This window comes from Cynocephalus volans, chromosome 12 (assembly GCF_027409185.1).
Source record: "Cynocephalus volans isolate mCynVol1 chromosome 12, mCynVol1.pri, whole genome shotgun sequence".
NCBI lineage: Eukaryota > Metazoa > Chordata > Mammalia > Dermoptera > Cynocephalidae > Cynocephalus > Cynocephalus volans.
This window is the reverse complement of record NC_084471.1, coordinates 71,631,825-71,918,809: the sequence shown is the minus strand read 5'-3', so window position 1 is coordinate 71,918,809 and position 286,985 is coordinate 71,631,825. Positions and strand designations below refer to the sequence as shown.

Genomic DNA, 286,985 nt, shown 5'->3' with positions numbered 1-286,985 from the left:
TTTAGCATTTTACATTTAACTGTGGGGAGTCTAGGGCAGCAGCATCAGTTAGGAGATTACAGTAATCTGGTATGTGTAGGCAAGACATGATGGTGACTTGGACCAGAATGAGAATAGTGGATGTGGCGAGATGTGGTCAGATTCCGGAGAGAGATATATATAATTTAAAAACAAATGTACCAATATACAGTGTAGTTGATTTTCATGTCCCTTTTTCAATTCTTCCTAAACCCCTCTCCCCTCTCCCCCATCAACATCATATCTGTTCACTTATCGTAACACATTCAAGGAATTATTGTTTTTGTTGTCTTTTTTCTTTTTCAAAATATGGATATATTTTTTATAGTACAACCAATTAGGTTTGCTGATAAAAGAAGAGCCAAGCATGACCCCAGATATTTCAGCCTGAGCAACCGAAAGGATGGAGGTGCCCTTGACTGATAGGGAGGACTAAGGGAAGAGAGGCTGGGAGTTGGGTAAGATCAGAAGTCTGGTTCCAGACATATTAAGTTTGTGATGCCTACTGGACATAAAGTGGAGATATCAGGCGGGCAGGTGATACATAACTCTGGAATTCAGGAGAGAAGTCCAGGCTGGAGATATGTATTTAGAAGTGTCAGCATTTAGATGAGGTAAAGCCACAAGACCGATGAGCTCACTAGTCAGTGCAGATGGAAGGAGAAAGCAGTCCAAAGCTGAGCCCCATGGCATCCCAGCACTTCAGGCCACAGAACCAAAGAGGAGCCAGCAAAGGAGACTGAAGTGAGGTGACAACAAAGTCAGGAGAGGTGGTGCCCAGAATCCAAGCCAGAAAGTGGACGCAAGCTGTGTCAGAGACAGGCGAGGACTTCTCTGTGGCTATCGCATTTGGCAATGCAGAGACCACGGTGCTCTTGGCAAGAGCAATTTCAGTGAAACAGGAGGAGCAAAAGCCTGATCAGAGCAAGCTTGGGAGAGACATGGTAGAGAAGAATCGGATACCGCGCGGAGAGAGAACACCCTTGCAGGGTTTTGCCACAAAGAGAGAAGAAAGCAGGGAGGAAGCGGGGTGCGGAGGCAGGGTGCTATTAGTTCGGTTGGGTTGGTTTTGTTTTTTAAGATGGGAGAAACAACAACCTGTTTATATGAGGACTCACGCCATACTAATGAATACCAGTGACTCAACACCTGCCACATGCCAGGCCCTGTGTTGGGCACTCTGCAAACATTTCTAATTCTCATACAGAACAACCCATAAAATATACCACGTTCGTCACTCCTACCTGCATACAGAACACCTCAAACCCTTCATCCTCTTCTACAACCTTAACTGACTGCCTTATTTTGGGCCACACCATCTCTCAACTATTGCAGCAGCCAATTCATCAGTCATCTTGCCTCTGCTTGTCCTCCTGCACAACTACCTTTCTATAATCCAATCTGATGTTATTTCCTGCTTACTACTCTGTCATGATGCCTTTGCCATACAGGATAAAGCATCATCCTGAGCAACATTTTCTCTGAGAAGCCTTCTCTGACCTCCTGCCACTGGCAGAACATCACTTCCTCCTTGGGACCAATCCCACACCACAGACATTCAGCTGTCAGAGGATCTGTCACCTGTGTCACGATTATTGACCAAACATCAGTATCTCTACTCTGCTGTGAGCACCTAGTGGGCAGAAGCCATGTGTGCTAGGCTGTTGAAACCTCAGATCTAATGCAGTACCTGGCAGAGAGTAAGCACTCGATAAGCTGCTGTTGAATCATGAATGACCTAAAAAATATGTAGAATTCTTTAAAGCTTATTAATTTCAGACACTAAGTTTCTTTACTCTCATATTTAAAAAAAAAGAAACATGGAAGAAGTAGCAGCAGAGTTTTCCAGTGGTACAGTTCCTGATGACTGACTTTGACCTTCTCTCGCTCCAAGCTTCTAATAACCAGTTCTGCCTGACTTCTATAGAATAATGATTATTCATATTGTTAATAATGAGACTGCAGCTCTGCAAAATTCTGAATCACTGTCACTACAGGAACACGAATTCTATTCAGTGAATCATGCCTGGCGTAGATTGGTACTGACTTCAATGCCCTGCTGGAGATATCAGACTGAAGACTAAATGACCATCAGAGATTGGTAGAGGGGACTCCTACAACTGCAAGGGGAGCAAGGGGAAGACTGGATGTTGCTGTGACTTATAATAGTCCATGGTCATGATTTATAATTTTTAAACATGGGCAATACAATAAAGCAAGTTTTCTATCAGTAGAAATCTGGTTAAACATATTCTAGTCTACCTACCGAAGTCCTGCACAAGGAAGAAGGTAGGGCCATATATACAGTAGTCCCCCCTTATCCACAGGAGATATGTTCCAAGACCCACAGTGGATGCCTGAAACTGCAGATAGTACTGAACCCTATATATATTATGTTTATCTATGCATACACACCTGTGATAAAGTTTAATTTATAAATTAGGCACAGTAAGAGATTAACTACTATAGGGCTGGCCAGTTAATTCAGTTGGTTAGAGCACAGCCTTGTGACATGAAGGTCAAGGGTTCAGATCTTTGTATGGGCCGATCACAATAAATAAATAAATAAATAAAAGACAGAGATTAACAACTATAACTGATAATGAAATAATAAAATAGAACAATTGTAACAATATACTATAATAAAAACTTAGGTGAATGTGGTCTCTCTCTTTCACAGTACCTTATGGGACCATAGTCACCTATTTTTGAACTGTGGTTGACCGTGGGTAAGTGAAACCGTGGAAAAAAAAGTCACAGATAAGGGGGGACTACTGTATTGACAAGGAAAGAAGCCCATGACCTATTTTTTACAGCAAAAGAAAATTACAGAAGTCTATGTATACTATAAACAATTTAATTCTAATTTCAAAAAGTAAATTTTGTATTTGAAGGAAAAGAAAAGAGTTTTAAGTGTGCATAGAAACATCCAGAAGGCTACATACCAGGCTACTGATGGTGGTGAGCTCCAGGGAGTGGGACTGGAGGAGGCCAGGAAATGGCCAGCTTTCATTTTTATACACTTTTATATACATCCATGTTGTTTAAATTTTTTACAAGTACATAGCATTATAAAAATATATTTTAAAAGTATTGTGTGATATTTTGATACATGTATACAATAAAGGTTCATTCTGATTTATTTAAAATACATACATACACATATATAATCAGTCACCCATGTGTGGGTCATAGAGTAGATCTCCATTAACCAACATATGAATAGCTTGTTTCCTACACATAAGAGTTGCATTTGGAGCAGCAACAATAGCCCAGAGAGTCAAGAGACCACGTGTATTCCCACCCTGGCCCAACCAACTGCATGCCCATAGGCAAGTCACTTCACCTTGTGGTCACTTTGTGGACCTCTATCAAAAGGATGGAACCAAATTTTCTACAAAGTTCTTCCTAAGATCAAAATTTCTATTTAAAGAAGAATAAACTTTATGTAAGTGCCCACTGAAAACTTGATTCAGTTGCAGCTACCTAAATATAACACAGTTCAAAATTTAAGGAAAAAGAATTCAGTGGGAATTTTTTTAAAAAATTCTACTGGACTTTTAAGCCCAGTGCTAATTTTCCAATAAACATCCATACTCGTGTGCTCACAAGACTGAACTTTTCTCAGTTCTCTGATGCTGCCTGTGGTTTGCCCAAAGTTACCAAGAGCTGCAAATTGCTCTTTCCCACAGCCTTCCACCCTGTGCATGTTTATGACTTCCTGTCCTCTCTGAGAAAACATGTGGAGTTACAAAAAGGTTTGCCATGGGGGATATTTAACCAGCCATTAAGCCAAACTTTATGACAAAATAAATGTTAGGAAGCAGGACTACATGATTTATTTTGAGCCTAACTAAACAGTTAAATATTAGACTAGATAATATATCAACACCATGGGATTTCATGTAAAACCAAGAAATCTGGAAATTGGCTATATTTTAGTAATATTTAATAATAAGTTTTAGTTCAAACAAGTCTAACAGATTGGGTCATAGCGAACATAACTAATAAATAAGCCTGCTTAAATGCCCTTTTATAAATGATTTGACTACTTTGTACAGAAATATGGCCCAGAGCATAGATACATTAAATAGTCAACAGTAACATTGACATTGAATTTCCATGAATCTGCATAAAGACAGGCATGTATAGTTCATCAGAGAAGGTTTGTGGATATTGGGACAATCAGGCTGGGCTTGCACTGCCACGCCCAGCCAAGACCATCTTTGTTTGAGGGAAGCCCTGTTTTGATGCCACCACCAAAAAAGTCTAGCTGGGTGCTGTGTTCCGTGATCCTTGGCAGTTCTGGGCTTGGGAGTGAGAGAAGACAAAGCTTAAATCCATCTCTTCCTCTTACTAGGGCAAGCCACATAACTTTTCTGAACCTCAATTATCTCATCTGTAAAATGGAGATAATTCATAACACCAAAGGAACACGGTCAAACACAGTGAAAAAATCCAGGTAATAATATACTCTTGGTGCCTTGGATGGAGAAAGCACTCAATAAGTATTAGCTTCTTTTCATACAAGCAAAGTCTCTGGATACCAGGGTGAATTAGGAACCATCTGATAATTCTGGTTTGATGATTTTGTTGAGGCAAAATTGACTATTATGTGTTCCTAAGTAAGTTGCTTAAGCTCCCTAAATCTATTTTCTTATTTGTAAAATTAGAATAATATCTCCTACTGCACAGGATGTCATGAAGACTGAGATTTTCTATTTTCTATTTTCTATTTCTATAAGCGATGAAGTATTTATACAAGTCTAAGCGGTAACATCATTATTACTATGCTCTTCAGATGAAATGGCAGGTATTGCTTACAACTGTAAGATAAGAACCTTGTAGAATGTATAACTACCTCCTGGATTTTGCCATTGGAAAATTGGGTGCAGAGAGGTGAGGCAACCTGTTCGGGATCACACCGCTTGTGAGGCGCTGGGCCAATAGTAGAACTTAGCCTCCTGAATCTCAGAACAGTGCAGGCACCAATGGACTCAGCCGGGATGAGGAGTCAGTCCCTAATATTACACCACTGGTTGAGAAAAGGTGTTTGTTTGCTTGCTTATTTGTTTTTGCCAAAGCAGAGAGCACTTAGGAGAGAAGTCTGGGGTCTGCTGGGAATTTTAATTCCCTGGTACGGAAGGGAGATGAAAGACCTTGTACTTTTCAATGCATTTGACATTTCAGGAAATTTTACAATAAAAGAGGAAGCAATTAATCCATAAAATGTATTTCATAAGAAGAAAAGTAATTATTTATTTATTAGAATAAAAAACACTTGTCAGACTCAACATGAAATCCACTTGAGCAGGGAGGGAAGAGAAAGGAGGAGAACTGAGAGCAGCTGTCAAAGGACAGCTCTAAGGCCACAAGGGCCCTGGCACCTCAGGACAGAACTTGAGGGAGCATAGCTGCCTGCAGTCCCCACATGTTTTCTCCAAGGAAGGGAACCACATCAGTGGAACAGAACACTTCCTGTGTGACATTTCAGCAGTGGCCTTGTGGAGATCATGATAATGATGGAGTTTAGGCCAGTGAGCAAATAAGATACTCAGGGACACGAGAGTCTCCTGGTACTCCTCGCCTCTTTGATAGGTGTCTTTGGCACACATCCTGTATTCAAATGAGCACCAGGAGGAGAAACTAATGTAGATAGAATTCAAATTGAGAAATTGGCCAACTGGCTTTTAGATACAGCAGGCCCTTTGAGAAACTTCCAGAAAAGAAGTGAGGATCCACTCTTCCCAGAGCCACAGCGGCCAGGAAGCTCACGCTCTGAAACCTCAGAGTCAAAACTAAATCCTACTGCTGACATTCCGTTTCTATTTGACTGTTCTATTTCATGCCCAACCCAATACCAACAACGTGACACACTTTTATTTTTCTTCCAGAAAGCAAACAAACATAAGCCTTTGCACAAGGGGGAAAAGCCAAGTGTGGCTATTATTCCTCATTAAAACTTGAAATGTCAAGCTCTAAAGCCCCAGGAAGACTCTGAGAGGCAATAGTTGAGACATTTATTGCCTAGAGAAAGGAAGTGATAGATAGAAAGGGAAGGGTGATACAGCAGTGCTCATCCCTCCTAGCTCTGCTGTGTTCGGGATCTTGCTATGGGGAGCCTAGGCTATGGAGCGAGTTTCTATCACACGTCTCTACCCACATTTGTCATCCTCTAGCTTCAGCTACTGCCTTTGAGAAATATCTCAGCCTTACTCCAGGAGAGATGAGATGGGGCGTCCTCTCAGCACAGCGAGGGCTGCCACTCTGGCAGCTGTGCCTCGGATCTCCTGCAACATTCCAGACTCATCATCACCAGGAAAAACCAAGATGCATTCATTCATTTAATCCTCACTACAAAGGTGTTATTTTAATTCTCATTTTACACATGAGGAAATTAAAGTGTAAAAAGATCGGGTAATTTGATAGCGATTAAAACTATTAAATAAGGACCCTGGATGCAATCAGGATGCCTCCTATTTTTGTTTTGTTTTGGTTTGGCTTTGGAGAGGGGTGATGGATGGCAAAAATGCCCCCTTTCTAAAAACAGCTTATGTCCCATTTTTAAAAAATAAAAACTTGTCTCACACATGTTCTATTTGGTCAGGAATAACACGGAGAGGGTAGATATGTTGAGAAGAACACATGAGATGATAGATGTAAGGAAGCAGGTAGCAACAGCAAGCACTAGGTCAGTGGTAGGTATCGCTATTAATTCACACAGCACCCCCGTGAGAAATTGCTATCTTCCGACATTCACCCATGAGGAAACTGAGGCTTCACCAAGTCAAGATGGGCCCTTGGCCATCAAGCCAGGAAGTGGAGTTGCTGGAAGGAAACCCCTTTCCCACCCAGTCTAGACCACCTCGGCGCCTTCCAAATGCTTCCTGCATCCTGCAGTGTGCCTCAAATTGCTCTGTGTGCTTATTATTTTATTTAATGCACACGACAGCTTGGTGAAGATAGTATTGTATTATTGTGCGTTAAAAATACCTGGTGTTAGAGCTTTGAGACTTCCAAATAAAGTACATATGGCTGTACTTTTCAATTCCTGTATTGCCTCCAAGATTCAGGCATTCTGATAACAGGGAACACATCATCCATTTTTACAACATTTCAGTTCTGGGTCTGGGAAGACCTAAGTTAAAAGAGAGGGAGTGAAAATCATATAAAAATGGGGAGAAGATTAAAGTTCTCTGAATGTCAAAAAAATAACAAAAAGAAAAGGGGAGAAAAGCTTGTTTCTTATTTGATTCAATCAGTCCAGATAACAAGCAGTGCCTCAGGTCACTACTACAGCATAATGAAGACGATGCAGACGGGCGCTCCAGATGTGAACTTTACTCATTTGAAGCCGGCACTGAAGTTATTTAAAATAATGTCTTAATTTCTTTATTCCACCATGATAGAATTATGCGTCTGAGGGCTTTTTATGACATTATGTTCTCAGAATCAGTTGTGAATCAGGAATGAGACTGCTCTGGAGCTTCTCCATCTACTTGATATTACAAAGTGAAAATCACATGTCTAATAATGCATTCTGAGTTGTACTCAGTTCAGTAAAACTTTGAGGCTAAAACCCTTTTGGATCAAATAAAAAAATGTAAAATCTCACTTTGTTAGGGTAGAATGGATAGAATTTTAAGGGCAGCATTCTGAACGGTGTGTTTTATCCTTACAATAGCATTCTACACAGGTCCTCTTGGAGTTGGTTGGGGGCTGGGGACATGGAAAGCTCCTGGCAGAGTTCTAGATCTTGTTGAGGGGGAGGTTACAGGGAGGAGGTTACTTTCTAGCAATTCATTAAGCTATCCATTTGTTTTATACAGTTTTCTGTGTTTGTGTTATTTTTAACAACTTTTTTTTAAAGGTGTTTTTGTTTTTAGAAAGAGGCCCACTATGGGCAAACTCCATGGGTTTAAAGGTCCTTTGTGACTGTTTCGTTCACTGCAGAGTCTTCAGCACCTAGAAAAGCACTTGGCACACAGTAGGCACCTAATGAATACTTGTTGAACATTGCTGAAGTTTACACAGATGAAAAAGACATTCATTGTTATACATTTGTCAAAACTACACAGGTGACAAATGGTGTTTTGTTTTATTTTGTTCTCTAGCTTTCTCTTTTCTGAGTATTATTTTATAAGACACAGATTTTTATGTATTCAGTGTGTTTCATTCTATCGCAGTCATCATTTTGAAGCTCAATAGTCCCATCTTTAGCCAATAAAAGCACCTTTCAATGGACAGAGGTGGGGGAGAAGATACTCATATATGTATGCATTTTTAAATCATATATTCATACTCAAATTTCCAGTTCAAATTTAACAATACAGGGGTTTTAATTTAACTTTTTAAGTTTTTATGGTTACATTGCTTTTCTCTTATACTAAAAACTTACTTGCTAACAATGTTAACATATTACTTATTTGTTTTATCTTGCAATATACAGCAAATAGTTTCAAAATAAAAATGCTTGTATTATAACTTGTTTTAAACTTCTGAATTAAATTTAAGACCTTTTTTCCATAATGGCCATACTAACTTACAGTCCCCCTAAAGGTGGGACCCATTCTGTAGGTTGTCTTTTCACTCTGTCAATTGTTTCCTTTGCTGTGCAGAAGCTATTTAGTTTGATATAATCCCATTTGTTTATTTTTTCTCCTGTTGTCTGTGATTTTGGAGTCTTATTCATAAAGTCTTTGCCTATCCCTACATCCTTCAGTGTTTCCCATGTTTTCTTCCTGGAGTTTTAAAGTTTCAGGTCTTAAATTTAAGTCTTTATCCATTTTGAATGGATTGTAGTGTGTGACGACAAGTAAGGGTCTAGTTTCATTCTTCTATACATGCATATCCAGTTCTACCTGCACCATTTACTGAAGAGGCTGTCCTTTCTCCATTGTATGTTCTTGGTGCCCTTGTCAAAGATCAGCTGGCTGTAAATACATGGGTTTATTTCTGGGTTCTCTATTCTGTTCCATTAGTCTATGTGACTGTCTTTATGCAATTACCATGCTGTTTTGGTTATTCTCTGGCTTTATTTCTTTGGCTTTGGATTGCTTTGGCTATTCAGGGTCTTTTATTGTTCCATATGGATGTTAGGATTTTTTTTTTATTTTTGCGAAGAATATCATTGGTATTTTGATGAGGATTGCATTGAATCTATAGATGGCTTTGGGTAGTATGGACATTATCCCTACATTGATTCTGCTAATCCATGAACAAGGAATGTCTTTCCATCTTTTGGTCTCCCCTTTATTTTATTTTATTTCATCTTATCATTATACAATGTAAACATTTTTTGTGGCCCTTTACCAATTTCTCCCTAACCCTCCCTCCCCCTCCACCTTTCCCACCTCTGACGTCCTTAGTTTCATCCTCTCCTTTTAAGAGTTCAAGGAATTATTATGATTGCTGTACGTTTCTTTCTTTCTTTCTCTCTTTTTTTCCCAAAGCTCCCACTTATGAGTGAGGACATATGGTATTTCTCTTTCTGTACCTGGCTTATTTCACTTAAAATAATTTTCTCTAAGTTCATACATGTTGCTGCAAATGGCAGAATTTCATTCCTTTTTATGGCAGAGTAGTATTCCACTGTGTATATATACCACATTTTCTTTATCCAGTTGTCCATTGATGGACATTTAGGTTGCTTCCAACTCTTAGCTGTTGTAAATAGCACTGCAATAAACATGGGAGTGCACATATCCCTCCAAAATGATGATTTCCATTCTTCTGGGTAAATACCCAGCAGTGGGATTGCTGGATTGTATGGAAGTTCTATCTGCAGTTGTTTGAGAAAACTCCATTTGTTTTCCATAGTGGCTGTACTAATTTACAGTGCCACCAGCAGTGCAGGAGTGTTCCCCTTTCTCTGCATCCTCTCCAGCATTTGTTATTCTCTTTTTGATAATAGCCAGTCTAACTGGGATGAGGTGATATCTCAGAGTGGTATTGATTTGCATTTCCCCAATGCTTAATGACGCTGAGCATTGGCCATTTATATGTCCTCTTTGAGAGATGTCTATTTAACTCCTTTGCCCCATTTTTTAATCAGATTATTTGGGTTTTTACTGTTAAGATGTTTATTGAGTTCCTTGTATATTCTGGATTTTAATCCCTTGTCAGATGTATAGTTTGCAAATATTTTCTCCCATTCTGTAGGTTGTCTTTTTGCTCTGTTAACTGTTTGTTTTGCTGTGCTTTTTAGTTTGATATAATCCCATTTGTTTACTTTTTCTTTTGTTTCCTGTGCTTTTGGAGTCTTGTTCATAAAGTCTTTGTCCAGTCCTATGTCCTGAAGTGTTTACACTATATTTTCTTTTAGTAGTTTTATAGTTTTGGGTCTTAGATATAAGTCTTTAATCCATTTTGAGTTGATTTTGGTATATGGTGAGAAGTACAGGTGCAGTTTCATTCTTCTATATATGGATGTCCAGTTTCCCCAGCACCACTGATTGAATAGGCTGTCATTTCCCCAATGTATGCTCCTGTTGCCCTTGTCAAATATTAGTCGTCTGTAAGTATATGGGTTGATTTTGGGGTTCTCTATTCTGCTCTACTGCTCTGAGGGTTTGTTTTTATGCCAGTACCGTGCTGTTTTGGTCACTATACCTTTGTAGTATAATTTGAAGTCAGGTAGTATAATGCCTCCAGCTTTACTTTTTTTTTTTGCTCAGGATCACTTTGGCTATTCATGGTCTTTTGCTGTTCCATATGAGTGATGGGTTGTCTTTTTCTATTTCTGTGAAGAAATGTCATTGGTATTTTAATGGTGATTGCATTGAATCTACAGATTGCTTTGGGTAGTATGGACATGTTCACAATGTTAAGTCTTCCAATCCAAGAGCATGGAATGTCTTTCTACCTTTTTGTGCCCTCTCTAGTTTCTTTTAGCAGTGATTTGTTGTTCTCATTGTAGAGATTTTACCTCCTTGGTTAGATTGATTCCTAGGTATGTTTGTTTGTTTGTGATTTGGAAATAAGCTGTTTTCTTGATTTCTTTTTGTTGTTGTTGTTTCGTTTCTATTTTTTATTTTTTTATTGGATGAGTTCATCTGAAAACTTTCTCTTTTTTAAAATTTTTTAATTTATCAATATATAATGCAGTTGATTTTTGTGTCCCTTTACCAATTCCTCCTTTACCTCCCTCCATCTCCTCCCCTCCTCACACTCAACATCATATCTGCTCACCTAAGAAGTTCAAGGAATTATTGTGATTTTTGTGTCTTAAGTTTTCCCCCCATTTATTTGTTTGTATATTTATTTATTTTTATTAGCTCCCACATATAAGTGAGAACATGTGTTATTTCTCTTTCTGTGCCTGGCTTATTCCACTTAATATAATTTTCTCTAAGTCCATCCATGTTGCTGTAAATGGTAGTATTTCATTCTCCTTTACACAGAGTAGTATTCCATTGTGTAGATATACCACATTTTCCCTATCCAGTCATCCAATGATGGGTATTTAGGCTGGTTCCAACTCTTGGCTACTGTAAATAGAACTTCAATAGACATGGGAGTACAGGTGTCCCTTTGACATGATGATTTCCATTCATTTGGGTATATACCCATCAGTGGAATAGCTGGGTCATATGGCAGATCTATCTTTTAGATTTCTTTTTCTGCTAGTTCATTACTGGAGTATAAAAATGCTACTGATTTTTGCTTGTTGAATTTGTATCCTGCAACTTTACTGAAATCATTTATCAGTTCTAAGAGGTTTTTTGGCTGTAGTCTTTAGATTTTTCTATATATAGGATCATATCATCTGCAAACTGAGACAGTTTGACTTCATCTTTTCCAATCTGGATGCCCTTTATTTCTTTCTCTTGCCTGATTGTTCTGGCTAGTACTTCCAATACTATGTTAAACAGGAGTGGTGACAGTGGGCATCCTTGTCTTGTTCCTGTTCTTAAGGAACAAGATGATCTTCAGGATGATATTGGTGGTGGATTTGTCATATATGGCTTTTATTGTGTTGAGATACCTTCCTTCTATACTAATTTGTTGAGAGTCTTTATCATGAAGGGACGTTAAATTTTGTCAAGTGCTTTTTCTGCCTATCGAGATGATCATATGGCTTTTGTTCTCCATTTTGTTGATGTGATGTATCACATTTATTGGTTTTCATATGTTGAACCATCCTTACATCCCTGGAATGAATCCCACTTGTTCATGATGTATAGTCTTTTTGATGTACTGCTGTATTCTGTTTGCTAATATTTTATTGAAGATTTTTACATCTATGTTCATTGAGGATATTGGCCTGTAGTTTTCTTTTTTTGTTGTATCTTTGTCTGATTTTGATGTCAGGGTGGTGCTGGCCTCATGGAATGCATTTGGGAAAATGGCCTCTGTTTCAATATTTTGGAATAGTGTGAAAAGAACTGGTATTAATTCCTCTTTAAACTTTTGGTAGAATTCAGCAGTGAACCATTCAGTCCTGGGCTTTTCTTTGTTGGAAGACTTCTGATTACTGCTTCAGTCTTATTGATCATTGTTGGTTTGTTCTCCTATTTCTTCTTGGTTCAGTCTTGGTAGTTTGTAAGTGTCCAGAAATTTATCTATTTCCTCCAGGTTTTCAAATTTGTTGGCATATAGTACTCTCTAATGATTCTTTTTATTTCTTTTTTTGTTTGTTTGATTCTTTTTATTTCTGTGGTATCAGTTGTAATGTCTCCTTTTTCATTTCTGATTTTTGTTATTTGGGTCCTCTCCTTTTAGTTAGTCTAGCTAATGGTTTCTCTATTTTGTTTATATTCTCAAAAAACAAACTTTTTGTTTTGTTGATTTTGTACCTTATTTTTGGTCTCTATTTCATTTAGTTCTGTTCTGATTTTAATTATTTCTTTCCATTTACTAATTTGGGGATTAGATTGTTCTTGTTTTTCTAGTTCTTTGAAGTGTAATGTTAGGTTGTTTATTGTATTCCTTTGATGTAAGCATTTATTGCAATAAACTTTCCTGTGAGTACTGTTTTGGAAGTATGTCATTGGTTTTGGTATGATGTGTCTTTATTATCATTAATTTCAAGAAATTTTTTGATTTCCTGTTTAATTTCCTCTTTGTCCCTTAGGTCATTCATGAGCATGTTTTTTAATTTCCATGTATTTGTGTGGTTTCCAAAGTTTCACCTGTTGTTGATTTCTAATTTTAATCCATTATGGTCTGAGAAGATACTTGAAATGATTTCAATTTTTTAAAAATTTGTTGAGGCTTTCAACCACACACACCCCCTCCTTCCTCCTTCTCACACCCTATTTTCTTTCTCCTCTCCCTCCTCCTCCCCACCAACTGTACCGCAACAGCATCTTAGAATGTAAAAAAAACAATAAATAAATAAACTCAAAAATAAATAAATAAAATAAATTTGTTGAGGCTTGATTTGTGGCCAATATGTGGTCTGCCTTGGAGAATGTTCCAATGTGCTGATGAGAAGAATTTTAGGTTAAAGATTCTGTTTATGTCCACCACATCAATTAGTCTAAAGTGTAGTTGAATCCTGTGTTTCTCTTTTGATTTGTTACCTAGGTGACCCTTCCAGTGCTGAGAGAGTGGTGTTCAGATCCCCAACTATTACTGTATTAGGGTCTATCTCTCTCTTTAAGTGCAATAGTGTTCGCTTTATATATCTTGTTGCACCAATGTTTGATGCATATATATTTATGATTGTTATGTCTTCTTGGTGGATAGATCCCTTTATTATTATATAAAGTCTTTCTTTGTCTCTTTTTATACTTTTTGGATTAAAGTCTATTTTATTCAAAAAAAGAATAACTACTCCTGCTCATTTTGGGTTTCCATCTGTGTGGTATATCTTTTTCCAACCTTTCACTATTACTGTATGTAAGCCTTTACAGGTGAGGTGGGTTTCCTGTAGGCAGCATATAGTTGGGTCTAGTTTCCTAATCCAGCCAGCCACTCTATGTCTTCTGAGTGGGAAGTTCAATCCATTTGCATTTAAGGTTGTTAATGAAACATATTGTCTAACTTCTGTCATTTAATTGCTTTTGCATGGCTGTTTTAAATATTTTTTGCTGTTTTTTCCTTGTTGTTGTTTGTCTTTGGTGTTCTTTGGTTTTTTGAGATAGTATGATATAGTTTTTTTCTTTTTCTCATTTGCCCATGTGCTCTACCAGTGGGATTTGTTCTTTCTCATGTATTCATGGTGGTGATTATTGTTTTTTGGATTCAAGATCCAGGACTCCCTTGAGGATTTCATGTAGGGCTGGTCATGTGGTGCTGAATTCCCACATTTTTTTTTTTTTTTTTGGTCTGGGAAATAAACTATTTCTCCTTCATATCTGAAGGAAATCCTTCTTGGGTATAGTATTCTTGGCTGGCAGGGTTTTTTGTTGTTGTTTTGTCTTCCTTTCTCTCTCTCTCTCTTAGTATTTTAAATATTTTATCCCATTCTCTTTTGCCCTATAGGGTTTCTGCTGAGAAGTCTGCTGTTAGTCTGGTGGGGACTCCCTTTTAGGTCACTTGATACTTTTCTCTTGCTGTTTTTAAGATTCTTTCTTTGTCTTTGAGTTTTGCCAGTTTAACTACAATGTGTCATGGAGAGGACATATTTGGACTGAATCTTTTGGGGGATCTTTGAGACTCTTGGATCTGGAAGTCCATGTCTCTTCCAATATCTTGGAAGTTTTCTCCTACTCTTTCATGATTAGGTTTTCAATGCCTTTCCCTTTTTCCTCCCCTTCCAGAACACCCATGATTCAGATGTTTATACACTTGAGGTTGTCTGATAGTTCTTGAAGATTTTCTTCATTTTTTTAATCTTTTTTTTTTTTTTTTTTTGTCTGTTTGGGCTGTTTTGAAAACACTGTCTTCTAGAAATTTTTCTGCTTGCTCTAGCCTGCTACATAAGCTCTCAAATGTAGTTTTTATTTCATTGAATGAAATCTTCATTTCCAGAGTTCTGCTACATCCTTTTTTACAATATTTATCTCTTGCCAAATTTCCTCCTTTATGTCTTGGATTTTTTTTTCTCATTTTATTGTGTCATCTATCTGAGTCTTCTTGTATCTCACTGAGTTTCCTTAAGATTGTTTCTTGGAATTCTTTTTCAGACATTTCAAGGGTTTCTTGTCGTTTGGATTTGAGAGTTATTGTATTCTTTTAGGATGTCATATTTTCTTAGTTTTTTTTTTTTAATTTCTGGACATCCCTACATTGATGCAACTGCCTAGTCCTATACATTATCCCTCCTCCATAGCTCTCATTTCCACCCGCTCCTCACCAAGACCTCATCATTTCATACCTAAATTATTCTGATGGCCTTCTAATTGGACTTCCTGCAGTCACTCCTGAAGTCTCTCAGCAGTCAAAAGCCAGTGACCTTTCTATAATTCAAATCTAAGCCTATATCCTCTTCTTGATGTCATTTAATGCATAAAAGGCTGTTTCCTGGTTGGACTTTTCTGCCATCTCCAGTCTCATCATTTCTCACTTCCTATACCCCCATCTCCAGCATGCACCCTTTGCCCTAAGCCTACTTAAAGACATGCAGTTCCCCACACATAACATGCTATTTAATATCTTAAGTTGTGCATTTATTTGCTGGTTCCTTATGGTCTGTCTCTCCTAACTATAATATAGGGTAATGGGAGTGGGAAACTTGTCTGTCTTACATATAGCAGTATTGCCAACATTTGGAATGATTCCTGACACTTGAAAGGCACTTCTATAAAGATATGTTGAATGGATAAATGAATTAATAAATTCCCCAGTGTCTTTGCACATGCTGTTTCTTCAATTTAAAATTTCCTTTCCCACTTCCCTTCATGAGTTAAATCCTATTTCTCCTCTAAAACTTGGTTTAAATATCAATACTGTGGAAAGCTTTTGCTATAATTTTTCTTCCCCCCCCCACACACACACAACTGGGTTTGTCTCTCTTCTGAACTCCCATTTCATCCCTCCTGCATAAGTCTCAGAGACAGGTGACTTCTCACCAAAAACTAATGCTCCCATTCTATACTGTAGAATTATTGCCAGAAAGTGGCTGCCTCGCCATGGCATTACATGGGACCAGTATGACTAAGCTCTAATGAATGGCTTGGGGACACCACTTCCAAACCTGGCCCAAAAAATTCTTCCTGTGCAACACTCCAGTTTCCTTTCTTTCATCTGCTGACTGGTTGCAGAGGATTTAGAAGAGAGCTCTGAGGCCATAGGGATTGTTAGAACCATGTGAAGACTGTCTGCCAAGCACCCACACTACTCTGTAATACAGGAGGGAAACAAATGTCTATTATGCCAAGCAATGGGGTTTTAAGAGCTGTTTGTCACAGCAATTAGCCTGCCCTAACTTATACAGCATAACTTTACCACAGAGCAGAGTACTGTTGTTATTCATGTGTCTGTCTCCTTCCCTGTACTCTGTGCTCCTTGAGGCAGGAACTGTGAGTGACTTCTCTGTATTACTAGGCCTAGTGCAGGGTCTGGCACATAACTGTGTGCAGTTAATAAGTCTGCCAACAGGTGCATGACTCCAGAAAAAAACAGACAAGGCCAACCCTTGGTTTTCTCTCTAACAAACTTTCTCTCATAAGTTTCTCTGCCCTTTTTATTATAGAGAACTTCTCACATATGATGTCTTACCCTGAGCACCATGGGACCCCTTCTTCTCTGCTAAGAGACACCCATCCTCCTGAGTACCTGTGCCCTGTGGATTTTATTCCAAGACTGTTTAGCTCTTAACCTCTACCCAAAGAGCTCATTGATGAGAATTACTTTTGAAAGAACAATCTATGCCTGTGATTAATTCTATCCTTCCCTAGAATATTTTATTTGCTTTGGTTTTGTTTTAAACAGCATTTTTCTCTGTTAAAAATGAAATAAATTTTACCTAATTTGTCTTCTCCTTCTTAACCAAAAGTAATCATTACTGATTCTGACTTAAGTGAATTTATCCTCATGAAACCTACATTTAATTGAGATCCTAAAAAGACAAGGTGAGAGTTACTTATGTGTCTGAAACAAAGAATAAAACCTAAATGGATTCTAAAATGTGAAATGGAATGGACTTTTCAGTTCAAAGCTAATGTCCAGATTCACAAGGATTGTCTTAGTCTGTTTTGTGCTGCTGTAACAGAATACCTGAGACTGGGTAATTTATAAAGAACAGAAATGTATTTCTCAGAGTTCTGGAGGCCGGGAAGTTCAATATCAAGGTGCTAGAAGGTTAGGGCCTGGTCTCTCTGCTTCCAAGACAGCACCTTGAATGCTGCACCTTTTGGAGGGGAAGAACACTGTGTCCTCACATGGCAGAAAAGCAGAAGAAAGAACCCACTCCCACAAGCCCTTTTGATAGCGTCTCTGCCCTCATGAGCTAAACACCTCCCATTAGGCCATATCTCCCAACACTGTTGCATTGGAGATTAAATTTTCAACACATAAATTTGAGGGGACACATTCAGACCAGAGCAGACCCTGGCCCCCTAAATGCACATCCTTCTTATATAAAAAAATACATCCATTCCATCCCAGTAGCCCCAAAAGTCTTACTTCATTCCAATTTCAACTCAAAAGGGTAAGTCCAAAGCCTAAACTAAATCAGATATAAGTGAGACTCAAGGCACAATTCATCCTGAGGCAATTTCCCCTCCAGCTGTGAGCCTGTGAAATCAAACACATTATGTGCTTCCAAAATATAATGATAAGACAGACATTTCTATCCCAAAAGAAACAGGAAGAGGAAAGTGGTAACAGGTCCCAAGTAAGTCCAAAACCCAGCAGGGCAAACATTAAATCTTAAGGCTTGAGAGTAATCTTCTTTGACTCTGTGTCCCTTGTTCCAGACACACTGCAGTGGATGTTGGGCCCCCAAGGCCCTGGGCAGCCCTGCCCCACATGGCTCTGCTAGGCAGAACCTATGCTTCAACTTTCATTCACTGAAGTCACATGCCTGCAGCTTTCCCAGGATGGCACTGGATGCTGTTGGCTCTACAGTTCTGGCATCTCAGGGGCAGCCCTGCTGTCATGGTTCCACTAAGCATTGCCCTAGTGGGGACTCTCTGCAGTGTCTGTACCCTTGCTACAGGTCTCTGTCTGAAATATCCTTTGAAATCTAGGCAGAGGAAGCTATGCCTTCACAGCTTTTGCAATCTGTGCACCTGCAGAATTAGTACCACATGGACACCACCAAGGTTTACTTCTTGCACCCTTAAGAGTGGTAGCCTGAGCCACACTTGTGCCCACCTGAGTCACAGCTAGGGTGGCTGAGGAGTGCTATGCTGAAATGCAGGGAGCAGAGACCTGAGGTGGGCCTGAGCAGTGAGTGAGCCCCAAGATCCCACAGGCACCCTGGGAATTCCCCCCAAACTTTTTTCCCCCAACGCTCTGGCACTCTGAGCATATGATTGGAAGGACAGCCTCAAAGATCTCCAAAATGCCTTTAGGGTCATTCTCCTATGGTTTTCATGAATAGCATCTGGCTTCCTTCTATCCATACTAATCTCACTATCAAATATCGCTTAGCCACACCTTTGGTTTTCTCTCCTAAGCACACCTTTGTATTCTTTACACCGCCTGGCTGAGAATTTTCCAAATCTTTACATTGTGCTTTCCTTTTAATAATAAATTCCATCTTTAAATTATTTCTCTCTTCTTGCGTTTTACCATTAGCAGTTAAAGAGAAGCCATGCAGCACCCTGAATGCTTTGCTGCTTAGAGATATTTTTGGCCAAATGTCCTAGTTCATTGCTCATAAGTTCTCCCTTCCATAATGTCCTAGGACATGGATATGATTCAGCCAAGTTATTTATAACAACGATAGCTTTTCCTCCAGTTTCCAACAAGATATTTCTCATTTCTGCCTAAGACCTCATCAGAACGGCCTTTACTGTCCATATTTGTACCAACGTTCTGCTCATAGCAATACAGGCTTTTTCCAGCATTCACTTCAAAACTATTTTAGCCTTTACCCATTACCCAGTTCTAAAGCCACTTACACATTTTTATGTATTTATTATAACAACACCCCACTTCTCTGGTGCCAATTTCTGTCTTGATCTGTTTTGTGCTACTATAACAGAACACTTGAGACTAAATAACTTTTATAAATCACCAAAAGAGAAATTTATTCTCTCATAGTTCTGGAGGCTGGAAAGTCCAAGACCAAGGTGCTGACCTCTGGTGTGGGCCTTCTTACCGCACTGTCATATGGCAGAAGAGCAGAAGAGAAAGAACCACACCTGCAAACCCTTTTTATAGCAGCTTACATCCATTCATGAGGGTGGAGCCCTCATGACCTTAAGACCTCTCAAAAGGCCACATCTTCCAATATTGTTGCATTGGGGACTAAGTTTCCAACACATGAACTTTGAGGGCCATATTCAGACCTTAAAATGTTCCTTATTTCCATCTTAGATCTCAACAGAAAGGCCATTACCATTCATATTTTTACCAACATTCTATTCCTATTTATGTTTTCTCTAAGAAGATGAAAGCTTTCTCTCCAGCTCTCCTCTTCTCTTTCTGAGCTCTCACCAGAATCACCTTTAAAAATCCTTTCATGGCAATACTGGCATTTTCTAGCATGCCCCTCAAAACCCTTCCATCGTCTACTCATTAGTCAGTTCCACAGATGCTGTATACTTTTAGGTATTTGTTACAGCAGCACTCCAATCCCAGTACCAATGTCTGTCTTAGTCAGGTAGGGCTGCTATAACAAATTATCATAGACCGGGTGGCTTAAACAACAGAAATTTGTTTCTCACAGTTCTGGAAGCTAGAAGTTCAAGATTAAAGCACAGGAAGACACGGTATCTGGTGAGGGTACTCTTCCTGGTCTGCAGACAGCCATCTTCTTGTTATGTCCTTGCCTGGTGAAGAGCAGAGACAGAAAGCAAGCACTTACATCTTTTTCTATAAGCGCACTAATCCCATTCATAAGGGCACCACTTTCATGACTTAGTAACCTCCCAAAGGCCCACTTTCTAATACCATTATATTGGGGGTTAGGATTTCAATATGAATTTTGAGAGGATATAAACATTCAATTTATAACACCATTACACATGCAGAAGGATTTACATAATAAGCCTTCTACATTAACAAGCATTTATCATAGGTTAGTAAAATATATCTGGTTTCTGTGGACTATATTGTTTCAAAGCAACTGCTTTTTAAAGAAATGTTTGACCTGTACATTTTTAATTCACTGACATGCCTTGACTACATCTGAAGAAATATGAAAAGGAAAGAAATGACAAGTACTTCAGCTGAAGAAAAAAAAAAGGCGAAAAACAGTCACTCCCAAGGGCTATCTTCCATGTCAGTTCAAACTATGCAGCTTGATTGATGTAAATCTGTTTATCACCCTTCAAGTGCTATACGCAGATATTCACTTCTCCACTCCACGCCATACTCTAGCATATCAGTTCAGAGAAAGGCATAATTATTTCAGCAATTAACCTACCAAATATTGAAAGTGACTTACAAGGCAGCAACATGGAAATTGGATTTTGAGAGCTTTAGGATAGAAAAACTTGGTTTAAAAAAAAAGAAGAAAAGAACAAAACAAAAGAACAATAAAGAGAAAGATTGAAGGACAGAAAAGAAAAGAGAGAGCACAGCATAAAGAAATCTGTGACCCAAGTCAGGGTGGATTCCGGGTGGCAGGCTGGGCTTTGTGCTTATCTGATGGCTGGAGGGTCTCATAGCTTACTCACTCGCTTATCTGTTCACTTTTCCATTAAGTATCTGAGGTCCCTGAAAAGTCAGCACTGATAGTACATGAGATGCAGTTAAGCAAATATTCATATTTTTTAAACAAACTCAAGAATTGTTTAAAACTGCTGCTAGTGCCACTGATATCTAGCTTCTATTTCTACCTCTCTGGTTACAACCGAATGTTTTCCTATTTTAAACGGTATCAGAGCCTCCTCTGAAACTCCCCTGCCAGGCTCTGCTTGATTAATTCTTTTTTTCTCCCTCTGTGCTCAAAGATCTAGAGAAATCTGGCAAGGCCAGCTCATCATTTGCTAATGCTGTGACCTAGATTGGGTATGTTTCATTTAATAAACAGGAAGAGTTTTAGCTTCGGGCTATCAATACATCTAAGGCTGCAGTGACCCACAGTTTGTTTATGAGGGATGTTTTTGCCTGGGGTAAAATGTAGGCATCAGCTGTTGATTTCTTCTGAGTTGGTAGAATGAGCTGAGTTTCAGGCAATTTTTTTAGACTCTTTTCCAAAATGCTCATGAAAGTGTTCTCTCTGCCTCTGAACATACTCAGGAAAATTTGTAAATTTCTTCTCCAGATAAACTTGGCAATTTCTATCCCCTTCTGATAACAAACTGGAAAGAAAAGATATTGCCCCTCAGCACTTAGCACAGAGATCACGCTCAATAAAATCATTCTTGGTTCAATGATGTATTTCCAAGTCTCCTTGATTCATTTTAATAATATATCATATTTGCACAACTGTAGTAATAACTTTTATTTATTGAGCATTTATAATGCACCACAATCAAGGTATACACTTAGTATACCTTTATTATCCCATTTTCTGGATACCCAAAAACACACATCTATTAAGTGGAAAATTAAAACCTGACTTTGTCTTACTCCACACATACTTAACCATTATAACATTATTTTAGGAGTGCACAGGACTACAGATTCTAAGTCATTTTGACCATTATGACATTATTTGATCCTGAGCACAGCACTTTAATGTAGATATTGTTCTGTTTATCCTTTAGATGAAGAACTAGCTCCAGGAGTTTGAATGACTTGCCCAAAGTAGGGTTGCCAGATTTAGGGGGAAAAACACAGGGCATCCAGTTAAATTTGAATTTCAGTTAATAAATAATATTTGGGACATACTTATACTATTAAATTATTTGGTACATATGAATTTCAGATTACTTATTCAATTTCAGGTAAGTACCAAATAAATTTTAGTATAAGTATGTCCCAAATATTATTCATTATCTGAAATTCAAATTTAACTGGGTTTTCTGTATTTATATGACAACATTAGCCTAAAGTCACATTACTCATGTGAGACAATGTTGGGATTACAAGATACATCTTCTCCTCTAAGACCAGGGCTCTTTCCACCACACCAGAGTGAGGGGTCTAAACTCCCCACCCCAATTTGCAAATGGACTATTATAGAAAACTGTCTTTAATCAGATACTTATACAGTCACACAAAATAATATTTTTCACTACAGCTAAACTAACCTTGTAACAAGTATGAATCTCTGTCCATACACGCTGGTGTTAAAAATTATAACTTTATTTTCTATAACTCAACTTAGTTTCTGTTTTAAATCCTCCCCCTGGGATTGTTGAAGTACTACTTTCAGGCCATCTCACTGGGATGGGCCATGATTCTGGAATCTTACACCGTACCAGGTGCTGTGGGGGCAGGGTCCCCTCTAGTCACTGTGTGGCCAGCCAGTCTCCTGGCTTGGGAAGCAGGGTACAGGTTCTCTCTGTTCTTGTCACAATATACCCTCTCCCCAACCTGGGAACAAGCTGGAGATTTTCTATTTTGCCAGGTCTTTGAAAAATCATACTTCTCTTCAGTTTCTGGGAAACGAACTTTTATCTATTCCTCAGAATCTTTTCCCTATTCTTTGGGTTTAGACTTTTTAAGGCAAAAGCCAGGAAGATTCCCATATTTATACATCTCTATCATATTCCCTTCCCTGGGGTAAGGAATACAGAACCAACTAATTGCTTGAATGAAGGAAAAACAGGAAATTTGGGGAGAGAAAAAAATTCATTAGTATCTTAAAATACTGCTAAAACATAGTATAAGAGTTATGCTTTTGTAAATAAAATATGTATATGTTATTAAATGGTTTCTCCATTTAATACCCTGCTCTCTACAACTTTGCAATTAAAATTAATATAATAATGCTCCACACTGTGGCCAGACCAATTTCTTAAAGGCAGGCTCATCAAATTACTTCTTAGTTCAAATCCCTCTAAAGGTTCCCTTTTGTCTCCAGAGTAAAGTTTAGTCTCCTGGGCTTGGTGCTTGAGGAGGTCCACAATCTGCCCATTCTGTTTTTAACTGCATCTTCAATGACTCCTCTATAAGAGCAATCACAATCCCTTCCAAACTTGCCAAACCGTTGCCGTAACTGTTGAGCTTATGTCCCACTGTCCCTCAGTATGTCCCTCAGCCTGTACCAGCCCATTTCAGCTCACATCAACCAACTCCTCCAACCACCTCACTTGGTGTCCCCTCAGATCTCTAAGAAGGACACATAGCTATCTTAAACATGGAAGAAAAAAAAAATCACATGCATAGGTTAACTAATACATCCAAGTTTCTTTGCTTTGCACTGGAATTGTACCACTTCAATGTAGTAACAGCGGCTATTCATACTGATGAATGGCTGACCGGGTCCTAGATCAAGGACAAAGAAGAAAGCAAATGCTTTATTAAATGCAGTTTGTCTGGTAGAAAAATGAGAGGCCCACTGAGATATAAAAGATAAAAGACATTGAGAGTGGAAAGGTAAAAACCATCCAGTTCAGTACACCTTTTCATCTTAGAGTTGAGGAAATACCTTCCACCCTCACCCCCACTCACCCCCACAAGTTTCCTCCTGTTACAATGAAAGATCATACTTTTCACACTCCTTTTCACACAAGGACTACTGCTTGTATAGACCACTGCTTTTCTGTGGAAAGACCACTGCTGTAGACTAAATATTTGCGTCCCCCCAAAATTCATATGTTAAATCCTCATCCCCAATGTGATGGTATTTGGAGAAGACTGGGTCATGGGGGTGGAACTATGCATGGGAATGAATGGGAACAGTGCCTTTATAATAAAGGCCCCAGTAAGCTCCTTCATCCCTGACCCCACGTGAGGACTCAGCTAGACGATGGCTGTCTGTGAACAGAGAGTGGGCCCTCACCTGACACTGAATCTGCTGGCAACTTGATCTTGGACTTTCACCTTCCAGAACTCTAAGAAATAAATTTCTGCTGTTTATAATCCACCCAGTTTATGGCATCTTGTTATAGTAGCCCAAATAGACTAAGACACCCACTTGCTGAGGAGCTTATAAAAGCTCACAAGCAGAATTGGTGACAATTGATAAATGCATTAAATGCATAAATGTGATGAATGACATCAGAAAACATTGAAGAAGAGGAAAGATTTCCAAACTGTGGCTTTCTAGGCCTTCACTTTTCAAATTTGCCCCATTGGAGCACCACCTATCAGTGAATTCCTCTGAAAAACTGTAACTGGATAGTTCTATGGGCGATTATATTTATGTTTCATCCTTGGACATGTTAAGAACAAAGCTGTTCTCTCTATGTAAAGAAAGGTTCTCACCTGAAATGCACCATCTTCTTAGGTGGCTGGAGAAAGACCCATCTTCAGACCAGAATCTAGAACTGAGTGGGAAGTCCCTAGGTGAGAGGTAGAATCAGCATTTTTCCTTGGCCTTGAACTTGAAGAACTGAAAGTGTCTTGGAAATCAGTGCTGGCATCTGGTAAACCAGATCCCGGTATCAGGGAAGAGAGAAAGAGGTCTCCGTGTGGAGGCAGTGCAGGAACGGAGTCTTGGGGACTCAGAAGGACACAGAAGAACAGCACAGGCTTGGGAATCCTGGGAGAGACCTGTCAAGGGTGGCATCGGAGACCTGGACTTTATAACCTGATTTTATTTTTTGCCTCCAATATCTTCTTCATTCATATTCTATGTTTGCTCTTAGAACTTGGTAAAGTCCTCTTAAAATGCCAGCTTCTCCAAGCTCTGCTGGGGGGAATCAAAGGAAGGGCTTTGAATCTACTCATGAGCCTGAGTTGTTTAAAGTTTAATCCCCACCGTAGAAGCCAGACTCAGTAGTGGCAGAATCATCCTAAGATGAGTGCTCCCCCTTGGGTTTCCCTTAAACCAAATCACAGCCCCTTGGTCCCACCACACTTCCCGCCTGCCGGGTCCTCTCAGCCCTGTAAGACAGATGTGCACACAGTTGGCTCACAGGAGCACCATCAATTCCCTGCCCCCACCCAGCTCTACCAACAAGAGAAAATAGATACAGCCGTCAAGACTGCTAACAGCTGGCCTTTCCAGCATCTCCGTCCAGTACCTAAACCTGAGCTTCCAGATCCTTCTCTACCCACTTGCAGCCCTCCAGCTGGCTGTTGCATGCCATTCTTCGTTGGAAGTCTATCTTCCCATCCAGAAAAGAGCCAGACAAGCAGGAAAGGCAGAAACTCAATGCTGCCTTTGGGTCTCTGACTTCAGAGCCTATGGGGGAGATACTGGCATTACTGATGAAGCTTGGCTTCAAGACACCCCTGGTGTCACTGGCTGAACCATTTCCCAGTAGCAGGAAAAAGAAGAAACAGTAACCAACCCTCAGAATCATGGAGGGCTGGCTGCGTGTGCAGAGCATGCAGAGCCTGGTGGAGCCCAGACCGCAGCAGGAGCCCAGGGGCCTGCTTTTCTGGAGATCCAAGTCTTGACTACTATTCCAAAAATAGAATGTAAAAGCCAGAGGGCTCCCAAGTGGAGTGAGATTTAATTTAGATAGAGTGTGCAGAAGGAAGCATGAAATTGGCACTGACAGCAGATAAAAGGCTAGGATGTTTCTTCTGATGTGTGACCTGGATTCTAAATGAGAAAAAATGATTCTCCACCACATCAGATTATCCACGTCACCTGTTGGCATCCTTAAACACAGGTACTCAATGTTCTAAGGCTGCTTCCTCCACTGTAACCAAAAGCCTGGTTCCCAGGCTGTAGATAAGTGGACAAAAGCTACCAGGGGAAAGGAAAACTTGGAATGATCCTTCTGGTACCATGATGCCAATGAGGGCCCTCATCACCAATGTCCTTCCTGCAAATTGGCTTGTCGATTTGGGTCATGAGCACAACTGGATGGATATGGGTCCTTAATGAAATGAGTCTGAAATAGGTCTCACCTTAGATGTCACTTCACTTGGGGGCAGCCGGCCCTCCACTTCCCCTCTCATCCCATTGATTACATCTTATTTCATTCTTTTATTGTATTCTCATTAGATTCACTCCCAGTAATAATAAAACACAACACATTGTCACTAACTGTGTTGCAAACCCAATGCCAATCACTTTAGATGAATTATCTCATTTTAATCTTCACATCAACCCTGTGAAGTAGGTGCTATAATCATCCCCTTTTAAACATGGAGAATCTGAAGTTCAGGGACTTTGTGTCATTAGACCCAGTGCTGGGATTCAAATCTCTGGCCATCTGACTCATGAGTCTAATGGAGAAGCAAGAACTGCAAATCGAAGGCCTTTCTGATTATGTTGCATGCCTACAATTCAAGGAGCAGGAGATGGGCATACTAGTGTGTGTGTGTGTGTGTGTGTGTGTGTGTGTGTGTGTGTGTGTGTGTGCGCGCGCGCGCGCGCGCGCGCGCGCAGTACCCCTACCCACAATCTGCACAACAGGCTCCTTGCTTGCCTGAGTGCATGATCCTCTTTAATCTCTGAAGGACAAAACATATTTTACACACTGAAGGAGGCCATATCCCTGTGGACAAAGTCCTCCTCATTTCTGCGTGACAGATTCTAAAGAGTCATGTTTTCTGCTTCCCAGGAACTCAGGCATGAACAGACAGGGAACCTGGCAAAGAATCACACCAGCAATCCCAATGACAAGTAATGATGGACTTAAGTCAGTCTACACCTAGCACAGTTTGCCTGACTCACGTTTTGCTCTCCCTCATACTACAATATGCCATCTGATGAAAACGGTTTTCTAATGATCCCCAAGCCACAGATCCACCATAGGAAACAAGCATGCAGGCCACATTAAATAGTTGCCTGGCACATTCTTATTCTGCCAGAAATTTTATCAGCCTATCTAGATAATGCTTCTACCCCTCCAGCTGCTATAGATAGATAGCACATAGACATGGTCAAAGAGACAACACCTGGACCAGAGAGGCAGTACTATTCTCAAGGTCAAAGTGTGACTGTGAACTGGGTGAACTTGAATCTCCATGCTCTACATCTTTTCCATTTTTTCTTACCATGCTCCCACTACCACCGCCTCCCTCAAGTGACCCCATGCTCCTGCAAGAGGCTATTACAAGAAGCAGACCTGGTTTTCAACTCATTTTACTGCTGTTAGCAATGTAACCTCCACTGAGCGACTCAACCTCTATGTGCCTCAGTGAGCCAATCTCTAAAATAGAGAGAATGGTGTTGAGAAGATGAACATGCGTAAGGCCCCAGGGCCCCCTCCATATCCAGCACTCATCTTTCTCCTTCCTGTCCTTCTCCCCACAACTGAAGGCCCCTTCCCTTGGCTCCTGAAGGACATTGGATAGCACAGAAGGAAGACACTCAGATTATTTCTCATGTAGATGTTAATATCCAATAACAACAATTTTATATGTTTCCCTTCCTAGTGATATTTGTGTTCCAACAAGCAAGGTTTGATCCACAGCAAAGAATTCCTAGTTCAGGGATTTCATGCCATGTGGTCGTATTGACAGAGAGGAAGAAAGTCCTTCCCAAATACTGCACAAGCAACCTGGAGCGATGTGTGAGCTTACCATGCCATTATCCCCACTTCTACATGGTCTTATTGTAGTTCATTCTAATAGAGAGGCTAATTGAGGAAAAACCACATTAAGATCGGGAAGTGCAAATCTTAGGCAAAGCAAACTTTTATTGACTCTTGGAGATAGATCAAAAAATCATTAACTCAGAAAAGGAAGTCTATTCAGACAGTTTTCAGCCAAATTCTCTTTCATGCTGACTTTAATAAGTGTTGTGAAAGTCCATCCTGTTCTCAAACAGCTAACTAGCCAGGAAGCGTGTTTTTTCAAGCCTCTCTGCTTTTACATTCCCGCTTCTCTTTGTCTGGAAAGCTCTTATCACCTCTTTTGCACCTGGAAAAATCCTATTCATCTCTGTAGGCCGAGCTCAAATGTCATCTTCTCTGTAAAGCTTTTCAAAATCTTCATCCAACCATTGAGCAAAATTAGTCACATAATTCCTTATCTCTTGGGGTTTTGTTTCTGCCTTTGAAATAAGGCTTGCCAGAGTTTATTCACACATCATATTGTAGTTTAGTTAGTGGTTTGCGCTCTGTCTCCCACACCAGACGGTGATCAAGAGCCCTGCTTGATTCATGCTTGTATGTCTGGCACCTGCACTGTGCCTGGAACATGTGTGCCCTCAGTAAATGTTGGCACAGTTGAATTTATTAACTTTGGAAAAAGTACTGAATCCCCCCATGTCTGTTTTCTCCTCTATAAAACGTGACAAAGATATCTACAACAAAAGGTCAGTCTCCAGATTCAATGATATGTCAAATGTGAAAGACTGTCTTGCACCCAACACAGACACTTGTAAATAATTAGCTCACTAGGAACCGATTAAATTAACCTATTCAGTAAAAATTATTTAGACTCTTTCCCCAGTGCATCCCAATGAACAACACAGGCAATGACCCTGATCTCATGGAGTTTGTATCTTAAAGGGAGAAAACAGCTAATGGCTAGTAAACAAATAAATATGCCAGAAAGTATTAAAGATAAAGACTTTGAAGAAAATTAAAAGAGTGCTGATAAAGAAAGTTACTTGGGTAAGGGAGGCGGTGGGGAAGGCTTCTCAGAGGAGGTGATGTTTAAGTAGGTATTTGTATGACCAGAAGTAACCTTGTGGAGATCTGAGAGAAGAGTATTTTGGATTCTGCCATAGCAAGCGCAAAGGCTCCGAGGCAGGTACATGCTTGAAGGCACACGATTCAAGAGAAAAATGAGGTAAGTGTGATGGGAGTGTTTTGACTAAGGGAAGAGTGAAAGAGATGCAACTGCAGAAGTAGACAGAGTATAGATCATGTGGGGACCTAATAAGCTAGGATAAGAAATTCATATTTTATTCAAAGTACAATGAAAAATTATTTAGAGGTTCTTAATCAGGTTAGCGGCATGAACCAATTTAGGTTTTTAAAAGTTTACTCTAACAATTGCGTACAGAATGGATTATGGGGACAAGAATGGAAGCAGGGAGACCAATTAGGAGGATCTTGGAGGAATATAGGAAGATGCTGACCTGATCTAGCCTGCTAGAAGAGCATTTAAATATGTTTCAGGATAGAACCAATTAGTGGTAGATGTACTTTTCCCTATTTCTCCCACTAAGAACAACTAAAAAACGACATTATATATAAATCAAATATTAAGAAGACTGAAAAGGAGAGAGAAGGCAGCAGACTGACTAGGGATGTTGGGACATGAAGAACAGTGTAAATGCCTTGAGGTTTCTTTTTGACTCGTACATCCCACACATACAGCTGAAGAGGCCAGCAACATGAAAGCAACAATAGCCATAAACCAAAAGAAGACAAAGGATCAGGAAAGGAGCAACCAAACAAGACAGAAATGTTTAGATAACAGCTGTTCTACTCCAGGCAAACGCCACAGAAAAATTGGTGGCCTTACGCTCATCTACACTAGCAAAAGTTGCGGAGGGAGCTAGGCTTTCACCCTCAAAAGGCTCTAGTTAAGAGCTCCAACACCCAAGGGGGACGGTGTAGAAGGCCAAGTAAGGAGCCAAGAATTTTATCCCCACTGGCCAGTAACAAGCACCTCATCGCTAATGGTACTGGCAGAGACCACATGGGGCACCCGGACTTCTACCCCCACTCAGCATACCTGAATTGTCATCATCACCACTACTGCACTTTGGGAACATTATTAAGTAAAGTAAGGTTTACTTGAACACAGGCACTGCAGCACCACGACAGTCAATCTGATAACCAAGTTGGCTTTCAAGTGACTAACGGGCAGACAGCAGACACAGCATGGATACACTGGACAAAGGAATGACTCACATCTTGGGTGAGACGAAGCTAATGGCGAGAGATGTCATCACACTCCTCAGAATGGTGTATAATTTCAAACTTCTGAATTTATTCTGTTTACTTCTGGAATTTTCCATTTAATATTTTCAGACCCACTGTTGACCGTGGGTAACTGAAACCACAGAAAGCAAAACTGAGGATAAGGAGGACTAGTGTAATATTTTTAAATTTTTAAACTCCCCCAAAATAAATATCTAGGCCCACATTGTTTCAGTGGATGATTTGACCTAATGTTTGAGTAAGAATTAGCATCAATTCTACACAATCTTTTCCAGAAAATAGAGGAAGGAATATTTCCCAATACATTTTTGAAGACTGTACTACTCTGATACCAAAACCAAACAAAGATAGTAAAAAACAAAAAGAATAAAAAAATACAGACCAATATCCTTCATAAACATAGATGCAAGAAATCCTTAACAAAATATTAGCACACAGAATGTAGCATTATATAAATGAAGTATACACAATGGGGTTTATTCTAGGGATGCAAAACTAGTTCAATATTTGAAAATCAATCAAGCCACCATATTAACAAACTAATGAAAAAGAAATCATACAATCATACCAATCAATGCAGAAAAAGCATTTGAAAAATTCAACACCATTCTTGATAAAAACTCTCAGAATAATAAAAAGAGAGGACTTTCTTCAACTTAATAAGGAATATTTACAAAAAAATCACAACTAGCCTTATACTTAACAATGAGAGAATGAATGCTTTTCTCCTAAGATCGGTACAAGGCAAGGAGGTTCACTCTCACCACTTTTATTCAGCATAATGCTGGAAGATCTAGCAAGTGCATCAGCCAGTGCAATTTTCACACAAATTAACTCAAAATAGATCGTAGACTTAAATGTAGAACACAAAACTTCTAAAACTGAAATGCAAAGAGAAAAAATATTGAAAGAGACAGAAAAGAATTTTCAAGAACTGTGAGGCAATTACAAAAGGTGTAACATACACATAATGGGAAAACCAGAAGAAGAAAAAGAGAAAGGAACAGAAGAAATATTTGAAGCAATAATGACTGAGGATTTCCCAAAATGAGTGATGAACATCTACCCTTTACCGTACCTGGTGTCCCCTAGTCCAGGGCCTCTCAAGGGTTCTGGAATGTAGAGTACCTTTGCTAGGGCTGCCATAACGAAGTATCACAGACTGGGTGGCTTAAACAACAGAAACTTATTTTCTCACAATTCTGGAAACTGGAAGTCTGCGATCAACATGTCAGCAAAGTTGGTTTCTTCTAAAGGCCTCTGTCCTTGGCTTGTACATGGCATGGCTGTCTTCTTCCTGTGTCTTCACGTAGTCTTCCCTCTGAGTCTCTGTCCTCTCCAACACATATTGGATTAGGACCCACCCTAATGACCGCATTCTAACTTAATTACCTCTTTAAAGACCCAGTCTCCAAAGACAGTCACATTCTGAGGTATTAGGGTTAGAACTCCAACATATGAATTTGGGTAGAACACACTTTAGCCCATAACACCTTCCTTATACTCTTTCGTGCAAATTCTTTCTATACTTTCTCCACCTCCATCTTTCCAAAACTTATTGATATCTCTTGTTTCCTAATGCCCTGTTCCCTTTGTTTCTGCTATTTGTGATTTATTCACTTGTAATCCTTTACTATTATTTTAGTAGGATCTGAGAGAGGGGGGCAAAAATTAATATGCTTAAGCCACTATCTTTATCCAGGAGCTCCTACCAATCCTTTTAAATACCACCCCCCACTGAGAAGTCCTCCTGCTGATGTCAGATCACAGTCATCTCTCCTTTCTCTTAACTGCTGACTCAATTAACACATATTTGTCTTCTGATTAATTTTTATTAGTCTTGAGTCCACATATAGGTTTTAAGCAATGATGGCTTTTTATATTTCTATTTTACCCCCTGAATATTCAGTACCCTATTAAGTGTTCAGTATTTGATTGATAAAATAAGTAGATTAACTTTATGAATTTATAATGACCCCATTCCTGTAATTTAGATTCAATTTTTATTAATGTCTCAATATAGTGGATTAATGAACACATTACATCACGAAATTCATATATATATATGAGAGTTTCTGGGAGTAAGTGATGTAAAATTTCACGTCCAAATACCAAAATGAAAAGCACAGTACCATCTCCAGGATCAAAGCTAATAATGCAGCCCTTTAAAAAAAAATGACTCGGATGCTGAGTGATGTTGAGCATTTTTTCATATGTCTGTTGGCCGTTTGTATATCTTCCTTAGAGAAATGCCTACTTAGCTCTTTTGCCCATTTTTTAATTGGGTTGCTTGTTTTCTTCTTGTAAAGTTGTTTGAGTTCCTTATATATTCTGGATATTAATCCTTTGTCAGATGTATATTTTGCAAATATTTTCTCCCACTCTGTTGGTTGTCTTTTTTAAGATACCATCTAACCCCAGTTAGGATGGCTAAAATCCAAAAGACCCTGAACGATAAATGCTGGCCAGGTTGCGGAGAAAAAGGAACTCTCATACATTGTTGGTGGGACTGCAAAATGGTGCTGCCTCTATGGAAAATGGTATGGAGGTTCCTCAAACAATTGCAGATAGATCTACCATACGACCCAGCTATCCCACTGTTGGGAATATACCCAGAGGAATGGAAATCATCAAGTCGAAGATATACCTGTTCCCCAATGTTCATCGCAGCACTCTTTACAATAGCCAAGAGTTGGAACCAGCCCAAATGTCCATCATCGGATGAGTGGATACGGAAAATGTGGTACATCTACACAACGGAATACTACTCAGCTATAAAAACGAATGAAATACTGCCATTTGCAACAACATGGATGGACCTTGAGAGAATTATATTAAGTGAAACAAGTCAGGCACAGAAAGAGAAATACCACATGTTCTCACTTATTGGTGGGAGCTAAAAATTAATATATAAATTCACACACACACACACACAAAAAAAAAAAAAAAACTGGGGGGGGGAGAAGATATAACAACCACAATTACTTGAAGTTGATATGACAAGCAAACAGAAAGGACATTGTTGGGGGGGAGGGGAGTAGGGAGGAGGGAGGGAGGTTTTGGTGATGGGGAGCAATAATCAGCCACAATGTATATCGACAAAAGAAAATTTTTAAAAATTTTAAAAAAATAAATAAAAAATAAATTAAAAAATTTTTTTAAATGACTCAATAATACAGCCCCAAACTAGGTAAAAAGTATTATCAAGTCTATGAAAAATAATTATCCATGAAAATGAGTCTCTTTGCTTTCCTTTTAACAAGTGTTAATGGTAATGTAATTAAAATCAATATTGATCACTATAGTGATGAAGAGAGTCCTGAATTCAGGTTATTTACAGCTAGTTAAGTTGACCCATTAACAGGATCTTCCAAGTTCTTCTAAGGAGCCTCATTTCCTTATATGATTTTCTATTTTTCGAATTTCCACCAGGCCTGGACTAAAAATTCTCTGGTGGTTGATGCTGTCATATGCTTGATTAGTGAAAACTTCTTTGTTCTGCATTGCTCTGTCAAATGTAAAGACAAGTGTGATGAAAAATGAGGTTGCAAACACGCAGCCTGACTTGGTAACATTTTGGACTAAAAGGGCTGAAATTTAATCAACAGACCACACACCCAGTTTGAACATGTTGACTGACTTTCTCCAATTATTCAAATCAGGCTTTCTTGGCTGGAAAAGAAGGTGATAAGGTGAGTAGAAAAGAGCAAAATCAAATACGCATTGTAAAAGACAAGAAACAAAACAAAAAATTAAAACCAACATTTGGGGAATCAGAAGCATTTTCTGCATTCTTATGTGTTTACTGGCTTTTCTTTTTCCTTTGGGAAGATTCTCCCATTGTTCTGGGATATACAACGTGTTTCGGTCAAGCAGATCTAAGGTAAATGCACACCCATTCTTTCAGAGAAGTCCTGAAAGCAGGGAGTAACCCAGTGCAGAGGCTTCAGATGTAAAGCTGTCCTCATGAGAAGCACAGTGATCTACTGCAGAGACTGATTGAGGATGGGGACTGCTTTTCGCTTCTTCTGGCTTAAGCCAGTTGATAGAGGAAAATTTTGGATTTGAGGAAGGGCACCTGTGCAAAGAAGCACAGCCAGTGGACTACAGGAGCAGTGGTGCCCGATTTTAAAGTTATTTTCTTTCCTGATGTCATCCTCTGGTATCCAGTAAAGTTTTCACTGTCTTCTAGAGTCAGCTGTGTTTGGGAGGCTAACAGAGGGCCCTGTGCCCTGCCTGGAGTTAAGCAGGCCTGGGGAGGAGCAGAAGCCTACAATAGAAGCTACAGAATGACCACAACAGGGACACCTGAGGAGCTGCCCAGAAGGGAGCTAACAAGGAACAGTCAGGATAGATCTGTGTGTGTGAAACACTCATTACCGAGACCCAACAAAAGACTGATGTCTTCCAGTGACACAAGGAGGCTCAGGTTATGTTGTGGAGAATCAATGGAACAGACGAGCCCCTAAAGCTGGAGCCCTTGAGGATATCCGCGTGACAGTTATAGAAGTTAATTTCAGTCTGGTTCTCTATCTGGATTTTGCTTCTATTTTTCAATGTATTGAGGGCTTCAGATGGCCTTACTATTTGGTTTGCAGTAGGGGCTGAAGGCAGATGGGGGCTGCCTCACAGCATCATAGAGAACGTCACCTTCCACTAAGCTCAATCTAGTTATTACTGAGGTAAACATAACCAGAGCTTTAAGTTATGAGTACCTAGCACTGAATCAACTCAGGAAAATCCCCACTCTGGAGATCCATGAATGATTATGTCAATACTTAGGTTGTGAGCCTGGGATCTCAGCCTCTCCAGTCCCAACTCTGGCAACGTTCTGAGCCTATGGGAGGTGGACAGTGTTAGGTTCAGCGAGGAGAAAAGGGAGAGAGAGACCAGAGACAGGCGCTATTTCAGCCAAAAAGCTTTATTTCACTAACATGGAGGGGAGACTGAGCCAGATCAGTTCCTCCAACAAAGGGGTTTATAAGCCTTTGAGGGTTCTGGCAGAGTAATGGGCCATTTCAAAATCAGTGGCATGCAAGGTGACACAGCCCCTGTAGCCTACTAACACCTGGTCAGTTAGGGCATAGGCTTCTAATTAGCACCACTGCTATATCAGTGCAAAGCGCTCCAGCCCAAAGCCAGCTACCACAGCCCACAAGACGTTCCTTTGATGATAATGGCCATGTTTACCCCTTCCCAGGAGAGGAATTTCGCTGCTCAGTTCCCAGAGCAGAAAAGGGAAAGGGGAGGGGGAGAAGGGGAAGACGTTGCTTAACCTGGCTGTGCTGATGTTAAGCTAGCCATGAGGCCTAACAGGTTATGACTACATTCTTCTTCTTCGTTTCCCCACTTAAATTACCCTTTTCACTTCTGGATTACCATTAACCCCACCTTGGCTTTGGCCTCCCAAGGCCTACCTTTATATTCCTTCAGAATCCCCCTCTCCAAAGCATGAGGGATAAGGGTTTTACCAGATAAAATCATTTCTGCCAATGGGCCAATTAGCTCATATGTTACCGCTTTCAAATTATAGTAATGCCTGGGCTGAGTTAAAAATGTGGCTCCAAGAAGTCTAGGATTTCCAGGTATTCCAGCAAGACAGTAGGGAAATGCATTTAGCAAGCGGCTGTCTGGCACTTGGAGATGGTTCTCTAACCCGGGCCAGAGCTGAGGACATACCAAAGCAGAGCTTCCGCCACTGCCAGATTCTAGGGATAACACTGCCCTGGGTCTTGAATTGTAGGCTATTAGGATTAAAATCAGGTCAGTAACAACTTTAGCTGGAGAAAGACTGGCACCTCAGTTGTCTCTGTTCACTGCTGGGCAGAATTGTGGATGAGTCCTTTCCTTTGGTCTTCTCACATCCTAACAAGCTAATGTGAGTATCTTCCCAGTGAGCAGTAACAAACCACAAAGAAGTCAAGGGCATTTAGCACTCACAAAAGGCTTGGTACAAAGAGTAAAAAAGAGAGGATGGAACATGGTGTAATCTTTGAGAAATCAAACCACTGACCACCAAACTATGACAATTTCCTGGTCTCAACTTGGCTTTTCTGCCATTATAAATGCACTAATTCACCATAATTCAGGAAATGCCCTGACTTGATAGTTAATTAGTTTTGCTCTGATGTTATTGAAATGCATATTCAGTTATCCCAATAAGAATAAATAGCAAAATCACCATATTTTATTACTTAAATGGACCCCATAAGGTAAATATCAAAACAATATGTTGGAAACTGAGAGGCAGAGGAAGTAGAGGAGAAACAGGTATCTCTGTATTCTGGTAGTTAAAACAGACCTGAGTACACACACACCCCTCCCCTACTCTGTGCCAAGAAAGAACAGCCCTTTCTGCACACTTTTTTTTTTTTTTTTTTTTTGTCATTTTTGTGACCAGCCGCACTGCGCTCAGCCAGTGAGCGCACCGGCCATCCCTATATAGGATCCGAACCCGCGGCGGGAGCGCTGCTGCGCTCCCAGCGCCGCACTCTCCTGAGTGCGCCACGGGGTCGGCCCTGCACACGCCTTCTTAAGTGCATTTTTGTGACATCTCTTAAAGTTCAGTCTGATATTTACTTTAAATCCATATCTCATACACTAAAGTACTGAGGGGAGGAAGGATGTTTCCCACACACTCTCCAAATCCCTACAAAGACTCCGTGACACTCCAGAAAAGGGGCTCTCCTTGGTATAGGAAGATGGGGCTTCTGTTGGGAAAAATAGGAAAATGTCAGGGCCCCTCAGATGTTCAGAATCTTGCCAAGCATTTACTGTGAATATCCTCAGGTGTTCCTTGTTAATACTTAATGTAAATTGTGCATGGGCATCCAGGTGTCCAGGGCTGTGCACTTAAGTATAAAAGACAAACAGCTGTGATCCACAGTGCTTCTCAGAACTCTGAGTTCTAGATCTGAATAAAACCCATTCATTTTTCTATACCAACAGCTCCCAGAACCTTTTTTTTTCTATTACCTAAGCTCACAGACCTGCGTGTGGAAGGTCTGTAACCCAATCTGTGCAACAGACTAGAGGGGTCTGTAAGCCCTAGGTTTACAGCTTCTGACTCAGTCATGGCTAAACACTAACTCTGAAGTATGCTCCCTGTCTGGACACTCCACTGTGATCCCACAGCTCCCTGATGTCAAGCTGTGATGACCAGGACAGAGCGAATCAACTGGCTCATACCAGGGCCCAAATAAACACTGACATCCCTTCGTGTGCTGAACACTCAAGGCAACCACCACAGTGACTAGCACAGAGGAGGCCTCCAGGGCATGTTGTTGAATGAATTTGCCATGAAAAATTTTCTGCCACACTCTCTTTTCACCATATCCTCCTCCCAGATTTCAATATTGGACAACACGATCAAAGATTAGACCTTCATTTTTGCTACATGTGCTGGAAGGAGACTTAATGATACTGAGCAGCCAACATCTTGCTAAGAAATTAAAATTCACTTTCATTTTTATTCCTATCAGAACAGAGTCTTTCCTGCCATGTACATGCTATTTTCTGAAGATCCAGTGGGTGGCAGTAATAAGAAATGCCAACTACCAGCCTGCCTTCTCCAGCTGCTGTGCTTTTGTATTATGAAGGTTATTCAGCGACCACTGCAACATAGAAAGAAAAGCTTGAGTGTCTGAGTCAGACTAACCTCCGCTTGACCTCCAGCTTCACAGGACAGCCTATCCCTCTGTGTGTTTCTAAGATTAAGTGAGATAATATATGCAAAGCCCCTGATACAGAGCCTAGCATATGTATAAGTGCAACCAATATTATCATTAAGCCTATTTGAACTGCTATGACCAATGAGAGTTCCACATGAGAAACAGGAAATTATAACCCTATTCCTTTTCACACTAATTTGGTATTCCAAAAAAACCCTTATGGGGAGGAGCACCCTGAACAAAATCCTGTAAAAGAGAATTAAAATAATCCCCACTGACAATGAAAAGGTTTTTAATGTTCAGGAAAGTGCTTTGAGCCAAATTTAAGGTGTTGCCAAGAGAAAAGGTGCTTGCTACACACCCACAGTGTCCAGCAGTGTGGACTAAGCCAAATTGACCCTGCAGTAAAGCTTAAGGCCCAGGAACTCTCACTTGTACGACTGCAATCAGTTTAGACTGCTGTCTCTTTCCACTTTGACTTCCCTGTGCCAGCTGTTCTGAGATCTAGACTATGGGGTAGCTGAGTGTTATGGGATATATTTACATGGTTTGTAGTCACTTTTGCAACAAGTTAAGTCACTGCGCACCATCTCAGTGTAGGAAGTTTCCAGATACACTCCTACTGTCCACCTGTCAGCTTGCCCAGTTTTAGACCAGAAGCTGAATCATGATATGAATACGTTAGTCACCAGCTCCAAAAGTACATGTGCAGCAATGAACAAGATTTGTAATGTATAGATCCAGAATCTAGCCAGTGGAAACACTTCCCAGTCATCAGACATGTAATTATAACTTGACTGCTTCATGGATGCCTGGTCAAAATGAGAGTTCTGCCTTACCAGGAATATATATTCAAATAATGCTCTGAGGTTTATATCTCAAATACAAAAGAAACGTGGTAGAGAGTTTCCCACACTTGACAACAATTCTAAAAATTTACATGACAGAAGCAATAATGTTATGCAGATGAAACTTCAAAAAACTTAATTCCACAGCATGCTTCTTACCAACATCTCCCTCTGTAGCCACCCTTCTCAGTCTGCTTTCTGTGCTCCTTTTCCAATCCCTCAAATGTGGATGTTACTCAGCCTTCTGTCCCAGTCACCCAGTCACCCTTCTCCTGATTCTACATTTCTCAAGTAATCTCATCCAATCCTGAGGCTTCACCTAAATGCTTTTTTCTCCCAAGCCCAAATCACCACCTGTAACCTATTTTGATGACCCAAATTGAAATTGAAAGGGGTCACAAATCCAACAGATCCCAAATTGAACCTTCCCCTTTCTCTCTCATCCCACCAAACATTCTACCTCCATTTATGGTGTCACCAACCGTGGTTTTTATTTCAGTGAATGCAACCACTGCCCTAGGAGAAAAAAATCTGTCCCTTAACACTTCCTTCTGCTTCTCACCTCCCACCCCCATGTCCAGTCCACACAGGATCACCAGGTTGTAGAAAGCAGGAAGCATTCACATTATGTTCCAGGGGTGCCATTCACAGACTACAATGTGAACGGATGCTTCCTGGAGTTATGCCCTGAATCTTGTGGCCCTGAATCCATTGCCAAATTTTGCCCATTCTAGTACTTCCTAAATATTTCTCCATTCTGATCACTTCTTTCCATCCTCATGGTTAGCCCTCTAGTTCAGGAAACCATAATCTCAGAATTACCCAAAAAGTCTTCTAACAAGTTTCCCTGCCTCCAGTGTCCCTACACAACTGTTCTTCCCATAGTAGCCAAAGTAAATTTTGTAAAATACAAATTTGAGGGTCACTCTCCTATATAAACCATCACTAGATCCCCAGTACCCTCAGGATAAAGTCCAAATGTCCTCTATGATCTCAGCTCTGCTTTCTTCCCCAGCCTCATTTCTTACCACTACCTAGCACCCCATTCTTTGCTCCAAATTAAACTTAAATTTTCCCAAACATGTACTTTGAATTGGCTATTGCTATTTCTTATGATCCCCTGGTATTACTTGTCATAGCATTTATTATACTACACAGCAAACCCTTGAACATGGGTTTAAACTGCATGGGTCCACTTATTCACAAATTTTTTTCAATAAATATACTGGAAAATTTTTGGTTAGCTATGTAATGAATCCATGACAAACTGTTAAGTAGCCTACTTAAGTACTGAACTACTACTTAAGTAACAACACAGTTCCCCACTCCACTGTCACAGCACTGTGGCAACAGTGGCAAGGCCGTGATCGGGGGGATGGGGGATGCACAAATGTACTTAAGTAGTAGTCAAGTAGTTAAGTTTTGGTGGAGTCGAAAGTTACACACGAATTTTTGACTGCGCAGAGGGTAGGCGCCCCTAACTCCCACATTATTCAAGAACCAACTATAGCTATTTGTTTGTATTCCTCCACGTCACTTTAAGCCTTGTGAGGAAAGAATCCATGTTGACTTTGCTCATTTTTGCATTTCCAGCGCCTAGCAGTGCCTGGCATTATTTGTGCACTCGACGAATATTTGTTAAGTTGATATATGAATTAACCAAACAGAATTTTCATTAACATTAAATTTTTTAATGTTACTTTAAACAAAACTCTAATAAAATCGAACATTAAGAAGGAATTGTAAAAAGGTAAAATAAGCCTTGATATTGTGTTTAGAAATGTTCTCTGTCAATCCAGATAATGGATTTGTAGGTTGGGAGTAATATCTTTCTCAAATGCATTAGCATGAATTGTTGAAATGGTGAGAACTTACTGAACTTAGTGCAAATAAAACAAAAGACTGAAAGCCAATAAATGATGGGCATGGTCTTCTGTCAACAATACAAAAATAACTAAGTCTTAAATGTTGCTATCAAGTTAAAAGATACAATTAATAGTGAATAACTGGATTTCTAGAAATAAATCACTTGGGACAGTACTGCTTTTGTTCCTTTATGACAATAAATAATATTACTATTATTAATAAAAATTACTGAGCACTAAGCACTGTATTAAACACTAGCAAGTATTAGCACATTTAATCTTTCTAAAAACCTTTAAGGTAGGCACTTATTAATAAATATTCTAATTTTATGTAAGAGAAAACTGAAGCTTAAAGAAGTTAAGCAATGTATCCAAATTCACAAGCTAGTCAAGTGCAACAGGTTGTATAATCAGGTCATTTGACCCCAAAACAACTCTATTAACCACTATAGTAAAGACTATACTTTATTCTACTCACTTCTAAGAAATGATAATTGAAATAATAACAACAACAATAACTTACTATACATCTGGCCCTGTTCCAAATGCAAAACCTGTAAATCTCTTTAACCCTCACAATCACCCAGTGAGGCAGAAAACTAGTAAACCCATTCTACAGATTAGGAAAGCAAAACATAGAAAAGTAACTGGTCTAATGCCCTAAAGCCAAGTGGATCCAGAATTCAAATGCAAGAAGTCTGACTCCAGAGTCTTTCATAACCACTATATGAAACTAGTAGTTAAGAAAAACCACTAGGAAAAACAGGCTAACATTAGAAATATTTTTTAAATGCATATTCTAAAGTAAATTTTGGGATCTGTACTTATTCAGATCACAGTCTCTACACAGGTAATATGACAAAAATATTGCAGCTTGGAATAGTTCAAATAGTTCTAGATTAAAAGTTAGAAGACTGCTTTGCCAGTTTTTAGTTCCATAATCATAGAATGAACATTTACTTTCTGAGCCTCCTTTTCTTATGTTAAAAATGACAATAGCACTACCTGCCCTGACTACCTTGTAAGTTTTTTCTAAGGATTATGTCTTCATCCATTTGGGCTGCTCTAACAAAATATCATAAATTAAGTACTTTATAAACAACAAAAACTTATTTATCACAGTTCTGGAGGCTAAGGAGTCCAAGATCAAGGCACTGGTAGATTAAGCTGGTGATGGCCCACTTTCTGGTTCACAGATGGCTCACTTCCTGATTCACAGATGGAAGGGGTAAATGAGCTCTCCAGGGCCTCTCATACAAGGGCATTAATCCTATTCATGAGGATTTCCCAAAGGCCCATATACCATCACCCTGGGGGTTAAGACTTCAACATATGAATTTTGAGGAGACATAAACATTATTCATTCACACCATAGAAAAAACTTTTTGGCCTTTGTAATGCTTTCCACATACTTTTGTGTCAACTTATTCATGACTTGAGAAAAACTCAATCATAAGTTATACATAAAAGGCTAAATTTCATTGCCTGTTTGTAGATCACAATACATTTAGCAAGGAATAAAGTTAATAAACTCTATCCTAAATGTATTGTAAAACATTCAGGCTATACAAATTATGATCATCTCAATAATTTTTCCCACAAACTGGGAATTATCTTTGTAAACAGATTCTGGTTATTTCCCAAGCAATTCATAAGCACAATAATACATATGATGGCAATAAAAATTACCAACAGAATAAAATAAAGTTTAAAATTTACTGTCTTACTGATGCTGATAACTATAGGATGGTGACCTAATACTGTTTAACAATTTGATAGTCTCTAAAATCAAGTTGGCTTTGCCAACATTTACAGTATGCTCAAAATTTGCTAGGCTGCTACACTGAACATTTACTCAACATGATTCCTGGGTAAAATTCAGTTAGACTTTACAAATATCAATTGAACACCTAACTACATGCAAAGGAACGTGCTAGATACTACGAACAGTACAGGGATGGGTAGAATACTAGCCCTACTTTCAAAAGCTTACAAACATCACAATCACATGTAACACATATACACAAGCTATATATGCTATTTATTACTTCAAACATTCCTAGATTAAACATTTTTAAATTCCTGTTTTAAGATTTTTTACACCTTGCTTTAGGTTAATCTTCCTTTAGTTGGCTTATAACACAGATATCATGACGGAAAAAACCTAACATTAAAACTTAAGGATACTGTGACTCTTCAATTAACCTATTTTAAAAAGTCTAGTTAAAAGTCTCCTTTCGACACAAATATTTAAAACACATATCTTGCAACTAAAAAATTTTATGCTAGTGAATTGGCACAATGATATTAAAAAGTTTTATAAGGAGACAATTTCATTATCTACTTAACTCCCTCTAGACAGATAAATTCATTCATATGCTAATGAAAGAGCATTGTTAGGCAATTACAAAAACTCACGAAAATAATGTTAAATTTACAGAGCACTGAAGGATGTATCTAAATTTAACATTGAAAATGACATAAAATAAAATATTGGTCCTTACGAATGTATCTCATTGTTTATATTTTTATTTTCAGAAAAGACTTATAGTCTACTTGAGTATATTTCTCACTAGTTAAATCATAATTCACTTTACAGTTAATTAACTTATATCCAAAGATAGTACTTTCCTGTATGATTTCATTTTAAAATGCAAAACAAAACACTTTATTTTCAGTAGGAAAAAAATTTACATATGAAAGTCAAAAACAATTATTTCAGTAAAAATGGAAATCAACCACCATATCTTTTCTTGAGTTCTTCAACAGAATTATTCTTCAATCCTGATTTGTCTATGTGATTGAATAACATATGCACAACTGAAAAAGAAAAAAAAAATTCTCCATTTTAATGTCATTTTTTAAAAAGTAAGAGAAATGTAAATTAAAGAGAGTTACTGATCTGTCAAATAAAAACTTTTTACTTTTTAAAGCAGAAATCAGGATTATTTATAAATTCTAATTCAGATATTTAAAAAGCCAAACTGAGAACAGAAAATTATACAGCAATCCAATGATGTTTCTTACCAGAATATTTTGCTTTAGCAGTACAAAATTTCCCCTACATCCTCAATGACATTAATCTTGCATATTAAACTTAACTCATTCTGTACCACCATAAAAATTTTTGCCCCATCTGTGTATCTACTTTTATTTACTTAATATTTTTATTTCAATTAACTGTTTTTCGAACTTATTTTATTTTAAAATAAAACTTTATATCACTACTATAAATTGAAAATTAACAAGATTAACATCTACAAAATCACAGCCAATAAACTAGTTATATGTTTTTATATTACATAAGAAAATAAAACAGATAACTACTAAAGATTAAAAAAAGATTTGCCCATGACTCATGCAAAATCATCTTTCTTACCACTGAGTGGTCCACCACACTCAATTCTTTGGAAAACATTGTTATAGTTCGTGCTTCTCAATATTAAAATTAGAGGACATTCTAACAGTTATCAACAATAATGGCAACAATAAAAGATTACAGCTAATATCTACCGAATGCTTAGTTACGTGCCAGAATCATTCTAAGTGCTTCCGTGTTTAACTCACAGTAGTGACCCAACCAAGACAGTACTGTTGGTAGGCAGTGTTAAAAGACAACTCATAATCTCTGAGTATACCTTGAACTTATCACATTAGACAAGAAATTCATTCATTCAAAACATTTATTCTGAGAGGTTATTATGTACTAGCACCGAGGCCTAGTGAACAAGGTGAGCAAAATTTGTGCTCTCATGGCACTTTCATTCTATTAGGGAGAAAGAAATGCATATAGGAAACATTGTCAGCTAGTACATCTTATGAAGAAAAATAAAGCAGGGTAAGAAGATAGAGTGTGATGGGGGTGGGTGGGAGGTGGGCAGTTCTTTTAACTAAGGCTGGTTAGTAGAGGTATCTCTGAGGTGACAGGAGGTGACAACTGAAGCAAGGTGAAGATATGTGGGAAGATGTTCCAGGCTGAGGGAGCAGCCAGATACAGTTTCCGAACTAAAACTAGTTTGGCAGTTATATTTAAAAAATACAAGTATAAAGCCAGTGTGGTGGGGCGGAATGATTGAAAAAAAGTGGTAGAATATGAGGTCAGAAGAGTAATAAGAAATAGTAGTACTTTTCAGAGATTTTAATAGATGTTTTTTGTTAAAGCAGAAACTTTTGGTTTAAACCCTCACCATTAAAAAAAAAAAATCTCAACTTGCATGTCCACTTCCCTAAGTACTATTTAAGACTATCTTTCTTAGTGATTCAGAATTACTCAGGGTCACTGCTAGAAACATTAAAAAAAGTAAGATCAGGGGCCCAAAGTATGTTTAGTATAGGAGATATGTGAAAATGGTACATGGAGTTTTTGCTAATTTTTAAAACTAAAAAACTGGCACTCTTGTATTTAAATGATTTTTCTCTTTTTCTTGAAATTGGAGTATAGCCCAAAACTCTGAGCAACTGAGATTTCTCCACAGTTTGATTTTACTTCAATTAGGGTTTCCCACTGACTCTTTATGACAAAGACTGAGATATGGGAATCAATACGGAATACAATTCTTCAGGCTCATCACCTGCCACTCTTTACCTCTTCACCCTACAATCCAGCCGCACCACAGTTTTCATTCTCGGAACTCAACTTGTTCTTTCCTGTTTCAGAACCTTTGCACACATCACTCCTTCAGTCTAAAACTCTCTTCCCCACCCATTCACCTAAGTGACTTCTTTGAGAATTCGGCTGAAAGCAAATAAACTCAAGGAAATTACCTCTCTCAGAACAGATTAGACTTCCCCTGTACACCGCGCCCAGTTACATGCTCCTGTGGCAGGGACTCTCTACATACTTTAGGACAGACAGTAAGAACTCATTGTGCCATTTACTGCATTTTCAAGCACAAGAGCTAAGACTATGGAACTGGACCCAGCTGGGTTCAAGTCTTGGGTCTGGCTTCCTAGCTACTTGACCTTGGTCAAGTTCCTTCACCTCTCTATGCCTTAGTTTCCTTCTTTGTAAAAGAAGAAACATAATAGTACTTACATCTCATAGTACTGTCAAAATTAACATGTATAATTTTAATTGCACTTTAATTGTAATTCAATTAATTGAATTATAATTAATTTATATTTAATTGTATATACCTTGTACACAGTAAACAGTCAATAAATGTTTGCTATCATTTGTTGAATGATTAAAGGAACATATAAGAATAAATAGACAGGGAAAAGCTCTCTTTCTTAGAACTTACTCTTTTTCTCAGATTCTGACATAAACATCACTGCCATATCAAACCTTTTTAGTTCAGAAAGTCTTTGTAAGATTTCAAACATGAGTGATGGCTTTTCTTTCCTGAAATAATCCAAATATAAAAACAAATGATTGGTTAAAAGTAGCTCATTTAATTCTGCTTACTAACACAATATTTCTAATCATACATACATAGGTCATTTTTCTTTTCTCTAGATAGTCTATATTTTAAGCGCCCAAATGAAGAGATTTATCAAGCCACCTGAAGAAATTATAATATTCTTAAATGAGAGCTCAGCACAGAAACTATTACTCTATTATAATACCCATCACTTCCACATCCTACTTTTCTCCACAAAAAAATTAAGTCCTTTTTCCTTCCATTTAAACTTTTCCCTCTTTTATTATTGTACTTTTCATCTCTTAACAGCTTCTATAACAGTAAAATTTACCAGAAAGCTAATTTTTCTATATACAAAGTATTAATATATCAAAGAGAATGAATTTCCCAAATCATTGAAAATAGCATAGCATTACAATATGAGAGTATAACTAAAAAAGTTTAACTTACTCAATGTAAAAGTCATGCAGAACTTTAATGATTTGGTTGAATACATCCGGATCTAGATTTTTCTGAAATAACTTCGGATACAAGGATGGTTCAATTTGCTTGGGAAAAATATAAATAGAAATTTAAATTATGGCAACATCCACATTTCACAAATTATTTACATAATAATTGCTTAGGCAAAAATAGTACAGAACTACTACTATGCATTAGTACTTAATAAATAATAATGGGGTCACATTCAAATGCAATTTTATAGAAGAATGAAAGTTAGAAGAACTGTGAGATAATCACTCTGTTCTAGTCAAAGAAAAAATCTCATGAACAGATGAAATATACCACCCCTAAGAAAGACAGGAAACTTGAGAGAGCTTTCAAAGAGCAATAAATATAACCAGAGATTTTAAAAAGCAGAATGACATGAGATAATATATTTAGAAGTTACTGCATACTGCATAATTATAGAGTGTTACTATCATTACACTGGAAAAAGATTAAGCTAATCAATTATTTCCTAAAATTTGATTCTTTTTCTTGGAGCAAACAAAAGCTCATTTTCAGGAGAATGCCTGCCTATACATTACAAGTATTGCTTGGCACATAGAAGGCACTCATATTGTAGCTTCCTTTCTCCATCTTGAAGGATGAAGGATTAATCTTAAGCTATGGTAAATGAAATTAGATTGTTATATTAGGCATCAGAATTTAACACAGATCCTATTTCCAAAGGAGAACATCAAAGTTCCCTGGTTGCATATATTTTTAAATGGTCTGGCTAGAGTGATGTACATATAAGGCAAGGGATAAAAGCATTTTCTACAATCATATTATACAAAAAGCAAATATAGCACTATTATTATGCAGTGACAAAAGAAGTTCTTTGACCTTTTAGTTACAACAGAAGCACTAGCTTCCTCTCCTTACCTTTAAATATTGATACATCATATCTGGAGAACTTTTCAGTTGTCTGAAATCAGATTCAAGCTGGAATGAGTTTGCAGGAACTGGAGGAAGAACAGTTGCGACAAACTGAGCAGATATTTGTTCCACCTCTGTAGCAATCTTCTCACTGAATGACTGACATACACCCTGCTTTAAATTGGCTTGAGGTCTGAAATATTTCAGAGGCATCAAACCAGTTAGAAAGAACTACAAATAGTCAAAGTTCAACAAAGAAAACATCAATAGAGATGTTTAAATTTCTCATTTTATTAATATTGCATTATTTGTATTCTACAAGTATTAAATTCTTTTGGCTAATAATATATGTACATTTTTGGAAAAATAAATTACGTCCTTTGAAATTTCCATGTGCTAGCTATGTAATGACTATTCTCATCTGTTGGGCAACTAGCTCAGCCACAATTTGAGTGCAACATTTCTATATATTCCATTACTGTGTCCCATACACTCACAACTCAGCCTTTCAAAAATCTGAATTATCACTTTCAAGATATTCCAAGAAAGAAGAAATGCCTGTTGTTTTTTTTTTAAAGAAAAAAGCTACCTATTAAAGAAAAAAGCTCCCACAATCCATGCTATTACTTTAAATAAAAGTACTACTAAAGTTCAACGTTTAAAAAAAAAAAATCTTTTAAAAGGTTTGTTAAGTGGCAATGTAAGAACATATAAAGTTTTGATAACCCAAAATAAACCTAATTAGTCTATATTTCCTATATTCATATCATTAAGAAAACACATGTGAACTGTTTTTTTAAATTCTAAACAAAATTTAATGAGCCCACAATAGTCTTAAATATTGAGTGGAATAATGGTAATGTCTAAATTCTACATTTTTATAAAGCTTCCTTTTAAAAATTAAAATTTTTGCTGAATTAAAAAGTGAAACATATACACTGAAGTTCTAGAAAAGAAAATGAGCAAAATCAATTTGTTCAAGACACTTTCTCATCATCACTAAACCATCTTAAATTCCCCACTATGGTAAAGGAATAGTGATCATTCCTTACGCAAAATATTTCTCACACTAAGTACAAATTTAAAAAAAACAAAAAAAACTAGAACCTGAAGTTACACAGTTCAAAAAATTAGGTTGATGAATAACAAATCAGAAGTCTTCTCAGTAACACCAGTTTTCTAGTAGAATTACCACCATTCTAAATGATTATTAAATAACAGTATTTCTACTCACTGCAGGGCTGAAGTATCACTTGTTTCTTCTATTTTCAATACTTTTGCTCTTGGAGTATCACTTGTGGGCAAAAGGTCACCTTGGCTTGAATTCTTCTTAGTTGTAGTGCCTGTGGCTCCTATCACATTTGCTAGATTAATAGAATTACTCTCTGGAGCAGCAGCAGTAGTGCTATGTGGAACATCCATAGTTTGTATCAAGTTACCAATTTCTTCAATAATAACCTTCTTGAGTGGTTTCTAAAACAGTTAAAATCAATTCTTTAAATAAACATATTAAAGGTTTCCTATTTTAGGGTTGCAAGTTAAAAGGCTGCAGTGTTCTTATAGCTAATATCCCAGTTAAAAGTAAATTCAATGTCTAGGCAGGAATCATATCCTGTCTGAGACTACAAAGTATAAAAGGCTGTGCATAGCACCTAGGTCTAAATGGGGGAGAGAGACACGTAAATATAAATAATTACAAGGCAATGGGTATGTATAAAAGGCAAAAGCACAAAATGCTAAGAGAACACAGAAAAGAAGATAAACATTGGCATGAGGGACACCTTCACAGGAAAAGGCACAAGAATGGCAAAGTGGACGGGTGCGGCACAGTCAGTGGAAGATGAGGAGCCCATTGGGGCTGGTGCAAGGGAAGGAGTGCTGGAGACAACGCCTGAAAGGCTGTTTGAAGACAGCCTAAAAAGAGACTGTGTGCCATGTCAAGGAGTTTGGACTTTATTTTAGAGGCAAAAAAGCAAAGAAAACATAAGACCAAACCAACAGCAGTACTATGGGCTCACTGAAGGCCAATAGAACAAGCAGACAATAACCAGCATTATATATGAAACAGACTAACAATAAAACCTAAGTACATCCTCTAAATATGTAGCAGTTGGATAAAACCAGCCTAGGATTAAATAATATTCACAAATTTGGTAAGAGTTAACCACAACGGTTTCTCAATTTAATAAAATAAATGGCATTCACTGCTTATTTCGATCATTACATGTGTCAAATATCTTCAATTTCTTCTTAAGTTTACATGCAGTATTATATTTAATAAAATATAACAATATTCTTCACTATATTGTCATACCAAACACACAGAAATACACTGAGGAGCCATTGTTCCACCAGGAATATTGAAAACGAAACAGGTAAGAAGAGCTCCTTTTTTAAAATTTGCACATACTGATAACAGTTGCAGCTATGTAACAGAAAATGGGAGTTCGCTTTCTCTGTTTTTACATATGTTTAAAATTTAATTTTAAAAGAAGAGAAAATACTTTCCTCAATGTACTCCAAGTGTGCATTCCAACTGTATAGTTGAATTATAAATCAAAAAGTTGTACATATAAAAACTTTTGACACACATGTTAAACTCAATGTTAAAACCTGGTATTCTATTAACACACCTAAGATAGGCCCAATGATAACAACTGGGTGTTACTGGATGAATGTATATAAATGAAAAGCTACAAGCAAACTTGTAACAGAATCCTGTCAGCAGTTCTATTTTAAAGAATAATCATGTTAAGACCTTTGCTTTTTGCTAAGAACTGTATCAGCAACAGTTTTCTATGAAGATATTGGCTAAGAATGAACAGGTAGTTAGTGTTAAGAAATAGTATTTGACAAGCAATAATATGAATTAAATCAGTATGGTCCCATTGAAAACCAAACACTTTCATTGACAACAGATGTGTAAAAATGATCTTAATTAATAAATTCCCTAACAGACGGTCTGTTAAGTGAAGACCAGTGGGTCCTGAGAGCTGCCGATGGCCACTGATGATAATCAGGAGGAACTGAGGGAGACAGGGGACTGCTGGTAACAGGAGTAACTACAAAGGATACCACTATAGAAAGGATTTAAGAAAATATGAAAAGTTCAATTCATTCCTTTTCTAAAATTAAGACTCAGAAGCATAACATTTTATTTAGCTCTATATTACGGGCATTTCAAGAAAAAGAAGAGAAAATAAGAACAAAGAGAAAGAAAGAAAGAGAAAGAGGGACCAAGGAGAAAGGTGAAGTTTTGACATGGGAAACAGAAAATGAAAAAAAGTAAATAAAATAAAATATTTTAGTAGAGACTAAAGGATCAGGAAAAACTATCTTTTACCACCACCCTATCAGGGAATGAACCCCAGGCCCCAGCTGACCTACATCTATCTCTGCTCTCCTATACTCTCTCTACAGAAGGTTTGCTAAAAGTACTCCCGGGCTGCAAGTCCTTGAAGCAGATTACCCTAGCCTACCCTCTCACTTTAACCATAGGACTCTCCCTCCACTTTCTGTGGCCTTCCTTTCTTTCCTGACCACTTTTTTTTTTTTTAATTTTATTTTGTCGATATACATTGTGGCTGATTACTTTCCTGACCACTTTTTCCAGTGACCAGTGGTCTCTCAAATGTGATTGAAAAGGAAATTTACATTTGCTTCACCTGAAATCACCTTAGCATTTACGCACAGTATTTTCTTTGATATAAACTAATCTGTGAGTTATTCTCAATTTAAGGAGAAAGGGTAAGGATAACACAGGGATTAGGTAACGTGCTGGAGACTGAAAAGGTTATAAAGTGGGGCTCAAATCAAGTCTTAAAAGCATTATACCAAACTGCTACCTTCTACTTTTTTTAAATGATGCCCACATTTTTATCATAGAGAACTATTACAAAAATAAAAAGCAATTTTTTTCCCTTCCCACTAGGATAGTAACTTTGTTTGTGTTGGAACATTTACAGAATGGTTTACCCCTGATCTCTCACTTTATAGAGGTGTTTTGTTTTGAGATACCGCCATAAAAGATCTAAATTTATGCTGCACTTTCACAATTATTAACATAAATTGATTTCTAAAGTGAAGGAGAAAAGAACCCAACAAATTTGTAAAAGCTGCTTAGGGTATATTGGTCACAGGACATTACATATACAAATATTTGACTTAGCACATGACAATGCCTTTATAATCATGAACAGCAACATTTAACAATGGCTTTTTTTAAACCTGTGAATTCATTTTTGTGTAGAAGTCTTATAAAGATGTAAAGTTTAAATCACACTTAAACATTTAATTACCTTTACTGCAAAAATATAGCAAATGAATACATGAAAATATAATGTATGAAAGCAACTAGATTTATGCCTGGCACACAAAATACATGAAAGCAGTATTATCCCAGAAAATCCAAGAATACAGTCTCAATAAGAACACTGGAAAATTATTAAACTAAGGAATCTTCTACCTGCTATTAACCTGAAATACAAACGTAGCAAAACAAACTTTCTTTGTCTTGCTTTGTTCCTTTATAAAAGGAGGATAAAATACCTGCTCCTACTGCCTTATAAAATTATTTATATTAAAGGACCATCCATGCATAACAGTTACTTCTAGGGGGCAGGAGGAAGATCTTGATCAGTAAGGAGCACATAGGGAAGTTTTTAAGGACTCATATCTTTCAATCTTCTGACCTGGTTGGTGTTTTCATGGGTGTTCACTTTATAATTATTCTTTAAATCTTAATTTGTTTTGTGTACTTTTCTGCATGTACTTTATATTTCATAACTTATATACATGTACACTAAAAGTACCATGTAAATGTCAGAAGTTACCATAGAGTCACATCATATATATACTTGCCTTTTGAATTCAACCTTAGAGGTTCAACACAGAACAAACTGCTAAAATTCACGCCAGCTACTCTTTGTTCCAATATTGCAGGAAAAAAACTGGCCTTGTTAGACTTAATGAGAAGCAGTACACTATAAACAAAATAATGTGCATGTATATTTTTAAGGATAATTTTGCCTATACTAGATTTCTGCTTTAAGTGCTCATTTTAGAGCTAATCCCTCACAAGATGCAAGGCTACTGTAATAAAAACTCAACCTCACAAAAAAATAGTAATTACAATTAAACAAAAACACTTAATTACTACAAAATGTAAAGTTGCTTCAAATTGTTTTAATATATGTAGAAATATCTAAACTTACAGTATTAAATTAAAAGTCACTTAAAAAGTTACCCCAGAACTCTAAACATCTGAATTTTGCCCAATTTTATTATGTCAATGATCCTAAGTATTTTGTAAAATTTTAAAAATGGCCCCAAGAAGAGCTTTCCACATTTCTCTTAACAGTTTATTAATTCAACAGTTTGTGTCCAATTCTATTTATATAAAACTGATATTTAAATGGTAAGGAAAAAATAAAAGTCCTTTACTTACAGTTGATCCAAGATGAGGTGGATTATCAATGGGTTTTATTACATTTTGTCTTTGTGTGGAATCGAGAAAGACATCATCCCAGTGTCCTTTCTCAATTAATTCCTTTAAAATAAATTAGTGATCATAACTATCAAAATAGTCTCAAGCTAATTCTGCAATATATAAATGTGTTTAAGTTTCAGAATATATGATCATAGTTTGGTGAAAAGAATACACTACCTTTTTAATTTTGGAAAGTTCAGTTACTGCTTGTTTATTTCCAGGTTCCAGAAGTAAAACAGTTTCAAAATCTAAAGAGAATTTTTAAAAAACATAAAAAAGGAGTCAAAATACTTTATGGAGTTCAAGGCATGATACATCTCATTTTTATCTCAGTTTTACATAGACTAGCAGAAAAGAGGTGAACAATAATAACAATGAGTTTTATTCCAGTTGTTTTATATGAATTTTCATGTAATCCTCACTACTATCCCACTTTACAGATGATACAACTAAGGCCTACAGGTCATCTCACACTGTTAACAAATGACAGAGTAACTCACCAAACGTGAGTTAGAAGAACTAAGAGCATCTAAGAGAATTCCATACAATGTAACATTATTCAGCCTTAAAAAGGAATGAAATTTTGATACATGCTACAACATGGATGCACCTTGAAGACATGCTAAGTTAAATAAGCCAGTCACAAAAGGACAAATAGTGTATGATTCCACTTACTGGTGGTATCTAGAATAGTCAAATTCATAGACAAAGTAGAATGGTCATTACAGGGACTTGGGAGAGGAGAATGAAGAGTTATTGTTTAACAGGTACATAGTTTTAGAACGGGAAGATGACAAACTTCTGGAGATGGACAGTGGGGATGGTTGCACAACTGTATAAATGCACTTAATGCCACTGAACTATATGCTATCAAATGGCTAGAATAGTAAATTTAATGTTATGTATATTTTACCATAGTGAAGAAAAACAGTCATGGGCTGCAGCTAAAGACAGGCTTAGGGAGAAAATGCCAGATTTAAATGCACATATCAGAAAAGAAGAAAGACTGAAAATCAATTATCTAAGTACTGATCTCAAAAAGTTAGAAAAATAGCAAATTAAACCCAAAGAAAGTTGAAGAAATAAAATAAAGAGCAGAAATAAGCAAAAGAGAAAACATGCAAGAGAACCAAGTTGCTTCTTTGAAAGACTAATAAAACAAATACTTAAAGGACAAGATCATAGAAAAATAAGGGGAAAAACAAGGAATAAAAAGGAGCATCACTACAGATCTCACATTATCCTCTATCCCCTACCTGATTCCCTTCCTTTTCTTCTCATTCTTGCCTTTTCCTTCCTTTTTTTAATTCTCATCTATAATTCAAATTTTTCATTAACTTTGATCAGCAATTAGCCAGAGTGCATTGTATGTTATTAAAGTAAAAGATATTCAGGTGCACTATGGAAACTGCATTCCTTCAAACCTATTCACAATCCAAGCTACAGAAAGAAAATGCACTTCTCTTAGTTCAGTGTCCTTGAACCACAGGAAAGCTACAAAAATCTCTGCTTCTATAACTTGGGAGTCTCATCAGACTGAGTGCCAGTTGTTATAAAGTCTTACCTTGTTTGGCCTCATTTAGCTTTCCCAAAAATGTTCTCGCAGTTCCTCTTCTGGCAAAAGCTTTAGAATATGAGCCATCTAATAAAATAGCTTGTGTACAGTCTTTTTCAGCTTCTTCATATCTATTAACATAATAAAATTACCTACTGAAAAAAGGCAGCTTACAGAAAAAGTCATATAAACTAAGTTTCTAATTTAAAAAATACGTACATAATTTCAATTATCAACTCCCAAATCTGTGTTTGAGGGTAAGGACTAATTTTTTAACTTTTCACTCTCACCAAACAAATCTTGGAATCACCTGGTAAGGAGGGAGAAGGTAACAGATTAAGGGAAAGTCAGGAAGGCGTCTGCTGGAAAGATGAAATTAATGATGGTAAAGTCTGAGTAGGGCAGACAAAACACCACCACTGCTGGCAGCCTACCTCCTCTCTAACCCTCAGTATGCAGAGGTACTACATTACAATTATAACTGGTATCAGTGTTCTAATAAAACTTCATTAACAATCGCCCACTGTATACATCACCCGAGGAAAAACAACCCATACAAAACTTAGGACTTGCTATGTATGTAACGGCATATCATCTGATACTGTGCATAAATTCTAGTCATCCATGCAACTGGCAATCAATTTAGACTTAACCAGGTTCTGCCCTACAATAACAAAGAGCAAAGAAGAGATAAAAGAAAATTTAAAAATAAAAAACACAACAAAACTTGAGACCTTCGTATATATCAAAATGACATTAATGAGTTATTATTAATTTATTAGGAGGAAGAATGGTATTGTGGTTATGTATGAAATACCCTTTTCTTCAGGGATGAAATATCCTATCTGAATTTTGCTTAATAATAATTCAGGGGGGAAAAGTGAAACAAATATGACCAAAAAAAGGTATAGCTTGTTAAAACTAGATGATGGGTACATGGGCTTATTATACTGCTTTCATGAAAATCTGAAGTTACATAAGAATATTTTTTTTAAAAAAATCTCCTGTGATTACGTTCTCCCACAGGTCTCAATGAATACCATCCTACCCTCAAAACAAGACCTCATATGAACGAAATCAGAATTTCTAATAAACACCCTTGATTTCTTTACTTCACTTTCCAGGAAGAGAAAAAGAATATGTTTGTGTGCCCATGCCCCTATCAATATATTTTCTATTTGCCTGATTATATCATTCAAGATACATGCGTGGCCCCCACACTTTTCAGGATAAAGTCAAACTCGTTTGCACAGCAGAAAGTCAGGAGCTTGCCTGACTCTCTGGTCTTCTCTCTGCCACTGTCCCCTGCATAACATCCAGAATATGGACCACTCACCTCCTCCAAGAGGTGCCATGAACTTTCCCACTCCCATGTCTCTGAACCTGTACTAGGACACTCAACCTGTTTTTTCACCTCACTAACTCATACTACTCCTTTATATCTCAGTTTGGTTTGAACTCCTTCAAGATGCTTTCCCTGAATTCTCCTACCTGGACTCAGTCTATGTCAGTGTTCTTCCCACCCCACACTCACATAGCATATGTCCCTCATAGCATTATCATGGTGTATTCTCATAATTATTGATTTCCTTTTCTGTCTCTCCTTCCAAACTTCAAGTTTCTTAAAAACAACTCTATATTTAATATCTGTACACTTAATACTTTCCACGGTACCTAACAACACCTGATACATTTCAGCTGAATAAATGTTTGCTAAGTAAATCAGAAAACTTCCAAACACCCTAATTCAAAGAAAATTTAGAAGATAAAAGTTTAGGAAGCCATGTTAATTGCATACGCAAAAATTCTATTGTGCAGGTAAAGAAAATCCAACAATTATTCTAAAAATCTGAAGTTTCCACACAGGTAAGAGGAGCATTATTCTTTGGCAATGGACGCATGTATGTCCTTTAAAATTGTTAGATGTCACTTGTGCACTCCATGTGTAAACTGAACTTAGAAAAATTCAATCTATAAACACCTTTTAGATGGTGGGAGAAAAAGACAAACTAATCAAAACTATAAATAATAAAGAGGATTAGTGCAGAAAACATAATAATCCCCATCTAGCTACTTAGCACCTGAATTTCTTCTGACGTTCAGTTAGGTCCACTTGCCCTAGCTCTACTCCAGCTCTAGTGTCAATCTAATCCCTAATCAGCATTAAGTGAACCCTCTGCTAAATCAAGTCTCAGTCTGGTTCCAAATCTAGCAACCAAGATTCTAGCCACCAAAAAAAAAAAAAAAAAAGATAAAGTGCATAAGCAGCAGTTACAGTGATAGCAGTTGCCTTTTGTTATACATGTATATGAAAACACTTCCAGATAAGACTATGCCCAAAGGGTTCTATGGTTAAAAATAATTTTTAAGCCAACGATCCAGAATAACACACATAAGCAACTAGAGAAGTGTTAAACTGTATAATGACCAACTATCAAAAGTAGGAAAATATTAACAAGAATATTTACTGAACATGTACTATGTGCCTGGTACTATGCCACACATACATGTACATACACACACTAACTTTTTTTCCCTCTCATTTAACTTTAATGCTCAAGAGTAAATAAACTAAATTTTAATTTACTGGTTAGCTAATATGCCAATTTATGGTAAATTTTCACCCTAAAAGCTTTCAAATGTAACCAGTACTTACTTCTGAATCTTCAGATAGGCCATTGCTCTGTTAGCTGGAAGAAGGGCATTAGCGCCATCTGCTGCTATTCCTCTAGTATAGCATTCAATTGCTCTTTCATACTTCCCCTCTTTGAAAAATCCATTCCCCTATTATTTTGGAGAGAATTATGGAGAAGAATCAAGAAATATGCAAAAAATTCAACTGAATTCAAATCTTAAGAAACACTACAAGCATATTCATCAGTATTATACCAGTAATTAAAGTATATTTTAATTGTTAAAAATCTAGTCCATGCTTTAAAATCTGTTTGGGTTGGTTTTTATAATGATTTTATTCCCTTTTCAAAACTATAAAGGAAAAATATGTATGATACTATATTATATTACTTTACAGCATTCACAATTATTCTACTAACTATTATACAAAGCTTAAATTTAAAAAAACATTTTAATAAAGGCCCAAATAATATACTAAGTCTTTAGTACATTAGAAGCTGTACAAAATAATTTGTAACTCGAATAATTTTTGTGAAAGAATACAGTGGCGAAACTGTATAACCTACTCTTCAGTAACATTAATATGCCTAAATATAGGATAAATTGAATTGCATTGAAATGTGTATGCCAGATTTCACTGTAACATTTATTTATAATCAGTCAGACATATCACAACCAGTAATCATTCCACACGTATTTAGGGGTTCATGAAAGGCTAAAAATATAAAAATTAAATCTCAACTCAGGATTTTAAAGGAATTTCAATCAGAAATGGTGCAGTGTGAATTAATTAAAAAAACATTATAAGAATGAAATGTAATTTCTATGTTAAATTTATAACCATCTGTATGTAAATATATGTTGAAACACTTGAAAGTAGTTTGTTCCCTAAACAAACATTTCTATAATTATGTTTTCTAAAAATTTATGTATCGTCATCAATTACTCAAATTTTGAATTAGTAGGCTCCAGAGGTTTTAATGTATTTAATTCCAGCGCCTACTAAAGAGAATCTTAATATTAGAGAAGACAGAAACCTAACTGACATACACAAAACTATAAGTAATACACTCAGCAAAACACTATACATTATATGTTGGAATCCCTTTGGATTACCAGATCTTTCTCTGAAATAGCCTGCTGCTTATTCTGTTGTTCTTCAATTTGTTTTTTCTCTCCTTCAGTTGGCTTAATCAATATGTCATCTTCCTTTGGGTATGAGTTTTCTTTGGATGTTAAAGCCTAGGAGACATAGCAGTCAACTAAAATAAAACAAGTAATGCAAATGCATACATATTTGCTTTTAAATGTAAATTACTCAAATATATGAGAACTTCTGCCACATTTCAAATTAATACTTGAAATAAACTTTTCTACTCTAAATTTTTCTATTAAAGTAGAAAGCAAAAAAGTATATAATAAATTTAATGTGCTTCTTATTCTAATTAAAAATAGTATCCACTATAGGTAGTTCTTCATCTATTTACTCAACAAATATTTACTAAGTTTGTACACAGGCTAAGCAGTATACTAGGAGCTATTTTCAAACATAAAACAGTTAATTAAGGCCGCATCATCAAATTTCTCAAATTTAATATTCATAGTCATTATCTGACCTAAGACAAAATACAAAAATATAAAATACAGTTCACAATTCTAATCAATTTGATCTTTACCAACAGATTTTATGTGCAATATGTAATGGTAATATTTAAAAGCACATTGTCCCCAATCATTGTCACTTTTTTCTCAATGTTTAAATGACTGCAAAACAATTATAACTATGATTCCAAGGCAAAGTGAAAGAAATACACAACTGCTCTGTATCATTAGACAAGTAATTTCATATTTAAGTAATAACTATTTTTTTTAATGTTAGTATTGTTTTCGCTAACATACAAACTAAAAATAAAGCAAGTTAAAAGTACAAAATCAAAGAAACATGCAAAACATTTTTTTAAAGTTAAGAAGTCTACAGTACGAATTCTATGCGAAAAGGTTTACTTCATCACATAAAGATCATGAGTAATGCACTTAATTTAAATAACCATAGTTTACCTGGTTAACTTTCCTGAGTTCATTCGATGCTTCAAAATTATTTGGTTCCAGTTCTAATACTTTTTCATAATCTAAGTAAAATAGAAGATCAAGCATTTTTGAAAGATAGATGATATCTAAAAGCCTATGAAAAACTATAATCATTTGCTGCATGTGACATATAGGCAACTATCCTGTAGCAAAATAAAGGAGGATCTAAGAAATACTAACATTAGGCTACTGGACTTTCTCCGTTCTCCCCCAGAGCAGACAAAATCCTGATAGAATCCTATGACGAATCATTTTTTTTCCCCAGCCACAAGAAGGATACTTGCTATCATAAGTTGTACATCATAAAACCAAGATGCAACAAAATCCAATCAGGTATCAGCTTTATTCAGATTAGTAATTTATACCACACAAACCTATTTTATGGAATAATTAAAGGCTTAGAACTTACAAATAAACGCAACAATTTTAAGAGCTTTACATACAATACCTCTTGCCTCACAAAGCTTCACAAAAGCCAACAAGATGTTTTAATCCCTATTTTACAGATGAAAAACTGAAAATCAGAGAAGATACTGGTCACACACAGCTAGTATACAGTGGAATGAGAATTTGAACCAAAGTCTGACTGGTAGCAAATAATGCATTCCTTCCCAAAAAATCAAGATAACTTTTAAATTGCTAAACTGAGCTCTGTTCAAATATAGAAAGCTTTCTGAAGGTAGTGACTATGATTACTTAGTATTCTTTGCATATTTTCTGTTAGAAAAAACTGTTAAAGAATTTTCAGATAATGACGACATGGAAAATAGTAATACCTTTTTTGGCATCTTCTAATTTCCTCAAAGCAAATCGAGCAGCACCTCGTCTGGCATAAGCCTTTGTATAATTTCTATTCAAGGCAATTGCTAAATTACAATCAGACTCAGCAACAGCAAATCTGCAATTTAAAAAAATTAAAATAAATATATAAAAATTATTTATTAAACCGAAACTTCAAAATTTGCTTCTGAAATCCCTGAAAAAAGATATTTACTTCTCACCATAAAGCATGTTATGCACCTTCTCTTATTTAATTAAACCTACTAAAAGCAATAATTCTTAATGCAACAACAAAAGACCCTGAATAGCCAAAGCAATCCTGAGCAAAAAAAACAAATAAATAAAGTCAGAGGCATAACACTACCTGGCTTCAATTATCTTACAAAGCTATTGTAACCAAAACAGCATGGTATTGGCATAAAAAAAGACACTCGAACCAATGGAACAGAACAGAAAACCTAGGAATTGACCCATATACTTACAGCCAACTGATTTCTGACAAAGACTACAAGAACATACATTGGGGAAAAGACTGCCCCTTGAATAAATGGTGCTAGGAAAATCCATATGCAGAAGAATGAAACTGGACCTGGACCTCTCACCATATTACAAAATTAAGTCAAAATGGATTAAAGAATTAAATATAAGACCTGAAACCATAAAATTACTAAAAGAAAACATAGGGGGAAGACTTCAGGAAGTATAACTGAGCAAAGGCTTAAGAATCCAAAAGCACAAGCAACAAAAGAAAACATAAACAAATGGGATCATATCAAACTAAAAAGCTTCTGCACAGCAAAGGAAACAATCAACAGAGCAGAAAGACAACCTATGGAATGGGAGAAAATATTTGCAAACTATACGTCCGACAAGGGATTAATATCCAGACTATGTAAGGAACATAAAAAACTACACAATAAAAAAACAAATAATTCAATTAAAAAATAGGCAAAGGACATGAACAGATATTTTTCAAAGGAAGATACACGAACAGCCAACAGATACATGAAAAAAATGCTCAACATCAGTAATCATCAGAGAAATGCAAATCAAAACCATACTGAGATATCATCTCACACAGTTAGATTGGCCACTATTAAAAAGACCGAGAACAGCAAATGCTGGCAAGGATGTGAGGAAAGGGAACTCTTCTACACTGTCGGTAGGACTGTTAAATTAGTACAGTCATTATGGAACACAGCATGAACATTTCTCAAACAACTACAGACAGAACTACCATATGATTCAGCAATCCCACTATTGGGTATATATCCAAAGGAATGGAAATCATCATGTCAAAGGGATACCTGCACTCCCATGTTCATCACAGCTCTATTTACAATAGCTAAACTATGGAACCAACCTAAATGTCCATCGACAGACAACTGCATAAGGAAAATGTGGTATACATATACACAATGGAATACTAGTCAGCCATAAAAAAGAGAAATTCTGCCATTCGCAGCAACATGGATGAGCTTGGAGAAAATTATGTTAAGTGAAATAAGCCAGACACAGAAAGAAAAACACCACATGTTCTCACTCATAACTGGGTGCCAAAAAAGAAAGGGAGAGGGAAAGAGGGAAAGGGAGGGAGGGAGGGAGGGAGGGAGGGAGGGAGGGAGGGGGGAGGGGGAGAGGGGGAGAGGAAGAGAGGAAGAGAGAGGAAGAGGGAGGGGGGAGAGGAGGAAAGGGGGAGAGGAAGAGAGAGGGAGGGAGAGAGAGGGAGAGAGAGAGAGGGAGGGAGAGGGAAAGAATGAACCACAATTATACACTGAACTTTTGTAATTATGAATATGCCAATTAAAAAATTAATTAAAAATTTTTAAAATTCTTAATGGTGAAACATTAGTAGCATTCCCTTTAGTACAAGGAACAAGAATGCCCAGTATCACTACTTTATTTTCCTCAGTATTATACTAGAGGTCCTTGCCGATGCAGTTCCACATGAAAGACAAGGTAAAAAGACTGTAAACAAAGAAACCAAACTGACATTATTCTCAGATGACATGAGGGTCTACAAAGAAAACTCAAAACAATCTAGAAACATTGCTAGAAATAAAAATTTAGCAAGGTGGCTGCTTTACTATAAACTGACAACAAAAAACACACACAAAAATCTAACAGACGTACAAGACAGATGCAGAAAGTTGTTAACAGTCTTCAAAGACATTGTGGGGAAAAGAGAATAATTTAGTCGAGCTTCCTCTACGGTTCTTGTAAACAAATTGTGTGTGGGTGGAGTTGGTGTGCATGTGCACCTACATATCTTTCTAGTTAACTGCTATTGTGTGTTCTGCAGTTTGAAGCAGGCTGGCCACAAGAGAGCTCGTCTAAAAATAGAGCATGTTTACTCTGCAGGCGTTGCTCAGTTTTCAGTTTTTCTTTGGACTTTGCCCATAGCAGTTGAGTTTCTGAGTTTCTCCTTTGTACTGCCTAGCTCCTAGATGTGTGTGTGCTGAATAAAAACTGTTCCTATTTCAACCAAGGCTCCAGGGAGCTTTCTGCCAGTTACCTAGCTCACAGACCTGCGTGTGAAGGGTTTGTGAATGGGCTGGAGGGGTCTGTGAGTACCAGACCCTAGCCCTAGAGCTCTATAGACATTAATGAAGACTTAAGTGGAGATATCTTACATTCATCTAATAAGGCACAAAAACATAACAATATACGTCTCTCCAAACTGATCTACAAATCCAATGCAATTCTAATTAAAATACCAACAGGATGTTTGAAGTAATTTGAGATGATTCTAAAATTCATAATGATGAACCAAAATCCAAGAATATCCAAGATATTCCTGAAGAATAATAAGGTAGGAGAATATGCTCTACACCAAATATCAAGACATTATAATCATAATGCCATAGTAATTACAGTGTGGAATGGACGCAGGGATAGGAGTAGACCAGTGTAACAAAGAGATGAGAAAACGATCCACGCAAACTTGACATACAACAATGATGGCACTGCAGATCCATGGGGAAAGCATGGCTACCCCATAAACATGGCTGGAACAATTGGGATGTTCACATGGAAATATATGAAACTGGAATCCTACCCTCAGTATACGTGAAAAGACCTAAATGTGAAAGTAAAACTTAAAACATTTTTAGAAGAAAATATAGGAGACTATTCCTAGCACCAAGAAGGAAACTATTTTTTTAACCAATCATTTTTTAAGTGCTAATCCTTTTTAAAAAATCAATAAATTGAAATATATTAAAATTAAGAATTACTGCTCATCAAGATTCCACAAAGAAGAAAAGAAGATAAGCTACAAATTGGGAGAAGATAGTAATTATGAATAAACGCAAAAGGATTACTATTTAGAATAAAGAACTCTTAAAAAATCAATAGAAAAACAGGAAAAAAAAGTGATAAACATAAAAAGATGCTCAACTTCATTATTAATTGGGAAATGCAAATTAAGACTATAAAATACCATTTCATATCAACTAGACTGAAAACAATTAAGAAGCCTAATTACATCAGTGTTGGTAGGGTATGGAACAGGCATTCTAATACACTGCTAATGGGAATGTAAACCTGCACAACTACCTTTGTAATAACTGGTCATTGCCATGTAAAGCTGAACATCTCCACACCTTATGACCCAACACCAAAAAACACATACAAAAATGTTCATAGCATCACTGTTTAATAAAAAAGGAAAGGACAGAGAGTGGAAGGTAGGGAGAAAGAAGGAAGGAAGAAAGGAGGGAGGAAAGAAAGGAACGAAGGGACCAACCAACAATGCAGCAACAGAAGAGTGGACAAATAGCAGCTTTCTCCTAAAAAGCAGTTGTATATAACAGTGAAAATGAGAGACCTACAGCTATATGCAAAACAAGAATGAATCACAGAAATATAATTATTTCTATTATTTAGAGAAATAGGCGAGGCACAGAAGACTACACAGAGTATGACATACTTTTAAAGTTCAAAAATAAGCAAAGTTATACAATACATTATTTAGAAATACATACATGATATATAATAAACTTTTTCTTTAATCAAAAGAATGATAAATATACAATTCAAGGTAGTGGTTAACTGGGAGGGGACAAGAGACAGGATATGAAAAGGAGCATTGAGGTAGCTTCAAAAATAATAGTAATGTTCTGGTTCTTAAGTTGGGGGGAAAATTTATTTTAAATTATTCCTCATAAATTACATATATATTATAGATATCAAATATTACAAAATGTGAATATTACCCTAATTTGTGAGGATATTAATATCATAAGTTTCAAAGACCTAAAAATATGCCATTTAAATAGTAAAAACTCAGGACACCAATATAATTTATATTTCCAAATAATTAAACGAACAAGAATGTTTTCCTTGATGGTATTTTTTTTTTAAAAAGTCTTACGATAGGTCAGTTACCTATGTATGATAAGACAATAACATGTTTATGTTCCTCAACATTAGTATGTATTTAAAGAGTCCATATACTTAAAGATAAACAAATATTGAAACATATTTCAAGTTTACCATAATGATAGTTCTCTAGATTAAACAGTAGATAAATGGTTTTTCAAAATAATAAAGGGAAATTAATTTCTAAAAATTTTTATCCAACTAATTTTTTTTCTTTTCTAAACTTGGTAAAGAACATCATTACTCGATTTTTAGAGAAGGAACACCTCAGTTAAATGAGCAATGGGAGCATGGTTTAAGTGCCTGAATGTTTATAATGGCTTAAATAACTCAACAAAAGGGAGTAAGCTATAAGAATTAATAGTTACAAAAGAAATGCAATACAATTTCAATCTGTCTCACACACTTTATTATAAAAGTTTTTTTTAAAAAAATCAGTCTTTATACACATAAGACATTCACACACATTATGGAAACTCCTTACTTTTTCAATCTAAAGTATGCTGATGCTCTGTTTGTTGGCAACATGGGATTATATGGATCAGCATCCATGCCTTTTGTGTAGCATTCAATTGCTTCATCATATTTTCCTTGTTTGAAGTATGTATTGCCCTAAAAAAAAAAGAGAATTAGGCAAAATGGTCTTTTTACAAGTGCTAAAATTCACTATAGTCATTTATGAGCACAACCCGAGAGCTATGGCAGAAAAATGAGTAAAATACTTAGCATTATACTTTTGCTGACAACACCAACCCACAGAAATGTAACAAAAGAAAAGCATCAAGATGAAGTTTAATCTGAAAAGAGTTCCAGATTTTTAAAAGCAATGTAGCTGATTTTTTAATAATGAGGCATCCGTCAGGGAGATGTTGAACATTCCAAAAAGTAACCAAAGATGGCCTATGCTTTGGAGGAGTGGAACATAATATTCACGCCAAGAATCACACATTGATTTCAAATTACTGCAGTCTGCTATTAAAAACACTGGAACAACTCCAGGTACGATCCAAATACTTTACATACAATAATTCATTTAAAATTCACAACAATCCATTTTAAGGTTTAGTAATACAGGTTGAGTGTCCCTTATCCAAAATGCTTGGGACCAGAAGTGTCTCAGGTTCAGATTTTTTCAGATTTGGAATATTGGCAGAATATATACCAACTCTAAGCATCCCTAATCTGAAAATCCAAAATTGAAAATGCTTCAAGAGCATTTCTTTTGAGCATCATGTTGGCACTCAAACAAGTTTCAGATTTTTTTTTTGGGTCTTTTTCGTGACCGGTACTCAATCAGTGAGCGCACCGGCCAGTCCTATATAGGATCCGAACCCACGGCGGGAGCGCCGCTGCGCTCCCAGCGCCGCACTCTCCCGAGTGCGCCACGGGTTCGGCCCAAGTTTCAGATTTTGAAACACTTCAGATTTCAGACTTTTGGATTAGGGATACTCAACCTATATCATTTATCGCATTTTATGGCTGAGAAAACTGAGGTACAGGCAGATTAAAGATTTTGTCACAGATCTGAATTCAGGTAATCTAGCTCCAGAGCATGTACTCCTAACCTCTATGCTATACTACCTCCCGACAGGGATATAGCCAGTAACAATTTAAAGTCTGAACACCCCCTAAACTATGTTGAAGAAATTTTAGGATCCACATGATTTTCTATATATCCTGCTTACCTGAAGGAACCTAAAGCTAACCTAGAGAGTACCTTTTCTTTCAGAGCAAGAGCCTTTTGTGAATCTACATGAATCCCATCTTCTTCTGACTCTGATTCTTGAGAGACAGAATCACGGGTACTGTCTTCTTTGTCAAGTTCATCAAGGATACTGTCCTGAAATCATAAGTAGGAGAACAGTGCTCATAATAACAATCATTGGAGGTGGGGAAGGGAAAACTAAAAAAATAATAATAATAAAAAAACAACTAAACAGATCTTAAATTGTTACAAAGGACCTAAAGGCCTTTAAAAGCAATTCAAATAACCTCTCATTGTTAAGATTATAACCAGAGAAAAAGGTGCCCTTGTTTAAAAAACCAAGATCCAAACCACTTAAAGAATCTGACTTTGAACTCATAAAGTAAGCTAAATCAATACAGTCTAAATCACCCCTAAATCACAAACTATTGGCAATGAGGTATTAGGCTTGACATGAGAAGTCTGTAAATAACCTTAAACCATAAGAGAAGTCTGTAAGTAGAACCCAACAGCAGAGACAGCATTTTTTTTTTTTACTTTTTTCTTCCTTATTTTAAAACAAAAACCACTTACAGAACACAATTAACTCCTGATCCTCACAACAGTTTTTGAGGTAGATACGATACATTTTCTACTTGAGAGAACTGAAACACCTAAGGTTAGTTAACTAACTCAAGGTTACTCAGCTAGTAAGTGGCCAAGTCAGTCTGCCTCGAACCTAGGCAGTCTGCCTCGTCCAGAGAGCTCTCGATTACTATGTTATATTGTCTCTCAGTGTATTCCAAAATATAGATGACTCTAACGAAAAAAATATAATATGCTAGTCCAGCAATTCCCAATCTCTTTTAATGTTCACGCTCCTTTCATGGTAATAAATAATTTCATAGACCCTATCAGGACTTTTTTAAATCATATTTTTATCATATATGATAACAGAATGATTTTTAGTACAATATTTTAAACCAGTATGCGTTAGAGTTCATTAAAGCCCATTTAAACACAAACTTTATTCATTATATAAACAAACACCTTTTTGCATTTAACATACTTTAAATTATTTATGTAAAAAAACCACAAATTATTGATAAATCAAAAAAAAAACCAAAATCTATGCTTAGTTTCATCAAGTGAACATTAAAACATGGACTGAAATTTAGCTATGTTTTAGCATGATGAGTCTAGAAACACCACCAGCCTACCAACATTGTAGCCGAGATTATCCAACCCTGCTACGTTGACGTGCGTAGAAAACAAATGGCAGTGGGATACTAAAGCAGCTTCTCAGATCTGAACTAGAATGGAATGCTAAGTAAACACCTATCTCTTGTATAGACAGACTAAAATGACAATTGCAAGCAATGCACTATAATTATGATGGCATTGTCCACACACAACAGGAGCTCAATCAATATCTGTTGAATGAGTACATGACTGTGTAGAAAGTATCTCTATGAGAAATATCTGAGATGATGCCTTTCAGGGAAGGGCATTATAAGAAGATACCAACTTATGAAAATGAATAGGCTATATAATAAAGAGTAAAGTCACAAAAAATAAAGGCAGACTATAAAATATTCAGTTGAGAATAAACTGTATGTTCAGAAAGTATCATTTCCAACAGCAATAAATTCACAATCCAAAATTATACTCATATATCTCTTATATTGGGACAATACTGAGGCAGATGGCAAACTATTTATTTTAATAACAGTTCCAGCTCTCTCTTGAGTCAATCAGCCTTGGTTTCATTATGAAAAATACACCACAACTAATTTGGAAAACTGTTTGACAGTATGTTCTAAAGCCAAATGCATGTATAAACTATGTTCCAGTAAATTCTCTCTTGGATGCTTATGTCCATCAAAAAACATGTACAAGAATGTTCACAGCAGGTTTATTCATAATAGTTCCAAACTGGAAACAACCCAAATGTATATCAATATGAGAACGAACACACAAATTGTGATGTATTCACACAAAGGAATTCTGGTCATTCATGAAAAAGAACAAATTACTGCTACTCATAATATAGATCAATCTCAGATAATGTTAGCAAAAAAAGCAAACACAAAAGACAGCATACTGTATAATACATTTATATGAAATTCCAAAACTGGCAAAACTGATCTCAGTATGAGAGGTCAGGATAATGGCTACTTTTGAGAGGTTATCAACTGAAAGGGAGAATTCTGGGATGCTAGAAATGTTCTACATCTTGATATGGATGGTGGTTACACAGGTGTATATATACAGGAGTACAAATTCAGGGAGCTGTACATTTCAGATTTTTGGAATTTATTGTGTTATACACCAGTAAAAATGTTAAACAGAATAATGCAAAGAAAATAATAAACAAAAATCAGAATAGTGGTTATCTCTGGGCATAGAGAGGGGAAAAGAAAATTAGATAGGGAAGGAACACACTCATAGTTTCAAAAGTATTACAAATATTCTTTCAGTTAGATGGTGGGCTCATGTATTCATTTTATTATCATCGTTTAGAACACAGGTCTCCACATATTCTTTTGCATGAACCAAATAGTATATAATAAAACACTTTCAAAAAGACTAAAAAGGCATGTAAATCCCAAATTTGGTAATCGCAACCCCCAATATGCACACCCCTAACCAAATCAACCCTTAAAGTGGGTCACAGTCCAGAATAAGGCTGGCCAACAGGTTCCCTTTCACAGGCTGACATGACAGTGGCTGCCTGGAGCACCAGACAGAGGATTCAGAGGCAATGCACTGGCAGTAATTCTCCAGTTACTCTGTGAGTCACATGTGGGAGACAGGAGGCACGCACCACACATTTGCTGTCCCAGTGTGAAGCCCACCTTTCTGGGATCAAGACAGGCCTACTTTTATTGTCACAGCCCCAGCCCTAAGTCTAGACACAAAGACATTCTCTTTTAGGAGTATTCTACAGGTCCTTCAGTCTATAATAAAAGCATTCATAGGGTCATTCTTTTTTGGCAGTATCACTATCTTGGAATTCTGGCTACTCAGGGGTTACAGAGGGTGGGGAAGATGGGGGCAGTATGACTATAAAGGGATAACACAAAGGAGATCTTTGTGGGATGCAATATTTCTGTATCTTAATTGCAGTGGTGGTTAACCAAATCTACACATGACAAAATGGCACAGAACTATACACACATTGTACCAATGCTGATTTCCTGGTTTTGACTGTATTATAGTTAAGTAAGATGTAACCACTGTGGGAAATTGGATGAAGAATACACTGAATATTAATAAATAAATAAACAGTAATTTGTGTAAGAAGAGAAAAAAGAAATCCTGGCTGTTTTAGCCATCATTCACTGAAAGAGTACTGCAGACAAAAAAATAATCTAGTTAACTAGAGAGCTATGTAATTAAATTTTTACTCCACATACAATACCTATAAGAGAAAGTCACAGGCCATAAGAACTCTACATTATTTTTCATTTAATCCATGACTATCAACTAACTGCAAGAAAATTTTATTCAATATTAAGAAGGAAATGACCAGATTAACTTACCACATCAAGTTTTGCCCATGCCTCATAATCATAAGATTTTATTCTATTTTTTGTATTTTCCTCTTTGGTTTTTTTGGAAGATTCTTTAGCTTTGCCTTTCTTCTTTTTTCTAAAATTCCCATTTCGAATAGGAGGTAAATTCTAGGGAGGAAAAAAGCACAAAGTTTTGAGCACTCTGCTCTATTGCTTTTTGTATACTAGCAATGTTTAAGATTCTCACTAAATTATATTTTCAAGAACTAATTTTTAAATTTAACTTTCAAGTGTTTAAAAATACCAATTACCATCTTCACTTAAGATGATAATTATGCTTGAAAAGTTTAATCATCCTTTAATGAATGCTGAACATTACCTGGAAATTCTAATTATACTTTCAATTTGCAATCCTAAATTCAAACTTTAAAAACTACCTGATCTTCAGCCTTAGTACAATGAATTAGCAGTAGTACAAAGGCAAACTGAACTACCTCCACATCATTATGTACAATGTGAAAAACCTGGCCATATTTAAATACACTGTCTTAAGAAAAACATTTGGTAGAACCTAAGTATATCCGCATTTTTATGCCAATATTGTATACTAACGTAACATTAAATATATAACTATATATATTTTTATACACACACAACCCTCTACATATTTTATGATGTTATTTATTTACTATTATGTATTATCACATACATAATATGGTCATCCATTCAGTATCTATTCACTAAGCCTTAAAATATCTTAATATAGTTAATACAATTATTACAAAAACTTTTTAAAAAGTAGAATCTCTAAAAACTTTGACAGTGAAGGAAATCACATTAATTTCAGTATTTTCAAAAAATATTTTAAAAGGTCATGCTCTACTTTAAAATAAATAATTTTGCTGGATGCTAAATTAGGAATTCTTAATTTACCTCTTCAGGAATACCATTCTGTCTTCTTAGTTCCATATCCTTTTGTTTAATGTCTTTTTCCCAGTTTTCTAAATCCCTCATAAAGTCTTGTAATTCTTCTGCATTTTGTTTCACTTGTAGTTGTAATTCGACTGCTTTATTTGTTGAAGTCATTACAGCCAGCAGAGTTTTGAACAACCAACCTCTGATAAGAATTAAATAGGATCATTTGGTTTATTTTTCTAAAACCTAACTAATCAATGATTTTTCACCACTTCATAAATAGCCAAAATACATGGACAGAAGAGAGCTTAACGTGATGCTGAAGAAAATATGGTATAATATTTTTTAAATGAGTCAGTCATTTGATGAATTAACAAAGGAAAAATAGACAAGTTTGGGCATCCTCCAAATACAACATGAATTTAAGGCAATGGGAAGGAAATCAATGAAACTAGCAAGTAGCCCATGGTAGCAGAATGGCTACTCATCTCTAGAGTTTATACATATATCCTAATTACCTCCTTTACTCCTTTTTCTTTCAACATTTATTGAACTTCTACTACATGATAGGCTCTGTATCAAGATTAAGGGATACAAAAACAAGTAAGACAAGATCCCTTATCTACTGGAGAAGAAAAAACAAAATAATCAAAGTACTGAGTAACAAAATATTATGTTAGGCAGGGTAACATTCTGGCTGGAAAATTCTTTGTTGCAAGGGTGCTGTTCTGTGCACTGCAGCATGGCTGGCAACATTCCTGTCTTCTACTTTCTAGGTGCCAGTATTAAACCCTTCCCTCTTGCACTGCACAACCAAAAATGTTTCCAGACATTGCCAAATGTCCCTGGGAGGCAAAATAACCCCTGGTTGAGAACCCTGGGCTAGAGGTATAGACAGATACTATAGAACTGACTACAAAGGATAACTTAAATCAGATAGTAGAGTGGTGGAGTCAAGATAAAGTCCCCAGAGGTGTTGAAACTTTAGCTGAGTTTCAAAAGAGCCCAGCCAAGTGACTAACAGGGAGGAGTGGGCAGGCAGAGTGATGGATTATGAGGGAAAATGAAAAAAAAAAAAAAAGGTTAAAAGAGATATGTATGGGACAGATCTTGAAATGGTAGGCCAAGAAGTCTGACCTGTATTCTAAAAGCTACATGAAGTTACTGAGGTGGTAAAATAAAAAGGACTTGATGACTGATTAGGCTGAAGAGTTGGGGAGCAAAGAAAGACTCCAACAGTGTCCTAGATTTTTGGCTTGGAAGCCTGGTAAGATTAGTGATGCCATTTTGAGTGGAGAAATACAATCTAAAATGGAAAAGACATTTCAGAGTTGGAGGGTAAATGGAAAGTAAGATTATTACAGTTAGGGATATATTGAATTTGTATGCTTATGGGACATCAGGAGGAGATATCCAGTAGGTATCACCAGCATAAACATGTGTTGTGGATTGAATGTGCCCCCAAAACTAAACTTAATCCCCACAGTAACAGTGTTAAGAGGGCAGGAAATCCTATTATGGTAATTGAAAGATTGGGCCTTTATGAAGTGATTAGAGTGTGAATGGATTTATCCATTCTGGAAGTAATGGGTGTGGTTCTGATGGCTTTAAAAGTAGAGCAAGTGAGAAGGTTAGCGCTCTCACTTGCCATTCTCATCATGTGACACCTTTCAAAGCTGTAGAAGGCCCTCACCAGATGTGCTCCCTGGGCTTTGGACTTCCCAGTCTGCAAAACTGTAAGGAATAAATTTCACTTCTTTATAAATTACCCAGTTTCCGGTATTTTGTTATAAGCAACAGAGACAAACTAATTAATACAAGGTGGAAGCTAGAATCAAGGATTTGGATACATTTAACCATTGTGATTATTGGGGAATAATCACACTAATTATTTAGGGAACACTAATATTTAGGTAACACTAACATTTAGGGAACAAACAGAAGAAGAGATGCCAACATAGGAAAAACTAGGCAGCAGAACATAGAAAGCTGGGAGGAAAACCTAGAGAGTACTCTCACAGAAAACCGGAGAAAATGAATTCAAGAAAGTGGGAAAGGTTAGCAACGCCAAATGCCACAGTGGTCACGGAGAGGGGAAGTTCATTATATTTAGTCATATAAAGATTATTGAGAGTTTTAATGGGACTTTTAAAGAAAGGGCAAAAAGAAATGAGCTAAGTAAGTGACATCATATAGGGTTACAGTAAATTTGTCTTTAATAATGTAAGACTTGATCTTGAGTATAGTCTGGGGGAGGGGGACCCAAGAAAAAGAAGATATAAGAAAAAGGGTGAGTGATGGGGCAAGGTCCCCAAAAAGTCGGGAGGAGATGCAAAGCATAAGGGGGAGGGCAGGGAAGTAAGGCGGGTGAGAGAAGGGAATAGAAAAGAGATTTATTTAGGACAGTCAGTATCTCACTGAAAGATAGTTCCAGATGCAGATACATCTGCTAACCCCCTACCCTCAACAACTAAACTAAATTTAAGCTTCTTTTGGACACTGTCCATGTTTGATCTATACGTACATCTCATTCAAAAACAAAACTACTACAGTGCTTTGCAGGGGATTCGAAAATATGAATAAAAGCACGGCAAGCCACCGAGATGCTATAAGGGGTCGAAAGCTTTCCCATTTCATCCATCACTTCTACTGCTATCGCAGGCCCAACTGCTCCCACGGAACCTGCGATGGTGCTGGGGTCTGGGCTGGTAACCACAAACTTCCAGCGCTTGGGGTATCATTTTCATACCCAACACCCAGGCGAACAGTGCACACCCACGCCGAAAGGGGGCGGGCCCCACCGCGGTCCTCTCGGGAGGGGAGCTCTGCAGTTCCCACCACCACAAACCGCCCAAAGCTCCGGGCAGCGGGGGCGGAGGGTCCCTCAGCGAAGCGGAACGACCAGGCCCGGGTCACGAAACCCCTCCTCGGAACGCGCGCCCCAGGACGCCGCTACCCTGGACACCGCTCCACCGCCCGCCCTCGCCTGCTCCGCCTCACTCAGTCCCGCGGCCGTGCCGCACCTCTCCTCCCGCTAGGCGACCCCAAAGCACTCCTCGACTACTCCCGCCGGCGATAAGAACAACGCTCGCTCACCTGACCAGGCCGTTACCGGCCGCAGGGCCGCCTACCCAGACCTGCAGCAACTCACACCCGGCCCCGCCTTCCTGGGCTTTCCCACAAGTCCCCGCGCGCCCTCGCCCCGCCCCCGAGGCCTGGGCTCGAGCGTGCGCAGAAGGTCAGGTTCACGAGCCTTGCTTCCCGGTTAGAACCCGGAACAATGTGCAAAAGCGAAGTCTGACCCTTGAGAGGGCTTCAGCATGACTAAACTTTGTTGTGGTTTTTTGTTTGTTTGTGTTTTAAGCACAACGCTTTATTAAAAAAAGACAGACTTATGCATAAGGGAGACAATAGAAAAGCTGTCTCTCCAAGAGAAGTTGGAGAAAGGTTTCTAAAGGCGAGCAGTCCCCCAATTGATGTCAGCATCTTGTGTTGATGATTTCTGATATCTAGCATGACTAAACTTTGCATCAGATATCCCAAGGCACTGCAGGGTCATCCTGACTTGTTCGGATCCCCATAACAAAAAAGCCTTGAATGTTTCTTTGGACTCTCCCCAAACAATTTCATCCCCAATATTTACCTTACTAGTGTCTAACGATATGTCATGACCTTTGTAAGTACGATAACCACGTGAGAAAGTTACTGTGTCTCTGCTATGAACAAACTAATGTAAACTGGTAAGCCCGGCAATTTTGCGGGATTTTGTTTTCCTTTAAGTACTTGTATTGGGCAAACCAGTCCTTCAGGCTGACTCCCTTGCATCTTCTGCAAGTAGACTCTGCTTTTTTAAGTGTGTCTTTCTGAGTCTTTCTTTGACATGTGTCAGTATTAAGGTCTGTCTTTAGATATGCTCTGGCTTACAGAGAAGGAAGAACATGAAGCTTTTAACACTTTTTGCCTCTGCATCCAGTGTGTGTGAACCTTCTTTCATTGCTGTTACAACTCTAAAATTGTAAAACAAAACAAAAATCATTTTAGAAGTCCACAGAAACAAACACAACTTTCTATTTGAAATAGCTCTATATAGCTGTTCTCAAGCTTGACTGAACTTTGGAATCACCTAGGGAGCATTAATGTATATAACTGATTTCTAAGTTATGTCCCAGAGATTCTGATTTAATTAGTCGGGAGTGCAGCATGAGCATCAGAATTTTTTAAAGCACAGGAAACAACTGTATAGTTGAGGCTGGGAACCAGAAACCCTGGCACTGATCAATGAAAAACCACTTCAGCCTCCTCCCTCTCAAGGTCATATCATTAGCATATCTTTCCCATTGTTTAATTGTTGGGTATCTTTGTATTTTAAAGTCATAGTAGTCAAATCATTATGTGCATCATCAAAATATTTACTAATGAAATGATTTTTGTTGTTGCATTATGAGATAGATAACTGACTTTTAAGATTTCTTTATTTTAAAATCAATAATCATTTTTAAACATATTGATTTATTGATGTTCTTAACAAAAGCAATCCCATTAGTTTTAATAATTCTGGTACAGTTGATCAAGATGAGAGATAAGGGGGGCCATTGGCTGCTCTAGTAAAACCTCACAGGCCCTTGGGTGAATCCTCTGTTTTCTATTTCCCTTCCTTCCTCCCTCTCTGTCAAACCATAAAATAATCAAAAGTTTGCTTATTGAGTGTAGAATCAAAGTGAGAAGAGTTAACTGAATGGTCTTGCTGGTCATCATCAGCTAATTCTGAAGCTCCAATTGTACCACAAAAAACTGTGCCTGTGATGGCAGCCTTCTCTCCCATGAGCTCAGACATGGGCCATCTTAAGTTCTTTATTTCTAGGTGTTGACAATCACCTTCAAATGGGATTCAACAAGATTGGTATATCATGCCTTTCTTTTATGTCTCTTTTATTCGTTATTTATTTTTACTGAGACTAAACCCCAGTCATCTCATTTGAACTTATCGCTAGTATTTGGATAGTCATTTTCAAAGAGACAACCTCTTTTATATGTGTTATGTGTTGAAATTCTAATGGTCAGTGGACATAAACATGAATGTTTATTATTACAACAGTAAAATGCTGAAATTAATGATTGTGAATGCTGTTGATTTTATATCCAAAACAATTATTGGGATCTTTCAAATAGTTAAGTTAGGGAACATTCTTACAGTTAAAATGAATCTTAAGAAAGGGTATTAGCTGGGCCGAGCCCGTGGCGCACTCGGGAGAGTGCGGCGCTGGGAGCGCAGCGACATGCTCCCGCTGCGGGTTCGGATCCTGTATAGGAATGGCCGGTGCACTCACTGGCTGAGTACCAGTCACGAAAAAGACAAAAAAAAAAAAAAAAGAAAGAAAAGAAAGGGTATTAGCTAAGTAACTTTAGGAAGAGAATTAATGAACCTTAGGGCTTACTGTTACAGAGATACCGTATTAGATTTGGTTACATGGGACAGAAAGCCCAAAATAAGAGTGGGTTAAAGATGAGAGATTATTTGTCTCTCACATAAGACTGAATATTAGCAATCCAGAACTGGTATGACAATCCCAGTGTCAGACCCAGGCTCCTTCTACCTCATTGTTCTACCATCTTCAGCACATGGCTTTCACTCATGGTTTAAGAGGGTTGCTCAAGCTCCAGATTCTCATCTGAAATCCAGGAAGGGGCAAGAGTGGTAATAATGGTATCCCTGCCCTTTAAGAATACTTTCTCTTACATGTCATTGGCCAGGTCCTAGACACATGGCCACTTCTGGTTATAAGGGAGGTTGAGAGTTTTCACCCTTGGCAGTCTCGTGTTCATTTAGAAACTGAGAGTTCAATAAATAAGCAAGAAAAGGAGGAGAGCAGATACTGAGAAGCAACCAGCAGCCTCTGTTATAGGCCTTAATAAGTATTCTTCAAATAAATAACAAATCAATAAATGAGTAGATACTGCTAGAAATCTGGACTCAGCACAGCATGAGGAAAAGGGTTGAATTTTACAATCATTATTCTGCCTATTACTAAGAATGTGGCTGAATCTGAGCCTCAATTGTCTATGTAAAATTTAAATGGTAAAGATAAAAATACCTACCTGAGTGAGAAAATGTGTATAAAAGGACTACTTAGCACAGCTTGGGTCATGGTAAGAGATTAACAAATGTTAGTTCCTACCTCTCCCTCCTGCAGAGCTAAGGTCCAGACCCTGGGATATGGTAACTCTCTCCTGCATCTCTGTCTCTCTGCCTCCTACTTGACCTGGAAGACCTCTGAAGAGGTCTTTAAGGAGAACACGTACTGGGCACCAGAAGGTGAAAGGTAAGGCTGATAACAGGGAAGATGAATTGCCTCTCCTAGTGCATAATGAAATCTGTATAATAAGTAAGACTAGAATTAGTGTGAGAATGGCTAGCATTCCTTATCTCACAACAATGGTAATATGAGGAAACTGATCTGAATAATTAAGAAATTTGTTCATATAGCCAGCAAGTGACAGAGCCTGGCTAGATAACTGGGTAACCTGACTTTAGAGCATATACCTGTGACCACTCTGCTCTGCTGACTCCCTGACTTACTCATTTGTGGGGAACGGCAGGACAAGGCCCTGTTCCCTGCATCTGCATTCTGTAACTTGCCTCAGGTATCTCTTCATACCGGACATTTTCCTAGCATTGTGGCTTAAATAATCTTTTTACAGGTGAGACGTCTCTTTGTGTAGCTCTTTAGCACCTCCTCTTCCCTCAGTTTGGTCAACCTCTGCAACCACAGAAGCTTCATCCAGAGGCATTCTTATGCTTATTGTGCATGATCAAGGGGACGGGTCATCATCAGGGCTGGGAGCCATAAGTTTCCGTTTATCCCTCATAATCTGTGTGCAATGCTCCTGCCATCCTTCACATTACAAGTGCATCAGGAAGAATTTTCTACCCCTCTTGGCCAGAGACATTTGGCGAGTCATCAGGGACTATACCCAGATACCACATTCTCTAAGCCATTTTGAAAAGACACTAAAGCAGGAGTATCACTCCCAACCCTGCTCCAGGGAAAAGGCAGGGAGATAGGCAATCCAGGGGGGCCATATGCAAAGAAGAAACACATTTCAAATTTTATTAAATGACTTTAATGGAAACTCAAACCATCTAAACCGCAGTTCAGGACTGACTCTGTGGAACAGCATCTGGTTCCCAATGGGGTCAGGGGAGAAACGCATAACTGATGTTGAGATAGAGAGCCCCAGTCTCCCTGGTGTCCCATTGTAGAGTTATTCAAATCATGAGTGCTGGATAAGCCTTAAAATAATTATGGTAATGAGACCAAGCTATAGGTTTCTTTCCTCTTCTGATGCTAAATCTTCCTCCTATGAGGGGAACTCTTTCAAAAAACTATTTGGGATCAAAATACAAGTCTGTAACTGCACTAAACGCCCACAAGTGGGAAGCTTCTTGGTGCAGATACTGAGCTGGCTGCAAAAGCACTCAGGCCTGGAGAAGGCCCCCCCACCCCCACCCACTCACTGCACCAATCCATTACCCTTCTCCATCCAGTGTTAGAGTTCTCCCAGACTGTTCTGAGAGGATCTAACTCTAGAAAAGATCAAAGGCCAGCTACTTGACTTCTGTGGCCTGACTTCTTCGAGGCCCCCAACACAGGACTGAACTGCAGATTGCAGAGCTGTGTACAATAACAGCTATTAGAGTAATCTTGAATTTCTAGCAGCCGTTCTTCTTAAGAACAATTGAAAACACCTTCACGGTAATAATATCATCAGGTTTGCTCTCTCACCAACCTCAAAAAAGAGGAAAGGGACAGACTCTTCCCTTTACATTAAAGGGGAGCATGAGGTCCAATGAGGTAAGAGGAATTGCTCATGGTTCCACAACACATCGGGGCAAAGAGCTACCGAGGGCTCCCACCTTCTCTGTCTGGACTCTGTTTCTTAGTCTACATTGCCAAAATACTGGAAGACAAAATTTGATCATTTCCCTGAATTTTTCTAATTCATATATTTTCTCTCTTTCCTATAAGGGCATTTCTAGATTTGGGAATGCCTCCCAGTATCCTCCCTCCCCTCTCCAATCCAGAGCAGAGACAGCACCTCAGGCTTGTGAGAGCCCTCACTGCCCTCATGTCCCTGTCTGGCCCGAATCTCTATTGGGTGGAAGATATCACGTAGGCTGTGGCGATGTACTTCTTGCCATTTCCGTACGTGGAATTGTCCCAAGGATAGGTCTGGATAGCCAAGGGATGTCCACCCAGGCTTAACTGGCACCTGTGGGGAAAGATCACAAAATCAGAGGGGCCTTCCACCCTGCCTCTGTCCCCAGGCTGCAAGGATCAAGCCCAACCCAAGAAGAAGGGCTCCATCCTGTTTTAAATGGCCTCTATGACAGAGCCGCCACAGCTCTCTTCAGCCACTGCCTCCAGCTCCCCATGTTCAGGGAGCCCTTTCAAAATCTATGCCTTAGTTTCTATCTCTTAAGGAACACTACTCTTCATCTTTCCCAGAACAATCATCTAAAATCTCTAAAATCCCAGGTACTACAGCTGAAATCCACAGAAATTAAACGTTTGCTTTGGGTTTCAGGAGTGGTAAGATCCAAAGTCTCCAAATGTTAGAAAACATGAGGCCCATCGGTTCCAAACTGTACTCTCCTGGATTCTAGGGTTCCCCTAAGCAGCCTCAGGAGCCAAATAGAGAGGCTTAGAGTCCAAGACAACTCCATTTCTGTTTTATATGTTAAGATTTCACCTGGAGTGGTGGAGGAGACAAAGGAGAGGTGTTTTTGCTGCTAAGATGAGGTTTGGCAGCCACCAATCTAATTTAACAACTCCATTGTCTAAACCAGAGACCGAGGCCCAGAACAGTGACTTATCCCAGCCCTCTCAGCCACTTGGTGGCAGAATGCAGGCCTCCTGACCCTATCGTGGCTGAGGCCAGCCTGTGCCCCAGCCTGTGCCCCAGGCCTGGCTGGCCCAGTGCTTACACTTTGCCAGGCCTGGCAATGAAGCACAGGGAGTAGAGAGCAAACTCAAACTCAGGGCTGCTGCCGATGAAAGCCGAGCCCACTTCCTTGTAGTAGCCGTCCCAGTTGAACTGCATCGCCAGCACGTCGGGGTAGGAGTCCCACTGCGGAGAGAAAGGGGGCAAAGGGGATCTGAATGCCAGGACGGGGTCTGACACATGACAAATGGCAACCAGCAGCCAGTAGTTGGTCTAGTGGGGGCCTATGTGAACCTTCCAGGGAGACTACATTCTTTAAATGGACAGAGGGAACAGTCTTCCCTGCTAAGGTGTCTGAGCCCCACTCGGACCCTCTGTCTGGAGCTGCCAGTGCACCTCCCCAGGGAGGCCAGAGTCAGCATCCCTACGACCAATCCCAGGCTAGTAGAGACAAAACTGTTCTCTGTGGCCCTCACATGTGGAAGAGAAGGACAGTTTATTGTCCTCAAATTATTTCCTGGCACAGGGCAGGAAAGGTTTCTTTCTGGTAAAATGTGTGGAGTTTAGCTCAGACTAGCCAGGCTGAATCTTCCATCCACTTTCTAAGGAAATTCAGGCAGTAGGTAGTTGCATGTCCTTGGATTCTCTGAGAATCCTCCCCTCCCCTGGCCCTGGCCTCCCACCCAGATATGGTACCCTCTGCTCCTGTCCCCTGTAGTCCCAGAGGCTTCACTGTTCAGAAGGGAATCCCAGTGTCCTGCCTGGCTAACGCTGCTCTCCCACAGATGAGGACACAATCCCCACGGGGATGTCGATGAGTGTCAGGATGACAGACAGTTCTGACTGTTTGGAATACAGAGTGAGGGCAGCAAGTCTGGGCATAACGAGGCTTTTCCAGCCCATCGGGTCAGTGTTCAGTACTCACAGGCCCATCGTAGATGTGACTGTAATAGTCCACCAGGCCCTCCTTCTCCTGCAGGTAGAAGCGGATCCAGTTGTGGAAGCCGGTGACCTTGCCTTTTTTTACTTCACCTGTAATAGAGAGTCCAAGGTGGGTGATCTGGGCTTTCTTCCCCATCCCTCTCCTCTAGTCCCCTTTCTCCACCCCAGACTAAGGCTGTTTCCCTTCTCCAGTCTCTAACTTCTAGAACGTCCGCCTGCTCAGCCCCTTGCCCAACTTCCCAGAGTCCCTCACACCCCTATCCTCCCCTTTCAGCTCAAGTCTTTGGGAGAATCCCTCCTCTGGCTGAGTCTGGTGACCACTCTCAGCCATTTCTCCAGGAGCAAGCCAGGCTTGGTGGGAGCTTTATGAGGTGGGGCAGTGGGGAAAAGACGATGGCCCTCTTGGGAAGCAACTGATCAAGCACTGGACACAGAGGACTGTCCAGAAGCAGCCAACCTTCCCAAACACATGTCCCATCTTAAATGTACCCCCTTGGGAGCCCCAGTACCTGGTCTTATTTCCCCCTTAAATACTCCAGAAGAGACTGTTTCTCAAAATGTCTCCTCGGGCCCCACCATCTTGGCCTGGGAGTGGATGTGTCCCACCCTGCTAGCTGGCTTGGCTGCTGGTGCATTCATGCCCAGAGCTGCCCTGCTCCTGGGCAAGGTCCTTCCTCTCCACCCCTCCAACCCTTTCTTTCCAAGCAGAGTGATCCCACCTGAGAAGACATGTTCGAATCCACTCGAGTCTCTCTCTTCACTGCTTCTTGAATAGAGCCCAAACCACACGTTCTTCAAGTCATCAACGAACTCTTGTTCTGAGCTGTAACGGTCTGGGGAGAGGAACACAGAAGGCTTTGGAGAGAGAAAATGTGGCCAGGTCCCGGGAGGCAAGGAAGGGCTACCTGCTCCAGCACATCAAGACACACGTGGGTTCAGTCAGCAAATGTGTTCAACTGTTCACTCAACAATTATCAGTGGACACCTATTTTGTGCCAGGCCCAGATCTAAAGGCTGAGGATTTAGCAGGAAATAACAAGCACCTGATCTCTATAATTTAGAGGAGACAAATAGTAAACAAGTAAACAATCAATAAATAACATGATTTCAGATAAGTGCCATGAAGACAGTAGAGCAGAGTAGCCCATAATGACTAGAGGTGGAGATGGAAGTTGGGAGGTCCTCTAGAAAGAAGACCAGAAAGGCCTCACTGGGGAGATAACACTAATCAGACACCTGGAGGATTGGGAATTGACCATGCAAAGATCTGGGGGCAAGATTCTTCTGTGTAGGGAACTGCAAGTGTAAAGACTCCAGACTTCAGTTTGATGTTCAAAGAACTGAAAGAAGGTCAATGTGGCTGGAGCACAGTGAGCAGGAGGGAAGAGGTCTGAGAGGCAGGCAGGGGCCAGATCCTGCAAGCCATGCAAGACGGTCAGATCTCAGTCAAATAGTAGTAATAACAAAAATGTTTTGGATTTACTGAGTGTTTTCTGTGTGCCCAGCATTGTTTTCATTGCTTTCAATATAACATTGAATCCTCACATTGAATCTTCACATATGGTTGGTACTAATTATACCCAATTTAGAGATGAGGAAACTGAGGCAGACAAAGGTTATAAAATTCATGCAAGATTACACAGTTAATAAGAGGTAGACAGCACTTGAGCCCACAGAGACCAATCTTTTAATAACTCTATAGCTTCTTGGTAATGGAAAGCTATCGAAGGGTTTTAAGCAGGGGAATTACGTGATAGGAATTTAAAGGATCACTCTGGTTGTGCACATAAAAAAAGTCAATGCGCTTGTCAGAGCAGAAGCAGAGAGACCAGTTCTGAGGCTAATGCTTTGTCCAGGTAAGAATTTGATGGTGGCTCAGACTGTGGTGTAGCCATGGAGGAGGGTTGAGAAGCAGGCAGATCTGGGATATATTTTGGTTTTGGGTTTTTTGATTTTTTGGTGGCTGGCCAGTACAAAGATCCATAGGAGATGAGATACCTTTTGAAAGTGGATGTGACTGATGGAGGAGATGGGGGATGGGGGAGCAGTGAGGTAAAGGGAAGAAAGAAATCTAACTCCTGGGCTTTTGGCCTGAGCAACCGGATGTTTGTAATTTATGAGATGGGGAAGACCCAGAGAGAAGCAAGTCTGGAGGTGTAGAGATCAGTCAGAGAGCCAAGTGGAGATGTTGAAAGAACTGTCGGGACCCATGGGAAAGGTCCGTGCTGAAGATTTAAATTAGGGAGCCATCGAATATTGACTGTTCGCTGCCCAAAATTATGTGTGGTAGACACAAAAGAGATACCAGACATAGTTCCTCCTTTCAAGGACTTAAAACACAATTGAGAAGCAAGACTAAATAAACATGAAATAACAGAATTGTTTCACCAATTGAATTGCTACTCTTACTCAGTGAGCCCTTACTGCATGCCAGGCTTACTACTGGGTGCTTCCCAAGCATCAGTCCTCAAAGACCCTATTTCGTAGACAAGAGTCAGAGAGGCAAAATAACTTGTCCAGGTCACACCATGAGCAAGCAGCAGAGCCGGGGAGCAGGTGCAGCCTTCATAAATGTGGTGGGATGTGAGCTAGCTCTTTAAGGATAAGCAGGACTTGGATATGGAGAGAAGGGAGGAGGGGGTGAGTAATGGAGCAGCCTGGCTGGGAGCCCTGGGTTCCAGCCCCAGCTCTGCTCCCAGCATCCTTGTGGCCTCCGACAAAAGTCCAGCCTGCCTGGGCCTCCAATTCTTTCATTGACAAGTGACATCGGGACCAAGATTCTCTTGTGTTTACTAAAAAGCGAACACCAGGGGGCAGCGCAGGATTGCGTCCTCTTCATAGGATTACTCGCGTGTCACTGGCTTTACCTAAAAACAGAGCGTTACCAACTCCTGACCAGAGGTGGATGGCGCGCAGCGGCTGAGCTGAGGCCATCCCACGGCCAGCCCAGCGAGGAAGGACCTGGACAGGGCCGCCCCTGAGACAAAGCCCAGCTGCCTGAGTTCGGGAAGGGAATGTGGAGGACACTAACAAACACAACCCCATGCCAAGAAGCCCTGCGGCTAAAACCTTTTTTGGTCCGATTTGAACCATATCTGTATCTGGAGACATTCCAGCCAGAACTCTTCCCGGTAGGACTTCCCTCTCTGAGTCTTTGTTGATTTTCTGTTGCTGTTTCCCCAGCCAAACCGTGGAGCCAGCCAACGCCCTTCCTGGACTCAGTGCAGGAGGAGGGAGTAGAGTCAGGGGCTCTACCTGTCTGAAATAAGGTGCCGACTCTGGGATCAGCTAAGGTGGCCAAGAAGTACCCTGGGGTGGGGTGGGGATGTGAGTGGGGAGGCTTACGGCCCTGCAGAGCCCCCTGACACTGAAGTGGAGGGTGGGGGTATGCAAGGCAGCCAGCATTAAAGTCAGAAGATGTGATTGCCAAGCCAGCCAGGCAGGGTTCTTCAGCTCCTGGTTGGGTCCATCACTGCTCTTTGGCTTTTCTCTGGCTTCATCCCTGATCCCTCCCAGATGTCCATTGGCCTCCAGGTGGTTCCCACCGCTTCCTCATCTGCTCTCTTAACCTCCCCACTGTGGAGGCCCCAGAGGCGCCTGGCTCTGCTGCAGACAGACTCACATCCTCAGTGCTGTCTTGTGGGGACCTGGGGGATGGCTCACTCACTCTGGTGATGGAGGAAGCTGTAGAGTTCCTTCATGACTGCCGTCCTCATGATCTCTCCGAGGAAGGTGTCCTGCTCGGCCAGCTGCTGGGCGCTGAAGTGCTCCCCGTGGCCTGTCGCCCGCTGATAATTGTTGAGGAGGTTGATGAAGGCTGCATAGGTGGGCTTGGAGAACAGCTTCTCATTGACATAGGTGAAGAGCCTGGAGCAGGTGGAGAGAGATCCACTGAGAGGCATGAACCCCTCCAGAAACTTCTAGACAGGTCAGGCAGGCATGTGAGGGTTGGGTTCAGGAATAGGGTGCTTCAGACACTCTTGAAGGCCACACGTGAGATCACTTTTCTTCCACCTCACCTCTTGGAAGACCAGTTCTATCTTCAGCCTGCCCAGTCACAGAAACCCACCCAGCTGGTACCCACAGTCCCTCAAGACAGCTTTATTTGTCTCTGGAGACCTATTTTTTCCTCTCCCTTTGATCCTGCCTGACTTGAGGAGAAAAGAGTGGAGACATCAAAAGCAGTGAGGATGGGGGACAGCCGCCGGGGGAGCAGGAAGAGGAAGGAGGGGAACTCACGGCTCTGGGCAGCGATCCACTTGGTCTCCGGTCTCTGAGGGGGAGATGCAGTTTTGGCTATTGAGAATGATGTCTTCCTTCTGGGCCTTGTTGATGTCTGCCCTGTAGATCTTCTCAGAGATGCTCTGAAGTTCCTCTTTGGTTATGGCATCACTGCTATAGGAGAAGCCCTCTAGGAGTAATTGGGGGAGGGGTGCTTTCAGAGCCAGGGGGAAGGCAGGGGGTGTGCATCCCCTGTTGGACATCTTTGAGAAGCCCACAGCAAGGTAGAGTGGCCACAGTCAGACACCCTAGTGTCTGGAGGACAAGGGACTAAAGCCTGAAGGACCCTTAAAATCAGCACATGGCATTGCCCACAGAATGTCTGCAAAATGTCCATACTGCCCCTTCCCTCTAGGGAGGTTCTCAAACTCTGGCACTCATCAGAACCTGCTTGTTAAAAGAGAGGGGTGAGCCCACCCCCAGAGTTTCTGATTCTGTAGGTCTAGGGTGAAGATCTTGCACTTCTACTGAATTCTCAGACGATGCTGACGCTTCTGGTCCCGGGGGCCACAGTTTGAGTCCCACTGCGCTAGAGTCCCTCTATGTCTGGAGCTATGCTAAGGGGGCAGGAGACTGACCGTGGTTGCTACACAGGCTCTCGAAATCCTTGCAGCAGTTCCCAAACTCTCGGCAGCGGTCATTGCAGTGGCATGGGTGGTGCCTGTCGAAGGCTTCATGGCAGCGGCCCTGGCAGGAGGTGGGGGCCGAGTACAAGTCTGGGAGGACAGAGGGGAGGTGTGTCCCTGGCCAACAGCTAGAGGTCACTCTGATCACCCTGCAGGCCAGTCCCTCCCTCAGCCTGTCTTTCCTGACTCTTCCCATGAAAGATCTCCAGGGAAGGAAAACAAACAAGCTTAATTTGTGCACACCCTTCACAGTCAGGAAGTCCTTTCTGCTGCCGAACTTTATTTTCTGGGCTGTTGTTTTTATAATCGTCCCACTCTAAAAATAAAATCTCTTCCACTTCCCTCTCCAGACCTCAGTCTCTTTCCGGGCTACCCCACCCCCAGGCTGGCTGAGCCCCTCACGCATCTTCCCTCGCAGGCCCCCAGTCAGAGCCCCTCCCATCTGGCTCAGGCCTGGGCCTGTTGCCACTGGTACGGCCACCCCCTCCATGTCGCCCCCTCGTGCCCTTCCTCCTTTATCCTGAAGACCCCCATTTGGGGATGCAGACTCACTGCTGGCTGGGGCCTCTTCCATCTCTTCCTCCAGCTCTGTCTCTTTGGGGTCCTCTTCAGCTGTAGGTAGAAAAATAAAGTCACCAACCATCCCCAAGGATTTCCCTCCCTCCTTTTTTCCTGGTTCTCAGCTCTCCCAGCCTCAGGGACAAGCACGTGCACTGGAAGCAGATGCTAAGCAGGGGTTGGGGGATGATGGACAAGCACCAGTTAAAGGAGGTCGAGACTGAAAATGGAAGACATTTCCAACAGAAGACAGATTATCAAAAACAGTTATAAACAATGAAAATAATTTCCCCAGGTGACAAATCTCCCACCACTTTACCATTCTGGTACCTGATGTGCTCATTTGTAAAAAGGGGGAGAGGGAGGCAGAAGGTGGTTCCTTCAGGACTGAAAACTCTGATTTTGGTTATGGCTTTTTAAAAAACTAAAGCAGACCGATGGATAGAGTCCTGACACCCTCCAAATGATAGGGCCCTCACTTAGGAACATCCCGGACCTATAGTAACTCCTAATCAGAGTCAAGGGTCAATTCTCGGGGCCTCAGGGAAAGAGAACTCTTTCCTGAGATACCAAGTTCCCTTCTCTCTTTGCCCCACTTGGAAACAGCCACAAAGACTGATTGCGGGGAAGGCGAGTTCAGAAAAGCACCTTCCTGTCACTGCCCCATTCCCTGAACCTGCAAGCTGTGGGACTGCCGCCTTGGCTACAGGCAGGGAACGGTGGAGTGCTATTAGTGAGTTTGCTGGAAAGTATTGTGTTATTACCATCAGAACCACCAGCCAGGTTATTCATCCAGTCAATAGACATCTTCCAATCACTTACTTTGTGCCAGGCCGTGTTCTAAGTGCTGGCAATCCATAGGATTCTTAATTCAGCCACATGTTATGCTAAATAGACTTTTATGAGCTGAGCTGGAATCCTAATCATCATTTATATTTTTTCTATGGCAAAGGAGTTCTGAGTGGCAAATCGAAACTTAGATATAAAATGGCTCCTAAGCTTAGTATTGCCTCTATCTTGAAATGCCAGCCTAACGGTCCAAGGTGAACTGGCCTTCCTGTGTCTGCTGAATGGTCAAAAAAAAAAGTGGGGCCACGAGGGCAGCTGAAAAATGGTAGGCTCTAAATCTGGCACTAAGCCTTGGGCCTGGACCTCCCTGCCTGGGCCTGATCATCAGGGCCTCTATTAGTACATAAGATCATTTTGTGCAAATTGAAAAAAGGTTCCATGTGAGTGGAAGCAGCTCTGTGGGCACACGGCTGTGTCAGCAGATACCCCTTTGGGCAAATTAGGAGAAGGCCCTCCTTTCTCTCAGCAGACACAGGTCTGCACCAGGGCACCTGGCTTGGCAAGTAGATTTTGGTGCAGCTTGCCTACTCAGCAAGGCACCCTTGTGCAGTGCACAACCTGCATGAGCACATGAGGTGGTCTTGCTGGCCATTACCTACCATGGCTTCCGTGACCATGTTTTCCAAACTGGGAGTCAGGGCACATGGTCTGACAGTGAACCCAGCAAGTCTTTGTGTCACAAAGCAGAAGCACGTCATTTATCTGGGAGTCTAAAACATTGGAAGCATCTAAACAAAAAGACTATTCAAAAATGATTTTTAAAAACTATTTATCTAAAAGTGTGCCATTGGAGGAACAATTGGCTTAGGAGGGTGGTGTATTTCCCATTTTAGGGGTGGGGTGCGAATGACAGCTCAGAGATGTTTCAGCCACTTAGTCCACTCACTATAGAAGGAGTGGTATGAATTGTAATAGTGACAGTGACGCCATGTGATCTTCCTGGTGACGTGCAAGTTGTGAGAGTTTGCTGCCATTTTTATATTTTTGTGATTTAAAGTGTTGAATAATAATTGTAATGTCATACTTGCTAAAATTTTTATCATTTTACTCTTTTTAGGAATTAAGTACTTAAGCTTTCCAGATATTGGTAGTCCTGATAGTTCAGATAACCCAGGTAAATGACATCTACTATATTTTAATTTTTGGTGAGTTTTTGTTTGGTTGTTTTTTTCTTTTTTCTTTTTTCTTTTTTTTTCTTTAATTTTTATTTTTGGTGACTGACTGGTTCGGGGATCCAAGCTCTTGACCTTGGATCTCCGAACCCTTGGCTTTGGTGTTATAACACCATGCTCTAACCAACTGAGCTAACTGACCAGCCCATCTCCTATATTTTAAGTTGAGAACATCCTAGAAAACCTGAGACAAGTGGTGGTCAAATCCCTACCCCCTACCTCTTTCCCTTGGTGCTTTTGTTCTAGGCCCTCAGAGCCCCTTTCACCAGTACCAAACCCTGCCCTGGACTGCTGGACACGCAAGCAGGCTGGCTGTTCCCATGGCCTGGCCTGCCATGCCTCCCAGACACTCTTCATCCCACAAGGAGCCTCACCAATACACAGATGTTCATAGTCTTCACAGCAGTCTCCATGCCGGGGACACCGGCGGTCACACTGGCAGGCAGCATCCCGGTTAAATTTCTCGTTACAGCGAGATGCACATGATTCCATTCTTCCTATGGAAGAATGCAAAGGTCACAAACTCAGCTTTTTGGGTATCCTGTTCTCTTCCTAAATGTGCTCCCTGCAGAAGGGTTCACAAAAGGGGAAGGGGCCCCATCTGGCGGGGAAGGTCATTGCTATCTACAAGGGAGAAGTGCATCCACAGTCTACTGTGACCACCAACCACATATTTCAGGGCTCATAATACAGACCAGGATCACAAACTTGAATGCCTATTTGGGATAGGCCCGTATTATAGATGAGTAAGAAGTAGGGTATGAGGCAATAGGAGGAGGTGGGCCAATTATTGCTGTGTTGGGATGTGGGCTCAGTGTTGACAGAGCCTCCAGCTTTTCAAAAGAAACCTTCATTCTTATGTGAAAATTTCCAAATTTTAAAAACTTCAGGAAGAGCTGGCTGGTTAGCTCAGTTGGTTAGAGCGCAGCTCTGTATAAGCACAGTTGTACACCAAGGTCACAGGTGTGGATCCCCATATCTGCCAGCCGCAAAAAAAAAAAAAAAAAAAAACCTTTGAGCAGGCCAAAGAAAGAGGTCCATGGACTGGATGTGGCCCATAGGCCACCATTCATTTGTCATGTAGATGAAGATAAGTCCCTGTGGCTCCAATGATGCCACCTGCCTGCTCCCTTCTGGTCTGTCCCCTTGTTCTCATTCTGTCCCTTTTATGTCCTGTGCTTCTTAGTTTTTCCTCCTCTTCATCAGGTCTTCTCTGCACCCTATTTCCCCTGAGGTGCATCGTTGTGTTTCTTCCAGTCTTTGGAATGCATTCAGATTAGTTTATACATGGGATGGCGAATGAGACATGTGTGGGTACAAAGTGGGCTTCAGAATAGGACTCTTATGTAACCACAGACCACATCCCTCACTCTAGCCAAATGGTTTGCAGAAGCAAGCTTTTGGTCACAAGAGCATGAGACAAGATATTTTTAAGGGAACAGTAAAAACCCGCTACCACTCTGAAAAAAAACAAGCCCCATCATGTCCACCACAGCAGACAGCAGAGGGTGCAAGCCAGGGGCCCATTTCCTTCCACCCTGGGATTTAAGGGTGATAACAGAATCTTTGTTTCCATTTGAGGTTCCTGAGGTTTGGATTCCATGAATGGTGGATTTAGGGGTAAGGCTGTGGGTTACGGAGAATGTCAAGATCAGAGTCACAGTTACAATTAGCATCAGAATTTGTTGAACAAGGAAACTGAAACCTAATTTAGACCAGGGTTGGGGTTAGTTAGGTTTAGATTAAGAGCCACAGTTGGGATTTGGATACTTTATCAAATTTATTGATAAATTAACCATTTTGTATTGGTATTTCGGTTAGGAATAGGGTTAGATTTAGGATGGCATTCAGGGTTGAGGAATGTGTCAGGATTAGGAGAGAAGAAATAATCCCAGTTTTGCATTAGATTAGGTTTGGAGCTTAGTTCTGGTTGTTATTCGATACAGGGCTAGTGTCTCAATTTAAGCCTGGATTGGAATATTATGGATATGGGTTTAGTTACAGGTTTGGATTGAGGGATGAGGGTTTGTACAGTGTCTAATGAGGGATAGCATAGCAGAGAGGTTATGAACCTGGACTCTGGCGCCAAACTGCTTGGAGTTGGAATTCTGGTTCTGCTGCTTTGTAGCTATATGATCTTCGGCAGGTTCTTAAACCTTCTATGCTCCTGTTTCCTAATCTGTAAAAGTGGGATAATAATGGAGCCTATCTCACAGAATATTTATAATTAATTGAGTTAATATTTGTAAAGTACTTAGTACAGTGTGTGACACATAGCGCCACATAAGTATTTTTTAGATAAATAAATGGTGGCAATATTCCCTGCCCATCCTGAAAATGGCAAGTGTTCATACTAGCTGGAGCAGTCTTCCCCATGCAGTGGCCCTGCTGACGTATCTAATCTAGCCAACTCCCTCCCTGGCACGAGCAGGGCCATCCCTTGGGGTGGGTTGTCAGCACATTGATGTTGCTGATAGCCTGGCTGACGTCATCACTATGGGTCTGCATTCTTCTCACCGTACAGGTGTCAGGTCAAGGTTAACCCAGGTCCTGAGGCAGCTTCACATTGCGTACAGGGCCTCCAAGGTGGCCAGGAGGACAGGCCTCTGCTCCAGTGGTTAGACCCCTAAAAGAGACAAGGCCAAAAGCCACTTGTCCCTTCCAGACTACAGGAACTCCTCTTGAATCTTAACTGATGCTTTCTTGGAACCTGAATGCAAAGATTCTGAAGGGAAATTTTCAGCCCATCAGCTGCCCGCTCCGTCAGCCTGGCAGTACACCCAGAATCCAGAGAGAGAATTCAGACAAATCAGGGCAATGTTTTTAATGGACCAAATCAGCAGAGTCCAAGGAAAGAATTCACTTCATTCCAGCAGCTGGCACCAGTTAAGAAGGCTGCAAATGAATAGTCAGCTGTATAGTTCAGGAGAACACCTCCCAATGGCCCTGGCTGCATGGACTTTTTCATCTCTGTTCAAGAACTTTGTCTCCTGTAAGAACCCTATGCCAGGGGGTCCTCACATTTCTCTGTGAACTTGGCCTGCTTCGAGGTGACCTTGGGATTTGAGCGTGGAGGGGTGGGAGGGGCTCTTTCTCATAGGCACCTGCTGTGCTGTTCTGGGGACACTCAGATGACTAGTTGCCCTGACTACTCATGCCAGCGCCCCTGCCCCACGCCTCTGTTGACACAAACGCTCTGTGTAAGCCACGCTCAACCAGCCAGGAGCCTGAATCACTGCTCCAGCAGCTTCTGCTCCTTGTCCCTCTGCCTCATCTCTCTGACTCTCTCTTCTGCCTTCCTTCACTTTGGCCATTCCTGTCTCAGTCTCAGATGCTCCTTTCATTCCCCCTGGAGAGCTTAGGTCCCCTCTACCCCCATGAAACACTAAATTTCTCTGCACCGTTGAAGACTTCAATATGCCAGAATTTCCACTTCCTATCCACCATCAACAGATGGGTGGTCTCAAGCCTGGGTGGATGTAGTATCCCTCTGTGCCAGCCCTCAGCCCCTCTGATGGTTGGGACATCCTGCATCTGTGGCTCTCAGGGAGGCCCCAGGTGAGTTTCCATGGAGACCTAGTCAACCAAGAAGCTTCATCTCCAGGACCAGTTTCCTGCCTCCATTCATTTGAAACAACCAAGGTCCTCAGCAGGCACCCAGCTCATAAATGGGGACCTGAGGCTGGCAATGATGCCTCCATATGACTCTTATTCTTGCATCTAAGTTCTGAGATGCTGGGAGAGTACAGACAGGAGCAGATCCTTTTCCCTCCCATCTTCAGAGGCCTCACCCACAAGAACCTCACTTCTCCATCAGTCCCACAGCCAGATCACATCCCTGCTGTCACCCCCAGCAGCAAGGGCTTGCCTGCACTTCTGAAACCACCATCGCCTATGCCCTCAGAGATGGCCCCCCAGGGCCCAGATGTCTCGAGTTACTCTCCCAAGCCCCCCAGCCACTCCTCCGCACTAGGCCTCACATGTTCCCCCTCCTCCACACTAACAGGTCTGAGGCCAGAGGCTCTCATGCCTCTATCCCTCTCTGCCACTGCCTCCCCACCAGCCAGGGCCCCTGCAGAGCTGCTTCCTGGGTAGAGGTACACAATCCCATCCAGTGTTGGGAGGCCTGGGAACAGACTTTTCCTCCAAGGGTTTTCCACTTAAGAATCCCATTGGGGTCTCCTTCTCAACAACCCAATTAAAAATGACCCCAAGAGTAAGTTTCTTCCAGGAATATTTATAAGTAGTCATAATTGCAGGTCCAATTCACTGGGATCTCACTCCACACCGGGTGCTTCTCATACATCGTCTTATTTAATCCTCACAACAGTCCTGTGCAGGAACAACCCGGGTGGGTGGGTGGGTGGGCATCAAGCTCTGATTCTTTCTTTTCTGAGCAGACGAGGGTTCTCCCTACACTCCTCAGCTCAGCCCCCTCCCTTGGCACTCCTTCCTACCCACCCGCTAACCACCAATGCATCTGCAGCCATATTTGCACAGTTACTGTTCCTCTCCCGTCCCATCCCCTGCACCGCTTGTGCCTGTGGACCAGGTGCCTTCTCTGTTCGTTAGCTCCCCTAACCCTAGAGCAAAGACCTATCCCTCTGATCACTTGTACAGCCCCAGATAGGACATGACCCACCTCCTGGTCAGGGGTCCTTCCATTTTCCTCCTGAGCCTGCCCATCTCCTAAGATTTTACCCAGAGAAAGATCACACCCCAGACACCCTGTCACCAGGCAGTGGAGAGAGAGATCAAGGGCAGCCAGGCCACTCAAACACGGTGGGCCACAGCCCCTGCTTTATACCATATGGTGGCCCCAGAGAACAAAACTTTGTGATATCAGAAGTAAGGTTGGAGTAAGGGGTGTCTGGGGCTGATCCTCCTAGGTGTCAAGAAGGGACTTCCTTGAAATTAATCCATCAGCCCTGAAACTCCCTCCACACCATCCAGTCCACTCCAGAGATAATTCCTGCAGCTCAGACAAAAGTTCTCCACAGCCTTAGGACGGAGCTCAGCCTCCCTTGTCCCATTGCCCTTAACTTCTACCGAGTCCCCAACCCTCTGCTTCTTTAGGCAAGACCCCTACCCACACCACTCTCATGCCCACCAGAAAGCAACTTACCAGCCCAGGCCAGGCCGCAGAGAAGAGCCACTATCAGGGGGACACAGGCTCTCATGGTGCCCAGTTGAAGGCCAAAAGGGGATTGGCTGTTGGACTTTCACTAGAGTCAAGGCGAATGTCACAGCTCTCAAATGAGACTTACTCCCCAGGCTGAGACTTTACTCCTTTTAAAGACATCAGGACTTGTGCATCTGGTGTCTCCAGATCCACCAGATCCTTCCGGGAAGCAAAAGGGGAGGGAGGGACCCCAGCTGGATAGGAGGAGGAGAGGAGGTGCGGCCCTACAGCTGTTTGAAGCCACAGGGAAGGTGATTAAGCAAGCAGGTAGTGCCAGATGTTTAGAACAGGTAATGCTAGTAGCTGTTTGTAGCCAGAAAATAGGTCATCTAAGCAGGCAAGTAAGATGGGTCTAGTTTGAGGGGTTCTTTGTCCAAATTAGGGACACCCATAGGGTTATCTTTGGGTGATCCCTTTCAAACACTCATCTACCTACAAGTCACAGACCTGACCTTCCAAGGGACTATAGATCAGCTTCATCTTTGAATTCCTGGTGCTTATCATGGTGCCAGTGCACAGTAAGGCGATCATCCTAAGTGTGACAAACAGTAAGTCCCCAAACAAAGGTTGGGTCATTGGACGGAGAGATGCAGGAGGATGGGTCAGAAACAAGGGCTTTTCTTATTACCATGAAGCCCCACACAGCTAAATCAGCCACACATAGCCACACATAGCTAAATCACCCCAGAAATATTATGCAAATAACTGTAAATGAGTCAGCATCTCAGGCTTTACATGTTTCAGGTTCTCACAGGTTCCAGGTTTATGAGGCAGGGGAAGGACAAGAGGCCTCTTCATGGCAGCCAGAGGACTGACCCTTCCTCTCCTGGGAGTTCAGGGTCCCACTCCTTTCCTCCCCTACAAGACTTTCTCCCCCCAGGACCCTCGCCCACCAGTGAGAGAGGAGGCTTCTCAGGGTTCCTTTATTCCAAGGCCAAGAGCAGAGGAGAAGCCACCTGTGGCTGTCACCTTTCCCCCTCCTAATAAAGGTAAATCTGCTAAGTAATATGTTCTTTCCAGAAAGAGTACTGTATGGGGATTCACAGCCCTCTCAAAAAGATAAAAAGGCAAAAACAATGAACAGTGGAAACCACTGTCTACGTGATTTTTTCTGGAGGTGGAGGGGTGGAGCACATCTCCCTCATCCAGTGTGTTTTAATAGCAGGGGATTCTTCCTCTCTCTGGTCTTCAGTCTTCTCAACTGTGAACTGATGCAGTTGGATCTGACGATCCCTTCCAAATTTTCAGACTTTAATTTTGAGGCTCCTTGCCCACATGCTAGGTTGAGCAGTTGCTGTTAGGGTAAGGAGAAGCCCCCAACTGCTTGCTGTGTGGAGATGAGACCAAACATGGGGGCTCAGGGGTGAAGAGAAAGACAAGCCACCCTTGCAAGGGACTCACACCAGAAGCTCAACCAAGAAGTGAGTCTGGCCCTTCTCTCCGGCAGGAAGCCCAGTTAGAGTCAGTAAGTGCAGGTGTGGCCACTTCATTTGCAAAAGCTCCATTTGCATAACGCAAAGCAGTCTGCCGAGCCACTGCCAGCAGGCATCCTCATCCTCCCTGGATTGGCACCACAGGAATATATCTCTGACTCAGGTTGTTTAGGGGACAAAGGAGTGCGTCACTGGTTGGGCCAGGAAGCAATGATGCCTCAGAATTTGGGATTGGGTGGTCTGTCCCTTCCAAGTGCCCAGCTGGATAAGCCTGGCCAGGGCGCCCCTGATGTCCAGCTGAATTGAATTCCCATCAGGGGAATTTTAGATCAGGAGCGAGCCTAGCTGGGGAAGACAGTTGAGACTGACTGCATAGAGCCAGATGGACCATCTGAGGACCCAAGTGTTTCAATCTTCATCTTTCGAAAACAGTAAGACTTTAACAACCACGAACAACACTGATTGAGCACTTACCACATGAAGTATGTGTTATCTCATTGTATGTGTCGTCTTGATTCTCACCACAACCTTAATAGGTACTATCGTTGTCTCATTTTACAGATGAGGAAACCAAGGCACAGAAAAGTTAGAAGACATGCCCAAAGCACCTAATTATCAAGTTCTGCAGCAGTGCTTCAAACCCAGGTCCATCTGACCAGAGGTCATTCTTGGAAGCGCTAATGCCCCATCGCCCCACAAATATCACTTTCAGCTACCACTTAATCATGTCTGGGTTACTATGCAAAGCTGTCTTGATTCAGATTCATTTGAATTAAAGGAACCTCAGTGGTCATCTAGTTCCACTTCTCATATGACGGTGACCCCCACCCCCCAAACAATCCTGTCATTGTCCTGCTTCCACTTAATGCCTTAATGTCTCTGGTGCTTGGGGGAGGGGGGATAAACAGGGCTCACACCCTCTCAGGGCTGCTCATCCCCCCTTTGCAGACCTGATTCCCAAACTTAGGACTTTACAACCTAAGACATGCTGGCATAGGCAAAAGTAGATAGGACAGTAGAAAAAAATCCATTAAGCCAACAAATGAACATACATCAATACATTCAAAAATACCTCACAGATAAACTTAGATGTGCATATATGTTTATATGTATATATGTAAAGACACATCAAAATGTATTTCAAACACTTTCTGCTGTTTATCCTTCTAAGTTCTCCTCCAGTTAGGTGCTCACATGGGCTTCCTGCACTTGCAAGCTCTTCCCAAGGAGCCACAGTGAGACCAGCCAGCAAGGTGGGAGTCCCAGTGGGCTGGGTCCTGGAGACCTGGGTTGGGTAGAGGGGAGAGGGAGGTGTATGGTAGATGGTATCCCAGTGATGAGAAAACCACTGGAGATGCTCCTCCACATCAGGAAGTGTGAGACGGTGCAGTTGTGGCCTCCGTGGAGGTTGGGCGGGTGAGGAAGAGGGTCAAGCTGCTTGGGCAAGGATCCAGGAGGCAGTCAGCTGCCAGAGATGTAGGGAATGGGAATTCCATGAGCAAATCTTTATTGAGCACTCACGATATGCCAGGTGCTAGCTGTTATTGTACTGGCAGGGTTCAGGCCAGGCTGGAAAACCCTTGGAACTGCTTGGTTTCTCGTAGGACAGAGGACAGATATGGCCAGCATTGGGCTGCTGTTTGAAATAGGCTCCACTCACCTCTGGGTTACCACAGGTGGTCAGCAGGCTGTCAGGATCAACAGGCTGTGGCAAAGACTGGCCCAGGGGACTAAAGAGGACATAAGCCCAGGCCAGCCTATTCCGACACTCTTGTCCCTCTGTGAAACCAAGGCCAAGTCATTTCAGCAACAGATCGGAGCCTGGAAGGATCCTGTAGCTGGCCCAGCACAGGTGAGGCCAGGATTCACCCCCCCAAGGGGACCCTGGCACCTGAAGATGCTGGATCTCCAGCCTCCATCCCACTGTGGCCTGGGAGTGCTGCCCGGGCCCCCAGGATAGAGTCCTGGGACAGCTGCTACCCACATCTGGTCTTACTGAATGTGTCTTAGAAATGGCTCCATGTGTGATTTCTTTCCCCACATCGGTTTGTATGCTGTATACCACATTTGTATACAAATGTGGAGTATTTCCAGGCTCTGGTTTTTTTTAAAGTTTGTGGGCAGCCCTGACATTCAGCATCACACTCGCTGCTTGGCCTGCCCAAGGCATATTAGTCAGACCTGCTGACTGGGCCCATCACCAAGAGTCCCAGGCTGTGATTCTGGTTCTGCTGGCCAAGCCCCATGCTGGTGCTCTGCCTGAAATGCCCTCTGCCCACCCTCGCTGCTCCCACTGTCCATCTCCTACTCATCCTCCAGCCCCAGAGCAAATCCACAAAGCCTGGCCTCATCCCTCCAGCCCCCAGGATTGCTTCTGTCTATGGAATCAGTTCTTGATATTTGTCCTGTGTGCCTTTGACACAGCACAGCCACTTCTGATAGGTCTGTGGCTGTCAATGTGGTGTCAGTTAAGCCCTGCACTGCCATTTAACTTTTCATCCATACGGGTTGTTTCTTCAGCCCAACTCTGAAACTCCTTGCGATGGGAACCCTACCTCATGGGCGCCATGCAGTGTGTGTTTGAGAACCGCCAACATGTGCTTGGGGCCAGCAATGAATCAATACATCAGTGAATGAGGGAGCTGGCTAGCCTTCTAGCTCCACTTGTTATTAAAGACTTGAGTGAAGATAATTAACAAAGCAGAGGAGAGCAGATGGACCCCCCATGAGCCGTGAAGTCTCCGGAGTTTGGACCTAGAGGTCTTACAGGCAATGAGCAAAAGAGGATCTAGGGATTCAACTTGAAGTTGCATTTTCATAGCAAACACACTCTTTTTACCTATTTTTTATGTATATTTGGGGTTATGGACATTTGGGGGGTGACCCCCAAGCCACTCCCCGGCACCACCACTGCGAGGGACAGCCACCACAAAAGCCACCACAAAAATCACACAGAACGTGGGATTCCAGCAGCTTCTGAATCCACAATTTATCAGATAACTCAACTTTATCCTGCTTTTTTAGGATCTCAAAGTAACCACCAGCCTATACTTTTGGCCAGCTGTGCTAATGTTTGTTTTACACTGCCCAATAGTGACTATAAAATAAAAGGACTATCGCATGTCCTCAACCTCCACTGGCTTTGGAGAGCGTCTAGAGGCACGACAGGAACAAAGAGAAGTGGATGAGACAAGGAGACAGTAATAAGGAGGCTGAGAGAGACAGTGAGGGTGAGAAAGTGCGAGATCAAGAGAGAAAGACATGCCCGAGGCCCACCAGGAGCCAGGCGCTGACATGAGGCTCCTTGCAGGCCTCTCGCCCCAGGTGTTGGCACAGCCAGGCTGTTCTTCCCTCAGAAAGTTGATGACAGGATGACAGAACTGGCAGGAGTGGTTCCTGATCCATGATCTGAAAATCTACAATCTTTCAAAATTACCATAATTATTGTGCTAAGGTAGTCAGGTTATGGGAAATCTCCCCCTTGCTCATTCATTCACCTGACAAATAGTAATTGACAATGCTGAGACCACTGGCTCTAAAGCCAGGCTGCCTGGGCTTGAATCCCAGCTCTGCAAGTTCCCTGAGTCCTCTGTGCCTCAGTTTCCCCTGTAGATATAAAACAGAGCAAGTAAGTGTACCTTACAGGGCTGTTCTGAGGACTGAATGAGTTAACACTTGCAAAGCTTTTAGAACAGTGCCTAGCACATAACAAGAGCAGATAAGTGTTTGTTAAAAAAGAAAAAAATTGGATAGGCTGGCTGGTTAGCTCTGTTGGTTAGAGAGTGGTGCTGATAACACCAAGGTCCAGGGTTTGTTCTCTGTACTGGCCAGCCACCAAAAAAAGAAAAAAAAATAGGGTCACAGGGCCTAATTTAGATAGGATGGTTAGGGAAGACTCCCTAATAAAATGACATTTAAAACAGTCATGAAGCATGAGAAGGTGGCAGCTTCTCTACTCCAAACTCTCCATAGTGTGATATTTCTTTTATAATTCAAAAAATAAATTTCAATTTAAAAAATGTGCACTCTCAGTATTTTCACATTCTGCGGATGGCCCTTCAGTGAGTCACACAGTGTAACTCACCCGGTTTGGTGCCAAAGGTAACCACCTGCTTTCTGGGGGTGTGGCCTGCAGCCTGAGGAGCTGTGCTTTGCTCTGGGGAAAGCGAAGAGCCTCAGTGGGGAACAAATCTGTGGTTCCAGCCTCCTAAGTCTTCTTCTCTATTTGATAAGATTACCACAGCTGCCTGGTACAAAGCCAAGAACCAAGAGAAGAACAGGAATGGGCATGGCTGACCTCATCTGTGGGCCACCGGGCCACTGGAGTGACCTGCCTCCTCTCCCTCCAGCACACTGGTTGCTCCTATGGGGCTCAGCCCCCGCAAAGCTGAGCAGATGAAACTGGCCACCTACCCCTCCTGCTGATTCCCTTCCTGGGGTGCCCTGTGCTCCCCAGGGCCTCTGGACCTTGTCACCTTAAATCTCCCCTAATGCCATTGCCTTAGGGCTCTTCTTTTCCTATTTTTCCCCTTAAAGTGACCATTGGAAGTTGTAAGAAAATAATCTAAGTGATTCATTTTCGGAAATGACTCATCTGAGGGTGTTTAAACTGATTCAGGCCCAGCCCAAAAGTTGTCTGATTGGTCCAGCCCATTCCCAGAGGGTCTCTGAACAGATAGAGCTCTCCTTGAGGCGGTAATTAGTTACTAGCCCCCATTGTTTTCTTCATTCCCTGGTGTTTCTCCTTTCACAGGGCTTAAGCAGGCCTTTTTCATGGGCTTGTCCTGAGCCCTCAGACAAAGAAATTCCTTGCAAGGGGATAATAGATTTTAGGCATCTATCAGGAAGATTGTGCATCCCGCAGTACTCAGCCAATGAGGAAGTGGGGGGAGGGACTTGCACACTAGGGAATAAATTGCTTGCTACAGCCCTTTTCTTTGTGCCTGTCCCATTCACAGACACGTGGATTTGCAAGGCCATTATTAAAGCCTCGCTTCACTGTACCTTGTGTCTCCATGTCCATCCTTTGGCATTGGACAGGTGAGGGCATTTCTCACAGAAGTATGAATCAGAATCTACCATTGGGCCATCAGAATCTTCCCAAATTATGTATCTATATAACAGGGGCCTTCTCCAGACAACTGGAACTCCAGGAGTAGAAGGCAAGCAGTCACGCACTCAGGCAAGCGGTGGAGAGCAATACCCAGGGGTAATAAAAGTGCATGTAGCTGACTGTCCCTCCTGTGAGGGGTCCCAGCAGGGAAGATGCTGATCCCCTCCCCTCTTCTGACACCCAGAGCTGCCTAAGTCATAGACACCAACAGCAAGAAAACATCCCAAAACACTTCTAGTCCAAATCCCTGTTTATAAATGAGGAAACTCAGGCCCAGGAAGTGGAAGGGACTTGCCCAAGGCCACTGGGGCTCCTCCTGCCCCAGTACACTGCCTGCCTCTGGGACCCACATATGCTGCCTCAATCTCTGGTTGACAGGGCACTTTTCTGGGTGGCCATGGAAGCTTAAAGTGTTCTGCTGTCATGGCCCCAGCAAAAAGTCACCCTCTCTCCATGCCTCTGCTGGCTACTGGCCCCCTAAGTTCCAGGAAAGCCTGCACTGTTGTCCATTCATCAACCCAGAAATAGCTCTAGCTGCCCACAACTCACACTCCAGTGAGAAAACTGAGACCCTGAGTGCCCCCACGGGCCAAGAGCACGGCAGGCAGAGTCAGGGCAAGGCTCTAAGGATCTGGCTCCCTGGGCCAGAGTCCACATCAGCCAGAGTCTGCACACACACAAGAATCCCACATCTCTCAGTGCAAAAAGTGGGTTTCTCGAGCTCAGCCTTCTTCCTCCTTCTGGGGGGTCACTAGGCTCCTTCCTTGGTGTTCCACCTACAACCACCAGCAGGAGCCCCCTCTGACCCCATCCAGGTCACCTGCTCCAGGAAGGCCCCCAGGCACGAGAGAGAAGCTTCTGTCAAAGTACAATTGAGTCAGATGTCTCAGAGTGCTCCCATTTCATCGCCACTGGGAGGGACAGCAGCTGCCCATCCCTTGGGCCACAAGCCCCTTCACCTTCAGGTGCCATCTGGCTTGGCTGCAGGACGGCTACAGCTCAGGTCTTGAAGAGTACAGAATCAGAGAGAAAGATACCTGAATTGGCTGGGACAACTGTCAGGCCTGGGGGCTGTTGTTTTGTTCAGGCCCAAGGCCCTAGCAGATGAGAATTATAAGAAGCCCAATTCTTTGCGTGCAGGGCAGGGCATAAGTGTACATTTTGGAAATACATGTACTTTCTGGTCCATAGATCTGTGGAAGGGAGGGAAGGATTAGGAACAACTGCCAGGCCAGAGTTTGCTACAGCCGCCAGGACTGCACCTGTATGACATGCATGGATGAGCTAGGAGCATCCCCATCTCTGGGAGGCAGAGCTGTGCGGCCAGGTGTGCAGGGCCTGGGTATGGCTAATGGGCTGTGAACCTGCATTCCAACATGGGGGCAGCTCTGGGCCTCAAGGCTTGGCATGAGCATTGAGACAGCATGGCCCTCAGCTTCGCCACTCTCGGGACCGGCCCCCTGCAGCGTCCTCCCTTCTTATGGACAGGTCTGCCTGGCTGGTGGCTCACTCCAAGAGGGCCAGGACTGCCCATCTGTTCATGGAGCCCCTAGCAGGTCCATAATATGTATTTGGAAATGAAGGGATGTGGGAACAGAGAGAGGGAGAAAGGAATTTATGTGCCTGGGTCTATCCCTAGACCCAGGAGAAGGAAATGCTGGAGTTCAGGGAGGTGGTATTGGGAGTGTCTGGCACAAGGAAAGGGTACCAGTTACTTTACCCGTCACCCTGTTATTAAGCAGTTCTGTGACCTTAAGGAAATCTTTCCATACCTCGATTTCTTTGACTGTGAAATGGGTTTTAAAAAAACCTCTGCAGTACCTAGTCTATCATCAGGATAGAAATAAGACAATAGATGTGAAAGCATGAAGATGGGAAACGATGAAAACACTATTCCATTCTCAATCCATTATTATCATGGTTAATCCTGTAAATAACAGCAATGTGGAGAAGGCTAACCTTTGCTGCTTGGGAAGCCAAGCCGCCGGAGGCCGAGGCTGCTGGGGACAGGAGCCACAAGGCGAGGCATGGGAAAGATGCGGGAAAGCAGGCCTGCCCCTCCCAGCTCTAGCTCAGTGCTGGAGGGGTATGCGGGGTGCTGGACCACAGGCTCTGTGTTTCTCTCCCTCTTGGATACGGCTTTGGGGAGAGAGGCCAGGCTCCCCACACTGTTTCTTCTGCTGGAGAGGCCTGACCTCCCTGGCCTGCACCCCACCATTAGAGCCAAGTCTGGCCCCAGCTGGCCTGGGGCATTCACAGGGAAGCTGCAGGGAAAGGTAAGGGAGGGGAGGGGTGTGGGTGAGCGTGTTTACAAGAATGACCCCTCTCCATTCTGTTCTCCCCGTAGGACAGACACACACAACCATTCCCTCTGCTTTACCTTCTTTGAAGTAACAGATTTTTTTTTTTCCTGACCGGTAAGGGGGTTGCCACCCTCAGCACAGTGTGGTCCGCACCACGCTCAGCCAGTGAGCGCACCGGCCATCCCTATATAGGATACGAACCTATCCTATAGGCCTCAGCGCTACCAGCGCTGCACTCTCCTGAGTGAGCCACGGGGCCGGCCCCAGATTTTTTAAAGGACTGATCTCAGGCCATATTCCCTTCCCTCATACCTTCCCTTCAGTAGTCCCTTGAACTCCTCCTCCCATCGTGGCTGTCCTGAAGCCACACTGTGTGTAGGGGACACAAAATGGGGGTTCCTCCCACAGCCTGGGCTTCGAGGGAACATGAAGGATATCTCCACACCCCACCCCACACCTGGGCTGTCGGAGGGACAGAAGGTGACACAGCCCTCAGAGCACGAAGCCACCATGACGGGGAGCTTTTCCATCCTCCTTGGCCTCCTGTTCTTGGGGGTGACCTGGCCTCCTCGGCCCCAGGTTCTCTTGCTCCCAGTGCCAGTGTCCTTCTGCCCGACCTGGGCACTGTTCTCCCGGCAAGGCCTCTGCCAACAGGCTCAAAAGGTGTCTGTCCCGAGAGCTTGAAGCAGCTGGGAGACTGCAGGTAGTCTGAGGCAGGAAGGACTTCTGTTAGGACTGGGTGACCACAGAAGAAAAGGAGAAACGCGGTAGAGGACACCAGCCCCACCATGCTTGGCTCCTGTCTGTCACTGGGCTGGTCTCACCCCGGAGTCTGACAGGATGGCCAAGGGCAGTGCTGGCTGGCAGGTGTGGCCTTTGCTGAAACACCAACAGACAATGGCTTAGAAGAGAAGAAAGCTCCTGGGACTCCTGACTCACCAAGGCTTGGGCCTCGTGTAACAATTGCTCAGCTCCAGAAACTTCCGGCCCGTGATCCTCCACTCCACCCACAGGCAAGGGAACTGGTTTGGTTACCCTGCCATCGGCTCCACCTCAGTCTCACCGCCAGCTTCACCCGAGGTGACACAGGAGGACACGGGGCTCCTGCGGCTGCCCCCTGCTGCGTGGGCAGGAGCTGCAGTTTCACTCGTTTGCCACTGACCGCTAGACAGCAGTCAGACCCATCTTACAGATGGAGAAAGGAAGGCAGAACTGTTCACTGACTTGCTCAGATCCACTTAGAAGCCTGAGGTAAATGCCAGCTGTGCTGCCTCCCTGCTAAGGGACCCCTTCTGGAAGCAGCTGGCACACGTAGCCGCGACCAGGGGGCTGAGAGGAGTCTGCATGGGGAGGTGATGGGAGGTGGGGCTTTGTCAAGCCTGAGCAAGTGCAGGGGCCCTACACCACCTCCTGTCCCTCCAGGTATAGGCCTACTTCCTCCAGGGGTCATCTCCAAGGCAGTGAGGTCTCTCACAGGCCAGACAATGTGCCTACTGCTGCCAGGCCAGGGCAATGGAGAGCAGGGGGTGACGGGAGGATGGGGCATCCCTGCCTGGATGTGAGCTCTGCCTGGCAGGAGGGGACCTCGAAGTAGCTGGTTCCTTGCAGACATGATGAAGCAGGGAAGAGAGGACTTGACACTAGCAGAGCCTGCTAGGGCTGGTCTCATCACTGATGATCAAAATCCTGATTTCCTGGAAGCCTGCTAGGCCTCGGCACCTTCTCTATCACTAGCCACCCTCAGAGGCCTCCACTGAGTGTGAACGCCACCCAATGGGCAAAGACGCGCTCAAGGGCAGGGGCACAGGGACTGCAGTTGGGAGGAAGAAGGTAGGAAGTGCTGGTTGCATCTGGACTGGAATAGTTCTCGCAGACCACCGTGGGGAGCTGATGGGCACCCTGGCTGACTGCTGTCTGGGGGCCCAGGGGCACCTCTGGGCGGCCATCAGCCATCTCAGAGCCCTGCCTTGGTCCCAGAGACTGTGCATAGCAGAGTGGAGGGCCTCCTCCATGGCTCCCTCCCGAGCAGGGCCTGGCCTTCTCCTAGCACACCCACATGGCCCGCATCAGAACACATGCATCTTTGTTAATTGACTGTAACAATAAGGCTCCTTGGGACACCACTCCCTGGCAATTGACCCTGCCCACATCCAGCTGTTTATCTCAGATGCTGTGGAAAGAAAAGCAGGACACCTCTTCTGGGGGCTAGGCCCCCACCCCTGCCACACACACATGCCATGCATATGCAGCCTCTCTCTGGCCACTGTGAAAACAAACCACAGGGGCCTGTGGAGAGGGCTGGACAACAAAGCCACGCCACACAGAATCTGGAAAAAAGCTGGTGTGGAGAGCTCTCTATTGAACACAAAGTCCCAGCATCCACTCCACTCTCCCACCCACTCCCAGGGCCTATCTGTCCCCCATTCCTTGGTCTTGGGCCCTAGCTTGTTTCTACTCCAAGGTCCTCCTTAGCTGCAAGTCATCACAGGGGACAGCTGCCTCCATGCCGCCCACTCCAGGGCCTCGAGTCCACTCTGCGGAGAGCCCTGCTCAGCTGCAGCCAGCCTGCGGGCCTCCTGGCCCGGGTATGCCCTGGCTTTCCCAGTGGGAAGTGCCTGCTCCAGCCCAGCCCCTCCTCACGGCTCCAGCTCCCGGGAGAGGCGGGAGAGCTCCCGCTGGTTGTCGATGACCTTCAGCTGCTGGATATAAGCCCAGGTGTTGGCTGCACTCCGGGTGCTCAGGGACTGCTCCGAGCCTGGCAAGGGGTGGGAGGGAGCGGTCAGGGAGGCACCGAGGCCACTTTGTACAGCCCATCCCTTCCCCCTCCAAGGAGCAATGTCAGCTTTCCTGCCCTCCACCACCCACCCTGCCACTTCCCATCACCAATCCCCAAAGACTGCTGTCCCTGCCCAACCCCCACAGATTTGGGGGACAGAATAGCACTGTGGCTAAGAGAAGAGAGTTTGGAAAAAGCAGACCCCAAGGTTACATACAGCATAATACTCCATTACTAAGTTCAAAAACAACTAAAACTAAAAAATATTTTGTCATAATATATGTATAATATATGAGGGATTTTTAAGGTAGAGGTGTGTGTGTGTGTGTGTGTGTGTGTGTGTGTGTGTGTGTGTGTGTGTGTGTGTGTGTGTGTGTGTGTGTGTGTGTGTGTGTGTGTGTGTGTGTGTGTGTGTGTGTGTAAGATAAGGCTAGTTTTAAAAAGAAAAAATTATTAACTCAAAATTCAGGCAGTGGTTCTCCTGGCAGGGAGAGGCAAGCGGACAGTGGGAGATATGAGTTACTGTCAATGTTCTCATACTGGGATTGGGTCCAGAGCTGTTCACATATTATCAGAATAAATGCATATGTAAAATAAAACACAGGGCAGTGATGGCAGTGTGCTCTGAACCGTGAACTATGATTAATCCCATTTCAAGCAACTGAAGGTCAATCAAAAACATGCAAGTCTGGAGTAAGGGTGCTTGGGTTCCAGCTCTGTCACTAAGTGTGTGGCCTTCAGCAAGTTACTTCCAAGCTCAAGGCTGTTTCCCCATCTTTAAGTTGGGTTAACATTATCTGTTACCCACTGCACAGAATGAACAGTCATCGGCATCCTGCCTGCGAGTGCCTGGCTCTGTGCTTAGCACATGGCCAGGGCCCAGGAAATGTCAACTGCGGCTGACTGCTGTTAGCACCCAGCCCCGACTCACATGTAGAAGTCCTCGCCACCTGGCTGTCCTCATGGAGGTGGGAAACTCGGCTTCTGAGTGGTGAGAGAGGCACTAGATGGGGCAAGGAGTGGGAGTCAGGGAGACAGGCCAAGTGGAGCCTGGCGGAGGACGCTGGGTAGGGAGCTCCTACCCCGGGGCCCAGCCCTCTCACCGCTGCTGTGGCTCCGGCAGTGGTGCAGCATCCGCACAGCTCTGGCCATCATTCGCTGCAGGCAACACCCAGGCATGAGCTCTGGCCAGGGGACAGAACCCCTCCCTGCCCTGTGGGGCCCCTGGGAGTCCAAGCTCCCTTTGAATGGGGTGCTCCTAGGGATTAGGGGGCTGTAGAGATGGGGTCCTGTCTGCCTCATCCCAGCACACCCAGAGACCCAGTGGGGACCAGGCAGTGGTCAGAAGACAGAGTTAAGGAAGGGCTTAGAGAGAAGAGGGCTGGAAAAGGCTCCTGTTAAACAGTGAGATATTTGAGGCTGTCGCCCAGCAAGCCCCCTATAGAGAGCAGACCCTGCACTGTGCATTAAGGCGGGGCTACTTAACAATAGGTATTCACATTTATACTATTGATAACAAGTTCAGCCACCTCTCACCCCCCCCCCCCCAGGCCACAGTCATATCTCCCAAACCACACCCGTGGCGGACACCCACTCTCCTTGAACTCACCATCTTCTCAAAGTTGATGAGATTTTCCACTAGTGTGTGGTTTCCCTCATGGATGAAGGTCATGTCTGCACAGAGACAGGTTTTGCTCAAAGGTCCCCAAACTCCTTCCTCCTGCTGTAGCCCAGGACAGGTGAAGGGCCGATAAAGGGAGCCTTGTGCTCTGGCTCCCTCGGGCCTCCCGAGATCACAGGCCCACTAACAGAGCCCTTACGTGTCTTGCATCTTAACTGTCTTGTAGCCTGTAAGCTCCTAATTCACCCTCGTGCCCCCAGGCGTCGGCACTTGAGGTGTGATCACTCAGATAGCATTGCGAGGACGTACACCAGGCACAGAAGCGGTGGGGAATGGAGACGGGAGGTAAGGCTGGTCCTCTTACCCTTGAGAAGAAGGGGCATGAAGGGGATGATGGGGGGCGAGAGCTTGGTGAGAGCCAGTCGATAAACCCGGTGGTTCCACGAGGGGTCCTGAGAGGGGAGAAGCCACCGTGAGAGACGGAGGGTCCTGCACAGCCTAGCCCACCAGATCCCAACACAACCAATGCCCCGCCCCACCCAGGGGGGCCGAGACACCCAACCCACAACCACGGCGGGAGACCCAGAGCTCGGCCTCTGCTGAGCCCCAGGTCTCAACCAGCCAGGCTCGGCAGCAGGCAGCAGGGCCTGAAGCTGCATCACGGCCAGTCTGCACACACGTGGCTGCCTGACCTCGGATTAGCCCCAAGGAAGCTTCATGGCTATTAGTCACAGCCCTCCTGATGTTTCTTGGAAAACTCTCTCTCTGCCTCTCTCTCTGTCTCCATCTCTCCATCTGCCTTTGTCTCTATCTGTCCCTCTCTCTCTCTCTGCCTCTCTGTGTTGGTCTATCTTTCTCACTGTCTCTGTATCTCTGTCTCCTGTCTCTGTCTTTCTTATCTCTCTTTGTCTCTCTGTCTCTGTCTCTCTCTGGTGGGTTTCTTTGAATCTCTGGAGCCTCACAAGATAAATTTTTTTCTCAAGAGCTCCCAAGACTATGTTAACAAAGCACCTCCGTTCCTGTTCTCTCCTGAACATGGTCCAAACCTTCAAAACCACCCAAAGTTCCTGTAGGTGGAGGGTTCAGCCCCCCAACTCTTTCACCATCTGTTGTCCGAGTCTGGCCTCATCTGTTCAGTGGCTCCTGAGAGGCACCAGCAGGCCCTGGCTCACCATGGTGTTTAGTACCAGGCCCTCAGCTTCCTCGGGCAGTACAGCTAGAGTCCGGCATCCCCTTGATGTCCCCTGGCACCTCAGACCCCAGAACCATACACCTCATACACTCTGTCCTTGTCTTAGGATCTCATATTCACAGCAAACACCCCGGTACATATACACGCTGAGTGTTATAACCCGCTATGCAGCCCCCATCACAATGCTAGACACCCCATTCCTCAACCAGCTCCCCAAGCCCACAGGCAGAGGGAACTGTGCCCTGGGCCAGCGTTGGGAACCCTGAAAGTGACCAGAGACAGGCAGAGGGGCTGCCAGGAAGCCAAGAGCCAGGGTGTCTAGAGGGCTGAGCCCGATACTCACCAGCAGTCTCTCGAGGGCCGAATACAATTTCCGGATTTTATGAGGCAGCCGCTGTGAAGAAAAGACAGACAAGCCGCCACCACTCTGGGACTGGAGGCCCCCCCCGGCCAGGGCTCCCAGGAGGGGGCTGAGGCCTTACTGCAGCCTTGGAGCCCTCCAGATCCCACCTACCTCCCAGGTGTGGGCCAGGCGGCTGATGGCTGAGTTGCTGAGGCCAAACATGACCGCAAAGAAGGAATTGAGATTCTTTTGCTCCTTGAGGCTGTGAGCAGAAGACCCAGAGGCCCTCAGGGGAAGTGGCCACACCCACAGTGCACCCAGACAACAGCCAGGCCTGGGACCCAGGACAGGCCCAGGCCAGCGCAGCCTCTGCAGGAACCCAGCCTGGATTGGGTGGGGAGGCAGAGGCTCCAGGGGACCCAGGGAAAAGGAGTGCAGATTTGGCAACATCAAAGCAGGGGTTGGCGGGGGAGGGATGTTACAAAAAGGTGGCCTCAGGACTCTGGCCATGCACCGTGCCCACCAAATAGGGACTCACTGGGCCGCCAGCTTGATGAACTTCCTGAGCAGCTGGGCCCGGGGGCCAGGCACAGGGCACAGACACAGCTCCGTGGCCACCCAGTACTGCAGCTCATTGAAGCGGTGCATGAAGCGCTCCAGGTTGGCGGTGGTGACATCGCGCAGATGCTGGGGACCCAGCACGTAGTGGATCAGCTCCACCTGGGGGGCGGCAGGGGAGGTCCATGTGTGCCCGGTGGGGCAACCTGTGCCTGCCCCCCAGCCCTTCTCCACACCTGGTGGATGCTGTTGAAAAGGCTCCAGTCATGGTCCGTCAGCTGGCTGGCCAGGTCCTTGGCGCTCACCAGGTCCAGCCCCTCAGCAGAGCCCACAGTGGGCCCCAGCTGCTCAGGGTGTGGGGTCTGCAGGTGGGAGAGTGCTCAGGGGGGTGCCTGAGGAATCCAGGGGAAGGACACGGGGTGGGGGGAGAGGGTTTGGGGCACAAACTCTGTGCTGAGGCAGAAGGCTGTTGGGGGCAGGAGTACTGCAGGGAGTTAAGAGGCCTCTAGGGGCTGTGGCAGCTGAAGGAGGGGCTTCCCAGGGACATAGCTTCCTGACAGCACCCCAGTACTGGGACTCCTCCTTGGAGAGCTCCTGTCCCCTGAGTAACCTCTAACTAGGGCAGCTCTTCCACTTTCTCCTTGGGAGCTCCCAACCAGCACTACCCACTCTATCTCTGGAATCCCCCGTCAGCTGAGGCCCACTCCTTCCTCCTTCCCCTGAAGACCCAGCAGGAGCTGGAGCCAGGCTCCTCCCTCTTCTCCCTGTGACCCTTACCCAGAACCCACCCTGTCACCTCCAAAACAGAGTTCCTCCCTGGGCCCTGGCACCCTGCCTGGTCCCTACCAGCTCGTGCACTTCCTGTGGGTTGACAACAAAGAGCCGCTCGTTGAGCCCCAGGGATGTGGCCACACCACGGGCATCTGGCTGCAGGCCAATGGCATCTGCAAAGATAGCAGAGGCTGCGCTGGGTGGGGGCATGGAAGAAGGCCCACGGCCATCTGGAGGACAGGGTAGAGGCCTTGTCTGGGAGGCTGTGAGGTCCCTTCTCCCAGTAGTGGGGTTAGGGACCCGGGCAGGTGTTGTAAAGGCACAGGTGCAGGTGCCCACACATCCACACTGCCCAGGGTGGCACACCCAAGGAGGATGAAAGGGACTCTTAATGAGACAGGCAGACCTTGGGCAGGGTTTGAACCTCCCCGAGCCTCAGTTTCCTCCTTTGTAAAATGGAAACATTAAGAGTTACTCACAAGTCAAATGAAATAATTTATATAAACAGTGTCTATAAGTATGTGATGCACATAAAAAGCCCTTTGAAAAGTGGTAAATGTCTCACTTAAGTCGTGGTGTCGATATTCATCAGCTCCTTGTGGACTGGGACTGTGCTTTTAGTCATGTTTGAGTCCCCAGTTTCTATTCCAGTGGCCTCCAAAGTAACCTACACAAGGCCATTCACGCGTCCAGGAAAAAATATTAATTCTTCTACTTATATTTTTTACATCAGTTTTGCGTTTCCATTTTGTGCCCAGCTTTATAAATATATAACATTAGTATAGAATATATTGTATGATTTAGAAACAAATATACACATAGTGGGAGATGTGCAATAAAATATTGATTGCTGACGTGGGTGTCGATCAAAGCAGTTGGGAGATCAGTGCTGTATGTACGGGCTTTGGGCAACTGCGACTCACCAGGTGGCCACCAGAGGGCAGTGCTTCCCAGAACAGAGTGCACAGGTGACCTCATCAGTCTCTCCCCACTTCCTGAAGGGAGAAGGTTTTTCTCACCTCCACCTCTTGCCTTTATTCTCTGAATGCACCTAATTCTTTTCTAGCCTGGGCTCCAGTTGGCAGACTTGGGCTGGGTCTTTCACAGAGAACAGTGGTTTTCAACGTCCCAAGTTCTCTGAAAGCAAGTCTTAATGATCTTCATGCAGCCATATTCTGAGTACTGACTTTATGGCAGGCCCCATGCTAAAAGCTTTACACGCATTATCTCCTTTAATAGCCATAGCAGTCCTGCGTGATAGATACAATTACAGTACTCATTTGACAGATGAGGAAACAAAGGCTCAGAGAGGTCAAGCAACATGTTCAGGATCACACAGCTAGTAAATTGTGAGTCTGCGAGTCCAAAGTCTATGCTCAAGCTGGTCTATCTTATCTGCCATGGTACCTCTAACTCCTAACACATTGCTGGTCCATAGCTGACCCTCAAAAATGTTTGCTGAATGACTAAATGAATGAAGACTACCTATATTCCAAGGCTGCTACCTTTTCTTACCCTGTGAGCTAGGGGAAATTGCTTACTCCCCTTGAACTTTAGTTTCCCTGTCTGAAAATAGGATAAAAGTATCTATCTCATAGGATTGTTATTAGGATTAAGTGAATATACAAAAATGATAATAATAATAGTATCAGCTAATACTTAATAATTACTATGTGCCAGACACCATTCTAAACACTTTAATAGATTAACTCATTTAATCCTCACAATTCTTCTAGGATACAAGTACTCTCATTATCGCCATTTTACAGTTGATGAAACAGAGCACAGAGAGATTAACTACCCTGCCCGAGGACACACAGATAATGAGCTAAAAGGCTGGTATCAAAGGCAGGCAGCAGGCTCCAGAGTCCACACTCTTATGCACTACATGTAAAGCACTTAGAATAGATAAAATAAACCTCCCATAAATGCTAACATGCTAACCATTAACATTGATCAAGATGATAAAGATGGTAAACATTGATAAGGATAATCTTAATTCAGGAGATCTGGGCATGGGAGGGGGCACCTCCCCGGGGGTCTATTCGGAGGCACAACTCACCTCCTGCAGAGTTGACCTTCACCAGCACCTGCCCCTTGGTCCACCCGTCCTCCTGGGCCAATGCCGCCATCACCTCTCTCACTGAGGCTGTTACAGGCAGCTGCAGGGTCAGCACAGAGTGGTCCGGCCGGTAGATGTCATAGGGGACTGGAGGGAAGGACCAAGCCAAGCTGTGGGCAGGGCCGCCTCATCTCCCTACCCCAGCAGGGCAAGGGCAGCATGAGCAGTAATGGGAGAAATCCCCAAGAGGCAGGGTAGGGGGTGCGACAAGGAGAAGCCTGGCGGACCAGCTCGGCAGAGCAGGAGAGGGCACAGGAGGCAGAGCTGCCTGGTAGCCTAGGACAGAGACCCCAGGAGTGCAGCAGGCCACCCTCAGCCCAGGCACAATGAGGTCAAGGGTAACGACAACAGGACAAGAGAGGCAGAGACAGCAGAGAGCCTGGCTGGCTTGGACCACCAACCTTTGTCCCCAGCACGGATGGCACAATTGCTGCTGTGGAGGAGCTCGTCCTGGCCAGGGAGCCAAACAGGCACGTTCCAGGCCTGTGAGGGAGAAAAAGTAAGGCTTGGAGGACACAAGAGGAGGACACAGAGGGAAGGGACAGTGAGGGGGTCTTTGTCACAAGGAGCAGGAGACCCTCACAACCCTCACACCACCAGAGTGCTCTGCTTGCCACATTAACCTCAGCCCAGGTAAGGTGCCTGGGACCAAGGCTCCAGAAGAGATGGAACAGGCCCAAGGGTGGGGCAAGTCTGTGCCCCTCCACATATGTTCTTCCCTCTCTGTCAAATAGGTCCACAGCTATGTATTATGAAAACACCTCAGCTGTTGACCCTAGTTTTCTCTTCCTTTCCTTCCTTTAACTACCATTTGCTACAAGCCAGGGGCTGTTCTAAGCACCTAAATATTCACAATAGCCCTCTGACAAAAGCATTTCTATCATCCCCATTTTATGGATGCCATAAATGAGGCTCGGAGAAGTTAAATAACACACCGAAGACCACACAGCTGCCAAGTGGCAGAGCTGGAATCCTGACCTGCTCCTCCCTCCCTCTGTGCTTTTATCCACAAACACTACTGTGTCAGCTGCCCTGTCACACCTCACAGCAGGGACTCAGTGGGCCAAAACCACTGCCAAACCTTTGCTGACGGGGCAGCCCCTGCTAGGCAAAGACCTCCTAAAGCAGGATCCTCTTCCCACCCCTGGCTCTTCCTTCCAACTCAGGTGCTCTCTGCCTCCTTCCAGCTCTGCATGTGGCAGATCCTCAAGGTTCAGACCTCAGTCCTCAGTCTATCGTTTGTCCCTAGATTTCCAAATCACAGAGCCCTCCTCAGAGTTCCTTGCAGCCTTGTGTGCCACTTGCATCTGTGTCAGCCAAGCCCTGGTCTCACACACCCCCTGGGGCCTTCCACATCTGTGATCCTTTGCCCCACGCTCAACACACCCACCAATCCCCATGTCCTGCCTCCCAGACCACTCTTTCCCCTGTGATTCTCCCGGGCTCCTGACTCCTCCCCATGTCCCCATAGCTCGTAACCCTGATCTGGGGACTCTTCTTTGAAATGGGTCTCCTGGTGCCCCTTTCTCCCCAGCCCAAGCTAACTCCAGCTCCACCTGCCCAGGAGGCCTCGCTCGGCATCCACTACAATGGCCCGACTCTCCTCCTCCACCCTCACCCGTCGGGAGCCTCCGTCCTCCTCCTCCAATCTGCCTGGCCAGAACCAGATTAAGCTTCCTGATTCGGCTTCAATGGCCATCATTGTCTGCTGGACAAAGCCCAGGTTCTTTAGCTGATCTCTTCAAAACACAATCAGATTTTGTCGCTCCTCGGCTCAGACCCCTTCAATGGTTTGCATGGCTCTTAGGACAAAGACCAAACCCCTTGCCATGGCCCAGTGGCCCCTGCCCACCTCCCTGGCCTTCTCTGGTGTCCTGCTCTCTCACTCTGCCTCCTCCAGGGCTCCCTTCCCTTTACAGCTGGCCTGCCCAGAGCCCTCTTCTTCCTGCCCCTCGGCCCCTGCAGCTCTCAGCTCCAGCAGTCACTTCCTTGGGGACTCTTTTCCTGAACCTGCAAGCCTGATGAGCAGTTCCCCTTCTCTGCTTTCAGAGACCCCATCTCTGTCACTGTATATCACAGAGCTGCTTAACAGCTTTGCCCCTCACTTGGCTGTGAGCCCCCCAGCCCAGCATGGCTCTCCCAGCCCACCGCCGCACCGTCGGCACCCAGCACAGTGCCCAGCACGCAAGGGCAGTTCGGCCTGGTTCCTGCCGTCAGCCATGTGCCGGCAGCATGAATACAGGGGAAAGAGATGGAGAGGCCCCCGAGTGAAGCCGATATTCTAGTGCAATATGAAATACTAACAGATAGTAAACAAGTCGACAACAACGAAAGAACATTCCACCACTGAGTGCTTTGCAGAATATCAGAGGACACCCTGAGTGGGAAACAGCAGGGAAGAAAGATAAGGGGCCTCTCAGGGACAACAACTTGGCTGAGATCAGAAGAAGGATCCAGTCAGGCAAAGAGCCAGAGAAAGCAAGTTCCAGGCTGAGGACAAGTGCAAAGGCCCTGAGGTGAGAAGAAGCTTGGTCTGTAGGAGAGAAGGAGCCAGTGAGTCTCCAACAAGCAGGAGGGTGGGATGGCGTGAGGTGAGTAGGTGGCTGGGTACGAGAGCCGGCAGCCAAGGGGAGGCATTTGGACCTTATTCCCAAGGTGGCACTCCCACAACCAACCCAATGACCTTTCCAGCCCTTTCTCCCCCCATTCCTCAACCCAATCTGGCCCCATGCACATCTTCTCGTCCCCCCTTGCTCTCTGTGGGCCCTAGTCAGGAATGGCGTAGGCCACCTCTGACTCCCCAGGGAGGGGGCAGCACTGGCCACCAGGCCCCCCTCGGGCCTCAGAGGCTGACTCAGCCATCATTCCTCACCTCCCCAGCTCTACCTGTGAGCACAAATTACCTCCTGCAGGAGTAAAGCCCCTTGGGGTGGGGGAGGAAGGGTGCCACCCATGTCTCCCCTGCAGGGGCTGGCCCGGAGCGAGCGCCACACACAGCAAGGACCCCTGAATGCCCCTGACAGACCCAGAGGTGTGTCTGTGGGAGGGGACCCTCCCCACACAGGGTCCCTCAGGGAAGGGCTGGAAGAGGGCAGAGGGAAGAAGCCAGGCGGGCAGAGGTGACTCTCGGGGCAGACACCTTCATCTGAGGAGATGCATTCCCACAGCCATTTTCCAACCTGTGGAGCAAGAGACAAGGGAGGTGAGCGGGCCAGGCATCCCTGGGGGCGGGAAACGCAGGGTTAGGAGCAGGGAGGTCCGGGGCTCTGGATTCCAGCCCGCCCTCGCCAGCGGCTCAGAGGTCAATCCAACTTGGTGAGTATTACATAGAAAGGGGCAAAAATGGGCTTGAAACCTGGACCGTGGTTTCTGGGATTTTCCAAGGCTGGCAAGGGAGGGAAACAGTTAAAGGGAGATACAGACCCAGGGTTTCAGATCGGGTGCTGCTTCAGGGAATGTCTGGGAAGGGAAGGTAAACGCTAGGAGATTTATTGGGCTGGGCTGGCAGGAACTGGCACTGAAGGTATTCCATGACAAACGTGTGCCAGATGGAGGAAGTGAGAGCAGCAGGTGTGTTCAGTGTCTGAAGATGAGTAAATAACTGATTGCATGACGTGTGAGAATGGACGGGCGCGTGACAACGTGAGGGTGGATAGCAAAGGGATTGACAACAGCAACTGATGGATCTAGAGCCAGGTGCTTGACCAGTGTGTGCTCTCGGACCTGCCGCACTGCCGGTCACACACATGACAAATTAACTTAGAGTCAAAGCATCACCTGTGGTGGCGCCGCCTCTCTGGCCACTGCTCCCTTAGCAGGTTGCTAAGTCGGGAGTCCCTGCTCACCAGGTCTGAGAGTTTCTACAAGGAGCCAAGATTCAATTCGCTGAGTTGGCTGCAGCTGCATCCACCCCAGGCAGCCCAGTCCACCCTGCTTCACTCCCAGGTACCTGGAGGAAGCTGGTGGCCACAGGGTCAGTGTGGAGCATGGGGCCGTACAGGGCCACCCACTGGCTGACCAGCCGCAGGATCTGCTGCCTCTTGTTGCAGATATAGGTGCTGCGCTCCTGCTCCCTGCCTCCTGCAGGCTCCGCATGGAAGGTGGGCTCCGGTCAAGGGAACCACAGGACTCAGCTGGCTTCACCCCCACACCTTAGGCAAAGGAGGCACAAGATGCCCAGGGCCCACTGAGGGTCCCGCACAGGACCTGGCACCTCAGAGGGTGCCACACGGCCACACTTATGAGGGGTTCTCTCTCTCAACCGCACACACCAGCCCATCCCTCCACACAACATCACCCTGGGCTGGAAGGATATTGGTGCAGGAGGGCAGCGCAGAGCTGGGCGCTGGGCATGAAGACGCTGTGGGTCAGGAGGAAGTCACTGAGGAATGTCTCTGTAGGGTAGGGTGGAGGGATGGGAGGAGGCTTCAGAGGCCAATCAAGTCCACTGAGCACATGTATATGCACAGCTGGAGCACTCCTTCCCCAAATGCCCAGCCCCCTTGACAGTGCCCCCCACCCAAGCCAAGAGCACGGGTAAGAAGACTTCCTGCCAACTGGCTGCAGGGACCAATCCAGCACCTGGTGAGGTCAGATGTCGGGTGCTGGCCCTCTCCCAGGCTGTGCTGACCACCCCATGAGTCAGAGAGCAGGCAGGGTGTCTCCTGCCCTACCTGTTGGGTCATGAGCACTGGAATCCGGCCGCATGGCCTCCAGCAGAAGTTCTAGGATCTTCTCTGGGGTGCCAGACATCACCGTATACCTAGGAGAAATGGCTGGTCTATCACACTTTTGCACCTCTCCCCCCTCCCACAGCCCGGGCAGACATCACCAATCGATCGTATCATGCTTCCCGATTTGCCAGCCCTGTCCCACCTTGGGGTGGGGGGAGGCTGATTCGGGGGGTGTATCCTAGTCCCTCGATGATTCTCCACCCAGGTGGCCGGAAGGCAGGGATATGACACAGAGGCAGGGAGTAAGACAGGAAAAAGGAGGAGAGGTGTGGAGAGGGAGCATGGTGGCTGTTACCGGTTCCTGCCTGGGGCTGGGGGACAAGAAGGGCCAGCACCCCGAGAGGCTCTCTCCAGCACCAACACCACTTTGCCATGTTCTTCCAGCCTCATGGTCTTTGCTTCCACATCCTGGAGAGCAAGCACGTCAGTGCTCAACACAACCATGACTCCTGCTACAGACCCTCTCCCCAGCTCCTCCTTTCCAGACCCTGAGCCCCTCAGGTCTCCACAGGACCCTCAGCCCTTCTCCCACCCCCACCCCTTTCCACAACCCCCAGCTGCCCATCACCCAGCTGGAGCCCCTTCTCCACCCTTCCCTCCATGGAGTCCACTCCCCACGGAACTGCCTCCCCCCGGCACTCTGGTCCCCGCCCCTCTGCAACCCACCACCCCGTGTCTCCCCACCGCAAGCCTGAGATACCTTGTCTCGCTGAGCCCCTCAGCATGCTATGGGCCGTGGTCCCCACTCCCAGCCATAAGATCCAAGCACCTCCACCTCCTACCTTGCCCTGCCCCTTATAGGCTCTCTCTGGGGCCTCTCCTTGCCCCACACAATTTCTCTGGGCCCATGTCCCCTGCCCTCCCCACCCCCAGTGGTGGCACCTTGATGATGCGATTGAAGTCCTGCTTGTCCACACGCAGGAAATGACAGTTGTCTTCTCGCAGTACGATGGTGGCTGCCCGTGGTGCATCATTCACCAGAGCCAGCTGCCCAAAGTCATCTCCCTCGTGCAGTGTGGTCACCAGCCCCTGCAGCCGGACCTCAGTTATGGCCCAGCCCCTCCATCCCACACCCCTACCCCCAGCCCCTGCCAGGACAGACCCAGGCAGAGAAAACAACCCAGACAGGAGATGCGGTGGATCAGCAGCCTTGGGGCTGGCAAAAGCACTGCCCATGAGGATACAGACCAGGGGGCTGGGGCAGGAGGGCAGAGGGCTCACCTTGCCATGGGTAACCACGTTGACAGATCCCTTCCAGATAATGTACCACGAGGTGCCCTTGTCCCCCTGGCTGAACACTGAGAGAAGCACAGATCAGACACAGCCCCTCCTGTCACCCACCACTCCTTCTCTGTGGCCTCTGCCAATGTCCAGGCCCCTGTGCCCAGTTTCTGGTCCCCTGCCCGACTTACACACGGTCCCCGCCTTGCTGTGTGGTTCAAAGAGCAGAACCGCCGCTAATTCCCGCTTCACCTGTCGGGTGGGGAGAGGAGGTCAGAGGCGGCAAGTTCAGGTGAAGAGGGGCCAGGTTAGGGGCGAGGAGGTTAGGTCTGTAAACACACATGCTAGGAGACAGAGACATGGCCAGGTCAGGTGTTCCTGGGACTCAGCAGGACACAAAGCTAAGTGGAGGAAATGGGCTAAGTGAGGCAGATGGATTTTCAGACAGGGGTGCCAGGGCAAGAAATCAGACTGATGGTTTCAAGCCACAGACGGAAGGGAAGAACTGCCTTCTGGCCCAGCAGTTGGAGCTTCAGGGAAGTTACAGGAAGAGGAGATTCCCAGGGAAGGGGCAGGGTTGGGCGGCAGGACTGACCGAGTTAGAGAGGTGGGCCACAGCCTTGACGTGCAGCAGCTCCTCGAAGATGAGGTCCAGCTCCTCGTCTGTGCGCTGCCCTGGGCTGTGGGCACAGGAGTGAGGGGATGCACACAATGAACCACAGGGGGCTGGGACCAGACAGGGGAGCTACCCCACCTACCCAGCAGAGGCCTGGGCCAGACGCACTCAGCTGTGATCGCTGTCACTAACAGGCAAAACTTCACTGGGTGTGCACCATGTGCCAGACACTGTGCAAAGCACTTCAAACGCATTACTTCATTCCTCCCTCAAAACAGCCCTCTGTCGTGGGCTTGTTATCCTCTCTTGACAGAAGAGGAAGCTGGCATGCAGAGGCCAAGGTCACCCAGCTGGTAGCTGTTTGAGCTGGAATCTGAACCCAGACCTGCCTCTAGATTCCAGAACCACCCTCTCTCAGCAACAACTGCATCTCAGAGCAGGCAGGCTCCTCAGAGACCCTCTAGCCCAACACCCTGATGTACAGAGAAAGAAAGAGACTCAGTGGTGGGGTGCGGGTGGGGGGGAGTGGCTCAAGATCACATGGTGAGTCCAGGCAAAATGCAGGTCAGAGCTCAGGTCTTCTGGGACAGCCAGGTGCCCTTCCCTCAGCAACAAGAGAGGGACCCCTCAGAGATGAATCTGAGAAGCTGTGGAATGTGAATGCCGTGCGGGGCCTGGGCTGTGGGGTGCAGGGCTCCCGACTCACGGCTTTCGAAGCGCCACAGTGAGCAGGGCATCGGGCCCCCGCTGGGAGAGCAGAGCCATGGCCTCCGCCAACTCCTCCTCCACCTCATGAGCTCCCATGGGCTCTGACTCTGGCCCAAGGAACCGGTAGAATTGGGCGTCTCGGTCCTGGAAGGTCCAGTCATGTTTCACTGGGGGCCGAGGCCCAAGCATGGGGGAGGAGAAGAAATTGGGGCATGTGGGTATGAGGCCCTCACTGCAATGCCACCCCACTCAGCAGCCTCCATTGGTGGCTGCTCCCCAGGACTGCCCCGTCCTGGCCCCGTCCTAGAGCCCCACCCTGGGCTCGGGCTCACCATGGCAGAGGACACCTTCATCCAGCAGCACTTGGCAGATTCCCACAGCCTGGCTCCGGGAATGGACCCCAAGCCCCAGGGCCAGGATCGCATCCACCAGCTCCCGGCCAGAGCAGCACTGCCTGTAGGAAGTAGAGGGGACAGGGAAGGAGAGGGACAGTGCAAGGAAGGAGAGTGGAGGGGCCAGGGAGGAACTTTCCATCAGAAAGGCACCTGCCTAGGCCCAGGCTCACTTCTGCCAGAGGCAGGGCTAGGCCCAGTTGCCTAGCACTGAATGGGAATGGAAGGGAAACGGTGGCGGGGTGGGGAGGCAGGCAGGGCCTCACTCACCGATAGAGCCTGAGATGGTACTTCCGGTCATGGATGAGGTTTGGGCAGGTGGCCAGGAGATGTTGATGTAGCTGCTTCCCAGCCCTAAGCACCCGCTCTGAGGAGGCCTTGGAGGGAGGAAGGGTGCAGCCAGCTCAGCCCTGAACCCTGCCTGCATGGTGCTGCCCTGCCCACTCCCCCTCCAGGGCATGTACCTGCTCCAGGTTCATGCTGAAGTCCAGGGACTCCTCGCTATTGGTGAGTGGCGTCTGGGGGCAGTGGGGAGAGTCAGCGCGAGGCCTTCAAACCCAGCTCTTGGACCCTCCCTCCCCCAGCACTCCCACCCTTGCCCAGCCCCCAACTCCAAATGCATCCATTTAGCCAATCATTCAACAAATAAGCAAATATTCACTGAGCACCCTGTGCCCCAGGCATCTGCCTCTTCCCACCCTGCCATCCCCACCACCAGCCCTTTTCTTCCTTCCAGACCCAAGCACTGCATCCCCACAGTGATGCCCCAAGATCCCCCTTCTGCTTACTCAGGGCCTAGTGTGCCCAGGCTCCCAGGTCAACAACCCCTATGTGGAGAAAGGAGCAATGGAGCCAGAAGCGGGAACACAAGGAGGTGCAATAAGAAGCCCTGTGAGAGGCCGGGAGGCCTGGGAACACCCGTTCCCAGACTGGGGTCTCACACCTGATCCCAAGCCAGGTTCTGTGCCCAACCGCAGGACCATGGGCAGGTCTCTTGCCCCCTGTGGGCCTTGGTTTAGCCTGGTGGTGAGAAACAGAAACCCCGAAGCAGGCTCCTGTATTCAAAACACTGCTCCTCCATTTACTGGCAATGTGACCCTTGAACAAGTGATTTAACATCTCCCTGACTCAGTTTCCTTACCTATAAAATCTATAAGACACTAAAAATACCAATTCATAAGCTTTTGGAAGGATTAAATGAGCAAATATATCAAATGTTTAAACCATTGCCTGGCATATAGTTGTATCTACATGTTAGCTATTATTATTCATCTGTGAAGCATAGGGTGGGGCTGCTTGCTAGAAGCTTCTTTTCTCTCTAAGATGCTGCTAGTTCACAACCCTGCAAGAGTGAGTAAGACCTTGGCGGCATACAGGACTGGCTCAGGAGGACGGGGTTTATCACAGAAACGTTGGTGAACAAGATTTCCCTGCCTTGGGTATTGATCAAGCCACCTGAGACTCGTAGGCCAGTGCCCTGAGATGTCAGCCATGAAAGACCCTCGTGATGCTTCTTTTCCCACCACCTGAGAACTGAAGTTTGTGGACAGCTCTGGACAGGAGGCCCTAACCTCTATGTCTCCTCCCAAAGGCAGAGCACTTCACGGTTTGCAAAGCATGTCCACTTCCTTGATTTTGTCGGATCCTATGTGAGACAGGATCAGATGTGAAATAGGCAGAGCAGGGATTGTCTGTCCTCAGTGACTTACAAGTCTTGAGGTGAAGCGCCCTGTGTAATTCACTCTTGATCCACCCACCATACCTGCCTGTTCCTCTTCCTTCCCCCTTCCTCTGACCAGCAATTCTCTCCTGCTTTGCCATCTACACTCAGGTCTCTGAAAAGGACCTGCCTGGGGAGCTGGGGCCCTGGCAGGTCCCCAGGCACCAGTATCTTGCCACTGTGTGCCCAAGCAGAGGCCTTAGGTCTGATGTGTGTAGGCGTCTGGCCCAGGGCTGGGCGGAAGTCACTAGGTGTCCCAAGGGTATCCCTGCCCGGGTCATGGGGCCCAGCCTGGTGCCAGACACAGAGCCCTGGAGACTTAAGGACAGGAAATGAGGAGGAGGAGCCGGGGAAGGGAGGAAGGGCAGGAATGCTACCCAGCCAGCCCCCAGTGTCGGAACAAACAGTGCCTGAGTGCTAATAACTTGTTGTTGTTCATGTCAAAATATCCAGGTGGCCCCACTCCCTGCCCCAACTCCCTTTGGTGCCCACAACCAAGGCTCCAAACCCAGCGCCCTTCCTGGTATTATTCTGACCCAGGAGGGCACATGAGGAGGGGAGGTGCCAGGTCATGTGGTCAGGCTGGTCATTTCCTGTCCTACCCCAGGGGATGAGCATGAGGGTCAGAGAATGGGGCCCTGGCCCATCAGAGCAGAGAAAAGGACCTTAAGGCATCCATCTCATTTTGCCAAGGAAAGCAGAAGCCCAGAGAGATGGAGTAAATTACCCAGAGTAACAACTACTTAGAAATGTAAAATTCTGGGCCGAGCCCGTGGCGCACTTGGTAGAGTGCTGCGCTGGCAGCGCGGCGACGCTCCCGCCGCGGGTTCGGATCCTATATAGGACTGACCGGTGCACTCCCTGGCTGAGTGCCGGTCACGAAAAAACGACAAAAAAGAAATGTAAAATTCTACTGAGTAATTCTGCTATCAATGCTGACCTTGGAAGTAGGTATTTGTATCCTATTCCACAGCTAGAGGAAAGGAGGCTCAGAGGTTACACTACCTGCCCTAACAGTTGGTAAATAGGGGCACCGGGATTCACACCCGTGTCTGTCTGATTCAAAAGTCCATGATCTTAGCACTATGCCTACTATCTTCCATGGTGCCTCCCCTGTGTTTTCCCTACTCTGTGCCTTGGACTCGGAGATAGTAGAGATATTCTGCCCTCAGGAATGTTCCATGGGCAAGTTTGCAAACGATTGGGTTAAATAAAGTTAGATATATTTGTTATCATAGCCCCTCTGCTCCCCTAGAATGTTCGTGCGCATAGGAACCTGGGATAGGGCAGGAGGAGGGCTATTATTCAGGGGCAGTTTCAAGTGTGTGGACTTCAGAGCCAGCTACTTGGGTTCAAATCCTAGTTCTCACATTACCGCCTGGTTATGTGACCTTGGGCTGATTATTCAAGCTCTCAGTGCTTCAGTTTCTTCATCTATAAAATGGGGTTGATGAAAATAATAGTACCTATCCAATAGGGTTATTCTGAGGCTCAAATGAGTTAATATAAAGCACTTGGAGTGCTGCCTGGCTCAGAGTAACTGCTTAGTAAATGCTAAGTGACTCGATCAAACTTCGTTATTTCATGATGGGCACCTATTACCCAGACACAGGGTAAAGAAATGTTGTACCATGGCTGACCCTGTCCTGTCTCTGATTGCCATGAGTGTCAGCTTGGGGGTTCTCAGTTGGAAAGAAGAGGCTGGAATGGGCCAAGGCGAAGGGCATCACCCACCTCCTCCTCTTATTCCTGGATAGGAAGGATTTGGGGTAGAAGAGGAGGTGTTAGCTCCCCAGCACCAGTGCTATGGCCTGCCCTGCCCCCCATCCCTGTTGCAGTGTCAGAGCCGGGCTGGAGGGCCAGGCACAGAGCCAGACAGCATGCGGACCCGTCAGACCAGTTCCCTCAGGCCATGGCTAAGGTCACAGGCCAGGGCTGTGTGTGGTGGGACAGGGAAGGGTGCGTGGGGTGGGGTGATGCCTTGGGGTGTCAGTGTTACTATCTGTACTAAGAGAGAAGTAAAGCATGGTGGTTACAAGCTTGGACTTTGCAGCCAGATTGCCTGGGACCAAAGCCCAGCATCACCACTTAGCAACTATGTAACCCTGGACCTACGACTCTCTGTGCCTCTGTTTTTACATTTATAAAATGGGAATGATGACATTAGTAACTATCTCACAGGACTGTTGTGAGGATTATGTGATATGATAAAGGTAGAGCTCTTACAACATGTATGGGACGTAAATACTATGTAACTATTAGCTATTACCATTATTTGGACAGATTAGACGAAAGCACGTTTTTTGAGTTAGAGAAAAGGGCCACCTCCCCCAAAACAGTCACTCAAGTAAAGCATCCTGGCCTTCCCTGAGCTAGCGGGACCCACCAGAGGTGACCCCAATCTTGCCCCTGCCCCAGACACCAGACAAGATCTCATCTCCCCCTCATATTTCCTAAAGAAGATGTTCTTCCATCCCATTCAAGTGTCACCTTTGCCACAGTTGATAAGTCCTTTCTGTATCTAACCTCAAGTCTTCTTGCTGTAATCTGTTTTCATTTCCTCTTGTCTGGTCTAGGTAGGAACAGAAACAGCTCTCTTCAGACCTTTTCTCTGGGAGGTTGATGGGTTTTCTCCTCGGCTTTCTGAGAGGTAGGTATGGCCTGAATAACTCCTAGGACTGTCCTCCTGGGACTCTGGGCTCCACCTCCCTCATCCTGCGTGTGTATACTACCTGCTGGCACTTGTCCCCTCATGGAAGCCATTCATGGGCCAGTGGCATCACTAAGAGGTACAAGGTACAGCTTAAACACAGGACCGATGGAATGAAGCCACCCCACCCCGTCCACCAGAGATGGTCATCAGGAGAGGGTGTGGCCACCTGCCTCTAGCCCTAAAAATCTAAGCTCCCTCCAGTCACCAAACCCCACCTGGCAGAGGAGGGACCTTGTTTCTGTGCCTTTGACCCCATTTATCCTTCAGCAACCTGCACCCCCACCCTTCCAGCCTCCCTGTGCACACCACACCTTCAACTCTGGGGGCTTGAGGGAATCAGAAGACAGCCTGGAGGCCTCCCCCACCCCCTCCCAGACTTTGGGCCCCAGGGGATCCTCCAGAGGCCTCATTGTCCTGGCACCTGACCTTCCCCCCACCTCCTACCTTGCTTCTACAAGCTGGGAAGGGGACAGGAAATGCACAAGTAATTATAGCCTGAGAGGGAAGGAGGGAGGGACGGTTCCAGCCCACTGGCTCCAAGCAGTAGCTACTGCCACTGACCCGGAGAGAAGAAGGGGTGGGAGGTTCAGGGACAAGACCAAGGCCCAACAGGCCCCTTATCAGGAAGACCAAGGTAGAGAGGAGCTGGGGGAAAGCTGGGGAGTGACACCTGATTCTGCTCTCAATTCCAGTTGCATAGACCCTCATCCTGGCAGGCCTCAGTTTTCTCCACCGAGCCTCATATTTCGGTAAACATAAATGACAGTTGGGCAAAGTAGGAGAAAGGAGGGAGAATGTGGTGGTTGCTCTACTCAGAGGGACTTGCCCATAAGAAATGAGCTCTCCCAAGTTTGTCACCTGCTCCTGCTTCCCCTGCACCCCTTTACCCAAGTACCCTCCCGCACTCCCCCACACACAGGTGGGCACACACAACAGACAAATAACTGAACCTCCCAGGAAGTTACTCTATTATGTCGGGGTGGCTGGGGAGAGCTGCTCTGCTGATTTAGACCCTACAGCCATTATCCTGGCCCCTCCCCTCCCCAAGCCCACCATACTTTCCCCCTCCTGCTCTCTCCTTCATTCTTTCAGCTCCAGAGCTGTTTTTCACTGGCAAAGGGAGCTTCAGTCATCTCAGATTCTCCAAATTTCTCAGAATCTTCCCCTGAGCACCCCCAAAGCCAGATGCCAAGCAGTGTCCACATGACCACCTCACCCCAAGATCAAAAAGCAGAATCAACACAGTTCAGTTGCTCATTAGAGAATGTTGCCATGGTGACGTAACCAAGCTTACCTCACCCCCCACTTGACCTGGCCCCCATAACTTCCCACCCCCACCTGGAAAGAACACATAAGCACCTATCTCAACACCTCGCACACAGATGTGACGGATAAATGACAAATCCCTTCCCTCTTCCCCATGCCCAAATGGGGAAACTTGGGCACCACACGCACAGACACACACGTTGCTGCTGTGGGAGCAACCCACGCACACAGCAGCAAAGCCTCCCAACCCACTGTCCACCCCAGCTGTACCACTCTACACCCCCAGAGCAAGCTGGGCACCAGCAGCATGCCCGCGCTACAGTCCGGGCACTCCTCTGGCCCTGGTGCCTGGTCCTGGCCTGGGCAGGTGAAGGGTACTCACCCAGCGAAGCCCCTGGATGCGGCTGGGGCGCCGGTGCTCGAGCAGCAGCTGGTAAGAGCAGCTTCGGGACCGGTGCACCCTCCTCAGCACCATGGTGAGTAGCGTCCCCTCTGGCACCACGTCAGGGAGGCCTCCCACCTGCGGTGCTCCCAGAGCTGGACCGTCCTCCACAGCCGGGCCCACCTGCCAGCGACTCTCACCTGGCCAGCCCACCTGTGACACAGGAAGGAAGGTGGACAGCCATGGGGCAGGGGCTGGGGCAGCTGGACCACAGAAAAACTGCCCCAGGCAGAACCACTTCCTTAGAGTCCTCTGGACTGGTCAGGCGGAGGTGCTGCAGCCCTGCCAGGAGCAGGGGGAGGGACAGGAAGACCTCACTGGGGCCTGCCTGTCCGGCGCACTTAGGGGTCTCCAGCTAGCTCCGAGAGAAGGTCCGGCCCTTCTCAGTCCTCTTTGGAATTCTGCCCCACCCCACTGCCCATGCTCCTGCAGGGATCTCCTACCACCTCCCAGTGTGAGGGTATGGACTCACTGGATGCCCCCGAAATGCCGCTTTGCCTCAAGCCCTTCTTCTCCCCGCCTCCCTGACCCCCGACCAACCCTCTCCCCCCACCCGAACACCCCGCAGTGTCGGCTGCCTCTCCCGCCCTCCCCTGCTCCTCGACTCCGAACCCGCCTTGCCCACCTTCATGTTCCTTCTCACGCTCACACAACCGTGCAGGCTATAGCAATACTGCTGGGGAGATCCCCAGCGAACCCCGTCAGCTCCGATAGGGGGGTCCTGGAGGGGTGGCGGGGCCGATTCCTAGCTGGGCCGGCTGCCCAGGCAGCAAGACGCGGGGCTGGGTGGAGAGGCTCCTCCTGGGTGAGTAGAGGGCTGGGGGCGTGGTGGGGGGAGCCCCCCCACCCAGCGACAAGGAGCCCCGAGCCTCCGCCTTCGTCCCGGGCGAAGGAGCCAGCTGGCACCGAGGGCTGAAGCGAGGCTGCTGCTGGCACTGGTCCGGGCGGGAGCTGTCACACCCCCTGCGCTGCCCGCCCCCTTCCCGTCCCCGGGACCGGCCGAGGGGGCGGGGAGGAGGCGCCCTGCCTTACGGTAGGGGAGGGCGAAGGGGAAGGAGGCGGGCACGGGCAGGGGGTGGAGCCCGCACCCGGGGGCCCTACAGCGGGCACGAGCCGGAGCCCGCGAAACCCCAGGGGGCAGGAGCGGTCCTGGGGTGTGCACAAGGGCCGCAGCGGCCGGGGCGTCGGAGCAGGGGCGGCGAGTGGCTGCACCGGCCGCCACGTGGCCGGGAGGAGAAATGCAAACACGGAAACCGGGGGGAGGGGGGGTGAGTCATTGCGGCCCCACCCGGGAGGGAAATCCGGGCTGGGGCCGCTTCCCGGCCGGGGGCGTCCTGCCTCCTGTCTCGATTCAGGGTCTCCGGCAGCCCGAGAGAAGGACTGGGCAGCTTCCCCACCGGGGAATCCCGCTGTCGAGACTCCCACTGTTGCGTTCCTGAACGCACGCTGCCCTCCCCACCGCCCCAGCTCACGCACCGGGCGCGGGTGGGGAAACTGAGGCTGGCGAGGGAGGATCGCGCTCCGGGATAGACAGGGGCCGGAGCTGCGTCCCTGGGAGGAGGTTGGGATTGTGGCCGAGCTTCGAGGAGAGGAGGGAGGTTTGAGAGGGTCACGCCCCCCACCGCGCGCTCGCTGGCAGCCGGGCTGGTCGGGGCGGAGACCTGGGATTCCAGCGTCCTGCTCTTCAGGTTCAGTACCGAGGCCCCACGCCTCCCTGCGCCTCAGTTTCCACCACCGCGCAGATGGCCTAGTGCCGCCCACCTCACCGCATTCGAGAGGGCGGAGAAACAGAGGCCCCCCACACGACTCCCTTGGCGCGCGTGATTGCTCAGAAAGATAATGAGGGTTTGGAAGGAGACGCATGTCCCGCCCCAGCTTTCTAGGACTCACTTGTTTGCCCTTTCCTTTCCCTTTGCTGTTGAACCTGCCCGGACTGGGGAAGAAACACCTCTCACAAGCCCATCCCCCTGCTTCGGGACGCTGAGCCCCCACCCATACTCCACCCATGATTATTTTATTAAAGGGGGGAGGGGGATTTTAATTAATTAAAATCCCAATTTTAATGTGTGTATGTGTATTAATTCTTTTCCAGGACCTTATTAAAATGCAAGTTTTGTCCCCCCCAAATTCAAGGTAACTCCTATTGGCATGAAATAGAAAAATCTGGTTTTGTTTTGTTTGTTTGTTTTGCAACTGGCCCCTATGACTATCCGAACCCTTGACCTTGTTGTAACACCAAGCTCTAACCAAGGAAAATCTGTATTTTGAACAGACACCCCAGGTCATCTGCTGTGTGTGCACTTTGAGAAACTCTGGTAGAGTGTTAAATTCCCCTCCAGGGAAGAAGGGGAGTCTGAGAATGAACTGGTTTCAGACCCAAGCCCACCCACCCAAGTTCTGGGAATTTGGAAGAAGGAAGAACAGCTTGGACGCTGGCAGGAAAGGATAATAGGGGTGGGAGGTTGGGGGGCTGTCACAGGGATGCATGGGGAAAAGAGTTGCGGGTGGGGTGGGGGGATAGATTAATGAAGTTTCAAGTTGCTGGGGCCCGTGACCTGACCTAGAAGTTCTTGCAGGAGAATTTCCTGAGACAGGTAGTAGGGTCAGAAAAGGGTCCCCTATTACCTATTTCTGCTGCCCCTTCTTTGGACATGTGGAAAGATGCTGGGTACTGAGGCAGGACACCTGCTTACCTGTAGACCTTTCAGCAGAGCCACAAAAGCTAATCATGTGCCTGGCACTGTTCCAAATGTTTTCCATGTATTACAATCCCTGCCTAATCCTACTACTGTTATCCCCACTTTACAGGTGGGGAAACTGAGGCTTAACAGTATTAGGTAAATTGCCATGGTCGCAGCTAGTAAACAGTGGAGCTGGGGCTTGAACCCAGGTTGTCTGGCACCACTCAACCCTTATGCTATACTGCATGTACTCTGCGCATTCTATACATTCTTCTGATCTAGACTATACTGCCTAAAAGAGGATACTGAGGAAAGGAAAATGGAGTGTGTGTGTGGCAGGGATGGGGGACCCTCGGGGAGCAAAGATCCAAAGAAAGTCATTCAAATCTGTGAAAATGAAAGTGTCCCAAACCCACTTTCCCCCCATCTGTGTCATCTCCAAAACTACTCTTGCCTTTCTTTTCTCAAGTCTCTTTCTCAGTCCCCCTCTACTGGGAGACTGAGAAGATGGACAGGGGGTGATTACCTATTCACTGGTAGCCTGGGGACACCATAGGGATTGGACTTGGCTCATTTCTATTGCTAGCAGGCATGGCCCCCAGCCTCCCCCGCCCCCAAGGCAGATGATGGAGCAGGTTCTTCCCTTCTCAGGATTCCTGGATGGGGACTGGCCAGTGGAATTACTGCTCAGTAGGTATTTGATGGAGGCTGAGGCCTGGAGGGGACAGGGGACTATGGAGTGTGTCTGAGGAAGACATCCAAGCCAGATGATGAGTCATCTTGGGCACAATCATCCCATGTCCTGGTGTAACCCCCACCCTCCTCTGACTGTCATTAGATGCCTGGCAGGTGTGTTAGGACAGAAAAATGATAATAACAATAGTTAACATGTGCCAGGCCTCATTCCTGATACTTTATATACACTCACTGATTTAATTGTCTCAACAACCCTATAAATTCACATTTTACAGATTAGGAAGCTGAGATTCAAAGAGGTTAAATGACTTGCCCAAGGTCCCACAACTAGGAAGTGGTAGAGCAGTGAGTGATTCCACCTAAGTGGCTCCCAGTCTGCGTGCTTTACCACTCTGCAACCTTACCTCTCAAACATTCTGACAGCTGCTACAAAGGGGGCAAGTCCCCATCCAGGGTCATTTCACTACATTTGCATGGACTGGCTCCTGGGGGTAGGAGGAGGAACAGGTAAATGACAGAAGCTGAACAGCAGGCCCCCTTGACAGTCTACCCATACAGTGAGCTCCTGCCAGGGCGTGAACCCTCTTGAAACCTGCCCCCATTCCCTTCAGGCAGGTGGCATTGGCTCCCATAGGATAGTCAAGGAGGGTGAGATGGGTGAGAAGGGCTTCTCAGACTGGCTTTGACTCTGGGCTGTGTCTCTCCCACTCAGCCTCTTTGCTGAGCCCTACACATGGTGAGCCCATAGCTTCCTGGATCTCCACAGGAACCTCACTCTGGTGTGTCGAAAACTCCCTTCCTACCCCAGGGGGCCCCTCCTCCTGCTGAGCCCTACCACTACCTTAGCAAGAAATCTAATACCCTAGGTCCCTCCTTCTCCCACATCCAATCAGGCACCACGTCTGGTTAATTTAACCAGTGAAACATTTGCATCCTCCCATCATGCCCCATCACTGCAATTGCTCTGATGACGGTCTCTTCCAGCACTTACTATGTGTAGCATACTACATTGGTCACTTTATAGATATCTTTTATCCTCAGAACAATCCCTATCTACAAGTGAGGAAACCGAAACACTGAGAGGTTAAAGTGACTTGCCTAAGGTCACACAGCTAGCAAGTAGTGGAGCCAGACTCACGCAGTCTAACTGTAGAGTCCACATGCTTAGCCTCTATTTTGTACCACTACCCCCACCCCTGGCCACTGACCTCTGCTCTCACCCTTGCCTCTCTCAGTCCTTCCTATGCAATGCTACAAGAATCTTTAATTCATTCAGCAATATTTACTGTAGATGTTAAGAACTCTGCTGTTAACTAGTGATCTAAAACTGAACAACAAATACTGTCCCAAAGCTTCAGGACCACAGAGCCTCATGGAACTGTCTTTTATCTCCCTAACACACTAATCTGATTGCATCTGCCTGTCCAACACAGTGACCAGCATAAAGTAGGTGCTTGATAATTATGTGTGGAAATGAAATGAACAGAAACCATGGGAAGTCAGCTGCTTCCTGCCATGGGCCTGTACCCAGGGCAGGGTGGAAGGGAGAGGAGCTAGTTTTCCAGTTCATTTTCAATACTTTTCATAACATCTCCCTTGCTACTTCCTTGTCTCCTACTTTTTTCTCCTTCTGTCCTGTGCTTCAAAGTCTGCTCACAAGGCTCAGCTGTGTCATTTGAGGTTGGTTGGTTGGTGGAATGGAGGGTGGGAGGCTGGAGAAAGTTTTAACTAAAAGGCCTCCACTGGGACTTCAGAAAAAGGCCAACCTGGAGACCAACTCTAAAATAAACCAACAGAGGATATAAGGGCTGTGCCAGGGACCCTGGCCTGCGGCCAGCCCTCCCCCAGCATGCTAGGATTCTGCCTTGGCCATCAACAATGGGGAGAGATTGAGAAGAGAAACCAGGTGTCCTCATGTGGACTCTACCTTCTGGCTCTGCACAGCTTAAGGCCCCTCTGACTCTTGTCCAGGCTCCTTCCTTCAAAGGAGGTTCCAGTTCAGTTCCCCCATCTCCTCCCCTGCCCATTCCTGGGGTGGGGGACAGAGGCAGGGAGCTGGAACATTGATGGGCACTAAGCCAAACCTTCCTAGGACTAACAGGTCACAGCCGGTCACTCATGAGCCACTTATGACAGTGATCGGAGGCAGAGGAGAGGTGGGTTCCTGCCTTCTTTAGGTGGGGCAGGTGGGCAAGCTGGGGCTCACAGTCAGTGCTGGGGGTCAGCAGGGACCTCACACTTTCCCAAATGCACATCCTTCTAGCTAGTGCTCAAGCTACCCATGTGTGACAGGGGCAAGGAAACAATCATGGAACATATCTGTTGTGGTGATGGTAGTGGCCAGAGGATAGGAAGAGGGTGGGAGAAGCCAGGAGAGAAGGAGAAAAGACAGGGGCAGGTCTGGAGGTGCTCTGAAGAGAGGGGAACAAGCCTGCCTCCCAAGCAGATTCGGTGTTAAATGAACATGCAGAATTAGTAACTGCTTTCTCTCCCAGCTTCTCAAGGAGTGTGTGTGTGTATGTGTGTTCCAGGTGCCCATGGGACACTGTGTGACCTTGGTTGATCAGCATTCTGAAATGGTTGCTCCACTTGCCCTCAGACTCTCTTTGTCCCCTCCTGTACCTCTGTCCATGCTTGCAGTCTGTGCTTGCCTTTACCCCAATCCACACCACTCTCCAGCCTCCCCTGGGGCTGACCACCCACACTACCTACTACCTCCTCCCCTCATCCCTCTTCCCAATGTTCCCAGCCCTCCCAAAACCTTTGTCTTAAGCGCTCCCATCTTCCAACCTGTCCTGGGCCCATGGCCTCTGTTCAGGCCTGAAACCCTGTGCCCATTTGCCCTCTGGTTTCAGAGACTTGGCAGGAGTGACTGCAAGAGCCTGAGGGAGCGTCTTAGTGGGGCCCTCACCCCTACCCATGAGACACCCAGTTATGTCTCCTAGGCCCAGTCACTCAGTCTGGATCCAGAACACTGGCTGGGGGCCCGGAGGGGAGAGGAAGGACTTGGGGTAACCCTTCTCAGCCTCAGAGCAGACCCCAATCCCACTCCGACATTTCACTTGGGAAGTGTTGGGGCCAGAATTGAAGCTGAGCAGTCCAAAGACTTCCTGGCACCAAACTCACTGCCTATTTTCTCCTTCCAGAGAGGACCAAGGGAAGGTGTAAAGACTGGGGTTCAGAGAGGGAGACAGAAAAGAGAGAAGTCCACAGTTCTGCCTGAGAGAGATGACACAGGCCACCCCCTCAGCCTTTGCCTCCGGGATGGGATGGAGAGGCAGCCCCAGCTGCTCTGACTTCTCACCCCAGGGGCCAGGCAAGTCCTTCCTGCTCATCAGCCCTGGCCCCTCCTGTTCCAGGTGCTTTACCTCCAGTAGGAGAGCCTGGTCAGTGTGCGCCACTGAAACACACTGGTGGCCCGAATCCTGATTTCATCTCTCCTGATTGCTTCAGTTTGGTGCCTGCTGGGGCCAGACAAAGCAGCGTACCTTGCCTGGTGCTGCCTGCCCCCAAGCCTGGCTCTTCTCTGAACCCCCGACAGGGCCCAGCCTGTGTCAGGCTTCCCCCTGCAGGGCTCCATTTCCCCACCCCACGCCGGGCACTCACCACACCAAAATGAAAGAATCACATAACCAGTCAGTGACTCCTCCTCCAGGAGAACATAAAACGCTCCACTTTGCTCAAGGCTACACGTTAGTGCCTTGTGCATCAGAGGCCCTCAGGAGAGGTTTCCTGAATTAAATAGTAAACTAATTTCCCTGACTCCTGCCTGGTCCTTCACCTCCCTCGCAGCGCCCCCAGATCTGTCTTTCCTCACAGTGCCTTTTCACGCGTTTGTGACCAATCTCTATTCCTCGCCTAGCCTCAGTCCATACTTGTCCATCCCTTCCTCCTCCAGGACATGGCCACTCAGGCCTCTCTTAGGTGGCATTCTTGGGTCCCATGCTTTGGACTAAGCACAGGTGGCAGGCTTATTTCTAGTCCTTTCCCTCACCCAGTGCCCTGGCAGCTGGACCAGAGGATGAACACGTGTACTGATGAAGCCTCCTTGGTGACTTCCTCATTCAATAAAGCCAGTCCCTAAATTCAAATCTAAAAGGCAAATACTTATTAATCCCTGCTCCAGGCTTTAGGAGTTAGTGCCTGCCCCTCCTGCTTTCAGGCCTTATCATTCTTCCTTCTCACAGCGCCACCACCTAGGCTGCCTTCCCCCATCCTTGCGCCCCCAGCCTTAAGTCTATGTTGAGGTGAACTGCAGGTCTTACCGCTGCCCCCGCCACCCTGCCACCATCGAACAACAACCCTCGGTAAAAGGGGATAGAGAATAGGAGCAGGTACCTGCGATTGGGGGTTCGGGTCAGATGGAGGGCGCCAGAGCACACCAGGAGAGGAGGGTGGCCTGGGCTGGCTTGTCCATGCCCTCCCACACTGATGTGGTAGACCCTCTCAACGCCCCCCCCCACCTCAGCATTTTCTCGCTTAGCTTCTGCTCAGCATCTTCCTGCTCGCTGGGCATCCTGCCCTGTGGGGGCAGAAGGTAGACCCAGCCCCGGGGAGCAGCGTTCCAGGTCCAAGGTGACCTCTGGGTCTGAGTCCTTCCTGCAGCCTCAGAAGCTGGGCTGCTCCGTGATGTGGCCAGCTTCCTCATGCAGCCAGCCACCTGCTCCTCCTCTCTAGGACAGTCCTCTCTGCTCTGTGGCCTACAAGCCTGACCTCAGAAGAAGAAAATGGGGTTGCAGGAGGGGGGCCCAGGGAGGAGAGGAGAGGGGATAAGAGGGGAAGTGTCCTCAGCCTTGAACCCCACAAGGGCTAGTGGTGGGCAAGGGGACCATGCGAGGTCTAGAAAGAATCTTGTGGAACTCACCACCTAGATTCATACAAACTGGACTTTAGCCCAACCTGCTAAGCTGAGTTTTAAGGCACAAGGTTGGGGAAGGCTGCCCTCTAGCGTCAGGATCGAAGAATTCTTTATGGACAGCCAGCCATTCTTTATGGCATGAGGTGTTATACTAGGTACTGGAAGCACAGAAGTGATTGAGGCAGGCAATAGAGTGACTAACCATCACAGTTTGCCATAGACTGAGGAGTTTCCCGGAATATAGGACTTTTAGTGGCAAAACTGAAATGACCCAAGCAAATCAGGATGAGTGGTCACCCTAAGAGATAAAGTCCCTGCTGTCATGGAGGTAACATTCCTATGGGGATAGCCACGGCTGGGATAGAAACGATAAATACAAAAGACAATTTTACATAGTGGTAAGTGTTATGGAGGAAATAAAGCGAGTGAAGGGTCCTACTTTAGATAAGGAGGACAGGGATTGCCTCTCTGAGGAGGTTGAGCTGAGACGTGAATGATGAGGGATCAATCTAATGAGCATTCAGAGAAGAGCTTTCCAGGCACAAAGTACAAAGACTCCGGGGCAGGAACAAGCATGACACGTTCTAGAAAACGAAAGAAGGCCAGTGTGCCTGAAGTGCAGTAAGAGGGGAGGGGGGTGTGGGGGGGCTGAGTGGAGTTAGCAAGACCCTGATCAGTTGATCAGTTTACCCTAGGAGCTATGGGAAGCTCTAGGAGGGATTGAAGGAGAGGATACCATGTTCTGGTTATTTTAAAAAGATCACTCCAGAGTGAAGAATGGATTGGAGGGGAAAGAAAAAACAGTTGGAGGCTGTTGCAGGTGGGCAGGTAATGATGATGGTGGCTGGACCAGGATGGCGGTGGGGATGGAGAGAAAGGACAGGACAGACCCAGCTGTGCTGGCTAATGAATTGGATGTAGGGAGTGAAGAAAAGAGAGGGCCCAGGAATGCTGTCTAGGATTGGGTCTGGAGTCACAGTAAACAAGGACATGCCCCAGGGGCATCAGAGGTCCCTCTGCATGGGGATTAAGGAGAACAGAGGGGGAAGCCCTGACATGTCCAATAAACTCAGTCAACTAGAAGATAGCTCCATGGGTGGAACCTTGACATAGCATTCTGGAAGAAGATATATGTCTGGAATGTGCCTCTTTTGAGACAGTGATGAAAGAATTACTTAGGAGGCAGTATGTCTGCAGATGGGAGTTAGAAATCTGTCTTAACATTGATGAGGCCCAGTTCAAAAGTGACTTCAGAGGTTTTGATGGTTCAGACAGGTTACCCATGTAGGATCTGTTTAGATGACCTGACATGTAAGGAGGGATGGCGTATTAGGACAATAAGGTTAGCTATAACAAACTCCCAAATCTCAGTGGCTTAGCAGAGAGAGGTGTATTTCTCACTCGTGTTACAGTCAAATGAGGGTATGGGGGATGGAGGGAATGGCTGTGCTCCACTCATTCACTCAAGGGACCCAGGCTTTTTCCATCCCGTAGTGCTGCCATCTTCAACATATGACCTCTAAAATCATCACAGAATGGGAAGAGGGAATGCAGGATGTATGGGAGATTTTTACAAGCCCAGCCTAGAAATGGCACACATTGCTTCTGCCTTCATTCCGTTGCTCATAACTCAATCCCATAGCATCAATTTAGCAGCAAGGGAAGCTGAGACATGTAATTCAGATTTAATAGGTCATGTGCCCGTAAGAAGAGACACACAGTATTGGTGTGCACTAGTGGTCTCTGACACAGGAGGGAGAGTGGCTGTCTGTCTGGTAGGGGACCCAGTGGTGTCTGTCCTGGGTTGGGATGGGAGTGTGCTCTCTGAGAATACCTTGGATAGGAAGCTGACGTGAGATGTGAATGTGTGGTGCACACCCGTGTGCTTTGCCACTCCACAGTCCTTCCGTTCTTTCCCATTCTCATGGCCTTTCTCCAGATAAGATCTTAATCATCTCACACTTGACCAGTGAAATAGTCTGTGAATGCTTTTTCCTGTACAATTTTTTTTTCCCCATCAAATCTAACCTGGATATCACCATCTAACTAATCTTTCTAAGGCTTATGTCATGCTACCCCATTCAATAATAACAATAATAACAATTTTAATAATTTAACAACAACATTAATAATTTGTTGAATTACTGTGTTGAGCATTTTAACTGCAGTATCTCAATATAGCTCAATCTTTATAACAAGCCTACAAGGTATCATCATCACGTCCATTACACAAATGAAGCAACAGGTCCTGAGAAGTTCAGCTGTGCTATCTAATATGGTAGCCACTAGCAATGTGTGGCTATTTAAAATTAAATACAATTAAAAATGCAGTTCCACAATCGCAGTAGCCACATATCAAGTACTCAATAGCCACATGTGACTAGTGGCTACCACCAGACATAGAACTTTCTGAGTTAAGGAAACCTGCCCAGGGTCACATAGTAAGTGGGGAAGTTGGGCCTCTGACCCCATCTGAGTCTAAGCCCTTCAATAGCTCCTTATTGCTTGCACAGGTAAGACAAAGTTTCAGCCCAGCTTTAACCTTCTTGTACAACCTGGACCCAAGCTACCATGACATCATTATTTCTCATTATTTTCTCGCACAATCTCGCTCTCCAGTACAAGTTGGCTCACCACTCTCTGATATTCCTAATATGCTCACTCATAACATTTTTGCTTTCCTCCTCTTTCCGCCCAGCTAATGTATTCCTACCTGACCTTTAGGTTCAAATAGCTGAAATGTCTTGAGTCAATCCCTCTTTTCCATTCTCACCTCCTGCGCCTGAACCAACTCTGAGGTCCCTTGTCATCTCTTGCCGTGGCAGCCTTCTGCTGCTACCAGTTATATGCTGACATTTACTGAGCACCTATGATGTGCTAGGCACTCTTTAAGCACCAACTCTTCTTCACAACACTTTGAGGTAAGTATTACTGCGGTCCCCATTTTACAGACCTGGTAACTAAAGTGCCAAGAGGTGAAGTACTTGTCCAGGTGATCTCTCTGCTTCTGACCTTTCATGGGCAGTTCACCCTCACACCATTATTCTGGCCATTTTTCTAAATCACAGAACTGTTACTTCCCTCCTCTGATCCCATGGGGAAGGGGCAGTATGCAAGGACCTTGCCTTGGGTTGAATGTCCCTCCAAAACTTGATCCCCACTGTTGTAACTGTTGAGGGTGGGAAGTCCCATTATGGTAATTGTATTAGTCCATTTTGTGTTGCTATAACAAGAATACCTGAGACTGGCTAATATATAAAGAACAGAGGTTTATTTGCTTATGATTCTGGGACAGCTGCGTCTGGCATGGTCCTCAGGCTGCTTCTGCTTATGGTGGAAAGTGACAGGCAGCTGGCGGGTACAAGCAGATCACATGGCGAGAGAAAGCAAGAGAGAGAGGAGAGGTGCCAGGGTCTTTTAAACAACCAGCTCTCCTAAGAACTAATAGAGTGAGAACTCACTCATTACTCCCCCAGTCTAGGAAGAGCACTAATCCATTCATGAGGGATCCACCCTCATGACTCAATCAGTTTCCAACACTGCCACATTGGGGATCAAATTTCCACATGAGTTTTGGAGGGGACAACACATCCAAACTCCATCAGTAATTGAAAGGTGGGGCCTTGAAGAGATGATTAGATTGTAGGACCATGCCATAGTGAATGGATTAAAAATGGTGGTCACAGGAATGGTTCTGACAGCTTTAAAGGAGAGTGAATGAGTTTAGTCTCTCGCTCTCTGCTCCACCATTTTTCTGCCATGTGAGACTCCTACATTGCTGTAAAGCTACCACCAAAAAAGACTCACCTGGTCTTTGGACTTCCTAGCCTCTGTAACTGTAAGCAATAAATTTCATTTTCTTACAAAGTACCCAGTTCTGTGTATTTTGTTATAAGCAACAAAAACGGACTAATACAGACCTTTATGATCAGAACCTTTCTAAACTCAAATCACATTACTCCACCCTCCAACCCCACAGCCCAGCCACAAACTACTTTCAGTTTCCTGAACTTGCCATGTTACTTTCTTCCTTCTGGGCCGTCACACACGCTGTTCCACAGACTGCCTGGATTGTTGTCCAACCCGGCAGCTCTGGAGCCACCCATGGCAGTGCACTCTGGACCACGGAGCTTGCTCCCTCCTCTGAGTGACCAGCACTTGCTCTTCACCAGCAGCTAAAGGAGGGCTGGGTTCTGAGCTCACTGCATTAAAATCGCTTCTCATTAAAAATACTCCCCAAGATTCAAATTTTAGTAGGAAGGGTGGTGTTTTAATTTTTTCTTTTTTTTTTTTTTTTAAAGGAGCTCCCCAGATTGTTCTGAAGTGAGGCAAAGGTGGTTTACACCGGTTTATATCACTTGTTTGGCAGTTAAGCATGCCCTGCCTAGATTCCTGGTGTATAACTTCTTTATTATTATTTAATTCTTACCTTCCTTCACACGCACTTATCTATCAACAAATGTTTATTAAAGGGTTACGATGTAGGGTCGGCCGTGGCTCACTTGGGAGAGTGCAGTGCTGATAACACCAAGGCCATGGGTTCAGATCCCTATATAGGGATGGCCGGTTAGCTCACTTGGGAGAGTGTGGTGCTGACAACACCAAGTCAAGGGTTAAGATCCCCTTACCGGTCATCTTTAAAAAAAAGGGTTATGATGTGCCAGACACTCTTCAAGGTGTTGGTGTGCACAAAACTGGCACCATCCATCCCTGCTCATAGAGTTTGCATTCTGGAAGGGAGTAGTAGGCAGACTAATGGCTCCCCAAGATGTCCACACTCTAATCCCCAGAACCTGTGAATGTGTTACCTGATAAAAGGGATTTTGCTCTTGTGATAAAGTTAAGGATCTTGAAATGAGGAAATTAGCCTGGATTATCAGGGTCCTCAATCTCAAGTATCCTTATAAGGGAAAAGAGCGAGGAAGAGGGCCACAGAGTCAGGTCATGCAGTGGCCTCTATCTAGAAGCTGAAAGAAGCAAGGGAACAGATTTTCTGCTACAGACTCCAAAAGCAAGGCAGCCCTGCAGTCCCCTTAATTTTAGCCCAGTGAGACCCATATTCAGACTCCCGACCTACAGAACTGTAAGATAATATATTTGGATTGTTTTAAGCCACTAAAATTGTGGTAAATTGTTACAGCAGCAGAAGGAAACAAATACAAGGTTTACTTATTTTATGTAGGTATGCGGTGGGCCTTCCTAGAAGATTATAAGTGCTTGAGGCCAGAGCCCTTGTGGTTACGATTTGATTTTCCCTCCAGCTCCCAGCATAAGCTGGAGCTCCATATAGTCCTGCTATAGATGGTGTCTCTACTTTAGAATGGTCTAATTTTGGAGTTTGGGGTGATGTTTGGTAGGGATTTGGGGGGATGAGGCTGCTGTCCATGAAAGGAAAGGGGAGCTGTCAGTGAGGATAAAGTGTTTGAGATTAGAAGGTGATGGTGCCGGTAGGGGGTTTCTCAAACTTTTAGTGTGTGGAGAAATCTTCTGAGATGTGCATAAAGTCTGGGAGGAGGGAACCCGGTCGATAAGGTGCGGGTGGAAGGAATATATATAAGTGTGTGTGTGTGTGTGTGTGTGTGTATTTGGCAGCTGGCCGTTTTTATATTAATTCTTAACGAGAAATTTAAACTTAAATTTTTTTTTTTTTAAAGATGACCAGTAAGGGGATCTTAACCCTTGACTTGGTGTTGTCAGCACCAAGCTCACCCATTGAACTACCCGCCCACCCCTGTACGGGATCCGAACCCGTGGCCTTAGGTGTTATCAGCACCGCACTCTCCCAAGTGAGCCACGGGCCGGCCCTTAAATTTTAAATTTTAAAAGAGAATAAGCTTCCTATTCAGAAATAAAATTTAAAAGTAATCACCTCAGCTGGCTTGTATAAATGGTTATTCTAGGGCCCCGCCAAGGCCCAACCACCCTGACGCTGTAGGCCTGGGGCGGAGCCCAGGAATCTGCCTTTTTCCGGGCATCCCCCGTGGCCGATGACGGGCGGCTTTGCGGAGCTGGGGCGGTGCGGCCCGCCGTTCCGGCGCGGGCGGCCTCCGGCCGGGGAGGGCGCTGTGCCGGCGGCGCGGGGGGCGGGCCGGGGGCGGAGCGCGAGCGGCCGGCGCTCGGGCTCGGGCTCGGGCTCGGGCTCGGGCCCTGCACCTGTGACTCCCGGCCGCGCTCGCTCTCTGCCCGCCCGGCGCCGCAGCCCCATGGCCCCGTCCCGGCTGCAGCTCCGCCTCTGCGCAGCCTACTCCGGCATCAGCTCCGCGGCCGGCTTCTCCATCTTCCTCGTCTGGACGGTGATCTACAGACAGCCGGGGACCGCCGCCATGGGGGGTCTTGCAGGTACCCCCGGGGCGCCTGGGGAACGCGGGGTCCCGGCTCCGGACAGGGCGGGCGCGCGGCTTCGGGGAGGGCGCTGTCAGCTGCTCCGGGAGTCTCCTCCCGGGCGGCGCTTCCCCCGAGGAGCGGGTGGGGTTTTTACCCAAAAACGTCGGTTGGCAGCGCAGGCCCCGCGCGGGCCCGTGTTTCTGGGCATCTCCGGTGCCTCCGGGATCCGATGCCCGCCCAGGGTGGCGACGGCCCGCGTCCGCCGTTTGCACAAACTGGCCGCTCCTCCCAGGCTATCTCGTCCCCACACACTGTCGGGCGGCCCTCCGCCCAGTTGCCCCATTACAGCCTCTTCTCTGCGCGCACGCTTCGCTGGCCACCCCCTTCCCTTTCCCTAGGTGGGACGACCTCCCAACACAGCACTTGTTCGGGGGATCCCCGCCTGTCAAGCGCCCCTTCCCTGGGGGAGGGGAGGGTTCCTGGGGAAGCTCACCTGCCTCCTTCCGGTGGGGACCCCCAACCCCGGCAGAGCCCTCCGCAGAGACCCGGAGGACTGCGCTAGGGATCCGATGGCAACTGGGCATTTTCTTTCCACCCACACGGGTGCCTTTTCGACACTCGTCTGCTGTGGTTCCTCGGCGAGTTCTGCTAAACGCCCCCCAACAGCCCTTTCTGTGCCTCAAGGAGGGAAGGGGAGGCGTCAGGAAGCTGGGGGAGACCCTGTTCTCACCGAGGCTCTGTACTTGCTATGCACCTTTGGGCACGCGATTTAACCTCTCGGTGCCATGGAGTTGTTGGTGTGAAGACGAAAAATATTCTTTCTAGTTGTTAACTTTTTAAAAGTGCTTTCTGTGTGTCAAGCACTGTGTTAAGCAATCCTTCCATTATTTCGTTTAATCCTTGCATTAGTCCTGTGAAATAGGCATTATCATTGTGCCCATTTTACAGGTAAGGAAACTGAGGCCTAGAGAAAATAATTAATTTGCCCAGGGTTACATAGCCACATAAAATAATATAAGTGGGGAAAGGACTTTGGGAAAAATAATACGTGTAAGGATAATACTTTTACATATGATGATCTTATTCCACTACTAAAATCCTCTGCCAAAAGAGCCCTAGACAGAATAACTAAAAATAACTAAGCTACTCATTCCACATAGTTTACTGAAGCCATCCCTGGTTAGAGTGGAAGTATGATGTGGGGTTTCTGACTTATAAAAGGGGCATACATGCCAAGCAAAGAGCTGGATCACAGAAGGGCAATGGGCACCTGGCTGGGATGTCCTCCTGCCTGCCTGATGTCCTACCAGCTGCGGGCTCCTGTCCCTCCTCAGGGCAGCCCCCCCATCTCTGCGCCCTGGCTCCTCTCCCGTCTGCACTCCACCACCTGCCATACTCTTCAAGGTTCGCTTCTCTTTGCATCTTGTTTCTGTTTCCTTTTGGCCCTGCAGCTGTCCCCTCTGGAAGGTGGTGTCAGGGCCCCACGATTGCCTTGCTAAGACCTGAAATAAGTGGGCTGGCTGGGGGAGAAGTGGGAGGGAAACCCCTGGGATCCCCGCTGGGTGTGTTAAGAGTCTGGCCTGGTGGAAGTGGTCACGTGGCCCTACCTAGCTGTGTGACTTTGGGCGTGTTCATGCCTCCTGGGCCTCGGTTTCCTCATCTGTAAAAATGGGAGGAGATGCCACTGAAAGAGATAGCTGACTTGCCCCCAGATCTGAAATGTTGTGATTCTGCTGTCCACTCCCTGAGTCTTTCCTCTCTCAGCTTCTGTTAAAGGGCTGTGGAAAAGGGCCTCTGGCTTGTACACCAAGCAATTGCCCGGATTTCCCTCAGACCCAAACTCTGCCACCTCTCCCTCCCACAGGCTTCCCTTGGCCTCTGAGGCAGGCCAGCTGTGGAGTTTCCTTCAGGGAGAGGCACTAGGGCAGCCACCAGCTGGAGTAGGGTTTTGCCATCTCCCTGAGGATCTGACCTTTGACAACCAGGAGGTGGCTGTAGAAGAGCCAAAGCTGTTTGGTGGTGGCAGATGGTGGGAGGGGAGAGGGTTGCCAGTCCAGAGCACCTTCCCTACCCTGAGTGTGTTCCGAGAGGGTCTTTAGCCGGTCGGCCTTCTTCCTCTTTTGGGGGTGAAGTGTCAGCAGATTTACTGACTTTTAAGCACCTCATTGCTGACTCGGCATTTTTTGTTGTTGTTGGCTGGCCGGTGCAGGGATCCGAACCCTTAACCACAGTGTGATCAGCACCACACTCTAACCAGCTGAGCTAACTGGTCAGTCCCTTGACTCGGCATTTTGCAGCCCAGAAACTGCTGAGTCACCAGACGGCAGCCCCATCATGCTCCTTCTCTCCTGTGCCGAACCAAGCAGGGGCTAGTTGGGCGTGCCGGTTTCTGGGGCAGGGCCAGCCCTGGAGCCCCTGGTCCAGTGGGCAGAGCATTCATGGGTGGGCATGTACTCTCCCATCTTGGTGAGTATCTAGGAAGAAGCGGCTTTGAACAAAGGCAGTCGCAGAAGAAAGGCTGATTTTCCTAGAGAGGCGTGGATTCAACCTACCTGCTCTGGCTTTGCTGTGGGAACCCTGGGGAAAACACAAATTCTTGCTCTAGGTCTAATAATCCAAGGAAAGAGAAAAAGAATAGAAAAAGTTGCCCCAAGAGTCTAAGCTCTTCCCACTTGAGCTGCGAGGAGTCCTGGTGCTCTAGGCCTATCTTCTTCCTAGAGCAGGAGTAGAGGGCCGGGGGCAAGATTGGAGAGGCGCCCTGAGCCAGACCTAGTGTCCTGGCTGTCTGCTTTTACCCTGTGGACTCCCCTGGGTGTCTCCTGTCTCCTCACCTCCAGCCCAGTGGCAGGAGATACTTCACTGACCAAGCCTGCCATTTCCTGTGTTTGGCTTGTCAGAGGTGAGCCCAGAGGCCCTGCAGGGGCCCTGCTCCTCAAGAGCAGGTAGGGTGGAATGAGGGTGAGGTATGGTATGGGCTCGCAGACAGGTAGGGCTGGGGACCTGTCTATTCTGCCCCAAATTGTACAGACCAGATTTCCTGAAGTCCCAGAGTATCCTAGGGAAGGGTTCAGGGCTGGGGACAATGGCCTCCTGCCTGAGGTGTGGGAACTAGTGAGAGGCTCCACCTCCTTCACTGACCACCGTGGTCTACTAGAGCTGGCAGGGCAGGTCTCTCTTCCAGGGAGAGTAGTGGGAGCCAGGCTGGGTGGGAATGGGCCTACCTCTAGACTTGGCCTGCGTTATCTGGTGGTGAGGGCTGTGTGCAGGGACTGGAGCAGGGTTGAGGCAAGGCGAAGGGTGGGTAAATTGTGCCTGCGTATTAACAAAACAGGGACCTGAAATACCCAAAATGGCCATCTTCCTCTCCCTCCTACTCTCAGCCCTTCTTGCTATGCACGTGTATGGGGGGGTGGGGGTTTGGGGGGAAACCACTGGATCATGACCAGTGGACTAAGAGGTGGCATCTTCACAGGCCCCTATTTCAGCATTTCCTAACCCGGAAATTGCTGAGTCACAGAGGAATTGCTCTGACCTCTATTTTTCTCCTAAGCTGGCTTCCAGAATCTTTGAGTAGAAAAGGGTCTTAGGGCTCATCTACTCCAACCCCTTGGTGGCATGAGGAGACAGAGGGCGGGTGGACCTGTCCCAGACAGGTGCCCATCTGACTGCTCCTTGAATGTGTTCAGTGACAATAAGCTTCAACCCTAGGGCCCTTTAAGAAACCAAGCAGCTCCCTCAGATGAAAATTTAGGATGTACAGAAAAGACTTCTGGGACGGTGGCTGGCATGAAATCCAGAACCTGTATTAAGCGGAAGCTGTGGGACCGTTATTTTGTCCACCTCTGGCCTGCTCCAGGCATCTCACCTAGGCAGGAATGGAGATGTGCTTGTCCTGGCCCACCCTGACCTCAGGGGTAGAGGGACCCACATCCCAGGTCCCCAACCACTGAAGAAGGTTGGGGGTGAGCAGGGGCAGAAGCGGGAGAGTGTATGTGGAACCCTGAGCCCGGTGGAACCTCTGGACTCACCCATTTTTAGATGTGGAAACACCCAGGCTTTGAGGCGCAACAGCGCCAGGCCCCAGGTTTCCTGGCCTGCAGTCTCGTGGGTTTTTGTTGAAAACCAGAGCATAACTCCATGATGACTAGCTTCCCCTGCCTTTTTTTTTTTATGCTCACTTTTAAGAAATTATGAGTATTTCGGGCATGTAAAAAAAGATGGACAATTTAACCAATGCTCTTACACTCACCACCCAGCCTAAAAATAAAATAGCATAGATTCTGCCAAAGCACTCTCCTATCCCTACCTCCCTATTTCCTTCACTTCCTTCTCTCCCTTGCCAGAGATAACCAATTTTCCCAACCAGATAGATGCTTGTCATTCCTGTGCACTATGTTTGGTATGCTGCTGTGCGCGTAGTGCGCACAGCTCCCTGTGAGAGGTCTCCCACCACCTAGGATGCGGCAGCCATGTGGCCCACACCCTACGCACCAGCAGGCTGAGAGTGCTTGCGGCTGGCTCTGCCTCTTTCCTCCTTCCTCCCTGGCTGGGACCCCACAGCCCTGCTTGGAACCTTTGCCAGTGGAACTGGTATTTGTTCCACTCTTTGGGCTGTACCAGCAGGCACTGCCCAGCACAGAGGGTTGTATTGTATTGTAGTGTATTGGCTGAGTGGCAGCTGACATGCTAGGAGAAGTGCCCACCCGGGCCCAGAGGGCAGGCCCAGGAAAGGTGGGGGTGTTTGGCTTGCCCTTTGCTGACAGCTGGAAGAAGTGGCATGAGGTCTGGCTGACCAAGAGCAAGAAATTCACATGGGTGCTGGGTGGTCTTGGGAGCCTAGTGGCTGGGCCTCTTCATCCTGCAAGGCCCATGCAGGGATGTGGGAAGAGCCGGCTGCCTCAGAGCTTGGCTACAGGCCTTGAGACTTGGAGGTATGCCCCCTGAGGGCCAGTGGAGGAAGGGCACAGGGCGGGAGGACTGCTTCCCCACATCTGTGGCCCTCGGGGTAGGTAGTGGGAAGTCCCCAGAAAACAGGCTGGACTGCCGAGGTCCTCAAACTTCCTGGTTTCGGGACCCCTTTACTCTTTTGAAAAGTAGTGAAACTCCAAGCAAATTTTGTTTGTGTGGGTTATATCTATCAATATGTACCATATTAGAAATGAGAACTGAGATCATTTTAAAGCATTTTAAGGTAATATTAAAAATAACATTGCATTAACATAAACATTTTTTGTGAGAGATATTCATGTCTTCCAAAGCAAAAAAACTTAGGGAAAAGAATGGCATGTTTTTGTATTTTCGAACATCTCTTGAACATCTGGCTTACAAGGCAGCTGGAGTCTCTTATTTGCTCCTTCATTCAAAGTCATAGTGATATCACATGCCATGTCAAACTCTACTGTACAGTCATGAGGGAAAGAGTGACAAAGGCCACTATTCTCTTAGCATTATGCAAATAGGCCTGACCTAGTGGACCTACAGGTCCCACCTGCCCCTACCCCAGCTTACTGGGCTGGAGCTGACCGGTATGTCCCTACAGGTGTGCTGGCGCTGTGGGTCCTGGTGACACACGTGATGTACATGCAGGACTACTGGAGAACCTGGCTCAAGGGGCTGCGCGGCTTCTTCTTCGTGGGCGTCTTCTTCTCAGCTGTCTCCATCGCCACCTTCTGCACCTTCCTCGTGCTGGCCATCACCCGGCACCAGAGTGAGGGCCCGTCCCAGGAGAAGAGAGCATTGGAGGGGCGGCGGGGGCTTAGAGCTAAGACCCTGGGGTTCTGGTCCTGGTTCCACAGCTTACATCCAAGGGACATAAGGGCAGCTCATTTAACCTCGCATGCCTGGGTTTTCTCATTGTGAAAGTGGAGAGAATGAGTGCCCAGCCATAGGGATGGGAGGATTTGGTGAAACTCGGTGCAGTGTTGAGCACAGTGCGTGGCCCTTATAGGCACCTAGGAGAGTTCTTTATTGGTACCATTTAGCCTCTGCCCAGCTCTGGGATCAGAGTGCCCTCTGGTGGCTGTGGCCAGAGGTAGCCAGAAGCCCTTCTTGCCGCTAGAGAGTCCCATGCTAAAGCAGGTTGGAAGTGGCCTAAGGTACAAGTCACAAAAGCAGAGTGGGTGATATAGACCTGTGGTTGGCCAGCCCTGACCTTCCCTCACCCCCATGCCTCCTGCCTGCAAACTCTGAGTCCTCTAAAACCTTTATCATCATGCTCAAGTCTTTCTGTAGGATTGGTTCAGGGATGTTGAGTGGGGCCTGTGCTGGGGCTAAGGGCGAGGCCCTCTTGAGTCACCCTTGGGCTCCTCTCCCCTGCAGGCCTCACAGACCCCAGCAGCTACTACCTCTCCTGTGTCTGGAGCTTCATTTCCCTCAAGTGGGCCTTCCTGCTCAGCCTCTACGCCCACCGCTACCGGGCTGACTTTGCCGACATCAGCATCCTCAGTGATTTCTGACCCAGGAACTGAGGTCTCTACACCCTTGGGGGCCTCAGGACCTGGACTCAGCCTCTAAGATATCAGGAGGACCTGCCCCTGGCCCCTGGGGACCCCAGAACTGTGGCAGAAAATACATAGCAGGACTAGTGTGGTCTCCCAGGAAGCTGCCCAGGCCCCTTTGGGGAGACCAGGGTGCGGTGGAAAGGGGAACATGTTGCTCCTAGTTGGCCTGGCTGGAGGGCAGATCTAGACTTCTTCAAATGCATCTATTTTCTTAGCACTCAGTGAGGAATCTTTGTAAGTAAGGCCAGGGCAACAAAGTAAAAGGGTAGGACCGTCTGACCTTGACCTATGCCTGGGGGCAGAGGGCAGGGGGCAGGTGATTTGGTGCCTGCTGCCCAGGTACTGAGACTGGTGGGAACCTGGGGAAATCAGGTCAGGTAAGGAGTCATCCCATCCTGTTACTCCCCCCTCCTACCCCCCAGTCAGGCAGCTTAACTCATCAATCCCAGGGGTGGTACATCTGGCTCTTTCCCCAAGGCCTGGGGAGTTGAGTGTTCAGTGTCCCTCCTCCTGCCGTTCCACCCAGGGCTGGTCTCCCATGAGTGTGCTAGAGCCAGAAAGCCATTCGCCTTTCTCTCTCACACATACACGCCCAAGATCAGGACTCCCCAGACGATGCCAGACTGAGGGGAATGTACACCTGCCCCTAGAGGGGCTTTGGAGAAGGGGCAACATGGCACAGGCTGGAAGGAACCCCTGCATCCAGCCCTGCGTTCCTCTCTGTCTTCCCACACCTGCCCTCTTTGCACTCTGACCTGGCCATGAGACACCTCTCCTACTCCAGCCCTTGCTCACTGCCCTTCAACCAGAGCTTTTATCTTTTTTAGTCTCCCTTCTGAAGGACAAAATCTGCTTTTCTGCCTATACACTGGCCCAAGGGCTCACCTAACTCGAGAGGGAAGGGGCTATCGTTACATCTGTCTTTTTGTTAGGTTGCCATTTTGCACGGTCTACCCCTTTCCCACCTGATGTGTTTTGCCCTCAGCTTTTTGCCTTATCTGTGTCACTGTCATTTTAGCAGAAATACAGCAGCCATTTGTATCATACAGCCTCTGGTTGTTTCTTGTGGGATGGGAATGGGGGGGTGGACTGTGAGGGTGGTAGGCAGGGCGGGGGGGGGGGTTCTTTAGCTATCTGATTAAACCATTTTCCTAAATTGTGCTCTGGAGGGCAGGGAATGGGTTCAGGTCTCAGGGGCTGGAGACCTCTTGCTCTGATCCCTCTCAGCTCGTGGGACCATCAGCTCAGCCCTCCTCTTCCAGCTCTCTCAGCACACAGCCAGCAGGGCTAGGATGCCCCCCGGGTACAGCCTCAGCAATCCTTGTGGGATGTGGTGTCCATCACCTGAGGAGCCAGGACAGATGGGAAAGGGACAAGCACGTCTGTCCTTCACACTCTGCCAGGATGCTGCAGGCTTGGGGCTGGTCTGAGGTAACAGGGCTGCACTCCTGCTGGAGAAGCCTGGCAGACTCAGAACCATAAAGGCAGGTGCTGGTAGCCCCTGTGCCATCCTCTCTGCTTATGCTGGGGGAACGTGTCTAGACCTGTTGCCTCACCCATTCTTTCTTTCAGGCTCAGTAGATGCTTAAGAAGTCATGGTGCCTTAGAGCAGGAAGGAACCATAAGCAATGTCATTTCCAGAGCCTTTCACTAATAAACAGAGGCCCCAGCAGGTGATGTGACTTACCTCAGCTCCCAGCTGAGACTTAAACCCAGGTATGTCTGACTCACAGTCACCCTTGGGGATGCCCTATCAGCTGGGACTGAGCGTGTATAACCCCCACCCCCATATATACACACTCCATACCTGGGCCAGGCCCTCTGTCCATGGACTCAGCCCAAAGCTGCCTCCTCCTTACCCTGAAGTGGGGCAGGCGGGGCAGCTAGGGTGTGTTCAGAGTGGGTTCTCCCTGCCAGGCAGCAGGGTAGCAGCGAAGCAGGGCAGTGGCCACAGAAGGGCAAGGAACTAGAGAGGGGCTGTGGCCCAAGTGACCTGTCCCTTCTGGATACTTTGTCAGGTGCACACCACGCGGTGCAGCAGCTGTGTACCCGTGTGCATGCCCCCTTGACAGGCACTGTTCATATCCTGGAGCCCTTTCCCAGGCACTTTTAAAGCAAATAAAACATTTATTGTTCAGATTTTTCTCCATTTTTTTTCCTTTTTTACAAAAACATGCATACATACACAGGGCAAGGAGGGTCCTGGGGAAGACACACTCACTCACTCACTCTCAGACACTCACACACACACACACACTCACACACACAAATACTTTCCTTCTTGGCCCAGGCCTGGGCCCAAAAGCCTTGAAGACTTGGCCAGGGCAGCCTCCCCTCCCCCATGTCTTATGTCTACTCTTCCACCCCCTCCCTCCTCAGCCAAGTGAGTCTTGTGTGGGGCAGGAGTCAGAGCTGGGGTGGGTGAGACCCCAGGAACAGAGGCTCATGGAGGGGACAGTGACGGGGGGCCCCTGGGGGTCATTTTGTGCTTCTGAGGGGAGATGAAGTGTTTGGCACCATTGGATCAGGAAGCACAGGACTCCAAGAGCACATGTCTGCCCCCGAGGGCACTGAGATGGTGGACGCAGGGTGGCCTCTGGCAAGGGCAGGAACCAGAGGGAGGTCTGCCGGTCACTGCTTTCAGAGGGAACTTCGTCTCAGTGCCCAGTGGTGCGGGGAAGCTTCTGGAGTCCTCCGAGGAAGCAGGTAAGTAGAGGGGAATCCCCCTCCAATCCAGGATATGGGACCTCTTGGCTACCCACGCCCCCCTCCAGCCTGCAGAGCCCAGGAAGGGCCACCCTGGCTGAGGCAAGTTCACATTTCTGTGTGGAGCCTGGGGCTGTGTGCAAAGTCAGGGATTTGCAGAACCAGGAATAGTGGTTAAGTGTGGGCCCGACCAAACTATTCTTCCTCTGTGCAGCCTGAGGAACGGGCCACAGCTAGGGGCCCGGACACTGGAGGGCCAGAGGCTGTTCTTGAGAGAGCCCAGCTGGGGCCTGGATGCCCAGCCTGCCTCCTCTCAGCATCCTCTCCAGTCTCCCTCCTCGACCCAGGGGCCTCTCAGACGCCCTGGGGTGACCGTCAAGGCAGGCTGTTCTCTGGCCCTGACTACCTGCCCACAGGATCTCTGAAGACCCAGGAATGGGGGCTGTGGCCAGAGGTTAGAAGACACCCACGTCCGCCGGGCAGGTGGGCGGGCAGATCCGTTTGGAAGCCTCAGAGAGTCATGGGTTCTTCTTCCTCCACCAGCTGCTCTGAGGGCCTGGGGGCAGGGACAAGAGTGGGCTGCTGGAGGGCCAGGGGCTGCAGGCAGGGCTTTAGTGAGCTTCCCTCCCAGCCCTGGTTAGGGGGCCTGAGAGGGTAGCTGCATGAGGAGCTTGGGGTCTTCGAGTTGGGAGGACCAAGGGGGTGGAGAGGCCGAGACCCCAGGGCCAGGGGTCCACCATTACCTGTCTTCAGTCAGGATGCCCACAGAGAGGGATGCCAGCGCAGTCACCGCCTCCACTTCTGCATCAGCCCCTGGCACCCTGGGCAGCCAGGAGTCTGGACAGGAGGCCAGGCGCTGCATGGAGCCCCAGTATTTACCTGGGGCAGGAAGCCGGGTCAGAAAGGCTTGGAGAAAGCCAGCGCCTCCACCCTGCACCCTAGACTGGATACTGAGGCTGGCGTCTCAGACCCAGGGTCCAAGAGTAGTAGGCATGTCTTCAGCTTGGGGTCAGCTCTCCTACCTGCCTCTACCCTCAACACAACACTCCGCAGAGCAGGTACAACCTGGCTGTGAGGGGACTTGAGCAAGGTCCCGCAGCTAGTAAGCGCAGGACTAGGATTTGAACTTCAGCCTGCCCAACCCCTTCTCCCATCGCCTGCGGCTGAAAGGCCACCTCTGACTCATTCCCCATAGGTGTGGGGTGCCCACAAGCACCAGGAGGGCCCACCTGTGAGCCCTGGCCTCCTGGAGCACAGGCTCCTACTCACACAGCCCCCACCAGTGCTCAGCCCGGCAGCCAGGAAGGGAGGGAATGTGGGCAGGGGCAGGGGAGAACTCAAGCTGATTGCCCCAGGACCGCTCGGCCGGGCCTTTGGGGCTTCCACTGCCCCCTGTGACTGTGAGAATGCTCATCCTGCCTACTGTTGTGAGAAACAATGGACATGAACATGCCCAGCACAGAACCTGGGCCAGTGTGAGGGATCCATTAAAAGAACTGGCGGTGACTGCACTGTTCTGCACTATTCCCCTACTGAGCCTTTGATGTGGGAATCTATTTTATTCATTTTTGAATCCCTAGCATAGATCGTACGTCTTTACATAAAGTGCTCAATAGCTGTTTAACTGAAGTTGAAAATTTAAGGTGCTTTCCAAACACGGGGGTTATTCTGAGACCTAGTCCTCAAGCAGGCAGAGCTTCCAAGTCCCCTATGGCCAGGACTGAGGGGAGGGATGGGAACCAGGCCTTTGGGCACACAAAGCCTGAGTGTTGCTGTCGGCCTGGCCCTGGCCCAGGTCCATGGCTACAGATCGGAGGCCAGTCTCTGGCTCAAGGAGGTTACTCGTGGCCCCTGCTTATGGGAGGCTGCCCACGGTTACTGCTGGATGACTCACGGGAATCCTACTCCAGACCAACATCAGAGCTCCTGGCCTGGCTGGCATTGGGATCTTGGTCACTGATGGTAGGGGACCCCTGAGGTTCTTCTAACTCTGGGCTCAGTGACTGTCCTCTCTCCACACTTACTGTGCACTCGGATCACAGCTTCCAGAGAACGGATGGCATTGAGGTTGGGTTTTTGTTTCCAGCCTTCTTCTGAAAGGGGATCCACCTAAAGAAATAGTACATCAGCCCCCAGTCTCTCAAGGACCCACAGGCCCAGCTCTCTCTCCCCGAGGGCCCTGGCATTCTGGGCACAAGCAGGCATGTGCTGCTGCCCTGCCTAGGTCCGGAGATGCTGGCCCTACACCCAACCTGGGGAGAGGCATCCACTCTGCCCATGTCATTCCAGGCCTGGCCAGCCCTGCCCTATCCCATCCCATCTGCCAGCACTTAGGGACACTCCTGGGAGAGCCAGGCTCTCCTCCTGTAGAAGCATGGATGGGGTGGGGGGCAGCTCACCTTGTTGCCCAGAAGAGCAGCCACACAGGCCTCGGAGGCGTCACAGATGGCTGTGAGGTCATGGCCACCCTCCAAAGCCAGCACCACTGCACCTCCTGCCAGGCTCATCAGCTGCTGTGTCATGTACCCAAAACCTGGATGGTTGGTTTGGAGACAGGAGGGGGCGGAGTGGAGAAGGGGTAGACCCGTTTTCCTCCTCTGTTGTTTCCCTGCTTGCTTCCTCTTGCGTAGGGGGTGGCTCAAAAGCATCACTCCCTAGTCTCCCAAGTGCCTTCACGATGAATGCCATGCAAAACCTGCTTATACGCATCCTGCAGGCTGAGAGAGGTGAGGGGACTTGCGCAAGGTCCCGCAGCTAGTAAGCAGCAGGACTAGGATTTGAACTTCAGCCTGTGTCTTTCTCATTGGGCCACTCTATCTCCTCTTTCTGTCCCCCAGGCCATGTGGCCCTGTGGGCTGAGTGGGCGCCCTCCATTCTGAGAAAACTGTTGCTTCCTGTTCTCCCTGTGGAGAAGCTGCCAACCCAGCCTGGAAGCGACACAGTTGGGGTGGGAGTCCTATCGCTGAGCTTAAGTCCCCAGGGCTCTGACCTGGTCAAGCCCTCCATGGGGAACCGGCTTGGGCTGTGCTGGAGATCACGGGGCATTCTAGGACTCACTGCCGGGCTCCTCCCCTCACTCTCACAGCCCTGAGCCAGCCACGGCCACCTTCCCCTTCAGACTTGGGCAGTGCCTCCCACCCCTACAACCTGGCTCTCATTCCCTGCACCTCCCCCTCAGCTGGGGTCCTCTTACATTTGGCGGAAACATGGTAGCCACCTAGAGGGGCTGGGTGACCCTCGGCAGCATCAAACCCAGCTGACACCAGGACCAGGTCTGGAGAGAACTCTCGGGCGATGGGCATCACGACTATCCTGTGAGGTTGTAGGGAAGACGGTGGTCACCACACTGGACAGGGCTGCCAGAGGCAGAGGCCATGGCCCCTGACTGTGACAGCCCTCTCCTGCCAGCTTTGCTGTGGGGCACCCACTTTTGAGACACCAAGTCCCCCAATCTCCCAGCAGGATTAGCAGATCCCTCTGGCCTCTTTGACCTTGGCTGGCCACACACATTCCTGGCACATATAGCTTGAGAACTCAGCCACCCAAGGCTCTTAACTAGCAAGAAGCAGAAAGGAGCCAAGGATGGGACACCAGAGAGAATGAAAGAGGTGTGTGTGTGCGTGCGTGTGTGTGCGTGCGTGCATGTGTGTGTGCATGTATCCAGGGGATACAGTGGGCAGGGCCACAGGGAAGGGGCAATTTCACAGCTGGCCGAGATGGGCTCTGGTCATGAAGCCTCTGTGATGGGAAATGCTTAGCACTTTGTTTTGTTTCATTTTATTTAAGATAATTTAGTATACATACATGTGGGTACAACGTTGATTTTCAATAGTTGTGACAATGTGTGATGGTTAGATCAGGATAGTTAGCTTATTCATCACTACAATATGAATGCTTGGCATTTTGGACTGAGTTAACTATACCCCACCATTTGCACCTGAGAGCTAACCAAGGCAAACAGATCCTCTGGGGTCCTGGACCACCTAGCTCCGTTCTTTTATCTTCTCTCCCTGCCATCGCCACACGGCCCCCCTCCAGCCCTGACCCAACTCTGGAGTCCATTTTGGTGTTCTCCAAAGCCCTGGGCTCTGGGCACAGAAACCAGGAACTCCAGCCTAGGGAATCCTGCAGAATTAGCTCTCATGGAGAACATCTCCAAAAGAGTATTTGGAGATCTACTTCCATGGTCTCTCTTTTCCCAAATGGAGTACAGGGACCCCAGAGTGAAATATACAAGGGCTCCTGAACAGAGCCTGAAACCCCTCTTCCAGAATGGCTTTTCATAAGTAACTCCCCTAATATGGACATCATCTGCTTTCTCTCTTCCTCCACAATTTAAGTTTCTCCTCCCTTGCTCAATGCTCGCCTCCTCCAGGCAGCCTTCTGTGTCTAAGGGTGGCAGCTCTCTCACTGTACCCTGCTGGTCTCCCAGCACTAGGTTCAACATTGGCTCTTGGTAATGTGTGACTTAATAAAGCACCCTTTGATGCTTTCATTCTCGAGTGTATCCTGTCTTCCCACCAGGGTTGGCCTACAATGTCTAGCAACCGGGTGGGGACAGGCTGATAAGCTAACTGATCACCTCCAACCTGGTGCTGTTGGGAAAAGGGGCAGGGGAGGGCAGCCTTGCTGGGCTGGGAGCACTTACCTGAAGGCGGCCAGGTACTCAGGATCCCCCATGGGAGGGTCCAGACCTCCAGCCCAGGCCACATTGATGTTGAAGCCCTCACCGCTGCCAGCCCCCACCTGAAAAGAGGACACAAAAGAGAAATGAGGAGAGAAGAGCATCCCAGATGCTAGTGCTGTAAGACCAGCTCGTCAGCCTTTTCACTTCCAGATGGAGCAAGTGAGGATCAGAGAGCCTAAACAATCTGCCCAGGGTCACACAGCTTGTTCTGACAGAGGCAGAGTAAGTGTCAGGAGGAGAGTCAAGGGGGCTGGAAGATGTGGACCACCCATGCAGTTACCTCATCCACAGCCCCACTGCCTGGGAAGAAGTTGCCATCATCATGGCGATGCAGGGAGATGTAGAGCACACTAGGGTCCTGGTAAAAGGTCTGCTGGGTGCCATTGCCATGGTGAACATCCTGTGCCAGGAGATGGGTAGTGGATTAGGGAAGGTCCAAAAGCAGAGAGATGGAGGCCAGGACAGGTTAGAAGGGTTCCAAGAATGGACAGTCAGAACCCTGGACTAGGAGTCAGGAAACTGGGGTTCCTACAGCCACGTGGTTGAGTGGCCCCAAGTAATCCACTGCCTGACGCTGAGCCTCAGTCTCTCCATGTGGAGAGACTTTCTCTCTTTCTATATATACATATGTCCTATATTTGTTTATGTTTCTTTCTCTCTCTCTCCAAATATATATGGAAAGATGGGGGTGGCTATGATGTGAACTGCTGAAAGAAAGAAGGTGTCCTCATCTACAAGGAGGTGAACCAAGGGCAGGCCAGCCCACATGAGAGAGCACATGTGTGGGGGTGACCAGTGGCAGGGAGCGGGACGCATCCAGGAATGCATACGTCAGGAACCCTCGCTACTGTGTCTTGCAGAGTCATGAAGTGCTGCTGGTGATCAGAAACCAAGCTCAGTGGTAGAAGGGTGGGCACATGAAGCCCAGCCCAGCCCTCCTAGGAAGAGCCAGGCCCTGTACCTGACTCAGAGGACCACGCCTGGACTCAAGTGTACAAAGTTCTGCTTAGACTTGTCCCTGTAACATGTCAATGAAGAAAGGACATAGCTTGGTAGTTAAATGCATGTGCTCTAGTGCTAACTGGCCTGGGTTCAAATCCCGGTCTCATGACTTGAGAGGTGAGCGATTATGCGAGTTAATCTGTGTGCTCACTTTCCTCATCTGTAAAATAGGTTATTAAACACAGTCAGGATTAAACACATCAGATATAAAACTGTCCGTGTCTGAATGTGATTAGTGGTGTACTGATATTATCTGTTACTATTGTTATTGTCACTTCCTGTAGGGGAAACGCACAGATTATTAGACCTGCCAGAAGAAGCCAATAGAGGTCAAAAAACAGCACTGAAATGAGAGCTGCCCACTGTGGGAGTTGGTTATGAATGAAGGCCTTCCCACACACCATCTCCTATGGGCCTCCCAACAGCCCTGTGATGCAGTGTTATCTTCACCCAAATTGAACACAAGTGGAAGCTGGGGCTCAGGGAGGCTGATGCAGGACTGAAAGATGAAGCCACATCCCTGACACGGGCTCAGTGCTTTTTCGACAGGGCTCTCGGATCTGAAGGTGCCAGGAACTGGGACCTACCCAGTCTACAACGAGGATCTTGCTGGCCTTGCCCTGCTGCTGCAGCTGCCGGCAGGCGATAGCCACGGAGTTGAAGAAGCAGAAGCCCCTGCAGAAGGAGAGAGGTCCCGCCAGCCCTCCCCATGCCCGCACCTCTCCAGCCCCTTCTCTCCACCAGTCCCTGGCTTGGCCCAACCCCAGAAGGCTCAGGGGAGGGAGAGAGAATGTCACTACAAGAAGGCCCAGGGACCTGCCCACCTCACTCCACCCAGGCCTCCCCCAGGCCTTACATGGCTGTGGAATGATCTGCATGGTGTCCTGGGGGCCGCACAATAGCAAAACCATTCTGAAGAGAGAAGGAATGCTTGTCAACCAACAACCAGCCCTCTGACCACATCTGCATTAACCTGTCCTCCAGCCCCAGCCTCCTTCTCTGAGAAGGGACCACAGGGCAAAAGCAGCCAGAGTGTCTGACTGTGTGCATGCTGGAGCTGAAGTGGCCCAGTGCTAAGCCCCTGTTCTGCCTGTCCTCTGATTTTAGGCTGGACAGAACCCCCCATCCTGGTGTGTCCTGGCTGTTATCACTTTGCAATGACAACAGCTAGATTGTTAAGCAAAAGCAATGTGCCTGGCATTATGCTAAGCACTTTATTAGCACCATGTTCTAACCAACTGAGCTAACTGGTGACAGTGTGCTAAGCACTTTGTAAATGCTGGATTTCATCCTCACAAGAACTCTGCGAGGTAAACCTTATCTATCCTTCATAGTATCTCCATAAGACAAACAATATCGGCTGGCCAGGTAGCTCATTTGGTTAGAGCTTGGTGTTATAACACCAAGGTCAAGGGTTCGGATCCCTAAGTGGCCAGCCACCAAAAAATAAACAAACAAACAAACATTATTATTATTATCTCCTGTTTGCAGATGAGGAGAAATCTGAAGCTGAGTTGAGTTAAGCAATTTGTCCGATGTTGCCTGGCTGTAAATGGTGGAGCGAGGATTTTAAAACCAGGGCTGTGTTCTTAACTGCAAAGCTCTGCTAAGGAGCTCTGACTTTCAGGACACCATGACCACCTTGGGCTATAAGCTCACAGATGACGGGGGTGTGGGCCTCAGGACAAGTCTCTGTAAGTAACCAGCCCACAGGAAACAAGCCTAGGCACCAACCCGGTTGAAATCACTGTAAAACTAGAAAGAAGCATCTGGCCGGTGCATGCACAGAGGTCCAAAGACATGCTGCAACTCGCCTATGGCCACACAGCGAGTCTTAAATGGTCCTGGGTGTCTCTCAGAGACCCAAGATCCAGGGTCATATGGCTTGGACCCCCACCTAGTAACATGAGCCTCAGGCTCAAATCTTACCCTGGTCCCCAGAGCCCTTGGATTTCCCTTCCAAAACCCTGTGGCAATACCCAAGAGGAACAAGACGTCTGGGTCTGGGCCTAGACTCCCAAGTGCCTCATCCTATTGCCTCCTCTGTGGCTTGCCTACCTTTAGCCCAAACCTCCTACCTTTAGCTCGCGGGAAGCCACTTTGAAAGCAAGGTCGGTGACACTGCCAGCAGCCCAGCGGGCTGCATTGGAGGAATGCAGCTCGTTCCAGATGGTGTCAGTATCCACCTGTGGGGGGCAGAGTTAGGGCCCGCATCATCTAAGGCTTCCCACAGGACCCAGGGCCCAGTGGAGTGGTCCCCACCCCAGGGCAGGGAGCTGGGCAGACAGCACTGCCTCCCCAGTTCCCCAGTGCCCCACCGCCCACAGGCAAGGCCTCCTGTGTCCCCCAATCCCAGCATGGCTTCTCCTTCCCAGCTGAAGTCCCAGCACCAGCCCATATCTGACCAGCACTCTGCCGGCAGCATCACGCCAGCCTCCCCAGTCAGGGGAGGGGGCATGGCGTTACCTGGGCGGGACTTGGGGTTTGGGCCGGGAGGAGGTTTTAAGCCCCAGCTGGCTCTGCTCAGGCCCTGCGGGACGGTCGGAGCTGGAGGGGCCGTCTGCACCACTGTCTTCCACTCAGGGCCCCTAGCCCAGGCTGGGGGGCCCCCCAAACCCAGTCCCTGGGCCTCAAGGCTAGGGAGGGGCCGGGGGGCATGATGGGGAGATGGGGAGGGCGAGGCGAACCGAGAGAGGCGAGGAAGGCAGAGAGAGTCGCAAGAGGCTGGAGAGAGAGAGAGAGAGAGAAAGACAGAGAGGGAGAGGAGGGAGGAGAAAACAGAAGCAACAACAGTTGGAAAATCAGAAAGTGGCAAGAAATGGGAAGTTGTGAATGGGGCACTGACTGGCTCCCAGACAGCCCCCCACCAGCTACAGCTCCCACTTCCCTCCAGAAAGAAGCCACAGTCCCCTGCCTCCACGCACCTTCCTAGAGAAACCACTGCAGAGACCTTTTTAGGCAAGAACAGTGATAGAGGAGGCAGAAAACCCCCTACATGGAGAGTGAGGAGGCAAGGCTGGGGGACGGGAGGGCTGTGTCCTGGGGTGCGGCAGTGCCTGGACCTCTGAGGACAGCGGAAGCACCAGCACAGCCCTGGACCAGGCGGTCCACTCCAGGGCAGGCAGAGCAGCCTGGAGGCTGGCGTGGAACGGCCAGTACCTGACACTGGGTCTTATGAAGGCCCAATCTTGGCCCTGCTCCTTGAGCCTCACTCAGCACCTACCCAACACCTCTGAGTGGGAGGCACTGGCTCCACACTCGGGAGACACTGCTGGGTCCAGGACACACCTGCCCCAGGAGCTGCCAGCCAGCAGGGGGCATGGTGGGAGAGTCCCTGGCCCACGGGGTCTGGCAGAACCACAAGGACGAGCAGGCAGGGGCAGGGCCTGGGAGGACCAAGGGAGGACATCCAAGACCCTTGGGCACACTTACCCCAACCCCACCACAGGGAAGCATCACAAACATCCGCTGTGCCAGGAGCCCTGTGGGGAAAGGCCCTGCTGTGTGAGGGTGACTGCGACTGCTCCCAGCCTTTGCCGGGATGGGCCGGGGGCAGGGAGGCCCCCAAAGAGCAGGCTGGGAGCGTGGAGGGAGAGAGAGTGCAGGGAGAGGTGGAGGTGGCAGCAGAGGGACCAGAGCCACAGGCTGGCGGGGGATGTCCAGGAGGCTGGAGGAGGGCCAGCTGGGAGGCGCCAAGACGAGAGCGCACAGCAGCTGGGCAACTGGCTGAGCCGGGGAGGTCTGGGGCCCAGTACCACCAAGCCCCTACCTGCCAACTTCCCATTGTCCAGTTTGAGACGGCTGAGAGGGTTGGTGCCATAGAGGAGCACGTGCCGCTCACAGTGGACCGACTGCAGCTCCTCCAGGGAGGCCTTCCGGCCCCGAAGACACTGAGGAAGGGCCCAGAGAGATCCTAAGCTCTCACTTGCCCCTTCTCTCCAAGTACTACCACCCGTCTGCCCCAGCGCCTCCCACCCCTCCCTCCCATTATCCTCATCTTCTCCGATCCCGCTGCCCCCACCCTCACCCCTCACCTCACACTGGCCCCGGAGCCCCCGCTCCTGCAGCCGGGACCAGATGCTCTGGATACGGCCAGCATGCTCTGGGTGTCTGCTGTTGTCTCCACAGGAGCACTGGTGCTTCAGCATCACCGAGTCATAGACCAGCCCTGCCAGGAACAGGGGTCAGGACCAGAACCCCAGGGAGCCCCAACCCCAGGCCATGGCCGCAGACAAAAAACACAGGGGCCAGCACCCCCGCAAAGCCAGGCACACACACACACCCCTCACACCTACATGGCTCTCATTCCCTATCCTGCCCCAGCCCTTTAAACTCACATGCTTGCCCAGGTAGCCTCAGATAACCTATACACACCCTAATGCAGCACCAGTCAACACTGCCTTCCTGACACACTAACGCGGCTCTCAGGGCCCCACGCACACATGCCCAGAGCCTGAGCACACGAGGACTAATGCTGAGCGACTCGCACTAGGGGTCAAGAGTCCTGACAAGCTTCCAAGGGGGAGCTAGAGGAGAAAGAATTCTGAAGAAACCCCAAAACGGAGAGCTGGGAAGCCCAGAATGACACCAGGTTACGTGATAAGACAAACACAGTTTTGGAGACGTTGACTCTTTCAGTCTGACCCATGGAAGCCTCTAGAGGAAGACCCTGCTCATTGCTGGTGGGGGTCAATTTCTGAACATCTCAGGACACTAAGGACCTTCAAATTGCTCACACCCTTTGGTCCAAGAATGTCACTCCTTAAAAGTGAACCTTGGGAAATAATCCCAAGCATGAGTAAAGATTTATGCATAAGGAAATTAAAATGAGTGATAATCAAAACATCCTACCAATAAGGAATCACTAAATTTAAAAAAAAGAATACTATGATGAAACACTATGAGGCTCATAACATGTTAATTAAATAAACCTGGGTACAAAATGTAGGTAGTGTGTTTATGGCATTTGTACATGTACATATGGCTAGAACAAAGACTAGATTGAAATATTATAGAATTTAAGAGGGGTTACATCGGGGGGTGGGATAGTGAGTTGGTATTTTTATTTTATTTTTATGCTTTTGTATTTTTCAAAATTTCTAAAATAGTCTGGGGATCTTTTTACAAGCAGAACAATAGTAATAAATGTCATTTTTAAAAAGGGCTGAATGTGTCAGCAGGACACTGGAATTCTTATCCTGGCCTGACGCCAGTTTGCTATTTGATCACTGCTTATCTCGTCAGATTTCCTCAGCCTGAGTCTCCTCACCTGTAAAACAGAATAACCACCTGCTCCACCTGCTTCTTGGGGTGCTGTGTGCATCTAACAAGACTAAGTGCTCTGTGGCCTCTAAAATGTCCCAAGCGACACCATGACATGGACATCGACTCATGCCCCAAACCCTTTCTTCCTGCCTCCACTCTAATCTTGGTCTTACCTGTGGTGAAGGGCAGGGTCCTGGCAGAGGTCTCTGAGCTGGAGAGGACACGGGCCTGGTTGGCAGGCTCTGGGGGTGGCAGTGAGGCAGGCGCAGCTGGGGAAGACTGAGCCCTGGACAGGGGCCGGTGTCCACCCTGGGCCAGAGGGAGCAACACAGAGTCCCCAGTGCTTCCCCGGGGAAGGCGCGCGGCCAGTGGCTGCTGTTCCCAGAGCAACACCTGAGGGGAACAAGGGGCCTCAGTTTCCAGTTTCTCAGGCTCTGCTCCATGTGCTTCTGCCAAGGCAGAGGTTCTGGAGAGATTCTAGGATGCACCTAGCCCTGCCTCCCAGCTGGGCTCTGTCCTTTGACTCTCTGAGCCCCCTGCCCCCAGCTACCCCCTTGTGGACCTGCTCCCCAGACTAACCACCCAGTTCCACCAGAGCTCCCTGGGCCCTCAGGACTACAAAGCCAGAACCCAGGTGGGAGACCTTGGATCCAGCTCTGACCAGAATTTCCTGGTCTCCAAGGACTGTGCAACTGCCAAGGACCCAGGGACCTGCATGAGCCATTGCACATGTGTGAACTATTCCCGTGTGTCCTAATTCCCAGTTCCTTGGAATGTGACCTTATTTGGAGACAGGGTCTTTATAGATAGAGGTAATCAAGTTAAAATGAGGTGATTAGGGTGGGCCTTTATATGACTGTTATCCTTTTAAAAAGAGGAAATTTGAACACCACCATGGACAGAGGGAAGATACAATGAAGACACAGGAAGAAGACAACCATCTTCTAGCCAAGGAGAGAGGCCTGGAACAGCTCCCTCACCACAGCCCTCAGAAGGAACCAACCCTGCCAAAGCCTTGATTTCGAACTTCTAGCCTCCAGAACTGTGAGATGATGCATTTTTTGTTTAAGTACTGCCAGTCTGCAGTACTTGTTGCAGCAGGCCTAGCCAACTACTGCCCCGTGGCTTGACTCACATGGTAAGAGCATTCTGGTTGAAGGGCTCAAGCCTGGCTCCATCCCGCCTCTTGCCCTAGCCACCCCCTGGGATACAGTACAGCCAGTTGCAGGGGAGATGTACCATGGCACCAGTGTGTATGGCTCCATGAAAGGCCAGCCTCAGGGCTGGGAAAGGAACAAGGTTCACGCTGAGACTGGCAGGCTGCTGGAGTGTGTGTGGGTGTGGATATATGCACCCACACCTTGGTGTGGCTGCAGCACTGTATCCGGTAAGGCAACTATGGGTCCCAGAGTTGTCCCCTGCTTTGATATCATATCTCCTCCCTTGCCCATCTTCTGCCAGACCCTAGGGTCTCCTGACTGCCCTTCCCGAGGAGCACCTGGGCACTGCCATACCTGCTGGTGCTGGTGGAGAGGAATAGGGCCTCTGGCCTCCAGCTGCCCATGGCTGGGCTCCCTGTGCTCCAGGCCGTCATCTACCACCTGCCCCACTGCCCCGCCATCCGTCTCCAGGTCCTCAGCCGAGGGTATCTGCTGCAGTCGAGGCTTCTCACTTGGCTTGGCTGGCCTCTGGGAGGGGAGATGCCTGGCTGAGAAGCCACGGTGCAGCAAGGGGTGTGGAGCAGGAGGCAGTGGGTGGGTTGGGCTAGCAGTCACTCATCTTACTAGGACTCCAGCTGCCACATCCTCTCTCCTGCTCTCTAGGTCCCTGCCCTTCCTAAGTCCCCCCACTTTCTTTCAGCCCTAGGGGCCCAGTTAAGCACCCCCTCAGCACCTCCCCTACCCAGGTCCTCTCACCTTGATCAGCTGGACATGAGGTTTGAGCCGCTCCAGGCGGGGCTGCAGGGGACCCACCGGTGGGGGGGCTGTGGCGCTGGGGGGCAGGGGTTCTGAACGGGTCCGGCTCAGTGGCCGGTGGAGGCCTGACCCGGAGAGCCGCTCGGTGGTCAGTAAGGACTGGGCAAAGTGGAAGGGCAGGGGCCCAAGCCCAGGCACTGGAAAGAATGGGGTGGGGGGACATAAGGAGAGAACCAGAAGGGGCAATGGAAGGACAAAGGGGCTGGGGCAGAGGTCAGCAGGGGGGCACAGGACAGGAGATGGAGAGAGGCAGGGAGGATGGGGCCCTTCCCAAGCTTGGCCCTCCACAGGGCACAGGGATCCAGCCCCTTCCCAGGAGAAGCAGTGTAACTCACCAGTCAGTAGAGGGGTGTGAGAGACTGAGGGATCCAGGAGGAGAATGGGCTGCAGGCGAGAAGGCAAGGAGCCCCCAGCCTCGGGCTCCAGGCCATGGGGCAGAAAGAGGGGAGTGTGGGGGCCCCCCAGGACCGGTCCCCGAGGGCCCAGAGTTGGATGAGTCCTGCGGTCACCATCAGCCTGGGGGAGAGGTGGGAGAAGTCACAGAGGAGAAGACTGCAGCAGAGAACAGTGCAGGTGACAGGTGAGGTGGTAGGAAAGGGAGTGAAAGAAGCTGGGGAGCGTGGAGTGGGAGAGGGCACCCCAGCCACTCACCCTGGCAGGGGCAGGCAGCCCCAGTGTGATTGCGGGCAGCAAGGACACTGTCGGCAAGGCGAACGGGCCCAGAGAAGTCTCCTGCAGCCGCAGCCGCTGGCCCAAGAGCGCCTGCCATGGGGAGCAGGGCAAGGGGTCACCGGCCCCAGACCTCTACCCCTGGCATGCCTTCCCCAGTATACCCTGCAGGCTCTGGTGGGGCCGCCCAGCCCCTGCAGCCCTAGCCTGGGAGGGCAGCTGGCCAGAAGAAGGCTGAGTCTCAGAACCACCCCAGGAGAGCCCAGTCCCAGCAAAGCCTTACCTCTGAGCCCAGAACAGGGTTGGGGCCATGCTCGCTGTCATTGGGGGAGCTGCACCCTGACGCAGGTGTGCTGCTACTACTTGGGGAGGAGTCTGAGGGTTGTAGAGAAAGGAAAGCGCAGTTAGAGGCCAGGGTGGGCAGGAAGGTATGTCCAGGCCCCCTGGTGCAGGAGACCTGGGAGCAACCTCTTCCATAATGGGAGGCTTCTGCTTCCTGCTTTCTTCCCTGAAGAGTAGGAAAAAGGCCTATAGCACCTTTGGGCAATTTTTTTAAAGGTGCTCCCTTTTCTGGGCAGATGTCAGCTTAGCCAACAGAGCAGCAGGTGGGTTTCAGCCCAACTCATCCCCCTGCAAGTGTGTAGGACACTCCCTATACAACAACGCTTCTCTCTTCTCTTCTAAAGAGAGAAGCCCCTCTGGGTAGGACCTGACCTAAAGGGACAAGCCCAGCCAGGTTTGAGGATGGCACCCCCACCCACCCGCTGGCCCTCACCTCCGAGAGTCTCTGCAGGCCGCCGGCGGAGGCTGGGCGGGGCACTCTCCTTTCTGAGCAGTGGATTCTTCCTCCGCTCCAGTGACTTCTTGGGCTTGTAGCGCAGCTTCAAGTTGGGCTCAGAGACTGTGGGGAGCAGCAGTGTTACTCAGGCCCCCACACCACCCTCCTCTTCTCTGCCCTTTAGCCCCTTACTCCCAATCATCTCTGTGGATTAAGGCAAGAGATGAGAGAGAACCACGGCATGCTGACTGTCCTCCTGGCCTGGCCTTCCCACCCCTCCACACTTCTGACCTGTGTCCAAGGCCCTTCCCTCTTGATTCCCCTAGAGCGTCCTGCATGTCTGTCCAGCTCACCTGTCTTACGCAGGGGGAAGTGTTCTGGGGGGTCACTGGGCAGGCTGGGAACAGGAGGCAGAAAGCTGCTGAGCATGGAGCGGGCAGCTCCTTCTGTCTCCAAGGGCTCGAGAGTTCTGTAGAGTGAATGCCAAGGTTGCTTCAGAGGTGTGGGGATGCCCACACCCAGCAGCGGCCTCATTCCATACAGGCACCTTCCTGAGCATGGGCCCTGGGACCTGCTAGAGAGGCAGCAGCGGACAGGGTGGGCAGTGTGGGGCTGTCTCCAGGGGGCGGCAGCAGGACACTCATCCTCCCAGCAGCCACAGTGTGGATCTCTGATCTAGGCATAGAAGCCAGAGTCTGTGTGTGTGGGAAAGGGGCCCACTTGGTATTCTGTCTCCTTTGTTAGAAACCTGCTCTATGGACTAGGATGTTTGTGTGTGTGTGTGTGTGTGTGTGTGTGTGTGTAGGAAGTGTGTGTGTGTAGGAAGTGTGTGTGTGTAGGAAGTGTGTGTGTGTGTGTGTGTGTGTGTGTGTGTGTGTGTGTGTGTGTGTAGGAAGGGCCTAGGGTGGAGAAAGAATTAAAGGAGAGAAGAGGGCAGGTATCAGCTGATGGGCAGCTAGGGAGAAAGGGGGCAAGTGAGCGTGCGCTCACAAGTTAACGTACAGGGAGGAGGGGCATGGAAGGAGGGACCAAGTGGGGAGAGTGGGTTACCTGTAGGGAATGCTGGCGCTGTTGGGATGGACTGTCCTCTCTAGGGCTGCCTGCTGTTTCTTCAGAATCACCTCTGCCAGCTTCTGCTTGACCACACTGCTGGCTACAGCACCTGTAGGGGTGGAGAGTTGTGAGTGGGCCGGGAGTGGGTGGACAAGTGGCCTCTCTGGCACATTCTCTGCCTATTGTCCTGTCCACACCTCCAGTACAAGGCATCCTAGGGACTCCTCAGGCAAGAGCCAGGCATGAGGTCCCACCCCTTCTGTGAAGCCTCCAGATACAACACCCCCCCCCGCCCCAACATACGATCATAGGCAGGGCCCACCAAGCAGAGGGCGACAGGGGCTGGGGTCGCAGCTGACTGTGACCCTCCCGCCTCACCCCTCACAGGCCCACACTGGGGGTCCCACACACCCAGGCTGGGGCTGGGGTCCTCCCTCCTTACTTCGCTTGCTCTTGTCCTTGTGGAGAAGCTGTCGCAGCTCTTGCTCCTGCTGCCCCACCTTCAACTCAGGCATCGGTGTGTCCATTGAGAGCTGTAGACAGGGTAGCAGCCCAGGGAGGGGCAGGGCAATGAGAACCGAGCCTGGGGTCCAGGGGAGCTGGAGCAAGGGGGACCAGGGGATGAGCTCAAGGCTGCCAGGGGTGGGGGAGCTGTGTCCTCACCCTCATGGGTTCTGCTGCGCGCTGCTGCTGCAGGCTTGCCAGGAAGAGGTGGGGGTGCAGGCGCTGGGGGTGCTGCAGGGCCAGCAGCGAGGGCTCCGGTGGGGGCTCCACTGTGGGCCGCTGGCCCACTCGCAGGTCCATGGGCTGGGGCTGAGGACCTGGTGTGTCTGCACGGGGTATGGAACAGCCTGGGGATGTGAAGAGAGGGCAGGGTTGCAGGAAAGTTTGTCTGCAGGGGAGTGGTTACAGCCTCATCAGACTGCTGCAGGCTCACTTAACAATGGCAAAACACCCTCAAGGGGGTCTTCCCTCATTTAATCCTCACCGTGGTCCTGCAAAGTAGGTATTATCAATTCCATTTGACCCATGAAAAAGAGGTCACACAAACTGCATGCAGTTACACCCTGTCACTGGAGGCATTTGAAGTGGGCCTCCTGACCCCAAGCACAGTGCTTTTCCACTAAATATGTACCCCCAGACCTGGGGCCAAGGGCTATGGGGATTTACTGAGGGACAGCTGCCCCTCTGGTGGTTCCTTCTGGGCTGTCCTCTCCTTCCCTTCATCCCCCCGGAATGACAGGATGTGGCCGGCAGCTCTCTAATGAGCTGGGCTCTGCAGGCAGTGGTTGAGGAGGCAAGCAGGCCCACTCTCTTCAGCCTCCAGCCCCAAAGGGCCTCACGGGCACTCTCAGACACCACTCTCCCACACTCTATCCCAGGTCATGGGACAAAGAAGTGATGCCTCGAGCCCATGCCACTCCTGGCCAGCCACCCTGAGCCTATAGAGTCCTGTTCCCAGGCAGGTTCCTCAGCTCCCCGGGCCCACGTGTTCATGGTGCCCACTCCTGTGTGCCCTCCTCGCCAGCTCTGGGCCTGGCATGGTGAGGACAGCAGGCTCGGCTGCTTCTCCTCGAGAGTCCTATGCACCCATACCAGAAGCACCCTGCCAAGGCTGTGGGTGCAGGGGCTATTTATAACTGGCCACCAGATCAGGGCTACACCAGCACAGCCAGCTGGGCCAGGCTGGGCTGAGCAGCCGGAGACACTGAGATGTGCAGAGGTGGAGCTGCTGCATGGGGATTATTCTGGAGAAAGGGGAGCAGGTGGGAGTGGGAGCATGCTGGCCTCACCACAGGGCACACAGTGGGGAAACCTTCCCAGAGGGCCTCCTTCAGCAATTTCAATGCGGGCATCCCCCAGTGGGGCAGCCACAGGCCATCCTCTGGGCCTGGGGCTAGGTAGGACTGGAAAGGCATTGTGGCAAAGAACCAGTCAGGGATCCTGGAAATGCAGCCTCCAGGCCCAACCCAACCACTGCTAATCAGTCTTTACATCTGTAGCACACATGCACAAGCGTCTGAAAAACCCCTTCACCTCATCACCCCCATCCACTCTGGGAGGGTAGTTACTACTGTTCCCTCATCCCAAATGAGTACACTGATGCTCAAAGATGAAGGGCCCTATCCAAAGTCGCCCAGCTAGGGGCAGAGTTAGCATGGCTTCTTCCAAGGCCAGAGCCCCGTATTGCCACCAACTTCCAGGAAGTCATCTCCCCTTGAGGGGGTTTCTCACTGGGCAGAGAAAGAGGGGCTTGCAGCAGGTTGTCACTAAGGGGATTTGCTCTAACACTATGAGATGGACACAAAAGAGGAGCTGAGTGAGGGGGTGCCCACCATGACCCTCCGGACATCAAGAGATCTGGAGGGATGATGGTACACCCTGACATGGCCCACAGCAGACAAGTGCATGGCTCGGATGCCCCTGCCCATTGTTCATGTGGCCACATAAGATTTTCGTTCTGGTGGAGTCTGGGCCTCCAGCGCCAACACACCCCTGCCCAGCATATGTCTTAGTCCTCCCACGTTCTGGTGTCCTGGCTTCCTGGGGTGACTCCCCTGATGATGCAAGAGGGGCTTCAGCCACACACAGACTGTGAGCAGCCCCCAAGCGGAAGAGAGAGCAGAAGGCTGTAGGAATGAAGAAAGGTCTCTGCCTGGAATCCTGGGTGCTTTAGCATTGGGGGACTTCACAGTCTGGTCCTAACCCCCTTCTCTCAACTTGGTCTCCTACATCTGAACAGAAACAGTCCCCCTCAGCCATCAGCTTCCACCCTGTCACAAGCCCATGTATCTCTTGTCCTCTGAGATTTTGCTTACTGTGGCCCCCTGCCTGTGCTGTCTTTACTCCTACATTCTATTTTTCCAAATCCTACTCTTTTCTCAAAGCCCAGTGGGGAGTTTTCCCTCTTCCCCGGACCCAGCCCTGTGCTCCGCATCCCTCCCTCTTCTGGACCTCAGTCATGTTGGCTGTTGCATGGCACGATAAGCACTCTGTGGGCAGGTAACAGGTCTGAGTTAAACTCCATAGGTCAGGGGCTTGGTTTTGTCCACTGCTCATCACCCCCAGCTCCTGGAAGTGTAGCTGGCACAGAATAGGCACTCAATAAACATAGCGTCAATAAATAAATCTCTGTGTCCCTACTAAAATGCCTAGGAAGGTGCCCTGGCTCAGAGACAGGGTTCATTAACAATTCTTTTTTTTTTTTGACACTGGCTGGTAAACAGATCCAAACCCTTGACCTTGGTGTTACTAGCACCATGCTCTCCAAGGGAGCTAACCAGCCAGCCCCATTAACGGTTCTTAAACAAATGGATAAACTCATTAATCCATTGTCCTCTCATGTAGCACTGGTCACATGTTGCATTCTACTATTTTTCTCCTTTGTGTGTTCTGTCTCCCCAGTTTGCCTGTAAGCTTTTGGACAGCCAGGACTGAAGCAAGGATACCTGGCCTTCCATTTTTCCCTGCCACATGGAATTATTAGGCATCAGGCTGTGTATCTTGCACTTAGTAAGCCCTCAGTGGATATCAGTGGAAGTTAAGGAAGAGGGGCTGCCTAGTCCCATGGGCATGTCCTAAACCAAAGCAGCAGTGGGAACTCCACACCAGTCCTTCCCCAAGCAGCCCAACAGCAGAGAAGGCTTGGGCCAGCAGGGGGAGGAGGCGAGCAAGAAGAGAGAACCACCTCACCAAGGGGAGGGGCCCTTCCCCTCCCACCTGAGCAGCAGGAGGCATCTGTCCACCCTGCAAGGGCTGCCATGCCCACCTTGCAGGGGCAGGGGAGGACTGAAGGAGTTAACCAACAAGAACACACTCGCCCAGTGCCTGACGTGGGGCAGGGGTCTGAGTGTAAACATTAGCTTCCTACCTTCCTTCCCATTCCACTACACCCAGCAAGGACAGGAGCATCCTGTCTTTCCTTTTCCTGTTGTGCTTCCTAGCCCTGAGGCCAGCCTGGATCCAGAGCTGCATCTCTTCACCCCACTCCTCACCCCTTCCCCACAGAACCCCAACTTCGCCCCCTCTCCTGGAACCCCAACCTCCCAAGTCTCTGGCCCATCAGCCAGCTAACCCTGCTTCTCCAACCACTCAGCTTCTCACCCTTTTTACATCCCTTCCATCGCTCATCTTCCACTCCCCACCACAGTCACCTTCAGACCTGACTCTTACCTGTGCCAGGGGAACTGGGACAGTGGGCACCTGGGCTCACCTGGGTCCCATCTGTAGAGAGAAGAGAGATGGAGTGAAGGGGTTGCAGGGAGGGGGGGCAGAGAGGACTGAGGGCCAAGCCAGGCAGGCTCGCTGCCTCACCAAAACTTGGGGCCCCCACCAGAAGCTAACCCAAAAGACCCCACCACTTTCCTTTCCTCAAATTCCCATGCTGGCTCTTCCTCATCCAACTCAGACATCTTGCTGCTTGAGCTCAATCCACAGCAAGAAGCCGAGGCAGCCCCAGCTCAGCCAGCAGTGCCCTCAGCCCTCCCTGATGGTCAGATACAATCTTCCCTGGGCAGCCAAACCAGGCTCCCACAGCCTGAAGGGAAAGAGCACTGGGAGGTGAGGTGGGGCCAGAGGCAGGACAGTGGGCTGGGGAGGCCAGGAGGGAGATGGGAGGAGCAGGCCTAGGGGGAAGGGGGAGGGCGCTCAGGCTTCCCCAGAGGGAGGAGAAAGGAGCAAGAGGGGACAGGAGAGGTTTCCACAGTCAGGGAAGGATTGGGTCATGGCCTGAAGGTCAGGTCTGATCTGGAGGGAGCTGTGAAGGGGTAGGGTGCACAGCCTGAGGACTCCACTGTGGGGACCCCATTCCTCCTACTGCCCCATGCTGTGTCCTGTTGCCTCTGTTCTCCCAGAGAGGAGACCTGATCAGCCCCTTTCTCAGAGAACATGAGATAGAAATCTTTCCATTTAGACATGGCCATGTCTGTCAGGCTCCTAAGCCCAGCTCTGGCTCTCCTATCCTGTTCAGAACCCAGGAAACCCTACAGTGGGGCCCTGAACTGGTCAGCAGCAGAAGGATCCCGGGAACCCAGAGGCTGGCGGGAGCAGGAAAAGATAGAAGTGAGTCCCGAGGCCACCCGTCCAAGATGGACACATTTTCCTCTTGCCATCCCAGGTCAGGACCGAAGGGACAGGAGGTCAGGAGACTGGGAGGCCGCCTGGAGGGGACATCTGGGGACACAGAAGCAACTCCTCAAGCCAGACTTGGGACAGAAGAGATATTTTCTGAAGGACAACTGGCGGGTACTGCTCTTTGGGTCTGCGTCTCAGGGGCAGCCACACTTCCTCTTCCAGGAGCTGAGAAAGGAGAACTCCCTGCAGGCAGGGGCTGCTGAGGTGGGGGGGTGGGGGGCAGCTCTAGGCACAGGGAGACTCCCACCAAGGGTCCTAGCTCCCCATGCTTCAATGACGAGGTGGCAGGGCAACACCACTCTACCTATTCAAATTCTGCCCAGCCTCTGAGGTCCAGCTCAAGCCCATCTCCTCATGAGCTCACCCTGACCTCTCCTCTCCTCACTTCCCATAGCGCTGGCTCTGTGCCCAACCCCTCCACACCCCATTAATCATGATCTCCGTGGTGCCATGTGCAAACCATGCCATCTACACCTAACGCCTTGCTGGGCACACACCAGGTGCTGGTAGTGACTGGTGAATCAAACACATTGTCTCTCTCCTGGCCACCACTTAAGACATATTTCTCAAGGTTTGTGAGCCCCAAGGAATAATCATGCCAGAGGCAGTCTCCCCTCCCCAGGACACGGTAACCCCTATCCTGGGCTTTCTCAGGGCCTCCTCTTTCTTCTGCAGGACCTGGTCCCCCAAGAGAGGTTGCTGGACTGGGCTCCAGGGTGTACTCCCAGAGATCCTATCAGGCCTAGAGTCCCCTGCCTCCTGGAATTCTCTCCCAGCTCCCCTAGATCCCTGCTGGACGGCTGGTCAGCAGCATTCATGCTTAGGAGAGAGCCAGGTTCTCTGTGCCTTGATCCCCTCGTAACCACAGATTCTGGACACCATGCAATCTTCGGACAGGAAAAAAATTAATGGCCCTGAACTCTGTGGTATTTGTTACCAGACCCAAAAGTGATGTTTTGTGGTGATGATCTATGATATAAACTCTGTTCAGAAAAGCTGCATGCATGCATGCATGTGTGCGTCTGTGCTGGCAACAAGGATTGCTCCCAAAAGGAATTCCTGGAAAAAGTTCTGCTCCCCCAACTCCCGGGCTCTGTGCTGAGGGCCACTGGGTTCAGAAGAGCCCAGAACAGCAGAGATAAGACTGGGAACAGCTCTCTATGCGTCCCAGTCAGTAGTTGAATTGAAACCAGAAAGTGAACATCTGTATCCCAGTTCCAGCTTGAATTTGGCAACCCCTCTTCTCACCAGCCCCTCACTGCCTCTCTCACAGGGCTGTCACCACTAATGTGGTGTCAGACTGAAATAAAATGAGCAGTAAATGGACCCGAGGGACCGAGAACATTGTCTCGGGCTGGACCCTTCTCCACAAAGCTCTCTGCCAGGTTGGGAGGTTCTCCTTTTTGGAATCCTGGCTACCCCCCATTTCTATCTTCTTTGGAAGCAACTGCAGTTAGGCTTAAGAAGCAGTTTACGTGGCGCTGAGGCACCTGGTCGCACCCAGAACCAAAGAGCCCCAGAAATCCTGCCCCAGTGGGTCCACTCCAGCCCTCAACAACCACTACAGTAGACACTTATAGCCCCTAAGCACCTGGAACAAGCTGGTTTCCCCACCGCCCCTACCTTATTGCCTCAGGCCCCCGCCTTGGTCTTACCCACCCAGCAATGGTAACTTTGCCCCCCAGGCCTACACAAGGTGGCTAGAATCCTGAGCCCTGCCAACCACCTCCTCTGCCAGGGGCTTCAAGCCCTTTGTTGGGGAGAAGACTTCCCCCAGAAGCACTGCCACCCAGAAGTCCCCTCCCATTGTTCCCGATGTCCTTGCTGAGGCTGTTTCCACTCCCCATGCTCCTGACTAGCAGAAAAGGAAATAGCAGCAAGACCTGGGCCCTGGCGGCAAGAGCAGAATGAGCGGTGGCAAGAGGTCAGGTCCTGGGTTCAGGGATGACTCCCTCCGCATCCCAGGTTGCAGCCTCTGTTTCTCTTTTCCCTGACACAGGAGGGACAAAGCTTGACTCTGCAAGGGGGCTGGCAGAGAAGACTAAAGCTGGGGGTGAAATGGCTTCAGGAAGACCCAAGAACAAATAAATAGGAGAAAAAGCATCGTGATTGCCAGGCCTCTCTGACACAGCCAGGGCTGAGCACCAAGGAACAGCTCTTCTACCAGGTGTTCTGTTCACAGAATCTGAGAACATTGAGAGCTGATGGGACTTTAGAGATTGTTCAGGCCAATGCTCTCAGTAGGCAGAAGGAAAGAGAGAGGGGAAGGGGCTAGGCCACAGCCACCTAGTAGCCAGTGGGCCAGCCAGGCCAGGCTGGACCGGTGCAGGGGAAACCCAAGATGCCAATCCCAAAGCAGGTACTAACTCCCTCCATGGAGGGCGCTGATCTAGGATCTAAAGTGATGTAAGTATCAATGAATCCTGGTTCTCACTTTCAAGGAGTTTAAAATGCAGCCCACAGTCTTGACAAATTTTTTTAAAAGTATACTACTTGCAGATACTAAAAAAATTCAAAGAGCCCCCCAACAAAGTATAAAACAAAAAGTAAGTTTTTCATTCATCCCAAACTCCCCAGAATTAGCCCTTTTTAACAGTTTCTTGTGTTCTCCTTGCAGAAATTCTCTATACCTTTCATTATCTTGACACTGAACTGCTTCTTGCTCAGATTTATCCAGAATCCAGGGAGCTGAGAGTGGGCTGGAAACCACTGCCACATGAAGCCTAGCAGTCCCCAAATTGTGAGGGAAGTGAGGATCCACAGCACAGAGGTCACTGCCTCTGAAGGCGAATGGACCTGGGTTCAAACTCCGACTCCCTCAGTGACCGGCAGGGAGAGCCAAGAACACAGCTGAGCCTGGTCAAGCCTCGGCTGCCCCATCTGTGATCAGGACACGAGAATCCTCACTTGGATGAGGTCACCTGAGATTCACAATGCTGTGTGTGCAGCACCAGCATGGGGTGGTGTGCCCTCAGTGTTTGCCTTGTGAACTGTCTGCCCCCTGCCTTCCAGCTTTAGCATTCAGTGTCTGGTCCCAACTCTCCTTCCCTCCTCTACCACAGACCATTTTCCCCTGGATGCCCCCCCGCCCCATCTCTTAACTCCCTGCTCTCCCACCTGCAGTGTCTTCCCTTTTTCTTCTACCTGAGCTTTTGTACACGGACAATTTACTATGTGCCAGGAGTTACCCTAAGTGCCTTACATTTGCTAACTTGTCTAACCCCCGTGATAAACCTATGGGGTGGTTACTGTTTTACATATGCCTCCTATATGGATGAGTAGACTGAGGCCCAGCAGTATTAAATAACTTGTCTGAGATCACATAACTCAGAGTGGGACTTGAGCCCAGGCAATGAGGCTCCAGAATCCATGCTGTCAACCAACACTCCACTGCCTGTCCCTAGCATTGCCACAGGCCTGCCAGCACAGGACAAATGTAGGACTCAGACACACATGGGGAAAGATCGAATAATTACATAGCAATCCCCAGCCCTGCTGCAGGTAAAAAGGGCAGAAGCTGCCTGTTTCATCTCTGCGTGCCCACAAAGACAATTCTGAAGAATTACTTACAGCAGCTGTTGACGTCATAGATACCAAACAGTGATTTGGGACTGCATGTTGGGAACATGGGGCTGGCAACGGGTTGGGGTCTTTAAGGAGCATCAGCTCCATTTTCCCTGCTCTCAGGTGCCCTGCCATGTCCCTTCTTTAGAAGGTCCCAAGTCCCTCTGAGACTCTCTCATTAGCATCCCAAAGCAAGCTGCACTGTTGCTCTGCGCAGGCAGAGGAGCCAGCTGTCCACCGTGGCAGAGGCTTGACAGACAGGTGAGCAATCTAGGCTGTCTGCCTGCCCAGACTAAGGCTTCTTGTCAGTTCAAGGCAAGGGGACCAAAAAGCTCTGCAGATTCTGTAGCTGGGCACCCAGCAGGAGGCTGGATGTGAGGGTGGCAAGGCTGGGCCTCCTGCCTCCCCTGCAGTGAGCATGCCCCTTTCCCCACCACCTCTGGGCGGCTGGGGCCCTGTGGTAGCTATTTTTAGCTCTTGACACCTGGGTATTTTGCAGCCGCAGGATGTCCGGTTTGGAGTCTCTTTCTGGGAATCCCACATGCGGCTGTTGTAAACAGCCCCACTCAGCAGCAGCCCAAGCTGGAAGCCAGTGCCCCCCCCCCCCCACACACACACTTCTGCTGTTTGAGATGAATCAAACAGGAAGCAGACGTAACCATGGCAGTGGCAGCTCGAGCTCCCTGGGGGTGGGAAAGCGTCCTCCCCAGTTCCTTGTGCCCTATCCCAGATCCTCTATTCCACCCCCTTGGACTCTCTTCACGGAGGGAGACCTGGCTGGATCTTGAGGCAGGAGGAGCTGGGACATTCTGAGTTGCCTGTGGCTGTCGGTTCCTGGTCCTGGCACTCTCTGGAGAGATGTAAGTTCCTCTGGCAAAGAAAAGCAGGGATCCTCCAAGCCCTGCCCACCTTCCAGGGTCTCTGAGACCACCATTCAGCCTTCCCTGCAGGCCCACCGTGATGGGGAAGGCACAGCTACTTCCTGGTGGCAGGCCTGGAGAGCCCGCATCCACTTCCTGTCAGCTCAGCCTGCTCCTGCACTGCCCTGCCCACTTAGGGAATTCCTCAGCAGGCAGACTCCCGGGTCCACACTACTCTAGGATTTCTCAGGTCCTGAAAGCCCTCAAAGATGCGAGTTCCACACTTGCCCTCACTCCTCTGCTCCAGTATCTCCAATTCCTGAGACAGGAAGTTCACCATGATGTCTAACCACGAACTTTCCTATCATTAGCAAAACATCCTGAGCAGGCAAGATTTGAGGCCCCACCTGTAATATGGGGTTACGAGTTTGGGTCGGCTTCTACCTTGGTCTATTCCCTCCCCCAAGCCCCCAGTGCCTCACTGAGACCAGCTGCTCCCTCTTAGCAGCCAGTCCAAGCCAGTCTTTCTCAAGGGCCAGCGCTTGCCCCAACAGGAAGCATAGTCACCACCCCGGGGCCGCCTCTGAGGGCGGCTCCTTCTCCCCACTTAGGTCTTGCAACTCCTGGGCCCTTCTCAGCCAGGCCCTGCCTCTCTGTGTGCCCCACTCTTGCCTGCCCACCAGCTCTGCCTCTCCCAGTGCACAGCGAGCTGGGAGATGGGCCTTTTTCAGCTGCTCTCGCCTGCACCACCCACAAGGCCATTCAACTCATTCCTGAGACTGCTGGGGAAAATTTTAAGCTATAATATTAATTATATTATTCTAGTTACTAATCACTTATATTAATAATGATCAACACCATGTGTTTTGCTTACTATGGGTGGTTACCGTGCTGAGCATTTTATTTGCACTAGCTCATGCAGTCCTCACAACAGCCCTGTATGAGAGATACTGTTATTATCCTCCTTTTACAAATGAGGAAAACTGAGGCTTAGAGAGGTTAAGAAAACTGGCCAAGGTCACACCGATGGAAAGTGAGGCTGCTGGGACTCTAGCACCTAAGCTCGTAACCAGTACACTGGCATGTGCAGCTAGTTCAGCCCACCTCCTAGTAGGTGGTGAGGTGAGGTCACTGAGAAGACACAGGACGGTGTGGTCCCAGGGTGTGACTCAGCGTCAGCATGTTCCCACAAAGTGTGCTGTGCTCCATCAAAAAACATTAACAATAACAAAAATAAAAACAGAGATAAGAGTCTTTGCCTCATGTCCGTCACATGCCTTTGGTCTCCAGGAGGCACCCTCCCCACCATCTTCCTTTCCTTTTTCATTATATTTGTTCTCTGCTTTTTAAATGTACATTTTGCCATTTTATTGTGTTTCCTATAAGCTGCCTCTAGCAGGGTATAACTAAACAAGCAAACCTCTCAGGGCTGCTGTGGAAGATCAAAGGCTGTGTGAGCACTCTGGAAACTGTCAAGCTCTGTACAAAATGCAGGTTGCATAACCAGAGCAAGTCACCCGCAGAGTGGGTACTCAGGAGTGAATTCCCTTGGGAGGAGATGGGTGTGTGTGTGTCCCCCCCCCCCCACCAGGCTTCACACAGGGGCAGACCTCAGGCAAGTGGAAGGGGTAGAGACACACTAGTGCAGCGAGCACCCACCTTCAGAACAGGCTCCTAGAGACTAGGACCACAGCAAACAGCCATCAAGCACCCCTGGACCTGGGGCAGAGGATAGCACAAGCCACTATGGAGACCTTGGCCTGTGGGTAGGGCACTCAGTAAGAACTAAGCAAACCGAGCCATCTTGGATATAGTAGGTGAATAGCAACAGGCTTCAATGCTGGCATTCACAGGTATGCCACATTAATATCAATGACAATAAATATCTCAGAGGTCCCTATCCCAGTCATGCCTTAGTATCCCCCTCCTTTTGCCTGTTATTTTGGAAGGTGGCATATATCTAGTGGGCAGATTCTACAGGTGACCTGATTCCCTTCTGTAGCCAAGGCTGCCCTTAAGACTTGGTCAGCAGGGGTTTTCCCAGATCACAAATCCAGGCAGCATGCTTACACAGCCTTTAGGGACGCACGGTCCTGGGCACTGATTTGGACAAACCAGCTGTAAGAACAACTTCTGGCCAACTGGGAATTCGAAGAGATGAAAATTTACTATAATGGAAGGTGATAATCACTTACTGAAAAAACAGCATATGCAGTATGACCTCATTTTAGTGAAAAGTACAACATATAAAGGCATGTAAGGAAACGGAAAGCTGTGCATTTATGGCAGTGATTTCTGACTGATGGGTCTGTAATGTTTTTTATTTTTAAATTTTTGCTGGTCTGTATTGTCTGATTATCTGCAATGTGTATGAACTGCCTCTGTGATAATAAAGCAATATACACACATGCACACACACACAAAAGTTGGGACAGCCCATTGATAGCAAAGTCAAGATGCGACCTCAGGTTCCCATGAGAACCAGGTCACAGGACTTTCGTCACCTCCACGTATTTTTGGACCCCATGTCCTCTAAGGTTCTGGGTTATCTACAACCTAGTCACACTGAGGGCCTAGCACAGGGCTGGGCACAAAGTCAGAACTGACTTAATGAATGCCTGTCGACTGAATAATGATTCTTTCCTGAAAAAAATGCCTCATGCCTCTTCCAGGGCCGTGGTACTGGGAAGACTCACTGCTGACATCACTGACCTGCCCACCCCTCCTCTGCCTCATGTTCCTCTTAAGAGCTGCCAGGGAGGGACTAAAATAAAGGTCACCCTAGCAGATGCTGGCAAGGTACTCCACATTGGGGCCATCAGGGTGGCCACATTCCAGACCCTCCCGAGGTTGGCATGGGGGTCCCTCCCAAGGGCCAGCTGGCTTTGAGACCCTGGGGCTAAGCCCCACTGCCCTGCCCCACTGGTGAGGCTGGGGAAAGTAGAGTGAAAGAGAGAAGCAGGGGTCCACCCTGTGACTTCTGGCTATAGACTCCCGCTGTTCCAGGCCCTTATGGGTGGAGGAATCTGGAACAGGGAATTTGGCCTGGTTTTTTTCTGTGAACTGGGGCTGGGCCCAGTTTCTGTTCTTCATGTCTTCAACATTCCCTATCCCTGACCTTCAAAAATATGAACAATAACATTAATAATAATGATGAATATTCAGTGTGCACTGACTTCATACCAGGCATGGAGCTAACTTTACTCATATTGTTTCCTTTAATCTTCATAGCAACTCCATGAGATTGAAACTATCACTATTTTTACATTACAGATGAAGAAACTGAGGCACAGAGAGCAATGTGCCCAAGGTCACACTTAGATGTCTGCAGGAGATTCTGCCAAGGTCATTCTATCCTTCCCTCTGTGTCCTTACATGAAGGGCTTCCCACTGGCTTCGCAATGGGCACAGTAGGGTCTAAGGTGATAATAACATCTTTAGGGTGCTTTAGAGCCCACCAAGTATTTACATAATACATAGTAGAAAACTCCCACTTAAAATCTGACTAGGAATTTCCTGGTTTTGATACTACACTACAGTTATATAAGATGTCACCACTGAGGGAAACTTGGTGGGTCACGGGACTCAATGTACTACTTGCGCAAATTCTTGTGACTCTACCATTATTTAAAAATAAAAAGTTAAAAAAATAAAATAAAATTTGACTATGGAACCAAGACTTAGAGCCCTCAGCATCCTTGCACAGGGTCCCACAGCCATTCCCCTCTGGGATTCAAACCCAGGTCTTTGGTCTCAGAATGGCATATTTCTTCCCGCATATCACACAATCCCCCTGGCTGAACTCTCAAGAAGGCCCTGAAGGCCTAGAAGGAAAAGTCCCAATCTCCTTTAGCTCTGGACCCCTGAGGATGAAGGCTGGGCTCAGCCCCTTGCCCAGTGGGGGCAGGGGTGCTGTGCCAGCACCTCATCAGCATCTCCACCATGACTCACTACCGGGACCCAGGGGAAACACAGCCCTGTGCTGCGGGCAAACATTGCCAGCCGCCTGCCCCACCTCCAGCTCCCCGCCTCCACATTTGCTAACCTAACCGAAACAAGGCTGCTGCTATTTTTAACCCTCCAGCTCCCCCTTGACTGGGGCTCCCCCCTTCACCCCTCCACCTCCTGCCCCATCCGGGTGCCACCAGCCTGTCATTCTGAGAGCAGTTCTACAACCTGAACGCCCCGGAGGGCGCAGCGAATGCCCCGGACATGCAACTTTGTGGGGCAAGCAAAACAAGACGGTTACAGCCCAGTCACCAAATTCCCCCACCCCGGACTCTTTCCGAACCTGTAACTCCCAGCCTGCCCCACTTCTCCCTGCCATCCTGGGGGCTGGGGGAGGGGGGAATGGCACTTCTCGGGTTGGGGGTCACCACAGGAGCCAGAGCCAGACTCCTTGTAGTGGGCTTTCAGGGAGCTAATCTGAACTAAAGGGGAAGAAGGTTCTCCTCATTATCCCCAGGGCATGAGGCTGGCCCTAAGGACCCAAGGTTTCTAACCATCAGGGTTTCCAATCCCTGCAGGCAACACGGGGGTGGGGAGTGGGGGGGAGGAAGTAATGTGGAGACAGGGTGGGAAGGTGGGGAGGTGGGGATGGTGAGTTTAGTCCAGGGCTCTCCTCATTAGAAGTCCCCTGCCCATCCTGCTGTGCCAGCCACGGAGCCTGGACAGGGATGGTCTGGGAGGCACACAGAGGGCACTGGGCAGCCTGAAGAGGCCTGGGATGGAATGACAGCCTTGGCAACGGGTGCGGGAGGGAAACAGACTGGCCTCTCCTCTTACTTGAGGGCTCCTTGAATACTCAGGAAAGTACCACACCTTCCTGCAGCCCAAAGCTCTGGGTCTCCCAGGGAAAACCTTCCACGAAGAAGAGGTTAGAGGTGAGAGGGTCTACAGGCTGCTGACCTAGAGCAGGAACTTAACGCTCAAGTTGCTGGTGTGAAAGTTAACCTCCTGACAGAGGGGTGAAAGGGTGGGGCTGCAGGTGGACCAGAGGAGGGCATTTCCTTCTAGCTAATGTAGAGCAGGTGGCTTGAACAGACCCATTGGCCCCTCTGGTCTCACAGTCTCACCCAGTTTGGGGAGCAGATTCCTAGGGCCCAGGAGAGGCTCCGAAAAGCCCAGCCAAAAGGCCATCTGGGCTCAGGTCTCTCCTGTCCTGAGCCCTGCTCGGCAAGCCTCAGCCCTCTCTGGAGACCTGTCCTCTCTGGTCCCAGCCCTTCTTTCTGGTTCTGTCCTCTCTTTCAGGGCCCAGGTCCTCTCTAAGCCTTGACCCCCTCTCTCCTAGGTGATTCCTAAGCCAGGTAAATAAATCCCAGTGGCCACAGAGGCAGCCAGGCTAGACCCAGAGGGGAGGGACTTGGCAGTGGTTCCCTGGGTGAGGAGATGGGGAGGAAGGGAATAGGGTGGGAAGAAGGTGAAGAAGGAGAGTCAGGAATGGGGTGGTGCTTGAGAGCTCCTGCAGAGAGGCTGCCTCCTTCCCCACATTCAATATGGCCACAGGACCCTGGACTCAGCCCCACGAAAGAAACAGTCTGTTCCTTGATTTTAGCCCTGTTCAGCTCCCCATCGGCCAACCTTTGGGGGCAGCCTGAGGAGAGGAAACTCTGCTGTTGTCTATGCCATGTGAGAGCCCGGCGATTCAGCTCCAATCCTCAGCCAGTGCTCAGCCCCCACCTGGATCCAGGTAGTTCACAAGCATGGCTCAGAAGGCTCCAAGGGCTCACTTCCAGTCTGGGGGGTGACAGAAGGCGTCAAAGTCACCTGCTTAGGCAGGCCTATCCTGGCCACCCTACCTAAGGAAGTCCCACCTTGTTATTCTCTGTTGCTGCACCCAGTTCATTTCCTTCTTAGGGCTTATGACAATGTAACTAGTCATACACACTCACTCATTCCTTTACTTAATGGTACTGTTTGTCTCCTCCAGTAGAGTTGAAGTTCCCTGAGGTCAGATGTGTGCCTAGGTGTCCCTTGCATATCTGTGCCTGATGCCTGGCACACAACCTGGCTCAGCAAGTGTCCCATCAATGACTGGCTCAGTAAATGGGGCTCCCCAGTTGCCAAAATGACATTTGACAGTTCCTGGATTCCCCAAGGAGTAGGAAGCAGGATGTAACAGGAAGACCATGGTCAGGAAGGCTGGGACCTCAGGGGAAATGTCAGCCCTAGTCAGAGCCAGCGTCTGCACCAGCCCCATCTGGTCCACTTCATCACCCTGAGTGTGGACGCGTGCGTGCGCACACACAGAGGGTGCAGAGGTGAGCACTAAGCCCTGGACAGGTCTTAGAAGGCTTGAGTTTTGTCTTGGTTCTTCTCTTTTTTTTTTGGCAGTTGGCTGGTGCAGGGATTGAATCCTGGACCTTGGTGTTATTGGCACCACGTTCTAACCAAGTGAGCTAACCGCCAGCCCCCTTGTTCTTCCTGTTAACAGTCCTGTGACGTCAGACAAACTACATACCTTCTACAGGTAACACTCTTCTCAAATGAAAAAATGAAGAGGTTGGCCCAAATCAGTGGTCCCCGAATACGGCTTTGCACCAGAATCACCTGAAGAGCATGTTAAAATCCAGATCCCCAGGTCCCACCCTGCAGATTCTGACTGAGTCAGTCTGGAATGGGGCCTGAGGATCTTTATTTTTAACTCATTTCCCAGGTGACTTTGAAGGAAATGGTCTAAGAACTGGGATTTGAGGACCACAAATAAGATGGACTTCTATGAAAAAGCCAGTCCTGCACAGGTATCCATCCCCCTCCCACATGTCCATGGACTCCATCTACCCCACGCAGAGCCCTCAACTGCAAAGGGGCACACTCCACAGATGGTGTACATCTGTCCTTTATGTGCACATACTCCCAAAACATCCAACACTGCGCCACTACATGCATCACAAATTGCCACAGAACCACGAAGACTACGTACACAGCCTAGGGACACATGTATGGACACCCACCACACAGCTAGTGTGCAGAAACACACCTCACACGGAGACCCACACTAAGCAGACGCTATCCGGAATTTATTTTGCCTCTGGGAACTGGTCCAGGACCAAAGGAGCTATGCTCTGTTGATGAAAACATCCCTCTGCCTCTGCCTCTGCCACCCCCACCCCCAGCCCTTGTCCCAGGGAGCATGCTGTCCGCCTCCCCCTTGTTGCAGGGAGGGCTGTTGGAGGAGGGCAGTGGGGAGATGGGATGAGGGCAGGAGGAGGCCGAGGCCAGCAACTCAGGGTGCTCGGAGCCCTCCCTAAAGTCCAGCACTCCCTCTTTCCCTTCCCCTGACCCCCAGGAGATGCCAAAGGGCCTCCACTGGCCCCTACAATGGTGCTTTCTCAGGCCACTCGCCTGGATGCCCAGGCCCACCAGGTCCTAGGGAGCCAAAAGGGTTAGTGAGGTGGCTAGATCTGGGGACTCCTAATACTCAGACCTCTGAGGAAAGGGCTGTCTGGGGGAACCTTCCTGCAGCCCTTAGGCCTGGGGCCCCCAGGGAAGGTTACCACAGAAACAGGGGAAAACATTACAAGGAAACACAATACCCGGCAGGGTCACCTGCTGACCAGGCTTCCTGCTGTGCTGCCCACCCCCCATCTCAGTACCCTCACAGCCTCCTTCTCCAGTCTCAGCCAGGGCCTCCTCACCCGTGCTCTCTATCCTGCCTCCCCTGGGTTGGGGGAAGCAGCCTTAAGCAGAAACTCTGCCCCTCTGTGGTTCCAAACAACAACATCAGGAATGGCCCAGAGCTGAGCCCACCACTCCTAGTCCCTACCAACCCCCCCACCACAGGAAATCAAAGCTTCCTGCCCCAGAGGAAGTGCCCCATCTACTGAATAAATCCAACACACATAAACACACTGGCCCTTCCCCAGACTCAGGTCTTACGCTGGTCCTGCTTCCAGCAACACCCAGCAGCCTCCTAGAACCCCCCAGGCCCAAGTCTGACTGAGGACAAGCCAGGGCCAAGGTGTTCAGGGAAGGCCAGGGGAATGGGCACTGGCAGAGTTATAAGGCCTGATTCAGCCCCTCGGCCTGCCATTCCCTGGCTGGGTGACCCTGGGCCTTGCATTAGCTCATCTTCTCTCAGGCCCCTGCCAACTTCAAAATTACCAGCTCTTAATGAAAGGCCAGGAGAAGGAAGACAAAGAGGAGGTGGGGGGTTACACAGGCTCTGTCTTCAGGCAAGCATGTCTTGTAGGCAAGCATGCCTACGGCCACCAGAGCATCCACATTCCCCACCCCCATCCCACGTGAGTTTCTCCCTTGCACAAGGGTTTTATATCAAAACTGAGAAAGTTCCAATTCTCATGCCCAGAAGCCACCAAGGACTAAAGTGGAGGTCCATTATCCCTAAGGGAAGTGGGGGGGGGCATAATAACCCCCACACTGGACACTGATTCATCTCTTTATAGTCAGCTTCTCCTGTTCTGTGCTCTGGGACATGCACTTGGAATTTTCTCCCCATTTTATTGATGCAGAAATTGAGCTTCAACATCAAAGTGGAGTGACTAGCTTAGAAGTGCAACTTTCCCTGCCTCAGGGTCCCAGCATAAGATCTGGTGGCCAGAGAGACACCCACCTAATAGGCTTGAGATAAGGGACACGGATGCCTCAGGAGAACACCACCCCTGGACCATTCTAGGTGCAACACCAAGAGACTGTTCTGAGCTTGACCTTGGGCCTGGCCCTGCCAGGCAGGATAGACATAAGGAAACTTAAAGGCAGGGGATGAGTCCCAGTAGGTCCAGGATCTGGTTCCAGTCTAGGTTCACTGGGTACAACACAGTGGGACTATTCTGTGCCTTAATTTCCCTTAGAAGTGACAGCAGAGAAAAAGAAAATTGCTTAATAATTGAGGTGGTAGAGGGAACCGAAAGCAAGGAGTGAGGAGAATAAAACATTAAGCAATGAGGAGCTAAGAGATGGTCTGCAGAAGCTGGAGAAGGGCCTGGGAAGGTCTAAGGGGTTGGCATGAGGAGAGAAATATGCCTAAGCAACCTTTGGGTCCCTGTTGGGGAGAAATGGGCCACCAAAGTGCCTCATTAAAGGGAGGGACCTGAGTCACAGTCTCCTTTCTTCCAGCCCAGTGGCTGAACAGAGGTCTTGAGGAAGGTCTCCATGGGTCCAGATGCAAGTCTGAGGAATAGGCTGATGAGTCCAGCTGTTGAGCTCCCAGCAGGGCTGCTGAAGGCCAATGCCCTATTCTCACCATAGAAACAGGCAGGCAGCCCAGGGCCTCAAGCAGATGTCGAATGGGGGGTGTGGGGAGGGACAGTTAGCAGCAAGACACCCAGTGTCCAGATGCAGGGGGAGGCCTCTGTGTAAGCAGGACAGCCAGCAGGGACAGGGAATGAAGAGCATCGATGGCTGGCCAGGTCTGACACAAACGAGCAGCCAGAGGGGAGGAAATGGGGGTGAGGGCACTGGGTGGCCTACCGGCCCCACAGGGCTCTCTCCCAGTCCACGGGCCTAGACTTTGGTCGTGAGAACCCAGCTCAGCTGCCACATTTGCCAGATTTGCCACCTGCTCTCACACTCCCCAGCACTAACAGACCCCAGGCCTGGGGGCACACATCCTGTCCCCCACCCCTCAGTACACAGCCTGCGGTCCCCACCTTCCCGCGCCCCTGCCGGCACCGCCCCGTACAGCTCATTTGGGCACAGGTGTCTCTTCACCCTGATGGGTGAGCTTGGGTGGGGGGCGATACTCAGGGAAACCTCCTCGCCCAGGACCCCTCCGGGGACCGCTCCCCCCACCGAAGGATCCGAGTAGGGCCCTGCCCGGTTCCACGGGATGAGGGCGCTGATGTCCAGCCCCACAAGCCGGCCCCAACTCAGTGGGTCCTGCCCTTTGCCCTCGCGCTTCCAAACCTTCCGCCCCGGAGCACCGCCCCCTCCCCGGGCCGCGGCGGCCGTCCCTCCCTCCCCGGTCCCCGCGGGTCCTCCCCGGGAATGGGGGTGATGGAACGCCGGGCCCGCGCACCGGCGGCCCGGGGCCTCCAACTCCCTCCCTCGGGCCTGTCGCTGCCCCGGAGCGGACGGATGTGGGGGCCCCGCGGGAGGCCCGAGCCCTCCGGCCCCGGAACCAGCCCCGGCCGGGAGCTTGTCCGAGCCCCGCGGAGCTGGGCGCGGTCGGCGGGCTCACACCGGGCCAGGCCCGCGGGCTGGCCGGAGCCCGAACCGGAGCCGGAGCCGGAGCCCGGGCGGGCGGCGCTGGGTGCCGCGGGCAGGGCGGTGCGGGCGGGGCGGGGGGCGGCCGCCCAGTACTCACCAGAGCCGGGGCCGTGCATCCAGGGGCCGGGGCCCTCAGAGCGGGGGACTCATGGCGGGGCGGGGGACTGGGGCGCCGGCCTCACATCCCCCAAGTCGCCGGAGGCTGCAGAGCGACTGTGAGACGGCGAGAGGAAGGGAGGGGGCCGGGAGGGGGAGGGCCCTGGCAGCCCGGCCGGCCGGGTAGGATGACAATGGAAGGAAATGCTTTATCTGAGTCTGAGAGCGGGCCAAGGGGGAGGGGAGGGAGGGGGCAGGCGCTCGCGGCCCGGGGACACACCACCCGGCAGACACTGCTCGGCGCGGCGCGCAGGCGGCCCGCAGACACCGCGCGCGGCGGGATCGCGGCGGGGCGCGGTGACCGCCGGGAGGCAGCCCGAACCCGGAACGCGGGACGCGGCCCCCCAGCCCCAGCCGCCGCGCCGCACTCCGACCCGCGCACAATTCCCGGAAACCCGGGTACCTGAGCGCACGCACCCTTGCATACACAGCGTACACGAGCGTGCATCCATGTTTACACAGGGGCAGACTCATTTCCACAGCCACACACTTCGGGGAGGGACCCTACACACACGTACAGCCAGCAAACAGCCACACATAGGAACAGTGGACACGCGTGGAGTCCCATGTCCCAGGCAAGAAATCCCAGACGGACCACCTCCCCCACCCCCCAGCCCCAGCGCGACTTGCCTCAGGAAAGTTACAGGATCTGATTTGAATCACTGCCCAGCCCCCTCCCCCTTACTCCATCCCCTCCCCCCCATGCCTGCTGAGGGGAACAGAAGGGTCCAGCCTGTTCCTATTAAAAGAAAAAGGGGATGGGGGTGGTGCGGATTTTGAAAGTTTTCTTTTTTTAAAGAAATTTCTCAAGGGATTTCCTTCCCTCCTCTCCTCTTCCTCTCTTCCTCCTATTTCTCTCCCTCCACAACTCCCCCCCCCTCTTTTTACCCTCCCGGTCCCTATGAGTCAAACTTCAGCAATGTGCCCAGTGTCCCCCAGTGCATTACAGCGGATCACAGAAATGTTCCAGTCTGTGAGTCGGAATGCAGCCGCCTCCAGCCCTCCCTCAGCTAATAAACTCAGCTCAGGGCCGGCTTTGCGCAGCGCCCCCAACTACCCCCCCCCCCTCTTTAGCTGGAGAAGGTCAGAATCAGAGGTCAGGGGCTAAGGACCTCACCATTGCACTTCCTGGCCTAGCTTGTCAGCATTGTCCGCCTCGGGCAATCTGCTGGGTGAGAAACACAGCCGCTCTGGGACTGGGAGAGGTCCACAACCCAGCAACACTGGGCTCTCCTGTAATGTGAGGAGCCACCACTGGAAAGCAGGGAGCAGCTTCCCTCTGACACCACTACCTCCCTCAATCCTAGGAACCCTCAGAGTCTACAGAAGGAGAAATTGAGTCAGACCCAGAGGCAGAGCATGTCAGATTGGAAGCAAGAGTCCGCAGTAACCTTAGAGGGTTTGGGCATGCCGAGGGCGAATTTGGAGCATGGAGTCCTTGTTCTCACAGGCATAGCTCAGGCCTCACACCTGTTGCTACCTGGGCTATTTAGACTTCCCACTTCAGTCCCCTTCCTTATCCCAGTGCTCACTGAACAGGCAGATCCAATCCCTCTGCTCTTGTTACTTTATCCTCACTCCTTTCCTGGCATCCAAGCCCTCCTACAATATGGTACTGCACTACATACACACATCCGTGCCCAGAGCCTCCTGCTACTTAGTGCTCAAGAATATTTGTTGCTATTATTACAATTATTTCAGCCAGGCTGAGCTACTAGCTGCTCCCTATCATGTCCTCATATTTTCCCACTCCCTTGCCTTGGGTCATAATGTTCCCTCCAGAATGAATGTCCTCCCCAGACTCTTTCTCCTCCTGTTGAAATCTCTCCAATCCTCAAGACCCACAGCCTATACCACCTCCTGCAGGAGGCTTTCCCTGATTCTCCTGGCCAGAGGGATTTGTTCCTCCCCTTAAAGGACCCCACTGCAGCACTGTGTTGGTCTTTCTCTGTGCATTGACCTTTACCCACCTCGTGTGCTTGTCTCAACTCTCTTCTTTCTTTCCCGAGAGCATCCGAGAGTGGATATTCCCTGAGCCCAGCTACTGCCTTAGTCATGGGTGCACTTCTTGTAGTGCTTACACAGAATTTAAACTCAGTGTGGGTTACTTGTTGAATTGGGACAGATGTTCATGGCCTTCATAGACCAGCCTCTAGCTGGACGCCCCCAATACACACTTTTGCCCTATATCTACCTATACTGACTCTGCAAGACACGTGCTCTTCCACCTCAGTTATGTTGCCTCTAGCCCCAACTTCCAAACCAGACCACCCTCCTTCCAAATCCCTCCTTGATGCCAACAGTCTCCAGAAAAACCACTTGTTTGCTGCAGACCCCCAGCCCTCTCCCCTGCTGCTTCCCTCCTCTAGCTCCACAATGTCCCTCGTACACAAACCCCTAGCTCTCCTTTAGCCATATCCGTGCTGAAGTCAGGCCCTTGCTTGCTCATTTCTACCATGTACATTGCTCATGTATTAGTGAGTCTTCTTTATCTTTTTGATCTGATCACTGAGTTCTGAGTGATCTGAACAAAGAGGGTGTCTCTGCCTTTCTGTTCCCACCAGTGCCCAGCATGTGGCTTTCTACACACAAAAAGACTCTGCCCCCAAAATATAGAAAGACAGAATGTGCCGCCTGCATCTGGGAAGCTGGACAGTGTCCCTCCTCCGCTTGCCAGATTTACTTACTCTTCCATCAGCCCCCGCCCCACAGCAGGGTCTTAAACCAGTTTCTAAGTCACATGTCCCTGCTGGGATACGTTAGAGAGCCTCCAGGAACCCTTAGAGACATGAGACAGAAAAATGCAAGCTACCTCTTTCTCCTCTACGCTGGTTACCATGGGAAGCATTTTTAAAAGGCTCTTGAGCCCAGGCCTCTCACAGCCTGCTCGGCTGAACACCTAGCAGGAGGACTGGCCTCAGAGGACTTACCTTGGCTTCTGAGACTTCCCTGGAGTCTCTGGCCAGCACGAAACCTGAGGGCACCCCCTCTGCTTCCAGCTGGGGCTCTGGGCCTACTTGACCTTTTCTTCTCCTTTTCCTCTCCTTCTTTCTTAGTTACCTGCCTTTTACTGACTGTTTACCATGTAGCAGCCCTTGCTATCTCCCCTTGACAAACATTAGATCATTTATTCTTAACAATAATCCTTGTTATGCGCATGAGTAAAGCATGGCCCATAAAGGTTAAGAAACCTGACCAAAGTTGCACAACTAGTAAGTGAGAGGCTGTTCATTCATTCAACAAATATTATTGGTTGCCTATTTGTGCCAGGCTTCAAAGCTCCCGAAAACCATCTAGTCTAAACCTCAGGGTTCTGAGATCACTCCTGTCCCAGCCTTCTCGATGTGGTGGCCGCAGACACCATCTTTCCTCCATCCTGCACTTATTCTCACACACTCCCCACCAAGCCAATCAGAAAGTGCTCATTCCCCAAGGCCTTGGTGAGATCTCAATGGACAGCAAGTGCGTCGGGTTGGGTTGCACCTTGCGTTCCACTTCCTGGACCTGAGATCAAATGCCAGTTCATAGGGTTGGGGACTTTCAGATTAATAGGGGAGGTTAGGTCCTCAACACCAAATAAAGGGTTTGTGGGACCAGATGTGAGAAGTGGAAGGAAGGAAAGATCATTTAGGATTTATTAAGCATCTTCTAACTATCATGTGCTGTTCAAGGCCCTTTCACTTATATCTCATTATTATCCCCATTATTTTAGTGAGCAAACTAAAGCTCAGAAATACAAAATGATTTGCTCAAGGCCACAGAGCCAATAAGTGAATTAATCTCAAGTGTGTCTGATTCAGAGCCTGTGCAAGTTCTCCTAGCAGGTCAAAACAGTAGAAAAGCTAAAGCCAGATTCTTCTGCTCCACTGTAGCCTGGTTACTTGCGGTCCTAGTTGATCTATGCATGTCATTCCAGATGCCAAGTTTCCTGCCTCACTGGGCCCAGCCATGTGGTCTCACTCCTGGTTCTTACCTTTCTCTGTTGCATTGCACAAGCAGGCTCAAAGGAGCTATGTAAATATTCTGGGTAGGTTTGGGAGTGTGTGGCTCTGGGGTGCAGGCAGGCAGAACCCCATCTAGGATTTCAGGGTCTGAGACAAGAGGCACTACATCCTTCTGGGCCAGAATTGAATCAATAAATCAGGAAGAGGCTGCAGCATGGCTATGAGTCCAGATGGCTTAGGTTGGGAGGGGAGATAACTGTGGGGACTGTGGCAGGTGTAGAGAACTAAGCAAGTCCTTTCTCTGTTCCCCCACCTGCCTCCAGAATCAACAAAGGTGATGTGGTTTCCCCTGTGGTCTGTTGCCCTACACACCTGCAGTTCTGAGTATATGTGTATGTATCTATCTGCCAACAATGTGGTTGGGGGACACAAGGAGAAAGCACTGGGACAGGATGGGGAGGGGCAGGAAGCCAAAGACAGGCTCTCCCCAACCCCAAGACAAAGAAAACACAATGAATGCAAAATATGGCAGTGGCCACCTCTTGACTACTCCAGGTCCTCAGCCAGGAGCATAAGAAGAGAGCTGGAAGAGAGACATTACAGGTATCAGGACCCTGGGCGAGGAGTCTGGGAGCTTGAGTTCTAGACACAGTTCTGCTGTTAACTTCCTGGGTCATACCTTTCCTGGTCTCGTCTTAGATCATATGAATAAGATATGTAAAAGTTTGTACCACTGTTTTAGAATTATTTTCTTGATAGTGTAAGAAATATTACAGGGGGCTGACCAATTAGCTCAGGTGGTTACAGCATGGTGTTATAACACTGAGGTCAAGGGATTGGATCCCCATACCAGCCAGCCACCCCTCTCCGTCCCCCCGAAAAAAGAAAGAATTATAACAATTGCTTACTCTAACCCCTGGATACACAACACACACACACACACACACACGCACACACACACACACAGATGTAAAGAACATTAAAGACAAAAACAAAAACACAGCCCTTGCCCTCCAATTGATCACAATACGTTGAGGGAACAAACAAAACAAACACATGAAATACTTGTAAGCCTCTTACAAAGCCAAATATTTTAAAAATCTCACTATCTATGTGATCTTGGCCAAGTCATAACCTCTCGGGGCCTCAGTTTTCTCATCTACGGAATGAGGAGCCTGATTTAGATCTTCACTACTTATTTTTCTGAGTCTAAAGCAGTTTTCCGATTTTGTAATTGCAAGTGTAAACAAGTCCATCACAGAGGAAAGGCCTGAGCAGAACAGGGCAGAACACAGCCTGAATGGAGTCAGCGGGTGTCGAACTGGGTTTTGAAGGAACCCAGAAATGTGAATCAGTGTGGGGAGTGAGGACAGGGGTGACATTCCAGGTAGGGAGAATGGCATGTGCCAGGAGGGTGAGGCCAGGAAGGAGAGGTTGCAACAGATTAGTGAGGCTCAAGAATGAGGTTGGCAGGATTGGAGGGAGCCTGGGAAGGAAGTCGGGGAAAGGGAGGTAGAAGGGGCAGTCCCCAGGGCCGAGCCGCTAAGAGGGGAAAGTGGGGGAGTCCGGGGGGGTGGGGGGGAGAGACTCTCTTGGCCCCAGAAGTCAGTGCCAAAGCCCATCTAGCCAAACTCCACCCAGGAGAAAGGGGAAGCAAGGTCCCCTTGCCAAAAGGCCCCACCCTCCAGGGGACGTCCTTCCCTCCCTTCCCTCCTTTCCCAGCCACACTCCCAGCCCTGAGGTAAGCAAGGACCCTCTTAGGCCAGAGCCTTGTTCATTGCAGAAACAAACAGATGGGGGCACCACCACATCCTCCCCTAACAAGAATGCCAGCAGCAAAATAATAATAATGATGATGATGATGATGAAATAAACTACCCAACACCCGCCCTCTGATAAAGCCCCACAGCAGCAAAACCTTGTGATATGGCCATTCCATGGACTAGACTTTTTGCTCCCAAGAGCTGCAAGTGATTTATGAGATTATCTTGTCTACAGAATCCCCCAAACCTGATACTATATCAAAACCGCTTAAGAGAACCTGTGAAAAACAGATTCCTGGGCCCCATCACAGACCCAGTGAGACTCTGAGGGGGCCGGGTGGCACCCAGGGAATCCTAAGGTGTGGTTAAGTTTGGGACTCGCCATTCTAATCCAAACTACTCCCTTCACAGATGAGGAAACTGAGGACACAAGAAGGAAATATCGAGCCAGAAACCACAGGGTTAATCAGTGCTGGGGGCAGGCAGAAAACTGGGGCCTCCCAGCTTCTAGGTCAGTGCTCCTTCCACAGCCCGCACTGTCCAGCCCGGAGATGCCTGTGCCAGCAGAGATTACGGTCAGGGAGGCAGCCACTGGGCCATACTCTAATCAGGAGCGAGAAGAAATTCATCTGAGTTGCAAAATGCCTTTCTGCAGCCAGCTCACGATTACTCGCTCCAGTGAGCTCCTGCAGGGACGCTGTGGTCCACCCACTGGCAGGCTGGAGGCTTGGCCCCACCATATCCCCCAGCATGACCCTCTGTGGCCCCAACAGCTCTATCGACAGGAGAGCAGGATCCCACTTCACTATAAAATCTCAGTGGTTCCTCTTTGGAGGCATGAACCTCTGGCCCCAGAATCTCTGGGAGAGACCGTTGAGAAGGTCGTGGCCTAAGGACAATAACCTCCCTTCCCCTAGGAGTGTCTTTCAGGGTGGGTTTGGATTATGCCCCGTGTGACAGAGGAGTGAAGGCAGGAAAGGGAGCAATGAGCTGGGGTGAGGGTGAAATGGCGTGGAGGGTGGCAAAGCTGGGAGGTGAGTGGGGGTGTCCTTGCTCGAGACTTGAAATACCCCACCCATGTATGATCACCATCATGCTCCTTTTCTTCAGCTCGTGGTTATGAAGCATCTGCTCTGTACCAGGTACTGTGCCAGGCTCTCGAGCACAGAGGCAAAATAAGCCATGGTCCCTATCCTTGAGGAATTCATCACCTCCTGGGGAACGGGATACAGCCTAAGGAAAGAACCTGGAGGGGAGAAAACAGCCAGATGAGGGACTCGAACAACTTGTGCAGCAAAGAGACAGTGGGGTTCACAGAGTCATTCAAGTTCCAAGTTGGAAGGGACCTGACAGATCTTCTGGCCATTGTGGGTTGGGACAATGGTTCTGCTCTTGCTTGCTCCCTCTGTGCTGGGTATCTGAGGAAGTCTAAAACAGTGATTCTCAAGGTCTCTGGCCAGATCCTTCCCTCCAGCTCAGCTTGCATGCCTAGAGGACAGAGGAGGCAGAGGGACAGCTGCAGACAACATGCCTCTTCCCCTAGGGCAGCCCCTGAGGCCTGGGCTCCAGGGCAGTCCACACTGAGCTTTCAAGTGACTGTTGGAAAACATGTAGAGGAATGGACAAGGGGAGATGGTGGTGTATTGTGGCTAAGAGCAAGGATTTAGAAAAAGGCCGCTAGGGCTGGAGTTTGTCACTTCCCCACTGCGTGATCTCAGGTTATTTAACCTGGAAGAGGCTTGGTTTCCTCATCTGCAAACTAGGGTATGAAGTGCCTACCATATTAGGGTTGCTGGGAGGACTGATGAGATTGGGACATGAAGTGCTTAGCACAGTGCCTGAAGCACACTGGGCTCTGGGAAGGGCAGAGCTCGAGTGCATTAGTAATAGACGAAAGACAGTGGCCTGTCTCTTGTCTCTCTCTAAGCATGTTTTTCCCTACAAATTAAGTTTCAGAATGAGCACTGACCTAATTTATGCACATGAATCCAATCAGGTCTATAGCCCAAGCTGCCTTTCTAGGGTGTACAGTGTAGGTTGGCCAGGCTACAGGATTGGGAAAATAGGTGCTGCCTTCCCCACCCCTTCTGAGATACTCGGGTGTTGTCTAAGAGTTGAGGGGAGCCTGGGCCAGGCTGCAGGGAGTGCCATACAGACAGCAGAAAGGGCCTGGCCTTCTCTCTCAAATCCTGGCACTGCACATCTGGAGTGATCTGCACATCTGGCTGCATCCCTAGGGCAATGGCCACAGCTGCTGACATTTGAGGGAGGAGAGATCCAGCTCCTCAGCCAGGGCCTGGGGGGCTATAAATAACTAGCTAAGAGGTCCAGGGGACGACGTTGACCTTTGGGGGGTGGGAGCTGCTGGCAACTTACCCCTCCCCCCTTGGGTCCAGAGCCAGAGTTTTAGCAAAACAGGAAGAGGCAGCAGCAGCTTCTGGGAAAGTAGGAGTGGCTCCCCTTCCCCCACTTGCCTGGGGCTTTCGGATCCCAGCCAGGACCTGGGAGAGGTGGAGTCATCTAAGCAAGGAGAGGGCGGGGCAGACCCATGCAGACTGGGCCCTGCTCCGGTGCCCTCCTGTGGCTCAGCTCTGGCACAGGAAAGGGAGAATGAGACAGAGGAGATGGGCAGCCCGATGGGGTGTGTCTGCCATCTCCAGCCCCCTCCTGTTCCCTTTCTGTCCCTTATCACTGGGACAATAGGATGAACAGGCATTAGAAATGCAGCAGACCCAGACAGTGTGCCTGGAGGCCCAAGGTCAAGTTGAACACACCTCCATCTCTCATCCCCCCCACCCTCCAGCCTACATGTGGACTGAGCCTAAGCCCAGGTGGGTGGGAGAGAAGGCTTTAGATGGAGGAAGGATACCTCCAGGCTTCTTGAGAGGGGTCCAGGGCCTGGCCCAAGTAGAATAATGGAGAACCTTACAATGAACTTTTTTTTTTTTTTTTTGGCAGCTGGCCAGTATGGGTATTCAAACCCTTGACCTTGGTGTTATAACATCACACTCTAACCAATGAACTATTGAGGTGAGGAGACCTAGAGCCCTGGATGGTCTTGGGTGGCTGTTTTTCTGGAATAACAGGACATCTATAGGGACCAGTTCAGAATAGCTTAGCCCCAGCACAGAGGGCCTCATGAAGTCAAGGACTGAAGGAATCATCCAGGAGATGTTGCATTGCTTTGCTTTGCCCTAGGGAAGGCTAGCCTCTGAGAATCTGTCCTTTGGTGTCTATTTAGAGACACCTGGTTGGAGCTTCAGCTGGTCCACAACTCCAGTGGGGTCTGGGTCTATATCTGCTATGGCCTGTCAGTGTCTTCTCAGGCTCAATTCTCATTAGCCACATTTCAAGTGCTCAATAGCCATGTTTCACCTGCTGGGAGGGTGTAGACCAGCACTGTCCAGTAGAAACAGAATGTGAGCCCCACGGATAACTTTAAATTTTCTAGTAGCCACACCAAAAAAGGTAAAAACAAATAGATGAAATTAATTCAAATAGTATATTTATTTAACCTAATTCATTTAAAATATCATTTTAGCATGCCGTTAAAATTAAAAACTATTAGTGAGATCTTTTACATTCTTTTTGCATACAAAGTCTTTGAAACCCAGTGTGTATTTTATACTTACAGCACATTTCAATTCTGACTAGCCATATTTCAAGTGCTCAACAGCTACATGTGGCTAGTTGCTACTGTACAGACAACACAGGTTTAGATGACTTGTAGCTTAACCTCTTCTTTACCCCTTCCAGTCCATTGCTGGGGGAGAGGCTCAGGAGGCGGAGGAGGAAGCTGTTGAGGTCACTGTTGAGGGACAGTGGCCACCCACTTTAGCTTTCAAACGTCTATCTCTAGACCTGGAATCAGTTCTAGTATACAGGCAGGCAAGGAGACTGAGTCACTGAGCAGCATCTCCCTAACAATTGGTCTTCTTCTCCCCTTTCCAGCCTTCTTCCTCTGAGCTGAAGGTTGATAGACTCCTATTTCCACTTAAGGTGTGTTACCTTCCTCTTTCTGAAAGGACGAGTCCACACCAGTTGACGATCTACCGGAGAGAGCCCGTTTATTAGGCAGCACACACACACACAGATATAGGGCTTTAAGGGGAAAGCTGATTGGCTTAAAATACAATCCCTACTTAGCATACCGCATGGAGTTTGGGGGGGAGCTGATTGGTGTGTAATTCGCCGGCGGGAATGAGAATACGGAAGAGAAGGGCAACCAGCACCATGATGGGGTGTGGCCGAGAAGGGCTTATGTGATTGGGGTGTGATCCCTTGGGGCATTTGGGTCCCTACACTTTCCCCTTCCCAAATCAACCCAAAACCCAGATATTCAGGTAGCAGAGTTAGGGAATATGGGACGAGAAGCAAATTTAGAGGGAAACACGGAACTGAGCTGAGGGCAGGTGAAGTTTGATGTGCTAAAAGGACAATTGGGGGCCAGCCCTGGTTCACTTGGGAGAGCGTGGTGCTGACCACACCAAGTCAAGGGTTAAGATCCTCTTACCGGTCATCTTTTAAAATAAATAAATAAATAAATAAATAAAGGGACAATTGGAGAGATGTTGAGTGGACAGTTGCTATCTGGAGCTCAGAAGAGGAGGGAAGGACAGATAGATATCTGGAATTATCAATGAGAGATGAAGCTGCAGGAGTGAATGAGACTCCACAAGAGCAGGGGAGAAGAGAGATCAGGGAAGGGAAGAGGATAAGGCAAGAGGAGGGAAAAGGGCTAAACACAGAAACCTGACCAAACAAAGATTTCACATGCACAGCAGAGTGGACGCTGGAGAGGGAGGCTGAGAGGCAGCAGTCAGAGATTTAAATGAAGCAAAAGGAAGTGTTGTTGTGTCAGAATCGAAGTGGAAGAGGATGTCAGGAAGGAGAGATTTGCACTCCCTGGCAATTGGTGATGCTTTAAAATCACTCTTTTTAGAGAGCTCACACAAATTGATAGGAAGCAGTGAAACTGTAGTAGAATAAAGTTCAAAGCACAGAAACAGACTCTTCAGGGAAAAAGGAAACACAGCTAATAAGCCAAGGTGGGGAATGTTCAACCTGACTGTAATCAAAGCAATGCCAATGAAAACAAGATAAGGTAGACGCCATCTTCAAGCATGATGAAAGCGTGGTGAAGTGTGCGTGGTGGAACTTCTTACTGAATTTGGCAATATCTAGTAAGAGCTATAATATTACCTTTTGGCTCAATAACCCCACCCAGTGCACCCTAATCTAGATTTCTATATCCAAAACTGGGTGCAAAATGATGTTCCCATCACACTATTTATACTATGGAAAATTAGAAACAATTTGACAGCCTACAACTGGAAAATTGTGAAGTCAATTATGGTATTTCCACTTAATAGAAAGTTATGAAGCTGTTAAAAAGATGTTTATGAATTCACCAAAGCATCACAGGAGAATATAGATTTGTGCGTGCTCTAAGATGGCAACCATATAGAAAAATAAGCATGGAGGAAAAGAGTAAGAGGAAGTTCGTGCAACAGGTGGGAATTATGTGGGGCAGTGTGAGTGTGCGCATTTTTCTTATTTAATCATTGTCAACATTGTGAGGAGCTGTGGAAAGCAGAGATCAGGGCTGACCAGAAGCCTAGATTTGGCTATGAGGTCTCTGACAAACTTGTGGAGGTCATGAATTCATTCATCTGGCAAGTATATTTCCTGTGCCCAGTCCCCATGCCAGGTACTGTCACTGCGGGTACTAGCTCAGCACTCTCCTGATGGAAGGAAACCCACTGTGAGGGCGATGGCCAGGTGCTCGCCCCAGATTCCCTGTCTGGGTTCCAGGGTGAGGTCTGTCGTCTCCTCTGCTACTGCTGAGGACAAGGCCATGGCCTGAGCCTGGAGGGCCAGCCTTCAGAGGACAGGGCCCAGCAAAGACAAGAGCAGGCGCTAGAGGAGCAGTCTGTAGCAGTGGCCACAGCGAGGTAGGGGAGAGGTGGGGGGAATCACTAGGGAGTTCAGGGCATGTGAGGGCCACTCTGCCCTGGGAGAAGTGCTGTAGTCGGCCACCCGCTGTGTCACATCACCCTGAATGTGACGTGAGATGTGAGTGGGCTATCACCTCCAGCGCCCCCACAGGAACTCTACCTGCCCCCACCTACAGGTATCATCCGGCCTGGGCAGCCTCCCGCTCCTCCTCCCCTCAGCTGTCTTCCTACTACGACACACTGGGGACTTGAAATAACACATCTTTATTTGCGCCATCATTTCCACATAATTTGCCTATGATTCATTTGTCATCAAGAAGCATTAAAACCTCCAGCCCCAGTTCCCAGGCGCCCACCAGTCCTGTCCCCCTCCCTCCTAGGTCCCTCCACTCCCCTCCCACAGAGTCTTGCCCAGCTCTTACCCCACCAGCTTCCCTCGGTCTCAGCACGTCTTCTCCACAGCCGCCTACCCCACCTCCTCCCTCCTTAGCCTTTGGTGGAGGGTGGGGAGGCAGGGCTGGGGCTGGTGCAGGTCATACCCATCCACTTCTCCAGCCCAGACCCTGGCCTGAGGAAGGCGCTGCTGGGAGGGCCTCTAGCCTTTGGACATGAGATGACCTCACACAAGCAGGAAGCCCAGGAAAAGGGAAGAAGCTCCTCTTTGCCTAGAAGCAGGAAGCTGCGGAATCCCCAGCCCCAGAGGCTGCTTCTTTCTTTGGCCCCCACCCCCTCACTTCATCAGGCTGGATTTTCCTCAAACCTCAGGGCCTGGTCCCTGTGTCCCTCCCCGCGCACTGTTTCCTACTAGGCGCAGGAGTATAGAGTGTGTGTGAGTGAGTGTGTGTGAGTGAGAGTGTGTGTGAGTGTGTGTGAGTGAGCGAGTGTGTGTGAGTGTGTGTGTGTGAGTGAGCGAGTGTGTGTGAGTGTGTGTGTGTGAGTGAGAGTGTGTGTGTGTGTGAGTGTGTGTGTGTGTGAGTGAGCGAGTGTGTGTGTGTGTGTGAGTGAGTGTGTGTGAGTGAGAGGGTGTGTGTGAGTGTGTGTGTGTGTGAATGAGAGTGTGTCAGTGTGTGTGTGTGTGAGTGAGCGAGTGTGGGTGTGTGTGTGTGTGTGTGTTATATTCTCACACCCTCCTCACCCAGTAAGCCTGGGGTCCCCCTCCTGGCCCTCTCCAGGGCAAGGGAGGAAGAGGGCGAGGGGCGAGGGGGTTGCTGTGGTCGGGTTATCTGATGTGAGGAGCCAGGTGTGCAGCTTTGGGGCCCTGGGGGTGGGGGAAGAGCAGCCTGAGAGAGAAGCAGAAATTGCAGAAGCAGCCTGCAGACCAAGAGGCAGAGACACAAGGACAGAAGATGGGAGACCCCAGAGGCGCTGAACCAAGAGGATTGCCCAGGAGACGGGAGAGCTCCCATCAGAGGCCCGCTTTCCTCCTCCAGCTCTGGAGGCAACGCCAGCCAGGCAGGGGTGTTCTCCTGCCACCCCTGGCCCTTGTTCCCCGGCTCCCAGCCCCTGACCCTCCTCCCCTCAACATCATGTGATACTTTGGGTGTGTGGCAGTGGGGACGAGGGTCCAGCCTTATCCCTGAATCAGAGCAGTTGGAGACAGTTGAGGGTGTATAATCTTGGTTGGGGGTTAGCGGGTGGAGGAGGCTTTGCAGGAGGAGATAACAGGGCAGGGCAGAGCCCTGGCCTTGCACAGGGTGCCCTAGGGTCCTCCATATCGTGGAGCTGGGGAGTGAGCAGGGCTGTGGGCACCATGGGCCAGGCACGAGGTATGCCTGCCGTCCTCGGAGCCCAGCTGTAGTGCCCGCTTGGCCTTTCGCTAGAGGGGTCCACCTGTGAGTCCCAGCTGCCCTCCTTCAACCCTGCTTTGGGGTGTGTGTGTGTGTTGGGGGGCTGGTTGTGAGAAAGAGTATACTGGTTAAAGGAGAGGAACCCCAGAGGATGATGAAAATTATAACAAAGGCTAATATTTACCGATCACTTTACGCACTGCCAGGCCCAATTCTAAACACTACATGCCTACTCAGTTGGTCTTCACAACACCTGCGAGGTAAGTACCACAGTTATATTCACTTTACAGAAGAGACACAGAGAGGGTGCACCGATTGCCAGCAGTCCACAGCTAAGAAGTGGGAGAGCTGGGTTCAAATCCTACTCCCGCCCGATGCTGTTTGCGCCGCTCTTGACTGCCACCCTAGATGTGGCCCCGCCAGCCACCTGCTGCAAGCCTTCCTTCACGTTACCTTTACAAAGACTCTATGTTGCCATTCATAGATGAGGAAAGAGAGCTCATGCTTTACCCCCAAGGTTACACAGCCAGCAAGAGGCACTATCAGGACTCGGATGACCTACTCTTAAAGTGCATCTCTTATTCACTAGTTAGCTGGTGCCTCAAGGCCAGAAAGTGGGGAGGGAGAATGACTGAGCTCCATTTGCCTTTGTGGCCCTCAGACCTAGCACTGTGCTGAGCCCATGCTGGGAGGAGTCGTGCTAAGTACTTGTTCAGCAAATGAGCAAGTAACCGAACAAACGATGAACGGTCACCTTCCAGGGCTGTGGATTGCAGAAGCCACTGTTATCCTGTCCGCCACCCTCCCCATCCACTCCTCTACCACCTCAAGCTCTTCCTATAGACTTAGCAGAAGGCAGGGAGCCCTTGTGGTGGGGTCCCTATCTGGAGGAAGTGCAGCTGACTTCTCCCCCATCCCCTTATCACTGCTGCCCCACCCCCCACTTTATCACACAGGGATGCTCCACAATCCCCTCCCTGCCACTCCCCTGGGGCTGCTGGGTAGCAGAGGATAAGAAATTTAAATCAGTGGGCCTGGGGGTGGGGCTGGAGGAAGTGGAGGAGACAGAGGCACAGGAAGGTCTCCCTGGCACTCTTCACCTGATGCTCACAGTCCCTGCAGGGCCTTTTCTGACAGGCTACTTGCTCTATCTGGCCGTCCAGGTAGGCAAATGGGGAAATGGGAGCCAGGTGCTGACCAAGTTGTGCACCTGCCCTCGCCTCAGCCCCCACACCCACTGCCACAGATGTTCACGGGGGCTGCAGGATTTGTAGTTCGATGGTATTAGGTCAGGGTGGCATGAGCGCAGTGAAGAGGGCCATGGGGAGAACCCATGGAGCTGAATAGGGCTGTCAAGCTGGCTGCGTGTGACTTCTCCATTCCCCACCACAGTCTGGATGCCTCAGGAGAGCTCTGCCCACCGCCCCCAGGGCTGACGGGAACTTCTCCCTGCCTTCCTGCTCTCTGCATCCGAATCTACAGGCCATGCTTTTCTTCCTTGAGTCCAGCTCAGACGGAATTTGCAGAACAATCCAGCGTGGAATTTGATACTTGATTTACCCCTTCTTCCTGTCTCTCCTAGATCAGATAACCCTGGGTCCCTGACCTTTGGCTCAGATCTGGTCTAATTCTATAAGAATCTGTTCAGACTTGGGTGAGACTGTTGGGTCCCAAGGAGGGAGGGGCTGTGGAAGCACTGACAAGTTCCTCACGTTCCTGTGGATGCCCCAGTCCTTCCAATCACTTCCTTCACCTGAGACTCAAATCTCTCATTCCCTACCCCCTTCCCTTCCTTACCAGTGAGGTCTTACCTGAACCAGAGAGATTCTGGCTCTGCACTAATGTCAACCTGCAAGAGGGCCTTTGGCTCTGTCCCAGTTGACTCTGAACATGGTCTGCAGATGCAAGGCCAGGAGGGATGGTTAGACCATTAGATGACAAAATGAAGATTCAAGATTTGAGCAGGCAAGTGTGGTATAAATCAAATCAGACATATATGGATACGGATAAATACTAAATTCTGTATTTTGGATCAAACGACAAATTGGCCAACTACAGAACGAGGGAGATACTCATACTTTAGGGAGAGTCAGTAAGCCTGTGGGTTCTGAAGCCACAAGGACTTAAGTTCTCAGTTTCCAAAGATCAAGGGAAGGTGTTTAAATTTGCATAAGTCTGTTTGCATTTCATTTTTTGGCAAAGACTCAAGCAGAATTTTTTAAACTTGACATTTACTGTGAGGACCAATCTTTTAGATGTGAACAGAAGTGGGTGGTACATTGTCACAGTCATTCATCCATCCATTTATTCAGCTATGCTTATGAAATCCTTACTTTATTCCAGTCTGGTAGGGAGCCTCAAAGGCAAAACAGAAATTTAAAACATTCTGCAACGTCCACTTCATGCTATAGTAGAGTGGGAGTGCAACTGTACCCAAGTGGGGCAAGCAGGGTTACAGGGTAGTGAAGGTCAGGGGAGAATTTGTGAAAGACGTGAAGCCTGAGGTGGAAATTTAAGGAGCAATAGGAGGTTGTCTTGTTGAGAAAACTGGGGGATAAGGAGCAAGGCCAGGGCATTTCAGGCCAAGGAAACAAAGCATGGAAAGGTATACACTGTGATCTTGGGGCCGGCCCATGGCTCACTTGGGAGAGTGTGGTGCTGATAATACCAAGGCCACGGGTTCGGATCCTATATAGGGATGGCCGGTTAGCTCACTTGGGAGAGCGTGGTGCTGACAACACCAAGTCAAGAGTCAAGAGCCCCTTACAGGTCATCTTTAAAAAAAAAAAAAGGTATACAGTGTGATCTCAAAGTGTAGTCTGGGGGGCCCTGTGGGTCCCTGAGACCCTTTCAGGGGGTTTGCAAGATCAAAACTATTTTCATAATAATATTAAGACATTATTTGTCTTTTTTATTCTCATTCTCTCACAAATGTGCAATGGAGTTTTCCAGAGCCTTCATGACGTGTAATATCATACCAGATTGAATGCTTTCTTAGAAGCCAGCATGAGAATCTGAATGCCTTCTATAAAGCCGGACATTAAGGAGGTTTGCAAAACCGTAAAACAATATCCTCTTGTCATTAAGTTAGTTTTACTCTGGAAAATGGCTATTTTTAATACAAATTGTATTATTTTTGTTAACTTCTAATAGATTCATTATTGTTATTTAAAAAGCTTTAATAAATGCATTTTTAAAATTTCTCAGTTTTAATTTCTAACATGGTAAATATTGATAGATATAACCTAAATAAAAGTTCTTTGGGGTCCTTATTTTTAAGAGTAAAGGGGCCCTAAGACCAAAATGTTTGAGGCAGGCCACCAAAGCACATGTTCAGAGAGCAATGAGCAGTTGCACATGGTGTTGGTTTGAGTTTCAATGTCTGGAACAGTGACACCTGACCCTGGAGAGATCACGGTGGATTTATACCTCACCAAAGGAGCAATGTTCCAGGAAATACAGGGATAAATGAATGAGAAACGATGACATAAATACACAGATCAAACAAACCTGAGCTTGAAACTTTTATTGATTCCCTCTTCTCGTGGCACGAGCCACTCCTTACCAGAGAATGCTGGCATTAATTATCGGTCAATAATAGGCATGTAGTGAAGTCCTGGTGGTGGTGGTTGCGTGGGTGGGGGGACACAGGGAGGGATGTCAGCAAAGAAAGAACATAACTGAAAGAAGTTGATGATAGTAGTAATTAGTCCCATGTGTTTTAGATTTATATTCTTACCTTCCCATCTCTTTCCCCAATTTTTCTTCCTAGGCAGAGGTGTTTCAGATGGAGCCAATCTAGATTATTAAGTGGCACAACTGCCACCTGGTGGCGAGATGGCACAATGACACCTTCACCCAGGCCATAGATACTCATGGAGCAGGAGCCCCTAGCAACAGAGGCTGAGATGTAGGAGGAGCCAAAGGCATCAGCCTGGGGCCAGTCCAGAGGGCCCAGCAAGGATCAGAGGTCAGAGCATGGGAGCAATGTCACCTCCTTGATGAAAACTTATTTGACCATCCCTCCACTCTGTAACCTAATAATGATGCTGGCTAGCATTTATGACTGATGACTACATGCTAGGTACTGTGATAAATGCTTTACACAAATTCTATCACAACAACAGCAAACCTATGAGGTAGGTATTATTACTGTTGCCATTTTATAGATGAAGAAACTGAGGCTCAAAAACATTAAGTAACTGTCTATGGTCACACAAGTAGCAACTGGGAGAGCGAGGACTAGGACCCAGCAGTTTACATGTTAACTGTCGCGCTTTGCAGCTTCCACTTGTACTGCTTTGTAATCGCCTGTTTGTATGTCTGTCTTCTCCCGTGGGACTGTGCCTTTCTTGAAGGCAGTGACCATCTTACTCATCACTGTATCCCTAGCTGAGTTCAGTGGTATGTCTGTGCTTAGAAAAACTGGAAGGACTACACAACCAGGCTGCAGGCTCCCTCACTCTCAGCACAGACAGACTGTATGCAGAGCCCCCAGGCACAAGACTTTGGCCTTGGGAGGCCCTTGGGTGAGGTGTGAGAGTGTCAGTCACTCCCATGACTCCAGAAGTGACCTGGGAAGCCAGAGTGGCAGTCCCTGATCCCTGTCGCTGGGTGAGGAGAGGAGAGGTAAACACCACCAGGTGCCCTCAGTAGCAGGGACTCTGGCTTTGCTGGATCTGTCAGCATCACAGAAATAGCAAAAGGGCAGGAAGGGAATATGGGGGGCAGTACCACCACCTAGTGGTGAAGCTCAAGATGATTTAGGAAAAAGCTAGGGCTTGGGAACACCCTCCTCTGGAGATAGCTCCTGAAACTGTTGCTGACCTCTTCCCAAGCCAGAGAAGGCTACACCAAAAGAATTCATCTGGTAGTACAAAATGTGAAGAAAACACCCCTTAGTTCTAATGGCCCTTGGCTGAAAAGAGCCACCTTCTTCAAGGTCATGTCAAGGTCACACTCTCTTCCAGGGAACAGCCTGTATCCAATTTCTACCGGATGCGGGAATGTAAAAGCCCGTCCCTCTCACCTCAACTGGGGCGATCCAAAGGACCATCCCAGCTTCAGAGCGCCCCAGGAGGGTTGATTGAGACCTTTATTGAGACCGCATTGCAGCCTGACTTCTCCCTCTACCTCATCCTGCTTTCCTCCCTTCCACCAAAGCTGGTGATCCTGAGACCTCCCACTGAACCCCCTGCACTTCAATCTACATTTCAGAGACTACTTCCCCCGGAGCCCAACTTGCAACACTATCCCATATGTCATATATGATATGTGTGAATACAGAGCTTCAGAGTAGCTGTCTGGAGCAGTGTGCCCCCGGAATCCCCTGCCAGCCATAGGCTCCACGCCCTGCTGTGCTTCTTGGACTCTTAGGGTAAAGACTCCCCCAGTAGCCTCACAGGCTCCTTGCCCACAGTGAGGACTAGTCGCTGAGAGGATGTCGGCATGAGGAGTCATCTCCTTGGCCACTCTGGGAGTGCCAGATGACACTCATCCTCCTTGCCGCCTGAAGGGGCCATGGGGCAGGCAGACAAGCCCCATACTGCATAGGCGGCTCCAAGGAGCCCCCCTAGAAACTAGAGATACTGGCCACTCCAGGCAGGCCCTCTTTGCTTGCCCCCAGGGCTGAAGGAATCAATATTTCGCAGCACACACGATTCACTGAACCTGTCAACCACATGGCCTGTGAAGTGTTTTTCCTTTATGTCTCTTCTGAGGAGCAGACTGTTCACAGCAGTTCAGGTACAGCATAGCTTGACGTGTGGGGAGGATGTTCCTTATGCATTTTCTATATGAGGTCAAACAGTTTAGTGGCTGTTCTGCCCAGCAGATCAACAGAAGCATATTGGGCCAGGATCCTCAGGAAATCATCCACAATTAGTACCAGATGAGAATGCATTTTGCAGACCAGTGCTGTCCAATAGAACTTTCTGTGATGACAAAAACATTCCGTATCTGTACTATCCTTTACATTAGTCCTGAGGCTATTGAGTACTGGAACTGTGACTTGTGGGGCTGAGGAGCTAAATGTTTGCTTTTATTTAATTTTAATTAATTTAAATTTAAATAGTCACATGTGGCTAGTGGCTACTTTATTGAACAGTGCAGGTGGAGAATGAAAGCTTGGAATGTGAGAACTTAAAACCAGTTTATCCTAATTATATTATCTTCCTGGGACACATTTCTCTCAGTTTACCTGGAAAAGTTGGCTATAATACACAGCCTTGGAGATTTTGTGTTCCTCTAGATCATATATAGAGATGCTAAAAAAGACGCTTCTAACAATTTCTCAAAACTCCATTCTCACACTTCTTTAGCCAGATACATGTCTGTTTACTCAGCTGTTGATTCCTTTCTCTAAGTCCATTCATTTTTCCTGACAAAATAGTCTCAAGCCCTATCCCCGATTCTTCTATTTATATCTGATCCCCCTGTGACACGTTAGCCTTTGGTTTAAAATCTTTCAGATGTTTCTGAAAAATTAAGGTAAATCACATTCACAGATGCCCAGGTCAACTTATCCTAAATAAATATACTGGTTGGGCATGATTTCCCACGTACAGATCCTGATTCTATGTCCTTGGTTGATTATTCTTGTTTGCTGGGTTTAGTGATGCTACCCTTCGTCATAAACCCCACTTCCTTGAGAAACAGAGGGGGTGCATTGGCTATAACCCCTCTCCTCTGGGCCCCTTGGGAGTCCTGCTTATGCATGGGAGTCATCTGTAATCCTCCAAGTCACTGGCACAGCAGCTATCTCTAACGCAAGACACATTTTTGCCAGCAGTTGCCTGGTTTTCATTCTTGAGGTTTTCAGGTAAGTGCCAGGCTTGATTGGACCCAACATATTTGACGACTTCCTGAGAATAGAGCCAACACCTCCAATTTTCCCATCTCAGGGCCCACTTTTGGAATGGGAACCTGCCCCATAGCCTCTTTAGGAGAGAGCTAGTAATTCTGTCATTTGTCAGGCCCATGAACTCATTAGGAAGCAGTATCATGTAGCAGTCAGTGGATAGCTTCTTGAGCTAGGGTTTAAATCCCATCTCTCACTTACCACCAGTATGGCTTTGGGCAAGTTATCCCAAATAGGAGTAGTAAGAGTTCATCTCCCATAGGGCCCTTACAAGTATAAAGCAGGTTGGTTTGCATAAGGCATTTATTTACAGCAGTACTTGCTACAAAGAAAGTGCCGTTTAAGTATGAGCCACTTTTATTACCATAGCAAAATTTTCTTCATTGGTTTATTTGACAAACTTCTGGCAAACTTTTTTCTCTTTTGAAATCACTCAGTAGGCACTCTTTCAAGTCTTCTTTTGCTGCTGCATTTCTAGCTTTCACCAAATCTGTCATACATTCCAACCTTCTCTGCTGGCCTCACTTGGATTCTCCTACCTGTTTCCGGTGAGCCAGCAGAAGGATTTTTCTATCTCTGGGAATCTTGTTTATATCGCATTGTGGTGCACACTTTCCTTCCTTTCTGATACTGTACTTTAAAAGTTTTAGATTTGTGAATTCTACCTTCGCGCTCTCATTCTAAGACTGAATAGATGATAACATTTGTTCCCAATTCAGCCCCGTAAGACCCCACTCTTCCCTCTTTTCTTTTCCTCTTGGCTCCTGGAGTTCCCTTCAGGAATATCCTGGGTTGTTGTGAGCCCCAGGGCTGAGTGATGATCTCAGTAGTCTAGTCGAGCTCCTTGGAGAAGGTAGGGCCAGAGCGAAAGCTGGGAAGGCAGAGACATTACGAAGACAAATGCGCTTTATTGATAAGGCGACAGCACTATGCATGACTGAGGCAGAGAGCCCAGTGGGCCAGGGCCACATGGCGCAGAGGTGAGGGGAGTCTGATTCACATTGAGACAGAGCCTTTGAGTGTCTTCCCTCCTCCTTCTGATGGGTGGTTACAACCCAGGGAAGGAAGGTAAGAAGGAAAGGTGCTGGATCTAGACTTGCTCCGTCTAAAATCCAGGGCTTCCCCCAAGGGACTGGGTCAGCCACCAGGGGAATGGGAAATGGGGTCTGAGCTCAAGCATGGTGTATTAAAAGGGCACCTGACCAAGAGTCCAAAGTCCAGTCCAGTCCAGGCGCTACTTCTAACTAGTTATATGATCTTGGGTAAATCACATTCTCCTCTAAGTGTCAGTTTTCTTTAACAAGGGGGTGGAACTAGTTTAGCAGTTTTCAAACTTTTCCTCCCACTGACTAGCAAGCTGGACCAATGTGTTCTGCAGCTAAAATCAAATAAGGGTTTTTCCCCAGATCTGTGTAAAATAATAATAACAATAATAATTAATGTACAGACATTTCACATGTAAGTTTTCCCCCCATAAATATCTCTGAATCAGTGGTGCCTGCTACCCTCTATGTTAGAATATAGCACAAATGGAGTCTGATTCTGAAAACAACTCATATCTAATACATTTAAGATTAAGCCATATATATGCTATTCTGCAATAAAGGTACATGGCTTTCAGATGTTTTTCCACCTGAAGAATTCTCAGAAACACGGGGCCAAGTGGGCATTGCTGGCTACTGCAGTGTTAAGTCTGATTTCTCCCAGGGTTCTCAGGGAACAGATGCATGTGGAGGGGCACACTTTCTGGGGGTTTGGGCAGCCACGTTCCCTCTGACATTACGTCCCTGTTGATACACTGAGCGTGGCCACGCTCCCCAAACTCAAACAATGATCTAAAAAACCTCTGTGACTCCTCCCGGAAGAACCCCTTCCGCACAGGTCCCGCACACCCACAGCCCACTCTCACCAAGGAACCCCACCCTAGAGTAAACGGACCAAGGGTACCCACCTCCCAGGCTGGGCTGGTTACCGAGAGGACATGGTGTTTGAAGTTACGTACCCCCTCCCCCACCTCACAGGCTCCTTTTGACCTTTGGGTGGTGGGATGAGAATAAGAAGGGAGCAAACCCCACATCACCTCGCCACACTCACTCACTCTGACAAGGCCCAGAGGCAACCCGCTCTCCCTGCACCTGCACCCTGAGGTGCTGGAGCGCTGGCTCCTGGCTCTGTGGCGAAGAGTAGTGTTGGAACCACACCTATGCAGGCAGGGAGAGCATAGCGTGGCTGCTGGGGTCCGAAAATTCTCCTCCATCCCACCCTGCCAGGTGGAGAAAATGAGGCCCCCCACCGGTAAGCAGAGAACGAGGCACTGCCCCTGCAGACTGGTGCGGTGGGAGGGTGGGCCGACTTCCGGGTCACCCTTGGCGATCCATGGGTGAGGCTCCCCAATGCTGACGTGGGAGGTAAGGAACTGGCAGGGGAGGAGTGAGGACAGGGCTGGCACTTCTCTGCAACCTAGGGCAATTCAGCCCTGCCACATGGATCCTTGCTAGGGGAGCTCCCACCTCAACCAACGCCTTCAGTCTAGGCCACAGGTCATGGGCTTGGCGACCAGAACTGCCATCCACTGCTCTTCTATGAGGCTGTTTTTTGGGGGGGGGGTTGTGGCTAGACAGTGTGGGGATCCAAACCTGTGACCCTGGTGTAACATCGTGCTCTAACCAACTGAGCTGAGCAGGCTGCCTTGAGGATGGTTTTGTCTGTTCACTACCAGGCCCTGGATTCTTCCCTCCCTGTACCTCCCAGCAGGTGGGCTCTGGGCCAGTGGCTTCAGTGACAGGGAGAAAACCCACTTTGCCAGAGCTACTGCCCATGGCAGCATTACCATGGCAACGGACGATGGTGGGCACTGAGGGACTAGGAAGTTCCTTTGGCCAGCAGAGGTGAGCAAGGAGAGAGTTGTGACCTTAGTCACCTTGTTTTTGGTTATCCTTGGCAGTGAGTGTCCTAGACAGGCCAGAGGCTAGAAGGCAGACGGAGGAGGCCCCATCATGGCAGGCTGCCCTGGGACAGAACAGAACCGACTGGCAGCAAGATGGGGGGTGTTTGTGGAGCACTTATTTATCATGGGTGGTTGGAGTCAGGGAGATCCCCACCAGGCTCTGAACGTGTGGGCCTGGAGTTGGGGGGAGGTACAGGTATCACTGTCCCTGAGAAATGGGTGCATTTCTCCTGCCTCCTGTTCCCTCGGCACCAGCCAGCAGCCGTTTACAGCGTGGTGGGGACATGTCCAGGAGAGGGCCCGCCTTCAGCCTCTGCCCTCTGCTTCCACTTGAGTTTCTTTGTCAAATAAACATCAACTCCTTAAGACTGAGGCCTCAAGGGGCTGGAGCAGCCTGTGGCCTGCAGGAACAGGCACCTGGGGTTAGGTTGGTCAAGAGAGACGATGGGCCGGGTGGAGAGGGGAAGTGGCAGAGGAGGGGCTGCGCTCTAGAGGGGATGGGAAGGGCTGCTGAGCATAGCCAGCCCCGGGCCTGGGCACACGGCCCTGGAGGAGCAGCCCTTCCCAGGTGCCACCTCAGACTGCCCTAGTCAGGAGATCTCATTGCCAAAGACCTCAAGCACGAGGGGCGTGAGCTTCATGCTGCACTCAGGCTGGAAGGAGAGGCAACGGTACTGCTTGGAGTGCTCCTCATTGAGACTGCGCAGGTCGGCCAGCTTCTGGATCATCTTAGCATAGAGCAGGTGACTGCCCGGGGGCGGGTGGCGGCAGCGGATGTAGGTCTGCAGCGTGTTGGATAGGCGGTCCTGGATGGCCTCGATCAGTGCGGCATCCTGCACCCCAGGACGGTCTGTGGACACAGGGGCAGGAGGAGAAGACATAGGAGCTCTGATGGGTCCCTCACTGCTCAATCTCACCCCTCCCCCCACAGACACCCAACCTCAGCACCTCCCTAGGCCACCCCTACATGGCTGCTGACCTGTGACACCACCCTCCTGCCTATAGTCTCTCACCAACTTCCCATTGCATTTAGGTCCTTCCATGGGCCCATTTGGCCCTGTCCCCACCCCTCCTGGCTCCTCGTCTCTATGCTCTGCCCTTCCATCGGTGTCCTGATGCGCCATGCTCTCTGGCCTCCAGGCTTCACACTTGTGTTCCCTCTGCTTGAAACTCAGCTCTTCTGTATTTGCCTGACTCTTACTGGTCCTCAGGGTAACAGCTTCCTCAAGAAGGTTGCTCTTGAGAGCCCTCTACCTCCTTGCTCCGGCCTACGTCAGTTCCCTGCTTCTATCTATTCTCCTGTAGTATCATGGACTTCTTTAGCTCTCATCACATCAGGAATTAGTTGTTGAACAGCGTTTGTTTACTGTCTCCTCCTAAGCTCCATGGGAGAGACATCTGTGTGCTGTCTGCTGCTCCTGTGCCGAGCGCAGAGCCTGGTGCCTAGTGGGTGTGCAATAAATCCTTGCTGGTGTTTGAATGCAGGTGGGGCAGGGGAGGGGAGCCCACATCCACTCCTTGGGCTCCAAGCCCAGGAAGGCATCCCTGGGCAGACGCCACTAGCTTGTCCTCTGAACACAGTCCAGGCTGGGGTGAGGCTGCTCCATTTGGGCTTCATTACCAATGTAACAACCCCAAGGCCATAATAACCTCCTCAGACTTTTCTCTTTCTTCCCACCCCAAACAAGCAGAGAGATCAAGGGTCATGGCACACTGCCTCCAAACTCAGTCAGGTAAATCCTGGCAGAACCATCCATCAGACCCAGGGTTTTTACCCTGCCTTTGAGAAACCTCAAGTGACAGGAGAGTTCAACCCAGTTCACACAAGAGCAGAGTCTCAGTAATCCTGGGCTTGTCTGTGGCCTGAGGAACCCCGTTTATCTGGTTCTTCAGACTCCTGCCGGTGAAACTCTGTAAGGGCAAGCCAAGGGCACCTCAACACACACGCGACATGGGCTGTGCAAACCCAGCAAAGAGGGTTTGCCTCTCCTTTTGCTCACCTCCCCCTCCAGACTGCCCTGCTGGCCCTCAGCAGGTCTCCGTCCCTCACACTGCCTGCTCCCCAGGTCTCTGGTTCCTCACGGCTAGGCCTTACCTGGGGAGACGATGCAGATGGCCATGAGCAGGACATGTTCCTCCTCATGCAGGTTCAGCTTCTTCAGCCCCACCTGGAACTTGACGAGCGGCTCAATCAGCTCCAGGCTGTGTCCGGCTGGGAGAGACAATAGCCAGGTGCTGTGGGCAGAACTCAAGAGCCACCCAGCCTACCTCCAGCCCAAACTGATGATGCCTAGCCCCCTTCCATGTGGCTGATGGGGGCCCATGAGCCCAGGAGGGCTGAAGCCAGTGTCGGGGAGCTGAAAAAGTCAGAGGTGGAGTCTAGATGTACCTTTGGTCACATCACTGATGCAGTACTTGTATTCCTCGTTGCCGCAGGTCCAGGACATGTCATCCACGGTGAAGGACTGGTTAGAGCGCAACATGATGACCTCGATGGCACTGGACTTCAGCAGCACGATCTGGTCTTCAGAGGTCAGGTCTCTGCCAGGGAAGGCAGGGGAGAAGGTCAGGCTATCAGTCAAGACCTTCAAGTCATACACAACAGTTCAGTGTTTTGACAGGTCCACACCTGCCAGGTGACCAGCATGTACCCTGGGTCCTCCATCAAGGAGCTCGCAGCCTGGTTGGAATGGACCGAGTGTTCCTTGAGGGAGAACAACTCAAGACTGTGATCATGTGCCAAGGTGAGAAGTGAAGTAACTCAGATACTAAGACAAGGAAAACCCAGTGACTAAGCAGCTGGAGCTATTAGAGACAGGAATAGAGAGCCTGAAGGAGCCCCCAGTGCTGTGGCATGAGTACAGAGGTCTGCGGATGGTATAGTTAGAGTCATCTTCAACAACTCCCACGTTTGCTTTTCCTCTCCTCCTCCTGTTCTCCAGTCCTTCTCAGTAGTAAACTTGGCCAACTCTGTCTCCAGCACATCTCTCAAGCCCTTGGCCTCATTCCTTCTTGCACCAGGACTGCTGTAGTTCAGAGCTCCATCATCTTTTACAATAGCCTCCTACTGGAATCCTGGACTCATCTCTCAGGTCTCTTGTTCATCTTTCTTACTACTGCTAATGCCACTCTTGTGCTCGGAAATCCTCACTGACTCCCAAACACCCCAGGAGTACAATAGAGTTATCTAACTTGGCTCCAACCTGTTTTTTCAGCCTCTTTCCTGCTGCAAACTCCATTCCAGCAGCATTGGGCTACTCTGCTTTCAAGTTTCTCATGCCACCATGCCTTGAAGCATGCTGTGGCTCCAGCCTTGGATACCCTTCTAATACTCCATCTCATCTTTCTGGACCTGAATCCAGTGTGGTCTTCCTTAGAGCTCCCCACCCTCCAATTCTCTTTGACAGAATTAGAGCCATCTCTTTATGACCTATTGCGCATTGCTTGTGCTCTGATTTTGCCCTGTCTGCTTGGGCTCTGTTCTCATATGCTTGTCTCTGACTGTTATTTGTAAATTACTTGAGGGCCAGCACTACTTCTTAATCACCTTACTGTTGCCCACACTGATCTCTGAGCCCTGAGCACAAGAGGATCAATCAATAAATATATGTTGATGAGTCAAGAGGCCAACAACTAGTTCCACTATTCTGAGTCACACGTTGGGCTTGTCTAAACAATGGCAAATAAGAAGCAAGGCCCAGAGATCAACTTGCTTCTGTCTTTCCCTCCCTTTCCCATTCTGACGATTTCTTCATGGATATCTGGTAGATAGCGTCAAGAATCCTCTGTGTACATAACGATAGGAAGCAGATATTAACTGATGAAAGTTCTATATCAACAGGAGATAGATGATAGAGAATGAAAAGGCTTTCATGATTTGATGACCAGCAAAGGATCTGTATTTTAAAAAAAGTGCTAGGGCCAAGCCCGTGGCGCACTTGGGAGAGTGCAGCGCTGGGAGCTCAGCGACGCTCCCGCCGCGGGTTCGGATCCTATATAGGAATGGCCGGTGCACTCACTGGCTGAGTGCCGGTCACGAAGAAGACAAAAAAAAAAAAAAAAAGTGCTAGAGTTAGAAGGCCCCTCTTAGAGACTATGTGGTCTGATTCCATCTTCAGATTTCCTGACAAATGGCTCTTATTCAGCTTCTGCAGGATTCTCCTGGTTCCAGCGAATTCATGGCCTCTGGATACAGCCAGGAGGTTGTTAGACAGCTCCTGGGTTAATGGCATCTTCTTCTGTGAGCTACAATCCACATTATGATACACTCATCCCTTGCTTACAGTTTGTACCCTCAAGGAGCACAGAACCAGACTTCTCCATTAGCCATGGGACTTCCCTTTAACCGCAGCTAATGGAGTTTTTTTTTTTTTTTTAATGAAAACTACCATGTCCTCCTTTCATCTTCTCCAGGATGGACAGTCTAATGACATGGTATCTAAAAGTCTCACCATCCTTGCCACTTATCCCTAGATATTCAATCCACATTTAAAAAATAAAAACACCACCTGCATTTTGGTTTTAACTCATTATACAAGTAAAACACATTCATTATTAAATATTGAAGAGTAAAGAAAAAATATAATAGCAAATAAAAATTGCTCATAACCACAATTATGGTGTACTTTCTTCCTACCTTTTTTCCATGCAAACATATATATATTTAACATATTTGAGTTCATACTAATTCTGCATCCCACTTATTTCAGTAAAAACTCTTTAGCCCTGTTCTTAGTAGGTTGCATAATGTTACATCATATCAGTATACTCTGTTATTTAATTGGTCTCCCATTCACCTATTTTTGGACATTTTGGTTGCTTCTAATTTTTGCTATTATGGGTTATTCCCTGAGGACTATCTTTGTACATAACCTTCTGTTCAATGCCCCATTCAAAATGGATGGCCAGAAGAGAACATTCCATGGGTACTTGGTCAGAGAGATTTCAGTGGGATCCAGACATGCTACTGCAAACCTAAAACGACCCCAAATTACTGCTCACAGCCTGGAAATACAGGGACTTTCTAAGTGCAGTTCACAGCCAGAACTGGGGATGGGGGTGGGGTGGGGTGAGGAGGAGTCAAAGGAGAAACCAGTAAGAGCTTGCTCTGCTGTGACAGGCACCAGCTCAGCTCTGTGCCTCGTGCCTGACTCGTGTAATGTTTATACCCTCATCAGTCTCTCCACCTGAGGCAATTTAGATGTGCCCTGGAATGGTGTTGCTGTCTGGGCTTTCCCACTCCCACAGGCAAGGTCCAGCCCCTCCCCTCCTGTATTCCCACGGTACCTCTAGCAGGTTTCTAGAGGAGCTCTTATCGCTTTGCAGCAATTGTTTACAAGTCTATCTCTTCCATCAGACACTGAATCCCTGGAGGCCAGGGACTGTGTCCTAGTCAACTTTCATCCCTCACCATTTATATGAGAGCTGTTTCTTGGGTAGAGGAAAAGGCATAGGAGGAGGGAACCCCCTATGGCCTTTGACCTGGGAAGGAGTCCCTGGAAATGGAAATGGCAGTGAGGTTGGAGGCATTTAGCCCATAGGGCTGGACTCCAGCTGATGTGGCCTGGTTCCCTGTGCTCCTCACTTGGCAGTGAAACTTGGGGGTCCTAAGTCTTCAGGGTCAATGCTGCTCTTGGCCATTTAGATGTGGCTACTGGCACCACCTCCTCCATGCATTTCTTTCACAACACCAAAAAAGAGGGAGATTTGTGGGGTGAGATCAAAAGGCTGAGGGAGAGGAGGTAGGAGGAGAGAGCAGGGCCAAGGCCATGCCACAGCACAGTTCACACCCAGAACAGGCCATCCAGTTCCACCCCATGTTGGTTCCATGCCCGCACTGGAGGTTCATCCATTCCCCTTCCACACTCACCCACACAGAAGTCTTATCCTGCCTTGCCCACAGCCTCTGCCCCACCTACAGGCAGCAAGATCAAAGCTACTGGGGATGCAGCCACTGATCTTTCAGTTCTTGGAAGAGCAAAGCCCCTGAGTGTGGAGACCAGGAGAATCAGAGAGCTGCCAGTGGCTCCGCCTGGGCCCATCGGTGCCTGGGATCCACCTGCAGTCCAGGTTGAGCATCCCCTCCATCTGGTCACAGAGAGTGTCTATAACAGGGTCCCCCAGGAGCTCTTGCTAAGTCCTGATCCATTTTTATTGGAAAACATTCTGCCCTGGGACTTCTCAAGTCATGCTGAAGAGAAAGAAGTCAACCAAAGGATGTGCAGGATCCATTCAATCCATTTTGCATCAATAGCTGGGCAGCTCCAGAAACTGCCTATATGTACCTCACTTTGGCCATGACTGTGGGCTAGACTAGGGAACCCTGGGGATATGAGGAAAGAAAGGGGCACACTTCAGCTCATCCTTGGGGAGAGAAATTAGGGGGAGGGTAGTGCTATTTGTGTCAGAGTATATGTGGGGAGGGTCGGAGTAGGGGCCAAGGACATGGGAGAAAAAATGGAAGCTCAGGGTACTTAGTGAAGGGGCAGCATTGGGGTAATCTGGCTTAATGAGTAACTTTCTTCTTAGGACAGTTTCCCATGTGTGCAATGCCAGCCACCACTTAGAATTCACTGAACCTTAGTATCCAGAGAGGGCCTCCAGGACCACCTGTCCAATTCCCCACTAGAGCAGGAAAAGATGAATCCTGTGTAGATGAGGACTGCTGCCTGGAATTAGGATGGAAGCCAGGTGCTACACTGTTTTTTTCTCTAGCTGTTTACACAAAACAAGACTTTGGAAAACATGGAGTTTGCAAACAGTAACGGGCAGTGTGGAGGAAGGAGTTGGAACTTGCACTCAATGGAATGTGTTGTCAGTTCCAAGGAAAGGCTCTGGAGGTAAAGCCCATGGAAAGACTCTGGAGGGTAAAGCTCAAGGAAAGTTCTCTGGAAGGTAAAGCTCATGGAAAGGCTCTGGAGGGTAAAGCCCCTGGAAAGGCTCTGGAGGGTAAAGCCCATGGAAAGGCTCTGGAGGGTAAAGCCCAGCCCAGGGTGATGCTAGACTCACAGGAGACTCAGTTGCTAGCTCCTGCCTGACTGCCAGAGTGGCCCTTACTCCTATTGCTGCAACCAAAATGTGCAAGGCAGTAAGAGTGTCTCAACCTTGATGTTTTTATCTTCTTCACAATTTTCCTATTAATTCCAGGGGAAGTGAATTAGAGAGCTTCTGGCATTTGGGTTAGTGAGAGGCATAAAATAACACAGAGTCAGTTGTCTCAGGGCAGACACAGACTGTAAAGTGTTTGGTTCAACTCTGTGAATTACTATTATCTATCTGGCAAGGTGGAAATTCAGACAATAACTGATGGCTTCCCTACGTAGCAGAGAGGTCCACAAAACAATAAATGGTATCACATATTAGTTTCCAGCCAGAGCTGGCCAATGTCAGATCATTTTCCAGCTCCCAGTATTCCAGCACTGAATCTGAGCATCAGTATCTAGGAACTATTCTGCCCCTTCTGCTACAACTACAGCTATAGTTACTTGAAATGATAATAATATTTCTTGATATTAATTTATTTCTTCCTGTTTCTCAACCGCATTGTATATGTATTTTATGATCACATTACCAAACTAACTTTTGGAAAGAATGAGTTTATAAATATACATAAATATACGAGATATAACTATCTCCCAACATATCTACTAAAGGCATCAACATTCCATTGTTTTAAGAATATTTAAAACTGCATGAATATTTAAATATAAGTATTATAAACAGCATTATTATTGAGACAATAAAACATTGGAATCAATAAGTGAAACTTCTATGAAGGAATCCACAAAGGAGGATCTCTGCTCTAGCAGAACTCCTTATACCTGTCTATTTTGGGAAAAGGTCTCAGTATGGTTAGGAAATAGTCTTTAAATGTACATTTTGGTGAAGGATGCCCAGCTCATATATGCTGGTAAACCTGCCTCCCTCTAGGATTCCTAGATTATTTCACAAGTCCACATGCCCTACCCTTTCTCCTCTCTGCCACTTCATTCTGGTCTCAGAACTGGGTGTGGTGGAATAATATAGATTGAATTTAAAGAGATAATACGTAGATTAGAGTCAAGCCAGCTGGAGTGGACACAGCAGTGAACTGGAAGTTCCAGGTCTAGTCCTGACATGCTGGTTCCAACACCAGAAAGGGATCCTGGCTGGCCATTAGACCTCTCTGGGTGTTCATTCTGTCTTTCAGAAAGTCTGGGAAGAGATGGCCTATACCTCCCAAAATGCAGATTCCTCGGCCTACCCCAGAGATTGTGATTTAGGAGACTGGGGTAGGGACTGTGTCTCTGTTTTGGGAAGCAGTGGACTGGTGGTCTCCAAGCCTTCTTTTTGCTCAGTCTAGGATTCTGACTGTGCTCCCCAGGTGTTGCATAAGCTTACCTGAATCCTGGAATCATCTTGGCAAAGCCAATGACCTTTTGGATGCTATAACTGACCAGGTCAGCCAGGTGGGGCAGCATAGAGAGCTGGGACAGGTCCAGGGTTACAGAAGTGTCATCCGACTCTTCTTCATCCGGATCCAGATTGGAGAAGCTGGACGGCTCCATCATGTCTGGGAAGGACAAGGGAAGAGAAGGAACTACTGAGGGGTACTCAGATCAGGCCGTCCTGCCCATCCACGAGGAGCTCATGTGCCCTGGCAGCGGGGCCAGCTGGGAATCCCACTGTGACTGCCTCCCTCCAAGGTCACTCTTCAGCTCCAGGCTCCCCTCTGGGGCTCTCCTGTGAGTCAGTGACATCAAAGAGCCAGAGAGACTCATAGAAACAAGACTCCATTAAGCCATGATTCTCTAGACTGTGCGGTGCTTCTAATGATCTCAATCAAAGATTACTTGGGGACCAATCAACCTGTGGAAAAAGAAAATGTTTGACCTTGCTAGTGATCAAAAAACTGTAAAGTAGAACATCTACACTTTTCACCTATACACTAGAAACAAATATATTTAAATGTTGATGCCGGTATTTGTATAGATGCAGTGAGTTAGGCAATCCTTATGCAGTGCTGACGTAAAGGAGATATACATTGTGCAGTAATCCAGAAAGCTATTTGACACTAGGAGTCAAAAGCCTACAATTATGTGTACTCTTTGACCAGTAATACCACTTCCCTGAATTCATCATATGGCAAGTATTTGGAATGAGTGTAAATAAAATATTTAGCCACAAGTACACGGTTATCTTACTGAAAAGCTAGGAAACAATCTAGATACCCAATGATAGGATTTAGATACGTTGTTGTATTTCAGAACACTATGTAGCCTTTAGAAATAATATTCTAGATGTATACTGAATAATATGAGAATATGACACAATATACTATTAAGAGGAAAAAAAGAAAGTCATCAGATTGTGTATAGCACAATTCCATTTCTGAATATATATATATATATATATATGTTTAAAGAAAAGGCAGGGAATAGGGCCGGCCTATGGCTCACTTGGGAGAGCACGGTGCCGACAATACCAAGTCAAGGGTTAAGATCCGCGTACTGGTCATCTTTTTTTTTTAAAAAAGAAAAGGTAGGGAAAGAGCTGGCTGGTTAGTTCAATTGGTTAGAGCGCAGCCTTGTAACACTAAGGTCAAGTGTTCGGTTCCCCATGCCGGCCGGCCACCAAAAAAAAAAAAAAAAAAAAAAAAAAGACGGGAAAGAGAGATATAAGTGTTAACAGTGATTATCTTTGGGTAGTAGGATTAAAGATTTATACATACATAATTTAGTTTACATTTTCCAAATGTCTATGATGAATATGTATTACTTGTGTATAATTTTTTTTTAATTAAAAATGTTAACTTGTTTACATTTTTGGATAAATATATGCTATACTGAACATACCATTATTCCATTGGTGGGAGTGAGCACCTTGAATCGATTAACCTATGAGAGGGCATCAAAACTCCTAAATTCCGCGGACTTATTATTAACAGCTGAAGTATAGACCAATGCATAGTCATACAGGTTGACCCTCACTGTTGCAAATGAACCTGCCATCAAGTGAAAAGTGCAGGAAGGTGGGTAGAGAAAATTAACACATGGGAGGGATCCCTACAAGGTGGGGGCAGGGAGGATCCATCAGTGATTAGTCCTTCTCCTTAGTCCCTGACCACCTCCCTCCTGTCACTTCAGAGTGGTGGACACAATGTCTGGCTCTGTCACTCTATCCAGTTGGCAATGTGAAGGCTTCCACCAATTCTGGGTGCACACATCCATCACTGAGTCTGGATGTACTGTATCTGAGGGTTCTAGTTGCCCAGAGGGGAGGTTTTATTTTTTAACCCTGAACTCCTGCAGGCCCCAAGCAGAGGACCCCAGGGATGTCTGACAGGTAGAGGGAAGAAAGGCAAGGGCAGGAGGAGGCTGAGGCAGGATGAGGAAGAGGAAGGTGGAATAGGGCCGTAAGAAGAAAACCACAATACCTCCTACGCTCCCTGGTGAGCTGCAGGTGTGAGGCTCTCCAGGGCTATAGCAGTCCCCGAGGCTTGAGTGGGCTGCAGAGGGACTCACATGTTCCCCTTCTCACCAAACTTCACCTTCCAAAGGGCCCAGGATCAAACAACGATTTAAAGCAACTGGGTTACCCCCAGGGAGGGAGCCAGGGCAGGGTCTTGGTTCAGAGGAAAAGCACGGGCTCAGGAGGCCAACCCTGCTCAGCCTGAACCCCAGCGTGATCTCTTCCCCAGAAAGGACCCTCGGGCAAGTCACCCCCTCTGTAAATGAGGGCTTGTTTGAGGACACCTGGCAGCACACAATATATAAATGACTTTCCCATTAGAGAGCCTTAGCCTCCTTCCATCCAACAGCCCAAGGGCAGGTGAGGTGGGCTCCTCTCCCCTGCTTGCCTGCTAGGTGGTGGCATGATGTGACACCCTTTCCTGCTTACCTGGAGGGGTGGTGTAGCAATCTGAGCAGGAGGAGTTGTCCCAGGAGTTGGGGGTGTGTCTTGAGTTGGGTTTGGAAAGATGACTCCCTCCATCCTCATTCCCTCGAACTGGAGGCTAGAAGGGAAAGACAGGGTCTCAGAGGCTCACGTTTGGGGGCCACCTTTTTACCTTGGCCCTAATCGCTGACAGGAATGGCTTCGAAGAAGGTCTTCAGGGGAGGGAGGGGGGCCTCCCGATGCCGGAAGGTCAGGGCAGCCTCCGACCTGCCCCCGGCTTCTGTGCCGGGATGCCCCCCACCCCGCGCGGCCCGCGCCCTCCTGGCCAGGCTGACGTACCCGGAACTGGGTGAAGTCGGCATAGGTGGGGTCGTAGGTCTTGTGGTGCGCGTCCAGCAGGATGGCGATGATGCGCTGCTGCTCCTCCGACAGCTTGGGCCGCAGACTGTCCTTCAGGGCCTCCTCCTCCTTCCGCTTCAGGATCATCTCCCGCTTCCGCTGAACCTCCTCGTCCGTCAGGATGACTGCGGGGGCGGGAGGGGGTCGGAGGGCCGCCCGCAGCTCCTCCCAGAGGCCTTCCTCCAGTCACGAAAGGCTGTCCCTTCCCACTCGGGACTCCCCGGGGCCCTCCTGCCATAGGGGACCCAACTCTACCGTAAGGAGGAAAATTGGGTTTTTTAAATGCTGAAAAGGCAGGCACCCGTGAGAGGAGGAAGAAGAGGATCCGAGAGGCGGGATGGGCCGCCATTAGGGACTCTGCCGTGGGACCTTCGGCAAAGTGTTTAAACTCGCTGCACTTTTGTTCTCTCGTTTATAAAATGAGAGATTTGGACCACATCATCTCTTCTAAGGTCCTTTTCTCGTTGCTTCCTCCATAAAGCGTGCACGTCTGTGTGTGCGGTGCAGACGGGGGAAGCAACAGCACCGCCTCCAAAGATGGACGGCACTGAGGGCTGGATGCGGGCCTGGCACAGCCGGGTGCTCACCTAACGTCAGTTCTCTGCTCTTCCCCCACCCCACGTCCCCTGATTCTGAAGGAGACCTCAGGGTGAAGAGAGGGTGAGAGTAGCTGTGTGGACACTGACGGTGCTGGAAGCTAGGAGGTGCCGAGAAGACCCCTCTACGTGACCACTCCCATGTCCCAGTTTCCAGACGGAGAACTCAGACATCTAGTCTATTCTGACCAAGATAGAAAGACTTTGCTTCTTTGGTTTTCTGCAAAACAACCCCTTTCAGCCTGTACAATTTTGAAATTTCTGCCCAAGGAAGTCTTCAAGTCCTTTTGAAGTGCCCAAAATCTGATGCGTCACAACTCTAGTCCGGCAAGCTCTCTCGAGTCGCTAGTCACAGTGTCCGACCATGGGGAGACCCTGCGCCACCTGCAGGCTTGTGCAGGGCTTCTGCGGTGGGGCCTGCCTCGCCATGCTGGGGCAGCTGCCCGGGAGGGCGGGGCTGGGAGCAGGGATGCCTGGCACGGCAGCCGGGCAAACAGACGTCCTGGCCAGGGCTTGCAGAGCGCTGACGGCAGGAGTGGGCACTGGGGCCCTTGGCCTGTAGCTACTTGCTCTGTGCTGGTGCTGCCAGGGCCATCTGCCCACAGAACTGGGGAGTTTCACAAGAGCAGGGAAAGGAACCAGAGTCCTAGAGTGGGTGGGTTCTGGGTTTCGAGAAAGGTACATTAGCCCAGCCCCCTCAGGTGGGGTGAGGACAAGAGAAACTGCTGGGGGTAAAGAAGAGCCTATGGCAGGCAGGAGTGAATGACCAGTGCCACAGGCACAGTAGGAAGGGGAAGCCTATGGCAAGAGATGGAGCATCCCCTCCACAGCTGAAGTAAGCCACACTAAGGGGAGGGCTGGGAGGAGGCCATGCCCAGGTGACTGACTCACCTCCCCAAATAGCTGCCAACTCTCCTCCCACAGAGGATGTCTGCTCAGACCCTAAGGGGTCAAGCAGGGTGGGAGAAGGAGCAGGGAGGATCCCAGTGAAAGGCAGGGGATCAGGCCCTAGCCTGGGGAATCCAAGATTAGGTGCCTGGTCTTACCTGCTCATCTGAGGAGTGGGTGGAGGAGACGATGAAATTGGAGCTAGGGAGGCCTGGCTCTGCCAGTCACACCATGGGTGTCCCCTGTTTCTCAGCCTTATGGGACTTTGATATCCCCTCTGTGATTCTATGATGTCATTTTCCTGCTCAGAAACTGTACCCAGTCCTACTGCTTACCATGTCCAAATCAAAGTCAAGGCTTTCCATGACTTGGCTTTTTCCTGACTTTCCAACCTCATTTCCCAGCTCTTCTGGACACAACTTTTGCCCCACGCATAGTGGCATTGCTGACCTGTGAACACGACCTGCTCACACTTGCCACCACATTTCCACTTGTGCTGGGTGCCTGTCCAGCTGAGTCTTCTCTCTCCAATGGCTGTGCAAGTTCTGTCTGTCCTTCAGTGCCCAGCTTATAGCCCTCTTTTGCCATGAAGCCTTTTTTGATTGCTCTGATTCTCATCGAACTCTCCTTTCTTATGCCTACTGCATATTTAGTCTTTCCCACACGCATTGGCACCCAATAGTCTTCCATTCATGGTCAGCACAGCTTTCAGTAAATGCCTATAGAGAGAGCCTCAGAAGTTCAAAGTCTCCTTCACTAGATTGCAGGGTACTTAAGAGCAGGGGCCACGTAAGTATCCTGTGTTTCTCTCACAAAGATTAGCCCAGTGGGGCTTCCTGGCCATGGTGCTTGCCTGATAGTCTGACCCCAAACATTAAGCATATCAGCACAGATTGCACCTAGCATGCACAAGTCATCTCCCTGGGCTCAGGAAAGGACAGTGGGGAGTGCACCAAAGCCATCTGTACCCTGCAGTGTCAGGAATGGCACACACAGCATGCTAGCCCACTGGACCACTGAGCAAAGCTTACCTCTTTTATTTAAATAACTGTGATTGAAATATTTTAAAGACAGAATACCCTGTAACGGAACACCCGTAACATCATATAACCTTCTCTTGATGATTCAGAGGCATCATTCTGCATAATGACTAACTTCACAGGACGACGTTATAACCTCATAGTTGTACGGGGTTGTCTGCTCTGCACTGGATGGCTCAGCCTGCCATGCTCTGGAGTTCTCGTGCTACTTTTCATAGCTTTCTGTCTCCACCTCTCTCTCAAGCTATGCGGTGTCTTTTGGAAGTGTGTCTTTCTCCCCCTTAAGAGTTCCTCCTGATCTGTTGGCAGCTAGAAATCCTAGTAACCAAGTTTGATATAATAAAAAGATAATATTAATAATAACGGTAACATACACAGAGTTTTTTATGTACCAGGCACTATTCTAAGTGCTTTTTGTATTAACTCACATATACTTAATCCTTGTAAAAACGATTTAAGGCAGGTGCCATTATTATTCCCATTTTACAGATGAGGGAGCTGAGGCCCAGAAAGGCTATGTACCTCATCACAGTCACACAGCTAACAAATGGTGGAACTGGTATTCGGACCTGGGCAGTCTGGTTCTGGAGTCAATAGGTATAACCACTACCCTGTACTGCCTCTGATTGTAACCGGTTATAACTGCTCAGTAGGACTCTGGCTCTCCGCCATGGAGTCCTGGCACACATGGTATTCCAATCCATCTGAAGAGTGTGAAGATTAAATGGCAAAGCTTGTAAATGATTTAATTAAAAAAGACAAAGAAGATTCAAAATTAACCTTATAACATTGTTCCTTGTAGTCACTTGCATCAAATAGCAACCACATTCTCTGTGCAGGTACTAGAGGAAGAAATGCTGAGATCTACTGGCTTCAAACAGGGGTGGCCATCCATGGGCCTCCCGCAAGGCCACATTGTTTGGGAACTGAATAAGTCTTAAATCTGTCATATATGCAGATGCTGTTGTGATTTATGAAATCCTTTGTCTAAAGGGATTATTACTTTTATAAATGTTTTTTATCATTTTCTCAGTGAATTGATACTAAAATGTCATTACTATCATGTAGGAAGACATGTTTTGAAGCGAAAAGCCACTAACCTACAATAAGAGAAAATAGGTTTTGAAAAAGTGTTTGATGAGCTCTCCAATGAATGAGTGTAAGCTTTGGGAGGTTGACTTCGTGAAACCTATAAGGCTGCTCAGTAGCTTTTGTGACTTCCTTCTGAGTTCCTTGCTGAGTGTGAAATGGCTTTGCGTGGGTTATTCCCATGCAAGACATGTTCCCTGCCTAATGAAGTCAAGATCTGCAAACATGAACAATTTAAAAACATTTCAAGATGACACTGGTGGCCTAACAACAACAGGGAAGAGCACGTACAATTTTTCCAAATGAAAGACATAGACAATCTCTGGTTTGGGAGAATCTTACTGATCAATAGACCAGTGGAAGGTATAGAGACACAAAGAAGATAATGAGGAGCTGATATTCATTCATTCAATACATATTTATTGAGCACCTACTATATGCCACGTGCTATGCTAACACTGGGGAGAAAAGACATACATCTGCAAAAACATTAAACAAGTTAACATATAGGTGGTTCTGTGAAGGGTGGGTGGAGTATAAGCAAGAGGGAAGAACTCAACTATGACATTTCTTGGTTTCCAAAGGAATAAGTCAACTAGGACTTGAAGAGAGAGATAAGGAGTCTTTGGTGGGAAGAAAGTTCTCTCAGCCCATCTTTTAGAGCCCCGGGAAGTGCTTGGAAATGCATAATGGAGTGAGCTTTGACCTCCTGGGGGTGCCTGAAGGGCTCCCCTGGGGTGGAGCCCTCAAGTCTGGCCTCTGGAAGCAGACAGACCTAGGTTAGAGTGAATGCTGACACTATCATCTTATTAGCTCAGAGGCATGATATTTTAATTCCTCTGAGCTTCCTCAGCTATTAAAAAATCAGAAGTATTTACACATTTAGGGATTGTTGTGAGAATTTAAGAGGAAAATGAATGTGAGGGCCGGCCCGTGGCTCACTTGAGGGAGTGTGGTGCTGACAACACCAAGTCAAGGGTTAGGATCCCCTTACCGGTCATCTTTTAAAAAAAAAAGTAAAGAAAATGAATGTGCCTGACATGGTATCTGGCACATAGTAGGTGGTCAATAAACATTAGTCTCCATTCTCATCCTCTTACCCTTCCTGTGCCTCCTCTTTGGAAGGGCCACCTCCCTGCCCTGGACAGAAGGGAGCCTGGGTTTTCAGCTCCCATCCTATGGTTTTACAAATGTTGTGACACTCAACTGTCTCTGAGAAGATAGGCCTTGGGGACAAAAGCCAACCCAGGTGATAAATGAGCACCTCTCTCAGATTTCTGAGCTTGGAGGCTCCAGGCCCAGACACACTGGTGAGGCCTTCCTAAGCTGGGCTAACCTGCATCAAGGAACTACATCTCTACTTGGATGACATTCCCTTCAGGACAGTGGAAAGAACCAGCCTTGTGCTGGCCTAACATTTCTATTTTAACTGGAGCTCTGGGGCCCAACCCCAAAAGCCCAGCTCCACCAGCCTATCTACAACTTTTACAGCTCCCTGTGCTAGCATCGCAAGAGTGGTGTGGGCAAGGGTCTCCACTGGGTACATAGCTAGACAGGAAACATGGGACTCCATGGGGAGATGACTGGGCTAGGGTGGAGGTGGCTGAGGCACAGGCCGATTTGGGGATGGGGGTGAGCATTCACTTCTGGATTGCTGGCCCCCCACCACATAGAGTGGTGCTCCTGCGGCAGGGGCCCCAATTCACCCAAGGCCTGGTACTGCTGAGCACTGTAGATGTGGTGCTCTTTTGGGGGACCAGGAGTGATCTAGGAGGGGATATGGAGTTGGATTTTAGTCCTGGCTTGGCCACCAACTTGCTGACTCCAATCCTGATGTTTTTACCTTTCTGGGTCTCAGCTGACCTCTCAGTGTTCTTCCTATTCTGAGTTAATAGGCCATCTCTTTCCTCCTGAGATATAGAAGAGGGACTTCCAGGCATCAGTGAGCTGGGCCCTGACCAGAACTCCTGTGGCAGTGCCTGACTGAACCCCAGTAATGGAACCCTCTTCCATCCTTGGCTAGTTGGAGCCTTAGAGCTCAGGATCCCTGCCCTATAGAGGCCGTGTGCTGCATGGGAGCAGGGGCTGTGCTGAGCTGCACCTTATGCCCACCCTAAGGCCTCACATAGAGCAGGCCATGCTAAGATTGTGTGAGAAGCCCCATAAAGTACCTGGGCCTTGAGCCTGCGTGTTCTCATTCTCTCCAGGATAAACACAGGAGGCAGGTGGGGCAGGGGCTGGGGGAGGTGCAATCAGCATGCCCAGGCCTGCACACTCCTGTAGGTGCGAGGAGGAACGACTGCCTGGAAACTCCATCCAGGGCTGCTGGTGAGCTGGGATCAGCAGTGGGGAACCACGACCCACAGAGAGGAGACTGGGACAAGGTCCCAGGAGGTGGCCTGAGGGGAGCGCCTCAACTCTGCCTGTTTCCCAACAATGGAGAATCTTTTTCCCATTAGGGAAGAAATTTCCCATCCCCTAAGCCCTGTGCTGACTTTCTCCCTGCTCCTGATATCTTCCTGGTACTGCCCTCTCTCCACCCCTCAAGAAAATGGTCCCATAACTAGGAGAGTCTCTAGGGGTGCCTGCATCTGAGCAGACACTCGTTCCTCAGGCCCACAGCTTAGCAGGGCCTGAGCTCTGTCCTGGAGCCAGGGTGGGGTCTGGGTGCAGACTGCAGACACAAGTAGAACAGGGGATGAACAAGGCAACCACGCCGACCCATACCCTTGCTCCTGCCCAGGGAGGCCTGCCTAGTCCTCCCAGCATTGCTGAGTTCAGTGGCTATCCTGGTTACCAAATAACTGCTCCACAGCTCAGATGCAAAGTCCAAGTGTGGTTTTTAATGGTGGTCAGAAATTCTCTGTAAATCTGCCATGTTAGTTCCCTTCTCCAACCCCAGACCTGGACAGGAAGGCTTGTAGGATTACCGCCTTTCTCCACCTGGACTCGGAGTGTCATCCTAGAGTCCCAGCTCTTCCCCTCACACAATCTTCCCCCCAAGTCTCCCCTGGGCACCAGCACTCAGATCTGTCCTTAGGGCAGAGTGGCAGGAAGGATGGGGCGGGGCAGCCCCAGATGCCTGCGGTGCTCTGAAGATTCATTCTCCCCATCCCAACCCACAGCAGCCCTCTCTCCCAGAGTGCAGAGAACCCTGGGGTCCCTGACCTTGACTCTCCTCTCCAGGTGCAGGAAACAGGGAGCTATGAGAATGTGACGACAGCATGAGGAAGACCCTGACCCGGGAGTCTGAGGGCAGTGTCTGCCGCTCCCTCCTCTTAGGCCTCACTCCTGAGGTGCCTCCCAGGCCTCTGAGACAGGTACACAAATCCTAGCAAGGCCCACAGGACGCTGTGGAGCCTGGAGTTCTGGCTGCTGGTCCCACCCGCCCCTGCTCCCGCCCCGGATGCTGGCAGCTACAGAGGACAGGCAGGCAGACTTCTCGCCCAAACCTGCATGATTGTGGCCAGAGCCTTCCCTGACCCCAGTCCAGCCCCACCCTCCCACCGACCCCCAGACACTCACACTCCTTCATCATGCCGATGTCCACACAGCGCTTGAGCCTGCAGGCCTGGCAGTGACGCCGGTTGTCCTTGGTGATGCGGCAGTCCCCACTGAAGGGACATGTGAACAGTGCCTTCCGCTTCATGCTTCGCCTGCAGAGAGCACACGCCCTGCCCTGGGTCACTGGCCCTCCAGCTCTTCAGCCCTGGCTGTGGAGAACAGCCTGCCAGGGCTGTGACAATGATGGAGACCTGCCCATGAGGCCCCCAGGTGCCCATTCCTCCCACAGAGGATGTGGGGCCCGTCCCACCCCCCAGGCCACACCCTCCAGGCTGGGTGCCATTGGCCTCTCCTCCTCCTTTCTTTGCCTGCTGGGTTCCATCATTGCTTTTACTTACTTTTACAGTACTCTGATCCCCTTTTTAAAATTGTACTGGAAATAAATGAGCAAAATTTCTTGGTAAAGTTTTAAAAAAATGAAATCTGTAGAGTGGCCCTCATAATGGTGTTTAATGATCCATTATGAGAAGCAAGGATGCTAGCCTCAGCTTTAAGTCCTCTAAAGTCCAGAAGATTCTCGAAGTCTCCAGAAGACTCTAGGCCATCATATGCACAGGAACACAGAGAAGGAAGAAAGACCCAGACCATAGCTCTAGACATAGACATCCAGATAACCTGCCCGGAAAGAGAAAGGCCACGTGAGCGGGTGGGAGCCCTGAGGTCTGGCCTTGGCTCCCTGAAAGGCAGAGGAAGTCAGGCTCTGTAAGAACAGAAAACTACCAAAGAGTTCTTAGCTAGGAAGGTGACACCCCCCCCATCCTATGTAAAACGCCATGTGTGTATTTATGTGCGCGTGCACACGTGCAAGTACATGGGCAAGCTTGAGGGATCATTTTCTTAATTCTGACATTCTCTCCCACTGCCAGCCACACCACATCATCTTTGAGACGCTGCAGAAAGGACATCTCCTAGAGGCACTGCCCCAGAGACTCATCATCCTAGAGGCTCCTGCTGTTCCTCCCAACCCCAGTAGGTGTAGGCCCTAATTTTGCCCCAGGTCAGGTGACAGGATTCGCCTGGGGAAAGATGGTGGCAGAATCACTTCCTGAATAAGCAGCAGCATCTTCCAAGGAGCTGCTGAGTATGGAGATGCTCAAGCATTAGAAGCAAAGGCCCAGCCCCAACCCCTTCCCTCCCCTGGAGATGAGCTGATGACATCACCTTCTCCAGATGTCAGACACTAGCTACAATTCTTTGTAAAAAAAATGACTTGTTGTTCACATTCACTAGAACACACATGCAGTTTATGACAATCACATCCAACAATTGACATACTTGCTTCAACAAACGGACAGATGGGGACCAAACCAACTTGACCCATGGGCCAGAGGAGACCCGAGCAAGGCTCTGCTGATGGTCACAGGCAGTCACGTTCTTAGATCCATAGGAGGCCCAGAGATTGTTAGTGTAATCCCCTCATTTTATAGATGGGACCACCGAGGTTAGGAAACTTGCCAGTGAGGCTATTCAGCAAGAAGTTAAAGCTCCTGGGCCTGGAGGCTTGTCTTTTAGCTTCCTGGATTGTTTTCAACCCCAGAAAAAAAAAAAAAAAGTGCTCAATGAAGTTGAGCCCACAGGCAGACAGCCCCAGGCATCTGGCTCTGGGGCACGGCTCAAGGCCAGGAGTGATCAGTGTGGAGGAAGGAAGAGCTGCTGGTTTTGGACCTTGGTTCTGGTACCCTCCTGTGACAACCCTTATTCCCCAAGGGGCACACCAGCAGACCCGGGGTTGCCAGGGCAGGTGGAGCAGTGCCAGGCTATTAGGGGTGGTTTAGCCCCCAGTCTAGCCTACCCAAGGCCCAGTCCTGCCCCTGCAGTAACTACCCAGAGAGAGATTATATGTCAGGCTTCTGTCCCCCTTTATGGAAACAAGAAGCCTTTCACCCTTCACCTCCATACTTCCGCTGCAGCTTTTGGGAGGAACTGGACAGTATGGAAGTGCCATGAGAACTGCGAGGGCTACCCGGAAGTGAGAAACAGTCGTCAGCACAGGGCACACCGACGTGTTCTAGGATGTGAAATTGGTGTCCCTCTTTTACTCCTTCCCACTTTGTGGTTCTTGAGGCTTCACCTGTTACCACAAATTCTCAGGCCCCAGAACACCCATAATTCTCTAAACCTACTCAACGACCAGAAGTTTCTAATTCAGAGCAAACTCTCATTTCCTTTTTTTTTTTTTTTTTTTTTTACAACTGGGCATTTTGCCTGTGGGCTAAAGGCTGCTCTATCCTCCCACTCACTGTCTTCTCTGGCTCAGAGCTCTTCCTGCTAAGCCTCCAGGGCCACGGGCATCAACAAGAGCGCACATCACTAACTCACACATCACTAACCGAGCCCAACCAGCACCTGCAGAGATATGAGCCAAAGCCCCTCACCTGCCCAGTGCTGGGGCTGAGAGCTTCCCAGGCCCCAGGACGAGGCCCCAGTGCCTCTCAGAGGCCAGTCTGTCCTTCCTCAGCCTGTAGGGGGCCTGCCTCTTATCCCCACCTTACAAGATGGCATGAAAGAGGTTTTGATGCTTCACCATCTTTCTTTAACTTTTCTTATGTTGTTTTACAACTGACGCCCAATCTCAGGCTTCTACACACAGAAGAGACAGCCACTCAGCCCAGCTTCACCTCACAACAGCAATGAACTCCAGTGAGGGCGATAGAAATTTAAAAAAAAACAAAAGCACAGAGCTGAGTTAAAAGACCACACTGGGGAGGGCCGACCCGTAGCTCACTCAGGAGAGTGCGGTGCTGAGAACACCAAGGCCACAGGTTCAGATCCCATATAGGGATGGCCGGTTAGCTCACTTGGGAGAGCACGGTGCTGACAACAGCAAGTCAAGGGTTCAGATCCCCTTACCGGTCATCTTTAAAAAAAAAAAAAAGACCACACTGGGGGAGCAACATCCCAGTGCTTCCAGTTTAAAAGCTGCAGTATGAAGCCCGAGAGTACTGAGAAAGGAGAGGAGAAGAAAGAAGAGGAAAAAGAGGAGGAGAAGGAGGAAGAGAAGCGGGCTGGAGGAGAATGAAAATCATCCCGAGCATGTCCTAGCGGCCAGCCCGTTATCTCACACAGGACTGAGACCTGGGAACGAGCCAGCCTGGCTCTCCCCGCCTGTGCCACTCATGCCCTGAAGCCCTCCCACCTTGCCCTGTGTCTTTACACTGGAGTTGGCCTTTCAGCTGTGTCTGGGGCCAAGGTCCTTTTGGCTCAGAGGCCCCATTCTTCCCTGTTCTCCTGCCTCCTAAGAGCACTTTCACACATGTGGCTGTCATCCAGTCCCTGCCCACGAGAAGTCAGGGCAGCCGGACAGCACAGCCTGGCTCTGTGCTTTGTCCTGAAGATGCACACCCTCCTCTGCCTTCCTCCCAATGCTAATTGCCTGTGAGTGGTTTGGTTTTGAGAAACAAAAGCCTTAGGTTTCCATGGGAGCCTGTTGCCTCAGCTGCTCTCTGAGACTGGACCCTGTCATCCTCTGGATGACTGGCAATTACACCCCAGCTCAGGAAGGGGGGTTTGGGGTGGTGCAACCAAGCTAAATATAGAGGCAATTTCTAGAAAGCCAGGGGTGAGAGAGGACATTGACCAATTCTCATGCCAGAGACCAATGCATCAAAACATTAAATACAAGAAGCTCACAAAACATCAAGCGCCTGGGGCCAGGGCCTCAGGCCAGGGACAGTAGGGCCCTTCCCAAGTAGGTGGCCCCTGCCAGCAAAGACACACCTTGAATAAGCTAGGACTGGGGTCAAGCACCCCTTCGGGGCTCCTTCTGCACTGCAGTGAGTGCCAGAGATCCCAATGCCTGGTCAGGATGCAGGAGCTGGACAGAGCTCCTGGGACAAAAGAACTGTGCGGGGTGATGGAAGTGTTAACTACCGATTGTGGTGATCACTTCACAATGTATATGTGAAACAAAACATCGAGTTGTACGCCTTAAATATACCATTTCTATTTGTCAATTATATCCCAATAAAGCTGGAGAAAAAAAGGAAAAGAAAGACCTATGTCATCTGAGAGGGGCCTACACGGCAGATTTGCACTGGGAAACATCAAGGGATTCACATCAGGTGGGTTTTAAAAAACTTTAAAGGAAAATTAACACTGTGGTAAAGAGCACGGGCCTCTTTTTAGAGGGCAATTTGGCAATAAGGACCACACCTGTTAAATGCATGGACCCTTTAATGCAGTACATCCACTCCTAGGAATTTATCCTGCGGTCCCAAGGGCTGCAGCACCCTCTGGAGAAGTCAAAGACTGAACCTAATGCCTGTCAAAAGAGGACTGATTTATTATGTCATAGAACCTCCACACAATCTGACGTGATTGTGAAAAAGACAGAGGGGAAAAAAATGCTGAAATGGGAACAAGCTTGAAGAAATGTTCTTCAGTAGATAAAAGCAGGATGCGGAATGGTGACTAAGGCATACACCCATATGCACGTGTGTGTGCGCGCACACACACACTTTTAAGTAAAGAATTTGGAAGCAAACAAAATGAACTGGTAGCAATGACAGATTCCTGGAGGAGATGGGGAACTGAGAATTGGGTTGAAAAGGAGACTTACTTTACACTTATACACATTTTTGAAATGTTTGCTTTTTGAAACCATATACAAACATTACTTTTTAAAAAATCCACTGCCCACTACAACTATTTAAAAATTAAAAATGAAATACAGGCTTTGGTTAGATTGATCTGCTTGAGTTTACACCCTAATGCACAACCTTGGTCAGTTACTTAACCTGCCCATGCCTTAGTTTCCATATCTGAAAAATGGAAGCAACCCTACAGAAAGGGTTGTTGTAAGGATTAAATAAAGGAAAGGAAACAGGACCTGGACAAAATAAGCACTAAATAAAGGGAAAGGAGAGAAACAGGCGGGGAGAGGCAGTGGGAGGGAGTGCTGCAGGTGGCTGAAGACAGTAGGTTTTAACCATCCCAGTGGCATCTGAGACCCTGGAAGCAGACAGCATGTCTTACACCTGCCCTCTGGGTGCCCACTGTAGTACTCTGCAGGCAGAAGAGGTTCAAGACATGTTGTTCCTGCTATCTAGCTCCACATCCCTTGTGCCAGTTACAGTGACACTTGTCCAGTTACTCTGAGCACCAGCCAGTTCCTATGCAGTATTTGACTGCATGAAGCTCTCTCAGAGTTCACTTTTTCATACCTGATATTTAACCCCTTCTGTTCAGGAACCTCTTTTTAGGGGTTCCTGCCAATACATCATAGTCATACACATTCCAGTTTCCGTGGCAGAGAAGGGAAGGAAAGGATTATCTGTCTGTAGAAACTAAGGCACTAAAAAGGGATATTACACTAGCTACCACTTGAGAGTTTTCTATGTCAATACTTTACGATGTTCTCAACAACCTTTGGGGTAGATATTATCTCCATTTTACAAGTGATACAAAAAGACACAGGAGAGTTAAGTAACTTTCTTAATGTCACATAGCTAATATGTGAAAGCGGGGATTGGAATCAAGACCTGTTTGACTCCAAAGCTTCTGGTCTTCCTTCATACTATGGTCCTCCTCATGAATCTACCATCTCTCAATCCAGGCTAGAGCAATCATCGGAAACATGCCTCCCCAAAGTCCAGCAGCATGAAGTGGAGGCTGTTTGAAGGACTCCTCTAGGACAAAGAAGCCATTGGGATATAGGCAGTCCCTAGATGGAGGGTTTGGAAGTGTGGGGTAATATCTGGCCATGTTCTCCACCAGCCCTACATTGTCTAAGCACAGAGAAGATCCCAAGACTGTGCTGAGAGTGAATTCATGCTAATGACCCTGATTAGAGTGCTGAGTTTTCTGGGTTTTTTTTTTTTTTTTTTTTTTTTTTTTTGACGGCTGGCTGGTATAGGGATCCGACCTCTTGACCTTAGTGTTATAACACCACCCTCTACCCAACTGAGCTAACCAGCCAGGCTGTAGAGTGCTGAGCTCTTAAAGAAATAAAACAATGACTTAAAGGAAATGTAACATCTTCACATCCTTGCAGCAGTCTTGACAACTGCAATGACCTTCCTTCTCCAAATATTCTGGCCTCCTCCACCCAAGCTTCTGAACATTGCTCTTGGACCATCCATAGATATCCCCACTCATTCTCTTTCATCCACATCCTTGAGCATCTGGGGATGGAGACCAGCTGCCAAGCTGACCTGGACAAAGTTCTCTCCAGCAGCACTGACTTCTTGGTGACTCATTTACTTGTGCCATCAAATGCCCCATGTGGCCACTTCTCCCCTCTTCTCTATTTACTCTACTGCCTTTAAGCATTTCAACTTTTAAATTGCTGGACACCTGCCCTGTTTCTTTGCTTACCTTCACATCAAGGTTTCTAAAAGAGCTACAAATGTCAGCTGGGTGACGTTCCTGAATGCCAGAACATTCCTCAGTTTCCTGGGTCCTCACCAGCCTGCCTTTTGCCCCCTGCCCTTCACAAGACCCATAATTAATTTTCCTGAGAACCGTCAGCTAGCAAATGAAAATACATTTCTTCACTTGCAACACACAGCTTTGCAGTGCTTAGATTAAGGAGCTATCACTAAGGAGGAAAAAGACAAGATAGAGAGAAATGACCTGTTTCTCAACCTGCCTTCCAGGACCACCTCTTCAATTTCACCATCAATCTTCAGTCTCTTCATCAAAGGAGTCCCTCTGATATTCTCCTCTGTCCTTTATACCTTTCCCTTTATTTCAGACCCTGCACAAAGCCATCCATGACCAGAGATTCATCCACATACACAGGTCATCCCTATATGTATAATCTGTAGTAAATATACATATTTTCCCCCTGTGGCCCTTACTTATATTCTAGTTGTTAGCATATAGCCAACACCTACAAGCCTACCTGTGCCAGTCTTTTATTCACACTGGAAATACCTCTGTCTTTCATGATGTCTACATATTCCATCAGAGCAGGAAGCAGAAGCAACATGAACTAGCTTGTAGAAGGATTCGACTGGCAATGGCCCTAACTCTGACCTTAGATCAGTAGAGCTGTGGTCCCTGTCCAACCTTCCAGCTTTCATAATCACCCTTGGGTTTGATGATGAGTCTTGGATTCCTGGGATGGCCACAACTAGCTCTCGGAGCAGTTTAATTTGACTATCTTAGAAGCTAAACCAAACACTAAACGGTCAAACAGGATTCCTGGTCCCAGGGCTTAGAAAACAGCCAGTGACCCAACACTAAAATAGTGCTCTTTCCTGAGAATTGCCATGAAAGGCTTAAGTGAGCTCCTTAAGAGCAAGGACCTGTTGCACTCATCTCTGGGTTCCCGAGGATGCAGCACCTTACAGAAAGAAGGTACCAGCCACTGACATTGTCCTTCCTTCCTGGGATCAGAATATCACAGACATAAGTGACAACAGCATCCTCAAACAACTATTTGAGCTAAATTAAAATGGAAATACTCCAAATAATATTTGGATAAAGCAAAGGAGGAGAAGTAGGGGAAGGGGGAAAAGTAGAGGAGAAATCATGTATATACAGTTGATTCTTGTTATTTACAGTAGTTATGGTCTATAAGTCACTATGGACACTGGATTAGTGAACACTGAACCATTCATTGCTCCTGGGGAAATACGGGGTTAGGTTCCTGTGAGCCTCTAGTCACAGCATTTTTGTCAACTGATCAATATAGAAACTTGTTTTCTGTTCAAAGTCACCTTATTTAATAAGTATTGTTGATTTAGTAACATTTAGCCAGTAGCCAATATACAACCAACAGCACTATAGCTCACGTCTGAATGAAGCTTGTCTAACACACACAATTTCTCCAGAAGGCACATCAAGTCTTTCTTGTGCTTAAGAACACTAGACGGCACTTCAGCACCATGCTTGGGAACCATTTTAAACAGTGAAATCACCAACAAAAATCACAAACATACAAAAAAAAAAATTCTAAGTAGATCGTAAAGAGGATACTTGTTTATGATATGAGAGCTGAGATGGAAGGCAGAATTGTCACCTTGTTTGACCTTAGCTGGGAACATGCACATCAGATAACTCAAATTTTTCACTGCTCTGCACATGACCACAAAAGTGCTGCAAGTATTGATTTTGGTAAATTTTTGCATGTGAGCAAATTTGCAGATACAGAATCCACAAATAATAAGGATCAACTCTCTGTGTGTGTATTTATTTATGTTTATACATCAAACAAAATTCAAGCCAAACAATAAAGATGTTGGCCCTTTAGAAATTGCAGCCTGGCTCAGTCATCAAGATGGGGACAGTAAAGATATAAGGTAGACTAAAGATAAGATAATGAGACAGAAGCAGCCTGCTGCCCGTAATGCCAGGCCTTGCAGGCAGTGGTTGTAGCCATCAGCAACAACAGACTCTAACGAGGTGTCATGGATTGAATTATGTCCTCCCAAAACTCACTGAGGCTTGAATTGTCTTCCAAGTTTTATGTATTAGAAACTCAGCCCCCACTGTGACTGTTAAGAGCGTGGGAAATCCTATTACAGTAATTGAAAGGTGGAGCCTTGAAGAGGTGATTGGATTGTAGGAACATGCAGTAGTGGATGGATTAAAAATTGTGGTCAAGGGTGTGGTTCTGAGGGTTTTAAAAGAAGAGGAGAGGGCCGAACCTGTGGCGAGTGCGGCGCTGGGAGCGCAGCGATGCTCCCGCCGTGGGTTCGGATCCTATATAGGAATGGCCGGTGCACTCACTGGCTGAGTGCCGGTCACGAAAAAGACAAAAAAAAAAAAAAAAAAAAAAAAAGAGGAAAGTCTGTCTCTCTCTCTCTGCTCTTTCTGCTTCTATCATCTTGCAATGTGAGACCCCTGGGTCACTGTTGCCACCACCAGATGGACTTTGGACTTCCCAGCCTCAGAAACTGTATGCAATTAATTTTGTTTTCTTTATAAATTACCCAGTTTCAAGTATTTTGTTATAAGCAACCTAAACAGACTAATACAGGGGGTCTTGTGGAGAGGGTTATGACAGCATCATGTGCCCACAAGCAACACCTGGTCTGTGTTGACATGCATGTGTGCAAATGATCCATCTCTGCTCATACTGCCATCTCTGACACTTGGCCTTGGCGATGACGGGACCTGTCCTCCCTCCACCCAGATGCCTCACATGGTCCTTTTCCAAGGATTCAAAGCCTAGTGGTGTGTCCAACAGCAGCAACCACAGGTGCACAGGAGTTAGAGCTTCTCTGCTGAGGAACTGACCTCCAATATGTCATAATCCAACAAGCAGCCACCTAAGGGTCCCATTTCCCAGAGCTGGATCTCAGGGGGTAGATGGCCTGGGAAGAAGGAGAGCTTTTGTGGGTAGGGGCTCTGTGCATTAACCAAACAGCCCCGAGAGCTGCTGGGGACATTTTGGTTGCAGAATGGTGAGAATCTCCATATTGCCAGCTCCTACACTAATGTCTGGATCATAAATGTTCATTCAAATCTGGTGAAGGAGCAAATGAAAGAAAACCAAAAGGAGGGTGGCTGGCTGGATGGCTGGAGAGACTTTCGTTTATTTTATTAGAGCATGATTTCGCTAAGGACATCAGTAGTGGCCTATCAGGCTCACAAATAATATATTGTACTTTTCATTTTTCAAAGCACTTTTATATATGTCATCTCATTGATCCTCATATTAACTCTATATAGCAGAGGGGGTCAGATATCAACACATGCACATGGTTAGTTGAGTTAACTGAAACATAGAGAAGTCGAGGTAATGGAGCAAGGACATGCAGTTAATTACTGGCAATGGCGTGCCAGCCCCCACATTTCTGACTGGTTCCATGACAGGAAGCAGGGCCCAGAGTGTGAACCCAGACTCCTTCCCCATCATCACTCAGAAGGCAGTGTCCCCATTCCCAGGCCCTGGGAGGAAAGGGTTCAGGTGGCACCTGGGACATACATCCCAGGTCCTGAAAGCCTCATCCTGCAGGAAATGTGGGCTTCAGGCCAGAGGATCGACAGAGATGCAGCAACAGGACCTAGAGACAGCCATGCTGTGGATCTGGTTCCCCGAGCTGGGAGAGCCTGCTGGGAAGCCAAGCGGGCAACCTGCGCCAGGCCAAACAGGCAATTAGCACCCACAGAAACCCCACTGCCTGGCAATTGCTCAAAGCCATGAAACTCCAGGCCTGCTAGTTCCTGGGGCAGAGGACAGGTGAGTCGGGAGCCTGCATTTACAGAGATCCCAGGAGTCCTGGAATCACCCTGCCCTCATGGCCAGGCAAGCTCCCCAACTCAGGCAGAACCAGGCCAGCCTCAGCGTCCTTATCCAGGACATGATTTTCTCCTTCTCTGTGGTTAGAGCCCCGTCCTCCACTCTACCCACTTCCAATCTAGACTGTCAGACAGAAGCTCTCTTTCTGGCTACCCTCTTCCAGGCTACTCTTTCTCTCTCAAATATATGTCAAATGCTTATTTCTTGTGGTTCCCAGTTCCATCCTGTAATCCATCACTCTCCCATCCTCCCTTCCTGGCTTTGGATGGGAAACTCCTTCAGCCTTTCCAGGGCTTTCCCTACACTGTTTGTGCTTGTAATCCTGGGCTCATGCAAGAAGGGTAGATTAAATAGGAATGCTGTAACACTCCTGACAGTGCCTGGTCATTCTGAGATTGCCTTTCAGACCTCGGACAAGCAAGCCAGGGTGAAGCCATGGGCACAGGTCAGGAACAGTGGCCCAACAAGGGATGCAGTTTCCCTAGTTCTAAGAAAGTTTGGATTGGATGGGAAGGCAAGCTCTGAAGCCAAGTTCTTGGGCTTCCCCAAAGACATGCCTGTCTCTTGGATTAGGAAGCTGTGATCATCAGTGGGGGAGGAGGGTCACTTTGCTAAGACAGACCCATGGGTCAGCACAGGGGGCTGTGGGTTGTGGAGTAGTGGAAAGATGGAGACCAACAGAGTGACCTCAGAAAGCAATTCTGAGAGGGTCAGAGGACACAGCTGGAACTGAGGGCAGGAGGGAAGAAGACACGTCCCCTCACCAAGACCCCATTGCTCCCGGTGGCTGTGAGAGTTGGCATGTTCCACGGCAATGGTAAGGAAGGAGACACGAAAAATGCAGGGGTTCTCTTCAAGGGAAAATCTTGTTTCCTCTCCTCCCTTGCCATTGGGGACAGCCTGGGAGAAAGACTCACCTGAAGAAGCCTTTGCAGCCTTCACAGGTCATGGCGTTGAAGTGAAAGCCTGTGGCTCGGTCTCCACACACCCCACAGATCCGGGGCACATTCCGGTCAAAGTCACCAGGGTCAGGCAGGGAGGTGCTGGCAGCCATCGCCTCCATCCCTGTAAGAACAGCAAGCAGGCCACGGCCAGAGCCAGAGTCAGCACTAGGGCCAGCTGTATCCAGTGAATCAGCCCTTCCCTGGGGAGCTCAGTGAAGCCAGGCAGCTCCCCAGGGCCCAGACCCTCGCTCCTTGGCTCTTCCTACCTCAGCTAGCTCAGAGCATGGCTTGGAGTCAAACTGCCTGGGTTCAAGTGCTGCATCTGCCAGGCTACTCTGGGTGAGGTGTTTAGCCTCTTGTGTCCCCACTGTCCTCATCTGAAGAGTCCCTTTACTTCACAAGAGTGAGTAAGGATTAAATGAATGAATGTAGGCACACCACTGGCACCGGCCCCTCCTGCAGCAGGTCACAGGCCTCTACCTTGCAAGGCGGGCCCTCTAACAGCTTCAGCACCTCATGTGAAGAGAGTAAACCTTCAGCTCCTCTCTTCCTGAGGGTGAGGAGAATAAAGGACTTAAATGCCCAAACTACGGCCTTGGTCATTCCAGTCCCAGCTCAGGACTAGCAGGACTTATGCCCCTGGTGTCCTGGTACCAAGGTAATCAAAATCTTTTTCCCCCTTTTTCGCAATAGTATTTAACACATTATTTTGAACGTCCTTCTGAATAATGCGAGTCATATGCAATCAACTAATTTTGTTTCCAGAGATAGATTTTATAAATAGGCACTGTCATCTAGAGATGGGTTTTACATTTGAGGAAAAGGGACAAAGGGACAAAATGCAACAGCTTTGGGAAGCCCTTCCCGGGACACAGATGACTTGACTCTTCCATTGGGCAAATGGGCCCTTGGCTTTGCCAGCTGCTTCTGGTCAGGCTCAGAGTGGCTTCCGGAACTCCCCAGATCTCCCTCAAATGCTTTCAGACCCTGCTGCCTCCCAGTCCTCCCAATACTGCCTGAATCTTCACAGGGATTGTTACAGGTTTAAATGGCCCCTTTGACCCAAGGCAGCACGGCCACTCTGGTCAGAAGAAAAATAAGAGAGAAAGCCATGAATTAGGGGACAAGCACCCACACCCACACACACTCCAGGGTACCATATCCCCCCCGCCCCAGGTGGGAGAGGTAGATCCCGAAGGCCCTTGGGATTCTCTGAGGTACTTCTCAATTGCTAGGCCCATGCTCTCGGAGCCCGGGTTTAGAGCATCAGTGCTCATTAGAGTCTTATTTCATTTCATCGTCATACCACCCCCACGATGCAGGTGCTACTATCAGCAACCCCTCCACTGATGAGGCCCAAAGAAGCCCAAACCTTGTGGTATCTCTAGAAATTACTATTGTGAAATGCACAAAACAAATACTTTAAAAAAAATTTCACAAAGAGCTCTGTGCCAAGAGAAGGAAGTAGAGCAGATAAGCAAGGATATGGCATTGTCAGTCCAGAGGGATAGAGGGAATCCCAGTCGCAGACAGACATGGGAGAGCCCTGGCCTGCCCTTTCAGCTTGTCTTTTCCTGGGAATTTTTATGTGATAATAGTGACACTGTTGCCCAGCCCTTTCACAGCTAAATTTATACTTGTTAAACTATAATGTGTATATATATATGTGTATATATAAATACACATATTTATATCTAGAGAGAGAGAGAGAGAAACACTTAAAAAAAGAACAAAGAATGATTAACAGAAGACTTTGGGGGGTGAGACTGGAGAGTGGTATGCAAAGGCATTACGTAGCCACCAAATTCTATTTCTTTGAGTGGCAGGCATATGGTATCATCTTCTTCTTATTATTATTATTATTGTTATTGTTATTAAAACACTATTCTGGCCTGGCCGGTTAGCTCAGTTGGTTAGAGCATGATGTGAAAACACCAAGGTCAAGAGTTCAGATTCCCATACATGCCAGCCACCAAAAACAAAACAAAACAAAACAAAACAAAAACAAAAAACCCCACTATCCTCTGTTTTATATGCCCTTCTGTCTGTGTGGAACATTCCATCATTTAAGAACAATGAAAGAAAAAGTACCTGTGAGTCTATCAACATTGTCCCTATAGACCACCCCAAGTCCAAGCTCACTCCTATGGGTTTCTAGAACATGGCACACATCCAAGATGTAGGCAGGGATCCCAGAAGCCCAATATCATTGTGGGGTAATAGGAGAAACTGTCTAGGATGCTTGTGGCTTAACCCTGTTCGGCTGAGATGTCACAGCTCCGAGTCATCCGGATGTTGCTACAGAGTCTGGGTCATCCAGGCTCCCAAACATCTGGTGGATTTGGTGGAAAAAGGGGGACTTAAATAGGGGGGTGGGAAGAAATATCAATCAAATCAGTCCAATGAGAGTTCAGCATCATCACATGGGCTCGTTTGGAGAGGTTATGATGCAAGCGAGTTGGAACACCACAGTGCCACAGCACAGCAGCAGTGCCGTCCTGCAATGGGGTGAGGTACTGCTTTGACATCAGCACGTCTCCGGGCCTGGAGGTAAGGGCCTGGGCACTGGGTTATGCTGGACAAAAAGTCTAGATCCAGCAGCCAGAGGCCCTCAGTGAACAGAACCATCTCAGGGGAGCTGAGAGAAGACCCGACCCTGCTTGGGGTTATTTGCTGCTACGAAGAAGCCAGTGCCCAGGACCAGGGTCCAGATGTAGAGAAGAGGCCCAGGACTATGTGGAAGTCCCAGGAATGACAGGAGAGAGAAAGAGGAGTCAGGGGCTGCACAGGAAACACCACACAGGCAGGATGGCCCCTGGGGTCCCAGCTGGGAGCCAGCAAGGCCCTCCCTCCTGAGCCCCTCTCAGAGATCCCACTGTACCCGTATGCCCCTGGGTCTCAGCAGCAGCTGCTGCTGACTCAGGCCCACCTTTGCATAGCTCCTGGCTGCAGACCCTTCCTTCCCTGCCCACCTACTTCCCATGACCCACCCCTGCCCTTTGAAAACTGGGAGCCAGGGAAATTGTGGCTGACGAGGAAACGCCTACCTGATGGAGCAGGGGGCAGGTAAGAAGGGCCCAAGCGTGCTCCTCTATGAGGTGTCACAACACTTCAGACAAAAAAGATACTGAAATGAAGAAGGGGAAATGCTTTATCTGAAACATGGCGCCGACCTCCTAGGCAGTCCAACAAGCGGACACGAGAGGCTCTTTCCAGGGACTTCAGTCCCCAGATCCAGGACTGAAAACAGGGTGACTGGAGGGGCAGGAGAGCTGTGTGGCGGCTGGCAGGGAGGCAGGGGCAGGAGCTGGGCAGCGGCCAGAATGGCCCTCCTTTGGGGCAGGGAGTAGCAAGAAGCAGTAGGGAGGGATGGAGGGCAGCAACCAGTCTGTGGGCACATGGAAACAGCCTCCTGCCTAGACTCTCCTCCTCCTCTCACAGCCGAAGCCTCAGGAGGGAGGAAGGGCCTGTTTCTAAGGGAGACTAGACGCTCCCACCGCCCCACCCCCAGGCTTCAGGGGTGCCCGGGGAAGCAGAGCCACAGGGCAGCTGGCGTGCTGCAGAGGAGCCTCGGAGGAGCTGGGAATGGTCTGGCGTGGGCTGGGATGGCAGCTCTGGGACCTGGCCTCTGGGGATGGCTTCAAAGGCAGGTGTCTGAGATCCCCTTTCTGTGGAGACGGGGTGTAGGCGGAGCAGGTGCGATAGGGGTTAAATACAGCAAGGCACTGCTTTCAAACAGGATGTTTTCTGCTACTTTTAGCTCTTCCCCAGACACGCTCAACACCCCCAGCCTCAGCGAAGGCTGAAGTAGGGCTGATTCCGGTGCCCAGACTCTAGGTCTTAGGAGCATGATGGGTCACCAAGGTGGGACTGGCAGAATTTCACCCTTCCCACTACTACTCATGCCCTTTCCTGTTTGTCCACCCAAAGAGACAGACAGGCAAAGAGACACACACACACACACACACACACACACACACACACACACACACACACACACACACACACACACACACACACACACACACACACACACACACTTCCTACCTCCCCTGATGCAAACAGGAGGTGACTGGCAAAAAAGATAGATATGTGGGTACCTGATCCTGAACTCTGGCAAAGATGATTAAGCCAAGCCTCACATGAGGAAGGGTCAGACCCCCAGCATTTGCTTCTCTTCAGAGACATCTGCCTCCTTGTGGCCTGACTAAGCAGAGAAGGGGAGAGCCCAAGGGTTCCAAGAGCTGAGCCCAGTCCTTGAACCCATTTGCCACACCCTCAGGTACTGCCAGCCCCCAGGGAACATCCAAGGTAAACACCATAGACAGTGAGCTGAGATAACTTGAGCTAGTCTGGCCCACTCCCAAGGACGTGGTAGTGGGAGGTGTACCTGCTAGGGACTTGGCACAAGCCAGGTTCTCCCTCGCACCCTCTGCTCATAATGACCAAGTCTCCCCAGCTGACCATGCTCTTCTGGATTCTACCCTATGGCCTTACAGGTTTCTCAAGCTCCCTTCCTGGTCCTCAGGATAGCTGAGGAGAGGGTACCATGAGTACAGGAAGGACCACTGCTCTCCTGTCCTAAGGTTTTCAGAGGTCAGAGGTAACATCCAGGTAGACCACCCCCCGGACTTTAAAATAAAAAGTTTATGGAGTATCTGCCATGTGCCAGGCCTGCTAAGCTCTGCACACACTATTTCATTTAATCCTCACCAGAGTTCTGTGAGGTGGAGAGTGGCTCCATCTTACAAGTGGCAAAACCAAGGTCCAGAGCACTTTCAGTGACTTGCCCAGGGTCTCACGGTGAGGCCGGTAGGGCGCAGGGGCAAACAAGAACAGGCTAATCGCAATGCCCAACCACTCCCCTACTCCTGCTAACACCTCCCCTTTCCAGTGATAATCATCAGAGCAGACACCTATTGCTCTGTCTAGGCCTGCTCCACGTTCTTCACATGTATTCGTTCATTCATCCCTTGCAACTACCTCATTAGGTGGGATGTTATCATCCCCATCTCAGGGATGGGAAGACTGAGGCACAGGCAGGTTGATCATCTTTGGAGCCAGGATTGGCATCTAGGCAGCTTAACTCTGGAGTCTCCACTCTTCTGCCTTTCCCGAAGGATATATCTCCATCAATTCACCAATCGTAAGCCCTGGACACCCTTCACTTCCACTAAGTCAGGGAACAATGCAGAGAACCATCCCCAGGTCACAAGGGAAGAGTGTCGCAGCCCTTTTCCTTCCAAGGATGCCCAGGCCAGGGAATGGCAGGCCTCAGTCAGGACCCGCTTCCTGCCAGCCAGCCTCTCAATACCCCCCTTGCCACGTCATACCTCCCACCCCACAAGCAATTCATGTTCTGAGTACACAGAACATCCCACTGCTTTGGCTGGGGCCGTCCCCAGGCACCCCTTCCTGACCCTGCTTTAGAAATACCCCAACCCCCAGCACTGAGCCTTGGAAAGGCAGAGGTGGAAGAATGCAGCTCTGTAGAAAGCCCCTGGCTTCTAGTCCTCCAGGGCCCGCATCCCACATCACAGCCCCTGCTGGCCCTGACCCAGTCCTGACCCTGCCCTAGAAAGAAACGAGGAGGCAACATATTTCCTTCCAGTCACTGAAGCCACAACCACTGCCTCTTCTACACGTCTGCCTGTCAGCGCTCACCACAGGCACTCCATCTTCTAGCAGCTTCTATTAAACGGGCATCTGTGGGCAGAGTCTCACCTGGCACAGTCTTTTGGGGTGGTGGCTGTGGGGTGTCATGGGCAGAGCACTGGGAAGACAAGGATCAAAGTGCTTCTGAGCACGGTTTAACTCCACCACACTGATTGGACCCTCCTCGAAGTCCTGAGGGTGGTGAAGCTGAGATTCTGGGGACAAGGGCTGTACAAGAGGTGTGACCACTAAGGTCTTCCCCAGCTCTGGAAGTGTGCAGCCCCAAGACTGGAATTCCCATCATCATGAGGCCTTAAGTGAGATTCATTCACTGAGCTTTCTTCCTGGCCCCTCAGTAAGCAGGTGAGCCCCAGCACATACCCTGAGCGAGGCAATCCTGAGCCCACTCACCCTCAGATGCTAAGGAGCAGGAAGGGACAAAAGATGTGCCCCCTGATGGACCCCAGTGGAGAGTGGGAGCCTAGGAGAGAGGTCCTCCCTCAGCCAGGTGATCAAACTGGACTCTCTAATTGTTGACATCAGCTCAAGGCTCCCACTCCTTCTAGAAAGAAATGGAAAACTAAGCAAATTCCCTACAGAGGAGGAGAATATTTCTTCCAGAGTTGGCACACACAGAGTCAACCCCACACTGGGCTCCCTCTGGAGCAGAAAGGCCCTTGTGTCCGCTGGCCACTGCTGCACATGTGCATGTGCACACACCCTGTTCTTGCTGTGTTTCATTTCACCACCCTTTGACTCTGCCCGGAGAGCACCGAGCACGGTGTGACCCTGCTTCCTGCCTGTCATCTCTTTATTCTAGTGTATAACTTAGGCACAGCAATATCGTGGCCAGCCTAGGCTTTCTTTTTTCTCCACCATTCCCAACATATACCCACTTTCTTTGTCCAGAACATTCTCAACATTACTTCCTAGAAGAAGCTGAGGGGGACAGACTGAAAGTGGGGGAAAGGGGACAGGGTGTACTGTGTAAATAGAACTTATCCAAACTACTTCTTGCTGCCACTGTCTCCCCAGCTCCTCTTTACACGTGTTTTAAATATGGGTGAGAATAGTTGGAAACTACTTTCTGCAGACTACAATTTGCAAAGAAAAACCCAACAGATATCACTCATCTCAGAAAATCTCAAGATTGGAAGGTAACTAAGCACCACCTAGTCCAATCATCTTTCCTTTTTTCTTTCTTTTTTTGTTAGCTGGCTAGTAGAGGGATCCGAACTTTGACTCCATCTTAAATACCTTCTATAATATTCTAGACAAACAGTTTTCTAGCCCTGAGTATTTTTCCCGATGGAGAACTGTCTCCCACAGCAATCCATTCTCCGTAGATGGCTCTATGCACAGATGGAATAGCCCCAGTAGCTTTCAATTGTTGGTCCTAGGTCAGCTCCTTGCAGTCATATAAGATGAACCTACTAGGCCATTCACACAGGGCCTTTAAGGGAGGGTTTGGCAGGGCACCACATGGCACCATTGTGCAAATTAGAAAAAGGGGCCCATTCCTCAAGACACTTTACGTCCATCAGTCAGAAAATTGTCATGAAGAATATAAAATCTACAATGCTTATGTTGTGAAAGAGGTAGTGGGGGAGAAGAAGAGGAAGACAGCCTGGGTTGCATTTAATTTTGATTTAGACCCCATAACCTTCCCATGTATGATCCTGATTGCCACGGGAGCAGTAAGTAAGGTAGAAAGTGCAGACAGCGTCTGCTCTGCGGCCTCCGTCTGGAGAGAATGGTTTCCAGCCAGGAAAAGGGCCCATGAAAGAGTGTGAGTGGCTGCCTGTGCTCCCGCCAGACTGCGGCCTCCTCCGTCTGCAGCTCAGTTGTTTCCAGGGAGGCATCGCAGCTGTAAGAACACTTATCGGGCTTACCAAACGTATTTACTGCTGACTGAATGACGAGAAATTAAGTGGCTGGTGACCTAGCAGTTGCAGGAAGGAGTTCTCCCTGAAGGCGGTTCTTAATTAACCTTTTTGGGAACATCCATCCCTCAAGAACCTGTTATGAGTCATGGACTGATACCCTGTCCAGTGTCAGGGGTTAGTGGGTCACTCCACAAGAGCCAGGCTACATACTCCCATTCACCGAGACTCTCTGGGCCCACTGTCCTATCCCTCTTGGGAACATGAGCAGCTTCTTGGAGCCAAGCAGAACTCAGAGGTGGGAACCCATGCAGTCTCAAGCAGTGGGCAGGAGAGACATGGCTTACTTAGTGAGTTTTCCACTTCTTATCGACGATTATTCCTGCAAGCTGTTTTTTCCAGTGGAAACTCTGCCCTCAGCTTTGTCAACAAGATTTCTGGGCTGATTACTGCTCTCCAGGTAACAGGCAGGCTATGCCCTGCCACTGCTGGAAAGTGTGGGCACGAGAGTGGCCGGGGAAGCATAGAGAACCAGCCCATCATAAGCTGCAGCCAATTTCTCTGGTTTTACAGCTGGAGAAACTAAGGCCATCAGAGGGGAAGGGACCTGTCCCAGGCCACAAAGGAAGGGAATGTGCTCTGCCCTCTACCAACCTGGCCAAGTCCCAAGACCTCTAATCACCTGCCTGAGCAGCTTCCAGGGAGAGTGTGGTGTGGGTGAGAAACGGGCCCTGGGAGGGGCAGGTATTTCATTCTTCAGAGGAGGAGAGTTGTGGAGAGGCCCTGTAAGAGGCCCTGATGCAGACTGCACTGGGGCCACCCAGCACTGACTCCATCCTCACGATCAATATAGAGAAACAAAAAGCTGGGCAAGGATCACTCCCTTGCTCCTGCCTGACCAACACCAGCTCCTGGCTCCAGCCTCTGTGGCCAAAGACATGGACAAGGACTCAAGACCTTATGGGAATATTTTAGAAGTAAATGGGATATGCGTGGCCTCATCTTTCCTACTCTGGGTGGGTTTTCCTGGTATACTAGGATGGGGATACTTCTCAAGGATATCTGCTACAAGCAAAAGTTGATGGGATGAGGAGGCTATTTGTCCAGTGACTTGGAGACCAAGAAATAGAAACTGGGGCAACTCCAAAGGGAAAGCATCAAGAATACACAGAGAATAGGTCAGCACTCCTCTGGGAGCCCTGAACACTGCTATTGCTGGAGCATCTGTTGGTTAAATATGATTTTTCTCTGATTTTCTTAAAAAATCAAACAACAACAACAACAAAATAGCTTCAGGACAATAGGAGACAGTTGCTTCTTTCTTCCAAGTTATTCCCCAGCCCAGCCTTGAGTGCCCCTGTGCGCCTCTGTCTAGGTTAAGCATCTGTCTTAACGCTGGGACCCTAGCCTGAGTCCACGTAGGCTCAAGTCCACTCTTGCTCAGGCAGGCCACTTTAAGGCCCACCCTACCCCCAACCCACCCTGGCCGGGCTTCTTTTCCTTGTTTTCCTTATAGGACCAACGTGATCTCTGAATCACTCAAACTCCTCCTGCACTGTATGCAAGGTCACTATCCAAACCCCAGGTCCTGCCAGCTCTGACATATTTGGGGTCCCTGCTACCAGATCCCTTGCTTACAGCCAGCCTCCTTGGCCAGGCTGATGCGCTTGACTATCTGATCGCTGTCCAGCTTCCCCTAGAGCCCACTTCCGTTTCCTCGTCTACAAATAGGGACATGATAGTACCTGAGTCTCAAGGCTGTCGTGGGGATTAAGTGAGCTGATCTTTGAGGAGCACTCAGAAGGGTGCCTGGCACACTGTAAGCTGTAGGTACATTAGCTGTTACTATTGGAACTGTACTGTTGTCAGCACACTCACTGGCGAGTCCAGAAAAATGAGAAGAGCTGCAGACCCCAAGAGGTGCTGTAGAGAATGGAAAGCCTGCCCTCAGTCCTAAAAGCTCCACCCCAAACAAACATTGCCCAGAAAGCCACAGATTTGCTGAGCTGGGGTAAAAAAACCCAAAACAACTGACCACCCCACCCCTCTGTTGCTGTCTGTGGCTCCAAAATTCTGACTGCTTGGGATGGGGAGAAATAGATCATTCTGACCTCTCCGCCAGCAGCTGCAAATCTGGACTCTTCCTCCACAAGGGAGATAAGACCTGTGGCTCCCAAGATGTCACTGATTACTAACCCTTTCCACCCATTGTCCTTCCTCTCTCACCCAGTGTCATCTCCCCCCACTTCCCCATCATCTAGTGCTTGTCCCATATCACACATCTGTCCTCATCTCAGTGGGACTCGAAGCTCGAGAATCTTTGAGGTGCCCCCTCTGTCTGTTATCGGACGGCAGCAGCTCCTCACCTCACTCCCACCCACCACCACAGCAGCAGAAGGCAGAGGTGGGTATCAATGGGCTGGAGCCTGGAGGTGGCCAGCCATGGCCCCTCACCTAGACACCATGCTGGCTCTGGCTCAGTGGGCTCCTGGCTGCCCTAGCTCTTAGAGGCCTGGGAAGGCCATTCACTTATGCTGGGATAGATCCTAAGGGTTGAGCCAGATTCAGTGAAGGATCCCATGGTTCTGAAATAGGCAGGGCTGGAATAATTCTCCACCAGGCAACTCCAGTCCCATAAGGGGCTGATCTACCCAAAGGCACCCTCTCTATCCTCTGGGTTATTAGTTAGGACTGGACACTTCCCCAGTAGTTGTGAAGCTTCTCAGGGCCTAAGGCCAATGGGAGTTCCCGTTCCCTTGAGAGGGCAGCGGCAGTCACTCCAAGATGACACCAACTGCTTTCTGGATTCTGATTAGAATGATTTCCCCCTAAAGAGCTCTTCTAGAGCTTCTGTTTGGTCAGGCTTCTGGCCATTCATGTGCATAGATTTCCTCTTGGGGACCTCCTTGGAGGGCTAGGCAGGCTGCAGCGTTTCTTTTGGGCCTCACATTGTGGCAGGCACTGGCTCTGGCCTCTGCTGTCTTATCTTTGAAAGTGACCCCAGCCTAGTTTTAGATGCTGACGGCATGGTAAGGGCTGTACTAGAAGTTAGAGACACAGTGGTGAGAGAGACATAGACCCTGCCCTCTTGAAGCTTATAGTCTACAGGGGCAGACAAACAGGAACCTCCAATTTAGTGAGACACATGCTACCATCCAGCTAAGCACAAGGTAGAACGGGAGCATGACCCAACCTCATATTAGTGAGGAGAGAGAAGACAAGGCTCTCTCAGCCTCTCACCTGAGACAGGAAGGAGCAAAAGAGTTTCATGTGGTAGTGGAAAGTGGCGTAACGAGGTTCCAGGCAGAGGCCACTACACGTGCAAAGGCCGAGAGGCAGAAGGAAGAGGGCATGCTGAGGCAGAGAAACTAGTTCATTATGGCTGGAGCCGGGAGGGCACCGGGAAGAGACGAACCAAATGGCCACACTCATTATGAAGACCTGGAGTGAGTATATTCCATTCTTTCCTTTATCAAGTGCTTCTAGTAAACCCATTGAGTTTTGAATAACAGCAATTTAAAATTATTGTAAAGATATTTTGAAACTGAAGACTTTCAGACCCCATTCAGATTCTTATTATAACCAGAATCGACCTTGAGTGTTGTGAAGAAAATAAAAACAGGGCCTCTCTCTCACTGGCTCATTGACAAAGGTCCCCAGAGGTCAGCCAAGCAGCAGGCCATTTCTGCAGCACAGGCCAGGTCCATCACTACCATAGCCCCTCGGGGGGAAATCCTTAACCTTGGGAACCATCAGTAACTGAGCTGGAAGGGAGAAGTAGAGGAGAGAGTTCTGGAGAACTCAGCCCAGCTGAATAGGAAAAAACATGCATTGGGAGAGGAAATCAAAAGAAAGAAGAAATCGCTGAACAAGGGCAGATGGAAATTAGTGAGCAACTCAGCTGCCATATCATCAGTCCAATCCTTACTTAATTCATCAGTCTGTCCAGGGTGGCCAGATATGGATGCTGGGCACGGGCAGAGCTGAGTTACCACACAGTCCAGATGTCCAGATCTCCAGACCCGCCGCCACCAGTCCACTCAGCACACCCTGCTCTGCTGGTCGACAAGGTCACTTCCTTGCTGCCAGGAACTGCTCTCAGGAAGGGCATCAGGCACAAACACATGCTGCTCACAAACAACCTGCACCATGAACACATGTGGAAAGTCCCATGCATGTATTGGCACATGCCAATCCACACGCTGAGTCCAGAGGTTCAAACTCACTGCCAGCCAACATAACACAAGCCTCACCTTACCCTCAAAGCTACAGTAGAAGATAATGCTTTTACTCCAGCATTTTAGCAAATATCATTATGTGTCTGGAGGATTCTTTCCTGTGGCCACAAAGTGGTAGGAAATAGCTGTTTCTGTCCTAACCCACAAACCCTCTCCGAACTATAAACCCCCTTCCTCAGCTCTACCTCTGGCCATCTTCCTCTTCCTTGTCTTTCTTTGGTACCCAGGGGCAAAGATGGAACAGATTAATCCACAGAACAGCTTTCAATGAATGCGGCCTCAGGACAGAGGAGGAACTAAACCCAGAGTCTCTGGAGGAACACTCTCTTTCTCTCCTGGCAGCCGGCCATCTGCAGCCCCATGGCTGCCCTGAGCTAGGCCTGTGGACCACCTGGGCCTCTACACCAGATAACAGAATTTCCACTCCCTTCATGCAACACTCTTCGCAGCAGAGGCAATCATCCCTAGAGGAGGAATTTGATGGACAAGCTCAGCGACTGGGCTCAATTAAAGGACTTGAGGGCAAAGCCTGCTGCAGCTGGTAGTCTGGGCTCCCTATGGAGTTGCCGCCAGCCAGGCAGCCGAGGGGCAGCAGTCCTGGAGAGGAGGCCCATCACCATCCCTAGGGGGAGAGGTGTTGGCCCCTCTACCCACAGCCTCCTTTTATCCCCCACCACTTACTTTTCCCAGAACTTCCCCCGACGTGAAAAACAACTCTGCAGCCAAGCTCTTCAGTAGTCAGGATTGAAGTTTAACAGAGAAAAAAATAATTCCCTCCAGTGAGCTATTTTCTGCCCAGCTTTTGGAACAATAGCTCAGGGTGACAGGCCTCTGAAGGTGGGCATGGGGAGGAGACTGTCCATGGGCCACCCTCCACTTAGGTCCTGTCCCATGCCTACTCCACACTCTCCCTGGAGCTGGGATTTTTAGAGTCAAGGGTTTGGACTGTCTGCACCACCTGCTACCTACCACCTGTAGACTCAACGTGGGGAGTGAGCGTGGCAGGTTAGGGAAGGCCTGTGAGAGCCGGGGTTTCAATCCTCCACGGCTACTGCTGTCTCTTGGAATGGAAGAAATAAAAAGAAAACATGGCTGCTTTTCCACACCTCAATAAGGGGATTCTATACCCATTTGCCTATCTCAGAAGACTGTTTTATCACCTGAGAAAAAATACTTAGATGTGTTATAAAATATATAGCATTCTATAAAAATGTTAGCTATTCTTTTATTATTATTATTCTCCCAGCTAACAGTAGGAGGAGGAATCAGTTCAGGTATAAAGTGGAAGGCTGGGAAAAATCCTTGAAGGATTACACGGAGTATGATCCTCTCTGCTCACATGAGGCCCTCACAGCCTGGGAGAGCAGAAGTGCAGAGGGGGCTTCCCATGACACATGCTGAGTGTCAGCCACTGACGACAAAGCCTCCCAAACCTCCCAGGTGTGCCTAGAGACCCTTTCCTGGACTATTGGTTTCCTTTTGATTTCTTTCATATGACTTTTCTCCTAATGCCTATGAGAAAATACCTGACTGGGAAGACAGAGTTTGGGGAGAAGCAGAAGAGAGAGGGAGGAAGGGAAGTGGATTCATTAATGGAATATTACTATTCTGAAAGGTGTTTTTATAACTCACCAGAAAGAAAGAAACCCTCTGTATTACAAAGCTATTGTCACTTGCTGGGAGGATTGCCCATGGAGAGTGATCATTTATTCCCTCAGTAAGGAATTCTGTATAAGCAAGGGGTTTGCCCTGTGCTACTCTGTGTAACAGCCACCTTGAAAGACAGAACCTTCCAGAGGACAGAGTGGAGGACTGCAGGCTAAACCTGGCTGCGATCTGTTCGGTTTGCCCCCCACTCCCATATCAGCAACCGTGATTGCAAATTTTAAAAATTTATTGCCAGTGTTTAAAAATCGAAAGTCTGACCAGCTGTCAAAAAATAGAAATAAAAAATAAAAATAAACAAAAATAAAAATGGATAGATTCTGCTTTTGAAAAAAAAAATATCGGGATGTTCAGCTTCCTGTGAAAAAACAGTGGGCTGCAGTTCCAGCAGCAACCCTGCTGGCCTCTATGTCAGGTCCATCTCCTGGCCCATCTCAGCAGGGTTTGCACCCCTCCAGCCTCATTGATTACCCACTGGCCCTGACCCCTGAACCAGCCCACAGTGACGGAGAGCAAGGAGAAGCAGTTAGAAAACAGGCTCTGGAGGCAGCCTGCCTGGGTGGGTCCAAAGCCTGGTTTCTCTCCATCACTAGCTCTGTAACCAGAACCAATTACCTTTGCTCTCTAAGCTTCTGTTTCCTCACCTGTGAAATGAGAAAAATAACCCACCTTGTAGGTCTATGAGGATTCAGTGAGATAATGTGTGTAAAGTGCTTAGCATACGATACTGCTCAGTTAATGCTAGTGCTTGTTCTTGTGCATGACTGGTACAATAAGTGAGGAGAATTCATCCAAGTTGCAACCTAGCATTTTCAGGTGATTTAACCACACAAAGCAATCGCCCTTCAACTCTCCTTTCTAGCTCAGGGGACCTGGTGCACATACAAACATATTTTCATCCAAAAAACAACTATTGAGTATATCTGTGACGTGTTAGGTATAGTGTTGTGTGGTGACACTTCAGAGTGGGATTCAGACCTGTTCTCAGGGGCTCACAGGAGAGTGGGGGAGAATGGACACACAGTCGATAAGAGAGAGAATGGACAGACAGTCACCGCACTGTCAGGTGGGCTAAACACAAAGCTCCCCCCACCCAGCCCTGCCGAGAACCATCCAGGATCCTTGCATTCAAGGAAGATCCAGGGGTGGGTCTGACTCTTTTCTCCTCCTTCCAGGCTGCAAATCTTTCGAGGGCTTTCCTACAACACCCAACAGCGAATCAGCTCCACTTCACCTCCAGTTTCCCAGGCTGCACACCTGATTTCAACAAAGCCGGTCCGATCTCAAATGGAGTTCATTATAATGGAATTTTACCTGAGGCAGCCCATCCTCCATTTCTTAACATCATGGCACCCAAGATGTAGGTGTGCTTGCCAAATAGGCTGGGCAGAAGTAACTTCCCGCCCCTGGCAGAAGTCCGGAAATTCAGAGCTGTTTGGAACAAAGAACTCTGCCCCGAAGGTGTTTTCCAGCATCTCCCTGGCCAGCCTGGAACTGCCCCATTCACCCTCATCAGGCGCCACCTGCTGCCTCTCTCCCAGCCCTCCTCAGACGGGAAGGGGAGGGGAGAAGGCTGAGCCGAATGATCGCGATGCTGGGCGGGACCAGGCAGTGGACAAGCGAAGAAGGGGGCATACATCCTGGACCTAGAAAGATCTAAATTTAAGCTCTGGTTCTGACTCAGCAGCTCAATGACTTTGGGCAAGAATTTTACTCCTTAATCTCTTTGAACCTCAGTTTCCTCTTCTGTAAAATGGGGATAATATTACTTACCTCATAGGATTATTGAGAGACTTAAATGAGAAAATGCATGAAAAACATTTAACACAGTGCTTGCAACATAGTAAGTTATAATAACCATCTGTTACTATGATTTGCCAGCTATTATATAACATGATAACCTTACAGGGGTCAAAGGTTGGTGGAGACAGAGAAACACTGGGTGGAGTGGGGGTGGTGGGTGGCTGAGGAATAGGTGCGGCCTTGCCACTGAGCCCAGCACAGGCCTGGTAGCCAAGGTGAGGCCCAGGGCAGAGGCACTCGCCTGCCCTAGAGCTGACAAGCACAGACTGGATGGGTAATTACAGAGTTGAGGGCTGGAGTGGCCCATGCAACTGCCCAGCCAGCCACATTCTTTTGTCCCGTGGGTGGCTGGGTGGGTTGGCAGCTGACTATTTATGTGGCTACCTGGACACTGAGTATATCTAACACGTCTTTCCCCCAGCACTCCCAGGCAGGTTGTTCATCCTTGGAAGGGGAAGGAATTCTCTGAAGGCATTCTGCTCCTTTCCCCATGGCACCTCCTCTGTTCCTTCCTCTCCAACCCTCTAGATTGGACAAGACAGATGGCCAAAGAACAAGGCTGGACTTTGAACAATTGGCCAGTGGAGACTATTAAATCCCAGTCCCCCTCACCTGGAGCACTTAAATGATCAAAAAGCCCTGGACAGACGTGAATCCCATCAGTGCCCTAGCCCCATGTGCTTTGATTAGCTGACACACACATGATTCTGATACTTCCATGTCTTTTTCTCAGAATTGATGCCCAAAGAAAATATATGTTCCTCCCAATCCACTTGACAAAAATGCAATTCCATAGGTATTAATAGAGCACCTAGTCCATGCTCAACGCTGACACCAGCCTCTTGGCTGAACTGAAGAGACTGACAAGTGTTGGGGTGGATGTGGGGCCGTGGGATCTTCACCCACTGCTGGTGGAAGCCCAGAGAGGAAGGGAGGGCTTCAGCTGCATCTGGAGGCCCAGCACAGAGCTCTCCAAGTCAGGCTGCAGCATATACGGGGTCAACACATCAGTCACACACATATGCCAGAAACCAGATCCCTAGGTCAGGATGGTACAATTATTTCAGCTAAAAGGGACTGCAGAAACTCAACTAATACAACTTTTTCATTTTAGAAATGAAGTCTATGTCAAACGTGGAAAGGATGAGAGCAGTGAAAATTTTCATTCACTGCTAAAAGGAGAATTTTCTCATACAACCAATGTGGAGAACAGTTTGACACTGTATAGTAATGCCAAACATGGGGTTCCAGGTGAGAGGCGGCAATTCCATTCCTACATATGTACCCTGGAGAAACTCTTACACATGCACCAGGGGACAAGAATAACATCTTCCTAGAAGGAGCATCACATCATAATAGCCCAAACTGGAAACAACCCAAATGCCCATCACCGAGAAGGAGAATGCACACTTGGGTGGTGTGTTTCTGCAATGGGATACTACACAACGGGGCACGCTGATGAGCTGCAGCGACTTAGAAACGTGCCTTAGAAACGTGACATTGTGAAAAAGGCGTGCACCACAGAGAACATACATGGGTGTAAACTTCAAAGCTGTGTAAGAAACAATATATCATTTTGTAAAACTACATAGATTATAATTTACACAGAAAAGCAAGGGAATAAAGGGTTCAGATCCCCATACTGGCCAGCTACCCCCCCCCAAAAAAAAAAAAGAAAAAGGAAAAGCAAGGACATAACCAAACTTTACCCTGGGGTGAAGAGTGAAGAAGGGGGTTGCAAATGGGGAGAGGCAAAGGGGGCTTTTAAGGCACTGCCAATGTTCTATTCCTAACTTAGGTAGTGGGTACAGAGTGTGTTATGTTATTCTCTCATCTGTACACAAGCATATCATATGCTCTTTTGTGCATGACATATTTCAAAGTTAAAAAAATAAAATAAACCAAAAGGATTGAAGAACCTGAGTCCCCAGGAAGGTAAGTAACCTTCCCAAGTTTATCAGCTAACAAATGACAAAAAGAGAAATCACTTTTTTGGTGGCTGGCTGGTATGGGGATCCAAACCCTTGACCTTGGTGTTACCAGCACCATGCTCTCCTGTGTGAACTAACTGGCCACCAGAAAAAGAAATCAATTTACCAAATCTGAGTTAAGACAGGTGCTAGGACAGCCATTTGTGAGTTCTAAAGGGGCCTCTCACAATGACGGGTGTCTGGGCTAGGAAATCTGAAAGCAACTACAAGAGTCTACTTTTCCACTGTTAGATTCCCAGTGTCTTAAACTAGTGCCTGGCACATAGTAGGCCTCAGCCCATGTCTGCTGAATGATTGCCTGCACGTGCCTTTCAGGGGCCTACCTTGTGCCAGATACTTCCTTTACATCACCGAATCCTCCCACAATACTACAAGGAAGCTATTATTATCCCCAATTTATAGATAAGGAAACTGAGATTCGAAGAGATTAAGAAACTTGCCCAAGGTCACAAACTAGAAAGTGGTGAAGCCAGGATTTGAGCCCAAGTGTGTCTAACTCAGACTCTGTGTTTCTCCTCTTCTGCCAGGTTGCTAGCACAGCTTCTAACAGCACTACCTAAATTTCAGTCATCTACTAAGGCACCCTGGAGCCCCCGGTGAGGGGGCAGGCTGAGCATTTTCTCTTCCTCCACCTCTGTCTCCAGGTTCTGGCATTAGAGTGGCCTGAATGGCCAGGCCCAGTGCCAGCAAGCAGTGTAGAGCAGTGGTCACAGGCTGGCTTGGCCACCACGGGCAGGCTACTATCTCTCACTAAATCTCGGTTTCCCTCAAGCATACACATTGCAGAGAATAACAGTACTTACCCCGAAGAGCAGCTGTGAGGATTAAAGGAGACAAGCAAAGTGACAGGCACAGGGCCTGGCATGAAGCTCTCAGGGAAGGCTGGTGTCCATTTCTCCTTCCAGGTGGGCTAGGTTCAGGAGTCCTTAGGGGGTAGCCAGGAGGGGGAAAAGGTAGGCAAGGTGAGAATAGCTCCCCATTGGCCAATGAGACAATGGTCTCTTTTACCTTGATGTTCTTAACATATAGTGGGTTATCAATAAAGTGACTTGTTGGAAATTGAAAGAGTATTTATTTGCCTTCCAGATCACTGGTCTTATTGATTGTATGCAATCTCTCTGCACAGTGCTGCTTGTTTGCTGTTTTTAACCTGAGTAAGGTGCCCAAGACTGCCAGAGAGGCACCGAGGTCTAAAGCTGCTGGCAGAGGGAGCCTCTGGGGAGGCCAATGTCCCCAGAGTAACTTTTGGGCAAACCGAACTTGCCCTCAGGTCAACTTGTTCAAACTAGTTAGTAAGTCTAACCCTGCCACTCGCAAACATTTACTGCAGGCCTATAACATGCAAGACATGGCACTGAGTGCCTGTGCTGTCCTGGGAATACAGAGGTGGTAGAGTCCCATGGAGGTTAGGACCATGGGCTTTGATGTCCTGCAGACCTGAGTGTGAGTCTTAACTCACCCCTCACAAGCTGTGTCAGCTTGGTACATTGCTTGACCTCACTAAACCTCAGTTTCCTCATTTCTAAAGTGCACATAACCTATCTCACAAGGTAGTGATGGGTCTGGGAGGCCGTGCTTGTAGTGCACATGGCATAGCACCTGGTACCAAGTGAATGCTCAGTGAGGAGCTTTTCCTGGAGCTACAACTCCAGTGCCAGCAGGTGGCACACACTGGATGTGTCGCCAGCAAAGCCTTGGGCCTTGTGGGTGCTCTACAGGGCCTGGAATGTCACACCTTGCATAACACCTCAAAGCTTAAACGTGTCATCAGAAGGCCAGTGAGAGGCAGCAGCTTCCCAGGAACTGGCCACTGGGTCCTGCCCAAACTCCACTTTCCCGCTGGTGCAGCTGCCCACACCCTGCTCAGGACCAGGACTCTCCCCTGTGCAGAATGAGGACTTTGTGCAGCACCTGGTTCTGGGAACACTGCTTAGTCTATTCCTTGGCACGGGACCTGCAGGGCAGGTTTGCAAAACATGACACACACTCAGACTCACAGAGCGCCTACTGCTTCTGCCTCTTGCTCCTGCCACGTATCGACCAGCCACCCCCAACCTCCCACAGCCAGCCCAGGGGGTCTTGCCCCCTCTCCCTCCTCACAAGTCACTTCAAAGGCGGGTCTTCCTAAGAGGACTTCATTTGCCCTTTCCATTTGTTAGTAATGAGAACACCTTCCTGCCAGAGTAAACGAGAGTCACTACACAGTCATCAAAGAGGCTCCCCTCCCCCTTGCCTTATGCCCCAACCTCTCACAGGCTGGACCTCCGGGGACTCTCCAGGGAGCCTGCCCTGTGCATCTGGACCACAAGGCCCACGGACTCATAAGAGAGAGCAGTTTCTCTTCCACATGTCACCACAGCAGGATGCAATCGCTGCCACCAACGCCTATAGCTTGTGTTGAGCAAGAACAGTGTGTCCCCACCCTGGACCATTTCCCCAACAGTCAGATCAGACTAGAGAGTCAAACCGTAGTGTCGAAGGGAACTGACTTCATCTCCTGCTACACAGCTTCTCTCTGGCACCGGCCTCCATTTCGCTTACCATTTCCTTGGAACCTGATTACAGGTGACCTGTGTCCTTTACCTACGTGGGCAAAGTTTGATTACCCTTCCCTTCCTGGTTTTTTACCTGCTTTTGAGCCAGACTTTACCATAGGCATGGTATGGTTCCTAAAGGTCTGGGAAGCCGGACAGACAAAATGAAGAGGCTACAGATATGGGGGAAGAGAGAAGAGGAAGCAGGAGGCTGAGTCTTGGCTCCATCTAAATCCCAGTCCCCCAGGGTAAGCTAAGAGGAGTTGGCAGGCCTTCCTGTCCCTGTCTGAGGTAGGGGTGGGGCAGGAAAACCAAAGGTGAGGCCAGTCACAAGTCAAGGGTGACGGGAAGTCACACAAGTGGTGAGCTGGGTCTTGGGACAGGGTGTCTGGGAGCAGGGTTGCCCTCAGGGAAAAGACTGGAATCGGCTGATAATGGCAGGGAGCAGGCTGGGGTGTTGGGGCTGCCCTCGGAAGTAAACAACCTCATTTTCCCTTCAGCATTAAGCCTCCCCCCATCCCATCCTCTCCTCATCACTGTGTATGATCTCGGCGGGGTTTGGAGTGGTCTTCACTGGGAGGACTAAGTGTTCCATTTTGCCCTGGACAATTTTGGTTTATGCCCCTTGTCCTGGCATAACCATGCAAGAGCATCTCCTCTCACTCTCAGAAGTATTCCAGTTAGGATGATAAATTATTCGATCACACTTTCTAGCATATCCAGGAGGGCACTGACACAGGAAACGGTTAGGGAGGAATCAGAGAGAAGCATAACTAGAAGCGAGGCCCTGGTGGTCCAGAGAAACATTCAGGCTGGCTTCGGCCCAGCTGGATCCTTCCAGAACTGGTCAGTAGTGGGGAGAGAGCTGACAGCTGCTGCCCAAACTAGGGCTCAGATTATCTTGGTGGCTGAGGCCTGGTCTGGTGGGTTCTGCTTCCTGTCATCCCTCAGAGGGTCTGGCACCGTGCTGGGCACCCAAGACACTCTTAATCAAATCCAGTCATTTCCTTACTTTCTTCTACATGCATCCAAAGCAGATCTGCAGCAGTGACAAATGGAAGCTGGAGCCCTGTCTATCCAGCAGCAAACCGGAATGTCTTCTAGGTATTCCCGACTCTGGCTGTCTGGCCATGAGAACCTGACTGCTGCATAGACAACCGCAGGTTTCTAGCAGAACTTCCAGAAACTGATCTCGGCCAGGATGATGCTGCCTCCTTCAAATATGGGTAAAGAACTGAATAACTGGAATTTCCTCTCCTGTCTAGATAACCAATTGGTCTAGCCAGCTAGGCCCCAGGTGTTTAGGCTTTGGAGACCTGCTATCTGTTCTGGAGATAGAGGGTAGGGGTCCAGGAAGTCCTCTTAGAGCTTCCTCTGGGACTTAGTCCCAAAAGGAGATCCGTTCTGAGGTCAAATAAGAGGAGAAGACTGAGAAATCATAAACAAATAATCAGGGCACCCCGAACAGCACCCAGACCTTCCATAATATTTATCCAAACAAAATCTAATGTCCTTGGCTGAAGAGGAGTAAGGGATCAGGAAAGCTTCCTAACTTACTTTCTTTTCCTCCTTTTTTACCCTATTTTATAGACTTTCCTTTAGCTTGGTAAGGGTCCAAGTCATAGCTGATTAGGACCAGCCAAAGCCATAGGACCCAGCCAGAGCACAGAGTGTGAATTCCCCAGCTTTTTGCACTTTGAGTCAGCCCCACAGCCTGGTTGGCTTCCCTGGATTCTTCTCAAATAGGTCCAGAAAAGGCGCCATGGACTCTGGGGCCCCTATTTCTTTTTTTTTTTTTTTTCTTTTTTTAAATTTTATTTTGTCGATATACATTGTGGCTGATTATTGCTCCCCATCACCATGGGGCCCCTATTTCTGCTCGAGGATCTCTAGCACCCAAAACAAAAGCCAGAGAGAAATTTGCATTCTTACTACCTCCTGGTCTGACTGTACACCAGTCCTGAAACGATTCCAGAAAGACCCACAATTCCCTCCATCACTCAGATCAGGAAGAGACGGCAGAAGTTTCTCCAAAACACAAACAACATTTTCAGTTCATAGAGTTGGGGCTCCAGTGTCTAGATAACCCATCTCTACCTCAGCAAATCACCCTCACTCCCTAGCTTGGGTTAAAATCTTCTTTGCCAGCACCATGCATTCCCTGGGCCCAGAACCTTCTCATTTTTTTCTGCATGCTCACCTCACTACCAGAGATGGGAAGCTAATCAGATCACTAGTCAGAAATGGAATAAGGGGCTGTAAAAGTCTGCAGTACTGGGGTGCACCTCCTGACCCTAGGAGAAAGATATGAGATGTAGATTTACCACAGAGCCACAATCCCTTCACAGTTAACTCCTTCTGCAGTCATCCCATAGCCATTCCATAACCATTGCTGTTTGGGTGCCTGAACCCCTATCCCCCACCACTGGCCATGAGAAAGACCGCCTTACAGCAGGGAGCTAGAGCAGAGCTGAACTCTGCCCAGGAGAGCTGCAATGCTCAGAAAGTGCCTGCCCAGTTGCTTGCCTGGGCTCTGGCCCCTCTGGCTGCAACTGAGCCCAGACAGGAGGCTGACTCACTCACCGCACGGAGGAGGAGGAAGAAGAGGAGGACGAGAAGGAGGAGGAGGAGGTGCCGGAAAGGCCTGGGCTCAGAGACCCACGGCTCGCCCAGACAAGGCAGACTGAGTCTCAGCCTTTGGTCCATGGAGGGTGTGAGAGAAAGGAGGGGCAGCTGTCCACCGGCCCTGGAGACCACAGGCTGTTCCCTCCTAGATACTTCCCCTGAATGCTCCTCACCCACCATCCACAGACTCGGGGTCTCTTACTCCCCAAACAGAAACTACTCCCTGAGCTTCATCTCCTGTAGATGCTTGCCCCTGAGTTCCCTTGGGCAGCTATGGACAGGCTCTCCTGAAAAAATAAATCCAGTGCACTAGAGCCAATTAGGTGTAAAATCATTGGTGGTTTTAAAAAAAAAAGGTCAAGTAAAGAAAAGAAAAACACTCCTCTCTACTTAAAAGACTCAACTCCATATCTCAGGTGACCTTACGTGGGCCCTACAAGATTATAAATAAGGCGACACACACTCCACCCCCAGAAGACCTTAGCACCATCGACAGCCAATCGCTCCCTTTCTTATTCCTCCACTCCATGCCAAGGCGCCCGACAGAGGAAGGAAACAAATGCTTCTTGTTGCCCAAGTGCTGAGCACTGTGCTAGCGGAGCATTTCTGCGTTGAGCTGCCTGAGCATCGAGGAGGTGGCCGCTCCTCTCGCCAGCCTGGCACGAACTTCAGCTTTCTCAGACCTCCGTGCCCCCTGTGTCCCAGCCTCATGGCACGACAGTCTGGATCTCAGTCGCCAAGTTTGTCCCTGAGACTCAGACTCTAGTGCTTGCACCCGGGCACTCAGGCCCCAATGCTCCCGACGCCCCGACCCCGATCCTAATCCCTATCCCGAGACCCCCTTTCCCGCTGCTCCCGGGTCCGCACCTGGTCCGGACAGTGGACACGCTGCTCCGCGCTCCCGGTGCCTCCGGCTTGGCGGCTGCCTTTTGACAAGCTGAGACAGCCCAGCACCTGGCCCCGCCCCGCACAAGGCCCCGCCCCTGAGGCCCCGCCCACAGACCCGTCCCTCTCTTGCCAAGAGCTCCATCGGCGCTGCAACCATCTTGACTCGGAATCAACCACTGCACTGTCGCCTTGGAGACTGCCTCGTGAAACCTTCCACGACTGCCGTCCCCAGGCCAAGCCATACTTCTGCCCTCCGTGGGTCAGAGTTTTCGATGATTATGTGTGCAGATCCACGCTTCTGCCTGCGATAATCGGTGATGCACTCGCCCCTCCGCCTGCTGCGGACGCCTCTGCCAGGTGCGTCACCCCCACCTGGGCTGACCCGCCCTGACTGGGTCGTCTGCGGGGCGCTGGGGGGCGCCTGCAGGCGGGCACTCGTGGGAAATCCCAGGCGCCGCTCGACCTCCTGTTACTTCTGCAGAACTGCAGGGAGCTCAGCCTCACCTCACGCGTTGGGATAGAAGAGCACATGTGGCCCAAGTGGAGCCTGGAGTTGTATCATCGCTCCCACCCGATGTCCCCTCGGCAGCCACCGCAGCTGACCGCGTTTCTGGCCAGTCGCAAATCTCATCCAAGCGGGCTTAGTCTCAGCTTCTCTGGTCCCTGGTTCCCAGTTACCCCTTCCCTACTGTGTGAAGGGAAGGGAGGAGGTACATATTCTATCCTGAGACCAGGAATTGTGGATGGCTGCGGAAAATTCGCCATAGAAAATTTTGTCTAAATATTACTTTCTATTCTGCTTTCCTGACTAAGTGCGGGGCACCCTTCTAGATGCTAGTGGGGAGGTGAAAAAGATGGGGTTCCCTCCTTAGACTCACTGTCCAGTGGGAGAATGTATAAATAAGTAGTAATTACAACATAATGTTCTAGAATAGAGATGCCCACAAAGTCATTCAGTGGTTGGTGATCTCCCTTAGGCAAGGAAGATATTGCTATTCACCTCTTACAGAGGAGGAATCCATGGCTCAGAGGGACAAGCTGAACAGGTGGGAAACTGAGGTATAGATAGGTTAAGTGATTTGCCCAGTATGACTGCGCTATTTAAGGAAGGGCTAGTCCTAGAGCCCAGCAAGTCTGCCAGTGCAATGGCCTCTGAAGTATTTCTGAGACAGCTATGCTGGACTGTATGACAGCCAGCCCCTTCCAGCTTTCAATAATTGAATCAAGAGAAATGGACTAAAGCTAAACAGGAGGAAGAATCTTCGAACAGTGAAGGTTGTCAAATTCTAAAATAGTTCATTAAGGGGGTATCATTCCTTTCTTTTTGGGAAGGCTTTAACAAAACCCCCCCAGAAACTGAGGAGACACACATCATTTGATTGAACTTGGGAATGGACCATCTATTCTGAGAAACGGATCAAAGGAAGTGCCCCTTTGGAAGTTCTGCCAACTTGATGGATAGATTTTTTATTTGTAATGAAAGTAAAAGACTCCCTTTGCCCAAAGCATCATCGGAAAGCTAGCAGTGATTCTCATGGGAAGAAAAGCGTAAGAGGAAATCTCCAACAACCAACACCTTGGGACATTCTCAGGAAACCCCACGAGCCTCTGGAAGAGATTGATCACTCAAAAGTCACTATAGTGGTGCTTAATTGGGCTGGCATCTTGCAAATAAACCTTATCAAAAGATAGTGGAAGATGAGTACTAAGTCTTCCATACTAACTGACTGTTAGTCTTTTTTCACACCTCTCGGTCATAGTCGTGGTACGAGTACTTAACATGTGTGGAATGTTTCATAGCATAAAAACAATTCTTTGGGATATCCTATTTGATCTTTGTCATAACTTTTTGAGACAGGAAGAGTAGAAAACACTCCCCTTTGTACAACTGATGTGCAGAGTTGTCAAAGATCTTATATCTGGGGAGTGACAGAGCCACCTGAACCCAGGTCTTCTCTCTGTACATCCCGCTGTTCCATGCTGCCTCTAGAAAGATGAAAATTATTTCCATGCACTTTTCATCTGGTGGATCACAGTCTACATAAGCCAGGCTTGGACAACTCCAAGGTTCTGGGTTTGGCAGATTTGCAAGATTACAGATGTCATTATGGCCTGCAGCACTTCCTGTCATTAGCCCTGTCACCACTCTCTAACCGTGTTCTTCTCATCTTACCCCCAATACCTAGACTGCTTGCTGTCATCAGTCTCTCCAGATCCTGTTCTCTTTCAGGTCCTGTCTAGCCCATCAGGCTTTTCCCGACATCTCCAGGCCAAAATCAGCTGTCAATTTTCTGGTCTTTATGCATGTATTGTCTGTATTGCATGGTTTGTCACCTGATAATGAAGCATCTTGTATTTTCCTTGAATAAAGATGGATTTGGGGGGGGGCCTCCATTTATTCTTAGGAGGAAGGTTATTTTGTAAAAGAAGAAAAGCAAGATTACATTAGATTTACTTCTCCTGTGTTCTGTTGTAATCACTAATTGTCTCCTGACCCTGCTTCTCTCTAGCAAGGTACCGGGAAGGGAAGTTGGTGTTCCATACCCTGTTCTCTTGAAGCCTCGATGACAGGCAGCATTCCTGCACTATAGAATTAGTATCTTTGAACTCTTCTAGCTTGACTCCTGTATGAACCATGCACCAGAACCTCTGCAGAAAACACTAATTTTTCTCTTTCTTTTCACTGAAGTTAACATTTGCTGCATTCTCACTTTTCCCTGGGAGGGGTTGTGGTCTTTATGGGATGTACAGATTCTGTTTTTGGTTAGTACTCCTCTATGAAAAATTACTTCAGGGACCCTGCTAAGTGCTTGCTATGTGCAAAATACCATGCCAAGGCCACATGTTCAGATCCTTGTACTGGCCAGCTGCCAAAACAAAGAACAAAAATAAAAAAGATACCATGCTATAGACCCAACGATCTATATAGAAACAAAAAAGCCCTTCCAGGTACATCCTACCTGGGAGGATAGATTCCAGAGGTGTCAGGATGAGACCACCCTTGTGCACTTCATTCCACAGAAGCCAGGGAAAGGCAGAGCTGGCCTCTTGACCTCTCTGCCAGACTCCAGGTATCCGCAGGTGGCCTGGGCAGGTGGGGGTACGCTCAAGCCATGGGGCTGCAGTCTATCCTCAGCTGATGGGCTCCCCTTTTCTGCAGCATGGTCACTATCCTTGAGGCTGACTGATACTCTCTGAACACTTTGCTATGGTACCAGAGCTTCACCAGATCACCTCATCCCTGTGAGGAATTCCAGAGACCCTGTCCCAACGGACAGAAGGAGGCTTTTTTAAGCTGCCCAGAGGCTGCTTCCAGGTAAAAATGTGCCCTTTGAGCTCTCTCTGGAACACTCCCATCTAACTGTTTGCTTCTCCCATTTTTTAGGGGCCTTTTTCCCCTTATAAATATTTTATGGTTATGGGCATGGTAGAACTGAAGGGAAGCCTGTGATTCAGCAAAATCCCGAAGAACATTCTGAGAGATTCAGTGTCATGAAGTCTTAGACACAGAAAGGATCAAGCTATCCACTGTTAGTCCCTTGTTTTAGAAATTAAAAAAAAAAAAAAAAATTAAGCCCAGGAAGGTTAACTCATTTATCCTTTTTTTTTTTCTCTTTTTTTCCTTTTGGGATCCACCAAATTGATTTCACAATCCATTAATGTGTTGTGGCCCAAAGTATTAAAAATCCTGCCCTAGGTTATGAGCTAGGCTGACTTGATCGTTTGCATAACATGGACAGGAAGCTCCATCCAGGGATTTGATTGAATCTTGCCTTCCTGAATGGCATGAGCAACTTCCTCTCACCGTGGGATCCCCTCATTTAAAACCTGCAACATGAGATTCACAGAAAGGAATTTGAGAGACCAGCATAGCTTACGCATAGCACCCTCAGAAACCCATAGCAGCTCTACAGTGGCTCCAGGGCTTTGGTGGTTCTACCTCTAGGGTCACATGGTCAGGGTAAGGTCACTGAGGCAGCATGTACCCACCCAGTATTTGCCTTTGTGGTCTTAACTCAGTTGTATCTTACCACTCTCCTGCATTCTCCAGCTCTGCGGGACTCTTTCAGCCTCAGGATGCTTTAAGCATCTCAGAAATCCTGGCTTCCTCGGAACAGCACAGCTCTGGGGAGCCATGTGCATGCCATGAGAAGTGAGTGCCTGCAAACTCAGCCAGCCCTAGAAAGAGTAGGGCACCGCCAGTTATTTGCTCCAAATCTGTCTGGCTCTGGGGTTCCATTCCCAGTAGCCCAGCTCATGTCTCCATCCTCGGAGCTTTTGGCACTTGTCTTTCCCACCTGCTCCCACATCCTCGAGCCCCGGGCTGCCAGCCTGCTGGCCGCACACAGCGTCTGCTGGCATGGCAAAGCAGAGCCTGGGGGCCGGACGAAAGAAGGTGCAGACTCCCACCTGCACCTCCAGCAGAGGCAGCTCTGAGTTCTCGCAGGCTCCCAGGAATTTGCCGGGCTCCTGTCCAAACCCCAGCAGACAGTGAAGGCTCTCCTCCGAGCCCCAACTCCAACCATGGAGACCGGCTGAGTAGACTAGAGGCTCAGGGTCTTTTCCGATTTATGACTATTTGTGGCTGTGGGTTTTGCAACAACCGTGATTACTCTTGTAGGAGATGAAGTGAACCTCATTACCAATGCCTTGGGGGAATTCTTATTTTGCTCCTCTAGGGAAGAGTGTCTGTGGAAGAGCTAGTGATGGAGATAAATGGAGAGGCTCTTTGGCATGGGAGTGAGTGTCCTAGGAGCAGGCAAGAATGGAGTTAGTGTCACATTGCTACTGAAGAGGTCAGTAGGGAAAAGCCGACTGCCTTCAAAAGAAGCCCCCGTTCCACAGAGGAGAGTCACTAGAAGACGATTGGGCAACGATCTCCTTTCCTTCATACCGATGAGCAGATGCCCCTCAAGCCTCATCCTGGGCACGCCTGCATGTTTCTCCAGAAGAACGGGAAGGACATTCCGTAAGCAGCCCAGGAATGTGTTAAACAACTCTCCCTTGGACCAAATGATAGTGATGTCGTGTTGCTTTGTATCATCCACATGTCCTACAGCCAAGAATTGGTCTCTCAATGTTTTTGACTGTAAAACCCTATAGGCCAAAAAAAAAAAAAAAAAAAAAAGAGCCATCCCCACATATGAGTATTATTTTAGAAGTACTGTCATTAGCTAATAACTCAAGTCACACTATGCAGTTAGGGTGAGATACATCATCAACACAAATGAACGTAAATTCATATTTCAGGTGATAGTCTTGAACTTTTTGAAACTTCTTACTGACTTCCCTGACATTCCTCCTTTGCACTCAGACACTTTACCCAACATACCTGATCCATGACCATCTGATAAGAGGACCAAGCGATAGCGCTGGTGTCCATCTGGATATTTAACATATTAAAGCTTAATTTCAAGATAAAAAAATCAAAAGGAAGTCATAATATCGCCTTCCTACGCCCAGTGGATCATGTAATGCATCCTCCCTTGGAAGCTGCCTCTATAAAGATCAGAGAGTAGGTTTCAGACCCAGAAAGCTCAGCCAAGATTACAGTCTGTGAGTCGCCAAACACAGCGTAGAGGCCCAGTATGCTGCCTTGAAATACAGGTCTCACGTTTCCCACCACCCTGCACCCCTCTTCCCTCTGCTTTCTGGAGAAATGGAAGCACTTGTCTTAGGGAAGAGAACTAGACAGACTGGCTCTGAGGTACCACATTCTATTCTTTTCCTCTTTGGAAGTTCTCCCTCTGGGAGTTGTAGCTTCTGTATTCTGTATTTAGGATGGTTTGTCTGGGGCCCTTGTCATTAGTTTGGTCCTACAGACACTTGGGTTTGAAATAGTCCTACCTTTAAAATATAAAGGAATTTGGATTAGTGGTCTCCTTGTGCCTGGTGATGTCTCTGACACATTTCTACAAGGTCCCAGGGATTGAGACTGCAGGGAGAGTGGGACAGCAAGTCAAGTTTATAGTGTAGGGGTAAAGACTTTGGGCTTGCACTGCTTCTTATTGGCTGAGTGACTTTGGGCAAATGACTTAATCTCTCTGAGCATCAGTTTTGCTGTCAGTAAAATGGGGATAAATAATAGTCATAGGGTTTTTTATTTCATAGGGTTGTTGAGGACAAAAATGAAATAATCTATGTAAAACCTTTAGCATTGTTCCTGGCACATAATAAGTATTCAGTGAATATTAACTTACTAGCTAATAGCTATTTATTGTAGTCATTAGCAAAGCCTCTTAAAATTGTCATGGTCTCTGGAGTCTCAACAGGATATTACACTTCACCTTGGTCTCTAATTCTTATCTTACTGATTAGGAAGGAAAGGGGGCTGGAAGGGAGGAAGAAAAGAAAGGAAATGTAAGAGGGAAAAGGGAAGGGAGTGCTCAGTCTCATTGTGATTATTTTTTTTAAATGACCGATAAGGGGATCTTAACCCTTGACTTGGTGTTGTCAGCACCAGCTAACCAGCCATCCCTATATGGGATCTGAACCTGTGGCCTTGGTGTTATCAGCACCACACTCTCCTGAGTGAGCCACGGGCCGGCCCACTCACTGTGATTTTTAAAAAATCTATAGGTCTGTCAGGAATATTGCCACCTATTCTTAAAATGGCCATACTCCCAGATGCACAAAACTAATTTATCTTTGCCTTTTACCCAATATATTTTAGACTTAGTCTAATTTCTTAGAGGTCCTTGGTTTGAGGAGGGTTGTTGTGATCAGCTGAGAGAAACAGTGGACAGCAGAATCAGGTTTTGTGGGATATTGGCATTATGAGGCCTTTACTGATTGCCTCCAGCAGATCACTTCCTCCTTGTGAAAAATGGGGAAAGGGAGTTAAATCTATCTCACAAGACCAAAAAGAAAATTGCCTGGAAAGAATTGCCAAGGGTGTAGCTATTGTGAGCCTCAGGAGATCTGCAAACCCTCCCTCTGAGATCTGGGCTGCCCATCACTGTTTGGGACACAGTCAGACACTACAAACGGAGCTGTTTGTACAGAGGCTACCCAATCAGGAGCATTTGGGATTTTTAGAGTAAAACATTTAAGACAATAATGTTTTGTGCTTTATGCTAACTGTATTCCGTTTCCAAGAAGGACCTTACCTCTTGATTACAAGAGGTGAATGGCTTTTAGCTTCCCCATTTTTGCAGGTGAAGATGAAAGTTAATCGAAGACCTCAGGATATGTGAAATATGGATTTTACTGCAGAAAAAAATGGTGTTTTTTCCCAACTCACTAAAGAGTGTGTTCAGATTGCCTTTAGAGAGTAGTTTGCAAGCATCAATCAGGACTTTAAAAGTCACATAGGGAGGCTGCCAGGACCTACACAGTTGCATCAAGGCTCAGGCTGCTTCCTTCTCAGGATGGCCCATCTCAGGCCACAGGAGTTCCTCTCTTTGGTACTAGAGCCAGTTTGCTGTAGCCTGGACCTATCATAGTGAAGACTTTTACCCTTCTCTTGCCCAGCCCCATCAAAAGGTACATCAAGGCTTTAAGCAGCTCTCAGGAGCAAACTAACAGAGCCTCCACGATGTGCTAGCGGTGGTGAGCAGTGCAGGCAGCATTCATGGATTCTAGCAGGAGGCAGGATGCTGACATCCATGATGCCATAGACCCAGGTTGCCTCTCCATGCTGAGGCCTGGCCCTCAGGTTTTTGGGATAGATGCTCAAAGTATTTGGGAGGGTGCCTCACAACTTCTCAAAGTGCCACCAGAAACATCTGCTTCAGATCTGTAACCTCAGAATAAGGGGGATCTCACCAAATTAGAATCATAGTGCCCCTTGACTCTGTGCTCTGCTTGGCATATACCAACTCAGATATTCTTGCTGGTTCAGACTAAAATCTAGTCTATATATCTCTGGGGTTAGAAGTCATAACAGGGTTTACCTTTGAGAAGGAGGCTGGGGATTATGACTAGAAGAGGGAACATGGTGCTGGTCGTGTTCTATTTGTTTACCTGGGTAGAGGTTACCTGCATGTGTTCACTTTATGGTAAATCCCCATGTTCTACATTTAGGATTTGTGCACCTTTCTCTGTGTATGTGATACTTCAATAAAAAGTTCACTTAAAAAATATAGTCTATGTGGCATTCTCAAGAGACTGTCTCCACAATGTCCTTTATTACTCTCATTTTACAGATGGGGAAATTGATGTTCAGAGTGACTTTCCACACAGAGGCAGTGTGAGGAGCTGTGCTGCATCCTGCAAGGATAACCAGGGGGTATTGGGTGGCCTGTCGGCAGCTGGGTCAGAAGCTCCTTTAGGGCAAGTGCCACGTCTCTGTGTCCTTCAGTGTCTAAGACAGTGCTGTGTGTATACTGAGGGCTCCATACATGATTTAGCAGTTAAGATTCTCTGCAGGACAGCTAAAGGAGTGAAAGACTGAGAGAAGCTGAATTCTTAATTAGAAGCTAGGACAGGATCCAAGTAGAATTCAAACTGTAGTCTATGTCTGGGACTAGAGCTGCTAATAGTCCAATACCAATCAAGATTAAACCGGAGATGCAAACAGGACATGTTCTTCTGGCAGTGGCTACCAGCAGGAGAGGGCGTGGTGGCCACTTGTGGGTAATTAGGAGAGTAGCCTTTCAATTCTTAGCTCAGCCACCACCGAAGACCTTCTGTTACTCAACTGGGGCTCCTGGAACCTGGGAAGGAGGAGTATAAAGATTGGCTGACCTTTGAGTGGGAACTACCAAGTCCAGAAAGAATGTGGTAAAGAGGCCCAGACCATCAGGGTTTTCTATCCCTTCTTCAAGGGCCTTACCTCAATTGAACGTTTTACCGTTTTAACTCACACTTCTGCTCTATCCAGACAAGCCAAACACTCCCTCTTAGAACTTTCTTTCCTGCCCTCCCCCTGCTCCCCAGTTTACCTCATGTACCTCTGTTCCTTGTTTATGACCGGGATCCTCATCTGTCAAGTGGGGGTGGGAGGAGTTTAAGGGTCACCCAGAGCTGATGGTCAATGAGTCTTTGACTTGGACCTGCCTGGGTAGGAGAATGATAATCCCAGTTGCCAGCAGTGTTCCCTGCATTCTACCTTCCTTCTCTTGTGGTAAAACCTAAAGAATGGGTGAAGAGGGGTGAGAGAACATGTAAGCAAGTAGTTCAGGTGCCCAGTCATGAAAACACCAGCTACGGGTATCTGGTAGGAATGGGATGGAGGTTCTTAGCAGGATGTTGGACCCAGAACAACGAATTACAACAACTGAATCTTTTTTCTGTATCCTTGAAGTAATCTCAATATCTCTTCCTGGGAACCTAATGCTTGATCCTGACAGGAACCTGAAGAGAATCCCAGAGACAAATGTCAAAATTTCAATTGCTACATTCTGGAGACAATTGAAGTCATTCAACCATTTCTGCCCTGCTGAGAGCTGAAACTCTAGAGAGTCAAGTGTCTCTACATCACCTTTCACCTCTTTCCCTCCCCCATCCCAGGAGTCTTAAACTTTGGACTGACAGCATATACCCTGTTGGTTTTGATGGTGCAATCTGGCCCTATAGAGAAGCTGATTTGGTGTCTACAGCTGGTTTACTGCCTTATCAAAGCTCTGAATGTGAGGTGACACAATTGCAGCTTTGTAGTTAATAATGGTCTCCCCTCTAATCACTTGTAATCTTACTACCTCAGACAATCCGTTGATAATGGATCTGCAGTAATTAAGGATTCATTGCCATGTTTCTTCCTCCCAAACAGCATACACCCTTTAAGTGGAGGGCATTTGGGACAAATTGGGTTGGAACCAGAACAACTGACAAAGAATTATGAGTGGCAAGGTTGTGTTACCTTCACCTGAACCCCAGCCTGGAAAAAGATGCTTTATTTCTAACAGTGCAATGGATTAGATACCCTGAACAATCCTCCCAATTAAAACAACAACTTCCTAGAATCTTAAATTTATCACCAAGCAGGCACTGAAGAAAGAGATCTGCAGAACTCAAAATGAAGTGAAAGTAGCAATGCAGGTTAGTGAGCCAAGACCAAAGCTCACCTTCACCCTGAGAGTTTCTGTGGATTCTAGGAACTTTGAACTTTCACTTTGATGACTTCACAGGGCATGGGGACAGGAGATAAAGCCAAGGGATCATCTGCATACAGCTGGGCCCTCAACAGGTATATTCCAGGACTCTCTGTGTGAAGAGAATGAGAAGTAAACCTCCACATAGAAGGGGGCAGAAAGGAACTGGCCTGGGTCACTCTGAATGGTAGGAAAAATAACAAATATCCCCTTAATATTTGCAACCACAAGCTAGTTCTTATCTGGGTCTGCAGTCCAAATTCATGTTATGTGATTAAAAACAACAACAACAACAACAAAACAACCCCAAAAACTCAAGCATAAAATTTAATTTAAAATGCACATAGGTTGGTACCGCTTAGGTAATTGGCAGAATCAAATGTAAATCCTCTCTGCAGGAACTCTCAACATCATCTGATATAGTTTGGATATATGTTTGTCCCCAAAAGTTCATGCTGAAATCTGATCCCAGTGTAACAGTGTTGGGTGGCATTTGGGTCATGGGGGCAGATCCCTCATAAATAGATTAATGCCCCCCTGGGCAAGGTGAGATCTCACAGGAATGTACTAGTTCCTGTAAGAGCTGGTTGTTAAAAGGAGCCTGGCATCTTCCCCCTCTCTCTTTTGCTTCCTCTTGCCATGTGATTTCCTTGCACCAGCTGGCTGCCCTGCCTTTTTCTGCCACGAGTAGAAGCAGCCTGAGGCCCATGCCAGATGCAGCTCTCCCAGAATCATGAGCCAAATACACCTCTTTTCTTTATTTATTTCTAAATTATCCATCTCGGGGATTTGGCTATAGCAGCATACAGACCAATACATCATCCCAGTACTCAAAGACTTGCCACAGATGAAATTTCAAGGATAATTATAGCTCCAAACATGCATGGAAATAAAACATACTGAGTGAGGCTCAGCAGAAACAGAACCCCAAAATCTTCAGATATTGAAATTTTCAGACACAATATAAAAAAACTAAGTTAAATAGGTTTAAAGAAATAAAAGCTCAAAAAAATGAGCAAGTTAACAAGAGACTGTAAATAACTAAGAAAACTTGGAAAAGAACCAAAAATAATTTCTAGAAACAAAAAATGTGTTGAATTTTAAAACTCAGTGGATAGATTAAATAGCAGACCAGACACAGCTGAAGGAAAAATTAGTAAGCTGGAAGCTAGAGCTGAAAAAATGATCTAGAATGTAGACCAGAAAGACAAAGCCGTGGAAACTATTAAAGGCTAAGGGATACGAAGGGAAAAGAAAGAATATTGAATTGTGCCTAACTTGAGGTCTAGAAGGAAATAGAAGAACAGGAAAGAGGTGATATTCAAAGAGACAGTGGCTGAGATGTTTGCAGAACTGTGGAAAACATGAATCTTTAGCTTCAGGAAGCCCAGCGAATGCCAAGAAAATGAATAAAAAGGAATTAACATCTAGGAACATCGTGGGAAACTAAAACACCAAAGGAAAAAGGGAAGAATGTGAAAGCCTCTAAGGAAAAAGGTCACCTACAAAGGAATGGTGACTAGGCTTATGACTGACTTAACAGCAGCAATAAGGGCCAGAAGACAGAGGGATTTTGCAGTATCTTTAAGATGCTGAAAGAAATGACAGTGAATCTAAAGTTTTGTATCCAGTGCAACTATCTTTCAACAATGAGAACAAAACAAAGGTATATTCCAATAAAAATTGAGAGGATTTACAACTATCAGATCCTCACTAAAGAAAATTCTCAAGGATTTACTTTAAGCAGAAGGAAAATGATCTTAGATTGGCCATCTGACATGCAAGAAGGAATGAGGAATAAAGATATTGGTGAATACGTAGGTGAGTCCTAACCTATATTAACTGTTTAAAATAGCAATTATAATGTCTAATTTATGTGTGGGAAGAGAAGGCTAGAACAAAAAGAATGCATATCATAAGCATCAAGCTTGAACAGAGGTGATTAGGATTAAAGTATTCTAAGATCTTTGCATCGTTCAGTAGGAAGGTGCAGATATTAATTAATTGCAGATCTTGTAGAAAACAAGCAACCCAATTAAAAAATGGGCAAAAGAGCTAAGTAGGCATTTCTCTAAGGAAGATATACAAAGGGCCAACAGACACATGAAAAAATGCTAAACATCACTCAGCTTCCGGGAAATGCAAATCAAAACCACACTGAGATACCATCTAACCCCAGTTAGGATGGCTAAAATCCAAAAGACTCTGAACGATAAATGCTGGCGAGGTTGCGGAGAAAAAGGAACTCTCATACACTGTTCGTGGGACTGCAAAATGGTGCAGCCTCTATGGAAAATGGTATGGAGGTTCCTCAAACAATTGCAGATAGATCTGCCATACGACCCAACTATCCCACTGTTGGGAATATACCCAGAGGAATGGAAATCATCAAGTCGAAGGTATACCTGTTCCCCAATGTTCATCGCAGCACTCTTTACAATAGCCAAGAGTTGGAACCAGCCCAAATGTCCATCATCAGATGAGTGGATATGGAAAATGTGGTACATCTACACAATGGAATATTACTCAGCTATAAAAACGAATGAAATACTGCCATTTGCAACAACATGGATGGACCTTGAGAGAATTATATTAAGTGAAACAAGTCAGGCACAGAAAGAGAAATACCACATGTTCTCACTTATTGGTGGGAGCTAAAAATTAATAAATAAATTCACACACACACACACACAAAACCGGGGGGGGGGGAGAAGATATAACAACCACAATTACTCGAAGTTGATACGACAAGCAAACAGAAAGGACATTGTTGGGGGGGAGGGGGGAGGTTTTGGTGATGGGTGGCAATAATCAGCCACAATGTATATCGACAAAATAAAATTAAAAAAGAAAAATTGCAGATCTTGTTAAGGTAAAAATTAATTAAAAATATCTAGGAAAACCATAAAAAATAGATATAGAGTGTGTAACTTACAAATCAAGTAAATGGGGTCAAAAGAAATCAATAAAGATATATTTAAAGAAACATACAAAAATCAAGAAAGCACTTAATAATGCAGTAACAATAAATTAAAATATATCAATAACCACAATAGATTATAATTAAACAAATGTTTTAGTAAAGGAGAAAGATACATTGGATTTTTAAAATTCCAGATATGTTGTTAAGAGTCAATTAACCAGGAAGCTAAAATAATTCTACACTTGTATGCATATAATAACATAGCCTCAAAAATATGGAGCAAAGTGACAGGAAGGTAAGATGATAATTCACTATCATAATGAAAGATTTTAACAGACAACTTTAGGGAAACGATAGATTAATTGAGTGAAAAAATGAGTGAGTATAGAGAAGACAACTAACAAGCTTGACTTAGTATTCATGTAAGGGATATTACACACAACAATTAGAATAAAACATTCTTTTCCAATACTATATGAATGTTTATGAAAATTGGCCACATTAGGCCATAAAACTACTCTCAACAAACTTAAAGGATTGCTTTCACACTGATTGAATTATCTGACCACAATTCAACTCAAAAATAATAATATCAAATGGGATAGATTAGGTTATGCTGTGGTAACAACATCAAAACTTGACTAGCTCCACACGGAGAAAGTGTACTTTTTACTCAAGGTGCAGACAGCTCTCCAGGGCAGCTGCCCTCTATGTCCACTTCAGTGTTCTAGACTGTTCCGAACTGGCAGCACCTGCACCTCAACATGTGTTTCCCCAATATTGTAGAAAGGGGAAACAGCGCGGAGAATTGCATGCTGCTTTCTTAAATGCTTCCACTGAATTTCATTGACCAAAGCAAGTCACTTGGCCGTGACTAACTTCAGGGGTCAGTGAAGGGTAATCCTCCCACAGGAAGGGAGAACAGGCAACATCGATGAACACCACAGTAGTCAATAACAAAGAGTCCAGGAAAAACAACTGGAAATTTTAAAACATACATCTGAAGAATAAACCATAATATAAAAGAAAAAATACTTTGAACTTCACAAGAACAATACTATATATTGAAACATGGATGCAACTAAAACAGTACTCAGATGGAAATGTATAATACTAACACTTGCTTAGCATTTACTATGTAGCAGCATTTCTTTTATGTACTCTACATATTTTACTCATTTAATTCTCATAACAGCCTATAAGGCAGATAGAAATGAGAAAACTGAGGCACAGAGAGGCTAACTGAAGTCACACAGCTGGCAGGTAGTAGAGTCAGGAATTGAACTCAGGCAGTCTGGCTTTAGAGTCCATGTGTTATAGCTGCAAATGCTTACATTAAAATTTTTTTAAAGTTCAAAATTAATATGCTAGGCATTCTATTTAAGAAGTTAGGAAAAAAAGAAAAACGAGCCCAAAAAGTGTAAGAAAGGAAAAAAATAAACATAGACTAGAAATTAAATTTCAAAAGATAAATAATAGAGAAAAATAAAGTCAAAAGTTGGTTCTTTGAAACAACTAATAATATAGACAAATCTATGGCATGATTAATCAAGACAGAAAGAGAGAAGGAACACATAAGAGATTAAAAGGGATCTAACTAAAGATACTGTGGAAATTAAATAGTTGAGAAAATATTATAAACAATATATGCCAGTCAATTCGAAGTTTTAGACGTGGTTAAATTCTGAAAAAAATGCAATATGACAAAACTGACTAAAGAAGAAATAAAAACCTGAATAGTATAAGCATTGGAGAAAAATAATTGAATTGGCAGTTAAAAATGTTTCCACAAAGAAAACACCAGGCCAAATAGCTTAATAGTAGGTTTGTATCACAGCCAGGGTTCCCCCAGAAGGCAGAGCCTTAGTCAAGAGCCTGGGGGTAGATGGTTTATTTAGTGAAGTAAAGTGTTTTATTTGGGGAGCAGGGACCAGGAAAAATGGAACAGGGAAGGAGAAACAGCCAATACAACTAGGGCTCAGTGCTGTTGTGTGGAATGTTCTCAGAATCATATGCCTGAGGGATGAGAAAGGAAAACATTTATCCTCCTGTTCCATATCCCATTGGTCAAGAGTTGCTGCATGGGTGTTAACTTTCTTGAACTTTGAGATCTGCAAACCCTCAAGTGCCAGTGGTTTCTCCAGGCTCCCCTCACAGGTGTAGTAAAGAAGCCCAAAGGTGGAAAGTAGAGACAGTGGGACAGCTGAGGCAAGATGCCATCAGGTTACACCTGTGCAAAGATGGTTGTCGATGTCATAGCTGGACAAAAATGGGTGCCAGCAGAGTGGGAGTCAGGGCACAGAGGAGATGCATAGAGTAAGTTCTAGCAAACATACAAGGATCCCATCATTTCAGTCTTTACAAACACTTGCAGACAATAGATAAAGAAAGGACATGCCTCAACTCATTTTATGAGACATTTTCTGAGACAAGTATAACTTTGATAATAAAACCAGACAAGAATAGTGTAAGAAAGGAAAACAACAAGCTAATCTTACCCATTAACATAGACAGAAAAATCTTAGACAAAATATTAGCAAACCAGATCCAGCAATGTGTAAAACATTAACAGATTAAAGAGGGGAGAGAACCATGTGATTATCTAAATGCAAAAAAAAAAGCGCTCAATAAAGTGCAACATCTGTTCTTGGTTTTTAGAAAATATTTGCAAACTCGATACAGATGGGAACTTCCTTAACCTGATAAAAATAGAGAAAACAACATTTTAAACAATGATGCTTTGAAGTATTTATTTTAAAATCTAGAACAAGATAAGAATGCCCACTAATCCTGGTTCTATTCAACATCATACAGGAATTACTAGCTAGTAGATGTCTAAGTCAAGAAATAGAAATAAAAGCTATGAAGATTAGAAAGGAAGAAGCTAAACTGTCATTATTTGTAGGTGATGTGAATATCCACATAGAAAACCCTAAATCATTTACAAATAAATTATTAGAATTAAAAAGAGTTTAGCAAGATTATCGGATACAAAATTAATACATAAAATCATTTGCATTTCTATGTACCATCAACCATTTGATGGACAAATTGAAAGAATAAAAAGAAGCAATTTGCAATAACAGCAAAAATGTAAAGTTTCTACAGATAAAATCTAACAAAAGGTGTTCACATTCCTGCATGGAGAAAATTACAAAACTATAGATACGTATTAGAGAAGATAAATAAATGGAGAGATATATCATGTTCTTGGCTAAGGACACTCAATATAATAAAGATGCCATCTATTTACAAACTGAATTATGAATTCAATGCAATTCAAATAAAAATCCCAACAGGGTTTTTCTCGAAACTGGGTAAACTAGTTCTGAACTTTATTTGGAAAATTAAATGCCAAATACAGACAAAATACTCCTGATTTAAAAAAAAAAAAAAAGACCAAGGTGGGTTACTCACTTTACCCAATATCAAGTCATAGTGTAAAACTATAATAATTAATATCATGAGATATCAGGGCAGGGACAGACAACTAGACCAATAAATCAAAACCGAGGCATAGACCCACACATGCGTGGACACTTATTGTAACAGAGTGGATGTTGCATATTAGTGGGGAAAGGATGGACGGTACAATACATGATGCTGGAATGACCAGTTATCCATACAGAAAAAGATGAAATTGGATCTTCAAACAGTACACACAGAGCAATTACAGGTCAATTAAAAGCTTAAATAGGGAAATGTGAAACTAGAAAACTCTTAAAAGATAATGTAGGAGAATACTGATAAGACTCTTATGTTAAAAAGAGATTTCTTTTATATTTTGGGTTATAATCCAATACTTCATCATTTATTTTATTGCTTAAATTGTTCCAACTTTGGCCACATGAAGCTCTTTTAGTTGGCTTCTGTGTCCCTTTGACCACCCTCTCCCCACTCCCGCACATCATTTTGGTTTTTTTTTTTTTTTTGAGTACCTCCTTACTTTCTGGCACTACAAGATGCTCCAGTCTCATCTAGTATCTTTCCTGTCCCAGACCTAGAATCAGCCATTTCTCCAAGGATCCAAGTTCCGTTTATTGAAGAATGGTATTAAGAATCAAAATCTGGCCTCTGGGTGTGCTTGTCACTATTGGGGTATTCTTGCTTCTTAGACCCTCTCTGCAGACAAAGACAGGAAATATATGTGTGTATACTACACATGTGCATATACACATATCTGTAATTATTTGTATATCTACTCATCAGTATCTGTATTAAGCTAAACATGAGTTCATATTAATGTCTCCAAGTCTCATCCAAAACCACAAGATTCATTCTAGCCTTGTTCCCTTGTTTATCCATAACCTCCCTCTCCAATAGTGAGAAACTTGGCTTCTACCATTCACATTTCATAAATAAAATATTCATGATAAACAAATAAATATTAGTTAGTGATTGAATAAGCAAATGCATAAGATAGAATAGACAAATTTCCTGTGCAGAAGAACTCCAAGTAATTTATGGAGATACTACCCACTGAAACAGGTGGAGCACAACTCCTGCTCATTAAGTGTGGTATGGGGATTGTGACTTTCTTCAAACAAGCACAGTATGGAAAGGGGTGGGAAATGTAACTTTACAGTGGAGAAACCTGACAAAATACTACTTCAGTCTGGTCATCAAAGTTAACATTATCTATGATAATAATAGTAATAGCACATATTCCTGATATGATGTGATGAAAATGGTACTTTACCTTTGTAGTCATCTTCTCTGAAATCCAAAATTTGTGTATAACCATGAAAAAAAAAAAAAAAAAAAACCCAAATTGAAGGACATTCTATAAAATACCTGACCAGTTCTCTTCAAACCTGTTGAAATAATCAAAAACGAGGAAAGTTTGAGAAACTCTCATAGCCTAGAGTAGCTTAAGGAGACATGATGACTAAAGATAATGTGGTGTCCTGGATGGGATCCAGGAACAGAAAAACTAGGGAAATCTGAATAATATGGACTTGCAATAATAATAAAATCAGTATTTGTTCGTTAGTTGTGAAAAATGTCCTGTAGTATGTGAAATGTTAACAACAGGGGAAACTGGGTATGGGATATCTGAGAACTCTCTGTAATACACTTGCAACTTTTTTATAAATTTAAGACTATCTAAAATAAAAAAGTTTATTGAATGTTTTAAAAGGGGGATTTCTTTTAAAAAAAAAAGTAGTAAATTTGACTAGATTACAATGGATAATACCTGTTATAAAAAGACACCAATAAAATAGTGGAGACAAGATAAAAAGTGGAACAAGATATTTGCCACATGAATAACCAACAAAGGCTCAGTATCAAAGGTAAAGAGCAACTATGAGTCAATAAGAAAAATATAATAAACTATCACATAAAAAGTGAGCAGATTTGAGTAAGCATTTCACGGTAAAGGAAAAACAAATGGTCCATAAACATATGTGGGGGGAAAGTCCAATCTTATTAGTAACCAGGGAAATGCAAATTAAACCACAATAAAATACTACTTCATACCTCCCAGATTAAAAAGTCAGTCAAGTCAAGTTTTAGCAAAGATGGGGACAACAAAGCTCTCATCCCCTGCTGAAGATAGAGTAAAAATAAGAACAGCTTATCACCACCTAGTAAGATCAACATGCTCAGATCTTATAACCCAGCAATGCCACTCCTAGATATGTACTCCAGGAGACAGGTAGAAACATTCACTTAAAAAGTTATTTATAATAGCAAAAAAAAAAAAAAAAAGAATCCCCCAAAACTGATATTCATCAGTGGAATAAGGAATAGATAAATTGTGGCATGTTCAAAAAACGATACCAAACTGCAACTAAAAATGAAGGAACTACAACACACATCCATATGGGTGAATCTCAAAAACGTGAAATTGAGGAAAAGAGGCAAGTGGCAAAGAAAATATACAGAATGGCTTTATTTATTTAATGTCCAAAACATGTAAGATTAGTCTAATACTTAGGGATACATACATAGATGGCAAAAGTATAAAGGGAATGATTAATACAAAATTTAGGGTAATGGTGACCTGGGTAAGGGGCATACGGGGGCTTCTGATGTATTGATGATGTTTCCTTTCTTAATCTAGATATCTCGGTACTCACTGTAATATTACAATTTAACTGTATGTGTAATTATAACACACCCTCTTGTACATCATCCGTGTGCCTCAGTAGTCAGTAGTAACTAACATGCTAACTAAGAGATGTAGCAATGAGCAAGCTGTGTAGGCACAGAGCTGATGGTAGGTGTGAGTGGGGAACATTCAGTGCGTGGAATTCCTTTCCTACTTCTCCTCACTAAGGTTGACTCAATTATCCAGTCCACCCATTTTCTCATTTTAAATTGGTGTTTAAGGTCTTTTTATTTTTCATCTTGTCATTCCAGGTAATTGTCAGCCTGGCCCTCTCCATCTGTCGTTCCCTGGCCTTCCCTGCCAGCCAGGTATGTGCTGCTTCAAGAGGCAATCAGGTCTGCTCTTCTCTGTTCCCACTGGAGATGGATTTGTCAATACCTAGACCTCTCTCCAAGTTCCCAGGCCTCAGGCTCTCCTTTCCAAATCCGTCCTTTTATCCAAGGCTAAAGATCTTCATGTGTCATGTGAACTTCTGGTTGCCTTCTTTTGTGGGAATCTTGCCCATTCACAAGCATTCCAGTCTATTTCCTTTTGTTTTGCTGTTTGTATTCTTTTCATCTCAAGACAAGAAAAAAATTCAGATTAGAAGTCTACATCCAGATCTAGGATAAAGATTCCATTTTCCCACATTATCTTTAAATTCAACAAGTTAATGGTGAGTGTTTTTCTTCCACATTTTGGTAGTATAGGTAATCACTAATTGCCGTGGTTCTGGACTCAAACTGACCTCAGTGTGAACCTCAGGCCTGCCATTCAATAACTGCTCAATGCTGAGCTAGTTATTTAACCACTTGAATCCCCAGTTTCTTCATCCTTATAATAGAGACAGGCTTTTTCTACCCCACAGAGGTGTCATGAAGATAAAATAAAACAGTGCATAAAGCACTTAGCAGGTTGTCTGAAATGTAGAGAGCCCTCAACAAATGTCAGTTATTATTACTTGGGTTTTATCTTAATTCTTACTAATTTGTTTTGGAAGTTGAATTCTTTCTTTCTTTCTTTCTTTTTTTTTTTTTTTCCCTGAGAGTAGCTTGTTTTCTAGAATAAGTACAGTTTGTCAGAAAATTTTTTCCCCCAAAACCTTTTTTTTTTTTTTTTTTTTTAAATTTTATTTTGTCGATATACATTGTGGCAGATTATTGCTCCCCATCACCAAAACCTCCCTCCCTTCTCCCTCCCCCCTCCCCCCAACAGTGTCCTTTCTGTTTGCTTGTTGTATCAACTTCAAGTAATTGTGGTTGTTATATCTTCTTCCCCCCCCCGGTTTTGTGTGTGTGTGTGTGTGTGTGTGTGTGTGTGTGTGTGTGTGTATTTATTAATTTTTAGCTCCCACCAATAAGTGAGAACATGTGGTATTTTTCTTTCTGTGCCTGACTTGTTTCACTTAATATAATTCTCTCAAGGTCCATCCATGTTGTTGCAAATGGCAGTATTTCATTCGTTTTTATAGCTGAGTAGTATTCCATTGTGTAGATGTACCACATTTGCCGTATCCACTCATCTGATGATGGACATTTGGGCTGGTTCCAACTCTTGGCTATTGTAAAGAGTGCTGCGATGAACATTGGGGAACAGGTATACCTTCGACTTGATGATTTCCATTCCTCTGGGTATATTCCCAACAGTGGGATAGCTGGGTCGTATGGTAGATCTATCTGCAATTGTTTGAGGAACCTCCATACCATTTTCCATAGAGGCTGCACCATTTTGCACTCCCACCAACAATGTATGAGAGTTCCTTTTTCTCCGCAACCTCACCAGCATTTATCGTTCAGAGTCTTTTGGATTTTAGCCATCCTAACTGGGGTTAGATGGTATCTCAGTGTGGTTTTGATTTGCATTTCCCGGATGCTGAGTGATGTTGAGCATTTTTTCATATGTCTGTTGGCCATTTGTATATCTTCCTTAGAGAAATGCCTACTTAGCTCTTTTGCCCATTTTTTAATTGGGTTGCTTGTTTTCTTCTTGTAAAGTTGTTTGAGTTCCTTATACATTCTGGATATTAATCCTTTGTCAGATGTATATTTTGCAAATATTTTCTCCCACTCTGTTGGTTGTCTTTTAACTCTGTTAATTGTTTCTTTTGCTGTGCAGAAGCTTTTTAGTTTGATATAATCCCATTTGTTTATTTTTCCTTTGGTTGCCCGTGCTTTTGGGGTCATATTCATGAAGTCTGTGTCCAGTCCTACTTCCTGAAGTGTTTCTCCTATGTTTTCTTTAAGAAGTTTTATTGTTTCAGGGTGTATATTTAAATCCTTAATCCATTTTGAGTTGATTTTAGTATACGGTGAGAGGTATGGATCTAGTTTCATTCTCCTGCATATGGATATCCAGTTATCCCAGCACCATTTGCTGAAGAGGCAGTCCCTTCGCCAGTGAATAGGCTTGGTGCCTTTGTCAAAGATCAGATGGCAGTAAGTGTGTGGGTTGATTTCTGGATTCTCTATTCTATTCCATTGGTCAGTGTGTCTGTTTTTATGCCAGTACCATACTGTTTTGGTTATTATAGCTTTGTAGTATAGCTTAAAGTCAGGTAGTGTTATGCCTCCAGCTTTATTTTTTTTTGTTCAGCATTGCTTTGGCTATGCGTGGTCTTTTATTGTTCCATATAAATGACTGGATAGTTTTTTCCATTTCTGAGAAAAATGTCATTGGAATTTTGATGGGGATTGCATTGAATTTGTATATCACTTTGGGTAGTATGGACATTTTCACTATGTTGATTCTTCCAATCCAAGAGCATGGCATATCTTTCCATCTTCTTGTATCCTCTCTAATTTCTCTCAGCAGTGGTTTGTAGTTCTCATTATAGAGATTTTTCACCTCCTTGTTTAACTCAATTCCTAAGTATTTTATTTTTTTGGTGGCTATTGTAAATGGGCAGGCTTTCTTGATTTCTCATTCTGCATGTTCACTATTGGAGAAAAGAAATGCTACTGATTTTTGTGTGTTGATTTTGTATCCTGCTACTGTGCTGAAATCATTTATCAATTCCAAGAGTTTTTTTGTTGAGGTTTCAGGCTGTTCAATATATAGGATCATGTCATCTGCAAACAGGGACAGTTTGACTTCATCTTTTCCAATCTGGATGCCCTTTATTTCCTTCTCTTCTCTGATTGCTCTGGCTAGTATGGAAGTTGAATTCTTTCTCATGGTGAAACTATTTCTTGTTAACTTTCCCAGACACTGAAACTGTCCTTTTCTCAAATTTTTTACCCTCTTACTGTCACTCCCACTGCCCTGAATCAAGATAAGATTCCAGGACGTTCACCTAACACCTCCCCAGGCAGATGAGGAGGCTGTCCATGTCCTGAAAGTCTCACGGGTGGCCAGAACATTCTACACTGTTTCTCACAGTTCCACATTCTTTTGCTAGTCTGGAGATTCTTCTTGATTTCTGATTTCAATTCCTTTTACCAGGCTCATGTCCATTCACTTGCATTCCTCAGAGAGTATAAGGAATAACTGGCTTTTATCTTTATGATAGTGGCTGAAAACTCTCAATCCCCCTTGCTCTTCTCTCCTCCACATGGAAGAATCTTAACTTGTTTGTCTTTCTCTTCTCTTTCTGTCATTCATGCGTACTGATTTTGAAACTTTTTAGGATATAATAAAAAAGACAACCGTCATGAAGCAGATTGGCATTAAAATATTTCAAACTTAAAAAATATAATCTACATAAATCACCTTTTATAAATTTTAAAAATTACCTTTTCCCACCAGGGCATGTCTTATGATTCAAAATAGAAATCAAAAGGAGGATAAAAAGATAATACTCTCTTATCTGCTAGCTGAAGTCTGCAATTCTACTTTAGAGCTTTATTCTGTTAGAATTAATCCCAGTTAGAACATAAATTCCTCCAAGAGGATGCAAACATTCCAAGAGGGATAATACTTTAGACCTGGGTTTTGCAAACTGTGTTCCACAGCATACCAGTTCTATGGGATATTTTTATGCCACATACACGAAAAGTCTATGATCAAATAAGGTTGGGAAATACTGAATAAAGTAAATACTTTGCTGTCACCAACAAGGCCCTGGACAATCTGGCCCCTTTCTACCTCTTAGATCTTGCCGAACATGCAAAAGCTCACCCCAGCCTCAGCACCTTCACATTTGCTAGACCCTCTCCCTGGAAGGACCTTCCCAGATCTGCACATAGCTGCCTTCTTATCGTTCAGGTCTCAACTCAAATATCATGGCCCCAGAGAAGGGGGGGCTGACCCCTGGCCACCCCATCTAAAGTAGACTCTCACCACAGCACTCTTTAGGACAGTCTTTAATACTATGTGAAATTTTAAGTTTTACTTGTGTATGAGGGTACTTCAAAAACTTTATGAAAAATGAATATCTTTTAATTTTATTTTTCCGCAGACTTTTTGATGTACCCTCATATTATCTGCTCCTCCAATTAAAATTAAAAGCCACATCTATCCTATTCATCGCCATAGCTCTGGTGCCTAGAAGAACACCTGGCACACTGTTGGAGCTCAATGAACATTTGAATGAATGGATGCATCAACATTAAATAGATTTTTTTTCGGTATGGGACTTCTCAGGGCCTTTCATGTATAAATCTGTATTGGAACTTTTCTAGCGAAAGACACAGTATGCAGGGTTTTCCAAACTTATTGGAAGTATTCCCTGAAGCATCTAGTGGAATTTATTTATTTATTTTTTATATATTTTTTGCAGCTGGCTGGTACAGGGATCAAATCCTGGACTTTGGTGCTATCCACATCATGCTCTAACCAACTGAGCTAACCGGCCAGTCCCTGGAATTTTTTTTTTTTCATCGTTCATAGGTTTTATAAATGGCTTTATACCTAAATGCATTTTAGATTCTGTCTGAAAGCTAGTTTAGCAAGTTGGAGAGTCGGGAGGAGCCATGAGGCTATAAACAGAGTGAAGCTGTGTACATAATGGGAGTGGGGATGGAAAAGATCCCAAAGTAAGTAGTAATAAGTAGATGGAGACCTTTGCCCGAGTTTGCCCTGAAATCTAGATGGTTAGATCTCTCTTAGTATATGTCTGTGAATTAAGGGCTTCCTCAGTCCATTTGTACATAGCATTGGACCCACTTGGTTCTGCTTGTGTTTTATTTATAAACAGAAAGATTACCACACTCAATAAAAACAGACACACACACACACACACACACACTCGACATGTACAACTTCGATAAATGTTCCAAATCATATCCTAGCAGAAAAATTAGAATGTAACTAGCAAGGATGTTATTTTGTCACTAGCAAGGAATCCTGTGCCTGCATTATGGCTGCTCCTTATGTGAACGTCCTGGTAATTAACTTCTTGCTGCCTCCATCAGGGGCTGAAATCCGGGCAGGGTGAGAAAAGCGCTAAGGAGTATGTTTTGTCCACTCTTGAGGGGGTGGAGGACATACTGATATGTCTGCAAATGTCTTTCTGAACTTCTTGACTGCTTTCATCTGGCAGGAGAAAGATGAACTGGGAGATGAGAAGGGCGGTGTGGTGGGAGGAAGAGAGGAAGCTGCTGTCTGGGGCAATTAAAATTGTACTGTAAACAGGTTCAATACTTGAATTTGCTTGAAAAATGGTTTTTCTAAATGCTTCTAAATTGGTTTAATAGTTCAGAGGAGAGCACACAATCTTTACAGAAATGAGGCCCCAATTAAACTGTGTACTAGCTGCAGAAGTCTCATGATTGAGCTTAAAATGCAGGCACCATAATTTTTTTTTTTTTTTTTTTTCCAGGAGGAGATATAAGAAACTGTCAACAGCAACAACTTTTGGAGGGAGAAACTTGGATTGGGTCAGGGATGTATGGTAGGAGAGTTTTACTTCTTACTTTATCTTTCTGTTTAGCTTGAGTTTTTACCGTACATGCATATTGCTTTTTAAAAATGTTAATGCATCAAAAGGATGAACTTCGGTCACCTGTCTCCATTTTGTATCTGGGTCTGAGTTAGAAAGAAAGGGTATCTGGAAACACGGGAGAAGAAGCAGAGGGGGTCAACTCAGAACTCCTGCCGGAGGGGCTGGGGGGGCGGGCAGCTAAGCCACGGGGTTGGTGCTATTTGCCTTACCTGAGGCGTGTGCCTCGCCATGCCTTATTACTAAAGGAAGAGACGCGCTGTATTCATGGGATCGCTGCTCCCCTCCTCAGTTGGTAGAATAAAGGCAAGAAATCTGATAACCTATTATTAAAATGTATGATTTTCCAAATAGAGAAGGATTGGGTGTTTCTCATCCTCCTCAAAACCTTGGTACTAAACTCAGAGACCTTGCCTGGTTCATATCTGTCTGAAACTGGAAACATTCCCACACCTTCCAGAATTTGTCCTTTGCAGCCTGTCCTATTGGCACCTGTCCTGTAAAGGAGAGAATGACCTCTGGGCTTACATTATTAAGGACAGAACTCTTGAATGGGTTATTTTGATGAATAGACCATGTACTTTGCTAGGAAACAAAGGTATAAAACATTAGCTCTTGCCCTCTGGGGGTAGTAAACAAGTGCTGAGTCTGAAACTTCCAAATCAAGTTCAAAGAAGGAGAAGGTAGGGAAGGAGGAGGAGGAGGAGACAAAAGAAAAAAATGGAGTGACCCTAGTACCCTCAGTACCTTTATAGAAATGTGATCCTTCAAACCAAGTGACGTTTCAAGTGCTTGTCATTTTGTCCTTGTAGCCTCTTCTATTCCTTCCTTCCTTCCTTCCTCCTTTCCTTCCTGTCTTTCAACAAGTGTGTACTAAACACCTACTAATGATAGGCACTGATGCAGTAGAAGCTATGAAGATGAGTGAGACACATTCCTATCCTCACAGAGCTCATTAATGCAACATCATGCAATGCCTGATACCGTGTCAGTTTTGTGCTAGGAGAGCTGTTCATTCTGAGTGAAGAGACCGAGAAGGCTTTCCAGTGGTGGGAACATTTGAACTAAGAAGAGAAGATGTGGTAAGCAGGGTTTTAAGATCTCCCCCACGAACTTCATCCCTGCATTACTCTCACAATTATATGGCAACAGGGATATTATCAAGGTGGGTCTAATCTAATCGCACAATCCCTTTAAATGCAGGACATTTTACCTGGCTGGTGGCAGAAGAATAAGTCAAAGAGACCTGACACATGAGAAGGGCCCCATATGCCATTGCTGATTTGAAGATGGAGGGGCCACATGAGAAGGAATTGGGATGCTTTAAGGACCTGAGAGAGACCGGCTGACAGCCAGCAAGCAAACAAAGACCTCAGTCGTGTAGCCACAGGAGCTGAATTCTGCCAACAGCTTGAATGACCTTGGAAGCAGGTTCTTCCCCATGGCCTCCAGCTAAGAGTCCACCCAGCCAACACTTTGATTTTGGCCTTGTGAGACCCTAGACAGAGAACCCAGTGGAACCCACCTGGACTTCTGACCTACAGAACTGTGAGACAATAAACGGGTATTGTTTTAAGCCCTTACGTGTGTGGTACTTACTGCACAGTGATAGAGAACTAATGCAGAAGGGTTTTCCATCCAGAGGGAAAAGCTCATGCATGAGGATGTGGCACACTCAGAGACTTTGGGGCAGAGGAAGTAGCTCAGCAACCAGGGTGTGTGAGTGCAAAAGGAGTGGAAAGTCAACAAAGTTGAGTCTGGGCCCAATTGGGAAAGTTATTGATTTTCATGTATGGCAAGGAGTTTGGGCTTTACTCTTGAGCACCATGATCTACCTCTCCTTTCCCCCTGGCAGCTATGTCATCTCCTGCCCAGCATGGAAATAAATCTCTTATTTGACTGATGTCTGGGATGCCCATGTAGTTTTTTATGCATCTCTCTTTCTCTTCTCTTCCTTTCTGTTTAATGTCATTCTGCTATTCACTCAGCACTGTTCTCCTTCAGCTAGGCGGATGCCCAGGAGTCCTGCCTGATGGTGTGGCAAGATGGAGCTGTGTGGCCATGGCCTTGACCGTCCTCCTGCCCATGTCCACCAACACCCCAGGTCTTTATGGGGGGACTGGCTGATGAAAAGAGGGAGTGGAATCAACTTCTCCAAGTGGGAGGAACAGAGTGGACCAGAGCCTGGGTGTCTCATTTAGGCAGGAATGGTAGCAAAGCT

At 47.1% G+C, this 286,985-nt stretch overlaps 6 protein-coding genes across 9 annotated transcripts; 1 reads left to right on the top strand and 5 right to left on the bottom strand.

Annotated features, from left to right (window-relative positions):
• Window positions 1-41,965: 41,965 nt before the first annotated feature.
• RPAP3 (RNA polymerase II associated protein 3) lies at window positions 41,966-73,209 on the bottom strand. The gene is made up of 17 exons (XM_063075011.1): window positions 73,135-73,209; window positions 70,057-70,240; window positions 69,151-69,291; window positions 65,639-65,761; window positions 64,406-64,533; window positions 59,535-59,656; window positions 58,729-58,799; window positions 57,787-57,912; window positions 56,693-56,820; window positions 54,046-54,167; window positions 52,659-52,729; window positions 52,440-52,541; window positions 48,228-48,466; window positions 47,000-47,186; window positions 46,079-46,176; window positions 45,509-45,609; window positions 41,966-43,085 (listed from the first exon to the last, which is right to left on the bottom strand). The coding sequence occupies exons 2-17, from the start codon at window positions 70,207-70,209 to the stop codon at window positions 43,000-43,002; spliced, it is 1,998 nt and encodes a 665-aa protein (XP_062931081.1). The 5' UTR covers window positions 70,210-70,240; window positions 73,135-73,209; the 3' UTR covers window positions 41,966-42,999.
• Window positions 73,210-78,188: 4,979 nt separating this feature from the next.
• Window positions 78,189-92,589, bottom strand: ENDOU (endonuclease, poly(U) specific). 3 transcript variants are annotated; one of them, XM_063076182.1, is made up of 10 exons: window positions 92,531-92,589; window positions 87,784-87,902; window positions 85,383-85,436; window positions 84,783-84,920; window positions 84,163-84,334; window positions 83,591-83,790; window positions 80,643-80,756; window positions 79,907-80,013; window positions 79,025-79,167; window positions 78,189-78,309 (listed from the first exon to the last, which is right to left on the bottom strand). In XM_063076182.1, the coding sequence occupies exons 1-10, from the start codon at window positions 92,587-92,589 to the stop codon at window positions 78,189-78,191; spliced, it is 1,227 nt and encodes a 408-aa protein (XP_062932252.1). The 3 variants fall into 3 exon arrangements, with proteins under 3 accessions (XP_062932252.1, XP_062932253.1, XP_062932254.1); XM_063076183.1 differs by lacking the exon at window positions 87,784-87,902 and having other exon boundaries at window positions 92,535-92,589; XM_063076184.1 differs by lacking the exons at window positions 85,383-85,436; window positions 87,784-87,902 and having other exon boundaries at window positions 92,535-92,589.
• An 11,281-nt stretch (window positions 92,590-103,870) lies between these two features.
• RAPGEF3 (Rap guanine nucleotide exchange factor 3) lies at window positions 103,871-124,682 on the bottom strand. Its single transcript, XM_063115770.1, has 27 exons — window positions 124,575-124,682; window positions 118,958-119,011; window positions 118,764-118,870; window positions 118,434-118,555; window positions 118,100-118,268; window positions 117,373-117,457; window positions 116,969-117,029; window positions 116,778-116,854; window positions 116,439-116,585; window positions 115,852-115,964; window positions 115,497-115,585; window positions 115,139-115,217; window positions 114,773-114,923; window positions 114,601-114,683; window positions 113,963-114,002; window positions 111,225-111,306; window positions 110,764-110,910; window positions 108,777-108,874; window positions 108,167-108,292; window positions 107,911-108,092; window positions 107,544-107,634; window positions 107,373-107,423; window positions 106,202-106,289; window positions 105,826-105,890; window positions 105,320-105,374; window positions 105,148-105,219; window positions 103,871-104,195 (listed from the first exon to the last, which is right to left on the bottom strand). The coding sequence occupies exons 1-27, from the start codon at window positions 124,665-124,667 to the stop codon at window positions 104,077-104,079; spliced, it is 2,646 nt and encodes an 881-aa protein (XP_062971840.1). The 5' UTR covers window positions 124,668-124,682; the 3' UTR covers window positions 103,871-104,076.
• A 14,285-nt stretch (window positions 124,683-138,967) lies between these two features.
• Window positions 138,968-146,739, top strand: SLC48A1 (solute carrier family 48 member 1). Its single transcript, XM_063075309.1, has 3 exons — window positions 138,968-139,208; window positions 144,733-144,900; window positions 145,512-146,739. The coding sequence occupies exons 1-3, from the start codon at window positions 139,073-139,075 to the stop codon at window positions 145,646-145,648; spliced, it is 441 nt and encodes a 146-aa protein (XP_062931379.1). The 5' UTR covers window positions 138,968-139,072; the 3' UTR covers window positions 145,649-146,739.
• Window positions 146,740-147,800: 1,061 nt separating this feature from the next.
• Window positions 147,801-183,789, bottom strand: HDAC7 (histone deacetylase 7). Of its 2 annotated transcripts, XM_063074756.1 has the most exons (26): window positions 183,651-183,789; window positions 168,003-168,053; window positions 164,493-164,680; window positions 164,272-164,362; window positions 163,827-163,938; window positions 163,130-163,245; window positions 162,774-162,899; window positions 162,282-162,373; window positions 161,981-162,091; window positions 161,665-161,845; window positions 161,270-161,466; window positions 160,868-161,041; window positions 159,527-159,746; window positions 158,123-158,256; window positions 157,858-157,978; window positions 157,521-157,570; window positions 156,167-156,274; window positions 154,945-155,000; window positions 154,676-154,763; window positions 153,367-153,486; window positions 153,048-153,145; window positions 151,593-151,711; window positions 150,799-150,932; window positions 150,424-150,508; window positions 149,143-149,278; window positions 147,801-148,955 (listed from the first exon to the last, which is right to left on the bottom strand). In XM_063074756.1, the coding sequence occupies exons 1-26, from the start codon at window positions 183,667-183,669 to the stop codon at window positions 148,910-148,912; spliced, it is 2,973 nt and encodes a 990-aa protein (XP_062930826.1). In that variant the 5' UTR covers window positions 183,670-183,789; the 3' UTR covers window positions 147,801-148,909. The 2 variants fall into 2 exon arrangements, with proteins under 2 accessions (XP_062930826.1, XP_062930827.1); XM_063074757.1 differs by lacking the exon at window positions 161,981-162,091.
• Window positions 183,790-207,556: 23,767 nt separating this feature from the next.
• On the bottom strand, window positions 207,557-254,654 carry VDR (vitamin D receptor). Its single transcript, XM_063076075.1, has 9 exons — window positions 254,592-254,654; window positions 236,527-236,674; window positions 225,379-225,509; window positions 218,181-218,365; window positions 217,845-217,959; window positions 215,346-215,517; window positions 209,356-209,507; window positions 209,062-209,178; window positions 207,557-207,816 (listed from the first exon to the last, which is right to left on the bottom strand). The coding sequence occupies exons 2-9, from the start codon at window positions 236,670-236,672 to the stop codon at window positions 207,557-207,559; spliced, it is 1,278 nt and encodes a 425-aa protein (XP_062932145.1). The 5' UTR covers window positions 236,673-236,674; window positions 254,592-254,654.
• Between the last annotated feature and the right edge of the window lie 32,331 nt (window positions 254,655-286,985).

Bases quoted from the DNA above. Each gene is read 5' to 3' on its own strand.
- RPAP3 (XM_063075011.1), bottom strand. From the start codon at position 70,209: ATGACTTCAACAAATAAAGCAGTCGAATTACAACTACAAGTGAAACAA. The intron at 69,292-70,056 runs GTAAATTAAGAA...TTTCCTCCCTAG, and splicing joins AGAATGGTATTCCTGAAGAG to AATTTACCTCCTATTCGAAA. The intron at 58,800-59,534 runs GTATTACTATTT...TATTTTACTTAG, and splicing joins ATTAGAAGATGCCAAAAAAG to ATTATGAAAAAGTATTAGAA.
- ENDOU (XM_063076182.1), bottom strand. From the start codon at position 92,589: ATGAGAGCCTGTGTCCCCCTGATAGTGGCTCTTCTCTGCGGCCTGGCC. The intron at 87,903-92,530 runs GTTGCTTTCTGG...TTCCATAGGAAG, and splicing joins GGCCTGGCCTGGGCTGGTAA to AATGGAATCATGTGCATCTC. The intron at 84,921-85,382 runs GTGAGTCTGCAT...CTGTCCTCCCAG, and splicing joins GGAAGAGGCCCCAGCCAGCA to ACTTGTACTCGGCCCCCACC.
- RAPGEF3 (XM_063115770.1), bottom strand. From the start codon at position 124,667: ATGGTGCTGAGGAGGGTGCACCGGTCCCGAAGCTGCTCTTACCAGCTG. The intron at 118,269-118,433 runs GTGAGCCCGAGC...CTCGGCCCCCAG, and splicing joins TGAAGGTGTCCTCTGCCATG to TGAAACATGACTGGACCTTC. The intron at 111,307-113,962 runs GTGTCTGCCCCG...TCTCCCTCACAG, and splicing joins ATGCATCTCCTCAGATGAAG to GCCTGGAACGTGCCTGTTTG.
- SLC48A1 (XM_063075309.1), top strand. From the start codon at position 139,073: ATGGCCCCGTCCCGGCTGCAGCTCCGCCTCTGCGCAGCCTACTCCGGC. The intron at 139,209-144,732 runs GTACCCCCGGGG...ATGTCCCTACAG, and splicing joins CGCCATGGGGGGTCTTGCAG to GTGTGCTGGCGCTGTGGGTC. The intron at 144,901-145,511 runs GTGAGGGCCCGT...TCTCCCCTGCAG, and splicing joins GGCCATCACCCGGCACCAGA to GCCTCACAGACCCCAGCAGC.
- HDAC7 (XM_063074756.1), bottom strand. The intron at 157,571-157,857 runs GTAGGGGCTTGG...CTTTCCCCACAG, and splicing joins GGACAATGGGAAGTTGGCAG to GGCTCCTGGCACAGCGGATG. The intron at 148,956-149,142 runs GTAATGGTGGAC...CCCTGCCCCCAG, and splicing joins GGCATCCTGACTGAAGACAG to GCCCTCAGAGCAGCTGGTGG.
- VDR (XM_063076075.1), bottom strand. From the start codon at position 236,672: ATGGAGGCGATGGCTGCCAGCACCTCCCTGCCTGACCCTGGTGACTTT. The intron at 215,518-217,844 runs GTAAGCAGGAAA...TGTCCTTCCCAG, and splicing joins TTGCTACACCACCCCTCCAG to ACATGATGGAGCCGTCCAGC. The intron at 207,817-209,061 runs GTAAGGCCTAGC...CTGTGTCCACAG, and splicing joins CATCTGCATCGTCTCCCCAG to ACCGTCCTGGGGTGCAGGAT.